Source organism: Giraffa tippelskirchi, chromosome 7, assembly GCF_054371585.1.
Source record: "Giraffa tippelskirchi isolate mGirTip1 chromosome 7, T2T-mGirTip1v1.2.pri, whole genome shotgun sequence".
NCBI classification, from domain to species: domain Eukaryota; kingdom Metazoa; phylum Chordata; class Mammalia; order Artiodactyla; family Giraffidae; genus Giraffa; species Giraffa tippelskirchi.
The window spans coordinates 49,882,858-50,111,433 of NC_137281.1; the positions used below are offsets into that span (position 1 = coordinate 49,882,858).

General features: G+C 49.1%; 4 protein-coding genes across 27 annotated transcripts; 3 read left to right on the forward strand and 1 right to left on the reverse strand.

Annotated features, from left to right (window-relative positions):
- The first annotated feature begins 392 nt into the window (after window positions 1-392).
- COTL1 (coactosin like F-actin binding protein 1) lies at window positions 393-43,742 on the forward strand. The gene is made up of 4 exons (XM_081511492.1): window positions 393-663; window positions 930-1,012; window positions 25,256-25,413; window positions 42,481-43,742. The coding sequence occupies exons 1-4, from the start codon at window positions 587-589 to the stop codon at window positions 42,589-42,591; spliced, it is 429 nt and encodes a 142-aa protein (XP_081367618.1). The 5' UTR covers window positions 393-586; the 3' UTR covers window positions 42,592-43,742.
- Window positions 43,743-44,277: 535 nt separating this feature from the next.
- On the forward strand, window positions 44,278-121,537 carry MEAK7 (MTOR associated protein MEAK7). Of its 16 annotated transcripts, XM_081511500.1 has the most exons (10): window positions 102,538-102,590; window positions 103,029-103,092; window positions 103,574-103,717; window positions 110,778-110,953; window positions 112,878-112,960; window positions 113,314-113,458; window positions 114,789-115,217; window positions 117,740-117,858; window positions 119,317-119,496; window positions 119,987-121,537. In XM_081511500.1, the coding sequence occupies exons 2-10, from the start codon at window positions 103,049-103,051 to the stop codon at window positions 120,098-120,100; spliced, it is 1,434 nt and encodes a 477-aa protein (XP_081367626.1). In that variant the 5' UTR covers window positions 102,538-102,590; window positions 103,029-103,048; the 3' UTR covers window positions 120,101-121,537. The 16 variants fall into 16 exon arrangements, with proteins under 16 accessions (XP_081367629.1, XP_081367641.1, XP_081367632.1 ...); XM_081511503.1 differs by lacking the exons at window positions 102,538-102,590; window positions 103,029-103,092; window positions 103,574-103,717 and adding exons at window positions 44,278-44,418; window positions 49,345-49,439 and having other exon boundaries at window positions 110,778-110,959; window positions 112,730-112,960; XM_081511515.1 differs by lacking the exons at window positions 102,538-102,590; window positions 103,029-103,092; window positions 103,574-103,717 and adding exons at window positions 44,278-44,418; window positions 49,345-49,439 and having other exon boundaries at window positions 110,778-110,959.
- Window positions 121,538-124,019: 2,482 nt separating this feature from the next.
- On the forward strand, window positions 124,020-131,198 carry LOC145514228 (uncharacterized). Of its 3 annotated transcripts, XR_014059944.1 has the most exons (8): window positions 124,020-124,139; window positions 125,011-125,206; window positions 126,006-126,120; window positions 126,367-126,609; window positions 128,037-128,167; window positions 128,503-128,621; window positions 129,593-129,710; window positions 130,278-131,198. XR_014059944.1 is itself a non-coding variant. In XM_081511518.1 (5 exons), exons 2-5 carry the CDS (start codon window positions 126,038-126,040, stop codon window positions 128,532-128,534), a joined length of 489 nt encoding a protein of 162 aa, XP_081367644.1. In that variant the 5' UTR covers window positions 125,049-125,206; window positions 126,006-126,037; the 3' UTR covers window positions 128,535-130,427. The 3 variants fall into 3 exon arrangements, 1 of the variants encoding a protein (XP_081367644.1); XR_014059943.1 differs by lacking the exon at window positions 124,020-124,139 and having other exon boundaries at window positions 125,049-125,206; window positions 129,593-130,427; XM_081511518.1 differs by lacking the exon at window positions 124,020-124,139 and having other exon boundaries at window positions 125,049-125,206; window positions 128,503-130,427.
- On the reverse strand, window positions 125,957-226,184 carry ATP2C2 (ATPase secretory pathway Ca2+ transporting 2). 7 transcript variants are annotated; one of them, XM_081511493.1, is made up of 30 exons: window positions 226,083-226,127; window positions 225,155-225,265; window positions 220,996-221,147; window positions 210,460-212,279; window positions 189,790-189,900; window positions 187,506-187,622; window positions 183,838-183,927; window positions 182,503-182,538; window positions 182,323-182,384; window positions 178,817-178,925; window positions 168,604-168,753; window positions 168,458-168,526; window positions 167,606-167,681; window positions 162,125-162,191; window positions 143,875-143,999; window positions 143,629-143,726; window positions 142,908-143,009; window positions 142,002-142,091; window positions 139,698-139,799; window positions 137,748-137,904; window positions 136,185-136,355; window positions 135,081-135,178; window positions 134,936-134,986; window positions 133,467-133,633; window positions 132,971-133,039; window positions 132,779-132,895; window positions 131,535-131,682; window positions 128,119-128,217; window positions 127,889-128,030; window positions 125,957-126,356 (listed from the first exon to the last, which is right to left on the reverse strand). In XM_081511493.1, exons 4-30 carry the CDS (start codon window positions 210,556-210,558, stop codon window positions 126,238-126,240), a joined length of 2,841 nt encoding a protein of 946 aa, XP_081367619.1. In that variant the 5' UTR covers window positions 210,559-212,279; window positions 220,996-221,147; window positions 225,155-225,265; window positions 226,083-226,127; the 3' UTR covers window positions 125,957-126,237. The 7 variants fall into 7 exon arrangements, with proteins under 7 accessions (XP_081367619.1, XP_081367623.1, XP_081367624.1 ...); XM_081511497.1 differs by having other exon boundaries at window positions 212,155-212,279; window positions 226,083-226,121; XM_081511498.1 differs by having other exon boundaries at window positions 212,155-212,279; window positions 225,980-226,106.
- Window positions 226,185-228,576: the final 2,392 nt, after the last annotated feature.

The window sequence follows — 228,576 nt, forward strand, 5'->3', positions numbered from 1 at the left end:
AGGAGGGAGACTCAAGGAGGGAGGAGGGAGAGGGAGTAGAGAGAGGGAAAGGAGAAACAGGGCTTGGGGAGGAGGAAATGGGGGAGGAGTTAGGGGAGTGGGAGAACAACGAAAGGGTTGGGGGATGGAGAAGAGGAGGAGGGAGGAGAAGAAGGAGGAGGGAGAAGAAGAGGGAAGGAGGGGAGAAAAAGCCCCGCTCCCCAGCCCCCTTCGCAGGGTTTCGCAACCCACTCGGGCTGGGATTGGCCGCTGGTGAGTAAAGACGCCACGCCCCCGACACGGGCTACCACCAATAGCGATATGGGGCGGGGCGTAATGCGTCCTGGGAGGCCAATGGGTGGAGGGGGGCGGGACTGCGTGGCCTGGGTCTAGCTCGAGCTCCTCGCGCACTCGGAGCCACTGCCGCTCTCGGAGCTCGGAGCTCGTCTCTTCTCGCTGCTGTCGCAGCAGCCGCCCGCCCGCCTGCTTGCCCGCCCTTCTTCCGCGCGTCCCCGCCCCGCTCCGCTCCGCTCCGGTCCCTGCAGCCGGCCCCAAGCGCGCTCATCTGTCGCTGCGAGCACAGTATCCCCACTGCGGCCCCGCGGCGATGGCCACCAAGATTGACAAAGAGGCTTGCCGGACGGCGTACAACCTGGTGCGCGACGACAGCTCGGCCGTCATCTGGTGAGGAACTTTCCATTGCTCTCCGAGCCCCGCTGCCCGAGCTCGCAAGGGGCCTGGTGCGCTGAGCCGTCTTCCAGACGGGACGGATTAAGGGTCATCCCCGTGCGGTCTTCCCGCAGCCTTAACCCGGGACAGCGTGGAAAGCCAGCGCTGGCTTTTCGCTAGCCAGAGCATCTTTTAGATTGTTCTGTGGAAGCTCGGCACCGTTCAGCCACCAACGCTGATGTGTATGTGTGTGTGTGTGTTTCTCTTCTCCCAATCCAAAGGGTGACTTTTAAATATGACGGCTCCACCATCGTCCCCGGCGAGCAGGGAGCAGAATATCAGGACTTCATCCAACAGTGCACAGGTAGGGAGACGCGCCTTCCGGGGGGACTCGCGGTCTTTCGGAACATGGTCAATGCTAGGGAGGAGCCTGAGGCCACCCTGGGCGCCCCCAGCGCTGGAGGAACCAGATTGGAGCGTTCTAAAGCCTCCACAAGCCTTCTCTCCTCTGGGCATCCAGAACAACCAGAGGTGACCTCCAGCCTCCTCCCCCTCACAGTAACCTTTTCAGGCGGGACAGCTCCTTTGCCCGCACGGTCACTAGCTTTCCACCGTTAACTCACAGGGTTCCAAACTCCAGGGTCCAGCCCTCCCGGGTTTCCCCTTTCATCGGTCAGAGAGCCAAAATAAAAACAATCCTGGTGCTTATTGAAGGAGAAAGAAATGGTTGGCGGCAGCCCCCTCCTTTCTCCTACAATCATTGTCCATGTGCTGTGATATGTTTTTGTTTGTAGAATATAGAGCAGGATATAAAAGCATACATACCATATGATCCCATTTATGTGAAATTTTAGAAAAGGCAAAGCTAATCTGTAATGTGAAAAGTCGGGAAAGTGGTCCTGCTTGTGGGTGGCTAGCCACTGACTGGGGGAGGCATACAGAAGGTGGGGTGGGGTCTCAAGGAGTTGGGAATATTCTGTATTTTGATTTGGGAGGCAGTTACACAGGTGTGCACATAGAAGAAATCTTTCAAGCAACATCTTTAGGATTTGTAAACTTTGTGCCTTTCCCTGGGTTGTCTTGAACCATTAAGTGGAAAAAATACATGCATGTACAACCACAACATCCAATCCCTCCCCCCTAGGGTGCCCCCCCTCCCCCCACCATTGAAGCAAAAGGCCCAGCATCACTGGTAATAGGGCCCTTTAAAGCTAAGATTGGAGGATGGGCTCTTTTTCTGGGCTCTGGTCTCTAGCTTGGAAATAGATATTTTCAGACAAAGACAGTGCAGCCTGAAAGTTAGGGTGGGGACCTAGAGTCAGCAAGGTGGGTTTGAATCCCCTTGTGGCCACTTTCTAGCTGTGTGGTTTGGGGCAAGTTGCTTAACCTCTTGGGGCCTTGGTTTCCTCCCCTGTAATCTTAGAGGGCTGTAGAGGGGATAGGTGAGTCAGTGCCTGTACAAATGACATGGTCATTTGTGAAATAAATAAAAAATACAACACTGTGCTCAAGATCACGCAGTGGCCCCTTTCCTTTATTCAAATGATTATTTTGAATTTATTCTAATTCAAAGAATATCTATAAAGTGTCTGCTGTGGGCTGGGTTGTACTGAGATTTACCAGCCCCCCCCGAAAAAAAATCTCCCAACTAAAACATCTCCCAGAGCTACCTCTAGAGCTTCACTCACTGCTTTTGGACAGGATTGTTTAAATTGTTGTTGTTTAGTTAAGTCATGTCCAACTCTTTTGTGATCCCATGGACTGTAGCCTGCCAGGCTCCTCCGTCTGTGCAATTTCCCAGGCAAGAATACTGGAGTGGGTTACCATTTCCTTCTCCAGGGGATCTTCCCGACCCAGGGATGGAACCCAAGTCTCCTGCATTGGCAGGCAGATTCTGTACCACTGAGCCATCTGAGGAACCCTTTGTTTAAAAGCAGATGTGTAAAGTACTATCACAACTCACATCTGTTGAGGTGCATGGGGCCAGGATTGAAAGCCAGGCCCCTGAATTAGGAACCCTGTCTCTTAGCCACCTCTGTCCTTCCACCACCGTGATGCCTGCTTTCACAAGTGGAGTAAGTGCAGACTCCTGGGGTTTGGTGTATAACTGGGAGGTTCAGCGGTGTTTTTTGCCTTGCTGGCTCCGAGCTTTTCTCACAAGCCAGCTTCCTTCCTCTCTGGACAGTAAAGTAGCAGTTTCCTCCTGATAGCCATCCATCATCCCCACCCCTGCCATCAGACTGGGGTCTTCTCCTCCCACCCACCCCCGAGCTTCTGAAGCTATTGTTCTGTCCATTGAGTAGAAGAAGGTGACCCCAGGAATAAAAAGCATCCTGTGAGTGGATTCTGAACTGGGGAGGCTGTGGTCAGAGAGCACTTCCTCCCTCCCTGGGGCTTTGTGGTTTGCTACTCCAACCCTTCCCCCAGAGATAGGGATGGCAGTGGGGGGGGCCTGGGGGGAGAACTAAAAATGCTTTCCCTGCTGCTTGTTGATCTTATGAATGGGCCGTGGGATCTGAAGGCTCCGTCTGCTCTGGCTGAAAGTCCACCTTCCTTCCCCAGCCATCTGTTGGACAAATGTATAGGCGAGCTACGGTTGCCGTGTCTGCTCATGTTTGTCTTAGAAAAGCCTGTTCCATCCCGCCACCATGTCCTCATAACCCAGTGACCAAGGATTCAGAATGCTGACTAGTAACTTTCTACACGCAAGTCACTGCACTGGGCACACCTTGTCTCCGTTTCTGAGCTTGCTTCCCTTCTGTAGGTGGGGAAACGGAGACCCAGAGAGGTTAAATGACTTGCCTGCAATCACACAGCAAGGTCATGGCAGGCCCAGGCCTTGAACCCGGGCAGGGTGGCTTTGAGGCCTGTGCTCGTGGCCTCTTCTCACTAAAGAGGTGGTTTAGAGGCTCATCTCTGAGTCGTGGAGCATCTTCGATGTACAGCAGGTTCTGGTCGGGTCTGGTGGAATTGTTGGCAGTTATAGAAGGCACGTTCACCCACTCATGTGATGCAGGGAGGCCTCTCCATGGCCCTCATCTCTGGCCAGGTGTCCTGCCAAGCCAGAGGGTCTAGTGCTCCTGGTCTGGTATGGCCTTCCTATTTCCAAACCTCTCACAAGGTCACAGGGGACCTGGGAGCCTAAACACAGTACCTGGTCACTCCTCCGTCTGCCCTGGGGGAACGAGAGGGGTGGAGGGCTCCCCCTCCCCACTGTGGGCTTTCTCTCCTCCTTGACATCTTCACCCTGCACCCCCCCATCCTTGCTCTGAAATACCCTCTTTCACCCGTCCTCTGCCTCTGGCTACTATCTTCCTTCTGTCTTTCCCCTGGGTTCATTGGAATGGAATCTGCCGATTAAGCCTCTCCCTGTCACCCCTCCTCCGCCTCCCAGGCTGGCCTGTCCTTGTCCTCAGGCACTGATTCCTGAAGGTCATGGATTGGAAGGTCGCTGGGCCGCCCTTGTCCTCCTGTTTCTTGCTGACAGGATCTGGAGCCCTCTGGGCCCCTGCACTGGTTCTTCTGGCGCTGGCCTCACCTAGCCCCTTCCTTCTGTACTGACCGCTCCGTCACCGCCTCTGCCCTTGCTTCTTACCCCGAACTTCAGTCCATGTGGGATGGTTGGAGATCTGTCAGGTGCAGTGAGAGGAGCCCAGTGCAGTTAACTTACCCACTCCCCCACCCCCGAAGAAAAGAAATCAGTCTTAGCTTCTGTGGTTGGAAAGTCCAGGTAAAGTACTAGCTGCAGATAAGGCTGTCCGAACTCCCCCCGCTCCCCCAGCCCTGTTTTCCTCCTTGATCACCTGTCTTGGGAGCAGGCGGGCAGGTTCTCCCTGAGCGGTGATGTGATAACCTCTAACCACCCGCTTCCAGGCTTCGGGGAGGAGAGAGAGACCGACTGCCACCGATTTCAGCAGAAGTCTCCAGACTGACAGACTCTCTTCTGTCAGACAGTCTGGCTGGGTTCATGTGCGCATGTGAACCAATCCCTATGATTCTGACTGACTATACCTGGATCAGTGCCCACGCCTGGAGTGGGGTGTGGGGCAGCCCCACCAAACCAGGAGACAGTGGGGGAGGGGTAGACCCACCAAACCAACAGGTAGAGTAGGGGAGAGTGGGTTCCTAAGGGAAGAATGAAGGCGAGGGCGTGCTGCTTCCAGAAGAGGGGCAGACCCAAAAGAGGTCCATGGCTACCCTTTATTGCAACAGTCTCTCACGCCATGGTCTTTCTTCTCTTAAATTCATTCTATCCCCCTCCACCGCCCGACATGGGAGTGAAAATGAAAGTGAAGTCGCTCAGTCGTGTCTGACTCTTTGGAACCCCATGGACTGTAGCCTTCCAGGCTCCTCTGTCCATGGGATTTTCCAGGCAAGGGTACTGGAGTGGGTTGTCTTTTCCTTCTCCAGGGGATCTTCCCAACCCAGGGATTGAACCTGTGTCTTTTGAATTGGCAGGTGGACTCTTTTACCACTGAGCCACCATGGAAGCCTGCAAAGTAACTCTTCCTAAAGCATGGGTCTCCTCAAATTACTTCTCTGCTCATTAACCATCTATAGCTCCCATCTGCCCACTACACTAAGTACAGGGTATCTACTCGGCCTTCCAGTCCGTTTGTCCCCACCCACATCTCCTGTGCAGTAGCTCCCACACCCTCCTTTGTGCACCTGCAGCCTGACCTTGTGTAACACTCTCAGCCTACAGGCCAGTGATTCCCTCTGAGTGGAATTCCTCTTCCCTGTATCTGTCCATCTGAGACTGAGCCAGCAAACCTGCCCAGTGCAATCCCTTCTGTATTTCAACAGCCAGGACCTTTGGAATCAGAGAAATTCTAAATTCACATCCCAACTCTGACTCCTGCCATGTGACCTCAGGCATTTCTTTGTCTGTGCCACAGTTTTCTGGTCTGTAAAATGGGGGTTCTGATGGTGCCTGCCTCTGATGCTGACTGAGAAGGTTCACTAAAGTTATATATCTAAATGGAGAGCCCAGAGATAGTAATGCAGTTGGCTGTTGTTACTGTTACTTTTTTTTTTTTTTAACTCTCCTAGCATCATATTGGTTGTTGTCACTATTACTTTTAATATCATTATTTCTATTCTCCTAGCATTTAGGAGGACAGTGTGCTTTCTGCTCTGAAGTTTTTTGTGCATGCCCTAGCTCAGCACACAGTAAGCACTCAACTCTGAGTTCACTTAGTAGAGGTGCTCAACCCCAGACTGGCATGCAGTAGGCACCATGTGGGCGTGCTTGAGACCTTTGGCCCAGGTCTGCATGCAGTAGGTGGTCAGTACAGGGTAAGAGATGGTTAGCACAGTGGTTAAAGGTCTAGGCTGCTTTGGATGGTCTGAGTTCAAATGCTTGCCAATCATGTGACCTGAATTATTTACCTGCTCATCCTTTTGCTATAATGTGATTATTGAGAGGATTAAGGAAGCAAGTTCATGGTGCCAAGGATGCAGTCCGTTCTCCATAAATGGTAGTCACTGTGATTGTCATTTCATTAGTGGAATTTAATTGATATGGAAGTAAAGTATGTGATCAGAGAGATGGGAGGAGGGAAGAGATGATGCGTAATGGGTACTGAGCTGTCTGGAGGGTCTCTGGTTGCCCTGACAGAGCCATGGGGAGTGGGGAGGAGCCAGGGCTAAGCTGGCAAAGGAGAAAAGAGTCATTTGCCAGACTGACTGGTGGTGTGATCTCTCTGATCTCTGTAGGAAGGGCTTACAGATCATGTGTATGTGTTGGGTCAATGGTTCAGGGTGTCTGTGAAATGCTTTTTTTCTTCACCTTATAAGTAGTACAGGTCTGTTGCAGAATATTCAGAAAGCAAGATTAAGCAAAAGGAAAAAGAGAATAAAAACCAGATATAATTCAAATATAGTTTAACACTCAGAAATTTGTTCATTCATTCATTCATTTCCTCCTTCCTTCCTTCAATCGACTACTCTGTATGTTCCTGTTCTAGGCACTGAGGGTAAATCTAGAAGCAGAGAAAGCCCCTATTCTCATGGCACTGATGTTTGATTGTCATCATCCAGCCCTTAAAGTGGCTCCTAATCTATCTCTTGTATAAATGTAGCATTGTTTAACAGATCTTTTATTGATAAACTGACCCCAAAATACTCTGTTGCAAGCATTTTTATTTTAGAAAGAATCTAGCCATCTGGGAATTAATCCAGTTTTCTGTTGGTACAGATTTTAGAGCCAATCAGTTACGAGCATCGATGGTAGAGCCAGGGTGTCTTGCTTTGACTTGTAGCCTTGCTGCGCTGTGTGACCTTGAGCAAGTCTCCCAGATTCTCTGTTTCTTCATCTGTAAGATTCAGTTAGTGATTGCACACAGGGTACAGGGTTGCTAAAACTGAGGATAAATTGACATGATACACATAAAGCTTATAGGCAATGCCTGCTATACAATAGGTGCTCAATTAATGTGGTTATCAGTAACATAGCACCTTGCAACTGCTTCTCAGGGACTGAGTTTGGCAGTGGGATGGTTAAGGAAAACAGGGGTGTCTTTATGTTAAAGGCAAAAACATTCCTTCCAATACTTTGTTAAAGAACAGTAAGGCAGGGACTTCCCTGATGGTCCAGTGGTTAAGACGCCCACCTTCCAATGCAGAGGGCATGGGTTAGATCCCTCATTGGGGGATTAAGATCCCACATGGTGCATAATGCAGCCAAAAAAAAACAAGAACAGTAAGGCAGACTTTATTCAGAGGACTGTTGTGATAGGTGTAGGGACCACTGCAAGGGAGAGAGATCAAACTCAACTCTGAATACCACAAAGAAAAGTGGGAATTTGGAGTCAAGGAGCCAGATAGGGATCAATGGCTGGAAAGTTACCAAGAGGAAGGGTCGGGGGTGAAGGGAGAAGCTGGCTAAACTGACTTAACAGGATTCTTGCTGAAGGCATGCCAGGGATCAGACATCACTGGGGAAGGGTGAGGACAAGGAGCCTGATTAGATATCGAGGGGTGATCAGATGTGGCGGACGGGGAATTCTGGCTCAGTTGACTCGGCGGGATCCTTGCCAAAATCGGCAAAGGCCAAGACGAACACAGAAGTCCAGAAGTTGAGACCCAGATGAAAAAGAGCTCAGAAGAGCATGGTTAGAATTCAGTCAAAGAGAGACTCTTTGCTATTACTGCAAGAGGGACAGGTTGGGAAAGAGACAAATTCGCTTGTAGTCCACGGCCTCTGCATGTGCAGCTGTGCAGCACACATATGTATGGCGGTCTCTCTATTTTGCTTTTCTGCACTGGACTTTTTTCCCTCAAGCTGCGCGTATGCATTTTTTTTCCACTCTAGCTTTACTCAAATTTGGAAATTTGAGTGAGAAAGGAAGGAGAGAAATTATCTAGTGAGTCGAAGGGAGTATGAGGTCAGAAGCAAGCTGTAGATCTGTAACAGGGCTATGGACCTTGTAAAGTGCTAAACAGTCTGTCTGTCATGCAATCAACAAACGGGATTGATTGACACATCATTTCTGTTGCTCCAGGAACAGTGTTGGGTAGTGATTCTTCAGTGGTACCTGAAGTGCTCTGGAGGCATTCTCTTCACAGTTTTCTGCAAAATTCAGTCTCCCACTGCTTTCTTGGCTCACGCATGTGTTGTTGGGGTTTCCTTAGCTGCATTGTGTGGCTTCTTTGTGTCATAAGATGCGTAGGCTTTGTAACAGCTCTTCTGGGTGATATTTGCACTTGCTGTGGAGTTTGTGGCCATGCTTCCGTGGAGAAGGTTGCTAGATGTCCCTTTTCCTGCTAAGTAGGGTGTCTCTGCTTCAGCGAAAATGTTCAGTTAGTTGAAATGAATTGAGTTTTCCCTCCTTGAACATCTTTAGACGTTAATGCAAACTTTTGGAAATTGTTGCTGGTGAATCATGTAGATGTTACATCCATGTCTTCATCTCCCACCGTTTTTTCACCTTGCTGCATCCTGGCATTCCACCGCCCCACATCTGGAGCCTGGCATCCCGTGCCCAGGTCCTCGGTCACCTCCTGGTGGCCAAATGGAGTGGACGTTTCTTTGTGTTTGTTTCACTTTCCCTCCTTCTAGCCTTCGGCAGCGACCGCTGGTTACTAAAAACATGGTTTTTCCCTTTCGTCTGCTTCTGCACTGCAAAGCTCACCTACTTCTCCTTTCCTGTTTCTCATCTCTTGCTCTCACTTCCGTCTGCTGGTTCTGCTTCCCTTTCGTGCCCCAGGAGTGTGGGTGTTTTCCGGGCTCCACCCTTGACCCTGGCTTTTCCTTCTCCGGAGCATTTCTTGAGTGCCAGCCCTTTGCCCAGGACTGAGTTGACCCCTTCTGAACCTAGTGAGCTTGCAGTCCAGGTAAGGGTGGGGAGGTGGGGAGAGCTTTTCTCTCCCCTTAACATTTTGTCGCTTTTGCCCACAAGGTCCAAATGCTTAGAAATGACCCAGAATGTCCTTTAGGATGGGATGCTCAGCAGCTCACCCCTCTCATGTACATCCCGATGCACGATTCTGCATCCCGTTGGCACGATGGATGCCAACTTCCCTGCAGTAGGTAGGCACTTTGAGTGTATTGCTGCTGCTAAGTCGCTTCAGTCGTGTCCGACTCTGTGCGACCCCATAGACGGCAGCCCACCAGGCTCCGCCGTCCCTGGGATTCTCCAGGCAAGAATACTGGAGTGGGTTGCCATTTCCTTCTCCAGTGCATGAAAGGGAAAAGTGAAAGTGAAGTCGCTCACTCATGTCCGACTCCTAGCGACCCCATGGGTGTGCAGCCTACCAGGCTCCTCCACCCATGGGATTTTCCAGGCAAGAGTACTGGAGTGGGGTGTCATTGCCTTCTCCGTTGAGTGTATTAGCTCATCTAATTTTTCTTACCCCTAAGGGATGTGTATGTAATAAGGACAATGACTCCAGAGTAGGAGTCATCTCCATTTTACTGATAAGGAATCTGATTGTTTCCTTGTAGAGTCCAGAGTCACTTGTTTGGTAGACTCACAGATGACAGAGAACAAACTAGTGGTTACCAGTGGGGAGAGGGGCAGGAGAAGGGGCAAGTGAGGGGTGTGCCCTAAGTCGCTCCAGTTGTGTCCGACTCTTTGTGACCCCATGGACTTTAGCCCGCCAGGCTCCTTTGTCCATGGGATTCTCCAGGCAAGAATACTGGAGTGGGTTGCTATTTGCTTCTCCAGGGAATCTTCCCGACCCAGGGATTGAACCCGGGTCTCCTGCATGGCAGGCGGATTCTTTACTGTTGAGCCACTGGGGAAGATGGGGGTAGTGGGAGAAAAAGGATTATTATGGGGTTTTATGACATCATGTGGGACACTTTTGAAGATTATAAAGCACTACAGAACTTAAAGAATCTTTCATTCAATAATAAAATAATAAAAAAATCACTTGCTTGAGATGGCGCAGTAGGTAGAGAAGTTGGACTTGGAATCTAGATCTGTGTCCGAGGCTCCCAGCCTTTCCCCTTCCTCGGAACTTGTGCACGGCTTTCCTTCTTTTGGCCTGTCCTCATTGGTCTTGCTTTGCTGGAGGACTTCTATACATCTTTCAAGGCCCAGTGTAAATATCCCCTCCACTCATATGGCCTCCTTGCCTTTGTGATGTTCATCCCATTCTGCAGTGATTACGTGCACATCTGTTTCTTCCATTCCATGGTGAGATCCTGGAAAGGACTTTTGTCTCTCTGGTGGTGGTAACCTCAGTGGAGTATCCTCCTCACCCCTCACGGTTACCCAGTCCTAATCTCTTTTTCCCAGTGGTTGTGTCACTCTCTTGTGTGGTCCCAAGTCATGGGTAGCAAGCCCTTAGCAACTCCCCAAGCTATATCCAAAACAGGAGCCCTCCATTATCTGGTGTCTGACTCTCCTGCTAGATAGAATCTGAGCTCCTGGGGGCAGAAACCTGGTTGGCCTGGTTCTCTGCTGCGCCGTCAGCACCTGGAACAACACCTGACCTTCTCCCGGAGTGTGTGTTGAATAGATGAATGAACACGGTTCCCTGAGATGTTTGAGAGCTGAGCTCACCCCTGGACAATCCACTGTGCCCTCTGCCAACGTAACAGCCCAGTGGCCTGTATGGAGAGTCTTCAGGTACTTAAGCTCTGAAACCCTTGCCCCCCTCTGGCCCCTGGCCCACATTCCTGCCCTGGAGCCCCTGGGTGTCTTCCTCTCCAACTGAATTTGATGCCTTGGCTTTTCAGATTCTGCTCAGTGGCCTCAGCAGGGCCAAGTCCCCAGAGGCTTGTGTGTAAGGCAGGGCTGTTAACCTCAGCATTTTGTGTTTTGTTTCATCAGTGCATTTGAAATTAACTTGCCTGACATCCTGTTTTAGTTCTGGACTTAATTTTTGGTCATCTGTCTCATTTTTCCTCATCCACTTATTCTTTTTTTTTAATCATCTGTGCATTTCTGTAACTGTTCTTGCCAATCATAAGTTATCATAATCCTTAAAAATAATGACGAACACTGGGCTTTTATGGTGCCAGAAATTGTGCTGAGGTCATTGTATCAGTTTCCTGTGGCTGCTGTAAGAAATGACCACAGACTCAGTGGTTTAAAACAACATAATTTCTCGTCTTAGAGTCTGGAGGGCAGAAGTCCAAAATCAACCTCACTGAGCTAGCATAAAGGTGTCGGCAGGACTGTATTCCGTTCAGAGGCTTGAAAGGAGAATCGGTTTCTTTGCCTTTTTCGGCTTCTACAGGTTCTGCATCCCTTGGCTTGTGACCCCTTCCTCCATCTTCAAGGCCAGCAGTATCTGAATGAGTCCTTCTTATGAAGCCATCTCTTTGATTCTTCTGCCTTCTTCTCTTCCGTATTTGTCATCCTTGTGATGACATTGGGCCCACTCTAGTCATCCAGGACAATCTCCCCATGCTGAGACCCTCAATTTAATCGTATCTGTAAAGTCCCCTTTGCCATGTCCAGTCAGAGTCACAGGTTCTGGAAATTAAGGTATGGACATCTTTGGGGGCCACTGTCTTGCCAGCCAGAGTCATTTAATCCTCACTTTATTCCATGACACCATGGCCCCATGTGGCACCAGGGTCCTATTGCCATTTCCATTTCACAGACAGGAAAACTAAGGCTCAGAGCCGAGAAAGCACCAACCCCGGGTTGCGTGGAGGTGGAGCTGTGTTCCTTATCCTGTGTCTGCCCTTCTGGCCGCCACTCCTGACACCCTGCTGCTTCCCAACACGTGCAGCTGAAATTCTTTTGAAACAAGGAGGGAAGACCATGAGCGAGCTTTTTTCTTTTTTCCCTTCTCCTTCCTCCCCCAGTTTTGTTGAGAAATAATCGGCATGCACCATTGTATGAGCTCAAGGGGTACAGCATGATAGTTTGGTTTCCGTATATCATGAAACGATGACCTTAATAGGCTTAGTTAACATTCATCCTCTGATATAGATACAATAAAAAGAACAAAAAAATATTTTTTTTCTCCTTGTAATAAGAACTCTTAGGAGCTATTCTCTGAACAGTTTTCTACAAGCTCTTTTTCTGAAAGCCAAGGGGCAGACCGGAGGCCTTTGCCTCTGGCTGGAGGCACATTTCTAAGAATACACAGCTCAGAGGTAATTTTTCTGCCTTTGTTCAAGTGGAAAACCTGTGATGGTCTCTGGGGAGCAACACTCGTTAATTCAAACGCCTCCATTTTTCTTAGGAAAGATTTCTGACTCTGCTGCTTTTGACTGAAAGGATGGCCCTTGGAGGTCATATGATCTGACCCGGAAGTAGTTTTCTTCCCTTTTTTGGGCTATAATTCTACCCTGACTCTAGAATGGAGTGTATTGTTCAGGATTTGAACATAAAGGAAGCTGCTGACCAGGGGCTAGCCAGGGGCCCCTCTGGGTCACATGCTGGGGCTTTTGAGGAGGAGAGAAAAGAGTCAGACTTTGTGCAGCCCCTGTGAGACCCCTGCCTGATCAAGGAAGGCCTGTATTCACTCTGGTGAGCTCTTGTAGCCCTGAACTGGAATGCCACTTGCATCGCTTTTTAAATTTTATTTATTTATTTATTTTTGGCTGCGCTGGGTCTTGGTTGCTGCAGCTGCACGTAGGCTTTCTCTAGTTGCGGTGAGGAGGGGCTACTCTCTAGTTGCGGTGCGAGGGCTTTTCATTGTGATGGCTTCCCTTGTTGTGAAGCATGGGCTCTAGGTTCGTGGGCTTCAGTAGTTACAGCACATGGGTTTAGTTGCTCTGTGGTATGTGGGATCTTCCCGAGCCAGAGATTGAACCCATGCCCACTACATTGGCAGGTGAATTCTTATCTATTCTTATCTGTCTTACCTGGACAACCAGGGAAGCCCATTTTTTTAAAAAAATATATATATATTGAAATATAGTTGATTTATATCACTTGCTCTGTTCTTGATTTGGCAAAATCTACTGCCATGTGTTTGACTTGGGGAAAGTAACTTAATCTCTTCTTTGGCACTTTGTAACACTCATTATCCAACAAATGTACATTGAGGACCTACTATGTGCCAGGGACTCTAGACACTAGGAAAGTTGAACGATCCAGATCACAGAGCTTACATTCCCAGGAAATGCAGGGGCAGCCAATAGACAAGCTAGCAGATGCGATCTTTTCAGAATGAGATGAGTGCTAAGAAAATGAAATGAAGTAGTGGTCCAGAGACACGTTGTGGGGAGGCCGCTGTTAGCCGGGGTGGTCGGGGAGGGCCTGAAGTGGAGGGGACACAAAGGCAAGGCCTGAATGAAAAGGAACCGGGCATGCCTGGGTGAGGAGTGACCCCAGCAAAAGGGGAGGGTCTCAGACCATGCATCCTGTAATGGTCCACCTGCCAGAGTATGTAAAGAACTCATACAACTCAGCAAGACCAGTAACCCAAGTGGAAAATGGGCAAGGGATTTGAATGGACATGTCTCCAAAGGAGACATACACGTGGCCAGCAGAGATGCTCAGCATCAGTAGTCGTTAGGGAAGTGGAAATCAAACCACAATGAGATGTGACTTCACACACACTAGGGGGCTGTGATAACAGGTGTTGCGAGTCAGAACCTTCGTGCACTGCTGGGGGGAAAGAGAGCTGGTGCAGGCACCGTGGGAAAGAGTTTGGCAGTTCCTGAAAGGCTAAGCGTAGCTGTTTCATGCCTTAGTATCTACCCAAGAGAGATGAAAACACACAAAAACTTGTGCATGAATGTTCACAGCAGCATGATTCACAGTTGCCCCAAAGTGGAAACCACCCAATGTTCATCAACTGATGAAGGGATACACAAAATGTGGTCCATCCATGAATCGAATATTAATCACCCATAAAAAGGAATGAAGTACTGATTCATGAGACAACATGGGTGAACCTTGAAGACATGTTGCTGAGTGAAATATTATGCTGAGAAGTCAGATGTGAAAGGTCACCTGTCATGTGATTCCATTTATTTCAAGTTTCCGAAACAAGCAAATCCATGGAGATATAACGCAGATTTAGTGGTTGCCAGTAGTGAGGATGAGGGACAAAGTGTGACTATTCATGAGCACCAGGTCTCCTTTTGGGGTGATGAAAATGTTCTAAAATAGACAATGGTGATGGTTGCACAACCTTGTGGATATACTAAAAACCAGTGAATTTTACACTTAAAAAGGAGCAAATTTTATGGTATGTAAACCTCTCAGTTTTTAAAACGTAAAGAAGAAAAGGGGTGGGAGGAGGGCAGAAATCCAGCAGGGTGATGGCCTCGCAGTGTGCAGGGAATGGGCTCAGAGGTGGGGCTCAGGGCCATGGCCACGACTCTGACTTTGCCTGAAGAGCCTGCATTTTATTCCCACGACTTTTGTCCACGACCTTGGGGAATTTCGCCTTTGGCCTTTCTGTGGTTCATTCCCAGATCGACATCTCTGGTTCTGCCATTTTCCCCTTCATGTCAGACTTGCCTTTCCCCAAGGGCGGCTGTGCAGGTCCGTGTGCTCCAGATGAGCTCAGCCCCGCCACGCGCGCCCGCGTGAACTTGAGCTCACGCGTGAACTTGAGCTCGCGCACTCTCCTTTCCCGCCTCCTCTGTGCGCTCCGCCATTGTCGTCCACATCCTTATCGTCACCCTGTGCCATTTTTAGTGCCTCTCGCTCTGTGTCAGGTTCAGTTCTGAGCTTTCCTTGCCACGATTCTGATGAGGATTGATAACGAGACCCAGCACCAGTCCCCACGGCTGGGTTTTCATCTTCCAGTCCAGCGCCTGGCACCGAGCTGGTGTCCGGGGGGGTATTACGTTGCCTGCAATCTTTCCTCAGAAGTGGGTCCTTAAAGCGGGAAAGTCTGTCTTGGGTATTCATGTGGGTTAGTAGCTAAGTGAATGAATAAAAGAGTGGGATGAGTCAGCTGTAAATGTGTGGGCGAACTCGAGGGCTGGAAGTGTCAACAGCCACAGTGGGGGTGAAACCCACTTGTGTGTTTGTCCCCACCACGCAGGGGGCTCTGAGACAGGGACCGAGAAGCTACCCCTCCCACCCCCGGCTTAGAACACTGAGGATCAGAGAGGAGATGCCATGGGTCCCTGGTCACACAGCAGAGAGAGGCAGAGCCAGGGCTTGAACCCGGGCCTCCCGGCTCTCTGAGCTGTTCTGCTTTGCTCTTCTGGGGCCCTGTGCTTGGTGATGTGAGCAGGGAAGGGAGAGAAGGCCCACGTGATGCAGGCATTGCTAATCCTAGCAACACCGTGGTGTTGGGCTGCCCTTCCCATGCACTTTTATTTACAGGGCACCTTTGTCCAGATCAGTCAATTGCTACATGTCTGTTCACATCTGATTATTTCTGCTGGTCTCTTCGTTAGAAGGCACACCTTTAAAATCCGGGGAGGGGATTGGTTTTATTCTTATAAGACAGACTCTCCCACTGAAGTGACCCAGCTGAGGACTGGGGACCGAAATGCTTCTAAGCTGCTAAGATAGATGGGCAGAGGCTCCTCATTTACTCAAGAAATGTTTATTGAGTATGGGCAGTGTGTCAGGCACCGTTCTGGATACTGGGGATGTCCTCCTAGGGGACAAAATGCCTGTCCTCCTGGTGTAGGGATGAGCAGACTGCAGGAGCCCTAAGGGATGCCATTCTGAGCAGTTCAACTCTTGTTTTACACACAGTAATAATAAGCTAATTATATGCCCCTCTGGCATGTGGCAGGTCAGAAACAGAGCCGCTGGTACAGGAAGACATTTTGAACTTGCCCACTGAAGCTGGTGCTCTTGTCTTTGGAGTTCTGTTAGAATTTAACCCTCAAGTTGTTAACATAGCCCCCTTCTTCCTCTTTACCTGGTTAGCTAGATGAATTCTAGGTCCTCCTTTAAGACCCAGATCAAACATCACCGACTCTGTGAAGCCTGCCCTGATCACTGCCCCCCAGGCAGAGTTAATTTCTTTCTTTCTTTGGTGTTCCCATCTGCCTTGTGATGCCTTGAGGTCATGGTGCTAACTTCACTGTGTTCATATGCTTAGTTTTTCTTTTTTTGCCCTGCTAGACTGTATATTCTTTTTTTTTTTTAACTAATTTATTCAGGTGCACCAGGTCTCAGTTGCAGCATGGGGGATCTTTGATCTTCCTTGCGGCTTGTGGGATCTCTAGTTCCCTGACCGGGCATCGAACCTGGGCCCTCTGCATTGGGAGCGCGGAGTCCCAGCCACTGGACCACCAGGGAGGTCCCTAGATTGTATATTCTTGAAGGGTTCGGATTGTATCTTATTTAGCTGTCTTTGAACCACAAATTGTCAACAAGTGTTTGTCAAATGACTAACCGAACGGCAATGGAAGAAACAGCAAAACTCTACAAGAATGCAGAGCATGTACCCCAGGGCATTTAGTGCTCAGGCAATCAGAGGCTGAATCCTTCAGTGTCTCCAGGGTGTCTCCTTGTCAACGAGAGGCCATTGTGTGCTCACAGCCTCCAGAAACTGGTTGCAACTACTCGTTCTCTAAGTCAGGAGATGCAGTTGGGTGTAGCACACCGACTTCCATTTAAGGAAATAAAAGTAATCTTTAAAAAAAAAAAAAGTTCTGGTGCTTTGTCACTGGGGGAAAACCTTTAGCTGTCCTGATCTTTTCGGGTCCTTCCCTGAGGGTTCTACTGTAGTAATCATCTTTCTTTTCCTCTGGCTATCCTGTACTCCATTTTCTTGTGTTCTGTGTCAGACTAGAAAAGCGGGGTCATTCATTTCACAAAAATTCAATGGGGAAGGAATGATTTGAGAAGTCTCCTGCTTTGAGAAAGGGGTGGGACAAAGAATCAATGTGCATGGGCTGTGAGAGCTCATATGCAAGGACTGTGTACATATCCATGGAGCCCTTGTCCTCTGTGTCAGAGAGAGAGGGGCTGTTATCCCCGCTTCCAGGTCCTCGTCTGTGGCCGCCTGGGCTCCCCCGTCAGCAGCCCACTGGAAATGATGCAGCTGTGGCTTCTGTCCAGCTGTCCCTCTGCCCCAGGCGGCAGGATGTTTGAATTCTTTCCTGTTTCCTTTCATGCCCACTCTGGGGAGCTTGCTCAGTGGAAGCTGACAGCTCAGCTTTTTGGTGTGTGGGTTGTTTTCTTCCTTACTGAACCTTGTTTGCATAACTTCTTAGGGAGTCTATATAAGGTAAGGGCAGCTTCAGCCCGACTCTGGGGCAATTTCCTGCTGTCTCCTTCCCCCTTTCTTTTGTCTTGCTCTGAACTTCAGTATTGGGTGGAAATTATGAAATGGTTACTCCTCTCTCTCTTTTTTCTTTCTGTTGACCAGTAAATGTTTTGTTGGGTGCCTGCTATGTGCTTGGCACTGGAGATGTGACACGAATTGGACAGGTATGGAAGCAGCTAAAAAGATCAAAGGACGTGCCCCCAAAGGTTTGCTTAGGTTCCATAGGGAGTTTGCTAGGCTATTTTGGTGGTGGTGAGGCCTTTTTTTTTTTTGCTTGTTTGTATTTCTAGTTATTCTACACCTCATATGTGTTTTGTGTGTAATGAAAAAAAATTGCTCAAAACATTTGTAAAAGTGTGAGAGAGTCACACTGCTTGGCTCATGGCCGAGTCTCAGTCTCCTTTGGGTTTTGTCCTCCGGCCAGTGCCAGCTGTGGGAAATGCAGACGGGAAGATGGGTCTTTTTGCAGGGAAGATGAGGGCCCTGGATCAATGTGGATCCTGTGTCAGGGTCGCCATGGTGAGAATACTGAGTGTGACGGGTCAGACTCTGCCCCTCCGTGATTCTGAACCTTATGAGATTTCCAGTGTGGCTGGGAGGGGTGGAGGAGGGCAGGGGGTCCTTGAGAGCTTGGTGGGGACTATGTGCCATTCATAGTTTTGGGGAAGATTTTTAGAGCAGCTCATCCCTAAGGCCTTGGTGATTCCGGAGAAATCTGACCCCCCTTTTTTCTTCACTCCTCTTCCCATGCCCTCTGTGGTCACGTCTCTCTCTTTGTAGCATTCTATGTCCTTCATATCTCCTTGCAGAATCGAGGAGGGGGATAGAGGAGGGCAGGGGGAGGAAGGGGCTGCAGAGGAGAGAGAGCGCCTAGTGGCCACTGCCAGCGTTTCTGAGCACAGTTCTGCCAGGCAGTGTCCCAAGAACTTTACATGCAGTGACTTTATGCTGCAGATTAACTTACTTAATATGTGATGGCGAGGAACCTTGAAAAGAGGAACAGGGCTTCGAACCAAGTGGGCCCTGTCTGGGGTCTCTAGGTCCTGGGGGTCCTTAGGGCTGTGGGTTTGGCTGGTGCAGGAGATGTTTCACACTAACAACCCATCCTTGACCTGTGATGAGGCTACATAGACCAATGAAAGGGTCAGATTCTTTTGAGAGGGGACTTCTTTTAACACCCTATAAGGACCATCTCTTCACAGACAAGACTCTCCCTGGGCAGGAAGGGGAGGGTGTCCATAGCCCTGAATTCAGGTCACCACAGTGAGGGCCCAAAGGCAGTATGTGGGGGGCATTGGTGGTCCTTGGGGACGGGGCTCCCGACCTTGTTTTGTCATTGGATGATGGCTTCCCTGACGTGGGGCTCTGTGTGGTTTTGTGATGCATTTGGGAATCCCTGTTAGTGATAACTTATATCAGTAGACACGCAGAGGTCACAGAAACACTCTGTTACTAGTGCCATGATTCAGCATCCCTTTTTCTAGAGACCACTCTTCTTTGTCTTAGGCTGTGGGATTCAGGGGGAGGGAGAGTCTCTGGGGGACAGTCCCGGTGGTCTTTGATGGTAAGATGCTCAAGGAGCCATGCCTCGAATTCTGTAAATTATAACATTGAGAAGACAGACCATACAGGAAGCTCCTTTATATGATCACTTCCTTAAAATGAAAGGGTGCGGGTAGGGACGATGGGGGTGGGGTTGAACTCTGAGCATTTCAGCTTTTCTGCCCGCAAGACCCTTGTCTCACCCTCTTTCCCAGCTAGGGGAGAAAGGTCCTCCGAGTTGAAAACCCCATCTTCTCCTCTTCTCACCTCTTCCTCTAGGTCAGTGGTTCTCAGGCTATGGAGGCATAAGAATCTCCCCCAGGGTCTCTTTTAAACTTACTTCTGTTTAAAAGTGGCTCCGTTCCTAGAGTTTCTGAATTCACAGTCTAATGATTTCCTAGGAAATGATGTTGCTGCTAGTCCGAGGAGCACACTTTGAGAGCTGCTGCTCTAGATGAAACCAGGGAAAAGAGATGTCTGGTTTCTTGTCACTTCACCTCTCTGAGCCTCAATTTCTCTATCTGTGAAATGGGATTGTGGGCAGTGCTGACCAGATGGAGAGGTTAGGATGAGAAAATGTGCAATTATGCATAAGTGTTTAGGATGGCACCTCCCACGTAGCAAGTGCTCAGTGAACAGCTTCTGTTATCTTCAGGACCCTCGTTGGTCTTATCTGTGCCCCCTAATGCTTGGCACTGTGCTTGGCACACAGTAGGTCCTCAAGAAATCTTCATGAGATGAGTGGTTCCATGATCATGTGCCTAGGAGGGCCCCTACTTTGAGACCCAGCAGAGTGAACGTTAAGTTGGTGGATGCCGAAAGCCAGCTGAGCTGGAAGGCAAGGAGGCTATCCCCTAGCATTTGATAGTGGAGGCCACTGTGGACCTCATTTCACCAGACAGGTGGGGAGAGAAATATAGTCACCAGCCCCATCAGCCAAGCCTTTTACGGGTCTTTCTTTTTCATTTAATCCTCACTCTATCTTATGAAATAGATGTGACTCATTTTGTAGATGAGGAAGCTGAGGCTCAGAGGCATTAAGGAATCTGGTCTCATCACAGAGCTGGGACAGAGTAGGGATGAGTTTCCAGTGGATTCCAAAACTTGGACTCAACCTGGATGCTGTAGACCAGAATGTTGAGACTGAATGGTTCACGGGGCAAGCAGGTGTAGACAGCTGTTCCGGGACCTCTCTCAGAGGGGACTCAGGGTGTGTCCTCTGGTGTGAATCTGGGGCCCAGGTCCCCCCATTGGGGTTATTCAGAGCTGCACCTCAACTCCTCTACCCTCTCAACCCCAGACTGGAAAGATGTGCCACTGAGTCCCCCGAGTGCCACCCCAGGGGTGGCAGTAACCTCAGTACCAATCTTCCACCCAAGTTTGCTATCCTAGTGTGTAGATGCTTGCACATATATTCACACTCATGCATGAGCATGCACACACACACAGACGGGCGCACACAGACACGCTTCATATACACGTATGTGATGAGGTCAAGCTCTCCCTTCCAGGTGATACACCTGTGTGCACATCGGTGTTTGATCTGCCCAGTTTGTTCAGAGGAGGGAAGTTAGTGACTAAATGAGAACTTCCTCCTGTGTTGACTAACTGGAGGTCAGATGGGCTTAGAACCTCCTTCAGGAGGTGTGGGGGCTGGAGGTCTGTGTGGGCAGCTGTGCAAAGGTCTCCCAGACCAACAGGTTTTTCACGTCAGACTTTCCGCTGACTTTCAGTGTTGTGCCACATCCCGAGCGGTGGACATTTGTAAGCAAAATGTGACTGACTCTCGGATTTTCAAAAACGTCAGCAATCTTCTTGGCCAGACCGTTGTCAGATAAGCACCAAACAGCCACCCAAGAAAGTGGTCTCTCCTGCCGTGATAATTTAAATGACATTGGCCTGCAGTTCTGGAAGGTCTTACGGCTGTGTCCTTGGGGGTGGGGGTGAGGCTGACTTTTTGGGCGTCTGTCCTGTGACAGGTCCTAGGCTGGTATTGCGACACACGGTTTGTAACTTTTTCAGTGGCTTTGGCCAGTGATGGATCCAAGTGTGGTCACGGGATCCCAAACATCCAGACTGACCAATGAGGTAAAGGGAAATAGAGTGGTTGCTGTGGAAACAGGCTGCGAGTTCTTTTGCTGGTGTTGTCTTGGCATTAGCAAGTCAGGAGGCATCAGATGTGTGGTCTGCCTCCCCCTCAAGTCAACGCTGCAATTTAATTAAACACTTTGGAACTGCTTCTCCTGTTCCTCCAGTAACACTACTCAGAAGAGTGTGCTGGCTTCCCAAACTCAGCCTCCAGTGCCGGGAAATACTGGGGAACGAAAGGGCTCCTGTACCAGCCGTGCGTGGCTGTGTGAGTTTCAGTTTCTCAGCCCCACCAGCCTCATTGCTTGCACCTCACCTGCAGCTCCACTTCAGGGAGAAGGTTCTACCGGGTCGGGCCAGACAGGTTTCACAGCATCCCATTTTATCCTCATGGCTGATGTAGAAGAGAGGTATAAAATCACCTGATTTGGAAACATCCCAAAGTCCATCAATGGGTGCATGGATGAATAGAACAGAATGTGGTCCATCCATACAATGAAGTATTATTCAGCCATAAAAGGCATGAAGTACAAGAATTCCCTGGTGGTGCAGTGGATAGGAATCTGCCTGCCAATGCAGGGGACATGAATTCAATCCCTGGTCTGGGAAGATCCCACATGCTGCAGACTGACATGCCATGTGCCACAACTACTGAGCTGGAGCTCTAGAACCTGTGAGCTGCAACTACTGAAGCCTGCAAGCCCTAGAGTCAGCACACTGCAACTGCTGAATTCTGCGCACCTAGACTCTGCTCCAAAACAGGCGAACCCACCGTGATGAAACCTGCCCACCACAGTAAAGAGCAGCCTCCGCTCGCTGTGACTGGAGAAAGCTCTTGCAAAGCAATGAAGACCCAGCGGAGCCAATAAATAAATAAAAGCTTCAAGCTATTAAAAAAAAAAAGGAATGAAGTGCCGATCATGCTACCACGTGGATGAATTTTGCCAACATGCTGAGTTGAAAGAAGGCAGACACAAAAGACCACATAGTGTAGATTCCTTCCATCTGTAAAATGTCCAGAAAAGGCAAATCAAGGGACAGAAAGTAGCTGAGTGGTTGCTTAGGACTGGGGGGATGGGGGAAGGGTGAGGAGTGATGGCTGGTGGGTAGAGGTGACGACTGGTGCTTAGGGGATTCTTTTGGGGGGCGATGCAGATGTTTTGGAATTAGACTGTGGTGATGATGGCACCATATTGTGGATGTCCTAAGTGCCACTGACTTGGATGCTTTAAAATAGTTAAAATGGTGAATTTTTTGTGGTGTGACGTTTACCTCCATAAAAGAAAAAATGGGGAGGACCGAAAAATCACCCCATTTTTCAAATGAGGCCAACTGAGGCTCAGATGTTTGGGGATTAAGTCAGATTCCTCAGGGAGTTAGAGATGGCACTCATGTGGTCTCCTGTTCCCAGACTTCTCTCCTTCCTCATTTCCCACAGCCAGTCGGTCACTTGTTGTTTGGTTGCTAGGTCAAATCTGACTCTTTGAGACCCCATGGACTGCAGCATGCCAGGCTTCCCTGTCTTTCACTATCTACCTGAGTTTGCTCAAACTCATGTCCATCAAGTCAGTGATACCATCCAACCATCTCATCCTCTGTCACCCTCTTCTCCTCTTGCCCTCAGTTTTTCCCAGCATCAGGGTCTTTTCCAGTGAGTCAGCTCTTCGCATCAGGTGGCAAAGTATTGGAGCTTCAGCTTCAGCATCATTCCTTCCAGTGAATATTCAGAGTTGATTTCCAGGATTGACTGGTTTGATCACCTTGCCGTCCAAGGGACTCTCAAGAGTCTTCTCCAGCGCTACAGTTTGAAAGTGTCAATTCTGCAACGCTCAGCCTTCTTTACGGTCCAGCTCTCACATCCATACATGTGAGATGTATGTCGGTCACTAAGCCATGTTAATTTGGCCCATGAAGTGTCCCTGAGACTTGTCTTTCTTCTCTGTCCTCACCGCATTGTCACCCACTGACCCCTGTGGTCAAGTCCTGGGATGGGCTCCCACCAGCCTCCCATGGCTGGTGGGGGCAGTTCCCTAAAGGAGGAGGGCTGGGGAGACACACCTGAGACATACCTTGGCTCCAAGCTGGCTTGTCCTTGGTGTGTTACCTTGGGCATGTCACATGACCTCCTGGCTTCATCTCCCAAATGGTGGTTTGGATGTAGATAATGGTGACCACGATGCCCACCATGGCCCACCTCTCCGCATCCTTATGAAGACCCGATGAATACTAACCCATAAACTGAAGGGTGCTGTGTCAGCGTGAATGGCAATTACGATCTGTTTCCTTTAAGAAATGCTTGGATGTAAAGTTTGAATCTGGAGTCCGTGCCCTGTCGAGGGCTGTGTCTTAGCTCCCCCAGGTCACATGGTTCCCTGCTAGACTGGCTGGCTTGTTGTCTAGGATGAACTTGGGCTTTGAGGTACTAACCAGCCAGTGTGGACTGTCTCCATCACACTCAGAAGGCTGGTGGTCTTGGGTCTTTGTGTGAGCCTATACTTTGTATGGGATTCCACATGGAGGCACCTGGAATGATTCTAGGATCAAGATGCCTTGGTTTTTGTTTGTTTGTTTATGTATTTATTGGCTGCGCTGGGTCTTTTTTTGCTGCTTGAGGGCTTTCTCTCATTTCAGAGAGCGGGGGCTTCTCTCTAGTGGCAGTGCTCGGGCTTCTCATTATGGTGGCTTCTCTTGTTGCAGAACACAGGCTCTCGGCCATGAGGGCTTCAGTAATTGCGGCACATGGGCTCAGTAGTTGCAGCTCATGGGCTCCATAGTGCAGGCTCAGAGTGTAGTGCTTGTGGTGAAGAGGCTTAGTTGCATCTTGGCATGTGGCAGTTTCCCAGAGCAGGATCAAACCCATGTCGCCTGCATTGGCAGATGGATTCTTAACCACTGGACCACCAGGGAAGCCCAAGATGCCTTTGTTTTAAGAGAGTAAAGTGATGAAACCTCAAAGAGTGATCCTTTGACTAACAGCATCAGTATCACCTCGGAGCTAGTTAGGAATGCAGACCCCAGGGTCCCATCCTAGACCTGCCGAATTGGAATCTGCATTTAAGCGAGATGTCAGGTGATTCAGACGCACACAGTGCTTGGGAAACACAGCTCCATGAGTCATTGGGTCCCTGAGAAATCCTAAAGCGAGCAAGGAAAAGCCATTTGAGAGCATGAGCTGAGTCAGGGGGCAGGTACAGGACGAATAACCCCAAACCAGCAGCACCGACTTGATAGACATGAGTTTGAGCAAGCTTCGGGAGCTGGTGATGGACAGGGAAGCCTGGCGTGCAGAGGTCCATGGGGTCGCGAAGAGTTGGGACACGACTGAGCGACTGAACTGACTGAACAGCAACCTGCATCCTAGCCATCACCAGGGAGGGGCTGAATCGAGACTTCACTGATAACTGCAGTTGACATGTGAACTGTTTAGGGGTTAATCTGAGTAAGGATATGTGATGCCCTCAACAAAAAGTGCTGGATTTTGGTGCAAAACTCAAAGGGGCCCTGATTAAATGGGGATATAAAGTAAGTCTAAAAATTGGTGCTCACCTGGCAGCGGCTGGGGGTGGTTCCGTTCCCCAGGGAATATTGGGTAATGGCTGGAGACATTGTTGGTTGTCATCCTGGGGTGAGGGGTATGATATTGGCATGGAGGAGGGGAGGCCCGGGTTGCTGCTCAGGGTCCTCCAATGCACAAGACGACCCCACCAGTAAGAACCAGCCAGCCCCAAATGACCAGAGTGCCGAGGTAGAGACACACATGCGTGTGCGCGTGCGCGTGCTCACACACACACACACACACACACACACACACACAACAGGCATAACACACCTAGTGGAAAAATGCTCAGAATTCTTTATTGGCCTAATTGTCTGGCCACAATCTAAGAATGCCCAGGGGGCCCCAAGCTGAATCCCAGGCCAGAAGGAGGGCCACTGTCTTTGTTCCCTGCCCCCCACCCCCACCCCAGCTCGGTTCCTATCTCTCTACTGTGTGGCTTTCCTGTTCCAAATAGGGCCTCAAAGATTTGGGATAAAAACAGTTGACAACCTTTTGTTCCCTGAATCAGATTCAGAATTTGAGGCGTGACTATTTGAGGGGAGGGCAGGGTGGCGGGCATGGCAGCCAGAGAGGCCTGGGCTCCCTCTGCCTGTGCAGCCTCGGGAGTGTCCCGGGGCCCTTCTGCGCTTCCGCCTCATGTCTGTGAACTGGGCATCTCCGCCTGCAGCATGGTTGTCAGGATAGAAGGAGGGAACGGTGGTGCCTTCTGTGTCGCTCTGGGCGCCCTTGAGGTTCAGAGCCCCGCCTGGGGGTGTGGATCTGGGTGTTCTAACCAAGCACCTTGCCCTCCTTTTGCTGTTGGTGCAGATGACATCCGATTGTTTGCCTTCGTGCGCTTCACCACCGGGGATGCGATGAGCAAGAGGTCCAAGTTCGCCCTCATCACATGGATTGGTGAGAACGTCAGCGGGCTGCAGCGCGCTAAGACTGGCACCGACAAGACCCTGGTGAAGGAGGTGGTGCAGGTAACCGTCTTTCTGTTCTCTTAGGGTCTGGGGGTGGGGGTCACATTCTGCAAAGGGTCACCATCCAGTAGGGACACAAGGGGCTGGCTTGGCTCCTTGGTCCGTGACTTTGAACGTGTCGTGCTAAGTCCCTGGACCACTAGCAACACTGGTGAGAGGGACCCCAAATTGCTTTTTGGGTACAGTAGCCGCATTTGTGATCCTGACCATCGAATACTAGAAACGTGGTGGCTGGTGTCTACCTTTCTGGGTGGGGCAGGCAGCTCATGGAGAAGGGGGCTGGAGGAATGACCAAAATGGCGCCACTTCCTGTGGGTGATGGAGGAATTCCAGCCGTGGCCATGAGGACCCAAAGAGAGAGTTCACGAGTGCCTTCTGAGTGGTGTCTAGCACACAGTAGGAGCGCAATGACACTTGCTGAATGAATAAATGTCAATCACACGGACACCAGCAGGGGTTTAAAGATGACTTTGATGACCCTAGAATGACAAAGGCTGTATCAGCAATGGCACAGATCCTTAGACTGGGTAGCTGGGCACTGGTGGTGGCTGATTTACTCCTGTGTCCCTGTTAGACTGAGAGGAAGAGGGGAAAATAGTGTACCCTTGGTTTTGTCCCTGGGCTTCTAAATAGCTCTACATTAGAGCTCCCCATTTTAAAGTTTTTTATTTTTGCATTCTGGACATAACAAAAATTGACACTATTGGAAACTTCCAAAGCAGTTCATTTGAAGCTAGGGCATGGGGTCATGCTGAGAAAAAAAAAAAATCCAAATTCTAGGGCTTCCTTGGTGGCTCAGTGGTAAAGAATCTGCCTGCCAGTGCAGGAGACAGGAGTTTGATCCCTGGTCCTGGAAGATCTCACACGTTGTGGAGCAATTAAGCCTGTGCACCAACACTATTGAGCCTGGGCTCTAGAGCCAGGGAGCCACAACTACTGAAGCCTGTGCGTCTTGGAGCCTGTGCTCCTCAACAAGAGAAGCCACCACAATGAGAAGCCCTCACACCACAACTAGAGAGTAGCCCTGGCTCCCCGCAACTAGAGAAAAGCCCATGCAGCAGTGGAGACCCAGCATAGCCTGAATAAGCAAATCAATAAAGTTATTAAAAAAAAATCCAAATTCCAGAATGATAAACTGGGGAAAGGAGGTGGAGGGGAGAGGGTTTTCTCCCTGCCAAAGGGATCTCCATCTTGCAGAAGGATTTCCCAAAACCCATGATAGGGAGTGGATGGCTAACTGGTACAGAGCTTCCTTAGAGGTGATGAAAATATTCTAAACTGTTCTAAAATCTGTGGTGGTTGGTTGCTCATATCTGTGAATATACAAAAAGCCATTGGATCCTAAAAAACAAGAAACGCATACACACAAAAATCTGCCGAATGCAGTGTGGTGTCCTGGATTGGATCCTAGGATAGAAAAACTGGTGAAGTCGGAATGAAGTCTGGGGTTTAGTTAGTATCACGTTCCAGTGTTGGCTTCCTGGCTGTGACAAATGTACCATGGTAACATCAGATGTTCACAGTTGTCAAAGTGGCCGTGGGGTACGTGGGAACTCTTGGTGCCGTCTCTTGCAACTTTCCTCTAAATCCAAAACTATCCCCAAATAAAACTTCTATTAAAAAATAATAATAGGAGAGAACTCTTATCATTCTATTATTACGGCCAATTTTTCCATCTCTCCTACCAGTCCTGTGGGTGAGCTCACTCCCCTCTGCATTGCTACAGTCACAGCCTATGAATCACACCTAATCAGCTTCATTTTTCCTAACATAACATGATTACATAAATTATGTGTCTGCAGAGTCTTTGTAATGAACGTTTTTCTGGCTGCCGACCGTCCGGTTTCACAAGTGTACTGTGATGGATTGAAAATCCCCCTGGTGTTAGCCTCTTGAGTTCCTTCCCATTTTTATTGTTATAAATAATACGTTTCAACCAACATTTTAATACGTGTAGCTCCTTCCCGTCCTACACTGAATTGTTTCTTTAGAGCGCCCTTTCAGGAGGGGCAGTGTTCTGGAGTTAACAGGGGTGAAAATTGCTTTAAAAAGGAATAGGCTAGGACTTCTCTGGTGGCCAGTGGTTAAGACTCTTCACTTCCAATGCAGGGGGCACAGGTTCAATTCTTGGCCAGAGAACTAAGTTCCCACATGTGCTGGTGTGGCCAAAAACAAATAAAATGAAATTTTAAAATATTTGAGCCCAAAATTAAAATATATATACATATATATATATATATATATATATATGGCACGTAAAAAAAAGGTATATGTCAAATTACCTCCTAAAGGGCCAGCACTATGCCTGGGATGTAGTAAATGTTCCATAAATGTCACTCACTTCCTAGTCTAATCAGCATTACCAGCGAATACTGCAGCTGACACCCTGTCCAGCACTGGCACCCTTTCTTGGGGCAGCCGCCTACTCAACCCCTCGAGCTGTTTTTCTCCTGGACAGTTGGAGGCTTTAATGGTTAACCAGCTTTCAAGGGTCTCCTTTGTGGCAATAGAATGGAAAATGCAGAAGAATGCATGTCCACGACCAGAGGTCTCCCACTGGACTCTAGCATGCACGCTTAGCCTCTCATCGGCCAGCCCAGTGTGGTTGGGAGAGCAGCACACCGTGGGAGAGGGTGTGGGCTAGGGCGCGCCCAGTGGGGGCGGTCTTTCAAATCTTGCAGAGCCCCTGTTTTCTTTCCATTTTTAAGACTGTGGTAGAATGGAATAACATAAGATGTTAGCCCTTTTAGTGTGCCATTCAGTGGTGTGACATACATTTAGTGTTGGGCGGTCACCGCCATTGTCCAAAAATTGCAGAGCTTTTAAAATCACCCCCGAGGGAAACTCTGTCCCTAGTAGCAATCTGCAGAGTTCCTGTTACATCTAAAACTCTTCTCAGTTTGGTGAAGTGGGTAGAGGGTGGTTTGGGGAAATATGATTCTTTGGTGGAAAGACTTCAGTTGGGAGTATTGGTTATAATTCGTTTGTAAACTCTAACATATTGCAGCAAAAGGGGAGTTGCTTGGCTCTCTGATCTAGGAAGTGCAGGGGTTGCCAGCTTTAGGTGTGGCTGGATCCACAGCTGAAGCCGTAGCTTCTTTTCTTTTCTCTTTTCTCTTTCCTCTGTGTGTGGCCCCAGGTGGCCTCTGTGCAGCAGGAGAAATGGTCCAGGCCTGGTGGCTGTTCTGGGTCTTGATCCCAAGGGAAGAGAGAATCCTCCTCCCTTAGTGTCAATCATTCCCTTAAAATGATCCAATTGGCCCAGCTTAGGTCACACGCACATCCAATGGGGCCAGGAGGGGTGGGGCCTCATGACTGGCAGCTCCAAACTGACTCCAGTTGTTAAAAGGATGCTGGTAGATGAAGAGCATAGTGGATGCTTGCTTGATCTTGAACTGCAGGTGCAATGTGATATTTTGACCATTACCTTTTGCATTTCCCACCTCTGCATGTAAAAAGGTTTATTACCTGAAGCTGTTACAAGACCTCACGTTTATACTACAGTTGTAAATACAGCCATTTATGTTACAAAGGGTTGATTTTACTGGTGTAATGGTATCTTCCAACAGTCATTAAAATCATGCTGATGCTGGCAGGTCAGTTTTCTCCTCTGCTTAGTGGGGACTCAGCAGATGTTCTCTAAGGGGTCTCCAGATGGCCATTCTGGATTCCTTGTCTTGGGACAGGATCACATCCCCAGCTGCCTTTTACCACTATTTTAATGTGAAGAATAAATGGATTGAGTTTTAATTTAAGGTTATTCCTAACCTTTTCTTGTAATAATAAAAATACCCCACATCCTTATGCTTTGTATGAAACGTTCAGTTCAGTTCAGTTGCTCAGTCATGTCCGACTTTTTGCGACCCCATGAACTGTAGCCCACCAGGCTCCTCTGTCCATGGGATTCTCCAGGCAAGAATACTGGAGTGGGTTGCCATTTCCTTTTCCAGAGGATCTTCCTGACCCAGGGATCGAATCTGTATCTCCTGCATTGGCAGGCGCATTCCCTGTGCCACCAGGGAAGCCCATAAATGAATGTAGAGCCACTGAAATCAAGAAACGTGGGTCTTTATGGCACCTGCCTGCCTGTGGGCAGGTCTCTCTCCCTTCCTGGGCCTCAGTTTCCTCATTTAAAAATAAGTTGGATTGGGACTTCCCTGGCGGTTGACTTTGCCTTCCAGTGCAGAAGGTGTGGGTTCAATCCTGGGTTGGGGAGCTAGGATCCCACACGCCTCCTGGCCAAAACACCAAAACAAAAAACAGAAACAATCTTGTAACAAATTCAATAAAGACTTTAAAAATGGTCCACAGCAAAAAAATTTTTTTTCTTAAAAAAAAAATGAATTGGATGAGTTTTCCTGCTGTTTCCTATTCTGTTTGTATATATTCTGAAATTGTTTCATTTGTTTAGGGGGTACTTTGTTTATCACAGCGTATTACTTTTAAAGGAAGTTTTACTTTGTCAGACAAAGAGACAGTGTGCAGTGCAGTGGTCTGGGTGTAGCCTTTGGACCCAGATGGAGTGAGTTCAGGTTTCAGTCCTGCCATTCAGCGTGCAGCCCTGGGCAAGTTGCTCTCCTCTGGGCCTGATGTCCAAGCAGGGCTGGTATAGTATCTGCCTCCTGGGGTTGTTGTGGGGATTGAATGAGCGACTATCAGGAAAAGCGATTAGAACAGTGTCTGGTAGCATTCTGGGAGTGTAGTTGCGATTACTCCCAGCTTTCCTGGTTCGACACCATTGTGATACACAACTTTCTGGTTTCCCTGATGGCTGACAGGTCTACATGCTGAGTCCCTGACGTGGGGCATGAATCTTGTTTTTGAACCATCCTGCCTAACTATCTTACAAATGGCTTGGACCAAAGTCACAACCGTCAGCAACATAGGAAGGTTCCAGCCTCACTCACCCTTGCTGGTGCTGACCTCAAAACAATCCGAACCTCACCTGGGGTCTGTGCCTAGGTGCATCAGGTAGGAGAGTAACCCTAAGCCTAGCCCTGAGCAGTGATAAGACTTGCCTCAAGCCATAGCTAACAAGCAGCCGGCCTGGGGCTGGAGCCCCGAGGAGTCAAATGTCAGGAGGTTTGATGGCGGGTCTCTAGTCTGTGTTCAGAGCCAGGCTGAGATGCTGAGGTGCCTCTGAGGCTGGTGGAGAACAAGACGAGGCCAGCAAGGCTGGGGGCAGCAACGGGGTGTCGGGCTGGGCGACGGCAGCACCCAGACTTGGGCCTGGAATGCGCTGAGTGGACAGGGTGTGTGGCTGCCTCATCACAGCCGTCGCCTGCCGCACAGAAACGCCTGGCTGGTGCTGGCGACACAACACCCAGCCCATTGTCCCGGCGCCGCTGCGGGGTGAGAGGGACAATGCAGTGGCCCCTGTCAGAGACCAGCCCGCGCCGGGCCAGGCTGTCTCGATTTAGAAACAGACTCGGTCGATGGAGCATTGTGCTGGTCTTGCAGAAGCTCTGTATTCACGTGGTCCTTTTATCTCTTTTTTTATTTTTGAACATCATATGAATGCTCATGGAACCAATTACCCGGAGGTACATCTTGGCTTTCAGCTCTGGGAAGAGAACAGCAGGGAGTGTTTCCTCTAAGGGGAAGCGGAGGTGGGAAGGACGTGCCTGTCAGTGACTTCATGGAGCCATCAGTGTAATGTAATGCTTCTGAACCCCAGGAGCAGGGGCAGTTTACACACTGGACCCATCCATCCACAGGGCCAGGACCAGATGTCCTAACTCTCTTCCAGGGGGTTCATGGTTATGTACAAGTGCGGTAGTTTATAACAAGAGTTTTACTGTGCCCTTACCTTATGCCTGGCACTTTCAAGGACTTTCCACATACTGAAGTGATTTCTTCTTCACAAGGCCAGTTCTGCCATCATCTGCATTTTATAGATGAGGAATCTGGGGACCAGGAAAAGTTGGGGAAGTTGCTCAAGGTCCCCTGTGCTTGCAGACTGGCCAGGGACCCTGACTCTGTCACTTCAGCCCACTACATGCTTCCCAAAGTCCTCTAGCACCAAGAGGAATGTTCTGAGGCCAACATACCTTTTGGAAACTCTACTTTTATATACTCACATGACACATTAAAGGCTCTGAGAAGATCTGCAGGAAACAAACCTCTTACATTTAATTTTTTAATTTACTGACCTGGTTCTCGATCTTCCTTGATGTTAGAATTTTTTTTTTTTTGAAACTGGAAACTGAACATCATTGCAGTGTTTCCTTCTTTTTTAAATACTGCTGTGTCCAATGGAAGAGATCATGGGCCTAAGGGGAGTGAGATCCAAGTTGATATTCCAGCTTTATTAACCTTTCACCCTAGGACCTTGGGCAAGTAACTTTATCTCTAGAAGCTGTTCTCACTTAAAGAGAATGTAGATTCTCACAGAGCTGTTGGAAGGATGAAAGAAAAACAAAGGAAGTGAAAAGGTTTCTCCTTTTAGTGACTGATAAACTCCTATTCATCCTTCACAACCCTGATTTTTTATCCCATTCTCCTACCAGCCTCAATCAGAATTAATTGTTCCTGTGTTTGTACTGTAGCCCAAATGCCTTGAATTATAATTAAGTGGCCCTAGAAAGTAATCTCAAGGGCAGAGACCATGGCTGCTTTATTTGCATTTCTCGTACCTAGAAAAGTACTAAAACATGCTAAAATGTGAAGAAATAGATCTGTTCATGTAGGCTGTAGTCTGTGCCTTATTCTTATTCTAGGACAAAAGCTAGTAAATGTTCAGCAACTGCTCTTCGGGCTGAATTAAGTTGTGAAAGCCATTTACACTCAGGGAGGGGATTGAGGGTGGATTGGAATTTCCACAGGCTCCTCTTTTGTTTCAGTGGAAAGCAGAGGTGAGAGCTGATTGGATCAGCGGGAAGAACCCATGCACCTCGGTGTCAGGAGATTTATGAGGCTGCTGTTGTCGCTTGCAGAGCATCAGCGCTGCCCGCCACTTGGGGGACCAGCTTAGATGCCTGATCCCTCTTTAAAAGGGCTGTTTTTATGGGGAGCTTTATGCTTCTTCAAGCCTGTGGTTTGGCCCGTTAGTCTTCACAGAACCAGAAAGGGCCTTTTGTGCCCATGTGTTTCACCTGGGCCTGGACTCACGCAAGGGGGCTTTCTGGTGATCGAGTCCTGTATTGAAAACATAGGGACTTGCCTGGGGGTTCAATGGCTAAGACACCATGTTCCCAATGCAAGAGGCATGGGTTTGATCCTTGGTTGGGAAACTAGATCCCATATGCCACAACACAACCAAGATCTGGTACAACCGGATAAATATATGTATATATACACACACACATATATATACATACATATATATATGTATAGATATATAAATGTAAACACACAGACAGGCAGACACACACACACACACACAAACAGTAAGGTCCCGAGCTGCCTGTGAATGGTGGTGCCAGGATCCTGTGTGGAGGGGCAGGTGCCATTATGCGTCCAATGTACAGATTAGGAAACTGAGGCTTGGAGGGGTGCCGCCTCAAGCCAAGGGTGAGTGTCGAGACAGAAGCCAGATGATGGGGCTCAGAGGCCATTTTAGTCGTGGGGAGGGCAGTGGGGAACGTGGTTCTATACTTCTGTTACCAAGAGGTTAAAAGCTCATGGGAGAAAGAGGAAGATGCCCACACCCTGAGCCTGGCATGTAAATGCAAGTCGCTTTCACAGGCTGAGAGCTCTGCCAGCAGGTAGTGGCCGGGTGCCCGTCACTAAAACCCCAGATGGGTCCCAGCCCTGGGCCAGCCTGCCTTGGCGTGGTGCCTGCCTGCCACCACCACCCCCCACATCCCCCCAGTGGCCAGCCTCCTGATGGCCACACAGTGATTCCTGAGACTCACAGCAGACGGTTTCCATGCACTGGGGACATCAGATTAGAGCCGTGCAGGTCTTTACCGAAGGAGCCCAAGCGCTGAGTCCAGACAGGTCTCCCAGTATGACCTGCACACCCCATGGTGCTTGTTGAGAAAGCTGCCTGTGCCCTCTACCTCTGACTCTTTCAGGTGTTCCCTCCCTCTGTCTCTTCCCTTGCAGGGACCACCCCCACCTCTGTCCTTCTCTTGTCGTAGTTTGTCCCCGGCACCCTGCCTTTTGAGAGTCCCTCCTAGAATGAGCTCTAGGCTCTCTGTTCTTTCCCCTGTCTGGTTTATCCCTGGGCGGTGTGGTTTTGAAAAAATGGTTAGGACAAAATTAAGGACCTAGGTGATGGTCAGCCACACAGCTAAGTCTGCTAATTCCCCAGGAGCCCTGGCTTCATGATATGTATTATTACAAACCATCGCAGAGGTGCAGGGTGTGTCCTTTTATGTAACATTTCACAGATGTTTTCTGTTTTCATAATTTTAATGGCTGAATACTATTCTGTTCAGTGGATGTGGGATTGTGTGTGTGTGTGTGTGTGTGTATGTGTGTGTGTATGTGGTTTTCATTCTTCTGATGAAGACCTTGGTGTGGAATTAAACATGGGTTTGGGTCCCAGCCCCACCCCACGATGTGTGTGACCTTGTGCCGGCTATTTCACTTCCCTGAGCTTCAGCTTCCTCTGAAAATTGGGGATGATAATATCTAACTCATAGAATTGTAAAAATTAAATAAAATACTGTGTATCCTAAGTACCTGCCATGTAGGAACTGTTCAACGTAGGTGCTATTTACTTATTTACTCAACTTTTGTTGAAAAGTGAAAGCAGTCTGGTATTTACTGACAGTGAACATCTGTGAGTATACATGTTGTAGTTTTTAAAAAATTCTGTTGAATTTTTCCTTTGGGAAAAATTCCCAAAAGTGAGTATTGCTGAGGAGCAAGAAACACTAACCACTTTTTATGGCTGAGCAATATTCCATTGCATATATGTATCACATCTTCTTTATGCATGGATCTGTTAATGGACATTTAGGTTGTTCCCATGTCCTGGCTATTGTGTAAATAGTGCTGCAATGAACACTGGGGTACGTTTGTCTTTTTGAACTATGGTTTTCTCAAGCAGTTATACTCCAAGTTAAAAAAGGAAAGAAATGCTAGCCACAGCTTCAACCAGGCAGAAATTGAAGTCCTAAACTGGATTAATATTTCTTGTCAGTTGATTGATAGCAGGGGCCATTTGGAGGTCTGGATTAAGGAGGATTCTGAGGTTAAGTCTGGACTCAGTGGAGAAAGTGTCAGGACTGATTTGTGATGTCTGCTGTGGGTACCGAAGGAGAGAGTGGAGCTTGTTCCTCCCTTCTTTTTATATATATTTATTTATATGGCTGTGTCGGCTCTTACTTGCTGCACTTGGGGTCTTGTTGTGTCATGCAGGATCTTTCATTGCAATGCTTGGGTTTAGTTGCCCCATGGACTGTGGGATTTTAGTTCCCCAATCAGGGATTGAATTCATGTCCCCTGCACTGCAGAGCAGATTCTTAACCACTGGACCACCAGGGAAGCCCACAATTCCCACATTCTTACCATCCTTGATCTAGATGGAGTCTTGTCAGAAATCAGGCAAAGTGGAGTCGGGCTCTTGTAAATATTCATGGTCCAGGAAGGCAGGGGTCAGAATCCAGGCAGTTACTCAAATGCTAAAGAGGTGGGTGACCCTGCAGGGTCAGGATTCAAGGCATGGAGACAGCTGCCTGTAATTGGTTTGAACTCAGACCGAGCCCAGCATGCTGGAGGACATCATGCCTTTCCACCATCCATCCATGTTGGGCAGTTACCTTGAGTCCGCTTGGAATGCCACCGCATGCTCCTCTCTCGTCCTTTGTCCTCTCCTTAGTGAAGTAGGGTAGTGTCATTCCTGACCTGTGACAATGATGGAGGTGCCTACGTTCCCAAATTCTGTCAATCATTGGACCATACCATTTCAACCTACTTGTTTTTCCCTTGTCTATGACGACTCATGCCAGTTACAGGAACCTGTTCTTTTTCAGTAAATATACCCTACTGGAAGGACTTTTAAAACCTTGGTCTCTGAGACTCTGTAGAATAGTTGTAGGAGGGAAGGTGTAGGGGGCCCAGGAGGGGTTGGCAGGTTTAATGCTGTGCGTTTTCATCTGGCCTATGTTCCTTGGAGGGTGCCTTTTCTTTTAGCAAGATGCAGGCTGCTGGGAACCAACTGCTTTTCTTCAGCACGCCCAGGTCTTTGGTTTATAATTAATCTTCGCCCACTTGGGGAAAAGATACATTATTGTGGCCAGCATGTGTCCCATCCACCCACTGCCCCATCTCACTGCCCACACACACTGCCCTACCTCACACAGGTGGGAGGGGAGGTTCCATTCCCCACCCCCCACCCCCTTTTTTGCAAGAGTTTGGGATGGGCCTGAAGCCAGCACACAGCCTTCTTTTCAAAAGTCATGCTCAGACCCCAAAGTTGACATTTCTGTGCTGGTTTCTCTCACTGCTCCTTGGATTCTGGTGGCCAAGGTGGAACTTTGTCCCGTGGGCTCTGGAGGCTCAGGTGCATATCCGAGGATGGTTGGTGGGGAAAGAACTGGCAGACCCACCATCCAGACCACTTCTTTCATGCGGATGGAGACCAGGGCCTAGAGCCATTGACTGCTTCCTGCAGGGCCTTTTAGAGCCCTCCTGGTTCTTTTTCTCTGCTCTGAGACTGTCAGAGGGACCTATTACTATCAGATTTTGACTTCCCAGGGCCTCAGAGAGTATCTGGCATATAATAGATGTTCAGTAGGCATGTGTTAATTGGAAGAGTGATTTGCATTAGCTCTCATTATCTTAGGATACAATGAAGGTCAACCCTCCTCCTTGACATCACCTTGTAGAAATGTACATTGCTGGCATCACAGACTTAACTCACTTTTTCTCCCCAGACCTTCCCGGCACCTGTGTTCTCTGTGTAGGGTAGCAACTCATCATGGTCCTTATGTTCTGGGTAGAAGACCAGACACACTTCTGCCCCCACGGGCCTCCTCTCTGTCTTCCCATGGCTAATTCTGTCCTCAGCTTTTGAGTGAGCAGCTGGATTTGCTGTCTTCTTTCTGCAAGGTTGAGGAGAGCCTGTGTCACTATCTCGCTTATTCTGAGAAATTCCTCAGACTTCCCTTCATTAAAAAGTAAAGAGTGAGGATGGAGAAGTCAGTGTGGGTGAGAGAAAGGCAACTTCGCCACACCCTATACATTCTGAGCATTTCAGAAAACTTCTTTAGAGCTCACAGACTCCCCTAACAATCTTGAGAATGAAGAAAATCCATAATCTTGTGAAATATTACCTAGTCATTCTTGAGCACTTGCTCTGCACTAGGCACACTCATCAGATCCTTACAGGATGTAAGTCCTCTTACTGTCCTCACTTGAGAGAGGAAAGTGAGGATCAGGTAGGTAAGTTTCTGGGGAGGGTCAGGCTTCTGGAAATGCACACGGGCAGCTGTCTCGGTATGTGGCCCAGGCCACTCCCAGTACATTTTAGGACTGAAGCCGGGGCTTAAACCCAGGCAGTTGGGGGCCATTTAAAACCTAGATGATTTTGGGACTTCTCTGGCAGTCCAGTGGCTAAGACTCCACTCTCCCGATGCACGGGGGCTGGGTTCAATCCTTGGTCAGGGAACTAGATCCCACATACAACTAAGAGCTCGCACGCTGCGGCTGAAGAACCCGCGTGCTGCCACGATGATAAAGATCCTGACTGCTGCAACTAAGACCCAGCGCAGCCAAATAAATAGTATTTTAAAAGTAATACAAGTGAGATGATTTAAAACCAAGGATGGGAAAATACAATACTCATGCACTTTTCAGACCAGCCTTGCAAATAGATTCTTGACTGTCTATAGAGCACCACTTCCTAACCCTTGTCCTTCTCTAGAGTTGCCCTCCTTGGAAGCAGACCAATGTCCATCCTCTGTCTTTGAAGGATGAGCTTAAATGCTCTTGAGAAACGTCCTGGGGACAGAATGTGTCCTGAATTTGATCAGTGTGTCTCCAAGCCATCTAGGAGTCCTGGTTAGCTGGATGAGGCATCTTCCTTTGAGAAGTCTTGCCCTGGCAGAAAAGGGAGAGACCCTGTCTGCAGGCTGTCAGCCAGGGACACCGAGTTCCCAGACATGACGAAGATCTTTCTAGAACTCTAGGTGACAGTGCCCCCAGGCCAGCACATTTTGCTTTGAAGTCCTTGGCATGTGGCTCTGGCAGCCTGAAGGGTGTGTTGGCTGCTGGCGTGGGAGGGGCGCGCAGCCTACCAGGTAGTATGTCAGGGAGAGAGGGCCTGTCCCCGGGGCCCCAGTGTGATGCTGCTGTGTTCCCTGGGACGAATCGCTCCCCCTCTCCCTGTCTCTTCCTTATTCTCTATCAAATGAGGGGGTGAATGTCAGGGTCTCAAAGCTCTTTCAGCTCAATACCCCCTCAGCCTGACTTTATTTTGTTAACCAAGGTACGCATAGAGGAAAGCACATGTATCTTAGGTGTACAGTTTGATGAATTTATGAATTCTAAAATGTGGAATTTTTGTACACACCCATGACACTACCGCCCAGATCAAGACATGGATCCAGCACCCACCCACTCCTGCCCCAGGAGGCTCTCCTCCCCCACCCAGATCAGCTCTAATATTTTATGATTAATGCGTCTGCTTGACTGAGCACATTATTCTTTTTTGTTTTTATTTTTTTTAACTTTTTATTTTATGTGGAAGGATAGCTGATTAACAATGTTGTGATAGTTTCAGGTGCACAGCAAAGGGACTCAGCCATACACATTTTCTTATTCACTCATTCGGCTGTTCTGGGTCTTAGTTGCAGCACGCGAGATCTTAAGTCACAACATTCGAACTCTTAGCTATGGCATGTGAGATCTAGTTTCCTGACCAGGGAAGGAACCTAGGTCCCCTGAATTGGGAGGGTCTTAGCCACTGGACTACCAGGGAAGTCCCTGAGCACGTTATTCTTTCAGGCTCTTTCCTGTTCTCTCTGGACCCGGACTGCCACTGGCCACGTGTGGCCACAGAGCATGTGCAGCCTGGCTTGTCACACTGCTGTGTGCCGAGTGCACTGGCTTTCTGAGATTCAGTATGGAGAACAAAATTACTTGTTTCGGTGTGGCTTCTAGCAAATTTACGATTCCCACTCGCGCCCTGCAGCTTGCAGCCTTCGTGTGGCCTGCCTCTTCTCCAGGGGTGTTGGTGGTACCTGGAGGGTGCCAGGGACTGTGGTTGAGAGGCCAGGGTGTGCACATGGCAAGTTGTGGCCGCCCTGCTTTCTGTAGATGTGTTCTTTGTGGTTTTCAGTGTGGGCGAGTCCTTGCAGGCCCCAAAGTCCCACAGGCATTGCTCCTACATCGAGGTCTGGCTGTCCACAGAATCATTTTTACTGTTTCTGCCTGTTTGTGAAAACTCACATTTAAGCCCACTCCCCAGAGGTGGTTGCGCCTCCCTTGCCATATTGAATGCCCGCTCTGTGAGGACCCTAGGAGGAACAGAGGTGGAGAAGTGTACCATCATTTTGGGTTGGGTTTAGGTTAACTCAGACCTTTGGGGGACTTTTTGCAGAGTCCACACCCTCAGGGGATCTCACCTTTTTGAAGCCTCTGCCCTCCCACAAACTCCACCCCAACATCCTGTGGTGGGGGAGCCCCTCCAGGCCCGCCAGGACCACCTCTATGTGGCTGGCCACTTCCTGTCTATCCTCTGGAGGGAGGGGGCTGATTCCAATAGTAGGCATGGATGAGCCTGCTTGTCTCTGTACTTTTGTTCGAAAGAATCAGTTTTGGCAAACATGTCAAAAAATTTTGGTTTTAAGCATGTCTCAAATTCGCAAATGTAAAGGGTTTGAGTTTTATCTTTACAGTTTGAGACACAGATTTTTTTTTAACGTAATTTTGTTCATTTACATTTATTGTTATGCTGTATTTCACTGGGTTCTGCTACCCTGGTTTGCCTCTTTAGCTATGATTCGATTTCCCGTATACTTGTGGTTTTAAGGGGGATGTGCTCTGTGTGCGCTTTCACTGTGGATTTCTCAGACCTTATCAAGCCTCTTCTTAATCTAAATTGTCTAATGGCTAACAGACACAAGCGCAAGTGTTCTTGTTTCTCTAGATAGCCATATATAGCTATCACGGGGCAGAGGAACTTTGGACTTCCTTCTATGGGCATCTTGAGCTGTGGGGCTTCCTCCTCCTGGTTTGCTCTTCGCCCCACCCCTGCTGCTGGGACTCAGGTTGAGAAACACGTTATTTCTGGGTTCCCCTTTCTTGCTCTGCTGTTCTGCTGTGTTCACTCTATGCTGATGACTTACACAGACCCTTAGCAGCACAGTATGGCAGACTGGGTATGGAGAAGGCAATGGCAACCCACTCCAGTACTCTTGCCTGGACAATCCCATGGACGGAGGAGCTTGGTAGGCTGCGGTCCATGGGGTCGCGAAGAGTCGGACACGACTGAGCGACTTCACTTTTGCTTTTCACTTTCATGCATTGGAGAAGGAAATGGCAACCCACTCCAGTGTTCTTGCCTGGAGAATCCCAGAGACGGGGGAGCCTGGTGGGCTGCCGTCTATGGGGTCGCACAGAGTCGGACACGACTGAAGCGACTTAGCAGCAGCAGCATGGCGGACTGGGAGTAGAAAAGGATGTTTAGTCATCTGGGCTGATTACACAATCTCTTCAAGCCCAACCCGTGGAACTTATCTTAAAAAAAAAAAAAAGCTAATATACTGAAGGAGGATAAGCGAGAAAATGTGTGAGGCTGCACCTGGCACGTATTAGTTGCTTGATAAATATTAACCTCCCCTTTCTTCCTTCCTGTTAGTATTCTTGGTGGCTTGGCATGTTTTGTCTTAATATTGTGAAACTTGACCTTGAGATTGCTTCTGGTTTAGTCATTCTTTTTTTGTTTCTTTCTCCCTCTTTTTTAAAATTGAGGTGAAATTCACATAACATAAAATTAACCACCATTAAAAAATATACAATTCAGTGACATTTTGTACCTTCACAATGTTGTGCAGACACTACCTCTATCCAATTCCAAAATATTTTCATCACTCCTAAAGGAGATGGTGACACTTTTAAGAAGGTCAGCTTTAGGACTTCCATCGTGGTGCAGGGGATAGGAATCCGTCTGCCAATGTGGGGAACATGGGTTTGATCCCTGATCCAGGAAGATTCCACATGCTGTGGAACAACTAAGTCCATATGCCCCCAACTACTGAGCCTGTGTGCCTAGAGCCTGTGCTCTGCAGCAAGAGAAGCCACCGCAGGGAGAAGCCCGTGCACTGTAACAAAGACCCAATGCAACCAAAAATAAAAATAATTAAAAAATAAATAAAAGTAAAAAAACAAAAGAAGAAGGCCAGCTTTAGAGTCACCTGTACCTGCTAGCTGTGTGACTTTGGGCAACTGTCATTATCTCCAGCCTTTGTTTTGTCATCTTCATATTGGAAATACTGTTGGTTATTAATATATTACAGGATTTTTTTTTTTAAAGCAGCTTTATTATGGTATAATTTACACATCACAAAATTAACTCACCCTAAGTCTACAGTTCAATTATTTTTAGTATTAATTTAAGGGTTGTGCAACTATTATTGCAATTCAATTTTCAAGCATTTCCATCATTTTCTATTCCAATCTCTAGCTCCTAGAAACCAGGAATCTACTTTGTCTCACTGGATTTGCCTTTTCTGGACCTTTCATATAAATGGAATCATACAATATGTGGTCTTTCATGTCTGGCTTCTCTCACTGAGCATAATGGTTTGTTTGTTTTTTTGAGCATAATGGTTTTAAGGTTCATCCCTGTTGTAGCCTGAATCAGTACCTCATTCCTTTTTATGACTGAGTAATATTCCATCATATGGATAGACCCTATTTTGTTTACCCTTTCATGTGTTGATGGGCATTTGAGTTGTTTTCAGTTTTTGACTGTTATGAATAATGTTGCCATGAATATTTGTGAATACAAGTGTGTGGACATATGCTTTCATTTCTGTTGGGTAGCTCTCTGAGAGTAGAATTGCTGAGTCATGCTAAAAGGTTTTAAGAATTAAGTTTGTTAATCTGTGGCACTGTCTGGTCACATAGGCCCTATGTATACAGTGGTCATTGTTTACATTATTTCCTCATGGACTCTTTTTTTTATGTGGATGATGTTCTGACCTTCAGACTTGTTATTCATATTTTGGTAACTTATCCGTATTCTTACCTGTCACCATCCTGACATTTTCCTTATGGCAGTTTTATAATGCATGTATTCAAATACCTGTTGACTCTTCATGGCTTAGATCACCTGCTGCACTCATTCAGGCCACACACATTTACGAGAGCCTCGTGGGTGCTAGGTCTGTGGGGTTTTATGATGGAGACATGTATACCACAACAACTACAGCCGTTTGGCTCATCGCTACAGCCCCATCTCATGGCATCATGTTTGTTGAGTGAATGCAAACAATTCCCCCGCCTTCAAGTAACTGAGTGTGGCTGGAGAGCCCTGTACAACCTTCACTGCATCCAGTGTCTGGGCTGATCACTCAGACCTGGGACCAGAGGCCCCACTTCACAGGAGTGTCTGAAACTACCTTGTACCAGCTGATGACAGCCAGTCATGCACTCTTCCCAGCTCCACTTACTAGCCCCTGTTGATAGTTTGTAATCAGCCAATGTGGGGAGATTTATGCCAGCCATGGAAATGGGTAGAAGGCTGCCATCCACCCCTAACCACTTTTGTGAGAGAGCCTGGTGTTAAACACTGACCAGCAGGCCAGCCTGCCTTTCCAACCTCCTCTTCTGTTATTCTCCTGACAAGATGGGTTTTCAGATGAGGAAATGGAGGCATAGAACGTTGAAGGAACTTGCTCAAGACTGCACAGCTGGAAAACAACACAGCCAGAATCCGAACCCAGACCTGACCCTGGCCTTTCTGCGTGGTCTCAGGATCTCTGATTTCCTGATCTCCGGCCACGTTTTTTTTTTTCCCCCTGCAGAACCGTTCAGCCCCCACATTTTCGTTTTGATCATTTCTTAGTATTTTAGTTGCCAAGACTTCCTGGTGTGTTGCCTGAGCAACACTCACATCCCGTCCCCTCTCTTTTAACGGGAACTCTGTGTTTTATTTTGTTCCTACAGAATTTCGCCAAAGAGTTTGTGATCAGCGATCGGAAGGAGCTGGAGGAAGATTTCATCAAGAATGAGCTCAAGAAGGCGGGCGGAGCCAATTACGATGCCCAGACGGAGTAACCCCCCACGCACCCCGCCCCTTGCCAAAGTCATCTGCCTGCTCCCCAGGGGAGGGGACCGCGGCCTCAGCTACCAGCCCACCAGCCCACCAGGGAGAGGAGACGTGATGAGAGGCGACGCCCACCACCCCGTCCAATATCCACCTCCCCTCCCCACTTCCCTTGTGCACCTGCCGTGTTCTAGCCCTTGAAGCTCATTGAACATCTTTCTTTTCTCTTTTATTCTTTCTCCTTGCCCTTCTTTCTTATTCTAAAGAAAAATCATTTTGATGCCAAGGTCACACACATCATCAGATTGGAGGCGCCTCCAGTGGTGACCCTTTCCTGATATTTCTCTGACGCACAAGCAGCCTGCCCGGCTTCATCCACCAACCTCGTGTCGCTTCTGGCACCTGGGTCACGTTGCTATCTCGGTTTTCCTTGGCGCCTGCCTGCTTCCCGCTGAGGCAACGGCTGTGCCGGGAGCCGTGCCCTCAACAGCGGCCTTCACAAGCACACATGAGTCCCGCTGGCCAGGCTCATGCCCCTGAGAGTTGCTCCAGAGCCCCCCCAACCCCCCATTCCAAGTTGCCTAAGCTCCATGCCCATCCGAGACGGTGCTTGGTGGAGAGAAGCGCAGGCCTGACTCAGACCAGAAGAGAAGAGAGAAAATTTGCCTTAAAAGTTGCCTGGCTTTGCCATCGGTCTGAAGTGGCCCGTTCCCACCCTCTTGATCGAAATCTCAGGACGGCGTGGAGTGGGGGCAAAGGTCTAAGTCCAGATTCAACAGGAGGAGTCTTTCAGGGGTCACGTCCTGGGCTCCCCAAGTGATGAGGATGTTAGGGAGAGAGGCCCGGGGTGCAGGATGGGAACTGAGGTCCAGCCGATCAGCAAGGACAGCAGGGGACAGAGCGTGTGCAGCGGGAGCCCCGCCCTTGCAGGACCAGAGAGTCTGTGGGTTTAATCCTCAGTGGCACCACAGGGGCCAAAGGATTTCCTTTTTTTCAAAGAAAGATGCGATTGGCTTGGTTGTTCATGAGCACTTTTGGTAGCGTTCTTTTTCTCTTTTCCTTGCTCATTTCGTTGGGGGAAGTCTGTGCTGCATTGGGGTCGTCAAGAGCATCCGCACTCAAAACGGTTTACAGAAATAAAGTTTTTTTGTTTTTCAAAAAACAAGGCTGTCTAATTGGTCTTATAAAACTTCTCTCTTTCCTGGAAAAACGAAGGTGGTTGTCGTATCAGATTTTAATTGGCCTTCACAGAGCTATTGGGGGCTGGTTGTATTCATATTCCATAGCTTGTTTAATTTTAGCAATAACCATAAGAAATTGGTGCTGTTTGGGACTTCCCTGGCAGTCCAGTGGTTAGGACTCTTGAGTTCCCAGTGCAGGGGGCATGGGTTTGAGTCCTGGTTGGGGAACTAAGACCCCACATGCCACACATGGAGTGGCCAAAATAAAAAAAAGGTGCTGTTTGCATCCCCATTTTATAGAAACCAAGGCTCAGAGAGACTCAGCGATTCACCTGTGGCCACTCAGCTGGCAGGTGGGAGAGATGGGATTCAAACCTGAGTCTCCGGGTGGCCCTGGTGCTGTGGCTCAGGACCGGAGTGGGAGAGGCCCAGCCCCGAAATAGTGATGAGATGGTGGGATTGTGACATGTCTTGTGTGGTCAGAACCCTCCACTCTGTGCATTCAGGGAAAGCTGCGAGAAGGCGTCCCCCTCAGCTAGGGTATGACATGATTTCTGAGGCTGAGCTTCAAAACGAGATTTCCAGCACGCCAGCCCTGCTGGGAGCGCAGAATCAGGCCAGAGGAGTTTCAGATGCACAGTCGGCTTTGGAGGAGCTGTGAGTGGGGCCGGGAGGATGTGGGGAGACCAAGAAGGAATCCTGCAAGATATGGGCAAGGTCCAAGGTGGCCCGGGGCCCATCCTCAGCCAGGCTCCTCTACTCATGGCTGGGCGACTTTGGGCAGGTTGGTTAACCTCTCTGAGCCTCAGCTTCCTCATCCGTGAAATTCTTAAGGAGCAGCAAGGATTATGAGGCTGTCTGGCAGGGCTCGGTTGTCATCCCATCAGGCCTGCCATTAGGTCTTGACAGCTCTGGGTGCCCCAGTTTTTCCTAAACCTAGAACAAAGGGAGCCAAAGTAGGTCTCTGGCTTCCTGGCTTTTAGCGCTGGCCGAGAGCTGGGATAATTACACATGTAGATAAGCCCTCTCAGGAAGAAAATTACAAAGGCGCTGGAGCTGGTTAGGGGCATCAAGGAGTGCTTCTCTGAGGAGGTAACACCTGAGGCGTGAAGGGGAGGAGGGAAGCCGGCTAAGAGGTGTAGGGAAAAGGGGACCAGGGACAAAGGCTCCGGGGGCGATGTTTGCCGAGAAGAAGGGCAGAGAGAGTGGAGCTGGGTTTATGTGTCAAGGAGCTGGGGTTTTAGTCAATAACTGCAGCTCAGGCCTTTGCTGGGATTTCAGAACTTGGCTGATGGGATCTTGATGTCCTCAAGGACAGAGAGACCTTGCCTTTATGTCTCTGAGAGTGAAAGTGGTGGTCAGTCAGTCGTGTCTGACTCTTTGCGACCCCATGGAGTGTAGCCCACCAGGCTCCTCTGTCCATGGGATTCTCCAGACAAGAATGCTGGAGTGGGTTGCCATTCCCTTCTCCAGGGGATCGTCCCAATCCAGGGATCGAAACTGCGTTTCCTGCATCACAGACAGATTCATTGCCATCTGAGCCACCAGGGAAGCTCCCACACACACCCCTGCACCCCCCTAACCAGCGTCCAGCAGGTGTCAGGTAGTGCTGCCTGGGGCTGCTTCCATCCACCTGCTCCCAATGCTGCCCGGGGCGTGGGCGCCCCAGTCTGGCCTCCCTCAGGGTCCGGCAGGAGTTGGGGTGAAGCCTCCTTGCTTGCCGACTCTTAATTACTTGACACACTGGACATTCAGCAGCTATTCCGGGTTACCCCAAACTGAATGGTGTAAACCAACCACTGTGTGGTTTGGCCCTTGGATTTGTGGAACTGGAATTTAGAAAGGGTTCAGCAGGGCGATTTTCCCTAGCAGGGTCTCTCCTTTGGCTGTGGTCTGATCAGCTGGCCTGGAGGCTCAAGCTGACCGTCTCACACGGCCGCTGGCCGGCAGCCAAGGCTGGTCTGTGGCTCAGTGCACCCAGCGCGTTCTCCTGCCTCAATGTATCAGGCTGTGACCTTTTAAAAAATGTTTTGAATGTATTTTATTGAAGTATAGTAGATTTACAATGTTGTGCTAATTCCTACCATAGAGCAAAATGATTGTCACACATATACTTACATTCTTTTTCATATTCTTTCCCATTATGGTTTAAGACAGGACATTGCATTTAGTTCCCTGTGCTAGAAGCAGGACCTTGTTTTTAACCCATTCTATATGTAATAGTTTGCCTCTGCTCACCCCAGACTCCCACTCCATCCCTCCCTCCCCTGCCCTTGGCAACCACAAGTCTGTTCTCTATGTCTGTGAGTCTGTTTCTGTTTCATAGATAAGTTCATTGGTGTCATAATCTAGATTCCACATAATGATAGTTGTCTTTCTCTGTCTGGCTCACTTCACTTAGTACGATAACCTCTAGGTCCATCCGTGTTGCTGCAAATGGCATTATTTCATTCCTTGGTATGGCTGCGTAGCATTTCATTGTGCATATGGACCTTAACTTCATTAAGGGCTGTGGGCTTGCATGGCAGCCAGCCCTCCCCAGAGTGAGCATCCCAGGGGACCAGGGTGAGGCTGTGTGTCTTTTTCTGACCAAGTCTCCAGCGTTACATGGCAGCATTTCCACTGGACTTTAGGGGGAAGTGGTCATGAGCACCACCCCCTCTCACATTCAAGGGAAGGGGACTTGACCCCACCTTTCAGTAGGAGGAATGTCAAGACCCGCACCCCCTTTTCTGAAAAAAGCACCTCGCCTGCCGTGACCAGGCACTGTGCTAGGCCCATGCCTCGTGCTCTGGGGACTTGCACGGGGCTGGTGGAGGGCAGAGGAGATCTATATGGAAACCAGCCAATAGCTGCTGGGCTAGTGATTGCTGTGCCCTCCAGGGGCGAGGGGGGGAGGTGGGGGGGTGTCACTGATCTTTGTTGATTGATCCCTGGGGGAGGCTTCTGCTTCTCAACTTTGCCAGCCTCCCCATGGACCTTTACTCTCCAGGGGGCTATCTGAGGCTGGCAAGGGGGTTGCCCAGCCCCAGGTGCCGCCCTGGTGGGGTGGGGGGCCTCCCACTGCCCCCACCCCCAGGATGTGCTGTCCCTGTTCTCATCTCCCTGCTGCTTCCTGTTCCCCATGTATTAGTGAGTCACAGAAGAGAGGTGCCTACAGAGCCATAAAAGGTCGGCTGCCAGGACATGACTCAGAGAGACCGAAAGACAGGAGGGAGCTCTGCCCTCAGGCTGAGTGGGGTCGGAAGTGGCCGGCCAGGAGGGCTGCACCTCAGCTTCCTTCTCATGACTCGTCTAGCCCATCAGAAAAGCCCACCCTAAATTTAGAAGGGAATTGCGCTCGCCAGTTACAGCCTCATCCTAGTCCTTTGCTAATCCCCGCCCCTCAGCACCTCACTGCTCTGGGATCAAGTGGAAATTTCCCAGTGGTGGGGGGGCGGTGGCCAGGAGCCCTGCTTGTCCCTTCACTCAGGACTCTGTCCACTTCCTCCTTGGACCCCTGATCCCTATCCGGCATCCTTCCTCCCCTCTGTCTGAACGCTCCCCTCTCTCCCTCTAGAGACACTGGCTCCTGCTCTGACCTGCTTCTTCAGGAAGGTCCCCCATATCCTGTGGGGTTGGTTGAGTGGTTGTCCACCGAAAATATTAATACACCTGTGCCCCGGAACCTGTGCATGCGTGTGAAGTTGCTCAGTTGTGTCTGACTCTTTGCAACCCCATGGACTGTAGCCCGCCAGGCTCCTCTGTCCCTGTGATTCTCCAGGCAAAGAATACTGGAGTGGGTTGTCATGCCCTCCTCCAGGGGAATCTTCCCAACCTAGGGATTGAACCCGTGTCTCTTATGTCTCTTGCAGTGGCAGGCAGGTTCTTTACCACTAGAGTCACCTGGGAAGCCCCCAGAACCTGTGTGCAGGACCTTATTCGGAAATAGGGTCATTGAAGGTGTAGCTATGACCAACCTAGACAGCATAGTAAAAAGCAGAGACATTATTTTGCCAACAAAGGTCCATCTAGTCAAAGCTACAGTTTTTCCAGTATTCATGTGTGGATGTGCGAGTTGGACTACAAAGAAAGCTGAGCACCGAAGAATAGATGCTTTTGAACTATGGTGTTGGAGAACACTCTTGAGAGTCCCTTGGACAGCTAGGAGATCCAACCAGTCAATCCGAAAGGAAATCAGTCCTGAATATTTATTGGAAGGACTGATGCTAAAGCTGAAACCCCAATACTTTGGCTACCTGATGCGAAGAATGGACTCATTGGAAAAGACCCTGATGCTGGGAAAGATTGAAGGCAGGAGGAGAAGGGGATGACAGAGGATGAGATGGCTGGATGGCATCACTGACTCGATGGACATGAGTTTGAATAGGCTCTGGGAGTTGGTGATGGACAGGGAAGCCTGGCGTGCTGCAGTCCATGGGGTTGCAAAGAGTCAGACATGACTGAGCGACTGAACTGAGCTGTAATTAGTTAGGGATCTCCAGGTGAACAATCCTGGATTTAGGGTGGGCCTTGAAGCTGAGGCCAGGTGTTCCTTATGAGAGAAAGTGGAGGGAGGCCATGAGAAGATGGAGGCAGAGACTGGAGGGAGACAGTAGAAGGCCGAGGATGCCTGGAGCCGCAGGAGCTGGAAGGGGCAGGAAGGACTCCCCCCAGAGCTGCTAACATCTGGAGGGAGCCTGGTCCCACTGACACCTCCATTTCAGACTATCGGCCTCCAGACGGAGAGAGCCTAGATTTCGGTTGTTTGAAGCCCCAGTCGTGATCGATTGTTCCAGGAGGCTCAGGAAACTCTGCTCTCATTTACTCCTCCCCCCCCACTCGCTGTGACCCTCTCAAGGGCAGGGAGCTGTCCCCAGGGCCTTTCACATAGTGGGGTGTTCAGTAAATGGTCCATAAGTGGGGCTCCCCTGGGGCAGGTGCGCCTCTGCCTGCTCTCCGAGCCCCACACAGAACCGAGACCCGCTTAGAGTAGGTTCAGACTTGGCTGACGCTCAACCAGGCAAAGGGCCCCAAGGGCTTCCTCCCCTCCTCCAGCTCCTACCTCTGGCTCTGCCAAAGGGCAGGTATGTACCTCATCTACCTGTCTTCCGGTCCCTCCCACCTGTCCAGCTTCTCCACCTCTAGGGGCTCAAGCCTATATCCTGATTGCTTCTCTCTTATCATTGCCTCTGGAAGATTTTTAAGATATCTCTGGGAGGCTGCTGCAGAGGCTGGAGTGTGCCCCCGGGCTGGGCCGGCTGGGGGACCCCACGGCTCCCTAGGGATGGGGCAGGAGAGGGCAGGTTGGCCCTGAGGCCGAGAGCTGAGCCAGAGAGTTGGAGCTCAGGTGAGGACTCAGCCTTCAGAGACTTGCAGGTCCCTCGAAATCCACGCTGCAAACCTGGGGAGGGGGCGGTTCTGCCTGTCTGTGCCCCAGATCTGGAAGGGGAGCCCAGCGTCAGCCAACTCTGGTTTGGGGGAGCTGCCCGGCAGCTGGGGGATGAGGGAGGAACCAAGGACTAACAGCCTACTGTGGGTTATGTCTGGTAAAGCCAAGAGAAGTAGCACAGATGTTAATACACCCTGGGCTCACGCCTGCAGGCCTGTGTTTGACACCACCGCTGAGGACATGCAGAGCCGTGGACAGCATACAGGCAAGACAAACTGGTCCTTCCGATAAGTCTCCAAACATAAAGGTGGGTGAGAAAGGCAACTTGCAAAGTGATAAGTGGTAACATCGGAGCTAAATTTTCAGGCTAAATAACACGATCTGTTGGTTGTGCATACACACCCATGAGCAAAAATACATCAAATGCCGTGAGAATGAGGGGTAAGCCAGGGAAAGGGGGGCCACACGGAAATGAAAGGTCAGAGTGAGGCTCCAGCTGTGTCTGTTTGCTTCATTTATTCCAAAAAGAGCTGAAGAAAATCTACAAAATGGGAGCACCTGTGTCATGGGCAGGTGGGGATTCATCAGGTGGTTTTCTCTGATCTCCTGTCTGGAGTACAGAAGTTTCAAAACATTTTAAAAACAAAGACACAAAAGAATTCACCAGGCAAGGGCAGGGAGGAGGGACAGAGAGCTCACCTGAACAGGTGAACTTTGAAGTATAACGAAGGGACGGGACTGTGGAAGCTGAGGGAAGAGCCCTGAGCCAATTCTCAGAGGTCCTGCCCAGAACAGCCAGGCTGCTGCCTAACAGCATGTTTATTTTTTTAATTGAAATATAGTTGATTTACAATGTTGTATTCTTTTCTGCTGTACAGCAGAGCGACTCAGTTATACATATACATACATTCTTTTTCATATTCTTTTCCATTATGGTGTACACAGATGTTAAATATAGTTCCCTGTGCTCAAACAGTAGGACTTTGTTTATCCGCTCTGTATGTAATAGTTTGCATCTGCTAACCCCAAACTCCCACTCCTTCCGTCCCCCACTCCCCCCCGGCAACCAACTGTTCTCTATGTCTATGAGTCTGTTTCTGTTTTGTAGATAAGTTCATTTGTGTCATATTTTAGATTCCATATGAAAGCAATATCATAGGGTGTTCATCTTCCTCCTTCTGCCGTACTTCACTTAGCGTGATCATCTCTAGTTGCACCCATGTTGCTGCAAACGGCATTATTTTGTTCTTTTTTATGGCTGAGTAATAGTCCATTGTGTATATGTACCACATCTTCATCTCTTCATCTGTTGATGGACACTCAGGCTGATTCCATGTCTTGGCTATTGTGAACAGTGCTACTATGAACATACGGGTGGGTGCATGGATCTTTTCAAATTATGGTTCTCTCTGGATATATGCTCAGGAATGGGATTGCTGGATCATATGGCAGTTTTATTTTTAGTTTTTTGGGGAACTTCTGTACTGTTCTCCATAGTGGCTGGAACAGTTTACATTCCTGCCAACAGTGTAGGAGGGTTCCCTTTTCTCCACACCCTCTCCAGCATTTGTTATTTGTAGGCTTTTTGATGATGGCCATTCTGACTGGTATGAGGGGATATCTTGTAGTTTTTATTTGTGTTTCTCTAATATTAATAATTAGCAAGGTTGAGCACCTTTTCATGTGCCCCAACAGTACATATTTTGAGTTTGATGATCAAACACTAACTGAAGCTGGTTGCTGTTGAGAACAAATTGTTGGTTTGAAAGATCATGAGAAAGAAGGTCTCCACATACTCCCAGTGCCCTCCTCCAGGCTGCCTCCCTCTAGACCCAGGATACCTGCTGCCCAGGGCCCTGCCTCCTGTCTCCCCACGCCCCAGCTCTTCAGCCTCCACAGAAGCCTTCCACTGGGTGCTTGTTCCTTCTGCCCCCAGGGCCACCCCTGGAGGGAGGGGTGTGGCATATGGGTCTGTCCAGTTTCTGCCACAGTGCTGGGCACACAGCAGGAATCCACTGAATACCAGTAAATGGGTATCACCCAAATGAGCTGGCACTGCAGAGAGGTGCTGTGCTTCTCAAGGGTGTCCCCAGGCACCCACAGCAAAACCATCTAGCATATTTGCTAAAATGCAGATTCCCAAGCCCCAACTCAGACCCCCAGGAGTCACTGTCTTTGAGAATCATCCCAGAATCTGCATTTTTAGCAGGTTCACAGAGGGATTCTTAGATACCCTGATAAGAAGGTCTTTTCAGGGGTGGACACCAGTCATGCTCTTTCCCACTGGTTCTTGGTGGGTGTGGTCCAGGCCCTGCGTGAGCTTGTGAACTTGAGCATCACCTGGGAGTTGGTGAAAGGCAGGCTCCACAGCCCAGTCGTTGGCCTATTGAGTCCTAGTACCCCCGGAGTGGGGTCTGTATTTAAACATGCCCTTGGGTCAATGCTGATACATGTTTGAGTTTGGGAATCCCTGTTTTTGACCACAACACCACTTTCCACCCATTTGCTAGGAAAAAAGCTTTGATTCCATTTAAAAACAAATTTTGAAATTAACTTAAATTTTTTCATTGTATAAGTATTACTCGCCATCCTGTCTATGTGTCTGTCTGTGTTCAGTCGCTTTAGTCATGTCCATGTCTTTGCAACCCCATGGACTGCAGCCTACCAGGCTCCTCTCTCCATGGAATTTTTCAAGCTAGAATACTGGAATGAATTGCCATTTCCTCCTCCAGGGGATCTTCCTGACCCAGGGATCAAACTGCATTGCAGGCGGATTCTTTACCTCTGAGCCACTGGGGAAGGCACATACTCACCATCATAAAAGAATTTAAAAAGCAGAGATAAAGAAGATGAGGATAAAAATGATCCAATACTCTACCTCAAGATAGAATTCTTATTCCAACTGGGGGTATATCCTTCCAGATTTTCTAAAGCAGCGTGTATCTTTTTATTTTCAAAAATTGAGATTGTACTCTGTTCATATTTTTGTCACTTGTTTTTTCCACTCATCAATATATGGTGAACACTCTTTCACATCACTGGATACTACTATGTGTGAATGTGTGCGTGCTCAATCATGTTCCGACTCTTTGCAACCCCATGGACTGCAGCCTGCCAGGCTTCTCTGTCCATGGGATTCTCCAGGCAGGAATACTGGAACGGGTTGCCATTTCCTCCTTCAGGGGATCTTCCTGATCCAGGGATCGAACCTGTGTCTCCTGCATTGGCAGATGAATTCTTTACCACTGAGCCACCTGGAAAGCTCCTGAATACTACTATCATCATCATTTTTTTGTGGCTTATACTGGATAGTTGGACAATCATTAACTTAGCCAAACCTCTAAGGCTGGGTTAGAGAGTTGGAATTGGCAAGCTATGACCCACAAGCTAGATTTGGCTCCTTGATGTGATGGGATTACATGTATATAGCCACACAGTTTGCCCTGAATTTACATAAGACTAGTGAGCCCAGAGTTGTGCAGTGTATGACCTGCACAACAGTACTCAGAAGCCCAACTCCAAATCTTGAATTGGTTGCCAGTGTTTCAAAATGGAAAGATTTCACATAAAAATCCAACTCTCAGCTTTCAACAAAACTGAAGATCCAATAACACTGGGATTACATTCCAGCAGAGAGATGAGGGGCAGGACTGAAATGGCTGCTCTTACGGATGGGGGTGTGTGCATGCTCTCCAGGGCCTTACTGCTCCTAACTCTTTGATTAAACCCCTGGCTAGCCTTTTAAACGAACTCTTTTATGTTATCAGTCTGATCCTATAAGCATTTGAATTTGCCACCCCTGGGTGACACTTTTAAATACTTGTTGAATGAACGAATCACTTTTCAAAGCCACAATAGCCTAGAGATGGAAGATGCTTCTTCTGTTTCATTGAAATAACGCAGATGGGGAGTTGCTATAGCAACACTGGGACCGTACTGTAGATTGCTTCAGGGATGATCACAGAGCATCTTCCAAGAAGTAGTATTCCTCCCTCCCCCAGCCTGTGATCTGGTGGGAGTCACTTCCAGCAAGGCTATAGTTACAGTGGCTTTTTAATGGGGGGGAAGTGGGTGTGCTTGCAGAACGGAATGTTAGCTCTGAAAAGAGCACAGGTACTGTTTAGTCTTGTGGATTCCAGCTCCTCCCCTACGAAGGATTCCTTTTATTATTTACATACCCATGCATCCCATATTTGGGAACAGTTGTCTTCCAAACAAACAGCACTTAGGACGTACAGATTTGTTTTCTTATTTAAAAAGAAAATCAAAGATGAATCATGGTAGCCGATGTCATATCGTGGTTAAATATATGTGTTCTAATCCTGGCTCTGTCATTCACTTGCTGTGTGACCTTGGCCAAGTTACAAAACCCCTCTGAGTCTCAGTTTCATTACCTTTTAAATAATATCAGTAGGGGCTTCCCTGGTGGCTCAGTGATAAAGAATCCGCCTGCCAGTGCAGAAGACATGGGTTCGATCCCCGAACTGGGACGATCCTGCAGGCTTCAGAGCAACTTAGCCTGCATGCCACAACTATGAAGCCTGGGCTTGAGAGCCCTCGAACCGCAACACATGAGCCTGTGTGCCTGAACTACTGAAGCCCATGTGCCTAGAGCCTGTGCTCTGCAACAAGAGAAGCCACTGCAGTGAGAAGCCTGTGCACTGCAACTGGAGAGTAGCCCCCGTGCAGCAATGAAGACCCAGGTCTCCTGCATTGTAGGCGGATTCTTTACCATCTGAGCCACCAGGGAAGCCCAATGAAGACCCAGCACAGCCAAAAAAAAAGATAAAAAACAAAATCTTAACTAACAATAACAACGGCAGTAAGTCTCCATCTTACAAAGTTGCTGCAAAATATCTGATACAGGACAATGCATGAAGCACTCAGCACCGTACATAGCTAATAATGGCAGCCACTTGATACAGAATAGTCATTAAAATTTTTTTTTCTCTTTCCTTCTTTTTTTTTTTAATTGGAGGATAATCGCTTTATAGTATTGTTTTGGTTTCTGCCATACAGCAACATGAATCAGCCACAGGTATATATATGTCCCCTCCCTCCGGAACCTCCCTCCATCTCCCACCCCATCCTACCCCTCTGGGTTGTCTCAGAGCCCCAGTTTGAGTTGCCTGAGTCATACAGCAAATTCCCACTGGCTGTCTACTTTACATATGGTAATGTATATGTTTCCACACTATTGTCTCAATTCATCCCGCCCCCTCCTTCCCCTACTGTGTCCACAGGTCTGTTCTCTATGTCTGTGTTTCCACTGCTGCCCTGCAAATAGGCTCATCAATACCGTCTTTCTAGATTCCATACATATGCATTAATATACAACATTTGTCTTTTTCTTTCTGATTTACTTCACTCTGTGTAACAGGCTCTAGGTTCATCCACCTCATTAGGACGGACTCGAATGCGTTCTTTTTTATAGCTGAGTAAGAGTCCATTGTATGTAAGTACCACAATTTCTGTATCCATTCATCTGTCGATGGGCATGTGGGTTACTTCCATGTCCTAGCTATTGTAAAAAGTGATGCAACGAACATTGGGGTACATGCGTCTCTTTCAGTTATGGTTTCCTCAGGGAATGTACCCAGAAGTGGGATTATTGGGTCATATGGTAGTTCTATTCCTAGGTGTTTTTTTGTTGTTTTTTTTTTAAGGAATCTCCATACTGTTCTCCATAGTGGCTGTATCAATTTACATTCCCATCAAAAGTGCAAGAGGGTTCCCTTTTCCCCACACCCTCTCCAGCCCTGTGTGAGCTGTGCAGCCACACTGCGGTTAGAACAGACAAACCTGATCCTTATTTCTTCGTTTAAGGACTACAGGGGTCATCCAAGAAATGACTAGGGGCCACATCAGGGCTCTCCTCACTGCCTTGCGAGTGTGTGGTTGGTCCCTGCAGCTGGACTCTGCCCTGTCTCCCAGGCCCCCATCAGGATCCTTGACCTCCTGTGCTGTAGTCTCCCTCTTGGGTAATGACCCTGGGTACTTGGTGTTCATTCTAACTTTTTTTTGAAAAGTTAAAAATGAATTTCCCAAACTCTCTTGGAGCTCCGGTTCTGGGTGTGAGTCTGGTCGTGCCAGTTCAATGCATTCTCGTGAGATGTGGAAGATGGGAAGAAGATGGCAGCTGTCTCTCTGTGACCAGCAAGGTGTTGGGGATGCTGGCGTCCAGTCTCCAGTTCTGGGGGTGTCTAGCAGCAGGTGCAGGGCAGCAGTGGGGGCTCCCACTCCCGGACTGAGGCACTGAAGGTGTGCGCCTGACTCAACAGTCCCCTCGCAGCTCTGTGTTTCTCAGTCCTGGGTGTGGCAGCTCCTGTTCTGCCAGGTTGAGGGGTCACGGCTGCAGTGGAGCCTAGGGCTGCTCCTCCAGCCCGCCGTCGGCTTTGTAAACACCCAGTGCATCGTGTGAAACTGTTTTCTGCCGGAAAGACTTCAAATTGTTTCTACTTGCTTCATGGAGCCTGACTCATGACACCCCTCTTCCCTGGTACCCCCGCCCTGCTGACTGCCTGGACTGTGTGGCTGCCCTGCCCTTCCATCAGCAGCTGGCTCTGACACTAAGCCTGACTCAGATCTCATGGGCTGCTGCTTACCTCCAGTGTAGACAACCCACTTCAAACTCCGACCTGCCTGCCCTGAGGCGTTTGCTCCCGTCCCCCAGTGTTGTACAGGGGTGTGGTTCTGAATTCTCGCTGCTCTGATCACTGGGAGGGCACCTTTAGCAATGAGTAACTTCAAGAGTCACTAAGGAATATTTCAAAATGAGAAAATGAGTCTGGCTTGAAAATTACTCCCAACATGGTCATATCATAAAAACCTGGGGGGCAGGGGGAGGCATGGACCAGTTTTCCTTTCTGTGCCTTGAAATGTAGTGATTCAACTGGTGACTAAATCATAAGCTTTTTCCTATTAATGTGTTAATCTTTCTAAGCTACAAAAGTAATAGATACTCACTGCAATTAATTCTAAACAATACAGAACTATATAAAATGAAGTTTAGAGACCAAACTATAAATGGTGAGCACCTCAACCATCTGTATTCTTCTAGACTTTTCTTTGTGCATGTACAAACACACACACGTGTACAGGCATGCATAGCTGTTTTTGATCAAATGAAATTGTATGTGTAAAATTGCACATCTATAAGAAATTTTATATATACACACAGAGAGAAAAAATATATGTATAGTTTTGCAATGTGCTGTTTTCACTTAACAGGGCATCAAGGAAGATGTTCCGCATGCATACATATAGATAGTTCTCATTTTATTTAAATTCTTTCCAGTTTTTGAGATCATGAAGCTACAATGGTTTACTGACATGATCTCCTACTGATGGACACTGTGATAGGCAGAATTCTATGATGACCCAGGGTGACTCCACCCTTAAATGGGTCCTTCTCCTTGAGTGTGGGCTGCTACTGCTACTGTGGTTGCTCAGTCATGTCTGACTCTCTGTGACCCCATGGACTGTAGCCCATCAGGCTCCTGTGTCCACAGGATTCTCCAGGCAAGAATACTGGAGTGGGTTGCCACGCCCTCCTCTTGAGTATGGGAGGAACCTACAAATACGATGGGGTGTCGCTCCTGTGAGTAGAGTGTATGTGGTTGGTACTGTGGATTTCAAGAAAGGGAGGTTCTCCTTGGTGGGCCTGACCTAGTCAGGTGAGCCCCTAAAAGGAATGAGTTCTCCCTGGTGGGGAGATTCTCCATGGCTGAGGGGTGGGGGGCATGTGGAAGAGCCACTCCAGGCCAACGGTCAGCAAGGAAAGGGGGCCTCAGTTATAAACCTGGGGGAAAACAAATTCTGCCACCAACCCAAATACGTTTATTAGAGGACCATGATCTCTAGGCGAGGCTGACAGTGTGATTTTGGCCTTGATACCTTGATCAGAGAACCCAGCCCAATTGTGCAGGGACTTCTAACCCATAGAACCTGGAGATCCTAGGTGGGCAAGGGTGTAAGAGAGGTCTCATTTTAAGTTGCCATGTTGGGGGTAATTTGTTAACACAACAGAAAACTAATGTGGCATTTAGGTTGTTTTCAATTTTTGTGCATTTGTTTGTTTTTATTATTTATTTAAATTTTTTTTTTTTTGTAGCTGTGCCAGGTCTTAGTTGCGGTACGCGGGATCTTTAGTTGCAGCGTGTGGGATCTAGCTCCCTGACCAGGGATCAAACCTGGGCCTCCTGCATTGGGGGCGCAGAGTCTGAGCCACTGAACCACCAGGGAGGGCCCTGTTTGTTTTGAATTAACAGCTCCATCTCGAACCTCTTCGCACATATATATTGATGTCACAGGAGTTTCTATAAGATTTTCGGGTACAAGCATTTAGATGATGACATGAACGACCACGCCGTTCTCCTGAAGCCCTGTGTTGATTGACGTTCTACTCCTGTGTCCGCACACCCCTCACCATCACTAGCTATTAGGCCTTTTTTTAAATTATGGTTAAAATGCACATAACATAAAATCTACCATTTTAACCATTTGAAAGTGAACAATTCAAGTGGCATTATACTCACAACACTGAGCAGCCATCACCACTATGTCATTCCAGAACTTTCTGTCTCTCCAGAGGACGCCTCATACCAGTTTAGCAGTTGTTCCCTATCTCTACCCCCACCCTCTGGCAGCTGCTAAACTGCTTTCTGTTTTATTAGTAATCTTTTTACTTTTTTAGGCAATCGGATATGCAAATGGGGTGCTTATGGCAAAATGCTTTGACGATCAGATGGCACACCACCTCCTCTTTGAGTTCAGGCTTGTGTGTTTCAGTTGGGGCTCAACAAACACCAAGTGGACACATCCTTGCCCTCCTGTCCCTCCTCCGGTTCCCCGTCTCCACCCATCCCCATCTCAGCCTCAATAACCTCTCAGCTCGAGACCTGCGTGTCCCTCTCTCTTCCTTGTCTGAGTTCTGTTGATTCCAACTAGGAAAGCCTCCTGCATCTTATCCTGCCCCCAGCCCACTTCAGTTCCTCCTCTGACCTGGACAGCACCCCAGAGGGCTCTCTGGGCAGGGGGCTGAGGGCGGGGAAGGGGGCTGAGTGCCAGGGAGGCAGCAGGGAGGGGTGGGGACTCTGGTTGCCAGGCGAGGCCATGCCCTGGTAAAGAGGACACCCTCACCCACTCTGTGTGGTTGCATGTTCCCAGATCTGATTTTTCAAAAGAAGCCCCAGGTCTGGATATTTATGTAAGAAGGCTTGGCATCTCATTCTGAGAGCAAGTTCTCCTTGTTCTGGACAACCTGGGAGAAGCAGGGGCGGTGGGAGCCTGGAGCCATCTCGCCCTGCAGGCGACTCCTCTGCCAAAATGAGGGTGTGGGGACAGCGGGTCCCAGGTTGCCAAAGGCTTGAAAAGCCCCAGGCAGGCACCCCAGTCTCATCTCCAGGTCCTGCTCCCTGCTGCCAGGCCCTTTAAGGATTCTGGAACATTCTCTTCAGCTGCCCCTGTGACTGTGGCTGTTTCCATAGCAGTACCAAGTATCTGCAGAGCATCTGCAGAGCAGGGGGCTTTCCTGGGGCAGGTACCCCACCCCGTGTGACAGGGGGATGTCTGCTGGGTGGGGGTGTACGGGTGGGTTTCTGAGCAGATGTTGTGGGAGGGCTCCGACCTGCCCAGCCTGCTAAATTGTGCTGAGATGGCCTTGGGGGTGGGGCTGTTACTGGGCTGAAAGAAAGAAACCTCAGGCTTTGGGAGCAGGCTGGGGCCACACCAGCTGTCAGGGAGCGGGGTTGGGATGGGGTGGGGGCAGGGGATGCTGGCTCTAAGAGCCGGCTGGGGCCTTAAAACCTGGCTCCTGCTTGCAAGTTTTTCTAAAAGGCTCTTATTGGGAGTGCCCTGCTGGCCCAGGGGTTAGGATCCAGGACTTTCCCTGCTGGGCCTGGGTTCAGTTCCTGGTTAGGGAACCGAGATCCCACAAGCCATGTGTGGAATGGCCAAAAAAGAAAAAAAAGAAGGCTCTTCTTGACAATAGTCATTAGGCCCCAGGGTCTGCTGTCACTTAAGATCTCAGGTTTCGTTTCCACATGGGAGGGCATTGGCTCTGGCTTCCTGCAGAGCCCACTGCCTAAAACCTCTGTGTGATGAGAAATTGGCAGGGTAGATTCGGAAGTGGGAGCAAGAACCCCTCCCTTGAAGGAAGACCCAAAAGGGCCTGCTGTGTGACAAGCCTCTTTCTTCTCATCTTGGCGGGATGCAATACTATTAAACCATTTTACAGATGTGGAACTTGAGGCTCAGAGAGGGCAAGATACTTGCCTAAGGTCACAGAGCTAGGAAGTGGTGTGGCTGGCATTTGAACCCAGTCTGTTGGCCCAAAAGTCCATCCGTTGCTCCCCCCTCCCTCCTTCCTTCCCTCTCTCTTTTTCCTTTCCTTCCTCCCTCCCTCCTTCCCCATCATCTCTAGAACCATCCATCCCTTGACCTTTTATATTCCAAGTTGGATATTCCTCCAACCTCCAAGCTGCCACCATCCTTTGTGTGGACCATCGCCACAGTCTCCTGACTCCCTTGCCTGGTTTTCAAGATCTAAGTCAGATCACATCCTTCCCCTGCTCAGATCAGATGCTCTATGGGTCCCTCTTCACACAGAGCAAAACCCGAAATGGTCACAACAGCACCAAGGCCAAATATGACTGGGACTCTGACGTCTTGCTGACCTCATCACCTGCCCCCGCACCACCACATCTGTCCCAGGCACACTGGCCTTCTCACTGGGCTTCAGGCTCACTTGGCACAGTCAGCCTCAGGGCCTTTGCCTGACTCCCTCCCCTCCCTGTGCCTGGAGCTTGTTTACCCTGACATCCTTGTGCCTATTCCCTCTTTCACAGCGCTCTCTGGCCAGCATCACCTCATCAGAGAGGCTCGCCCCGACCTCTGTTCTAAAGCAGCCCCTGGACCTGTTTTACTTTTCTTCAGAGCGCTAATCACCACCTGCGCCAGAAGGAATCTATCTCTACATCCCTGTTTGTCTGTATCCCTATCTATATCTTCATCTGTATCTACAACTCTTTCTACATCTGTGTCTCTATGCCTATCTACCTGGAATTCTAGCTATGTGGATAAGTAGCTTAGGGGGTTTAAAAGATGCCTACAGTTCTGTGACCTTGTTTCACTTTGTTCCACCTTATTTCACCTCATTTTGGTGTCCTTGATTGAGGTCAGACCCGTGATTCTCAACCACTGGCAGCTTCGCCCCCTAGGACACAGTTGACTGGAGACAGTTTTGATGCTCTCAGCTGGAAGGGTAGGGGGTGTTCCATGGCATCCAGTGGGTCCAGGCCTGGACTGTCTGCTCCTTCCCTTCTACTTTCCCAGCACCTAGGAGGACGCCTGGGCTGCAGTGGGTGCTCAGGGAGCACCTAGAAGGATGCCGGGGCCGCAGCGGGTGACTGGTGGATGGGGTTACTGTCTTTGCCCTGAAGTCTCAGCATTGTGCTGGAAGGAATGTGGGAAACCTTTCAGAGCTTGTGTTGATGAGGCTTTTGTGACATAAAAGCTGGGGATGGTTGAGATGGTTTGTATGTCCGCTTCTTCAAAGATCAGCCTGATGACTTTACTAGTTATTTGTACTGAAGTCAAAACAGTCTTTAACATACCTGAAAGGAGAGGGTGAGGGATGCAGGGGTAGGGGCTCCAGGTCAGGGGGGAGAGGGCGCAGGTGCTCTCTATAACAAATGTCCTCCTCAGGGACCCTTGGCAGACACAACCCACTCTTGGGGACCCCTGGCAATGACCACCCCCATCCTGACATCCCCAAATGCTCTGGGAGTCCCTGGAAATCTACCCTAAGGATCGAACAGGACAGCTATTTAATTATTCATGATTCACATTTTATTTCAGTTCAAAAAAGGAAAAAGTTATTTCCAGGAGTCAGAGTCACGGGGCCCTCAGGTTCCCCTCTTACGCACGGCTCCTGAGCTCTGGTTTCGGGGTGATTTCAGCCCTGGGATGACCTGGGCCCCTTGGCCTTCAGGTGCCAGGTGTTGACCCAATGTCCCCATCCGCCATGAGCTGGGAATGGGAGCCCGGCCCCGGGGGTGGGGTCGCGCAGCCAGCAGTGATGGAGCCGGCACTTGAAAGGCTGTGTGTCTGACCCCCAAGCCTGTACTTTCTCACATGAAATCAGGTTCCCTTCACCCAGGGGGGCTTTGAGAATCAACACACCCACCAAAGTAAGAGAAGTCAAAATGCCCAAAGCATCTGCTCCACCCCAAGCGTCGCTGAGAGGGGCCCTCGGCAGAGAAGAGAGGGTCGGGAGCGGCAGTCCTGACTCTGACTCTGGTTCTACCGGGGACGAGCTGTGTGGCCCTGGGGCAGTCCTTCTGCTTCCATGGCTCTCAGTGTCCCCAGGGTTCGGTCAGTCTTCCCCAGGCAATTCACGTGGTGATTTAGGGACACCCAGAGGAACAGTCGTTCACGTTAGTCACCATGTCAGGATCAGAATGTACACATGCAGGACTTCCTGGTGGCTCAGTGGTAAAGAATCCACCTGCCAGTGTAGGAAACACAGTTCGAGCCCTCGTCTGGGAAGATCCCACTTGCTGCGGAACAACTAAACCCATGGGCCCCAACTACTGAAGCCTGCGTGCTCCAGAGCCCTGGAGCCACAGGTACTGAGCCCATGTGCCTAGAGCCTGTGCTCCGCGACAAGAGGAGCCACTGCAACAAGAAGCTGGCACACCACCACTAGAGAGCAACCCCTGCTACAACGCGCAACAACAAAGTCCCTGCACAGCCAAAAATAGATAAAATTTTTTAAAAATGTGCAGTGCAGAGAGCTAACAAGTCCCCCAGGACTTCTGACACTTGGGCATGCAAAGAACCCCCTGGAGGGCATGTTAAAGATCCCCAGGCCCACCCCTAGCATTTCTGATCCAGTGGGTCTGGGTGGGACCCAAGAATCTTGAAATTCTTGAAGGCCTCACGTGGTGCCCATGCTGCTCTCATGGGACCGGAACCAGTGTTGACTGCATGCATACCTCGGATGTGCTGGGCGGGTCGTGGTTGTTCACTGTGTCTGTTACATGAAGAGGACTGTCTGTCCATGGAGGCTCAGAGAGGCTAAGAGTAGAGAAATCACAGAGAAATCTGGAAATCGACCTCCGGACTCTCTGATCTCAAATTCCTCCCCATCGACTGTGCTATCACAGGGCCTCTCAGTCAGCTGAAAGCTTTGTGAGACAAACTGCCAACTCATCTATTCATGTAACAAATAGTTATTGTGCTTATACTATGTGCCAGGCTTGGTGCTGGGTGCTGGGCTGGCAGAAGCCAACGACACAGAGGCAGAGAGTATAAGAAAATAAAATAGGTAAATACTCTGCATCATTGCAGTTACTGCCACGAAGGAAAGAAGCAAGAGAAGGGAGGAGGTACTAAGGGTGGAGCTGTGGATGGGAGAGGTGCCAGAGCCCTTTTCAACAGAGAGATCCTAAAAATACTCCTTTGAATGATACAGTTTAAGCTGAAATCAGAAGGCTGCAGAGGCATGGCCCAGGGAAGATCTGGGCATGTTGGGGAGAATAGTGGTTGATGCAAAAGAGCCTCCTAAAACGTTAAGATCTTAATCCTTGAAATCTGCAAACATTACTTCATGAGGGCCAAAGGGACTCTGTGGGTGAGATTAAGATCCTTGACATGGGGCGCATGACCCTGGACTATCCAGGTGCGCCTATATAATCACATACGTTCCTCTCAGAGGGAGGGAGATGGATCTTTGATCACAGAAGAGGTGTGGTGAAGGGAGCAAAAGATTGGAGCCACGCAGCCTGGAGCCAAGGAGTGTGAGCGCCTCTGGGGGGTATGAGCGGCAAGGCATGGATTCTCCCCTGGGGCCTCCAGGAGGAACCCCTCTGCTGACATCTTGATTTTCGCCAAGTGAGACTCATCTCAGAACTCTGACCTACTGAACTGTAACAGGATCATTTGCAATGTTTGAAGCCCCTGCCTTTGTAGTGATTTGTTATAACATCGAGCAGTCAGGGATTAACCTTGCCTGATTTGATTCGTTCTGGGAGTCACCTTTGTGGTTATATCCTGGAATATCCTGCCCAAAAGTGTTTACCTGGAGCCACACTGAATGGTCTGTGCCGACAATGTGACTTCCAGGGGGACCTTGGACTCAGCTTCTGGAGAGGTTGCAGGTTGAAATCAATCTAGTGTGTGGTCAGCCAAGTCCATGTACCTGAACCCCGATAAAAACTCTGGACGTCAAGGCTGGGTGAACTGCTTTGCTTGGCAGTATTTCCGAGCATGTGGTCACATCTGTGCTGGGAGAAGTAAGTGCTGTCCACCCGATTCCCTTGGGAGGGGCAGTGGGGTACTTGTGCCTGGTCATGTCTGGTCTCTCCTGGACTCTGCCCTTTGCTGAACACTGCAGCAAATTGTAACCACAAGTAAAATGGCTTTTCTGAATTCTGTGAGTCCTGAATTATGAAACTGAAAGGTGATTTGGGGGACTCCCACATGCAGTTGGTGTCAGAAGTGAGGTGGTCTTGGGATTCCCAAGCTTTGCACGCAGCAGTGGGAACCCACTACAAATGCAGGATCTCCTGGTAGGAAAGTCACGTGATACACTGGGAGCTTCACTAAAGCTACTATAGCTGGGTTATAAAGAAGGATAGGGGAGGTCTGCCAGCCATGGAGACACAGGGACAGTTTCTCCATCACCAATCATGGTGGCGGTTTGTCCACACTCCGACGTCTGCTTTGAGTGTGGTCTAGCTGTCCACACTTGACATCTAGCTGTGTCCCCTGCTGGAGATTCATAATGTTGGCCTCCAGAGTTGGGCTGTAAAACCTTCACTTCTCTGCCTGGCTCTCTCCCTGAGATCCGGAATCTGTTCTGGGATGCTCCGTGGGTTCCTCTTAGATCTCTGCTTCTGCACTGGCCATGGGGAGATGTTTACTCTGAGTCAGTTCAGAAGCTTGCCATCAGGCATGCTCACTGAAGATGAATCTGGCTCATCCTGGTGTGGATACATCAGCCTCTTGTGTCCCAGGGTAGCATGAGCCTGGGTGCCTAGGAATCAGTCCCCCAGGGTGCTGACAGCCTCATTACAGGACTGCTCGGGGTCCTGCTGGTTGGGGTAGATTGAGACACCAGGAATGCCAACGGGGTGCACACCATTGGGTCAGTACCACATTTGGGTAAGAAATGAATGAGACTGTGTAGATATATTTAAAGTAGATAATACTTTCCAGGCATTACAGGATGGTTTTCCTAAAGGACTAGAAGAAAAGATTATATATCTTTCTTTTAGGCCCTAATTTATTATTTATCTTGCTGTATGTTTTACACGAGCAGACTTAATTTCTGTACTCTAAGGCCAGGATTGGCAGACTACAGCCTTGAGCCACAGGCAGCCACACCCATTCATTTACTGTTGTCTATGGTTGGTTTTTGGGTTTCCCTGGTGGCTCAGCAGTAAAAAAAAAAAAATCTGCCTGCAATGCAGAAGATGCAGGAGACGTGGGTTTGATCCCTGGGTCAGTAAAATGCCCTGGAGTGGGAAATGGTAACCCACTCCAGTGTTCTTGCCTGGAGAATCCCATGGACAGAGGAGCCTGGTGGACTATAGTCCATGGGGTTGCAAAGAGCCGGACACCACTGAGCGACTGAGCACCCAGGCACCCCATGCAGACAGTGCTATGAGTAGTCCTGCCTTACCGGGCTCATTCTTATAACACCCTTTGGGGTGAGTGGTGATTATCCCCATTTCACAGATGAGGATACTGAGGTTCAGAGGGGTAATAAGGGACACAAATGCAACTAGAATCCAGGTTTGACTCCAAAGCCCTGCTCTTAGACCACGATGTGCTGCCTCTCGCACAGCAGGAAAGCTTCACAAACCCTGAGGATCTGTGATTTGTTCAAAAATGGTTTTTGAGTGTCCCTGCTGCTGGACTCTGTGCTGGAGACCTTGTGGTTGGTTTAGTTTGGGTTCCCAAACCAAGAGAACCCAAGGCAAGGATTCAAGTGCAAGGGGTTTATTTAGGTGGCCTTGGATAGCGATCAGGAGAGTGGGATGAGACAGGGAGTGGAAGGAGCCAGTGACGGGAGGGGTTGTGACCGTCATAGGCCACCTGCAGGATGCACCCCAGTGTCTTCCCACGCAGGCTCAGGCATTGGCTCAGGGTTGCCTTCACTCTGTCTGGTGGGCCAGCTTTACAGGTGGATAAAGTGGGTCCTAGCCAAAGAAAGCGGCCAGAGAAACGCAGGTGTTGGTGGTCAAGGATGGGGGGGACATCACATGATAAAGGCCAATGGGAGTCAGGGGCTGGAGTGGCAAAAGAAATGGGAGGCATGTCATTAACATGTGATGGGAAAGAATCTGCCTGCAATGCAGGGGGCCTGGGTTTGATACTTGGGCCAGGAAGAGTCCCTGGAGAGGGGAATGGTTACCCACTCCAGTATTCTTGTCTGGAGAATTCCATGATCAGAGGCATCTGGTGGGTTATAGTCCATGGTATCGCAAAGAGTTGGACAGGACTAAGTGACTAACACTTTCACTTTTTTCCCCAATATAGCATTAACAAGGTCCCAAACTATGATTCTGGGGCCAGAGGGACCAAAAGTGAGCAAATGGTCTGGGTGGGGACCAGGGTGACCAGCCGCCTCCATTTGTCCCAGGACGGTCCAGGTTTAAAACTGGAAGGTCCATGTCCCAAGCAATTCACTGCCCCCCTCCCCATGGGGACTAGGGGGCTGTGCAGAGCAGGTGCCTCCTCCAAAGTGACAGCCCCACCTAGCTCAGCAAACTTCACCATGTTGGGACTGTGGATCAGTTCTGCCAGATCATCATAATATTTCAAGAAGAGTCGAAAAGCTAGATTTTGTGTGAAATTTCTCAATTTCAATGGTTTGGAATTAATCCACATTTTAAAAGCTCTAGGTTGTCTAGGGAGTGATGGGGACAGCTTCCTTCATAAGTGGTCACAGGTCATGGCTTTGGTGAGCAAGGGGCATCTAGGGGGCAGAACCCAAGGCAGGGCTCTCTGCCCTTTGTTCCTCCAGGCAGTCTGTGAGGGGGATGAGGGCTGCCTGTGGGTGCCCACGACGAGCCTATGGGTGAGGATGGTCCTCCCTGGGTCTACAGAGCCCCATGGGAAGGGAGCTGAGTACTTCTGAGTCCAGTCCCTCATTTCACAAAAGAGGTACAGAGACTGAGAATGTCCTCCAGGGTCCCATAGCAAACTGCTGACCACAGTCCACCCATCCCGACATCTGTTTGCCCCCACCTTCTTCCGCCCCACACTCCTTCCAAGATCTCTATCACAGGGTCTCAGATTGTTCCTGAACATAAGCACCTTGAACAAGTAACAAAATCTCCTGGCAAATTGGAGGGGCCACAAGGACCCAGCTGCTCTTGAGGTTTTATTAGAGATACCTGCCCAATTAAAGGAAGCTGCTGGTTGACTTTTCAAAACGAAGAAGCTAATGAAACAAGATCTTCAGAAGGAAGGATAAATCTGCCCTTTCCTAGTTTATTTTTCAAAAATCTTATTTTGAAGAGAAGCCAGATCTCCTCTGATGTTGCTTTAACATATAATTATTTTAATGACAGAACTTTGCGCTTCTACACAGCCTAGACCATTAGTTCTGAACCCTTTCAAATACAAGCCCCCTGCCTCAGGCAAGTGTAGAAAGTGTGAGTGCAGGTGTTGGAGCTGTTGGGAGCCATCTGGGCGAGCTTAACAGGAAATGAAGGGAATTTATTGGAAGTGACCAAGGGCAGCAGTGCCTCAGGAGAGAGGCGGAACCAGATGCATCCCTTCTCCATCCTCTCACTGCCAATCTACTTACTCTCCTCTGCCCACGTGGCCTATAGCTGCCCCCAGCGCCTAAAATTATGAATTGCAAATCCAAGACACAATATGGTAAGCATATGTTCAGGGGAAGAACCTGATTGGCCCAGATGGAATCACTCCTGGTCCAATCACCTACGAGTGATTGAGCAGCTGACTTACAAGGTGCAAATACGGCGGCCGGGTTGGTGCCCGGAGGGGCTGGGGGCCAGCTTCGCGGGGATCTGCAGTGTGTGGGTAAGCTCCAGGACAGAGCCTCCTACCCATGCCTTCCATCACGTAGTGATACAGAAAATGCCTAAGGACAAAAAGCCATTGCAGACTTAAGACGCCAATGGTAAGGGAGCACGTGTTTTATTCCTTAAAACTTCGTTGACATGAATTTGTGGAAGAGCAAATATACTTTGGAGGCATTTTAAAATTCTGTTCCCTAGTGGATTGCGGACTCCTTGTCAGGACTCCACCCACAGCCTGAAGTTTAGGAATGAAGGCCTCGGGGAGCTTCTTGGGTAAGGATAATGAAACCTTTGCTGATACCCTATCAGCCTTTCTCCCCCAGGGGTGCCCCACCTGTTGGGCTCAGGAAAGAGCGCCTCCTGTTGGCTTTTTAGAAGGTCCCTCTGAGCCGGAACAATCCCCACCAAGCCGAGGGGCATGCAGAGGACCTGCCTGGGTGTTTTCTCTGCATCCTGAACCAAGTGAGGAACCAGGAAGGGGTGTGAGGAAGGAAGGAGCCAGAGGCTCAACACTGGGGTTATCAGCTAATCACTAACCTCCTCCTTCACTCTGGTAACTCACTCCATTCATGTATTCATTCCTGAGAGTATTGACTGATGAGAAAACAGGCTGTCATGAGGCTGAGAGTCCACTCTGATGTGGGGGTGTGAGAGCCCAGGAGCCCAGGGCAGGAACCTACCAGAGAGGAGAGGGCATTTGAGTTAGCCTTAAAATTAGGTGCATTCATTCATCCGGTCGCCAAATACTTACCGAGTTCATCCTTGTGCGGACAGTATCCTAGATGCTGGGGACACACCAGGGAGATAAACACCAAGGTCCAGCCCTTGTTACAGGCCAAGGGATTGGTTCCAGCTGGTAGGGATGAGGGCAAAGCCAGGTGGCAGCCTTTGACCCATAATACTTGTAAGCCTAGGGCTTCCCAGGTGGCTCAGTCGGTAAAGAGATTGTCTGCAAGGCAGGAGACCTGGGTCAGGAAGATCCCCTGGAGAAGGAAATGGCAAACCACTCCAGTAATCTTGCCTGGGAAATCCCATGGACAGAGGCCAGGCTACAGTCCACAGGGTCACAGCAGTCAGACACGACTTAGTGACTAAACCACCGCTTGTAAGCCAGCAAAGGGCTCACGTGCCTGAGGCACAGAAAACCAAACCCTGGCATCGAGAGTCTGTAGCAGAGTAAGGTTTATTTATTGCAGAACGCCCAGCAAGGGACTGGAGATGAGCCTCAGATCCAGTGAGACTTGGTGTTTGAATTGGGTGTGTTTTAAGGTCAAGGATCAAAGAAGCTGGGGTTAATTATCATCTTGTGGCATTTCATCACAACAAACTGTGGAAAATTCTTAAAGAGATGGGAATGCCAGACCATGTGACCTGCCTCCCGAGAAATCTGTATGCAGGTCAAGAAGCAACAGTTAGAACAGGACATGGAACAACAGACTGGTTCCAAATCGGGAAAGGAGTACATCAAAGCTATATATTGTCACCCTACTTATTTAACTTATATAGAGTACATCATGAGAAATGCTGGGGTGGATGAAGCACAAGCTGGAATCAAGATTGCTGGGAGAAATGTCAATAACCTCAGATATGCAGATGACACCACCCTTATGACAGAAAGTGAACTAAAGGGTCTCTTGATGAAAGTGAAAGAAGAGAGTGAAAAAGTTGGCTTAAAACTCAACATTCAGAAAACTGAGATCATGGCATGTGGTCCCATCACTTCATGGCAAATAGATGGGGAAACAATGGAAACAGTGAGAGACTTTATTTTTGGGGGCTCCAAAATCACTGCAAATGGTGACTGGAGCCATGAAATTAAAAGATGCTTACTCCTTGGAAGAAAAGTTATGACCAACCTAGACAGCATATTAAAAGCAGAGACATTACTTTGCCAACAAAGGTCCATCTAGTCAAAGCTATGGTTTTTCCAGTAGTCATATATGGATGTGAGAGTTGGACTATAAAGAAAGCTGAGCACCAAAGAATCGATGCTTTTGAACTGTGGTCTTGGAGAACACTCTTGAGAGTCCCTTGATCAGCAAGGGGATCAAACCAGTCAATCCTAAAGGAAATCAGTCCCGAATGTTCATTGGAAGGACTGATGCAGAAGCTGAAACTCCAATACTTTGGCCACCTGATGCGAAGAACTGACTCATTTGAAAAGACCCTAATGCTGGGAAAGATTGAAGGCGGGAGGAGAAGGGGACAACAGAGGATGAGATGGTTGGATGGCATCACCAACTCAACAGACATGAGTTTGAGTAAACTCCGGGAGTTGGTGATGGACAGAGAAGCCTGGCGTGCTGCAGTCCATGGGGTCGCAAAGAGTTGGACACGACTGAGCGACTAAACTGAACTGTGACGTTTCTGTGACATTTTCTTAACCATAGCTCTGGGAGTCAGGATATCTCTGGTTTATGATTCTCTGGCCAGGTGGTCTGGGGGTAGGGGATGGGGGTCCTGTGAGTTCATTTTGCCCTGGAGAAACAACCCGAGTTTGTACATTTATGATGATATCTATAGTAGCAGTTTTAGTACAGTGACGATGTTATTGACAACAGCAATCTTAGTCATCTGATTCTGGTCGATTAGTTCAGTTAGCACAGAATTAAGGTCAAAGGGGACAATAAAGGGAGTAATGTTAGATTAATCATGAATTGGTAAGGGAATTTGGTTTTAGGGGGATTCGGTTTCCTACTCAGCTGGTGAGAATTCCCAGGTCTAGGCCAGACCCCTCTTCCCCAGCTGGCATTTATTAAGCACCTACTGCCTCCCAGGCATCGTACTTAGTGGTTGACCTGACTTTCTCATTTATCTTCATGCCAGTCCTCCTCAGAGGGCACTCGTAGTTAGCCCCACTTTGCAGATGAGGGAACAGAGGCTTAGTGAAGCTAAGCCACTTGAACTCTCTTCCCACCCATGTGCCAGGAGATCTGTCCATGACTCTGTTACAATTCTCTGCCCATCCAGTGCCCTCTCTGGAGGATGAGGACCTCCCCTAACACAGGAAGTGCCCAGTGGGGTTTATGGAGGGGACCCGTGTCTTCCGTTCCCCTGGATCCCAGGTGTCTGGCCCCCACCATAGAACACTTGCTCTCTGCACCTTCCTCCAGGTGAGGACCAAGGACGGAGAGCAGCAGGGCAGTGTCCTTCAGGGGATGACAAGGACAGAGGCTTTCGTACTGGAATTTCAGGCATCAGGATGGAGAGAAGATTTTTGTTTTATTTTTTTGCCACACTGAGCGACATGCGGGATCTTAGTTCCCTAGCCAGGGATTGAACCTGAGCCCCTTGCAGAGGAAACATGGATTTTTTTTTTTAATTTATTTTTGGCTGTGCTGGGTATCTTCATTGCTGCTTGGGGTTATCTCTAGTTCCCGTGAGTGGGGGCTTCTCTCTAGTTGCGGAGCTCAGGCTTCTCATTGCAGTGGCTTCTCTTGTTGCGGAGCACAGGCTCTAGGGCATGTGGGCTTCAGTAGCTGCAGCGAGTGAGCTCAGTAGTTGCAACCCCGGGCTCTAGAGCACAAGCTTAGTGGTTGTGGCCATGGGCTTCGTTGCTCCGTGGCATGTGGGATCTTCCTAGGCCAGGGATTGAACCCGTGTCTCTTGCTTTGGGAGGCAAGATTCTTTACTGCTGAGCCACCAGGGAAGTCCTGGGGAGATTTTAAGCCCCATTTTCCTTCTCCCAGAAGTTGCCCCATGGAATTGCTGGCAATAAGTGGATACATGTTGGGGGACGATCTGACCGCAAGATTTTCCATTTCTGTGTCACAGTGATTTTTCTGGCCCACAGGACACCTGCCTGCATCGACACCCACGGGTCCCCGGATCTTGGGGTGGGTTCCTAATGCTCCAGCTCCCAGCAGAGTCACCCCTCAGCTTGGGCCTCACAAGGCGCTCGGTACTCTTTCCCCAATTTTTTTTTAAAATTGAGAGAAAAATCGAGAGTTACCACACTTGAAGCACCGTCTTCTTCCAGGCAGTCAGTGAAGTGAGAATCCAGAGGATTCGGGCCGCGGGCCGCTGGCTGCTGGCCTCTGTCCTGCACTCATAGCCCAAACGCAGTGTTAACCTTGACAGCGGCATGGCCTCCTTCCAGCTCAGATGCAGTTAACCTGTCCTGCATGGGATGATGTCCTGACGGCCCAGAAACCGGGGTCCCAGCTGCCAGTCTCGCATCCGCATCTGTGTGTGACCTCAGTAGGCTGCTTCCTCTCCGAGTCTCAGCTTCCTCACCTCAGAAGTGAGAGGTTCGCAGAGTCCAGGGGCCAAGGGCTGGCTGAGGTAGTTAGTGGGGTCATGCCCAGGCTGACCGAGTGGGAATGAGGGCTCGGCTTTCTAGGGCTGTTCATTTGTCCAGAGAAACTAGAGCTTTGTATTTTGTCTCATGTTAAGATTTTACTGTATTTGCTTTTGTCATTTTGAAGTTTTTCACATTAACACACAACATTCATGCCCCGCGAGAGGTGTTCAAGTGTCCAGCTAGATGGACCTTTGAGAACTGAACACACAGTTCAGCACCCACATCAGAAGCAGAGCACACCTGCCCTGAAATCCCACCTTCCTCCCAACTCCCCCCATCACTGCCTTGGTGTCTCCCTATCCCTCACCCCCAGAGGGGGCCGCTGTCCCAACTTGTAACCCTGGACATCAGCTCTGCTGGTTTGCATAGTATCAACACTGTACATCCAGGATATACTTCCTATTTTGTTTTTAAAATGTGGACCGGTTTTAAAGTCTTTATTGAATTTGTTCCAATATTGTTTCTTTCATGTGTTGGTGTTTTTGGCTGCCAGGCAATGTGGGATTTTAGCTCCCTGACCAGGGACTGAACCTGCATCCCTGGCATTGGAAACACTGAGTCTTAACCACTGGACTGCCAGGGAAGTCCCTGACGTGCACTTCTGTGTCTGGCTTCTTTACCCCACATTATGTCTGAAATCCAGACAAGTTTGGGGCTCAGCTGAAAACGATTCACTCGCAACTTCTGTACCGTATTTCATGGTATGAATGTACCACAATCAATTGAGTCATTGTGCTGTGATGGGCATTTGGGTGGTTTTGTGTGTGAGGCTAATAATAAGAGAGCTGCTATGAACATTTTATTTTGTGCCTTTTGGGGTACAGATGAACACATTTCTATCAAATTACAGGGGTGTGTCATAGGGAGGCAGACATTCAGAGAAAGCTGAATTTGGTGTGAAATCTCCCTGCTTTATAGTGACAGAAAGCAATGAATATTTGTTTAAACAAGGATTCAGCCAAGTAAAACATTCTTCAGGCAGATTAAGCCAGCTGGCAGCCAGTTTGTAAACTATGGCTGGGTTGAACTTGACAGTCTGAATTAGCCATCATGGTCTGAGATTAGCTTCGTTGATGTTTTTGTCTTGCTTCTTAAATTTTTTTTTTTTGCTTCTTAAATTTTTATAACACCTTTCATTATAAAATAAAATTCAGGAAAAGTAGAAAAAAACTTATCCCTGAGAATTCACCCCCTAAAGCAAACATGGTAGCATCTTTGTGTACTGTTTTCTAGGGCTTTCTCCCTCCTCTGGATATATGTTTGTTTGTTTGTTTTTCTTACAAATGTGCAGGATTGCTCTGCATAAATTATATCTGCCTTTTGGACTCAGTCATAAGCATTTGCATGTTATTACATTGTGTTCCTTGGGCTTCCCAGGTGGCTTCAGTGGGTAAAGAATGCTCCTGCAATGCAGGAGACGTGGAAGACATGAGTTCGATCCCTGGGTCGGGAAGATCCCCTGGAGGAGGGCATGGCAACCCATTCTAGTCTCGAGAAGCCCATGGACAGAGGAGCCTGGCGGGCTATAGTCCAGGGGGTCGCAAAGAGATGGACACGACTGAAGCGACTTAGCACACACACACACACAGCACACAGTCTTCCTGTCCAACTGTGGTTGGTTTTAGATTCATTTAACTTTCTGAGTGGAGAGAAAATAATTCCTGTCTCTGTTTTTAGATTTATCATTACATCTGTGAATACAAGGACTGCTGCTAAGAGAGCTTTTCCTCTCTTAATAATAAGCCTTTATTCCAGGCGTATAGGAAAGTGCTTTTAAGAGCATGAAGTCTGTGGCCGCTCTACTTAGGTCCAGAATTCTAGTTATACTGATTTCCCACCGTGTGACCTCTTCAGGTCTCAGTTTGCCTTATCTGGAAAATGGGGACAGTAAACAGTGTCTGCCTCATGGTTTGTTGTGAGGATTGAATGAGGCGACACATGTCATGTGCTTAGAACAGGGTTTGGCATTTTGTAAACATATAGCAAGGTCTAGCTATTTATTTTTAGCTCTAAGAACTATTTTTTAGGTGTATTTTCCTGCATATAAAACCAACATTTGTTCATTGCAGAAACTTTAGAATACTCAGAGAGAAAGCCTCTGTGAACATGATGTATTGGGGCTTCCCTGGTGGTCCAGCGGCTAACTCTGTGCTCCCAATGCAGGGAGCTCGGGTTCTACCCCTGGTCAGAGAACTAGATCCCACATGCTGCAACTAAGACTTTGCATGCTACAACTAAGTTGCTCTGTAACACAGGGAGCCCAGCCTGGTGCTTTGTGATGACCTACAGAAGTGGGATGGAGGGAGGTGGGGGGAGGTTCAAGAGGGAGAGGATATATATATATATAATTATGACTGATACAGCAGAAACCAGCACAGCATTGTAAAGCAATTAAAAAAAAAAATCCCATGTGCCACAACTAGAAAAAAAAAGATCCTGAATGCCACAACTAAAGGTCCCACACACTGCACTCTAAGACCTGGCACAGCCAAATAAATGTGTATGAAAGTCTGTCAGTCGTGTCTGACTCTTTGCAACCCCATGGGCTATACAGTCCATGAAATTCTGCCCAGGTCAGAATACTGGAGTGGGTAGCCTTTCCCTTCTCCAAGGCATCTTCCCAACCCAGGGATCGAACCCACCAGGTCTCCCACATTGCAGGTGGGTTCTTTACCAGTTGAGCTATCAAGGAATAATTATTAAAAAAAAAAAAACCCAAAACCATTTGTGAGTATATTTTGCCAGCCCACTATCAGTGCTTATCTAACATCTGTTAGCATGTGTGTTTACTCAACATCATAACAGAGGGACTGTTTGGTAACCAGTTTTGCAGTGACCCGCAATTTCTCTGTCATTGGGAGCCGTTCTCTGTGGGCCTCTCAGGTTTCTGCATGTTTTCAGGCAGAAGCATGGACCCTCTGTTCAAGGATGTTTGTATAGTGGTGGTTAGACATGGTGCTTCCCCCTCAACAAGAGAGCAAGATTGGTTTCTGCTCCGTGTAATACAGAATCGCCCTCCAAGACAAGGTCAACAGGCTGCCTACTCCCCATAAGAGACCCTGGTGCCCGAAGCTCAGAGTTCCCCAGCAGGGGAGGACGGGCAGTGAGTGTGGCACCCTCTGGGGCCCCCTTGCGTCACCCCAGGGGACCTGGGCCAGGAAGCCCACTGCAATAAGGGGTCAAGTCCTTTGTCTCCGATCCAGGAGTCTCGGGTCTCCTCTAGGTGCACCTGTGGGCTTGCACGTTAGGTACAGTCTCTGCTCATCACAGGCCTGGCAAGCATGTCTACGGTCTTCTCCAGTGTGATCTCCAGTGGCTCTGCAGTAGTCCCTTATTTTCTTTTCCTGTCCCTCTCTGGTCCAATCTCTCATCATTGGAAATGTAGGTTATTTTAAATTTTTCACCATTTTAGCCTTTTAAACATTTTATTGAAGTATCATTGATGTACAAGGTGGTGTTAATTTCTGCTCTATGGCAGAATGGTTCAGTTATATGTATGTACACATTCTTTTTCATATTCTTTTCCATTATGATTTATCACATGATATAGAATACAGTTCCCTGTGCTTTATAGTAGGACCTTGTTGTTTAATTTTTTCACTATTTTAAACAGTGCTGCAGTGAGCTGTCTTGGAGCTGAGCTTCGCACTCATGTGACTATTTCCATATGATAAATAGAAATGACAGGATGCTGGCATTGGTGTGTCAATACGCCCATTGTAGTTTGAGGCCCAGCTGATTCTGAGCCCCTGGAATTTTCTATGTTATAGATCTTGGACTCTTTTTTAAAAAAATTTTTTTATTTAAAAAAAATGTTATTTATTTTACTTTTTGGCCATGCCTCTAGGCATCCTAGTTTCTGGACCAGGGATCGAACCCTCGCCCCCTGTAGTGGAAGGATGAAATCTTAACCACTGGAGTGCTTGGGAAGTTCCCAGATCCTGAGCTCTTGGAGGACAAGGACATCCTCATCCTTGTCCCCTAATACTGAACACATAGTAGGTTCTCATCCAGTGTTAGTTGGAGTCAAACAAGGTCCACAGATACCACCAAGAGAATGCCTCGGCACCGTATTGAATGGCCGGTTGAACACACTGGTTATCTTTCATCACCATTGTCCTCAAGAGATAGTCTCAATGTCACAAAATCATGTAAGGAGATAGAAGGCAAAGGAAACCTAGGATCTGGGGGGCTGCACTGGGGGAGGGGCCTGCGTCATCTCCTTAACCCCCTAAATCATCCCCACAGTAACGTCTGAGATCCAGCCCTGTTGTCGTCATACTCGCCATTCTTCCTTCTGTGTGGCTTCCATCACCTGGGAAGACCACGTTTGTTTAAGAATTCTACAGTTGGTGGGTGTTTGGTTATCACATTTCCATGTAGGGCTATTGTGAGCAGTGCTGCAAATAATATCCTAGCACAAGTTGTCACTCATGTAGGCGTCCCTGTTGGGTATATATAGAGGAGAGAAATTTCTTGCTGTGGTATGTCTATGTGCAACTTTAGTTGTTGTTCAGTCACTCACTTGTGACCGACTCTTTGCAACCCCATGGTCTGCAGCACACCAGGCTTCCCTGTCTCTCACTATTTCCCAGAGCTTGCTCAAACTCATGTCCATTGAGTCGATGATGCCATCCAACCATCTCATCCTCTGTCACCCCCTTTTCCTCCTGCCCTCAATCTTGCCCAGCATCCTGCTCTTTTCCAAGAGTGGGCTCTTCACATCAGGTGGTCAAAATATCGGAACTTCAGCCTCAGCATCGTCCTTCCAATGAACATTTAGGGTTGATTTTCTTTAGGATTGACTGGTTTGATCTCTTTGTTATCCAAGGGACTCGCAAGACTCTTCTCTAGCACCGCAGCTTTAGTAGCTACTCCCAAATGGTTGAAAAGTGTTTATTCCATAAATGGCTTCTTGAATCCAAGAATCAGGGTGATGTATAAACTGAAGTCATCTCTGCAGTCAGGCCTCCCAGGCAGATGGTCAAGCACTCAGACGGGCCTGGGCTTGGGATTTAGTACTTGCAGGAGGCTTCTCAAAATTCTTAATAATTTTATCTTTATGTGTGTGTTTTGTAAGTGATGTGTGATAGGATAACAGTGCATGTTCTGGGGGCTCGATGGGTCTGCCTGCCACTACCTCCCTGCTTCCTAGAATGAGTTTGAGTCACTGGCTCACTGCCCCCCTCCCCAGCCCCCCAGTTACCTCCACTGCCCTCCACCCACTCGTCCTGTGGCCATCCTCTGTCTGGGGGAGCCTGTCATTAAATAGCAAATGAAGAACACCATGACCGATTGAGACAGAGAGAAGAAGGGAAGGATGAAGAAGAGAAAAAGGTGTTTTCTTCCTTTTGAACAAGGGCTCCACGTTTTCACAGATTCCGCAGTGGCCCTGGCTGGAGTTTCTCCCTGGGGCCAGGCTCTCTGCCAAGCACTTCACACATGTGATCACACTGAGCCTCTCACGGCCCCTGTGAAATCAGCATTATTGTCGTCACCCCCTTTTGCAGACAAGGAACTGAAGACAGGGAGCAAGGAAGTAGCCTCCTGAGTGGAAGCTGGGAAGCGGGCATCGGGCAGGTTTGAAGCCTGTGGCTTCTGTTCCCAAAACCTGTGCCTGTTCCCCGCTTAGGACACCTGGCCTCCTGCAGGTCTGGACCCCCATAGGTCTGGGCCAGCTTGTCCAGGAGAAGCAGAAGAGCTTTGTAGAAAAGGGACCCTGCGTCCGCAGGCTTCAGCCAGGGCAGCAGCAGCAGAAGGCCTGGCTGGCGTTTAGGCTGGGGCTTAGTCCCCGGTGGCTGCCGGGGGGCAACGCTGTGGTGGGGGGGCAGCCTGCTGGGCCAAGAGGGCTCCGCTTCAGGGTGCGGAGCTTCATGAAATGATCATGAGGTCGCAATTCATAATGCATGAGGGGTCAGGTGGGGGACCTCGCCGGACACAGGGCCTTTGTTCCCGGAGGGGACCTCAGGAGCACTTGGCTTGTAATCATCTCAGAGAGGAAGGAAGCCAACAAGATTTATCTCCCGGAGTCTAATCAACTTCCTCTGGGGCGGCCACTATCTGTCCCACACAGAACTCAGAAGGTCCCCCTAGAGAATGCTTTCGATGAGTTACTAAGGATCAGACTTTGAAGGGCCCAAGATATATAGCTTGCTCACAGCGTCTTAGAAAATACACATTCTATTGTGTGTGTATGAGTGTAGCTTCTTTCCCAGACCAGCCATTTCCCAGATCTCTGTGTCCTTCACACTCCTGGCCTCTTCGAAGTTTTGTTTATTTATTTCAGTTTGGTTTGTTTTTAAATTGAAGGAGAAAGGAGATGACAAGAGGGGATAGGATTTGCCCCGATCAATAGCTCAGCTGGAGATGGACTTAAGATCAGAGGTCAGCCAATCAATCACCAAATGGGCTTTGAGGCACTCTGGCCTAGAGGCGAGATTCATGGGAGAGTGAGCACGGTTCTTAAGCGTGATCCCCAGGCCGAGGCAGCCTGGGGGCTGTGGACCACCTGTCCCGGGAAGTTTCAAGGCACATTTGTTTCTTGCTAACTGCTGACTCTGCTGCTTTCTGGAGGCCGTGTCGGTGGGACCCTGCCCCACCTACCACCCGCAGGCCAGAACTGGTTGCACGAGGGCTGGACGTCTGACCCATGCTGGGCCGGTCGGTGTCTCTGGCCCGTGAGGTGTCATCAGGGCTGATGCTGGAACAGAGGAGGTGGAATCTTGGGTGGGCCCAGCAGTCCTGTGTGTCTTGTTCACAGACTAAGCAGGGGTGCAGATGGGGAGTAAGAGGGGGCCAGCGGGGCCAGGGGTGGAGATAAAGAGGAAGAGACCTCCTCCTGGTTTTCCATGCCCTGTTTCCAGCGCCGTGAGACCCAACCACGTGCATGCCTTTGGCTTTCCAGTGAAGTTCCCTTTGATGATCCAGGGTTCTAGAATGGCCTTATGCAGGATCAGCCACATAACACAGGGTCTTAGTGTAAAAGGAAACCGTAGGGCCCCTTGTTCAGATGTTGTTAAGAATTTCAAGGGGACAGCAGCAGAGCAGGAACCCAAGTGTGAGGGGGTGCTTCTGAGCCGGGCCCTGTGACCGTGCAGGTTGTGGGCCCGAGGGGGCCGGCCTTGGGTTCGTGTCACCTGCCACCCAGAGAACCTTGAGCAAGACAGACAGGACCCGGCGGGAAAGGTGGCCTTCCCACCTGAACAAAAGTTGTTACAAAATTCTTCCCAGAGCTACACTGAAGAAGGCAGCCGTAGGCTGGGAAACCAGAATGGACAGAAAAAAGCCCAGGAATAAAAGGAAGACGTTCCCAGGGCCGACGTCTAGCAGGGAGCCCAGGGGTGGGCTGGGAGCTGGGAACAGACTCCTTTAAATTCCCTACCACTGGGTGATCGCAGACAGAGCCCGAGGTCCAGGGGAGGAAGGCGCTGAGGGCAGAGCCATGCAGCCCACAGACCTCACATGGGGGCCACCAGAGCACGTATCAGTGAAGAGGGGAGCCTGGACCAGATCAGAGCAAAGAGGGAGAACGTCCCCTTCGCCCAGTGCAGAGAGCGGGCCGCAAAGCACCACGGGAACCTCTCAGTGATGCAGCCGCACACCTGTCCTTTGGTGCCTGCTGCCGTGTTTAAGTAACCGAGGGGTTAACTGAATCCTCTTCTCGTTCTCCATCGTGAGTTCAAGTATTCCCATCCCATTACACCCCTAAAGGCCCATCTCCAACTGCCATCACATTTGGGGGTGAAGGCTTCACCATATGAAATTTGAGGGGACACAAACATTCAGGCAATAACATCTGGCTGTGGGTCTCACCCTTCTGACCTGGCTCTGTGGCCTGACTCGGATGCTGTTAACACATCTTCGCTGTGGAAGCTGCTCAGTTCTTCTAGGGAGTCTCTGAATGTGGGCATGGCTTGGGGACCCCCACCAGCATGGGTGTGTGTGATTTCTTGCTGTAAGTTTCTGGAAGGTAGTTATATTACTCTCGCATGGAATGAACAAATAGGCTTTAAGATTTTGTCAGACGAATGCACAGCCATGGTGGTGTTTCAGCAACAAGATCACTTTCTAAGAGCAGCATCTGCATGGATGTTTCCAGCAGCTGCTCAGCTGGGTGGCTTCCTTCCTACCCTTGGCCCTTGGCTCCGACCTCCCTCTGATGAGGAGATGGTCGGAACCCACGCCCGCCTCTCCTCCTGCCACGGCAGCCAGGAAATGACGGCGGTGTCCTGAAGCCGGGCCTCGCCCCCTGGAAGGGAACCAAATGTGCTTTGCAGCCAGAACCCAGCACTCCCAAATAGAAGAGGAGGTTGTGAGCAGCCCTGGAGGATGCTTCCAGAGACAGTACCCGGGTCCTCAGTGGCTCCAGGGGAATTCCTCTCAGAAATGCAGAGGCAGGACTGGCATTCTTTTCTGGAAACGTCACTGCTGGCATCACATTCACTGTCCTGTTTGCGCCCCTGAGTGAGAGGATCAGAGCAGAGTGACTTCAGCAGGCAGAAAGCCATTGTGTCAATAATGCAAACCCAGCAGCCCAGATTGCTCATACATTTGCAAGTCGGTAAATTTTTGTGTTTCTTTGTTCCAGTTCTGGCTTGCCTGCTGGGGCAGCTCGTTTGTCCAGAGTTTCCCAACTGGTCCCCAGGGGGCTGTGCTCACCCAGGAGATGCCCCCTATCCTGGCCCATGGAAGCCAAGGATGGTGGAGGAAGGGAGTGGGAGTGGGCCTGAGGGTCCTCTTCGAAAGGGAGCGGACAAACCCAGAGTCTGAAACGGGCAGGCGGAGTGACATAGCAGGAGAGCATAGTGGTTAGCACAAGGGCTGGGGCATCAGACGACTCGGGCTCCGGCCCCCCGCCCCAGCTTTCCACGGTCACAGTGACTGGGGCATCACAGGGCCCCTCTGAGTGTCTGTTTTGTCATCTGTAACATGGTGACCGTGGTTTCTACTTCACCCTGAGAGGCACTGAGGCTGAAATGAAATTGTGTCTATAAAGTGCAGGCGTTGGGCAAGCATTGTTAACTGCTGGCTTCCTAGGGTCATCGCGATCATATGCTGGGTGAGGGTGGGGGGGGGAGGTACTAGTCTTTATCAAAGTCAGTAATGTACCAGGAACTTTACATTTTATTCACTCCGAACAAGAATCTTGTGAAGTAGCAAAAAAAAAAAAAAAAGACTTCCCTGGTGGTCCAGTGGTCAGGACTCTCTGTTTCCACTGCAGGCGACACAGGTTCAATCCCTTCTCGGGGAACTAAGATCCCATATGCTGTGTGGAGGGGCCAAAAATAAAATTTAAAACAAGAGAAAAGAGAAGAGAGGCAGGGCAGGGCTTTTCAAAATTTAATGTGCGTACAAATTCCCTGGAGGAGCTTGTTAAAATGTGGACTCTGGAGTCTGGGGCGGGAGTGGGGGCTGGGGTTCCACGCTCCTAACAGACTCTCAGGCCACCCTGGTGTTGCTGGGCCGTGACCATACTGTCCCACAGAGTGGCCTGATCTGCTCTCTCTCCCTATTGTCCATCTCCTAAGCCCTCACCCTCCCTGACCAGGTCCCATCCTTTTGTGGCCCTTTCTCCTCTCCCTGCACTGTTGTACTATCCTCCCAGCCCTTGGGATTAAGGGATTACGTCCATTTTACAGATGGGGAGACTGAGGCCAGCTGAAGAGCTGGTGCAGGTCACACAGTGAGGGAATCGGCAGAGCTCAGCTCTTCGGCCCTCTCTGGGAGATGGTGGGTGCATCACAGAATCTGTCCGATGGATACTGGTCAAGGGGATATTTGCCCTTAAATTCAGTGAGTTTGGATCCTGTTCACGAGCCAAACCCGCTTCTCCTTTCTTTCTTTTTCCTTTTCTTTTCTCTGTTTCCTTTCTTTCCCCTGTGGCAGAGGGCAGCAGTTAAGCTCACCGATTCTGAACCAGGTGCCTGGATATAAATCCCAGGTCCGACCTCCTTCTGTGATTTCCAGAAAGTCTGTTAGCCTTTCTGTGCCTCCGTTTTCCCAGATGTAGTACTTGGCTAATGCCCAAACCTACCTCCTGGAATTGTGGAGATGATCAAATAAATCTGCCATTGAAGGGCCCAGAGCAGCACCTGGGCAGGTCGTGAGCACGATTCCTGGGCTTGGTATTATTATACTTTAAAATAACAACAAACCTATGTTTGTGCAAAGAACAGAGCTCTGCTAGAAGACTCTTTTGGTTGGTCCCTCGGTGGCCAGACCGGCAGTCTGCTCTGCTTGGTCTAGCTCTAGCCCTGGCCCTGGCCTCTCAGCTGTATGACGTTGGGCAAGTTCCTCGACCTTTCTGAGCACTGTTTCTCCCATCTGCGAAAGCAGGGCTCGTCCTCCCCACAAGATTCCTCTGAGCAGTCAGAGAAATCCTGGGTCTTCAGCAAGGGGCTGAACCTGAGGGTCTCTTCTTCAGAACCAAGGATCTACGATTCACACCATATGACTTCCGAGGTGGAATCGTGTTTCTCTGAGCCTGGAGCGAGCACCGCTGGAAAGCCCCTGGGTCGTTGATGGCTCAGCCTCAAAAGCTGCAGGCACTGTCTCTCCGTTTCCCACATTGTGGGCTGTGGAGGGGCAGGTTTGTCACCTCCACGGTAGGGTTGATAGCATCAGAAGCGAGTGTGTGAGGGGAGCTCTCAGTCCTGACCCAGGAGGCAGCTCACCCGCGGCTCTCCCAGACCTCGACCTCCACTGAGAATGTGTTGGGGCTCGGGCCTTTCTCCACTGCTCTGGGTGGCTTTCCGGAGCTGGAGGTTCCAGAAGGTCCGGGCAGCCTCTTGGACTGGCAGGGCTGGCGAGGGCGGACTGTGCTTTCCGAGGGCGATTGACATGGAGTCTCTTGACTTCTTAGCTTGGCTGGTGTGGCTGAACAAAAGAGGGAGACAGAGCCCTGTGCCGCGTGACTGCGGGGAGGCGAGGAGGGGGTTTGGGGGTGAGCAGGAGAGGGGGAACCTCCCCCAGCCTGGGGTTGAGATGCTTGTCTGCACACAAGGCTGCAAGGGCTGGGGGCAGCCTGCCCCCCTGCCCCTGTCATCACTGCCAAGGTCAGGCTAGGGCAGGGGGCTGTGAGGGTCAGGGCCAATCACTGAGGGGGACACGCCTAAGACGGGGCTCCTGAGAGTGTGGTCTGGGGACCACTGGTTGGTCAGGGGGCCTTCCTTACGTTCTTCTGGGCCGGTGCTCAGCGGTTCCCTGGACTTTCATCTTTACGTGAAGGGGTGTGTGTATGTGTGCTCAGTCATGTCTGACTCTCTGCAACCCCATGGACTGTAGCCCACCAGGCTCCTCTGTCTGTGGGATTTCCCAGGCAAGAACACTGGAGTGGGTTGCCATTTCTTTCTCCAGGGGATCTTCCTGACCCAGGGATGGAACCCATGTCTCTTGCGTCTCCTGCATTGGCAGGCAGGTTCTTTACCACTGCACCACCTGGGAATCCCAAGTAAGGGATGCTTAGCCATAACTGAAAAAATCAAGTTATTGAGTCCTTGTAATAAGTTGGTGTCCATGGGGAAAATCTTAACAAAAAGTATGCACATCTGTCTCTAATCTCCCCAGTGGGACTGATGACAGGCCTGCCTGCTGGCCCCTCTCAAATCTTTACAGCTCTGAGCAGGGAAATGGGTTATGTTTCTTTTTTGTTTCTGTATAACTTTGTTTCTTTAGTACACACATAGCATACATATTTATCACTAAAAGTACAATGATATGAAAAAGCCATGTAATCACCACCCAGACCAAGAAACAGAATATATAATGTACCCCAAACCTCGTTTACACTCCTCCTCTCCACAAGGGCTATCAACTATTTTGACTTCTGTATTACTCATTCTCTTGATTTTTAAAAATATCGTCTTTACTACTTATATCTATCTTAGTATTGCCTGCGTTAAACTTTATATAGATGGAAATAATGCAATATATTTCTTGTAAGTTGCCTTTTTCATTTGATGTTCTAAAGTGTCGGTGGGTTTGATCATTTCATTTTCACTGCTGTGTGATATTCCACTGGAGGAAAATATCACAGTTCATTTCTATTGCATTCTTTTATAAAGTTCTGCTGTGACACAGCCTTACTTATTTGTTCATGTCTGCTTCTGTGCCCTTACGGCAGAGTTGAGTAACTGTGACAGAGGCCACATAGCCTGAGAGCCTGAAATGTTTGCTTTTGTAAAAACGGGTTGTGTTTCTATCAGAAAGGGAACTGTGGAAGGATGCCTGGAAGAGGAGACAGGGTCTTTAAAAGGAGGGGAGAAAGCCTGGAAGAGAGGGGAGAGCAAGGAGTCCTGGGGAGGGATGGGGTCGCTACTGCTTGGGGTGGGGCTTTGGGAAAGAGATGAGCACAGAGGACCCTTGTTGTGTGGTGGCCATGTGCATCTCGAATCCCATTCCTGGCTGTGGGGACCCACCCCCTGCTGAGTCTTGAGCTCAATGCCAAGTTGAACTCTGTGTCAATTCAGATGCCTGGTTGGACTTAGACATTGCCAGAGACTGATCGGGTGGGACACTTGTGATAGATCAGCGGGGAGGGGGCAGGATGGGAGAGCCCCGGTGCGGGTCTGATCCCTGGGGAAAGGAGAGGGAGAAGGGAGAGGGTCGGCCCGCAGGGCAGTGAAGGTGGGGTGACAGGAGCCCCACGTGGGGCAGCAGTGGCTCTGTCTCTGGCTGGGAGCAGAGAGGCTGCCAGGTCCTCTCTTGGAGGGCGTCTCCTGCATTGGCAAGCAGATTCTTTACTGCTGAGCCAGGGTGGATGAACACCTGCCAAAGGAGTTCTTTGAAAACAAAATCCAGCTGCCTTGAAAAATCTTATCAGGTGCCTGCTTGGAATTCCCTTCCCCAGCAGCTCGCTGGCCCTTCTGCCTGAGAATGAGGCTCATTTGGCTCTGGAGGTGCCTGGGGCAGCCGGGCAGTGGCCCCTAGGGCAGGATGGGGCACCTCGTGGAGCCTCTCCTTACAGAATGATGCCCTTGGGGGTGCTGGGTGAGTGCACGTGTGCAGTCCTGCTTCCCTCGAAAGATGGTGTTGAAAACCAGCCCAGGAGGAAGTACTGCAGGTCTGGAGTAACTGAGAAACGTGAGTCTTCTACAAAGCAATGCATGTCGGGTTTTTTGCCTTTTAAAAATATCTTGTCTTTCTAAGATTTCAGTGTTAAAGTGATTTTACTTTATGAAACAGAGGTGATGATAAATGGTATTACTTTTTTTTTTTTTTGATGTCCTCATCAGTAAACAAGAAGCAGACAGCCTCGTTAGCCCCTTGGTGTTTTTAATTGGCTCCTGTAATCCACAAATCAGGAGACCTCAGGGTTTGGCCGTGGGTATAAAGGTACATGCACAAGGGTGTTAAGTGCAGCATCACACGTAGAAGCAAAAGATGGGGAGCATTCATGGGGCACTGGCTTCATCAGTTACATGTCCTCAGACAGCGGCATGTAATGAGAACAGAGGCTGGTGGGGCTCCACGATGAAGTGGAAGATGGAGAGGTATCAAAGTGCAGTTGGCCACTGGAGTGTGTGTTTAAGGGGGATGGATGGCGGCAAAGATAGATTCATAGCAAGAGTTCTGAGAAAACCCACAGCGAGCTTCTGGCCGTGGTGGCCTCTGAGGAGCAGGCCTGGGCACCACGGTGAGATTTCCTTCCTCTCTCGGACTGTTTGGAATTGTTACTGCATTCGCATATTAAGGTTTCAACCAACAAGTTAATTAACAAAGAATCTGGGAGCCAGAGTTGGAGGAGGATGTTGGTCAGGAAGGAAGTAGCTGGTTTGTGGCCAGTGATGGATTTTTCTTCTTTATGCTGATGGTTCTGAAATTCCTACTGGCTGGTACGGGTTGGAGGCTGTTAAATGTGCACAGAGCTCGGGGCTCTCATCTCGCTGAGGCTTTGTTCTCAACACTTGAGGTATGTGGGAATCTCGAGGCGGGAGCGCCTTCAAACACAGCTGGCCAGGCCCCACCCCAGAGTCTCCGAGACAGGTCTGCCTGGGGCATGAGGGTCTGAATTTCTACCAGGCTCCCAGTGATGCTGCACTGCTGGTCCAGGACTCTGTGTTGAGGACCCCTGCTTCGAGTGCTCCAGCCCTGGAGTTGGATGTTCTTTTCCCCAGATAAATTGCTGTTGTAGCGCTTGCCCACAAAGCAGTAGGCGGCCGATGGGGGATGTGCCGGCCACTGTGATGGTTAACTGAGGAGGCAGAGCAGTGATCCCAGACTGGCTGAAGCTGGGAACCCCTGGGAGCGTAACAGATACCCACACCTGAGCCTCCACCGCAGACTGGCTATGTCAGATGCTTTCAGTGTGGGCTCAGCTGGGAGGAGCTTTGAATACCGAGTGTCCTACGGCTGGTGCAGCGGAGTACCGCAAGCTGCATGGCATGAACAAGAGAAGTGTGTCCTCTCTCAGCTCTGGGAGCCAGAAGTGTGAACTTCTGACTGTGGGGAGATCTGCTCACCAGGTCTTTCTCCTTGGCTTGCAGTCATCTGTCTACTGTCTCTCTCTCCTTTTTTCAGTTTTTATTTTATATTGAAGTATAGTTGATTTCCAATGTTGTTAGTTCCACGTGTACAGCAAAGGGAATTTAGTTATACATAAACAAAATGTCTATTCTTTTTCAGATTCTATTTCCCATTATAGGTTATTGCAGAGTATTGAGTAAAGCTCACTGTGCTATATAGTAGGTCCTTGTTTTTGTTTGTTTTTACGAACAGGAGAAAATCAAACTTTAAATAACATGTGCAGATAGGGTAGACCCATAAAAATTGAGTAACTCCCCCAAATGGCCAAAAACCTCACCTTTTAAATAATGTCTTCAGCTAAAGACAGAAGCGGGTGTTGGGGGTAGGAGTTTGGGACTTCAAAGCTGAGGAAGGTAATTCATGTGGAGATGGAACAGCAAGTGTTTGGTAAGCGTTTACTGGGCCATGCAGAGACAATAGGACACAGAGTGGACCCTTATCTGAGAGTTTCCCTCCCATTCCTAGCCTGTCTTCATTGCAGGTATCTGGTGATGGAGGCTCCCTTACAGGAATTTGTTGTTGTTTAGTTGCTAAGTTGTGTCCGATTGTTTTGCAACCCCATGGATTGTAGCCCACCAGGCTCCTCTGTCCAGGCAAGCATACTGGAGTGGGTTGCCATTTCCTTCTCCAGGGGATCTTCCTGACCCAAGGATTAAGCCTGTGTCTCCTGCATTGGCAGGCAGATGCTTTACCACTGAGCCACCTGGGAAGCCCAGGCAGTTAGAGGAAAGTCAAAATTTCTTCTGCCATCTTTTGTGGTGTGATTTTTTTTTTTTTTTAAGCTCAAAATAATCCACGTGTCAAAGGCATTTTGATGTGGCAAATTGTGTTCCTCTAAAGTCCCACCTTTGAAACTTTTAAGTTTCACAGTCCAGGAGCTGAATTGGTGGATTGTTGCATCTCATGCAAGAGTCTTAGTGCTGACAGCAGGTCAGTCCTGTTGAATTGATTGCAAGAAGGAGTACCATATTGTTTTGATTACTGTATCTTTGTAATATAACTTGAAATCAAAGTATGATGGTGATCTGACTTTCTCAAGGTTGCTTTTGGCTATTTGGGCTCTTCGTGGTGTGTGCGGGCTCAGTCGCTCAGTCGTGCCCCACTCTTTGCAACCCCATGGACTGTAGCCTGCCAAGTTTCTCTGTCCATGGAATTTTCCAGGCAAAAACACTGGAGTGGGTTGCAAATTGTATTTATTATTATTATTTTGGGCCACATTGCATGGCTTGTGGGATCTTAGTTCCTTGACCAAGGATTGAACCCAGACCACTGCAGTGAAAGCACCAAGTCCTAACCTATAGTAGGTCCTTCTTGATCATCTATTTTATGTATAGTACTGGGTATATGTTCATTGCAACCTCCTAGTTTATTTGCCTTCCTCACCTTTCTCCTTTGGTAAGTGTAAGTTTGTTTTCTATGTCTGTGAGTCAATTTCTGTTTGGTTTTTTAAAATATAATTTTGTTTATTGATTTATTTTTGGCTGTGCCGGGTCTTTGTTGCTGCATGGGCTTTTCTCCAGTTGCGGTGCACGGGCTTCTCTTGCTGTGGAGCAGGGGCTCTGGGTGCACAGGCTTCAGTAGTTGTGGCTCCCAGGTTCAATAGTCGTGGCACATGGGCTTAGTTGCTCCGTGGCATGTGGGATCTTCCCAGATCAGGGAACGAACCCGTGTCTCCCACAATAACAGGCAAATTCTTTACCACTGAGCCACCAGGGAAGCCCCCAATTTCTGTTTTTTAAGTAAGTTCATTTGTATTATTTTTTAGATTCCACAAACAAGTTATCACTTGGTATCATATGGTATTTGTCTTTCTGACTTTCTTCACTTAATAAGATAATCTCTGGGTCCATCCACATTGCTGCAAATGGCATTATTTCATTCTTTTTTATACTCTGTCTTTTCACATCATCCTCCTTTTATGCACATCTGTCTCTAATTTTTAAAATAAGGGTACCAGTCATATTGGATTAGGAGCCACCCTATGCCAGTCTGACCTCATCTGAACGAATTATGTCTGCAGTGACCCTACTTCCAAATAAGGTCATAGTCTGAAGTCCTGGGGTTAGGACCTGGATGGATCTTGAGGGAGACAGTTCTACAACAGACTGGATATAACGTTTGCTTCTCCAACTAGGATGCACACGAGTTCTTGGGGACCTTATGAGGATGCAGATTCTGACTGAGCAGGTCTGGGGCAAGGCCCAGGACTCAGCATTTCTAATCAGAGTCTGCGGAGTGAAGACCAGCTTATATTACGGAAATATTGTTAATGGCATTGTGGTTAGGTAAGAAAGTATCATTTTTTTACAGAGATGCAGACAGATTTAAGGCTAAAATGTTAGGATGACTATCATTTTCTTTCAAATACTCCCAAGAACAATAGGAAATAGGGCAAAATGTTGACAATTGTTAAATCTAGATGGTGAGTGTAAGAAGGTTTGTTAATCTGCTTTTCCTCATGTTAGAAATTTTTCTCTTTTTTGCAAGTGTGAATATTTTTTTGTTGTTATTTTGTTTTTTAAATTGAGATTGATTTATAATGTTATTAATTTCTGCTGTTCAGCAAAGTGATTCAGCTTTACATATATATACATTCTTTTAAAAATATTCTTTATCATTTTGGTTTATCATGTTGTTCAGTTGCTAAGTCACGTCCAACTCTTTGCAACCCCCATGGACTGTAGCACATTAGGCTTTTTTGTCATTATCTCCCGGAGTTTGCTCAGACTCATGTCCATTGAGTCGGTGATGCCATCCAACTGTCTCATCCTCTGTCACCCCCTTCTCTTCCTCTCAGTCTTTCCCAACATCAGGGTCTTTTCCAGTGAGTTAGCTCTTCACATCAGGTGGCTAAAGTATTGGAGCTTTGGCTTCATCATCAATTGTTCCAATGAATATTCAGGATTGATTTCCTTTAGGATTGACTGGTTTGATCTCCTTGCTGTCCAAGGGACTCTTAAAAGTCTTCTCCAGCACAGTTTAAAAGGTTTATCATAGGATATGGAATATAATTGCCTGTGCTCTACAGTAGGACCTTGTTGTTTATCCATCCTACGTATACTAGTTTGCATCTGCTAACCCCAACCTCTCACTCAGTCCCTCCCTCAACCCCTTTGCCCTTGGCAACCACAGTCTGTTCTCCATGTCCTTGAGTCTGAGATGGGTGGAAGGACAGGTGGATGCATGGGGGATGGGAGATGCCTGGGAGTCAGGCGCTGGAGTCCAGGGCTGGCTGCTGAGTTCTCTGCCTGGGAACTGCAGCTGTGTGTTAATATATACATTAGCACTTTGTTTCTCTCCCACTGTCACTTCCTTCAGCTTGCCTCCCACTGAGTTCTGAGAGGTGGGAATTCAGGAAGGGCCTGGGATTCTGGGATCCCCTGCTGGATTTACGTGCCCTGGGGGCTAGGGAAGATTCCTGTTTGAGCCAGAGTCTTTGCTTCTGTGTCCCCAGCCCTTAGGATAATGCCCGGTACACAACAGTCACTCAATAAATGCACTGATTGAACGGACAGTTGTACATTTACTCTGAAAGCCTGGTCTGCTCCAGAGGAGCCAGGCTCAGGGAGGTCAGGTGACCTGTTCTTTTGGCCAAGCTGGGTCTGAACTTCTAAGCCAGAGCTGTTCACAGGAAGGGGGCAAGCCCTGTACATGATTCTAATATAGTGGCGTATGTTCAAAGTGAAAAGAAACGGGCGACATTAATCTAAATGATCTGTTTTAAAATTTTTTTATTTCTTACATTTGACTGTAGTGGTCTTAGTTGTGTTATATAGGATCCAGTTCCCTGAGCATGGATTGAACACATGCCCCCTGCACTGGGAGTACGGAGTCTCAGCCCCTGGACCACTGGGCATGTCCCTTAATGATCTATTTTGTGTAACCCAACACAGCCAAGATAATATTTCAACTCGTCATCTCTACTTTATAATCGAGGAAAGATAGCACAAGGGGGACCTTTGTGGTATGGGAAGAGCTCTATATCTTGATTATGGTGGTGATTACACGAATCTACGTGTGTGATGAAAGGCATTATACACACATATGTCAGTTTCCTGGTTTTGATTCTGTACAGTAACTACATAAGATGTCCCCATATGAAACAGAGCAAAGGGTACCGGGACCTCTGGGTACTCTTTGCAGCTTCCCATGAACCTATACTGATTTCAAAATGAAGCTGAAAATTTGGAGCTATTTTAAAATTAAAATTTCCTTAACTTAAAAAATTTAAAAATATACACCCAAGACTCTGAACTCCAGTGTGAGTTCCACACTCACAGCCCATCTCGGTTGGGACCAGTTAAAAGGCTTGGTAGCCACACGTGGCCTGAGGCTGCATTGAATAGTGATCCTTCTCAGAGGGGTGTTCCTGGGGGCCTCTTCTGTCTCTCCCGCTTGCCGGTTTTCTGGTGGAAAAGTTACTTCTCTTCACCTTAGATAAGTTGCTGCCCTCCTCTGAGCCTCAGTTTTCCTTCTCTGCAAAGTGAGACTAATACTGGTACTTATGTTGCCCAGCTGTCGTGAGCGTTAAGTGAGAGCTGCATGTCGAGCACCCGGTTCAGGCCTGGCCCGTTGTTCGCTGGGAGCTGACATGTACTCGTAGTGTCATAGTCGAGAGCCCAAGCTGCAGCTTCATCTGCTTCCCCTAATGTTCTAACACCCTCCTGCCTGGCTGCCCGCTTCCCCTGGTGATGAATGTCTGAGCATCTCTTCTGGTTTTAACTGCCGGGGAGGAGGAAGGCCTGTGTCTCCATGCACCTTTGGCATTTAACTCCTGCTTGTTAGCAGATACCCTGAGACACCCTGTAGTGAGCTGGCTGCGGGCTTGTAGGCCAAACGTGCAGAGACCCCTGCAAAGCTTCTACGAAACTGAGGACTTCCTCTTTGAGCCCTGGGCTGAACCCGCAGCCGCGGGGGCGACTGCTTTTCACCTTATAAGGCAATCCCTGGAGGCACAGGTGAAGCTGGCTGCAGGGGCCTCGCCCAGCCCAGCCCCCACGATGCTCCCAGCGGAGCCTGTGCAACAGGGGATGTGACACCTTTTATGGTTTTCGAGAAGAAGAAAAAGACCAAAAGACGGAGCACCACAAAAGCAGAAACCCAAAGCTTTATTGTGATGAGAAGAGCTGGTTGACCTCCCAGACACTTATTGCAAAACCAGGATGTAACTAACCCCGAAGAGCAAGAGCGTGCCTGGCTCACAAAATACCACAAAGGAGGCTGCTGTGTGTGCCCGCGGGAGGCAAGGGTCGGCCATAGGAATCAACTGCAGAACTTAAGCCTTGGGGGATGGGGGCGGTGGGGGGTTGCGGTGGCAGTCATAGGATGGGGCTAAACCCCTGAGCCCCAGGGCTCATCCTTGGGGTCTTCCCTGCTGGCCAGCTTAGGTTTTCCCACACGGCCCTTGAACTCTGTTGTGTCTTCAAGGGACACCACCCTCTCAGCTTCCACTTCACCGCGGCATCTGGGGTGGGGGGCAGGAAGTTCTCTGAGAGGTGGGCTCTGACCCAAGGCCTGAAGGTGAGAGGATGGAGGAAGTGGGACCCTCGTTCTGGCAGTGGGAGGGCCCGTGTGAGCTGGGGAGTTGATGTGCTCCAGGCCTGAGGGCGGAAAGGTGGCTTGGCCCTGCTGTGGGGCCCACAGGGTCTGCCTTGGTTGGTGGGAAGTTGCTGGAGTGTTTTTTAAGTGTCTTAAGAGAGGTGTGATCTGGCTTAACTGGTGGAACCTCCCTGAGCTACAAGGAGGCTGGCCTGGATGGAGGGGGAGGCAACCAGCCCCCATCCTGGCCGCCTCCTGTGGGGCTGGGTGTGGGGGCTCATGGGGTGTGGGGGCACGTGCGTGATGCCAGGCTCTCCAGACCCCACGTCCCTGGCGCTGGTCCCCGGGCGTGGTGGCATGGTCTGCGCTCTCACCGTTCTCCCTGGCTGCCCTCTCCTGGATTTTTCCTCCTGTGATCCCCTTCAAGGACACCGATGCTGTTTAACTTGGATCATTGGTGGGACCGGAAGAAGCAAGAACCCCAAGTAATTGTCTTAGGGTCCAACCTTTGTAAACCCTGGGTTGTACGTCTCCAGTTTGTTCTCACACCATGTGACAGGCACCCCTGGCGCCCTACTTTTTACCCCACCCCCAGTCTCCTAACTGAACCAGGAGAGACAGGAAATGGTTTAAAAAAGTAAAGCCTTTGAGAGTTCCCTGGTGGCCTCGTGGTTAGAATTCTGGGCCTTCATTGCTGGGGCCTGGGTTCAATCCCTGGTTGGGGAACTGAGATTTTGCAAGCCACTCAGCGCAACCTACCCCACCCCCAAAAAGGAAATCTTTAAACACACAGACACATGATACAAGGAGCTTATTGTGGAAAAGGGGAGCAAGTGTACAGAGGATAAACTGGACAGGGCTGACCTTGGCCGCGTGATCAAGGTCAACGCCAGCAGTGAGGATTCTCGGGGACCGCATGGACCCTTGACACGCTGTCATGCGAAAGGTACTGTACCTCTGGGGTCTTCATCCCCCAAAATCCAACCCTAGTCTAACCATGAGAAAAAGCTCTGACGAATCCCGTTAGAGAGGCACCTTACCAAACACCTCTCCCCGTTATCAGTAACCAGGAAAGTCTGAGAAACTGTTACAGCCCAGAGATACCTAAAGAGATGTGATGATTGGCGATGGCACCCCACTCCAGTACTCTTGCCTGGAAAATCCCATGGATGGAGGAGCCTGGTAGGCTGCAGTCCATGGGGTCGCTAAGAGTCGGACACGACTGAGAGACTTCACTTTTCACTTTCATGCGTTGGAGAAGGAAATGGCAGCCCACTCTAGTGTTCTTGCCTGGAGAATCCCAGGGACAGGGGAGCCTGGTGGGCTGCCGTCTATGGGGTTGCACAGAGTCGGACACGACTGAAGTGACTTAGCAGCAGCAGCAGCAACGAGGGATCAGTATTGGTTCATCAGTGGTGATGGATGTTCTACACTAATGTAAGATGTTAGTCACAGGGGAAACTCAGTCTGGGACTGAGACATACACAGGAACTCTCAGTATCCTCCTCTCAACAAGCTTGTAAATCTAAAAACTGTTCTGAAATGTTCATTGTGAAAACTGACCTGAGCACATTGTTTTGTGGTGATCATGAGCGCCACCTAATGGGCACATGGCTACATTAGCTGTGCCTCGTTTGGGCTTGGGAAATGGAAGAGTCCTGCTTCTAGCCCCTCGGTGGTTCCATATTCTGTGGAAAGAGCAAGCATAGGGTTCCTCGTGGCAGCCAGCATCTGTTTGCACCTTGACCTTGGGATGGAGACTGAGCTGGTCCATCCTGTTATCACTGGTCCAAGCTAGCAGGTGCCATCACAAAGCCAGCTTTATTTCCTGCTGTCCCTCTTACCTGCTCAGTGTGATGGAGGCAGAGAGCCACTTTTCTGTCCTTGGATGAAAAGCCCAGACCTTCCCTGGGATTTTTTTTCTCTCCATTCTTAGGAAATTAGGTCCCAGGGTCACTTTAGATGGAAAGTGGTCCCAGTTCATTCATTAAAACTGTGTCGTACCTAGCTAACAGGCATGGAGCTGGATTTAACAGGAAATCTCTCTCCTCCCCTGGAGTGTACGCCCAGGATCTTAGGGGGAGGGTGGTTTTCTTCTTCTCTGCTCCGTTCTTCTCCTGCAGCTGCTGTTTCTGGCTAGGGTTGCCAGGTAAAACCAGGATGTCCAGTTAAATTTGTCTTTCAGATGAAGAACAAATCCTTTCTTTTTATTTAAGTATGTTCCAGGCAATATTGGCTTCCCTGGTGGCTCAGACAGTAAAGAATCTGCCTGCGATGCGAGAGACCCAGCTTTGATCCCTGGGTTGGGAAGATCCCCTGGAGAAGGGAGTGACAACCCATTCCAATATTTTTGCCTGGAGAATTCCATGGACAGAGGAGCCTGGTGGGTTATAGCCTGTGGGATCACAAAGAGTTGGACACGACTGAGTTGGACCCTTTCACTTTCAGGCAATATTTGGGATTATTCATACTAAAAAATATTCATTGTCTGAAATTCAAATTCTACAGGGTGTTTTGTATCTTTATTTGCTACATCTGGCGACTCTGTTCTGCCCTCTGCAGGCTTGTTGGGGGAGGGAGGAGAGGTGGTGACAGGCAGAAAGCTTTTATTTGACCGATGCGAGTTTATTGGTTTCCCATTGCTGCTGGAGCAAAGGACCACACATTTAGTGGCTTAAGACGTTCATTTATTCTGTTACAGTTCAGGAAGTCAGAAGTCTGAAACCAAGGTGTCTGCAGGGCTGTGTTCTCTCTGAAGATTCTCGAGGAGAATTCCTTCCCTGTCTTTTCCAGATTCTAGAAATCCTTCATCTTCAAACTAGTAGGCATAGCCTCTTCCAGTCCCTCCTTCCTACTAGTCCTCTCCCCCTCCCCACCTCTTCTATCATCACATCTCCTTGTCTGACTCTGACCCGCATGCTCTCTCTCACGAGGACCTGTGATGACATCGGGCCCACCTGCATAATCCAGGATGATCTCCCATCTCAAGATCCTTAACTTAATCAGGTCTGCAAAGTCCCCTTTGCCATGTCAGCTCGCATACCCACAGGTCCTGGGAATTAAGACATGAATGTCACTGGGGGCTGCTGATCAACCTCCTGGGGGGCAGGCTGGCTTCAGGCCATCTGGGTCTGGCCCGTGATTTGAGCTGACTTTTATCCCTTCTGTGCTTCCTTAGGGGGCCTCCTGGGCCACTGCAGCTCCCCTGACTGGGCAGTGTCTGTCCTGGGATTGGCGGCTCCCAGTCTGCCCTGGGCTGGCTGAGCCCCTGCAGCCTGTCATCGTGGGGCCCTGGGGAGAGTCATGTGATTCTAGGTGGCTGTGCCCAGTGTGTGTCCTTAGTCCTGTCCCAGATCCTGTACCTCTGATTGTCTGCTGGGTGGCAGGGTGGCAGGATCAGGCCCTGCCCTGCTGCCCCCACACCTCGGCTGTGGCATGTGCGATGTGGCCACTGGCTGGAGCTCTTGGAGGGGCACTGTGGCCCCCACCCCCAAGCCCTGAGGTCAGAGGCTGGCTCTCCGCCTGCCTCCTGAGGATGGACTCAGCCCTCCAACATGTCTCTCCTCAGATACCCCCTCAGCTCCGTGACCTTGACCCTCTGACACCTTCCTCCTTGAAGGCATTCACCCTCCCTTCTGTGGAGATGTGAGCTCATGGAGAGATAATAGAAGATGTCCAGGCAGCTGGAAGAGCTGTGCCCAGTGGGGCTGGCGGAGATGGGGACTGTGTGGTAGGTTCAGAGAACCACAGGCAAGCCCAGGGGTCAAGGGTCCTGCGCCTGCAGGCCAGCTTGCAGAGTGAAGAAGCTGCCTTTGCTGGGTCCGTGATGAGCTGAGGGCACCCCAGACCAGGGTCACAGAGGGGCCCTCTGGTTAAAGGGGCCTCTTCTGTCCATGCAGTTTATCACTGTTGTTTTTTTTTTAAATAATTTATTTGGCTTCACTGGGTCTTAGTTATGGCATTGCAGCATGCAGGATATATATATATATTTAAGTTGTGACAAGCAACATCTTTAGTTATGGATTGCAAACTCTTTAGTTGTGGCATGTGGGATCTAGTTCCCTGACCAGGGATCAATCCCGGGCCTCCTGCATTGGGAGCCAGGAGTCTTAGCCACTGGACGACTAGGGAAGTCCCAGCATATCACAGTTGATGTTAGCCGTGGTCACTGCCTGCAGTGGCCTGGTCAGTCTCTTCATCCATACAGTTCATTCCTGTCCTGTCCTCTTTGGAAGGAGGCTACTGCGTGCAGCCCAGGCCTAAGGAGAGGGAGCCATGGTCCACCTCCTCCCGTTGGGAGCAGCTCCACAAATTACTAGGGTTCTTTGAAAGGGAGATTTGTCTTCTCTTGCACGTTTATTTCATCCATCACGTGTATATGAACATGTTTTATGAGCTTTGCCTTCCAGAAGCAACAGCTATATGAATGGAGAAAGCCTCAGGCTACGTTTGACAGAGATTCACACAAATTTCATTACATAGTACAGTCCAGAAATGGAAAAACCATTTATACTTTAGTTGCTTTGAGATTTATTCTAAAAGCTTTTAGATTGTTCTGCAGTTGAGACTTTTTAACCACAAAAAGTCCAAATGGTCGTGTAGAACGATGGCACTGAAGTAGCCTATGGCCTGTTTCTTAGTCTTCTCCATCACCGTGTTTCTGATGCTTATTTCAAATCTGTTCTTTCAACCTGGGAATATATACCACAGGAGGGGCTGGAAACCTAAACTGTGCCATAAGTGAGCTTGGAAAGTTCTGGGTATTCCCAAACTTACTATTGAGATGTTAGAGCAAAATCTGTAACTGGGCATTCTCCAAATAAACACAGTTTTCTTGTTTAAAAAAATTATTTTTTATTGAAATATAGATGATTTACAAATATCATATTAGTTTTAAGTTATAGCCCAGTGATTGAGTTATTTGTATATTTGTGTATGCATGTGCTCAGTCGTGTCCAACTCTGCCACCCCATGGACTATAGCCCACCAGGCTCCTTCTGTTTATGGAATTCTCCAGGCAAGAATACTGGAGTGGGTTGCCATGCCCTCCTCCAGGGGATCTTCCCAACTCAGGGGTCAAACCTGTGTCTCTTGCTTTGGCATGTGGATTCTTTACCAGTAGCGCCACCTGGGGAGATATATATAGCTGGGAAACCATATATATGTATACATATACACATGCACATATACATATATGTATATATGGGCTTCCATGGTGGCTCAGACAGTAAAGAATCTGCCTGCAATGCAGGGGATCTGGGTTTGATCACTGGGTCAGGAAGATCCCCTGGAAAAAGGAATGGCTACCCTTGTCAGTACTCTTGGGGCTTCCCTGGTGGCCCAGATGGTAAAAGAATCTGCCTATAATGCAGGAGACCTGCGTTTGATCTCTGGATCAGAAATACGTCCTGGAGAAGGGAATGGCTAACCACTCCAATATTTTTGCCTGGAGAAGTCCATGATGTTGCAAAGAGTCAGACACAACTGAGCGACTAACATTTTCACTTTTTTCAGTTTCATAATCTTTTATCATATTCTTTTTCTTTTTAAAAGATACTGATTTATTTGGCTGAGCTGGGTCTTAGTCATGGTACACGGGATCTTTAGTTGTGGCCTGGGACCTCTTAGTTACAGTATGTGGTATCTAGTTCTCTGACCAGGGGTCGAACCTAGGTCCCCTGCATTGGGAGTGTGGAGTCTTAGCCACTAGACCATCAGGGAAGTCCTCAGATTCTTTTTCATGATAGGTTATTACAAGATACTGAATATAGTTCCCTGTATTATATAGTAGATCTTTGTTGTTTATCTGTTTTATTTATAGTTGTGTGTATCTGTTAATCCCATGTTCTCCCATTTCCCTGCTGGTAACTGTAAATTTGTTTTCTATTTATGGTTTCTATTTATGAGTCTGTTTTTTAAATGTTTGTATTATTTTTTAGATTCCACATATAAGTGATAGCATATAATATTTGTCTTTGGCTTACTTCACTTAGTATGATAACCTCTAGGTCCATCTATGTTGCTGCAAATGGTATTATTTCATTCTTTTTTTATGGCTGAGTAATATTCCATTGTATGTATGTACACTTTTTTTTTGCATTCTTGTATTATTTCTTAAAATTTTATTTATTTTTTAATTGAAGGATAATTGCTTTACAGAATTTTGTTGTTTTCTGTCAAGCCTCAATATGAATCAGCCATACGTATATATATATCCCCTCCCTTTAAACCTCCCTCCCATCTCCCTGCCTATCCCACCCCTCTGGGTTGATACATCCATCTAGTATCATAATGATACTAGACATTACCCATTCATCTGTCGATGGACATTTAGGTTGCTTCCATGTCCTGCCTGTTGTCAACAGTGCTTCAGTGAACATTGAGGTACATGTATCTTTTTGAATTATGATCTCCTCTGGATAAATACCCAGGAGTGGGATTGCTGGGTCATATGGTAACTCTATTTTCAGTTTTTAAAGGAACCTCTGAACTGGTTTCCATAGTGGCTGCACCGATTTACATTCCCACCAACAGCTGTGCAAAAGCTTATGAGCTTAATTAGGTCCCATTTGTTTATCTTTGCTTTTATTTCTTTTGCTTTAGGACTGAACTAAGAAAATATTGGTACATTTATATCAGAGAATGTTTTGCCTGTGCTCTCTTCGAGGAGTTTCAGGGTGTCATGTTTTATATTTCAGTCTTTAAGCCATGTTGAAGTTATTTTTGTGTATGGTGTGAAGGAGTGTACTAACTGTACTGATTTCCACGCATCTGTCTAGCTTTCCCAGCACTGCTGAAGCAACTGTCTTTCCCATTGTATATTCTTGCCTCTTTTGTCAAAGATGAATTGACCATAGGTGTGTGGGTTTATTTCTGGGCTCTTTATTCTGTTCCATTGGTCCACTTGCCTGTTTTTGTGCCAACAGCACGTTGTATTGTTTGTTTATTCAGGCTGCACTGGGTCTTCATTGTGCTGTGTGGGCACTTCGTTGCAGATGTGAGCTTTCTCTAGTTGCGGAGAGCGGGTTTAGTTGCTCTGCAGCATGTAGGATTTTAGTTCCCTGACCAGGGATTGAACCTGCCTTCCCCGCATTGCAAGGTGGATTCCCTGGGCCACCAGGGAAGTCCCAGTACCATGTTGTTTTGATTCCTGTAGCTTTGTAGTGTTGTCTGCAGTCCGGGAGAGTTATACCTCCTGCTGGGTTCTTTCTCCTCAGGGTTGCTTTGGCATTTCTGGTTCTTTTGTAGTTTCATGTCAATTTTAGGATTATTCTAAAATGTGAAAAAATGTCATGGGTAATTTGATGGAGATCATATTAAATCTGTAGACTGCTTTGTGTAGTATGCCATTTTAACAATGTTAAATTCTTCCAATTCAAGAGCATGGCATATCTTTCCATTTCTTTGAATCATCTTCAACTTCCTTTATCAATGTGTTACATTTCTCAGTGTATAGGTCTCTCAACTCACTGTTTAGATTTTTTCCTAGGTGTTTTATTACCTTTTAGTGTAATTTTAAACAGGATTGGTAAACCAAGTTTTTAATTGTATTTATTAATTTTTGGCGGTGCTGGTGCTGGGTCTCTGTTGCTATGCGGGCTTTTCTCTAGTTGCCCTATGAGCGGGGGCTACTCTCCAGTTGCAGTGTGTAGGCTTCTCATTGTGGTGGCTTCTCTTGTTGCAGAGTATGGGCTCTAGGGCGTGTGGGCTCAGTAGTTGCAGCTCCTGGGCTCTAGAGCAGAAGGTTCAGTAGTTGTGACACAGGAGCTTAGTTGTTCTGCAGCATGTGGGATCTTCCCAGACCAAAGATTGAACCTGTGACTCCTGGATTGGGAGGCAGATTCTTTACCACTGAGCCGCCAGTTTTTAAAAGGAAATGTAACAAACCCAGGTTTTAAAGGAAATACAACAGAAATGCACAATTTTAGGACCTCCCTGGTGGTCCAGTGGTTAAGACTCTGTACTCCCAATAGAGGGAGCAGAAATTTAATCCTTGGTTGTTGAACTAAGATCCCACATGCTGCATGTTATAGCCCCTCCCCGCAAAAAGTACAATTTGAAGCTTATATAACTATCAATTTTAAAATACATAGATAAAAAATATAAATATTAAAATATGACAGTAACTGCAGTCTGGCCACTGTCTACTTTTATACAGCCAGTGAGCAAAGAATGATTTTCTTGCTTTAAACAGTTGGAAACAAAATCAGAGGAATAATATTTTCTGACATGTGAAAATTATGTGAAATTCACATTTCAGTGTCCTTAAAGTCAGAGAGGAACACAGCTACGTCCAGCTGTTTTTCTATTGCCTGTGGCTATTTTGGTGTCAACAGCAGCTTTGAGTAGCTGTGACAGAGATGGTATGGCTTGAAAAATCAATAATATTTACTATCTAGCCCTTTAGAGAAAAAGTCTGCCAATCTCTGGTTTAGTGCATAGCCCAGTAAAAGGCTTTTTCAGGGAAGCAAATGATATCACTTGATGATGCTTAGAATTGCTGGTGCTTGGTGATGAAAATCAGACTGATTTTTAGTTGGTTTTATTGTTGTGATCTCTACAACTGGGGCGCCCCCACTGCCCCCCACCCCCAGTGCTTGCACCTGGGACCACCATGGCCCTCTGCCCTCGTTGTGCTACAGTAAATTGCCTTTTGGCATAGAATGCAGCCACCCTGGATATTCCTGAAACTACAGTCATGAGTTTTGTGGTCATAAGTTCAGCAGATCTAATCCTCCCACTCCACTGGCTGCAGATGGCAGAAACCTGAGTGAGCAGAGATGGAGAGCTGGGGTTACTGCCTCATGTCCCCTTCTGCAGGAGGCTGGGGGCTGCTGGGCTTCAGGACACTTTGCTCTCATGGGACAGCCTCTGTGCTCAGACTCATCTCTCCATGAGGGACCAGGCGTCGCCAGCTGGCAGCAACCAAGCAGCCCCCAGGCAGCAAGCAGGAAGGGGTTCTGGCCAGGAAGCACCTGATGGGCAGGAAGATGGGGATGAGGATGGACAGAAAGAGCTTGGAAGACAGTAGACCCTTGATGGAGAAGAGGAAAATGCCCAGATGGCCTTGAGGTTTTTTTTTTTGCTTTTTTTTAAAAATTGAAGTACAGTTGATTTATATGCAATGTGTTAGTTTCAAGCATACAGCAAAGTGATTCAGTTATATATATATGTATATGTGTATATACATATATATATATATTATTTTTCAGATTTTTTCCCTTATAGGTTATTACAACATATTGAGTATAGTTCCCTGAGATATACAGTAGGTTCTTGTTGGTTATCTATTTTATATATAGTAATATGTATCTGTTCATCCCAAACCCCTCTAATTTATCCCTTCCCCCTTTCCCCTTTGATAACTATGTTTTCTATGTCTGTGGGTCTATTTATGTTTTATAAATAAGTTCATTTGTATCATTTTGTTTAGATTCCACATATAAGTAATATCATATTTGTCTTTGACTTACTTAGTCTGATAATCTCTAGGTCTGTTCTTGTGCTACAAATGGCATTATTTCATTCTTTTTTTAATGGCTGAGTAATATCCCATTTGTGTACATGTACCACGTCTTCTTTAATCCATTCCTCTGTCGATGGACACTTAGGTTGTTTCTGTGTCTTGGCTATTGTGAACAGTGCTGCTGTGAACATTGGGATGCATGTGTCTTTTCAAATGATAGTTTTCTCCAGATATATGCCCAGGAGTGGCATTGCTGGATCGTACAGCAACTCTGTTTAGAGTTTTTTAAGGAGCCTCCATACTGTTCTCTAGCTCTGAGCTCTTTGTAAGCCTGGAAGTCTCTGTGTATCTTATCATAGCCCATCTGTTTTCCCACCATAGCCTCTCACTGTCCAGGTCTTTCTCCCCTTTATCTCCCCCAGCCTCTCCTCCACAACCACACTCCCCCCTCACGACTATCCCCTCCCCTCAACTTAATCCTCCTCCTCCCCACTCATTCAGCGGGTGGAACTGAGTGATAACGGACCAGGCTGAGGGTGCGGACTGTAATGCTCACTGCCGTGTCACCATGCCTGGCCTGCCGTAGGTGATCAGTACTGTCTGGGCACCTGCGACCAGCAGGGCTCAGCCCCACAGGTCCATGAGCACCAAGGTCAGCCCTGCAGTCTGACAGATCAGGCCTGTTCACAGTGCACTGGGAATCCCGGACAGCTGAAACTGACAAAGGCAAAGAGAATTTTCATAGGATATTGTAGAAAGGTGGAGTTTGGGTGAAACTTTAAAAAAGCAGTGTTTCAACAGGCTTAGGGCCAAATAGGGCCAGGTGGGATGGGGCCAGCATCCGGTCTGGGCTGCAGTGTGGACCCGGCTCCTGTTCTCATGGGAACCACGGAGTTAGGAGGGCTGTGGACCATCATGGTCAGAAACCACTTATCTGGATCTTCACTTCGGTTGGAAATCCAGGCTGCTCCTGTGTCAAAGTTAAAATTCCCAGGGGGTGGGGGGGGGGGGGCAGAAAGTTTCATTCTGAATGGTAGAATTGCAAACAGCAAAGTTTCTGCTCATCTATAAGTTTAGAGTTGAAAGTTTCTTTTTGAGTAAAACAGTCACAACACAAGAAAGGGGGTTGTTATGACGCTTTACAGCGGCAGCTGTGTTTCCTTGAGAAGTGCGGTTCCTTGTGAACTTGAGGACAGCGAAACCCAGCAGCTGGTTTTATCTGTGTCTGTTACCCTGCCTGATCCTGTGATGCCACCTCTGTCTTGGGGGCAGGATAAGGACTTCTGTGATTGTTCTAATGGCTCTGGCTGGAGGAGGGAAGGATGCTGTTATTGGGGTCTGGCCCAAACCAGGGGGCTCTGGGGACGCAAAGGGAAGTGGGTGGATGCAGGCCAAATCTTGGAGGTAAAACAGATTCAGGAAGTAATGGAACATGGGGAGAGAAGCAGCAGGAGGGGCCTGGGGTGGTTTCAGGTCTCTGAAGGTGGTGGCCAGCCCTCAGGAGGGAGGAGTTTGGTTTGGGTTTGGCTGGGCCAAGTTTGAGGTGCAGCCTTGTAGATGTACGGGGTAAGGGTGCAGGCTAGACTATCAGCTGGACGTGCAGGCTTGGGGGTCTGCAGCGCAGACAGGTGGGAAGTGAAGTCACCAGGAAGGCAGTCAGTGGAAGGAAGTGACCTCACGGAGGATGTGTGGAGTATAAATTATTGGGTGGGGGTGGGGGAGGAGAATCGCCAGGGCTGGTGACCTAAATCCCCAGGAAGGAGAGTTTTTATAAGGCAGGAATGCTGTGAACTTCTGCACGTAAGGACTGGAAGTGCCCTGTAGATTTAGTGATAGGGCCCCTGGGGCCGGGTTTCAGTGGTTTGGGGAATGAATGGAAGGTTAATAAATCTGGACAGCAGTCCTTAGACATTATGGAGTGAAGCTGGGGTGTAGGGCATGGGGGTGGGCTAGGGTGGGAAAAGCTGGAGAAGGCCTGAGGGTCAAGGAGAGTTAATTTATCAGGACTGGACAGACTTAAGCACATGAAAATGCTCCTGGAAAGGACTGGTAGAGAACGCATGCCGAAGTGAGGACTCCCAGGAAGGGGTAGGGTCTGGGCTGTGGGGGAGCAGACGTGGGGGGGACGGGGAGGCGGGAGCCCAGGCTCGGGGATGGGAGGCTGCTCCCAGGTTAGTTAGTGGGAGCGGAGGGGTACCAGAGTGGGTGGAGGGTCCCATTGCTGGGTGACCTGCCTCTCACTGGGTCTCCCAGGGGCCCCCTCTCGTCTCTCCCAGCTCCGCCCTCATCCCAGCCACACCCCCGCGGTTTCTTCCCTCCAACTCAGAAAACCCCGCCCCCCCCACGTGCTCCTCCCCGGCTCCTCCCCCCAGCCCTCAGCCACTCTCTTCCCGAGTCCCGCCTCCAGCTCACTTCCCAGCTCCTCCCCCGGCGCGGCACCTCGGGAGTCCCACCTCCTTTCTTCCTGCAGCTGGGCCTGCCCACTGCCCCGCCCTCGCCTCGCCTGTGCATATCCATTGGCTGGATTTTTATCACGTTCCGCCCCCTAGACTTTCACTCCTGCGACTGGGACAGAGAGCTGTCTGTCAGCGCCGTCGCCTGGCAACGGAATTGGGCCGCTCCCGAGGAAAATCTGTGGACTGCAACCGGAAAGGCAGATCCGGTGGGCTCTGGGGAGGAGGGCCAGGACCTCGGTAAGCGGAGCGGTGGACTTGAGGCTGGGGGTAGGGGAAGGTCATCTGCTTGGGGGCCCAGAGGGAGCAGCCTGGCCAGCGAAGCGGTGAGGATGATGACCTTCGTCCCAGGAGCAGTTAGTGCTAGGATGGACCTGGGCCTTGACCCTTCCTGGCGGCCAGTGCCTCTGCCTTGGGGTGGAGTGGGGAGTGATGGGGGGACAGCTGCGAGGGAGGGTCTCCCTGCTAGGTCATTTGGAGTACAGAATCACTCCTCTCCTACTTTTCACGTCGTTGAGGTTAGAGGGTTCCAGGCAGATGCTTGCCGGAAGGTCTACAGGGTAGAGGCCAGCTGTCAGGAGGGAGAGCGAGAAAGAGCTGTGCAGACTCAGGAAGAACTGCGGAGCATCTGCCGGAGGAGGCGAGGCAGGGGGTTGTGGTGGAGTGTGTGCTGGGTTGGGCACAACCTACTTGCTTTGTCCCAGAAGAGTGGAGCTGACAGGTAAATTCAGGGCAGAGGGGAGAGGAGGAGAAAGTGCCCCTTGCAGATCAGTCACCATGGCCCCCTGGAGGGAGGGAGGCCAGCATGGGGCAGGAGCGGGACAGGTCACCTTCTGGCCAGCAGGGACTCTGCGCAGCCGGCGGCTGGCCCAGGCTCAAGCTGACCCCTCCCAAAGGGCTGCTGGTTCTGGGATGTAAACAAAGCTTGATGCAAATGAGGTGGTTGGAGTCTTCCCTGAAAGGGCATACTGAGGGCCAGGTGACTGCTCCCGGGACCGTGCTCCCTTGGAGGAGGTGGGGAGTCCAGGGTGTCTCCTGAGGACGGGAACCTTCAGAGAGACTCTGAAAAAGAGTCGTCTGAGCCATCCTCGGATGCCAGCCAGTTTACTGTGGCCCATTCTGCAGGAAAAATAGCTCCTGGCTCCTTCCCCAGCACTGAGGGGTTTGTTTCTTCCAAGCTGGGCTGTTCCCCTTGTTGCAAGGCAGATGCATAGATCTGAGTTCAAGGTCTCAGATCTTGTTGCTTTGGGCTCACATGTCTCCTCTGGCCTCCAGAAAGCTGAGTTAAATGCCCTATGTTACCTCATTTAATCCTTCCCCCACTCGTTACCGGACTGGAGGCACTTTCCCTGTTTTACTAGGGTTGGAAATGGCTTAGTAACTTGCCCACAGTCACACCAACCAATGTCAGAACTCAAACTCAGTTCTATGGATCTTTGCACCCCCCGTCCAGAGAGGCAAGCACTGTGGAGATCAGCGCACTCCAGTGCCGACCATCTGCTCTGCCCCTCAGCTCCACCAGTTTCTCATCCCCAGCCCTCCTGACATTTGGGGCGGGGTACTCTTTGTTGGGACTGTCCTGTGCCTGGTAAGGTATTTAGTAGGACCGCTGGTTTCTAACCACTAGGTGGCAGAAGTGGCTAGAACCACAACCTCCCTGGCTGTGACAAGCAGACATCATTGCCAGCTGTCCCCTGGCAGACAAAGCCACCCCGAGTTGAGAACCACTGGGGTTAACAACCTTAAAGGAACATTTAAGTATGTCCCCTTGACAGAGAACATGATATACGTAGACCTGCAGGAGACTCAGGCCAGCACTGGGTGGTTTTATGCACAGCTTGCCAGGAAAAAAAGTCTGTTGCACGTATCAAGGTGCACCCAGGACTGTCCTGTGAGAAAACCATTTCAGGGACTGAAAGTTCAGAAATGTGCATTTGGGGAGAAATAAGGGCGCGTTGAAGGCCTTTAGTTCCTCCCCAAAGTTAATTGAAGAGGTTTCAGGCCTGATTCAGGTGATGGCGTCCAGGCAGGATGAACTTGGGAACGCTGTACCACTGCCATTACTTCATCCTGCCTTTCGGGGGCCTTTTTAGCAGGAGGTGGGGCGTCCTTAGAGCTGTCTTGTCTTTTTAAATTGCATTCACTTATTCAATCATGCAGCCAGTTATTATTATTACTTTTATTTATTTACTTTTAGCTATGCTGGGTCTTCGTTGCTGGGTGGGTTTTTTTCTAGTTGTGGCGAGCAGGGGCTGTTCTCTAGTTCTGGTGCTCGGGTTTCTCATATCAGTGGCTTCTCTGGTTGTGGAGCATGGGCTCTAGAGCATGCCGGCTTCAGTAGTTGTGGCTCCTGGGAGCTTTGGCTCAGTAATTGAGGTGCACAGGCTTAGTTGCTCCACGGCACATGGGGGTCTTCCCAGATCAGTCATCGAACTCGTGTCTCCTGCGTTGGCAGGCAGATTCCTCACCACCAAGCCAATGGGGAAGCCTCCTAGAGCTGTCCTGAGATGCGTCCTCTCACCAGTGCCCTGTGGACACCCAGACTGGTGGGCTGGGGCCAGCGGTGTGGCCTCAGAGGCTGCCCTTCTCCCAGCTCTCCTTGACTCCAGGCCTGTGGCTCTGGCTCGAGGCTGTCACACCCCGTTCTCCCTCCTCCTGGAAGGAAATCCAGTGTTGCCGGCTGCCGCGCTTCTGGGCCTTTCCTGGCATCTCCTCCAGGCACCACCCTGAGCTCCCCCCATGCCATGGGCTGCACATCTCCTTGCATTTCTCCCTCTCCCCCCCCCCCCCCGGGTCCTCTCTGCAGGTGCCTGGTGCAGCCTTGGTCCTTTCCTGCAGGTGTTCAGACCCCCTGGAGGCCAGGCTGCTGTCTCCGGACAGCAGTGGAGGAGCCTGTTTCTGGTGGGTCAGGGGAGGGGGCTGGGTGGGCTGAAAGTGAAGGGCTAGGTAGAGGCAGAGGAGTGCCGGCCTTGCTCTGTAGCTGCCTCTGGCACCCTTCCCACATCAGAACTCGCCTCGACGATATTGGATTCACTCTGCGCCTTTGTGCACTGTGTGGGCTTCCTGGGTGAGCCACCTCTGGGTGCTGGAAAACCCAGCCGGAATATGTCCTTCGGGACACGTTCTCGCCACCCACTGTGTTCTGCTCACCCCCTCCCTGCTGATCTCCACAGCATTGGTTGGATGGGACGCTCCTGCAGGTCCTGTCTGAGGCTTCTGTCTGCTCGCCCTCTGATGGGGCTTGGTCCAGGAGACACTGTCATCTGTGGAAGGACTTAGATGCCCATGCCGGTGTCAGGAAAGCCAGCGTCCTGGAGGCGGTGGGCCCCGTGACCTGATGGGACAGCCCCTGGCTGCACTGGGCCCTCAGCCGTGGAACACCTGGGGACGTCTGAGGAGAGGTGTTTAAGGTTGGCGGCCTTTCAGCCCCAGACGTCCCCCTTAAAGAGGCTGGTAGCCCCCGAGTGAGCGATTCCTCGGTCCTGAGAAGGAAGGCTGCTCTCCCAGGATGTGGGGAATCTGAGGTGCGGCATTTAGATGCATCAATGTTGAAGGGGCTGGAGGTGGTGTCGGCTGGATCCCCCGTCCTGGCAGCTCTCCCTGGGGACCCAGGCACTGTGGGCCGTGGGGTGCAGAGGTGGGCAGGGACCGGTCACGAGCGGTGAGCTGAGAGCACTGATCCAAGGGGCCTGAGTGCCTGGGGCCTAGGAGTGTGTCCCGTGGGGGCCGAATGTGGGGGGCCTGGTTTTCTCAGGACCTGGGCCAGGCTGGCCTCCTGGAGTTTGCACCCAGGATCTCATGAGGTGGTGGGGAACGGGCTGTCCACCTGAGGGGCAGGCGAGGAACGACAGGCCTTGGATCAGCATATCCGCATGCGCCAGGCTGGCTCGGGTGCCCGCCTCCAGGTGGCCGTGGGGAAGAGTCTCCTTTATGATTTTCAGATTCTACGGGTGGGCGAGTCAAGCATGACCCTGGGGGGCGGGTGGGGTCCAAGCAGAGTGAGCAAGGAGGGGTCCGTGTCCCTCAGGGCAACAGTCAGTTCTCTGAAAGTCAGGAACGCTGGGTAGTCTTGGAACCCGAGGCTGAGTAGATGGTGAGGTGTGCAGAGGTGGACAGGAGGGCCCTCCAAGCCAGATAGTGGGGCCCAAGGGAACTGCTCACGGGAACTGGCATCTGATGTCCCGAGGGGACCACACACATCTGCCAGGTCGGCCTTGGGAGCCCAGGGGATGGGCACAGCTGTCAGCTAGTCCGGAGGGTCCAGCTCTGAGGTGGAGCTGTGGTAACATCTCAGAAACCCTCCAGGTGTTCAGAAGGCAGTCATCTCTCCCAGCATTTGAGTCACGGACCTTCTCTTGTCACAAACCTTAAGGTTTTCTAGAGGAAGTGAAAAGGTGTGATGACCTTTGGTATGAAGACCCTGAGAACAAACTGGAATTCCTAGAGTGTATTTTTATACACTTGCATTTTCAGGATTTCAGCAGAATTAACAAGATAGGGATGCAGGGAAGGTTGAGGGATAAATGTTCGGTGATTTGATAAATTAACAGAGATCTTGAGAGAAATCTTGAAATTCCCTGCTTGGGGAGGGTATGAATCTGAAAATATTTTTGACTAAAGCTGTTGTGCTTTACCAGTGATGTAAGCCAAGCTGGGGTGGCAACAAGCAGAAGCAAAACCACAGGCAGATCAGGTTACTGTGCGGGGTCCCAAAATAACCCACAGCCCCCTTCCTGGTCAGAACAGTGCAGATGGCTCATCTCCTCAGCACATCCTACGTGATCAGATGGTCTCTTGGGCTCTTAGAAGAGTTGACAAAGAGGACGGATCTGCCTTGGCAAGGCTGCTTGGGCTGTGCCCCCCTGAAGGGGACCAGGCACCAGCTGGTGCCACCCCCTGTATCTCAGAGATAAGGAAGGCTCTCGCAGACTGGAACCCAAGCCGGGGGCCGGAGGCTTTCCGTCTCGGCTCTTAAGCTGCTGAGAAAGCTGAGAAGTGGAAGCATTTAGATCAAATGGCCCGTGAGTGACAGTCCCAAACTGGGTTGCATAAGCCCCCGTTTCCAGCAGCCTTTGCAAGTGTGCTGGAGCCCCTCTTAGGAGCTCTGCACTGGAGGCTTCCTCTTCAGGGCGGATACCCTCCCTTGCCCCACAATGGTGGGATTAAAAAGATGGAAAAATAACAAGAATGTTGGAGAGCATGTGGAGAAATGGGAACCCTCATTCTTTGCTGCTGGGAATATAAAACAGAAAACAGTTTGTTTCCTCAAAAAATAAACATTAGATTATACGATCCCACAATTCCATTCCTAGGTATATCCATTCTCCCCCACCCAATTTGAAAATAGGGACTTGAACAAGTACATGTACACATATGTTCACAGCACTCTCAAGATAGAAAATAGCCCAAATGTCCATCAACAGCTGAATGGATAAGCCAAACACAGTATCTTCATATACTGGAATATTACTCACCCATCAAAAGGAATGAGTCCTATTCTTGCTACAATATGGATGAACCCTTAAAATGTTACGCTGAGTGAAGAAAGCCAAACCCCAAAGACCACGTATAAGATGATTTCATTTACACAAGATGTCCAGAACAGGTAAATCCACAGGGACGGTGCCTTAGTGGTAGCTAGGGCCTGGGGAGCCCGGAATGGGGTGTGACCACTAATGGGTGTGAAGTTTCTTTTCGGGTCATGGAAATGCTCTGGGTCTAGATGGAGGTGGTAGTCTCACCACACTGTGCATATACCAAATGCCACTGAATCGCTCACTTTGAAATGGGTCATTTTGTGTTATGTGAATATCACTTCAAAAGAAGAAAGGTCCCACGTACACCCCACTTCCTCTTGAGGTCTCGCTGGGCCTGTGATCCATGTTCCACCTGGATTGTGGACAGCCTGCCCCCTCCACGTGACCTGGGGGGAGCCTGTGGGCTGTTGCTCTAGGGGGGTGCCCCTCTCCCCAGCAGTTTGACCATGGCGGGTCCCAGAAGAAGTCTAAAGACAGGAGTTAGGAAGTTGTGGCCCTCTGCCTCCTATGTGGTTGTTTCAGCTCGGATGTGCTTTTCTGTCTGAATCTTCGAATCAGATGGTGCTGGAGCCCTTTCTGTGATGAGGTCTGGGACCCAAATGCGGCCCCTGGGGCCACCTGCCTTTCTGTGCCAGCCTCTCTTAGTATCCCTCCCAGAGTTGAGGCCTGGGCTGGGTTCTTACGGCTTTGGCCAGCATGCGCCATGATCCCATCTGAGGTTGGGCTGTGATTATTCCCACTTTACAAGCGAAGAACCTGGGGCGCAGAGAGTTTCGGTCGCTTGCCTGAGGCTGCACAGCCAGCCAGGAGAAGCCAGGATCGCAAAGGAAGAACATGTCCCATGGCACTTCTGCTCTGTAGGTGATATTTGCAAGGTGTTGATTTTATTTAAATACATGTAATCATCCACCCTTATAGATTATTTTTTCAACTCAGGTTTTTTTAAAAAATGAATATTTAGATAAAAATCCTGATTTTTCTACCTTTTAGTTACATTAGCTTAGAAACTATTTTGGAGCAAAGAAATCCAGACAGTTGGTTGGCAGTTATGAACAGTCTTTGAGAAGTCAAAGGAATCTGATTGAGTTTTCGCATTTTATTTGTGTCAACTAATTTATCCCCTGAGAAGGAAGCGGCAACCGACTCCAGTATTCTTGCCTGGAGAATCCCCATGGACAGAGGAGCCTGCTGAGCTACAGTCCATGGGGTTGCAAAGAGTCAGACATGACTGAGCAACCAAAAAAAATAATAATTTCTACCACATTGAAACATTACATAGGTCTGCATTTTTGCTGTGTTTTGCAAGTAGATCAGTGTTACTTACCTTGACCATATAATTATTGACATTTATTTTCTGTGATTGACATATTTTGGGGCTTCCCTGGTGGTCCAGTGGTTAAGATACCACACTTTCAATGCAGGGGGCATGGATTCAGTCCCTGGTGAGGGAACCAAGATCCCACATGGCATCCGGCAATAAAATACGATAAAACAGCAAAATTGTTAAAATATATATGTGGTTTAGTCGCTAAGTCGAGTCGACTCTTGCGACCCCACGGACTGTAGCCCACCAGGCTCCTTCTGTCTGTAGGATTCTCCAGGCAAGGATACTGGAGCACGTTGCCATTTCCTTCTCCAGAGGATCTTCCTGACCCAGGGATCGAACCTGGGTCTCTTGCACTGCAGGCAGATTCTTTACCGACTGAGCCACCTATACATATTTGATTTCTCTCTCTAACTGGGTGTGAACTTCACTCCTGCAGAGTCCATCCAGCCACAGGGACAGATGGGGAACAGCAAGAGTCACCCAGGACAGGAGTTCTCTTCGCGGTTTCTCCCTGGGGAGCAGGCCGAGGTCAACAGATTGTTCGATGCTCTGTCATCAGAGACGCTTGGCTCCAGTACCTCGCCCAGATCCTTCTCTCTGCAGGCACTGAAGGCAAGGGTAACCGCTGGGAGTTCATGTTTAGTTTGGAGCAGGGGTCAGGCTGCTGCTGACCCTCAGTTCCTGTAAGGCAGGTGTGGGAACCTGGAGAGATGTGTTTTCTGTGAAGGAACAGATAGTGCCTACTTCAGCCTTGTGGGCTCCACAGTCAGTGTGGCAGCTGCTCCGCTCTGCCTTCACACTGTTTGGGGACTTTTCCCACTTGAGGTTGACCAGAGGGGCTGACTGCTTCCCGTCTCTTGCACCACCATCCCCCGATTCTCCCCCTCTCCACGATGGGTGACGGACGGGCTGCTCAAGCTGTATTTGTGGGTCTGATAACTGCCAAGTTTCAAGTCCACCTTGGCCTTCGGGATTCGTAAGTGTTTGATGTCCTAGGAATTTTGTTGTTTCCCGGACAAAATAACGAAGTTTCAGGGTCAGGGTGTACCTGACAAGGAATGAAGACTGCCCACTTCCCCATCTTTTGGCCCCGTTCCATGGGGCTCTTAACCATGTGCATTTGGGTGCTCAGAGTGTGGCAACATCACAGACATCTTTGGCCCATCTGGTGACTTTACAATCTTGTGTTAGTTTCAGGTGAACAACAAAATGAGTCAGTTATACAAATACATGTACCCACTCCTTTTTTAGATTCTTTTCCCATATAAGTCATTACAGAGGATTGAGTAGAGTTGCCTGTGCTATACAGGAGCTCCTTGTTAGTTACTTATTTTATATATATATGTGTGTGTGTGTGTTAGTCGCTCAGTCGTGTCTGACTCATTGCGACCCCATGGACTAGCCCACCAGGCTCCTCTGTCCATGGGATTCTCCAGGCAAGAATACTGGAGTGGGTAGCCATGCCCTCCTCCAGGGGATCTTCCCAACCCAGGGATTGAGCACAGGTCTCCTGCATTGCAGGCAGATTCTTTACCATCTGAGCCACCAGGGAAGCCCTATTTTATATATAGTAGGGTGTAGGGTGTATATGTCAATCCCAATCTCCCAGTTTATCTCTCCCCCACTTTCCAATGCTTATTGAGCACAAAGAACTTGGATAGATAATTAATATATCTGGAAATCCCTAACATAGAGGAGACTAGTATAGCACTTGGAGAAGGCAGTGGCACCCCACTCCAGTACTCTTGCCTGGAAAATCCCATGGACGGAGGAGCCTGGTAGGCTACAGTCCATGGGGTCGCTAAGAGTCGGACACTACTGAGTGACTTTACTTTCACTTTTCCCTTTCATGCACTGGAGAAGGAAATGGCAACCCACTCCAGTATTCTTGCCTGGAGAATCCCAAGGACGGGGGAGCCTTGTGGGCTGCCGTCTATGGGGTCGCACAGAGTCGGACACGACTGAAGCGACTTAGCAGCAGCAGCAGCAGTATAGCACTACACAGACTGTATGTTCCATATGGAAATAAATTCAGACATGCAAATGACAGCTGCTAGAACTAGAATGGAGAAGATGTTAGCAGAGTGAAAAGCAGCTGATGGCCAGAGGCAGGAAGGACATGGCCAGTCTGGGGAGACTGGGAAGTATGGAGGGCAGTGTGGGAACAGATGATGGAAGAGTTTGATGACTAAGATGAGCCACGAGCCGGGACACGTTAGGTGTCCTGGGGTGGTGTGATGCCCTTAGTGGGCAGAGATGGTGCAGCGGGGGTCTGGGAAGGTTCTGTGCTGGTGCAGCGGTTGGTCTTGGTCCCTTAGCTGTTTTCCCATCATCCTACCATGTCTGACTTGCACCCTGTCTGGGCTTTTCACCCGCTTGTCCCCGCAGGGCCATGTGGGGGATGCTCTTCCCCCAGAGATGGTCACCAGACTGTTCGAGGGCATGCGGAGGGTGGATGGCAGTGGGAAGGTGAAGGGGCCCAGTGAGCGAGTCTCCCAGGAGCAGTTCACAGCGTCCATGTCCCACCTGTTGAAAGGAACTGCCGAGGAGAAGAGTCTCGTGGTCCTGAACATGATTTCTGCCACAGGAGGTCCCGTGAAAGCAAGAGACGTCCACAAAGTAAGAGGCCACCAGGGGCTTCGCAGCCACACCAGGCAGTGTTGGTGTCCTTTGGTGGGGGGCTCAGGATGATGCAGCAGCTGATGGAGGCCTTGTGCAGAAGTCCCCCTGGGGGAGCCCTGGACCACATAACCGGTTGAGGTCAGAACTCCCGGACAAAGAGGCATCGGCCATCTAGACCAGCCAAGGGCATCATTGGAAAACTGAATAGCTACCCAAGTCACGTGCTTCTTCCCACATTGGGGTCTGCCATGTTGGCCTTAGTGAGACAAGACGCCCTTCTCCATGTTGATCTGATGTAGGTCAGAGGTACAATGGTGGTGTGATTAACGGTGAAATTGTGATCTTCCAAGTTTACAGAGGACCTGGTTGGCTCTGTGGTGCACGTGCTAAACTATAGACGGCAGCTTCGAGGCTGGAGTCAGAGGCCACCCCCAGGCTCCCCGTCCAGGGTTCAGGTGCTGGCCGCCCAGCTGTGCTCCGAGATGAAGCTTCAAGGCAAGTGCCCCGCCCTAGTCCCTACACCTTGGCGTTGGAAAGTGGTACCACGCCATCTTGTATTAAAGTTTGAAATCAGCAAGTGTGCATCTTCCAAATTCGGAGGACTGTTGAGATGATCTCTTCCTTGGCACAGAGTTGTTCATAGTATTTCCTCATAATCCTTGTTTCCACCAGGTCTGTAGTGACGTCCCCACCATCATTTCTGATGGTAGTCATTTGAGCCTTCTCTTTTTTCCTGGGTCAGTCTAGCTAAAAGTGTGTTCACTTCTTGTTATTTTCAAAGAGCCAGCTTTTGGTTTTGTGGACTTTCTCTGTTGTCTAGCCTCTATTTCATTTATCTTCAAGTCTTTTATTTCCTTTCTTCTGCTTCCTTTAGATTCCTTTAGTTTTAGTTGGGTTTTTCCTTTTTTTTTTTTTTTTTAAATTGAAGTATCGTGGATTGTGTTATGTTGTGTTGATTTCTGCTGTACAGCAAAAGATTCATTTAGACTTAAATATATTCTTTTCCATTATAATTCGTAACAGGATATTGAATATAGTTCCCTGCGCTCTACAGTGGGACATTGTTGTTTATCCCATTCCATATATAATAGTTTTTATCTGCTAACCCCAACCTTGAGCTTCCAGATGGCTCAGTAATAAAGAACCCACCTGCCAATGCAGGAGACATAAGAGATGCGGTTGAGAAGACCCCCTGGAATTGGAAATGGCAACCCGCTCCAGTACTCTTCCCTGGGAAATCCCATGGACAGAGGAGCCTGGTGGGCTACAGTCCATGGGGTTGCAAAGAGTCAGGCACGACTTAGTGACTACCCCACCACCACCCTGACATAGCTGGAGGGCAGTGGACATCTGAATCCTTCCCACATGGCTTTGTTAAGCTAGTGGCTTTGGTGTAGCCGGCCCTCTCAGGAAGGGGTGCTGGGGAGTTTCAGAGCCCCAGGGGGAGGGTGTAACTGTCTTCTGGGCCTCTGAAATGCAGCTGGGAATGCAGAGAAAAGAGCATTGATGTTGAGTTGTTTAGATGAGCACTGTCCAACAGGGATAGGATGTGACGTCCAAAGCGAACCACATGTGAAATTTTAAATATTCTAGTAACCACGTGAAAATAGCAAAAAGAAACAAGTGAGATTAATTTTAAGAAAATTTCTAAAATATACTTTAACCTTGGCAATGTTAAAAAAAAAAAGAGTTACACTCACCACGCATCTCGATGCGGACAAACCACATGCGTGGCTCCCCTGTTGGACAGAGCAGGTTCAGGAAAGCAGACAGAAGACGATGTCATTGCCCCCCGACCCCCCAGCGCTGTTTTCTCCTCCCCTAGGTGGCGGGAAGCTTCTGGGGCCTCAGTGGCTGGACCATGACTGTGACCGGGCCGTGCTCGAGGACTGGGTGTTCCGGGCCCACCACGTGGCCACGTTTCTGAGCCTGGTCATCCAGCAGGGCTTCCTCCTCCTGCGCTCGTCCCTCGAGCTGGCCACCCTGGTCCCCGAGCGCCAGGTGGACCCGCAGCGGGAGTTTGCCAGCGTCCTGGACGTGCTGTCCGTCATCTACGTCAACTCGCACCTGCCCCGGGAGCGGCGGCTCCGCTGGCGCCTGCTCTTCGCGACCGAGCTCCACGGCAACAGCTTCGCCCAGCTCTGTGGGCGCATCGCACATGGGGGGCCCTGCCTGGTGCTGCTCGAGGACCGCGACGGCCACGTGTTCGGGGGCTTCGCCTCCTGCTCCTGGGAGGTCAAGCCTCAGTTTCAAGGTGAGACTTGGCCGCCCGAGCCCCACGTGGTAGCGCAGTGCCCTTGGCAAGTTCCGGTCCCTCAGCCGCAGGTGGAGACGTCTGAGCCCGCCAGAGCGCGTGCGCTGTTTCTTCCGTCTCCTCCCCAAGTGTTTTTTTCTAGACGCGTTTGGGAGGATGGGGAAGCATGGTGTTTATGGAGGTTTAACTTCACGGATTTCTGTATAGACTCTGGCTGCCGGGTCAGGTAAGCCGGACAGGTGTCCTCACCCCTGGATTTCAGGTGAGGAAACAGCGGCTCAGCATCATTAAAATGGTGCAGTGGTGTCCAGCAGGGCTGCGTTATGGCGTCAGCACCCAGGGTTGTTTTTTTTCTTTTTAATGGGGAGCCGGTCATACCAGCACCCTCTGCCGACACCCACCTACACCCTAGACTTGCAGGAGGACTGCAGGAGCCTGGCCCCGCTGTCTGTATACACGGTTTAGGACAGGGAGCTGCTCGTCCACTCTGTCACAGCGTCACGGGGAGGGGTCCCTGGGGGTGATGAGCTGGGTCTCTGTGTGGTTGGAAGCCAAGGATGTGGAAGAACAGCCCCAAGAGTCATTATTATCTAGACAAAACTTCCACCTCTCCCAGCTCCTCTCATGTTAACTCAAAGGTCAGCTCTGCTGCGTCTCCAGCTTTCATTTCCGAGAGCAGCTTTCATTCCTCTTCTTGAAGAACCGTGGGAAAATGCATTTACCAGGTTTTCAAACGTGAGCTCTTTCTGTCGTGAAGCGTGAGGCCAGGATTCCAGCAGGGGGCAGCCCAGCCTCGCAGATGCCTGTCGTGTCCTGGGCATTTATCATCTATTGGTCCCCCAGTCACCTCGAGTATTTGCGCCTTGAAGAGACGTGACACCCACAGGGTCACTTCGTTTCCGCTTCTGCCGGCCAAGGGGCAGCCAAAGGCTTGCAGCGCTGGGTGGAGTCCGGCTCCGTCCTGGGCGGGGTGCTTTACCCTCTCTGGGCCTGGGGTCCCCAGAACCATGGGGATGGCAGCCTGTAAACCGTGGGGTGATGGGGGGTGTTGTGGTGGCGAGAGTCGGGCGAGGAGCCCCCCGGGGGACTGAGGCCTTTGGAGGTCATGTGACTCCTCGGTGCTTGCCCTGCACCCTGGAGTGGAGGGTCGCCCTCCCCAGGTGGCCCTTCCCTCTGGGCATGGCTCCCAGGATGGACTAGCGTGGGGTCCATGCTCTGTGGCCCCGACACCTCACTCAGCACCTGGGAGCCAGTGAACATGGGCCAAAAGGCAGCCTCAGGACCGTCAGGTGAAGTGACGGTCCCGGGGCTGCGGGTGGGACCAGGCCATTACTTGAGGCGAGACCCATCCTTCTGGGGCACATGGACTCAAGCCTGAGTCTTTAGCCTGGAGGGCAGCCCTGTGTCTCCCGGTCCTTGTGGCCTCCCCAGGCTCACCTCCCTTCCTCCCCAACTCCAGCGCCCACAAACCTTGCTGTACAGCCGAGGGGTCCCGTGTTCCCTCATGCCTGCCTTGTCCCCGCGGGGGTCCCTCCTCCATGGAGGGGCCGTCACCCAGCCGTCTCCATCTCAGGCCGTCCTTCCCGGCATCAGAGGAGCCGAGTCCCCGCGGAGGCCCCCGGGGTCCATCTGGAGGGGAGGCCTGAGCATCGCGGGTCCTGACTCTGCCAGGGCAGGCCCGCCTGCTGCCCAGGGCCGTCCTCCCCAAGGCCTCCTGGGGCTCAAAGCCTGCTTCGTGTCACCCTCTGTTTTCGGGCTCCCCGCCTGCTTCCTGGAGCCTCCTTCCCCAGTGCCTGAGCTGGGTCCTGTGTCAGGCGCCCCCATACTGTCAGCAGGGAGGGGCTGTGCTTCTGGGGAAGATCGCACGGCTGTGGGGCACGTCCGTGGTTCCCACCTAGCTGGGAGCTCCCCGGGGTGGGGTGTGTGCGCCCTCTGTCACCACCCTGCAGTGAGTGCATGGGGGTGGGGAAGGAGTCTGAGGTGGAGGACTCCTCATTTCTGGAGCTCTGATTGCACCTCCGCTGAGTGGAGTGTGCCCACGCCTGTGCCCAGGTGAAGGTGGGGGGTCACCTCTCCCTAGGTGCACCCCCCTCCCCAGGCCAGCTGCATCTGCAGGCGTCCTCCGTCCTCTGGATGATGTGCCTGAGGCCATGCGAGCGCCCAGCCGGGGCCTGCAGTGACCGCCTGCCCTTTGTGCCCACGCAGAGACGAGGCTGCTCTTTCTGACTCTGGGAGGCGGGGGGGGCGGCGTCCCCAGCAGGCAGACGCCACGTTCCTTTCTGGCGGTCACCCTCACCTCCCACCCGCAGCTCAGCCTACGGGCCCCAGGCAGCTGTGGGTCTGGGATCCGCCCACTGGTCTGAGGGCTCTGCCCCCACGTGTGGGAGCCCCCCCTGCACACCGAGGACCCCGAGAAGCTCCTCCAGCTCGGCCTTCTGAGCAGGCCTGTTTGCGTTGCCTGCCCCTCCCTGTGCCCGGCTGCGGTGGGTGATCTGGCTTCTTTGCGCTCTGCTCTCTTTCAGGGGACGACAGGTGCTTCCTGTTCTCCATCTCCCCCAGCATGGCCGTGTACACCTGCACAGGCTACAACGACCACTACATGTACCTCAATCAAGGGCAGCAGACCATCCCCAACGGCCTGGTAAGGACCGGGGGCGGGGGGCAGGGCACGGCCCCCGTGGTGCCGTCCATCCCTCGGTGACAGCCCCGGCCCCGACGTGCCCCGGGGCACTCGCCCCCTCATCGGGCAGCGTGTGGTGTCCAGTCCATCCTGCCCGGATCTCAGGGTGGTGACGCCGGGAGCGACAGCTAGGACCGAACTTCTCCCTCGGAAAGAACGGGGCCTCTGTTGGGGCGTTTCTGGGCTTTGTGTGCGAATGACTGGTTCAGCCATGGCCTTCGTGGCTGGAGACGCCGCCCTGGCACTTGTGCTGGGGGCAGGGCTGGACTCCCCGGACCCATCAGGCTGGGCTCAGTCACAGGAAGAAGAGGGCAGGGGTGAAGGTCGCAGGTGATGGTGGGGGACGTGGGGACAGGGCTGCGCGAGGAGCTGGGATGGGCACCCGCACAGATGCTTAGCTCGGGTGAGAGAGGTGTCTCCTGGCGGCACCAGCCTACTTCTCTTCCCCGCTGCTTAACAAAAAGCATCTCTTGGGAAACTCCCAGTCCCGAGTCGATAGCGCTGAGGGGCGGGGAAGGTGGGTCCCCCTCGGCGGTGTGGAGTGGGCCCCGAGCTCCTCCCCGGTTATCTCTGGGGCTCCCCTGCGGCCGCCCAACGCCTTCTGAAGGGGCAGTTTGGTGACGACAGGGGCGAGGCTCTCGGCCTCAGCGGGTCAGTAGTCGGCCGGCAGGGAGAGGCGGCCCTGAGCTCGGCTGGTGTCCGCCCTGGTCTCCTGCTCAGTGTTAACTCAGGGCCCCCGGGGTAGAGGCGGCGGTGGAGGTGGCACCCGGAGAAGGGGACCAGAGAGGTTGAACAGCGGTTCTATTCCCGCCGGCCACTCACCTAGAGCCAGAAAGCTTCCTCCTTTGGCCCCTGCCGTCACCGCCCGCAGTGCGTGACGCACCTGCTCCAGCGCAGGGCCCTGGGGCCTGGGGGCCCGGACACAGGTTTCCCAGCCTTGAGCACTGGGTGGACCTCTCCCCTCATTTTACGGACCGCAGTCTCTGGGTCTGATCGTCTGGATTCTTCTGTCCTCTGCTGTCACTTGTGTTTCCTTTTAAGATATTTTGTTTGGCTGCGCCGGGTTTTTAGTTGTGGCAGGCGAACTGAGCTGTGGCGTGTGGGATCTAGCTCCCTGACCAGGGATGGAACCTGCCCCCCCCCCCCCCCCCCGGCATTGGGAGTGCAGAGTCGTAGCCTCTGGACCACCAGGGAGGTCCTGACCTGTGTTTCCTGCCAGTGCAGCCCCGTGAGAAAGAGCCACTGGGTGGGACTCAGGACACCGGGATGAGTGTTCTAGGCACTTGCAGTGGGATCCTTCAGTTGTACCAACCTATATTATTTCACGGTTTTAAAAAAAAAAGTCGCATTCGCTTCCCGCATACCCTGTGGCCTGAGGGCTGGGGTGGGCCTCGGGGTCTGAGGAGCCTCCCTCCGCAGGGCATGGGAGGACAGCGTGGTTACTTTGGGCTGTGGATCGACGTCGATTTCGGGAAAGGACACAGCAAGGCCAAGCCCACGTGCACCACGTACGGCAGCCCCCAGCTGTCGGCCCAGGAGGACTTCCAGTTCCAGAAGATGGAGGTGTGGGCGGTGGGAGATGCCCCGAAGGCCGAGCCGGTGAGCGTGGGGGCGCTCCTCCCCTCTCTCAGCTTGATCCCTTGCACCCCTTTCACACCTCCACCTGGAGATGGTTTTTTCCCAGACTTGTTTCCAGCAGCCGTCACTGGCCAGGGGAATGCTCGTGGGTGCACAGCCGGGCGGGGAGTCCTGTCTGGGATCCGTGGGGGTCTCCTAGAAAGAACCACCCCAGGGAGGTGGGGTCCCAGATGGACGGGGGCTCCTTTGCAAGCTGAGAAGGGTCCGGGATCCCTTCTTGATCCAGGGTTCGATGATGACGAGTTGTTGGCCTCCTTGCACCACGTCACCTCCCAGCGATGGCCTCCCAGGGTCGGGGGGACACAGTGGGGATGGGGCTAGGGCCCCCGCCCCCCGCATTTCCCTTGTGGCATCAGTAGGTCCCCAAGTCTGCTCTAAGAAATGTGCCAGCAGCAGGACGTCACCAGCTGGTTTTGGTCGCTGAACACACCCCTCCTTCCTTCTTCCCAAGGTCAAGAAAAGCAGGAGCATTCTGGACATCGACCCGGAGGCCCGGGCCCTGCTGGAAGCCAGTGGGTGGGGCCGCCACAGTGAAGGGCTCCGGGAGGTCCCTGATGAGCAGTGATGAAGGGTTGGCGCGGGCCACCCTGGAGCCGGAGCGCAGCCTGCCGACCCTCCCGCGTCCCGCGGTGGCCTGACTTTAGTCCAGAGCGTGCGGGTCACGTTCCAGTGGTCCTGGCGGCGCCCAGTCTGCACAGAGGACTGTTTCTCTGTTTCCATATGTCCACTGGTGGGGGTGTCTCCCCCCGGAATCCCGAGCATACAGCTAGCAACCTGATGCTTAGACTTGGCTCGTTCCCTAGGGATGAAATCCAAAGAGGATGCTGAGATGTTGAGACTGGCCGGAACTGGGCTCTTTGGGGACTGGAGTTCTTGCAGTGCTGGTGGTGGGGGGCGTTTCCACTCGCTGGGGGTCACTGGGCCTCTGCTCAGGCCCCCCAGTTAAGAGCCTTGAGGCTCCGTTTCTTCTCGTAGAGGGCAGAGGTGCTCGGCTGGGAATCCCCGTCCTTTGGGGAGTAGCTTCCTCTGATACAGAATTTCTATATTTCTAAAAAAAAAAAAAGCGTTAGCAGTGTACTAATGGGAAATAGCAGGAGATTTTGAAGGTGACAGTGACCTGGGTGTTCAGTAAGGTTGGATGTTGGCCTTTCTCAGCTATTCTAAGTGGGTCTGTGCTCTGAGCACATGGGAAACCAGGAGGTGAGCAGAGAAGCAGAGCGGCGGTCCTGTTTCTAATGTAAACGTGGGGACACTCAGGGCTGAGAGTCCTGCTGATACACATGCGGCCTGTCGCAGGAGCTGGGGGCAAGTGACTCGACAGGACTGGCCTGGGCCCCTGGCCTCCCAGCATCACCCTGTGCTGCCCCCCAGGGGATGGTGTGTGCCTCGGCCTTGTGGACTTGCCCTAAACAGTGACCCTGCTGTGCTAGCAGAGATGTGGGTGGGCTGGGCCCCATCTAGTCCAGCCCCGTCCCACGGGGGTGGCCCAAAGAACCTCCTGACACACTGAGAATCGAGCTCAGGAGTGTTGCAGGCTTGGCCCTAAGACACCTGCCTCTTTCTTCCTCCGCTCCAGGCTGTCCTTGTGCAAATCTGAAAAAAAAGCTGCCTTATTCTCGAGTCGGCCCTGATTATAAGCCACAGTGAACCGAGCTGTGTGCATTTGTGGGCTCTGCGTTTTCTACCAGGAGGCTCATGAGACCTGGTGCTGAGCCCCGAGCAGAAGGCCTTGCAAATGGGCCTTCACAAGGAAATGCACGCTCGCAACAGTGACACGCACGCTCTGTCCTGATTGACTTTCCTTATAAAAGGGCCAGTTTTAACAGCTGCTCAGGTGCGTTCTGTGGCTTCCTAACTGATGGGAAGCAGACACAGGACATTAGGATCCTCAGATATCCTTACCATAAGAAGAATTAGGCCCCGAGTCTTCAGTCTGTTACAGATTTTTTCATAAAAATGCAGTGGAATAATACCTCGCTAATAAAAGGTCCATTCAATACCATTTACTGTCTGTGGCTGTCAGAGAGGCTGGAGGTGTCCGCGGCCTGTTTCCTGCTTCGTGCCTCTTCTCACAAGAGTGCAGGTCACACCCAGGGGCCTGATGGTTTCCCAGGACAGCTCAGCTACAGGATGGAAGCAGGTCCCGGCCCAGGCGCTTGGTAACCTGGGGGATGTGCCCTCGTGCAGGGCATGGGGCAGCCGTGGGACCCCGTGAGCTGAGGGCCTGAGCATGCTGACTGGTGACTAGAGGAACCAGGCTCCTCCTGGGCCTGGGAAACCTGCAATGCTAGTTTTAACACATGAGGAATTTGTTCTTTGATTAAAGGGGAATAAAAGTTCAGGTCATAAGGGAGGCAGTCTCCCTCCTTTATCAGGAGACAGATCAGGGTCCCTGAAGATGCTGGAAGGAAGGGTTGGAAAGCACTGTGTGTTAACTTTTTAACACATGGCTTTTAAACAACATAATTTTTTAAAGAACTTTTCAAAGCATGGCTGTTGTTAACTTGTTTCCCACCATAGTTATTTTTTAGAAAATTTTTTCTTTCTATTGAAGGAAGGATGTTTTAAATTCTCTCATGCTTTACAATTTTCAAAAGTCTCACACACATGATTTTGTAACCCCATAATTTTCCCCCACCCTCCTCTATTGCCCCTCTCCACTGGTAACCCCTAGTTGTTCTCTGTATTTGTGTGTCTGCTGCTTTTTTGTTTGATTCAGTAGTTTATTTCTTAGATTTCATGTGTAAGTGATACCAGACCGTATTTATCTTTGTCTGACTTCACTTAGCACAACGCCCTCCAAGTCCATCCATGTTGCTGCAAATGGCAGAACTTCATCTGTTTTTTACGGCTCCATTACACACAAACACACACACACATCACATCACATCTTGTTTATCCATTCATCTGTGATGGACCCACTATATTTTTTAATTTAAAGATTAGCTTATGCATACGTGGCAAAAGAGGTCAAAATACAAAAGGGTGTAAACTGAAAGTTAAGTCTAACTCCTGTGCCCTTCCAGCCTTTTCTTCCCTAGAGGTAAAGTGTTACACACCCTGGTTTGTCCCTCACCTTTTTTTGGGTAGAACTGGCTCTGTATCTACCCCTTTGTTCTCCCCGACTGTGTGATGTCCCGTGAGATCGATGCCCGATTCTTTCCGGCGTTCAGCCATCCCGGGCTGGGGAATGGTCTGTCTGTAACTATTCGCTGCTGGAGTGAACATCGTTTATGCTCGTCTTTCTGTGGTTCTGTCTGGAGGATGCACCTTTCGAAGTTAAGTTACTGGATCAAAAGGTACGTGCTTTTTTATTTAGATATTAACAAACTAACACCTCTTTCAAGCTCAGTTTATACTTTTGACACCTGGAGTGGCCATTGGCCATGTTGTCACCAACAACTGTATTAAAATTTAGTTTTTGTGTATCTGCTACTCAAAAACCATTTTCTTCTACTATAGCTGTGCTTTCTAGTCCTTCTCCTAAATCTTTGCTCCATTCAAAATGTATTTCCTTAATTTTTGATTCTCTTTAACATTTTTTAAATTTTATATTGAACTATAGTTTATTTAGAGTGTTGTGTTAGTTTTAGATGTACAGCAAAGTGATTCAGTTTTATGATAAAAAGACATAAGAGCTATTTCTGTTACTACCTTTTTTTTTTTTCCCCCCTTCAAATGCTTGATTCTGACTGATCTTTGGTAGCACTTTGACTACTTCTAAAATGTTTGATAGGGGACTTTCCTGGCCGTCCAGTGGTTAAGACTCCATGGTTCCCCTGCAGGAACACAGGTTTGACCCCTGGTCAGGGAAGTAAGATCCCACATGCCAGGAGGCGCAGCCAGAATACCACCATCTTGATCGTATTTTCAAGATGGCACTAACTACTGATGCACGTAGGCAGAACTGACAGTGGCTGACGCTGCTTCTTCCTCTCAAAGAACAGGAACATCCAAGTTTGCTACGTAAATTTGTTGTCATTGCTGGCTCTGTGAGTGGGCTCTCCCCCACCCCCACAAACTGATGACTGAATACTGGGAGGCTCTCAACATAGTTTTGTACCCAGTTACCTTGCTGAGTTCTTTAATCCAGTGGTTCTTGACCTTGAGCCCACATCAGAATCACCTAGAGTTCCCCCCGCCTTTTTTTTTTTTTTTTACAGAATAGTCCAGATTTTATTTTTTTAAAAAAGACATGTTTATGTCGATAGTAAAATGTCTGGAAGGTATATAAATATGTACCATATATCTTACTGTGTTACCTCTTCATGATGGAATGAGTGACAGTTTTCTTCTCTATGTGTGTGCTTAGTCGCTCAGTTGTGTCCAACTCTTTTGTGACCCCATGGACTGTAGCCTGCCAGGCTCCTCTGTCTGTGCAATTTCCCAGGCAAGAATACTGGAGTGGGTTGCCATTTCCTTCTCCAGGGGATCTTCCCAACCCAGGGATGGAACCCAAGTCTCCTGTGTCTCCTGCATTGCAGGTGGATTCTTCACCCGCTGAGCCATCGGGGATATATATTCTCTATAATAGTCGACATCTCCAGAAGCCATATTGCCTTTCCTCCTGTCCCCGCACCCCAACCCTGATGCCTGGAGAACAGGTCGGAATATACAGTTCTTTGTTCCTTTGCACCACTTGATATAATCTAGGCACACATTAGACACAATAAATTTTATCGTTATCATTTTATCAGTTATAATTTCTAAGTCACTGAGTTGAGGTACTGTAACGAAGTGACTTGGCCAGGATCACACAAGTAATTAAGGGTTGTGCGTGTGTGTGTGTTGTTAGTTGCTCAGTGTCCGACTCTTTGCAACCCCATGGACTCCTCTGTCCATACGGTTAATCAGAATGAAATCTAGGGTTCATACTCCTAGTCGTCTTTCTTTTGAAAAAACTTTCATTTACATTTGAACACTTTTATAATAAAAAGAGGGAATAAAATCCACCCCCAGAGTTTAGTTTAGTAGTTCTGGGTAGGGATCTGAGAGTTGACATCACTAATAAATTCCCAAGTGATGCTGCCATGGCTGGTGTGGGGAACCTCACATCGAGAACCACTGCTGGTCACCGTTTCTGATCATCCATGAATTCTCTGCGAGCCTGCAGGTATTAGGATTTTTTTTTTTTGGTCTGAAAAAAATTTTGCCCTAATTTTCGAAGGATTGTTTTTGCTTTTTTAAAAAAGATATTTTGACATTTTCCCCTAGCACTGTAAAGCATCTTTCTGTTATGTTTTGGCTGTGTGACTTCTCTTTTTTCCCTCCAGCTTTATTGAGATATAATTGACACACAAGATTGTCCAGTTTAAAGTGTACACTGTGTTGATTGTACCTAGTATGATGGCATACCTGGAAATAAGGATAATTTCCCTACCTTTCTGATTTCTAGACCTTTTTTTCTCTTGTTATCAGAAAATTCTTTCTGAATTTTATTAACAATGATGCATCCTTCTTATTCTTGATTTGAAGTGACCTCAGGTGACCTTAGCCTGCAGCAACTTGAAGTAGGGTTTCGGTTCCCAGCCAGTGATGGAGGTCAGGTTGCGGCAGTGAGAGAGTGGAATCCTAGCCCCCAGACCAGTGATCAGGGACAGGGCAGTGCCAACTCCTGCCCGAGCCTCCGCCGTGCCCTGGAGACATCGGTCTCGCCAGCCCCAACAATCAGGTGAGCTAATTACTTAACACAAAATGTCCTTCTCTCTTTCTCTGCTCTCCTTCTATGGTTTGATTTCTCTGGAAAACCCTGAGGGAGGGGGAAGTTACAGCTGTGGCTGCATTGCATGGCAGGTAGAGTTCCGTTTCTGGTTCCCTGAGGTCGGTTCTGCCTGGTTGCAGACCTCTCTGCCATCTTTCAGCTGCAAGGGTGGACACCTGTTGAGAACAGTCTTGGGGACTCGCCTGGCGGTCCAGTGGTTGGGACTCCGTGCTTCCACTGCAGTGGGCGTGGGTTCCATCCCTTTCAGGGAACTAAGATCCTGCGTGCCACACAGTGTGGCCAAAAAAAAAACCAAAACCACCACCAACAGAACTAGTCTTGGGCTCAGGTTGTGGGAAGTCCTGGTTCTGGGGGGAGAGGCCACACCCTGCTCAGCTTCAGAAGCCCAGGCCCACTTTGCTGAGGCCGCTCAGGCCGTGACTGGCTCTCGCCATGTGCTCCGGGGTCATGAACACGAGGCTGTGTGTTCCCCACTTGGCCACTTGTAGGCAAGTGTGGGTTAAACCCAACAAAACGATCATTGGGCCCCCTGGCATCACCCTTAAAGATACCCAGAGCCCCCATTTCGTGGATGAGGAGACGGGCAGAGTGACCAGAGGCCCAGATCCTGCTCCTCCGTCCCCACCCCCCACCCGTGTTTCCCTCCTACCAGGGGCTGCGCGGCACTGAGCTATGGCACAGATACGTAGCCAGACGTGGTTAATAAAAATCACTGTGATTTAATAAATAGTGCTGTGTTTCTTGGCAGGCTCCTCATGGTTCGTCCCGGGGCCCGGCAGGATGGAGCAGTGGATGCGCACGGGGACTGAGGACTCAGGGCTGGCTGGGCCTGCGCTCCCCACCGGCTCCCCAGGAACAGCCAGGTGAGCGGACCCGACACTTTGGTGTCCTCAGACACCTCTCAGAAGGGATGGGGCAGGCGGAGGGCCACAGTCACATAAAAACAGAGACTTAGGGACCTTTCCACGGGTCAGGGTCCACTATACATCTTCCTGGGGGGTCTGGGCTTTCTGGGCTCTGCAGCAGAACTTTTCACATAGCTTGAAGAGCTCTGACAAGATGAACACGGACGAGGCCAATCCAGTTAAAAGCAATAAATCTGCCAACAGACAAAAAGAGGAAAAGGTCAGAGTGCACGACGTACCCCTCGATGCCCAGCACTGGCACAGTGCCCGGCGTGGCCATGGAGCTCTGTCCTCTAGTTTGGGGCAGTTGCAGGCAGAAGTGAGGGGCCAGGACTCAGGAGCTGAGAGCCAGACTGTCCACACCCCCGAGGGGGCCAAGATCTCCCCAACAGAACACTGCAGAGCCAGCTCCACCAGGACCTGCTGGTCTGTGCAGGCAGCTCAGAGGTAAAGAATCTGCCTGCAATGCAGGAGATGTGGGTTCGATTCCTGGGCCAGGAAGATCCCCTGGAGAAGGAAATGGCAACCCACTCCCATATTCTTGCCTGGAAAAATCCCATGGACGGAGGAGCCTGGTGGGCTACAGCCCATGGGGTCGCAAAGAGTCGGACACGACTGAGCGACCAAACAACAGAGCTGGGGAGCAGGCCTGCCAGCTTCGGCTGTAAAGAGAGCCTTCCTGGGGCAGACGCCCCCAACCGTGGCTCCCAGTCCAGCCCCACCCTGACTCATCTGGGTGGCCTGGCCCCTAAATTTCCCCCTGAGCCTCTGCTTGGCTCCCTGTTGTCAAGTATTCGTGACAGCCGTGGTGCCTGGCACAGTCCTCGCACTTCTTTAGACAAGGTAAGCTGATGGAATTCCCAGTGTATGGAAACAGCTGTAAAAACATTTTTTTTTCTTTTGTCTGCACTCCCAGAGACTCTGCTTTTTAGATTTTGAGGAAGAAAAAGCTGAGGGTCCCCAGGTGTTTAGCGTCCTTGTCTCCACCACCTCAGACACAATCGATGTTTTTGTGGTCCTCAGATCCTGGGCAGGGCTGGCAGTCTCACCAGCCCCCTTGCCCGCTGGGATCTGAGATCCCCAATGGAAAGCTGGGCCGGTGGTCACCCCGAGGCCCTCCCCGCACAGGCTCTGCTTACTGCAGCTCTCCAGGCCACTTCCTCCCTCTCTGTTCCCTCCCGTCAGTGTTTCAGGCACAGGAGGCCCAGCCACCCGCACAGCCTTCACAGAAAGGTGGTGGGGCTGCCGGAAGCCTGGGGAGGACGCAGCGGAGCACGCCCGGGGCTCTGCCCGGGGCGGGTGTGCGTGGGACCTGGAGGGCCGCGGTCTTTACGTGTGGCCTTTTCAGCAGGAACTGCCGGCCGGCCCAGTCCGATCTCCAGGCAAGCGGGGTCGCTGACACACAGGCCCCATTACAACCCCCGGCGGGCTCACACACTCCTAGGCCTGGGCAGCATGTCAGAGGCTGAGCCAGCGTAGACCGTGGTCCATCCGGCTGCCCTGGGGCCTCACCGCACCTGCTCTGGGCCTCCTGTCTCAGGATGGGGGGGCGGTGGCCAGGGTGTTGCAACCCCTCTGCCCTCCCCTGACTCCCAGCAGGGGCTCCAGCGCCTGAGTCTCACGCCTTCTCCATGCCTGCGCTGCGTCCCCCTCTCCTGGCCCCTCGAGGGGACTTCACACTCTGGGCAGGCAGTGAGGACGGCCCCCGGTGAGCCCTCCCACTCACCGAGTGCCCCCAGGCTCTCCGTCTGGAAGACCCTCTGCAGGGGCGGCGTGTAAATGACGGCCAGCTGTCCCAGGATGGAGCCGAGCACGGAGTAGAGGAACGTGCGGTTCCGGAGGAAGCCGATCTCAAAGATCAACTTGGTCTGCAGGGGAGAAGGGCACGGTCAGTGCACGCCAGCCGCTGGAGCACTTGGGCTGGGAGGCCGCGATCCCATCCTGCTGGGGGCTCACCTGGGAGCGGCAGGTCAAGGCGTTGAAGAGGTCAAAGAGCACGAAGCAGGTGAAGGCCATGGTCGTGGTGCGCGGGGTGCTCGCCTTGTCCTCGGGCATCTGGAACACGAGTGCGTGGGGTGAGGGGGTGCGGGGGAGACGGGGGACCCCGTGCTCGGGACCACTGTGTTAGAACCCGCGCCTGGCTGAGCGCCTGGGCTGGACACAGGCGGGGCCTCTCCACCTTCCGGTGGTCAGGATGCAGGAAGGAGCCAAGCCATACCTCTTGGGGTGGGATGAGGGCATGCTCGAGAAAAGCTGAGAAGGGGGGGTGATCCAGCATCCCGGCCCCTCGCCTGCACACAGGCGATCGGGTGCTCACATGCCTGCCTGATCTCTACCTAGGTCACTGGCTCTCTCAGCACAGGGGTGCCTGAACCTGCGGGCCACAGAAAGGTGCCCCATGGAAAGACCCCCTGCCTACAGAGGAGAAAAGACAGTCTCTTCACACTGGACGGCTACAGGTAAGAGAGTGAAATCAGAACATTCTCTAACACCACACACAGAGATAAACTCAAAATGGATTAAAGACCTAAATGTAAGACTGGATACTGTAAAAATCTGAGAGGAGAACAGGAAAAACACTTGACATAAACCACAGCAACACTTTCTCTGATCCTCCTCCTCAAGTAATGAAAGTAAGAGCAAAATAAACACTTGGGACCTCATTAAACTTCAGAGTGCGAAATGTAACATGGCAGGGGCTTTTGTGTATTTGACATCGCATCCGGGAAGGAAGGGCCTGAACCTGGAAGCTTTGGGACCTGCTGGTCCAGGCCTCACAGGGCTGGCTGACCCTCAAAGGCCCAGCAGACCTTGGTCCAAAAGGTAAGTTTGTTGCTTCATAAAGCCATTTGAGTGTCCTTGACCAACTGCATTCCTGCTGAGACGCAAGAGGCATCGTTGCCTGGATGAATAGAGGGTGTGCTTTCAAGCCCTGAGTCGAAGAGCTTGAATTTTTTTTCCATGTATTTTTAATTGGAGGATAATTGCTGAACAGTGTTGTGTTGATATCTGCTGTACAATGCCGTGAATCGGCTGGAAGTATGCACATACTGCCTCCCTCCTGAACCACCACCCTACCCGGCTAGGTCATCACAGAGCACCGAGCTGAGCTCCCTGTGCTATGCTGCAGCGTCCCATTAGATGTCTGTCTTACACCCGGTAAAGTGGATGTTTTAGTGCTACTTCCAAGAGCTGGATTCTCACTGACTATTTCTCTGAGGACTTTTCCAGTTGTCCTTGATATTTCTAAGTCAATGAGGAGTGTCCAGTTTTCAAGTCTTAACAGCTACTTCTGGGGACTTGGCCCCAGAAGATTTGAATGGGATTTGAATGGGAGTCATGTCCCATCTTCCTGCCTTAGAAGCTTACAGTGATCATATTTCTCTGTCCCCCTTGCCCACTGGGGACTCCTCTCTTTCTCGCCTTACAGTTTGCTGCTTAGAGTGGAGGCTCAGCAGGCAGGGTGATGGTGCTGCCAGTTCTTTCTGGACCTCTGGCAAAAGGGAGTGAGCAGGGAAGACCACCGCTCCCAAGGCTGGGTGTTCTTGGTACGTGCTGTCCACAGCTCTCCGCTGTTCTCGGAACCCTTTGCCAGTGCACTAATCTCTTTGGAGATAGATAGACATGTTAATTTCCTTTTACACAATACTTAGTACAATGTCTGAATTAATTATTAACATTTAAAATATTTCCTCTCTTAACTCCCCCATTTGCTTTGCTCACAGCCTCTTCTGTTCCTTCATCTGGCAGAATTCTGCAACCTCACCCACTACTGAGATTGCTCTGTCCCTGATGTATTGGTATTGATTTGTTTCTGGTAGTAGCTTGTCCTAAAATGTGTGTAACAAGCAGGTGTTTTATGATAAAGTTGTTCTGTAGTGCGTGCTTTGTGTGGAATGCAGAGAAAGATCCAGATTCCGTGTAACAGTGCCAAAAAATACAAGTAACCATTGTTCAAATCACAGCAGTGCTATTTCTCTTTAGTGGCCTTTTAGACTTTTGTTGCCCTAAAATTCCATTTTATTGGGAGCCCCCATTTTCCACCTGGTATTTCTTAACAGGATTTTTTTTTTCTACTTTTAATTTCTAAATAAAATTCTGTCCTAAATTTCAAGAAAGAAAACACTTTTGCACAGCAAAAGAAGCCATAAGCAAATGAAAAGACAACCCTCAGAATGGGAGAAAACATTTGCAACTGAAGCAACCAATAAGGGATCAATCTCCAAAATATACAAACAACCCAATAAAAAAAGACAAGAACAAAACAGACATTTCTCCAAAGACGGACATTTCTCCAAAGACGACGTACAGATAGATGGCCAAGAGGCACATGAAAATATGCTCAACGCTGGTAATTATTAGAGAAACATAAATCAAAACTACAATCAGATACTACCTCCCACCAATCAAAATGGCCATCATCAAGAAGTCTATAAATGCTGGAGAAGGTATGGAGGAGGGCAGCCCTGTTACACTATTGATGGGAATGTAAATTAGTGCAGCCACTATGGAGAACAGTATGGAAGTTCCTTAAAAAACTAAAAATAGAATTACCTTAAGATCCAGCAGTCCTATTCCTGGGCATATATTTGGAGAAAACCACAATTCTATTCACAATAGCCAAGCCATGGAAGCAGCCTGAGTGTCCATCAACAGAGGAATGGAGAAAGAAGATGTGGTGTGTATATATATTATATATAATGGAATATTATTCAGCCATAAAGAATGAAATAATGCCATTTGCAGCAACATGGATGGACCTAGAGATTATCATACTAAATAAGTCGGACAGAGAAAGACAAGTATGATATTGCTGGATGTGGACTCTTAAAAAAAATGATTCAAATGAACTTATTTACAAAACAGAAACAGATTCACAGACTTCAAAAACCAACTTGATGGTTACCAAAGGAGAAAAGTGGAGGGGAGGCATAAATTGGGACTTTGGGATGAATTTACATACAAGGACCTACTGTATGTAGCACAGGGAACTCTACTAAATATCCTGTAATAAACTATAAGGTAAAACAAAAAAATCTGAAAAAGGATGAATGTACGTACATATAACTGAATCACTTTGCTGTACACCTGAAACTAACAACGTGGTAAATCAGCTATATTCCAAGATAAAATAAAAGTTTTTTTAAAAAGTAAGGTCTCCCAAATAATCACCTCCTGGGACTAAAACAGGAGTTTCTCTCAGAGCTGAGGTGGTTTCCCCGGGGTAACAGCAAGCAGGAGAGGCACCGGCTTCCATTCTTTCTCCGCGGCTGCGACCTCGCGGCCTGTCCGCCTCCGCCCACCGCCTGCTGCTCCTCGCCCACACCCCACGGAACCTGAGCCCCGGGGCGGGACCGCGAGGACGCCCTCACCTCCTTCCAGAAGATGAAGAGGGTCCCGCTGATGATGATGGCGGCCGAGAGGAGGATCCGCAGGACGAGGGCTCGGCTCAGGATCTGGTCCTTGACGTTCCGCGGTGGCTGCCGGAGCGCGTCCTTGTCCACTGGCTCCACCCCCAGGCTGCTCGGGACAAAACCGGACGCTTTGAAATAAACCACTGAAAAGACGTGCAGAGGTCGAACGCACAAGGTCCCGGTGAACTGAGGCGCCAGGGTCCATGATGGGCGCGGGCAGCGCCTCTGGGTCATCTCGGCCCCGCCCTCATCGCCAGTCTCCCCTCCGCTCCGTCGCCGGTACCCCCCACGGCCTGGACCCCGCGGACAGCCCTGCAGGTTCTCCGCCTGCGGAGCCACAGAAAAGCCCACTCTCGGCCGACCTCATGATCCTGAACGCGCCTGGCCACCATCACCTGGGGGACCCTTCCACCCCAGCCTGGGCCTGGCATTGTCCCAGTTGGCCTGGAGAAATGGGATCTAGCCACCCCCAGCAACTGAGGGGCACCTGCCTTCAGCCAACTCCGAAATAGGATCGGCCAGCAGGGCGGTGTGGGGACATCCAAGGAGGGAGCAGGCTGAGGGAGACCCCCCCAAGCAGATACAGCTGGGGTCCATCTGTGCTTGCACCTCGTTCTCAGGAAGAGCACGGAGAAGAGGTAAGCCTCTGGCTGGCCATGGGGGGAATGAAGCTGTCACTGGCGATGATTAGATCAGTAATGGTAACACTTCAGCGGCCCCACCTACCCTGTGCTCCGACACAGGGAAGCCCCTCGCGTGCTCACATGGTCCTCCCCGCCTCCAGAGCCCATCCTGCCTCCTGTGTCACTCTGCTGGCCTCACATCCCCGCCTCACTCATCCAGCCACTAATTCCCTAAGCGCCTGCTGTGTGCCAAGCACCACTGCAGAGCCAAGGACCCTGCAGGGAACAAAACCTTCCCCCTTGTCAAAGCTGACATCCTAAAGGGGAGATGGATTGTGATCAGATAAACAAGGAAATATGTTCCCCTCTAGGCAAAAATAAAGCAGGGTAAGCTGGCTGGGAAGGAGGAGGCTGCTGCTAGAGTAATCAGGGAGGACTTCTCGGAAGCAGTGACTGGAATGCAGGTAGCCCAGGGAGAGCGTTCGCGGCAGAGTTTGCCATCGCCTGGCCAGCCCACCGGATGCCTCCTCCCATGCTCGTTGTGTCTCCCCGCACATCCTCGCCAGCCCAATGCCTCACCTCTGCGCCGGCGGCCCATCCATGATGATGTTGATCCACAGGATCTGCATAGCATTGAGGGGGTTGGGCAGGTTGCACACGGTGGACAGCGTGATGAGGCTCAAGGCCGAGATGCTCCTGCAGGGCACACACACGGCAGGTCACCAGCTGCTCCCAGACCCGGCCACTAAGGGGGCGCCGACCTGGACTTACGTGCTCAGCTGAAAGCGGACAAAGTTCTTGATGTTATGAAAAATCCCCTTGCCTTCCTCCACCGCATTCCTGCAAGAGAGGAGAAAGCATTTACTGACAAAGATGGCAGGGTGGGAAGGGTTAGCCAGCTCCGTCAATTGCTAAAGGAAGCAACGGTGTCATGACGTTTCTTCTTGCTGGCACTCTCGGGAATAGTAGAGGAGGCGGATGTCCTAACAGGTGTCACCAGCCCCTGGGAACGGGTCCCCGAGCCACAGTCACCCTTCTGTCTGAAGACTGTACACAGATTTTTCTCTCATCCAAGTCCCGGGACCCCAGCCCTTACCCAGGACTCCCAAAGTGCCTCCTATGCCTCAGCAATTCACCAAGGAGAAGGGGCCCCTGACCCGGCTTTCTGTGGCAGCCTGGGGACCACGTGTACATCCATCACAGCAGAGCAGGGGGCCACCGCCCCAGGCATTTCTGTGACTAAGGAACCACCTGAAGGGTGGCTTACATGATGGCCGAGAAGTCGTCGTCCACCAGGATCATGTTGGCAGCCTCCTTGCTGACGTCTGTCCCCGTCTGCCCCATGGCGATGCCGATGTCCGCAGACTTCAGGGCGACTGCATCGTTCACCCCGTCCCCGGTCATGGCCACGATCGCCCCTGTCTCCTGCAGAGCCTTTGGAAAGAGGAGCCCAGTGGGGCCCTGCAGCCTGAGCACCTGCCTTCCAGACCCTTCTCTCCTGTTGCCCCTCGTCTCCCGCTGCACCACGGCCAGGGCACCGGGTGAGCCATGAGCCTCTCAGCCTCAGCTTTTCCATCGGCAAAGTGGGATCACAGCCCCTCCTCTTCAGGGCTGTGGTGAGCCCTAAACTAAGACCACAGAGGGGACAGTGCCTGTGTCATCTGTCACCATGACGACAAAAACTGGCCACCTGCTTCTACAAGGATGAAGTCACTGGCCACTGCGGCCATTGACCTTCCACACCCCCCGAAAGCAGCTCAGGGTGGAGATGGGGAGTGAGGGAGAAACTCACAGAACAGGCTATTTTCAGGAGCAGATGTTACAAGCCTTGATTCTTACATCTTTTCATATCCAGAAAAGCGCTAAAGTCATCAATAGAGACATCTACTCCTCGTGACTAGCAGCTAGCCTCCGCTAAAACGTGTGCTTGTCAGCATGTCACCAGAGTTGCATGTCTGGTGTCACAGAGTCCCTCCATCTGTCCTCCCCGCTTTGGGGCAGTTCCTCAGAGCTATCTGAGATGCTGTCTCTGGGCTGTCGTCCTCATTCTGCCTCAAGTAAAACTTAACTCTCACGGTGTGTTTTTTTGTTTTTTTCAGTTGACAACCATTAACAAAGAATAATCAGTTTGTCCCCATGAATCCATGTCGTGCCCAATAGGTATTAACATTTTCTTTGAAGAATGACTGGCACAGAGATTCACTGTGTAGAACTAAAAAACCCCAAGTAACACAAAAGAGAAAAACACAAGCTTTAAAGAGCAAATTTTCAAAGAACCATGTGCAGGAAAAGCACACGTCTGCAGGAGTCTCATTCTAGCCCTCTTGTTTTTGATGTACCGTCACACCAGCTCTCTCCTGGGCACTGCTGCAGGCCAGACAGCTGCCAAGGCTTCACGGGCCTGGCTTCATTTCAACCTCTCCTCTCCTGCCTTGTGAATTAGCTGGTATCACTCACATTCTCCCCAGTTTACAGATGAGGAAACTAAGTCCTGGAGTTAAATATAGGAATACACCAAAAAGCACCCAACTAACCAAGGCTGGCCTCTGCGTTCCTCCCTTTGCACCACCCAGTTCCCACTCCCCGCTTTTGGTGGACGCAGCACAGGGCCTCCCCAGTTCTCCTCTCCCCAGAGGCCAAGGCAGCTGCCCTGGGGCCCCTGCTGGGCCACCCCTGAGCAGAGCCGCCACCCACCTGAGCTGTGCCCCGAGGGACTGGAAGAGGCACACAACTGACCTTGATGATTTTGAGTTTGTGCTTTGGGCTGGTCCTGTAGAAGACAGACACCTGGAGCCGGAGCCGGAGAGGACAGAGCATCAGTGTTGAGGACGTGACAGCCCCGTGCCCCGTGCCCCGCCGGCAAGCCCCGGGAGGACCCCACCTTCCCGACGCGCTCAGCCAGCTCGCCCTGCTCAGCGCTTTCCACCTCTTCCCCAGATATGGCGCTCAGCTTCCCGTTGCACAGACCGATGTTCCTTCCTGAAACGGAAAGGGGACAGTCCCTCCTGAGGGCCTCAGACTGTGGTCCCTGCCCTTGCCCCTCACTGCACCTGCCTGACATCGGGCCCTGCCTTGGCCACTGGGAGAAACAAGGACAAAACCACCAGCACTCCAGTGGGAGAACACCTGCTGTGGTGTGTGTGCGCTCAGTCGTGTCTGCCTCTTTGCGGCCCCGTGGACTGCAGCCCACCAGGCTCCTCTGTCCATAGGATTTTCCATGCAGGAATACTGGAGTGGGTTGCTATTCTCTTCTCCAGGGGATCTTCCTGACCCAGGGATCGAACCTGCATCTCTTGCATCTCCTGCATTGCATGCTGATTCTTTACCCCTAGTGTCATCTGGGAAGCCCACCTGCTATGGTATGTGACCTTAATTCCATCCACAGAACAAACTGGCAACAAAGGCCTATGATCCCCACTTTAGAGATGAGGAAACTGAGAGGGAGGTGGTTTTCCCAAGGTCACGGGGCAGATAAGTGCTAAAACTGGACCTGCTGTGGTTCTTTCTCTCTGATTCCAGAGTCTGGGATCTTCCCCCAGTGCCAGGCTGCCTCGAGACAAAAGGGGGAAGAGAACTAAGGTGCGACACCCCTCCCAGCAGTAATAAATACAGTAATAGGAGGCGAGGAGCTGGTCCTCTGCCAAGGAAGAGCCTCAGGGCTCACTGGTTTGCTAAGGGCACATGGCTAGTGGTGCAAGGCAGACTGGGCCTGTGCACTGGCAGCGATGCTGCCTGTGGAAATGAGGTGTGAGCATGAGTGGACGGCGGCCCGAGCGGCTTCCCCGTCTGCACGTGGTCTTTCCCTCTCTGGGAGAACCTGCCAACATTTGAGAGACAGACACCCACTCGGGCAGTGGGTTGCGGGTTCTTGAGCCTCAGAAATCTCTCCTTAGCACGTGGAAGGCAGGCGTGAGCACTGCTGACCAGGTCCCCTCGAGGAATAAGCACTGTAGTGACTCGTACCCTCCACCCCTCCCCTGGGTACCTATCGCCAAGGCTGTCTCCAGAGCATCTCCCGTTATCATTTTCACGGACAAGCCCGACTCCGAGAGAACCTGGACCGCTTCCTTCACACCAGCCCTGGGAGGGTCGATGATTCCGATGAGACCCAGAAACGTCAGCTTCCCCAGCTCGGGCCCGGAGGCCAGGGCCAGCACTGTGGACAGAGCAGGAAGGTTCGGAAGATTTTTGTCCCCAGTCGGCCCTGGCCCCCACCCCATCCGCAAGGGGCTGGGGCACTAAGTTCCTGGACCACAACAGGAAGGGAAGATATTCCCAGTGGTCCTCAGGCCCATGCAGGGCAGCAGCTCTTGACGGCTCACCCACGATGGAGAGCAGGGCCAGCGACAATGTGCCGCATGAGAAATGGGACCCTGTCCACCGGCAGTGTTGTCCCAGCCCCAGCCCAAGGGGAGCGGCCAGGAGAACATCTGTGGGCTGGCACATGGGACGTTTCCAACAGCCTGCCAGTCTCTCATTGTTCTGCCCTTCTCGGTCACTGCCAGCAGACTTGGGGTGGCAGCTACCAGGGTCAAGAAAAGTGTGTGGGAAGAACACTGGTGAGAGGACCATGTTTCAGTGACACAGAAGCCAGGCCTGGCTCGGGAGCGATGCTCTGAGGAGGGTGCTGTGAGAACTGACTTGACTGTGTCACCTTACTGATCCTGGAGCGGGGCTGCAGCCAAGAAGTTTCAACTGTGACCCCTCAGTCATTGTACTGTGCCAGAGATGCAGGGGGTGTATGCCAGTGATGTTGGGGGCGTGTGCCAGAGATGCAGGGGGCGTGTTCCAGTGATGTTGGGGGCGTGTGCCCAAGATGCAGGGGCTGTGTGCTAGAGATGCTGGGGGCATCTGCCAGTGATTCGGGTGCCATGCCTCCATTTCTAGCTGCCCTGCTAAGCTCTGTCCCAGCGATCTGCCACATCCTCACCTTCAACACTTGTCAGCGAGCTACTAGCAATTTATAATTCCTGCCCCTTGCAAGGAAAACTAAGGCAATTGAAACCAATATAGTAAGCCAACACTGCTCAGTTTCCCCTGAGGGAGTACGTGTGTTTCAGAGTGTTTTTAGACACTTTCTCTGATAACAGACAGGCTGGCACATGGCAGCAGGAAGTGCAAAGTTTAATGTTCAGCCCATCAGGGAAGGTGTCGGCTCTGGTGCAGCAAGCTGGAAATGGCCAAGAAATGAAATGTCTGTTCATCTATAAGAACCTTGGCTTTTCCTGACAGCAAGCCATGAGCAAGATGACCAATCAGGAAAATCAACGTTTCTGGGGAGGCCCGTTCACGCGTCTTAGAAAACTCAGGACCTCTCCTCGCACACACGAGGTACATCTGGGTTAACGGTGTCATCTGGCGGCTAGGATGTGGGGGGCATCCTATGTTTCATCTGCTCAGGAGGGTCCACCCTGGCTTTGCCCCCATCAGCGCCCCACCTGACGCCCCTCTGACTGTTATTGTATTGACCAGGGACCCTGCGTTACTACACTTGAAAAGTCAGCATCATGTGCAGACTCAGCATGGGGCTGGGAACACAGCCACTGACCTCGCAGGCCCAGGGATCCCATCTTCTTCTCCTCCTGCTGGCAGAAGGCTCGCTGCTGGGGCGTCAGCGGCAGGGGTATGCCCCCATGGTTGTATGTGGCGCAGTAACGAATCACCTCCTCAAAGGCCCCCTTCATGAAGAACATGTCTTCCCGCTCCTTGGAAAATACAGAGGGAAAAACATCGGCGGTCACTGGCTGCTTCAGCTCCTGGTGACCGTCACCTCATCCACACGGAGGTGTTCACGGTGGGGTCACTGATCTGTTTCAGTTAACAATGATGGTCCGGTATAAATGGACCCCGCCGGGAAGAGAAGTTACAGGAAATCCACGTGATGGAACCACACGCAGCCCAGAGGGGGCTGATCTGTGACCCAGACACCCACCCCCTGCATCAGGGCCCCTGGTCAATGTTGCTCAGAGCATCTGCACGTTTCATGAACTGGTCATATCCCAGCTTTTACATGTGTGACTGACTCCTAGGTGTCCAATTTCGGGAGACTTCCGAGTGAGGGAGGCACCATGAACTTGGCTTATGAGGATGAACCCAAACGAGCAGCTGACCCTTTTCTGGTGTATCTGTTAAGCTCCATCTCCCCTAGACTGTAAGCTCCAGGCGGCAGGTGCCTTGTCAGTATGACCCCCAGCCCTAGCACAGCACCCACTTGCTCACAGTAGACGGTGAAGGAACTTGTAGGCACTGACATGGAAAGCTGCCCAAGACGTCATTTAAGGGAAAAGAACAAATTACACACACTATACACAGCACGACCTTCTTTAGAAACTACCACCCCACGTGTTGCTACCTGCACCTGTAGACTCTGGAAGGCTCTATCTCTGACTGCTGAGGGGCATAGTGGGAATGGGGGGTGGGCAGAGAGAGAAAAGAGGCAGGATTATCAGAAGGTTCCACTTTTTAAGTCACATTTCTATTTTTTTTTCAATGAAAATATATTATCATTGCCTTTGGGGGAAAATAAGATTTGAAGGTATTATAACATTGAAAAAAGTCCAGAACGCCTCTTAAGCACCAGGAATCTATATTATACCTGTCCACTCATGTCAAAGACCTGGGATAAGCTGGCCAAGCTACCCGCCACCGTGAATGAGATGGAAAATCTCAGCATAGACAAGACGTGACAGGTTCCAGCAAGAGCAGAAAGTTTGGAGAAAAAGGTGGAAGGCAATAAAAATCTTTTTAAAGAGAAAGAAAAGTTTTTTTTTCTTTCAGTAGAAGATCTGAAAAGCTACAGAAAATTAAGAAAAAAAGGGGGGAGGGGGAAGATAGGGTGGGCTATCCCACCCAGGGACAGCTGGTAAGAGGTTGGTACATATTCCCCTTGGTGGCTTAGAACATACATGTGCACACACATGTGAGGTCATCCGTCTACGGTGGACACTAGGGGGTGCGTCCTGGATCCCCTTAAGGACCAAGGACCGTTCCTCCACTGTGACAGGTACATGAGCTCATATGTGTAAAGAACCCAGCATGACAGGGATATGAGAAAAGGACCCCAAGTTAGCAATGGGGTCAGCGTCATCAGTAGGAACCTGTAGTCACTGTGGTAGTAATTACTCAGTCATTGTACTGCAGGCCACTGAGTCTCATACGTGAAGTTGCATCAGAACCCCTAGCAAACACAGACGACTGGATTCCACCCCTGGAATATCTGATTCAGTGAGTCTGGGGTACAGCCTGAGAATCTGCATTTTGAACAGATTCCAAGGAGATGCTTCTGCTGGCCCGGGACCCCACTTTGAGGACCAGAGTTTCAGAAGACAATCTCAAAAGCGGCCCCAAGATAATCAGAGCTTTCATCGCCATCAACTGTATTTTCACATCTTCAGATGTCATAGAAGCAGCTGGAACTTGAAACTCATCTCCTAACCTCTGCATTTTGATTTGCTGGTGTGGGGGGAGGGGCTGGAAGGGGGCAGAGAGGCAACCTCACCTCGTTCTTGGAGCTGCACTGAACCGCCATCCACTTCTGCTCCGAACTGAACGGGATCTCTTTCTTTCGTACATATGAATCTTTAATATCTCCTAAGTCCATCTGGGGTAATAAATGGGATGTTTTCAGTGAGTCATCCTAAACCAATCTCTATGCAAAGCTCGGTCTATTTAAATTATTCATTATTCAAACCACCTCGGGCAGATGAGAAATCCAAGCGTTTAGCTCACAGAGAAAGGCCATTTGCTTTCAAATGTCCCACCAGGAAGAAAAAAATCTCTTTTTCTCTCATCCCAGGGGCAGAGCCAGATGGTCTGCTCGTAGCTGGAACCTGTGGGGTTTCTGCCAGGAGGAACGTTTCAGACTTGAAGATGTGGCAGAAGGAGCCCCTGGGAGTGGGTGCTGGCGGTCACCCCAGGGTCCCTGCGGTCACCCCCGGGGTCCCTGCCAGGCCTGACATTCAATCCATCTTCGATGCCTTTCAGGCCAGTTCCTGGACAGATCTGAGCCTCCACTTCCCTAGATGTAAACCAACCCTAACCCGTGCATCCCACTGCCCCCTCAAGGAGTGAAAATGGGTCCTTAGGGGGTGAAAAAATCTAGTCCTTTTATGTATAAAGCACAGAAACATACAGTATAGGAACAGACATATAGTACATCTGTGATGGTAAATACCTGTACACCTGCCTGTGTTAGTCTCTCAATCATGTCCAACTCTTTGCAACCCCATGGATTGTAGTCTACCAGGCTCCTCTGTCCATGGGATTCTCCAGGCAAGAATACTGGAGTGGGTAGCCATGCCCTCCTCCGGGGGATCTTCCTGACCCAAGGATCGAACCCAGGTCTCCCACATTGCAGGCAGATTCTTTACTGTCTGAGCCACCGGGGAAGGGTGGTGGGAAACTCCTTGGTGGCTTAGTGGTTAGGACTTCACCTTCCAAAGGAGGGGGTGTGGGTTCGATCCCTGATAGAGGAGCTAAGAACTCACATACCTAGAGGCCAAAAAACCAAAACATAAAACAGAAGTAATACTGTAACAAATTCAATGAAGACTTTAAAAATGGTCCATATAAAAAAAAAATCTTAAAAAAATCTCATGGAGGGAGTGATTAGGGAAAAAAAACACCTAAAAAGTCTCCTAAGAGGGTGGTTATTTAACTTATATGCAGAGTACATCATGAGAAACACAGGGCTGGATGAAGCACAAGCTGGGATCAAGATTGCCAGGAGAAATATCAATAACCTCAGATATGAAGATGATACCACCCTTATGGCAGAAAGTGAAGAACTAAAGAGCCTCTTGATGAAAGTGAAAGAGAAGAGTGAAAAAGTTGGCTTAAAACTCAACATTCAGAAAACTAAGATCATGGCATCTGGTCCCATCACTTCACAGCAAATAGATGGGGAAACAATGGAAAACAGTGACAGACTTTATTTTCTTGGGCTCCAAAATCACCGCAGATGGTGAGTGCAGCCATGAAATTAAAAGACGCTTGCTCCTTGGAAGGAAAGTTATGACCAACCTAGACAGCATATTAAAAGGCAGAGACATTACTTTGCCAACAAAGGTCCATCTAGTCAAGGCTATGGTTTTTCCAGTAGTCATGTATAGATGTGAGAGTTGGACTATAAAGAAAGCTGAACGCTGAAGAATTGATGCTTTTGAACTGTGGTGTTGGAGAAGACTCTTGAGAGTCCCTTGGATTGCAAGGAGATCCAACCAGTCCATCTTAAAGGAGATCAGTCCTGGGTGTTCATTGGAAGGACTGATGTTGAAGCTGAAACTCCAATACTTTGGCCACCTCATACAAAGAACTGACACATTTGAAGAGACCCTGATGCTAGGAAAGATTGAAGGCAGGAGGAGAAGGGGAAGAAAGAGGATGAGATGGTTGGATGGCATCACCAGCTCAATGGATATGAGTTTGAATAAACTCCAGGAGTTGGTGATGGACAGGGAGGCTTTGCGTGCTGCAGCCCATGAGGTTGCAAAGGGTTGGACAAGACTGAGTGACCAAACTGAACTGAAGAGGGTGTCATGGGTTATGTGTGTCCCTAAAGACACATTGAAGGTCTAACTCCCCAGGGCCTGTGATGGGGTCTGATGTGGAAATAAGGTCTTTGAAGGTGTGACAATGTTAAGATGAGGTCACTGGGGGAGCTGATTCCAGTATGATTGGTGTCCTTTAAGGAAGAGGACATGGCCACATGAGGCCTTGCCTTGCTCAGACAGGACCTTGAATCCTGCTACTAACCTGGCTCCCAGTGAAAGGACTGCCCATGTGGACAGCACAGACCTCCTACCTTCATTGCCAGGGCCACCAAGGCGCCCTCCGTGGGCTGCCCCATCACGGCGTTTTTTCTGATGATGGCGTTGTTGGCAACACAGCCGGCCTGCAAGGCGGGGAGGGGTTTCCGAAGGTCGTTTGTTAGTATTTGGAGCTGCACCCGTTGGGGTCCCGGGCGTGCTCAGGCATGTGGAAAGGTCCAGCCCTGAAGGCTTGACCCGTTTTCAGGGCTGGGCTGGTGTGGGAGAGAGGGACAAATTTACTCTTCAAAATGTGCCAGTCCCCACTCTGCAAAAGCCACACCGTAAACACTGGGTTGACCAGAAAGTTTGTTCAGGTTTTTCCACTACGTTTGAACGTACTTTTCGGCCAACCCAATAATTTACTGACTCAGCTGCATGCTGGCTGTCACAAAGCCATCCTGAGGAATGAGAATGGGAAGGCAGGCAGACTAGGGGTCACGCATGTGGGGGGATGTGAGTCCCCAAGGATGGACACACGCGGCTTCTGATCGGGGTGATGAAGGGTCCTGGGATCAGACTGTGGTGACCACCTCGTGAACACATTGCGACCCACCAAACTGTACTCTCTGTGCTAGTGAATTCTGTGGCAGGTGATCTATAGCTCAGTTTAAAATAATAACTGGAAAAAGTAGTAGAAACAGCTAAGGAAAGAACATGGGGGTGAATGCAGGGGGTGTGAGGGGAGGGAGAAAGCAGGGGGAGCAGGAGCTCCCAGTTCTTCCCTGACCTCCCACCTTTCCATCTCTATCTGGGCCGTTTCGATAACCTGACCCCTGGGGTGTGCCCCAGTTGTCCCCAAGAACCAGTTAGTCCAACTGCTCTCTCTCTTGGCAGACAGAATCCCATCAGCTCTGTTTAAGACACGTGTTTATTTCCACAGTGGCACTGTTGATGCTTACCTCCACTAATTTCCCCACCGAGACGTTGGAAAACTGCTTAATGACTTCCTTAGAGGGTAAAAGGCAGACAGTCCCATTGCCGTTGTAGCCAACTCCGCTGACCTGCAGGGCAAAGCCGCAGAAAGGGGTGTCCCTGGGAGGCAAAGAGACGCTCCCCTGGCTGACCCATATCTCTTTTCTGGGGCCCGGTTGGGGGTCCACCCTTGAGGACATGGTCCCACCACGACCAAGGCTTTCAGTATGACCGTGTCCCCTGCAGAACTAAGTATTCATCAGATACCCAGTGCCATACTTCAGTATTGCAACAGGGCGTCTTGTAGTCAGTAAAAACTATGGCTGTGAAAACCAAGTAGTAGCATATAAGCCTGCTTACATTCTAGAATGGGGGTGGACAAGCTTGTTTTTACAGAGCCAGACGGCAAATATTTTAGCCTTTGCAGCCCATGCAATCTGAGTCACAATTACTTAGTGGTTGGCGTGCAAAAGGAACCACAGACAACGTGCAAACCACTAGGGTGTAGCATCATGCCACCCAGAAGGTGGCTGCCTTTCATCAGTCATGTGCTTGCTATTTGTATTAATGGCGAGGAGACTGTCCAATAACCCACATTTGCGTCTTCCTTACTGGTTTCTAGAAGACTGCGTGTGCTTTCTCTGAAAAAGATAAAGGTCTGACAGGGCACTCCTTGGTCTTGAACCTTATGAATTCACATGGACTCACCTCGGCGTGGAGCCCATCGGACGTTACGAGTTGGGTGACAGTCATTTCGTTGGCAGTCAGAGTCCCCGTCTTATCGGAACAGATGACGTTGCAGCACCCTGGCCCAGAAAGACATCAGAGTTGATGGGAGAGAGAAGTCGTCACCATCAACTCTCAACCTTAGGAAACACCCAGGTTGAATTATCACAGCACCAAGAAGCCCGTTCAGTCCAATTTGTAAGAATTCAACCAGCGGGAGCTCCTTACCTAAGGTCTCCACAATCGGCAGCTTCTTCACAATGACTCGCTTCCGGGCCATGCGCAGCACTCCCAGGACCAGTGTAACCGTGACGACAATGGGCAGACCCTCGGGGATGGCGGCCACAGCCAGGCTGGATGGAAAAGGCCAGACGGGTCACCTTTAACACGCACGTAATGTGATGTGAATCCCAACTGGTATTGACCACGTGTTTACCCAGTGAAGCTCACCTGTGGTTTCTCCACCTCTCTGTCCTATTCTCTGCTCCCAATCCCATGATCCACCTGCCTCCTTCTTCAGCGTCCACTGCTCTGAGCTTTACCCCTGCAAAACCCTGTTCTCCTATCAGACATCCACACTTTAGTGTGAATTACTCCAACATTTTGCCTGTTTAAGTACTTTTGCATTTAAATTGTTGTTGTCTATTAGAAAAGTCTTGGACCCTTGAAAGAAATTTCCAGAATCACACAGTAAGTAGAAAGTGGACTTCTGGGTTCAGAAAGTCCCTGAGTTAATCTAATGGTTTAGACAGTTTCTGTGAGAAAACCAGACAAGGAAATGAAAACTGGGGGAGATGACGTAACACAGCAACGCCTTTGCCTAGCTTAGCAGGTTGTTTTGGTGTCTGCTCACTTCCTTAGGACCCCCTCCCCACTCTTTCTGTACCACGTGGCCCCGCCCCCCATAGTTGATTGGATTAGAGGAGAACATGTGACTCAAGTTGAACCAATGAGCTCCTCCCTTGGGAATCTGCATTGGAACAGCACAGAATCCCCTTTCTGTGGGCAGTGTTGTGTTTTGCCAGTGACCTCAGACTGATGGGGGAGTCTGGAGGGGAGGCAGACTGTAGAGCTGTGCAGTAAGCGTCACCACACCACACCCCAACAGGGCTCACCCTTTGCACAGCAGAGGCCTGCAGGTAGTCAGTAAATATTTGCTGAACACACAGGAATGAGTGAATACATACATGGCAAGTGCAAGAGCCCAGACACACCCTGGCCTCACACATACTGAACGCTCTGCACAGGTGGTTCATAACCAGAAAGCCTGGCTGATGATGTCCATCCAACCAAAGCCACACACGGCTACAGTATTTCATCAAATCTGAGGTGCTGTTGATTAGAAAGGGCACCATTATCTTGTGCATCACTAAAGAAAGGAAAAATACTGCCCATTAACCAACGACACAGTGCTTTCTTATCACTTCACTTGTGAGAAGCAGTCTGATTGCAGAGAAGGTAAAAAGTGGAAAAGAGTGTGCATCTTAGAAGCGAAGAAATACAGTATATGAACGGTGACCTTTTACCCGGAGACAAAGACGCATTCAGTGGTAAGTTATATAAACCAAGGTGACAGAGTTTGGTCAAGAGACTGTGCCTGGTTTCTATGGTGATAGCAAGAAGGCTTCCTTGGTTTTATGGCATGGGCTGACAAGACCAGCTAAGCAAACATTTGTGAAGGGTTATTGTGGGCCCTTCCCTCCTACATGGCATGGGAAGGACATTGTGTGTATCTGGGTGCTTTCATCATAATAAAAAAATTAATTGGCAAACTAATAAAGATTAGGCTAGACCAGGAAAAGCAAGTGGACCTTGGCTCATCCTGAAGGTCCCTTGCAGCAGAGGGAAGCAGGAAAAAGTTTTTAAAAGGATGATTCTCGGGTTATTTATTTTGGAGAATCTCTTCCATGCTGGCTATCTTGCCATTTCTACCTTATGATTGAGAGGTCCTGAGTGATTTCACTTCTGCTAAAAACTGAAGAGTCTTGGGACTTCCCTTGCTCCCTCCTCCATACCTCTGCCCTGCCAGTCCTCTTCCCATGTGGTCCAGTGGCTGAGACTCCAGGCTCCCAATGCAGGGGCCCCGGGTTTGATCCCTGATCAGAGAACTAAATCCCACAAGCTGCAACTAAGAGTTCACATGCTTATCATATGTGAAACAGAACACCATTCCATGTTCGATGCATGAGACAAGGGCTCAGGGCCGGGGCAATGGGATGATCCAGAGGGATGGGATGGGGAGGGAGGTGGGTGGGGGGTCCAGGAGGGGGAACACATGTAAACCCATGGCTGATTCATGTCAATGTATGGCAAAAACTATTGCAATGTTGTGAAGTGATTGGCCCCCAACTAAAATAAATAAATTTATAAAAAATAAAAAAATAAAAAAAATAAAAAAAAAAAGAGTTCACATGCTGCAGCTAGGAGACCCGGCACAGCCTAATAAAGAAATAAGTATTAAAAACAAAACAAAACTGAAGAGCCTCATTTTTCCCAAGTCACAAGTGAAACAAAGAGTTGGTTTTCTTTTGAGTTTACCGGAGATAGAGTGTGATAAATGGGGTGAAAGGAGCTGTTAAGACCAGAAATCAGAAATAACCTTGGGGAGGGACTTCCCTAGTGGTCCAGTGGCTAAGACTCCACACTTCCAATGCTGGAGTCCTGGGTTCGATCCCTGGTCAGGGAACTAAGACTTGGTACAGCTAAATAAATAAATAAATATTAAAAAAAAATCACCCTGGGGAGGTGGGGTTGGGGTGGACATAGGAGCCTATTCTCTTACAGACCTGGAACTATTTAACAGTCTTTTTGGCTCATGGAACTTTCCATGGTTGATGACATGGGTCGGGATGCATCCTCACGTGGAGGAGGTTCTCATTCATCATGGTCTGAAGGCTCTGCTTATTCTGGGAGCCCCTCATGGCTGAGGCTCACCCTCTGCCCCCACCCTAGCCTCTGAAAGACCTAGTCACCTGAGCCCCCTTTCCAGCATCCAGCCTTCCTCCCTGGCCCCACCTCTTGCTGGAGTCCCAGCTGGGGTGATTGTAGCCACAGCCTCACTTCTCAGACTGATGCTTCCTGAGCCGACAGCATCTGTATCCCCATGGAGCCTGTTAGGAATTCAGGGTCTCCCATCCTCCCCACCCCCTAGCCTGAGTCACAGTCCCTGAAATCTGTTTGGAACAAGCTCTCCCAGGGACCCTCACGTGGTGAGGTTAGTTACGTTCAAGTCCAGGGCCCCCTGCTCTACAGTGGCCTCCTCTTCCAGGAAGCCCTGCCCTCGCCTCCAACTCCACCGTCCACAGCGCGGCCAGCAGCCCACTCCCCTGCTCCCTCCTCCCATGCCTCGGAACACGCTGGGGTTCACGCCTCCCACCACCTCTCTGCTCCAAAGAAGAGCAGAGATGGCTTGGCATGGCGTGTGAAGGGTTCTGAGGATGTGATTAGGCTCTGGAGGAAACGGGGCCCATGAAGTTCCATGTGATCAGCCCCCAAGTGACCCTACCCTCACCCCGTCCGTCCGGTCTCATCCCCAGTCAGCTGTACCTCCTTCTGGGTTCCACGGATGAGACAGGCTTGCTCCCTCCTTACCTCCGCCCTGCCAGTCCCCCGCCACCATTCCCCTGTCTGAACGCCCACCCTTCCCAACCTTAGCAGGTCCACATCGCTCCAGCTTCAACTCCTCAGAGAAACTTTTTCCAGCTGCCTTTCCTGGGGACACCCCTTCCGATCTCCCCATTTAATCCCTCTCTCAGCTGTCGTCTTCTTTGCAGTACTGATCAGAAGTTGTGACTATTTTGCTAACATTCACTTAAATTGTTCACGTTTATTCTCCCTGCCAGCCGGCAGACTCCAAGGTCCAGCTCCAACAGCACTGGACGAGGCAAGTACACACTAAACAGTTGCTCAACAAACACATATGGGGCAAATAAACAAGCCAACTGCCAGGACAACAGGGAGCAGGGAGCAGGAGGAGAGTCCCTATCCTGCCCGGGTGGTGGCCGGGGGCACTAACCGGGACCCTGGCTTTGGAGCAGAATGCATGGGGTTGGCAGTCTGTCTCCTCTGCTCCCAGAATCCTGTAACTGTGGGCAAGTGTGCTGGCCTAAGCTTCAGCTTCCCCATCAGGAGACCAGCCTGCCCCATGGTGTGGTCCATGATGAATGAGGCCATGTGTTCCTCCAGAGCTGTGCCCCCTTCACTTTCCTGAAGATTCTAGAACCAACTCACCTAGAGTGCCCAACATTCAGACACCGACACAAGGAAAAACGGCCATCGAAAGCTCTGGGTTATGTTTTCCTTTATACCATTCAGGGCACACGTAGCTCAGGAGACAGTCAGGCAACTCTAGTCAACTTGAGATCATGACTTTGTCTATTCAAAAGAACACCTTGAGGGACTTCCCTGGTGGTCCAGTGGCTAAGACTCCATGCTCCCAGTGCTAGGGGCCCAGGTTCTATCCCTGGTCAGGGACCTAGATCCCATGTGCTACAACTAAAGATCCTGCATGCTGCAACTCAGCCCCAGCGCAGCCAAATAAATAAATAAAAATAAGTACTTAAAAAAAACACCCTCAAAAAACAAAAAAATAGTCATTGAATACTTCTGTAATAGGACACACACCTGCCCACAGGTGGACTTTGCCTGCCTGCCTCTCAATTAATGCACACAGTGCCCCATGATTTAAAAAGAGGCATTTGGAATGTTAAAAGACCCATACCTGAATCTCTTCCTACTGCTCACTGCCAGGTAATGGCATCCATTCATTTATACACAGATGGGCTTGACTAAGTACTAGAGATGTGTGCATTCCACCCCCAGTGCAGGGTTCTCTTGCCTACGCTGGCCAGCACCCCACGGCCTCCACACCTCACACTGGACGCCCCATCCACTGGGAGGTGTGTCACTGTCATTTACTATAATGGCAGTTCCAACTCAGCTGTTTGCAAACAGTTTCCTTTTTTTGTATAAATTAGAAAGGCTCCAAGGATCCTTGTAATAACAGCTTTCTTAATTACCTGCTTTCTGTTTTCCTTGTTAAGATGTAATTCACATATCATAAAACTCGCCCTTCTAAAGTATACAATCCAATGGCTTTGAGTATATCCAGAGTTGTATAACCATCACCATAATCACTTTTAGGACCTCTTAATCACCCTCTAAAGAACCCCCATAACTGTTGTGGTCCCTCTTTATTTCCTGACCTCATCTCCTGGCAGGCATTTTTTCTGTCTATATGGATTTGCCTATTTGGGGCATTTCATAAAAACAAACAGCTTCCCTGATAGTTCAGTTGGTAAAGAATCCACTTGCAATACAGGAGACCCTGGTTCAATTCCTGGGTCAGGAAGATCTGCTGGAGAAGGGATAGGCTATTCACTCCATTATTCTTGGGCTTCCCTGATAGCTCAGTTGGTAAAGAATCCGCCTGCAATGCAGGAGACCTGGGTTGGATCCCCTGGAGAAGGGAAAGGCTACCCACTCCAGTTTTCAACTTTCACTTCACTTCATAAAAACAAAGTCATAGTATGTGGCCATTTGTGTCTGGTTTCCTCCTCTTAGGGCTTCCCAGGTGGATCAGTACTAATGTACCTGCCTGCCAATGAGGAGACGGGGGTTCGATCCCTGGGTCAGGAAGATCCCTTGGAGGAGGAAATGGCAACCCACCCCAGTATTCTAGCATGAGAAATCCCATGGACAGAAGAGCCTGGTGGGCTACAGTCCATGGGGGTCACAAAGAGTCAGACATGACAGCATGCACCATACATTTGCCCTCCTCTTAGCCTCATGTTTCTATGGCAACCACACTGTATCAAATGCAATGCTTTGCTCCTTTTTGTGGCTGAATAATAATCTACTGCATGTTGATCTGTCTATTAATTGATGGGCATCTAAGTTTGTTTACATCATGGGTTTGATGTACTAAGTATACATTTTTGCTCACCAACATTAAATATTAAAATAATTTCCCATATATCACCTTTGGAAGTGGTCAAACAGGAAATGTCAAGAGTGAACATCAACATTTTAGGAATCAGTGACCGAATGGACAAGAATGGGAAAATTAATTCAGATGACCATTATATCTACTACTGTGGGCAAGAACCCCTTAGCAGACATGGAGTAGCCCTCATAGTCAACCAAAGAGTCCAAAATGCAGTACATGGGTGGCAGTCTCAAAAATGACAGAAAGACCTTGGTTCGTTTCCAAGGCAAACCATTCAACATCACAGTAATCCAAGTCTATGCCCCAAAAACTAATGCTGAAGAAGTGAAAGTTGCATGGTTCTGCGAAGACCTACAAGATCTTTTAGAACTAACACCAAAAAAAAAAAAAAAAAGTCCTTTTCATCATAGAGGACTGGAATGCATAAGCAGAAAGTCAAGAGATATCTGGAGTAACAAGCAAGTTTGGCCTTGGAGTACAAAATGAAGCAGAGCAAAGGCTAACAGAGTTTTGCCAAGAAAACACACTGATCATAGCAAACAGCCTCTTCCAACAACACAAAAGATGACTCTACATATGGACATTACCAGATGGTCAATACTGAAATCAGATTCATTATATTCTTTGCTGAAGATGGAGAAGCTCGATACAATCAGCAAAAACAAGACCAGGAGCTGACTGTGGCTCAGATCATGAGTTCCTCATTGCTAAATTCACTTAATTTGAAGAAAGCAGGAAAACCACTAGGCCATTCAGGTGTGACCTAAATCAGAACCCTTATGATTATACAGTGAAAGAGAACCCCGTAACTGTTGGGGTCAAATAGATTCAAGGGATTAGATCTGGTAGACATAATGCCTGAAGAACTATCGATGGAGGTTTGTAACATTGTATAGGAGGCAGATCAAAACCATCCCCAAGAAAAAGAAATGCAAGAAGGCAAAATGGTTGTCTGAGAAGGCCCTACAAATAGTTGAGAAAAGAAGAGAAGCGAAAGGCAAAGGAGAAAAGGAAAGATATATCCATCTGAATGCAGAGTTCCAATGAATAGCAAAGAGACATAAGAAAGACTTCTTAGGTGAACAATGCAAAGAAATAGAGGAAAACAACAGAATGGCAAAGACTAGAGATCTCTTCAAGAAAATTAGAGATACCAAAGAAACATTTCTTGCAAAGATGGGCTCAATAAAGGACAGAAATGGTGTGGACCTAACAGAAGCAGAAGAGATTAAGAAGAGGTGGCAAGAAGAAGAACTGTACAAAAAAGGTCTTAATGACTCAGATAACCATGATGGTGTGGTCACTCACCTAGAGCCAGACATCCTGGAGTGTGAAGTCAAGTGGGCCTTAGGAAGCATCACTCCAAACAAAGTTAGTGGAGGTGATGGAATTTCAGCTGAGCTATTTCAAACCCTAAAAGATGATGCTGTTAAACTGATGCACTCAATATGCCAGCAAATTTGGAAAACTCAACAGTGGCCACAGGGCTGGAAAAGATATATATATTGGATTTCATTCCAATCCCAAAGGGCAATGCCAAAGAACGTTCAAACTACCGAACAATTGCACTCATTTCACATGCTAGCAAGGTAATTCTCAAAATCCTTCAAGCTAGGCTTCAGCAGTATGTGAACGAAGAAATTCCAGATGTATAAGCTGGATTTAGAAAAGGCAGAGGAACCAGAGCTCAAATCACTAATATCCGCTGGATCATAGAAAAAAACAAAGGAATTCCAGGAAAACATCTACTTCTGCTTCATTGACTATGCTAAAGCCTTTGACTATGTGGATCACAACAAACAGTGGAAAATTCTTAAGGAGATGGGAATACCATATCCACCTTATCTGCCTCCTGAGAAACCTGTATGCAGGTCAAGAAGCAATAGGTACAATCAGACATGGAACAACAAGTTGGTTCAAAATTGGAAAAGGAGTATGTCAAGGCCATATATTATCACTCTGCTTATTTAACTTACATGCAGAGTACATCATGCAAAATGCCAGGCTGGATGAAACACAAGCTGGAATCAAGACTGCCAGGAGAAATATCAATAACCTCAGATATGCAGATAATACCACCCTAATGGCAGAAAGCCAAGAGGAACTAAAGAGCCTCTTGATGAAGGTGAAAGAGGAGAGTGAAAAAGGTGGCTTAAAACTCAACATTCAGGGGGCGGTCCTAAGATGGCGGAGGAATAGGGCGGGAAGACGACTTTCTATCCCACAAATTCACCGAAAGAACATTTAGATGCTGAGCAAATTCCACAAAACAACTTCTGAATGCTGGCAGAGGACATCAGACACACAGAAAGGCAGCCCATAGTCTTCGAAAGGAGGTAGGACAAAATATAAAAGATAAAAAGAGAGACAAAAGAGGTAGGGACGGAGATCCGTCCTGGGAAGGGAGACTTAAAAAAGAGAAGTTTCCAAATACCAGGAAACACTCTCTCCGGCGGGTCTGTGGCGAGCCTTGGAATTGCAGAGGGCAAAATAACTGGGAGGAAAAATAAATAAATAATTAAAACCCACGGTTTATGTAGCTAACAGCAACTCCCAGAGGGCACGCAGCACAGATGCGTGCATCCCCAACTAGCAAGCGGGGGCTAGGCAGGGAGGGGCGGGCTGCATTGCTTTGGGTAAAGACTGGGCCTGAATGCCCCGAGGACAATCTGAGGGAACTAGATTGAGCAGCAACCTAGACCGTGGGATAGCTTTCCTGCGAAAAGCCTTAACCTAAGACACCACCAGACCCGCTCACAGAACAAAGGACTGAGCAGAGCAAGCCTGCTGTGGACCGGCCCATCCCCCACGGGAGACAGGCAGGTGAGGTCAGCCAGAGCCGGAAGGGCGGAATTGTGGCCCCAGAGAGGCATCCTATACCAAACTGCAAACAGACCTCGCTGCTAACCAGGACTTCTTGGGACTCTGGAGGGTCAACACCCGCTGAGAGGGTCGCAGCCAGAGATCAGCTCCCCAGGGGAGAGCACCACACACCTGGGAAGCTCCGCCCGTTGTACACCCAGAAAACCAAGCGGCTGGGATGGGGGAAGGGAAAAAGGTGCAGCCCCTGACTGCACTAGCCAAAAACCTGGTCACCAGAGCTGCTCGGACCTGAGAAGGGCACAAAACCCAGGCTCAACCAAGTCTGTACCTTTGTGAAGTACCCGGGAACCAGAATCTGAGCGGCTTAGACCTGAGAAGTACAGGCAACCCCAGGGGCCGCTTCAGACAGTTCTCGGCAGTGCAACCTAGAGCCTGAGCAGTGTAGACTGGGAAAGCACACATGCCGTGAGTGGGGCAAACCCAGTGTAGCTGAAACATTGTGAGCACACACCAGTGAGATTTGTTTGTAGTGTTCCTCCCTCCCCACAGCACGACTGAACAAGTGAGATTAAAAAAAAGTGACCACCACCGTCTCCCTTGTGTCAGGGTGGAAATTAGACACTGAAGAGACCAGAAAACAGAAGAAGCTAAAAGAAACAGAGGGAACCGCTTTGGAAGTGACAGATGCAACAGATTTTAAAACCCTGTAGTTAGCACCAACTACATAGGAAGGGGCCTAGAGACCTTGAGAAGTACAAGCTGGACCAAGGAACTATCTGAAAATGAACTGACCCCACACTGTCCATAACATCTCCAGAGAAAGCCCTAGATATACTTTTACTATTATCATTTTTTAAAAATTTTTATTATTTTTAAAAAAAATTTTAAATTTTATTCTATTTTCTTATTTTATTTTTATTTTTAAGTCCCCTATTACTCCTTCAATTTTCATTTTTATAACCTACTATTACCTTGCAAAAAAAAAAACCCTATTCTTGTTTTTTTCATTTTTTAAGACCTTATTTTTAAAGCAAACTTCATATATATTATATATATAATAATTTTTATGACTCTGGTGATTTTTTTTTCTTTTTTCTCATTCTTTTTTTTCCCCCTCTTTTTTTAATATGGTATTTTTGAGAAGCTAACCTCTACTCTAGATTTTTAATCTTTGCTTTTTAGTATTTGTTATCAACTTTGTGTCTTCAAGAACCCAATCTTCAGCACCCATTTTTACTTGGGAGAGAGATCACTAGCTTGATTGCTCTCTCCCCCTTTTAACTCTCCTTTTTCTCCACCGGGTTGCCTCCATCTCCCCACTGCCCCTTTTCTTCTCAACCCAACTCTGTGAATCTCTTTGTGTGTTCTGGGCTGTGGAGAACACTTAGAGAACTGATTACTGGCTGGATCTGTCTCTCCCCTTTTGATTCCTCCATTTCTCCTCCTGGCCACCTCTGTCTCCTTCCTCCCTCTTCTCTTCCCTGTGTAACTCCGTGAACATCTCTGAGAGATCCAGACAGTGGAGAGCACATAGGGAAGTGATTACTGGCTAGCTTGCTCTCTCCCCTTTTGATTCCCCTCTTCTCCTCCTGGCTACCTCTATCTCCCTCCTCCCTCTTCTCTTCTCCATGTACCTCTGTGAACCTCTCCAGGTCTCCCTCACTGTGGAGAAACTTTTAATCATTAACCTAGATGTTTTATCATCAGTGCTGTATAGATGGAGAAGTCTTGAAGCTACTGTAAGAATAAGACTGAAAACCAGAGGCAGGAGACTTAAGTCCAAATCTTGAGAACACCAGAGAACTCCTGAATCCAGGAAGCATTCAACGACATGAGCTCATCAAACGCCTCCATACCTACACTGAAACCAAGTACCACCCAAGGGCCAACAAGTTCCAGAGTAAGATATACCACGCAAATTCTCCAGCAACACAGGAACATAGCCCTGAGCTTCAAGATACAGGCTGCCCAAAGTCACACCAAACCCACTGACATCTCAAAACTCAATACTGGAGACTTCATTGCACTCCAGAGAGAAAAAATCAAGCTCCACCCACCAGAACACAGACACAAGCTTCCCCAACCAGGAAACCTTGACAAGCCACCCATCTAACCCCACCCACAGCAAGGAACCTCCACAATAAAGAGGAACCACAAACTGCCAGAAAACAGAAAGGCCACCCCAAACACAGCAATATAAACAAGATGCAAAGGCAGAGAAATACCCAGCAGGTAAAGAAACAGGATAAATGCCCTCCAAATCAAACAAAAGAGGAAGAGATAGGGGATCTACCTGATAAAGAATTCCGAATAATGATAGTGAAAATGATCCAAAATCTGGAAAATAAATTGGAGTTACAGATAAATAACCTGGAGACAAAGATCGAGAAGATGCAAGAAAGGTTTAACAAGGACTTAGAAGAAATAAAAAAGAGTCAATATATAATGAATAATACAATAAATGAGATAAAAAAAACACTCTGGAGGGAACCAACAGTAGAATAACAGAAGCAGAAGATAGGCTAAGTGAGGTAGAAGATAGAATGCTAGAAATAAATGAAACAGAAAGGAAAAAAGAAAAAAGAATTAAAAGAAATGAGGACAACCTCAGAGACCTCTGGGACAATGTTAAATGCACCAACATACGAATCATAGGAGTCCCAGAAGAAGAAGACAAAAAGAAAGACCATGAGAAAATACTTGAGGGGATAATAGTTGAAAACTTCCCTAAAGTGGGGAAGGAAATAATCACCCAAGTCCAAGAAACCCAGAGAGTCCCAAACAGGATAAACCCAAGCCGTAACACCCCAAGACACATAATAATCAAATTAACAAAGATCAAACACAAAGAACAAATATTAAAAGCAGCAAGAGAAAAACAACAAATAACACACAAGGAGATTCCCATAAGGATAACAGCTGATCTTTCAATAGAAACTCTTCAGGCCAGAAGGGAATGGCAGGACATACTTAAAGTGTTGAAAGAAAATAATCTGTAGCCCAGATTACTGTATCCTGCAAGAATCTCATTCAAATACAAAGGAGAAATCAAAAGCTTTACAGACAAGCAAAAGCTCAGAGAATTCAGCACCACCAAACCAGCTCTCCAACAAATGCTAAAGGATCTTCTCTAGACAAGAAACAGAAAGGGTGTATAATCTCGAACCCAAAACAATAAAGTAAATGGCAATGGGATCATACTTATCAATAATTACCTTAAATGTAAATGGGTTGAATGCCCCAACCAAAAGACAAAGGCTGGCTGAATGGATACAAAAACAAGACCCCTATATATGTTGTCTACAAGAGACCCACCTCGAAACAAGGGACACATACAAACTGAAAGTGAAGGGCTGGAAAAAGATATTTCATGCAAATAGGGACCAAAAAAAAGCAGGAGTAGCAATACTCATATCAGATAAAATAGACTTTAAAACAAAGGTGGTGAAAAAGAGACAAAGAGGGACACTACATAATGATCAAAGGATCAACCCAAGAAGAAGATATAACAATTATAAATATATATGCACCCAACATACGAGCACTGCAATATGTAAGGCAAATGCTAACAAGTATGAAAGGAGAAATGAACAATAACACAATAATAGTGGGAGACTTTAATACCTCACTCACACCTATGGACAGATCAACTAAACAGAAAATTAACAAGGAAACACAAACTTTAAATGATACAATAGACCAGTTAGATCTAATTGATATCTATAGGTCATTTCACTCCAAAACAATGAATTTCACCTTTTTCTCAAGCGCACATGGAACCTTCTCCAGAATAGATCACATCCTGGGCCATAAATCTAGTCTTGGTAAATTCAAAAAAATTGAGATCATTCTAAGCATCTTTTCTGACCACAATGCAGTACGATTAGATGTCAATTACAGGAGAAAAACTATTAAAAACTCCAACATATACTGAACTTAAGAACATGACACCTGGTCAAGAGAGAAAGGATGAAGGAGCGTCTGCATTTCCAGGGCCTGCCCCGAAGGCTGATCAACAGGAAGTGGCTGAGCCAAAGATGGGTTGTGAGCATGGAGATGATCCTGAGGTCAAGGGGAAGGGACTGCCGAATCCAGAGCCCGTGAAAATGCCAGAAATGGGTGAAGGGCAACCACAGATTGAATGAAGACAGACTGTAACCTGAATGAAGACAAACTGTAACCGTGCAGGCTGTTCTTGTGTTGGAAATGTGGCTGTTAAAATTCTCTCAATATTGCATCTGAAACTACTATAACGTTGACTTAAAGTTTGAAACAAAAAATTCAATAAAGTCTTGCAGTTTTGTCCAAAAAAAAAAAAAAACTCCAACATATGGAGGCTGAACAACACACTGCTGAATAACCAACAAATCACAGAAGAAATCAAAATATGCATAGAAATGAATGAAAATGAAAACACAACAAGCCAAAACCTATGGGACACTGTAAAAGCAGTGCTAAGGGGAAGATTCATAGCAATACAGGCTCACCTCAAGAAACAAGAATAAAGCCAAATAAATAACCTAACTCTACCCCTAAAGCAACTAGAAAAGGAAGAAATGAAGAACCCCAGGGTTAGTAAAAGGAAAGAAATTTTAAAAATTAGGGCAGAAATAAATGTAAAAGAAACAAAAGAGACAATAGCAAAAATCAACAAAGCCAAAAGCTGGTTCTTTGAGAAGATAAATAAAATTGACAAGCCATTAGCCAGACTCATCAAGAAACAAAGGGAGAAGAATCAAATCAACAAAATTAGAAATGAAAACAGAGAGATCACAACAGACAACACAGAAATACAAAGGATCATAAGAGATTATTATCAGCAACTATATGCAAATAAAATGGACAACTTGGAAGAAATGGATAAATTCTTAGAAAAGTATGACTTCCCAAAACTGAACCAGGAAGAAATAGAAAATCTCAACAGACCCATCACAAGCATGGAAATTGAAACTATAATCAGAAATCTTCCAGCAAACAAAAGCCCAGGACCAGATGGATTCACAGCTGAATTCTACCAAAAATTTAGAGAAGAGCTAACACCTATCTTACTCAAATTCTTCCAGAAAATTGCTGAGTAAGGTAAACTTCCAAACTCATTCTATGAGGCCACCATCACCCTAATACCAAAACCAGACAAAGATGCCACAAAAAAAGAAAACTACAGGCCAATATCACTGCTGAACATAGATGCAAAAATCCTTAACAAAATCCTAGCAAACAGAATCCAACAACATATTAAAAAGATCATACATCATGACCAAGTGGGCTTTATTCCAGGGATGCAAGGATTCTTCAATATCCGCAAATCAATCAATGTAATACACCACATAAACAAATTGAAAAAATAAAAACCATATGATTATTTCAATAGATGCAGAGAAAGCCTTTGACAAAATTCAACATCCATTTATGATAAAAACCCTCCAAAAAGCAGGAATAGAAGAAACATACCTCAACATAATAAAAGCTATATATGACAAACCCACGGCAAACATTATCCTAAATGGTGAAAAACTGAAAACATTTCCCCTAAAGTCAGGAACAAGACAAGGGTGCCCACTCTCACCACTACTATTCAACCTAGTTTTGGAAGTTTTGGCCACAGCAATCAGAGCAGAAAAAGAAATAAAAGGAATCCAGATTGGAAAAGAAGAAGTAAAACTCTCACTGTTTGCAAATGACATGATCCTCTACACAGAAAACCCTAAAGACTCCACCAGAAAATTAATAGAGCTAATCAATGAATATAGTAAAGTTGCAGGATATAAAATTAACACACAGAAATCCCTTGCATTCCTATGCACTAACAACGAGAAAACAGAAAGAGAAATTAAGGAAACAATTTCATTCACCATCGCAATGAAAAGAATAAAATACTTAGGAATATATCTACCTAAAGAAGCAAAAGACCTATATATAGAAAACTATAAAACACTGGTGAAAGAAATCAAAGAGGACACAAATAGATGGAGATATGTACTGTGTTCATGGATCAGAAGAATCAATATAGTGAAAATGAGTATACTACCTAAAGCAATCTATAGATTCAGTGCAATCCCTATCAAGCTACCAACGGTATTCTTCAGAGAACTAGAACAAATAATTTCACAATTTGTATGGAAATACAAAAAACCTCAAATAGCCAAAGCAATCTTGAGAAAGAAGAATGGAACTGGAGGAATCAACCTGCCTGACTTCAGGCTCTATTACAAAGCCACAGTCACCAAGACAGTATGGTACTGGCACAAGGACAGAAATATAGATCAATGGAACAAAATAGAAAGCCCAGAGATAAACCCATGCACCTATGGACACTTTATCTTTGACAAAGGAGGCAAGAATATACAATGGAGAAAAGACAATCTCTTTAATAAGTGGTGCTGGGAAAACTGGTCAACCATTTGTAAAAGAATGAAACTAGAACACTTTCTAACACCATACACTCAAAAATGGATTAAAGATCTAAACGTAAGACCAGAAACTATAAAACTCCTAGAAGAAAACATAGGTAAAACACTCTCTGACATAAACCACAGCAGGATCCTCTATGACCCACCTCCCAGAATATTGGAAACAAAAGCAAAAACAAACAAACGGGACCTAATTAAAATTAAAAGCTTTTGCACAACAAAGGAAACTATAAGCAAGGTGAAAATACAGCCTTCAGAATGGGAGAAAATAATAGCAAACAAAGTAACGGACAAACAATTAATCTCAAAAATATACAAGCAACTCCTGCAGCTCAATTCCAGAAAAATAAACGACCCAATCAAAAAGTGGGCCAAAGAACTAAATAGACACTTTTCCAAAGAAGACATACAGATGGCTAACAAACACATGAAAAGATGCTCAACATCACTCATTATCAGAGAAATGAATATCAAAACCACAATAAGGTAGCATTTCACGCCCGTCAGAATGGCTGCTATCCAAACGACTACAAACAATAAATGCTGGAGAGGGTGTGGAGAAAAGGGAACCCTCTTACACTGTTGGTGGGAATGCAAACTAGTACAGCCACTATGGAGAACAGTGTGGAGATTCCTCAAAAAACTGGAAATAGAACTGCCATATGACCCAGCAATCCCACTGCTGGGCATACACACTGAGGAAACCAGAATTAAAAGAGACACGTGTACTCCAATGTTCATCGCAGCACTGTTTATAATAGCCAGGACATGGAAGCAGCCTAGATGCCCATCAGCAGACGAATGGATAAGGAAGCTGTGGTACATATATACAATGGAATATTACTCAGCCATTAAAAAGAATACATTCGAATCAGTTCTAATGAAGTGGATGAACCTGGAGGCTATTATACAGAGTGAAGTAAGCCAGAAAGAAAAACATCAATATAGTATATTAACACATATATATGGAATTTAGTTAATCGGTAAAGATAACCCTGTATGAGAGATATCAAAAGAGACACAGATAAATAGAACAGTATTATGGACTCTATGGGAGAGGGCGAGGGTGGGATGATATGGGAGAATGGCATTGAAGCATGTAAATTATCATATGTGAAACGAATCGCCAGTCCAGGTTTGATGCATGATACAGGGTGCTCGGGGCTGGTGCACCGGGATGACCTGGAGGGATGGGATGGGGAGGGAGGTGGGAGGGGGATTCTGGAAGGGGAACACATGTACATCCATGGAGGATTCATGTCAATGTATGGCAAAACAAATACAATATTGTAAAGTTAAAAAATAGATAAATAAACTAATTAAAAAAAAAACCTCAACATTCAAAAAATGAAGATCAGGGCATCTGGTCCCATTACTTTACGGCAAACAGATGGGGAAAAAATGGAAACAGTGACAAATTTTACTTTCTTGGGCTCTAAAAAAACTGCAGACAGTGACTGCAGCCATGAAATTAAAAGATGCTTGCTCCTTGGAAGAAAAGCTATGACAAACTTAGATAGCATATTAAAAAGTAGAGACATCACTTTGCCAACAAAGGTCTGTATAATCAAAGCTATGTTTTTTTCCAGTAGTCATGTATGGATGTGACAGGTGGATCATAAAGAAGCTGAGTGCCAAAGACTTGATACTTTTGAACTGTGGTGGTGGAGAAGACTCTTGAGAGTACCTTGGAGATCAAGGAGATCAAACCAGTCAATCCTAAAGGAAATCAACCCTGAATATTCATTGGAAGGACTGATGCTGAAGCTCCAATACTTAGGCTACCTGATGCGAAGAGCTGACTCACTAGAAAAGACCCTGACGCTGGGAGAGACTGAGGGCAGGAGAAGAAGGGGACGACAGAGGATGAGATGGTTGGATGGTATCACCGACTCAGTGGACATGAGTTTGAGCAAACTCCGGGAAATAGTGAAGGACAGGGAAGCCTGGCGTGCTGCCATCCATGGGGTTGCAAAGAGTTAGACACAACTGAGTGACTGAACAACAGCATACCATCTGAACCATCTTATAGACAACACAAGGTGGGGGTTCCACCCTGTGGAAACCAAGAAGGGCCTGAAGTGGCCCCTTCAGATCCCAGATCACCAGCCGCCCCTCTGCTGGGACAAGCCTGAGTCCCCAAGCAGCCATGGAAAAGCTATGGCAACTTCACGGAGCCTATCTCCCCCTGCCGGCCTCTGCTCCTCTAGCGGGATCTGGGGTGGGATGGTCGCTTGTGAGCATCACCAGGTTGGGGAAGGCAGGTTCCTCAGGCTTAAACCCCAGACCCAGATTCCACTCCCTGCCGTCAGCTGTGTGGCTTGGGCTACATGTCTTCTGTCCTCTCCTGCAGCTGCCTCCATAAACCAAGGGCCAAGTTCCAAATGCTAGAACATGTACCCATTTCGTGCTCAGTCTGGCTGCAAGCACCTGGGCATCAAGGCATCAAGGGGCACCAGGGCATCCTCACTGCACCTCTAGGAGGGTTGATGTCACCCCCATTTACAGAGGAGGACACAGAGAACCAGAAAGTGAAGATGCTTGCCTGGGGTGGCCCAGCTAGCAAGGGGCAAAGTGATGGTCACTCAGTCGTGTCCAACTCATTGTGATCCCATGGACTGTAGCCTACCAGGCTCCTCTGTCCATGGGATTTCCCAGGCAAGAATACTGGAGTGGGTAGCCATTCCCTTTCTCCAGGGGACCTTCCCAACTAGGGATTGAACCTGGGTCTACTGCTTTGTAGGCAGATTCTTTATTGTCTGAGCCACCAAGGAAGCCAGCAAGTGGCAAAGGCAGAAACTAAACTGGGCAGGCTGGCTCTCAGTTCAGTTCAGTTCAGTCGCTCAGTCGTGTCCAACTCTTTGCGACCCCATGGACTGCAGCACGCCAGGCCCCCTGTCCATCACCAACTCCCGGAGTTTACTCAAACTCATGTCCATTGAGTCGGTGATGCCATCCAGCCATCTCATCCTCTGTCATCCCCTCCTCCTCTAGCCTTCAATCCTTCCACAGAACTGACTCATTTGAAAAGACCCTGATGCTGGGAAGGATTGAAGGCTGGCTCTGGAGTCCGCATTTAGCCAGGAAGACATAAACCCATGGCTCAGGGCGACAAGGACGAGGAGCTGTCATTCCTTTTTCTGACGTTCGTTGGACACCTCCACCCACCAGACAATGCGCTGCAGGGAGACTGCAGCTTGGAGGGGAGCAGCTGAATCTGCCCCACACCATTCCTGCCCCCCAAACTCCCTGCCTTCTCTTGCCGCACAGATGAGGGGCGACGGCCCAGCACCCTTACCTGACCCCGATGGTGAACATGCTGAGCAGGTGTTTCCCTTGCAGCCAGCCAGTGAACATGATCAGGCCTGGGAGGAGATGGAAACACACACATAAGTACATACACACACACATGTATGTGTATATATACACATACGCACGTATGTATATATACAGGACGGCAGAGGATGGGATGGTTAGATAGCATCACCAACTCAATGGACTTGAATTTGAGCAAACTCTGGGAGATCATGGACAGGGAAGCCTGGTGTGCTGCAGCCCATGGGGTCGCAAAGAGCCAGATGTGACTTAGCGACTGAACAACAGCAACAAAATGTTTATGCACGCATGGACACACCCACACACACAAGTACGTCCTTCAACGTCCAAAGGCATTCCAAACTCATTTCCTTAGCGTTTATGGGAATATAGACACAGGATAATTATGAATAACTTAAAACACTTGTCACCTCTCCCATTTTTAAGGAAGAAACTCTCCTGGTTACGAAAGAGGATGGCTTTCCTTTTTCAGGGAAGGATCAAGTCAGTTCAAGTAAAAGAAAGAAACAGCTACCCAGTTTATTTGGGGTTGTTTGCAACATTTCTGTGTTATTCCAGAAGTTTCCCACAGGCTGTATGTTCCCAGGACTTGCCCCGAGGTGTCTGATGTGACCGACGACAGCCGCTCCCCTGATGGGCCCATGAGCTGCTCTCTCTTAACTGACTTTATCCTGCATTTTTGTGATTAAAGACATTCCTTTTCCCATTTTTCTCTGTCATCAATCCTTGACCCAGTATTTAAACACCAGATGCTGTGTTAGACACGGGGTATTGTGGACAGTCAGAGATGGAGCCTCCAGGTAAAGAAGTGGATGACTCATGCTGGGGCCCATGAAAGCCCCGAGACGTTCTGGCAATGGGGAAAAGTTCATGGTCCGCCAGGCATGGCCTCAGTTTGTTCATCTGTGAAGTGGGGAAAATGACTACATCTTCCTCAAGGACGTGTTTTGGAATTTAAGATGTGACAATGCACTTGGAGATCTCAGCGTGGCTCCTGGCCCACAGTAACATCAAGTCATGAACTGCTGCGGCCACAGCTACAAGACAGGCAAGGGGGAAGTAGGAAGTGAGAGGAGTTGCCTGTTGACACGTCCTGGGGAACTTGCCAAAGAGCATCAGTTGTGTCTTGTAGGGAAAGCAGAGCCAGGGTGAGTTTTCTGCTGGGTAGTAGTGGTGTGTGTGTGTCTGCATGTGTGTGGGTATGTGTGTGTTGGGGGTAGAGAGGTCATAAGATCTGATTTATTGAGGTTTCATTTTTTTTTTTCATACTTTGACTAGCAATAGAACTCAGTAGTCGAAATCTTAGCAGGAACCCAAATGAACCTAGAAAGATTCAGTTCAGTTCAGTCGCTCAGTCGTGTCCGACTCTTTGCGACCCCATGAATCACAGCATGCCAGGCCTCCCTGTCCATCACCAACTCCCAGAGTTTACCCAAACCCATGTCCATCGAGTCAGTGATGCCATCCAACTATCTCATCCTCTGTTGTCCCCTTCTCCTCCTGCCCCCAATCTTTCCCAGCATTAGGGTCTTTTCCAATGAGTCAACTCTTCGCATGAGGTGGCCAAAGTATTGGAGTTTCAGCTTCAACATCAGTCCTTCCAATGAACACCCAGGACTGATCTCCTTTAGGACGGACTGGTTGGATCTCCTTGCTGTCCAAGGGACTCTCAAGAGTCTTGTCCAACACCACAGTTCAAAAGCATCAATTTTTCGGCGCTCAGCTTTCTTTATAGTCCAACACTCACATCCATACATGACCACTGGAAAAACCATAGCCTTGACTAGACGGACCTTTGCTGGCAAAGTAATGTCTCTGCTTTTAAATATGCTATCTAGATTGGTCATAACCTTCCTTCCAAGGAGTAAGCGTCTTTTAATTTCATGGCTACAATCACCATCAGCAGTGATTTTGGAGCCCCAAAAAATAAAGTCTGACACTGTTTCCACTGTTTCCCCATCTATTTCCCATGAAGTGAGGGGACCAGATGCCATGATCTTAATTTTCTGAATGTTGACCTTTAAGTCAACTAGAAAGATTAGGGGGGAAGTTTTATTAAAAATAGGGGCAGAGCCCAACCCATAGGACCTGCCCCCATCCTGGGCCCTGCCACAGTAGGAGGGTGGGGGCCTCACAAAAGCCAAATGTGCTTATTTCTTCCCAAATTCAGGTTTGGTAATTTTCCATCGGTGTCTAGAAATAGGACCCCGTGAGTACTGAGACTGCAGAGGTGACAAACACCACTTTCCCCTGGAGCCGGATGTTAAGCCTTTACCAGCACACCACTCTTTCCCAGCATCCCTAGGCCTTTCTAAGGGTTCACAACTCCCACTCTGCCAGAGCAGTTCTTGAAATATTTATTAAAAAGAAAAAACATCTCAGTGGTTATCACAGGCCTGGCCATGGACATGCCAATTTAAGTTCTAAGTCAATGTGAGGAATAATGGCTTATACGAGGCAGTGACCCTGCAGGACCTCTGACTTGGAACACTATTTGAAACAGATTTCATCTTGTGGAAAGGCCTGCAAAGAGCATCTATTTGACAACCTGTCTTGATGCACACCTACTTGGTATTTTCTTTGGGGGCTATTATTATAGCCCATTCTCCTTCTGGCAACCCCAGGGTCTAGGGCAGGTGGCAGACAGGTTTTCCTCTAACAGGTTGGGTAGAAAATAGCACTCGCTTTATGAGCCATATGGTCTGTTGCAACTCAACTTGGCCATTGCAGTGTTCAAGTGGCTATAGATACTATATGAATAGGTTTGGCTGTGTGCCAATGAAACAGTTATTTGTGAACACTGAAATTTGATTTTCATATAATGTTAATGTCAGAAGATCTTCTTCTGATTTTTTTCAATCATTTAAAATTTAAAAAAATGTCTTGGCTTGTGAGCCACACAAAAACAGGTGGTGAACCCAATTTGGCCTGGGAGTCAGAGTTTCCACCCCCTGCTCTAGAGAGTAAAAGGGCCCTCTGGGCAGCCAGGGGCGTGTGGGCATGCATCCACCCTGTCCCAGACGCCTGATTAGTGTAACCCTGAGGAGGGAAGGTGAATGGTGACACAGAGTCACTCTCCCTCCATGACAGACATCACTAATCCATCACAGTCCTCCTCCACCATGCCTGAGCATAGCCTCCAAATCCTCTCACAAGCACAGAGCCCCCCTGGCTGTGATAAGACTTGGCAGGTTAAGATAAAACCCACTTCCCATGACTGCTCCAGGGCAAACTAGGGTGGAAAGGAGGGAAGAGGACATCAGTTCATTTCACTTCAGTCACTCAGTCATGTCCAACTCTTTGTGACCCCATGAACCATAGCACGCCAGGTCTCCCTGCCCATCACCAACTCCCGAAGTTTATCCAAACCCATGTCCATTGAGTCAGTGATGCCATCCAACCATCTTACCCTCTGTCATCCCCTTCTCCTCCTGCCCTCAATCTTCTCCAGCATCAGGGTCTTTTCAAATGAGTCAGCTCTTCGCATCAGGTGGCCAAAATATTGGAGTTTCAGCTTCAACATCAGTCCTTCCAATGAACACCCAGGACTGATCTCCTTTAGGATGGACTGGTTGGATCTCCTTTCAGTCCAAGAGACTTTCAAGAGTCTTGTCCAACACCACAGTTCAAAAGCATCAATTTTTCGGCGCTCAGCTTTCTTTATAGTCCAACACTCACATCCATACATGACCACTGGAAAAACCATAGCCTTGACTAGACGGACCTTTGTTGGCAAAGTAATGTCTCTGCTTTTTAATATGCCATCTAGGTTGGTCATAACTTTCCTTCCAAGGAGTAAGCGTCTTTTAATTTCATGGCGGCAATCACCATCTGCAGTGATTTTGGAGCCCTCTAAAATAAAGTCAGCCACTGTTTCCACTTTTCCCCTTCTATTTGCCATGAAATGAAGAGGACATAGAGCTACTCAAAAACAGGAAACCTATTAACTGAGCAAACTCTGAGCACAACATCCAAAGTTGACATTTGGAAAGGAGACTAGAAACTAGAGAGTGGGGAAGGGGTGGCCAGGGAGGAAAGGGCAGGCAGGTCTATCTCCAGCACGATAGAATTGAGAGATTCAACTTCAGACCATATCCTCTTAACACTTTGCTAAATTTACAACCTCCTACAAGTTGTAAAGGAATGGGAGATACCTTCCATGCCTTTGGATATGTTTTCCTTGGTCTGAAATTCCCAATCTTCTCTTTTTTTTACTTGGCAAACTCCTACCCATCCTACAAGACCCAACTTAATGTCCCCTCCTCTTTGGAGCCTTCTCAACTCTCCCATGCAAAATTAACAGCTACCTTCACATTTCATATTTGTTCAGGTGTCTCTCTCCTATTTTTCTGGAGTCCTCCAAAGGGCAGAAGCTGTGTCTGACTCATCTCAGTGGCCCCAGAACCTATTTCAGGGTCAAGTGTGTCATAAGATACTCATTAAATGAACCAATGCATCTGGATGACCAGAAGCACAACAAGACTGCTGCTAGGAGGGACAGCTGCCTCTTCTCCCAAGAACTTTCGCCACTCTGCAGTTTTAGCCAGACTCACTAGAACTTCCTCTCATCACTGCTTGTGCTATGGGCAGTGGTTGGCTGGTTTGTTCCTTTATTCACGAAACCAACATTTATTGAGAATCTATAATGGCCCAGGTACTGGTTGACCCTGAAAGCTGAGAACGAAGGACACAGACTCAAAGCCAGAGCTGGAGACAGCAGGAAGGGGCAGGTGCAGGGACCATGGTATAATTCAGGAACAAGACCTGAATTTTGGGCTGCAGCACCATGGGGATACTATTTGTATGCTGCCAAAGGTCAGGAGGAACAAGCCCAGGCACAGCATAGAAACATGGCTGGGTGCACCACCAGACTACATTTCCCAGTCTCCTTTGCAGTTAGGTAGGCCATGTGACTTCATTCTGGCCAATTAAGAATGGGCAAAACTGATGACTTCACTTCCTGGTTCCTGCCTTAAAAAATGCTCCCCCCCACCCCCACTCTCCACAAGCTTCTATGTTCTTTCTTTTCCCATCTGCTGGTTTAACAGAATCATGGCCCATCCCTCCCAGGAACTGGAGGAAGGCAGAGCAACAATAGAGAAGGAGCCTGGGACCACAAGTCAGTGTTCGGAGGTGAGCTACCCGGGAAAGCCATTTCACCAGAATGTGCCCACGGACTGCAGTGTGAGAAGAAATAAGTTGTGATCATGTTAAGCCATTAAAATGTAGGAGCTGCTTGTTACAGCTGCTAGCTTGTTCCGACTGATATGGAGACCTCTTGTTGCTGACCAAGAACCTCTGATCCCAAACCCCAGTCCTCACCCAGGTAAGTAGTAAGGTATTTGAGAAACAGCTATGGGTGCTCAGGATGGCTCCTTTCCACACACCCCCACCCCTGTCTTCTACCCCCACCAGGACCCCACGCAGAAACTGCTTCACCCACCAATTATGCCAAATGAGAAGAGTGTCAGTTGCTTCCCCAGCTTGTCCATGCTTTTCTGTAGAGGAGTTTTGGGTGTCTGAAAGGATGAGAACAATGGGTTTGTTAGATGAGATCCAGGAGTGTCCCTCCTGCTTCTGTTCTTTCTTTTTTTTTTTTTTGGCTGCACTGTGTAGCTTGTAGGATCTTAGTTCCCTGACCAGGGATGGAACTCTTGCCTTCTGTAGTGGAAATGCAGAATCCCAACCACTGGACTGCCAGGGAAGACCCTGCTTGGATTTTTTTTATATCTTAAGCTGAGTGATGATTACACAGGGACACATATATAGAAATCCACGGACTGCTACATTTCAGATCTGTGCATATCACCATAAGTCATATCTTGACAAAAATCGTAATTAGTATTTCAAAGTAAAAAGTTTTTAAAAGTGTACTCACATTAACCATATCATTCATCCTTGTTCCTAAGGAGTAGGCGGGGCAGGTGTCACCAGCTGAGAATCATCTCAAACCCCACCTTACAAGAAACCCAGGGCTTCCCTGCTGGTCCAGTGGTTGAGAATCTGCCTGCCAATATGGGGGACATGGGTTCGATCCCTGATCCAGGAGGATCCCACATGCAGCGAGGCAACAGGGCCCATGTGCCACGACTACTGAGCCCCCGGGGCCCTAGAGCCCATGCTCCACAACAAGAGAAGCCACCGCAATGAGAAGCCTGAGCACCACAACAAGAGAGTAGCTGCTGCTCGCCGCAACTAGAGAAAGCCTACACACAGCAATGAACACCCAGTGAGGCCATAAATAAACAAATAATCTAAAAAAGAAGAAAGAAACCCTAAGCCCCCAGTCCCTTACCTCTTCAGCCTGCATCATCTTAAACACTTCTCCAAACTGGGACTTTTCTCCTGTCCCGATCACGACGCCCTGTGTCCAGGAGAGAGAGGTGTGAGGGCTGAGGCTAAAGGCCCACAGGTGAGGGACGCCAAGGCCCCGGGGCTCACCTGGCCCTTCCCGCACTGCACCAGGGTCCCCATGAAGACGATGTTGCTCAGGGTCGTGAGGTCGCCCTCACCCATCAGTGGAGTGTCTGTCTTACTGCTTGGCTCGGCTTCTCCCGTGAAACTGGACTCGTCCACCAGGAGGTCTGTGACCTGGGGGCAGCGGGGCAAAGAGAGAAGGCGTGGCACCAGCCCTCCAACCTGTGAGCTGGTTTTCAAAGCCCAGGATAGTGTCTAACACCTTAATGTCACTGGTCAACAGACAGCAAACAAGAGCGTGCTGAAATCAGGAAACAAGTATCACAACGTGGCCTCTGGTGCCTCTAGGAATCAGAAAAGTTTTGAATGTGGAACCCCTTTCAGAAAACAGCAATCTCAAGTCCTGTTTTAACACCCTTTTAAATTATAATAAAAACTTTTAAAAAAACTTTAGGCAATGGTTAAATTAGAATATCCCTTTCGGAGCATCCTGTTTTTCCCCTAACTCCCACATCCCTCCCACCCTGGGGTTCCCACACAATCCATGTGGCTTGAGCAGCACTGAGCCGGGTTACTTGATGACAGCCTAAGATCATGTCAGCACCCGAAACACACACGCAGTCACAGATACACACACTTCCTGATGTTTCCAGGGTGACATTTCCAGAACACCTACTATGCACCAGCTCCAGCACAGAGCACTTCACAAGGCTTATTGCTTAATCCTCACACCCTCCACGAAAGACACTGTTATTTTATCCACTTTATAACATTTTAAAAAATATTTAATTAATTAGTTAATTAATTTGGCTGCACCCGTCTTGGTTGCCGCACAGGGGATTTTCGATCTTCTTTGCGGTGGGTAGGACCTTGTAGTCACAGCACATGAACTCTTAGTTGCGGCATGTGGCATCTAGTTCCCTGACCAGGGATCCAACCATCCATTGGGAGCACAGAGTCTTAGCCACTGGACCACCAAGGAATTCCCTTATCCACTTTACATTTGGGGAAACTGAGGTATGGGCTGATTAAGAAATCTGCTCAAGGTTACACAGCTCATTAGCGGCACAGCAGAGGTTTGAACCAACATGGTGGCTCCAGAGACTGCACTCTTAACCATTCAAAGTCTTGCAGAAGTGACCACAGGCCCAGTAGGTATCACTCAGGAGGTAAGTCTTCCATGGCCAGAACTATGCCAGGTACCGCCAAGGATGTACAAGGTGTCTAGGGTGTACTCTGCCCCTAAGGGACTTCTCACTGAAGCAAAAAAGAGCAAAAAGAGCAAAAGAGAGAAGTTATTTTCCTGCAAACTCCCAAAAGAACAGTTAGATCGGCCTTTCTCAAATAGAAGTCTTTGAGTTTTCTATACTCCCAAGTTTTATAATTCAATAACAGTCTATAAAAATGTGCACACTTCTAGGGGCCCCCAGTCCCCCAGGAAGACAGGAGCCACCACTTGCCAAGTAAGATCCATCTAACCCTCTAAGTTCCTAACAGAACTCCATGGCACTAGGTGTGATGATGGCCCCCACCCCATCCCCTTAGCCTTGTTTCCCAGCTTCCCTGGCAGCTCATAGTGTCTCCACCCTCTGGACAATGGGATGAATGGTCTTTGTGAAGATCTTTGAAGGTGGCTTAGCTGACAGGTCCTCTTTGCCCCCTTCACCTTTCTCTCTCTCTGCTTGGGTCGTTGTTTTCAAGGCTGGAGCTCCAAAAGCCACTTTACAGGCACTAACAGGGTGCCACAGCCCAGGAGGGCAGAGAGGAGGGCTGGGAGAAACCCAGGGCCTTTCTTCCATGGTGAAGCTACCCTGTTGGCTCCACCTTCGGGCTCTCATCACGTGAAATAGGAATAAATCCCTGCCTGTTCAAGCCCATGTATCTATCTCGCCTACCACCACAAATACAACTGCTAACTGATCTTCATGTTTTTATCTCCAGGACATTGGAGCAAAGTCATATGAGTTCACAGGCAGCTCCTAACCCACAACGAAAGAAGAAATGGGGAAAGTGAGGCATCCAGAACCACCAGATGTTGACCCCACAGGTCCCAGGCAGCAGAAACTACCACATCTCTGTGGTTCAAAATTGGGAAAGGAGTACGTCAAGGCTGTATGTTGTCACCCTACCTGGAATGCTGCAGTCCATGGGATTGCAAAGAGTCGGATATGATTTAGCAACTGAACAATAGTAACCATGGCAAACAGAGATTCTGTTTCTAGTAAATGTGGTCTAATCAGACATGATAATAATTTGAATAAGTTGTAACTTACTTAATTTGAAGCACATAGATTTTGTACCTAATTTTATGTTTGTTCCATTGAAGTTACATTGTAATAAAAATGGTAAGTCAGAAGTGGAAGAGAATCCAACCATTGCCTGAGTTTGAGAGGCATAGTTAGAACAACCTGATGCCCTAATCGGATCTATTCTGCCACAGAAGGTTCAAGAAACAGGAGTGTGGAGTGGTGGTGGGGGAGGATGAGCTGCAGAATTTCTTGGAGGGTCTAGGACATGAAACAGGTCTTGAGGGATGAGCAGACACTGGTAAGAGAATCAGGCAGGTCTTTCAGGAGGGAAAAGAAGGCAAGTTGGAGAACTGCTGGTGGCTGGACTTGGTAATAATGAGTTTGATCAAATCAATGGAAGAGATGCGGGAGGTAAATAAAGACCTCTCTTCCCCAAGCACCCCAGCCACAGGCTGAAAGGACAGAAGCCCAGCATGCCAAGCAGTGGAACCGGGTCATCCTCTCTGGGAACAAGTCCTCGGGAGTGGACAGAGGTGGACACTGTCCCAGGTGCTGAAACCAGAGCGGGGGTTTGCTGGAGGGGGAAGAGTTGGTCCTGCTCTCAGGGGGCCTTAACTCCATCAACACGAGAGGGCACGAGCAAAGAGACAGAAGGTTTGCTCTACCTGGGGACCCATGTGGGGACCAGCGTGACTGGAGCAGAGGATGTGTGGGAGGTGTGGTTGGAACCCAATTGTGTTTGGCATCGGTTAAGAGATTGAGATATAACCTTGTAAAGAATGAGGAGCCATGAAAACTCTGGAGCAGAGAAGGATAGACATGAGGAAAATGTACAAAATGATATTAGACATTAGAAGACAGGCCAGTTCCATCGGGAGGGGAAGCCTACAGTCCAAGAAATACAGGTCAAGTGAAGCACAGTAAGGCTCTCAGTGAGGGAGTATGCATGGACGGGAGTGCCAGACGGAAAGAAGACAGAGAAAACTGGCAGCGAGTGGAACTAAGCAGACAGGTTTATTTGTCCTGGGTGTTTTGTTTTGTTTTGTTTTTTAATTTTTGGCCATACCCGGCAGCATGTGGGATCTTAGTTCTCTGTCCAGGGATTGAACTCCCTGCATTAGAAGGCAGAGTCTTAACCACTGGACCGCTGGGGAAGTCACTCTTTGTTCTGTTTTTAATTCTAGTCTTTACACTTGAACTAGACTATGTGAAGGCTGACTGCAGGTCCAAGAGTCCCCTGTGCCTCCATTCTGCTTTCCTAGTGGACCCACAAGGGTTAGACACTTCTTATGTTAACAAAAATCACATTCACATATTTGTGATTTGGGAGCTTTAGTTCTTCCAGGTATAAAATGGATGAATCACGAGTTAGAACATCATTTTCCCACTTGTGTCTTGGGGAACCCTCCTTCACAGGAAGTTAATTGCTGCTCTGTGGAAAGAGGGTTCCATGGTGAAAAACAGTTTGAGAAACATGGGGGTAAACCCAGTGAACTGGTTCTCTTTACTGCAGGACTTCTCAGGGTCTTTACTATGCAAATGGATGCTGAGACTCTCCAAGTGGGGGCTGCAGTGTGTGGACCACCCTGTGGGGCAAGTGTTGGGAGACCCTGGGCTAGAAGGTCACTACATCTCCTCTTGTTCCAACACTAACCCCTTCAAACACACTGAGGCTCACATAATTTGCTTATTTTAAGTTTGGTTTTTGCTGTTTAAAGAAAGATCAATTAGAATATAACCTGCTCACCCAGTTTTTCAATTGGCCGAGTCAACAAGACTTTAAAGTGGATGCCGATTATATGCCCAAAGAATTTTAAGTCAGGTTCTTTTTTCAAGAACTTTGGAAATCAAATTCTTGAAACAAATGGAAGGTGATTCAGTGCTAAATGGGATGATGCTAAATTAGAGTACAAGAGAAACTAAAAGAAGAATTACTATTGTTGATGGTATGCTAATGCTAACACACATTTGCTGAGTGTATGTTTCTCATGAAACAATCCTGACTATGCCATTGAAAAGATGCTGCTCTGATCCCCACTCTACAGATGAGAAAACTGAGGCTCTGAGAGCTTCAGAAACTTGCCCGAGGCCCCACAGCCTAGGTCATGTCAGAGATGGATTCTGCTGCATTCTCTTAGCCCAGCCATCCATTCTCTCACAGGGTCTGGGATAGGGAAATGGGTTAGGCCAGACTGTGAACAGTCAGAGGGTAGAGTTTAGTCTTGATCCACATGGTGTGGGGGTCACTGCAGCTTCCTGCTACAGCAGAAAGAGTCCCATGAGCACAGAGCCTCAGAGGAGGACCCTCTGAGGGCCTGTTGGATTGATAAGTGGGGGCACTTTCCAGCTGGAGTGACAGCAGTGGTTGCCCAAACATGAGGATCTTTCATAGAAAGAACCCCTACTAATTAGTTCAGTTCAGTCGCTCAGTCGTGTCTGACTCTTTGCGACCCCATGGACTGCAGCATGCCAGGTTTCCTTGTCTATCACCAACTCCCGAAGTTTACTCAAACTCATGTCCATTGAGTCAGTGATGTCATCCAACCATCTCATCCTCTGCCGTCCCCTTCTCCTCCTGCCTTCAATCTTTCCCAGCATCAGGGTCTTTTCAAATGGGTCAGTTCTTTGCATCAGGTGGCCAAAGTACTGGAGTTTCAGCTTCAGCATCAGTCCCTCCAACGAATATTCAGGACTGATTTCCTTCCGGATGGACTGGTTAGATCTCCTTGCAGTCCAAGGGATTCTCAAGAGTCTTCTCCAACACCACAGTTCAAAAGCATCCATTCTTCAGTGCTCAGCTTTCTTTATAGTCCAACTCTCACATCCATACATGACTACTGGAAAAACCATAGCCTTGACTAGACGGACCTTTGCTGGCAAAGTAATGTCTCTGCTTTTTAACATGCTATTTAGGTTGGTCATAACTTTCCTTCCAAGGAGTAAGCGTCTTTTAATTTCATGGCTGCAGTTACCATCTGTAGTGATTTTGGAGCCCCCCAAAATGAAGTCTCTCACTGTTTCCCCATCTATTTTCCATGAAGTGATGGGACCAGATGGCATGATCTTAGTTTTCTGAATGCTGAGTTTAAGCCAACTTTTTCACTCTCCTCTTTCACTTTCATCAAGAGGCTCTTCAGTTCTTCTTCGCTTTCTGCCATAAGGGTGGTGTCATCTGCACCCTATTAATTGGTGACACATTAAAATGTGAGAAAACAGACCTCAGCCAGCTGATCAAGGTCAGCATCAGGGGATGGGTCATGGTGATGGTCGGGGAACTAAGATCCCATAAGCTACATGGCATGGTCAAAAAAAGAAAAAGGCTTTAAGAGATAGAGTCTATTTTTTTCTTAAAAAGAGGAAGGAAGAGAGAGATGAGACAAAGATGCTTCCCTTGAAGACAGCTGGCCGGAGAAATAGGAACAATAGGGGTTAGGGGACTGGGAAGGGGTGAGGATGCAGGCAGGGAGGTGGGTGTGGGTTTGGATATGCTGGAATGGAGGTGGGCTATCTGTCCATCTATCTCCTGCCAAAGGCCAGGCCTTCTTCTGGGCCCTGGGAATCCAGTAGTGATCAAGACAGACCAACTCCCTGCCTTTGTGGAGGGACCTTTGCCAACAAAGGTCTGTCTAGTCAAGGCTATGGTTTTTCCAGTGGTCATATATGAATGTGAGAGTTGGACTATAAAGAAAGCTGAGCACCGAAGAATTGATGCTTCTGAACTGTGGTGTTGGAGAAGACTCTTGAGAGTCCTTTGGACTGCAAGGAGATCCAACCAGTCCATCCTGAAGGAAATCAGTCCTGAATGTTCATTGGAAGGACTGATGTTGAAGCTGAAACTCCAGTACTTTGGCCACCTGATGTGAAGAGCTGACTCATTTGAAAAGACCCTGATGCTAGGAAAGATTGAAGGCAGGAGGAGAAGGGGACAACAGAGGATGAGATGGTTGGAGGGCATCACCGACTCAGTGGACATGAGTTTGAGTAAACTCCAGGAGTTGGTGATGGACAGGGAGGCCTGGCGTGCTGCAGTCCATGGGGTCACAAAGAGTCAGACACGACTGAGCAACTGAACTGAACTGAACTGAGCAATAAACAGGAAAGCAAATTGACACTGGAATGAACAGCAGGAACCCAGGGTGGGGGGAGGGAGGGGAGGTGACGCTTCAGGAGAGGGATCAGGGAGGCCAGTGGGGAGGGGACGGGTGGGGGCTGAGACCTCAGGAATGAGAACAGCTACGTCCTGCTGGTGGGAAGTAGGTTCCAGATGGTAGGAATGACTCTCCTGTGTGAAGATGCACTGCGGGCAGCTGAAAGCAGCAATGCATCTGGCTTCCAAGTCAGGGCTGAGCACACAGCTTGCGTCTCCTCTGCCTAGAACAGCTGATTCATGTCCATTCCAGAACGGCTCAAAAGGCACTGCTTCCAGGAAGCCCTCTGTGACTGCAGTGGGCCAGTCAAGTCTGTCCTGTTTGGGAAGTCCAGAATCCCCTGGGTTTTTCCCACAAGCTCCCCTGTGGTAGATGTGGTCTGTCACTCCAGGCTATAAAAGCAGAGGTGTCATCTGTTCTCACTGCCTCCTCAGCATGCAGCACAGGTCCTGGCACATGGTAGTGCTCAAGAAACATTTGCTGACTGACTGATTGATAGGGATTTGGGAGGGGTGCCCTCAGGCAGGGAGAGGAGGAGGAGAGGCCTAGAGGAGGGCTTTGAGGGTGGTAGGTTGAATAGTAGCCCCCTACCATCCAATCCCTGAAGACACCCAAGTCCTAATCCTTGGAATTTGTGAAAGTGTTGTCTTAGCAGCAAAAGAGACTTTGCAGGTGTGATTAAATGGATGGGTTTGCCACGGAGAGATTAGCTTGGATGGGTCCATCCCTGGTTAGGGAACTAGATCCCACATGGCACAGCTAAAGGATTCCTCATGTCGCAACTAAGACCCGGGGCAGCCAAATAAATTAATTAAAAAAAGAAAAAAGAGATCAACTGATTTTAAAAAGGGTCCTTATGAGAGGGGAAATCAGAGCCATGTCTGAGAGAAGGAAATACAAAGACAGAAGCAGTGGTTGGAGCGATTTGGGGGCACGAGGCAAGAAATGTGGGCGACCCTGGAAGCTGAAAAATGCAAGGGAACCGTAAAAAAAAAAAAAAAAAAAGAAAAATGCAAGGGAACCAATTTTCCCCTGAAGCTTGGGAACGGGGAACACAATCCTGCCAATGCCTTGATTTCCACCCAGTGAAACTGAGTTTGAGTGTGACCTCCAGCCTGTAAGATAATATACTCATGTTGTTTACGCCCCTAAGTATGTAATACTTTGTTCAGCAGCTCTAGACACTGGATACACTAAGGAAGCCTGGAGGGAGAGCCAGAGAGAAAGTCCAGAGAGCTGGCTGTCGGGAAAGAGGTGATGGAGGCCAGGGAAGCCGGTCTGGCATTTATGACTTGGCTTAGATTTTATGATCACATACATGGTACACCTGCTTTCACCATCAAAGAAAAGGACACGTTACCCAGAAGCAAAGAGCGCTCACTTTGAAGATAGGGGTGAATGCCTCTAAGCCAGGACTCCTTCCGAGGTAAGGCTCTCTTCCCAGATGCCAAAGTCATGCCTCTCACTGCGTATGTACTAATCTGTCCTTTTGGCGACCTTGAAGGAATGTACCCCTGCCATGTTTGATGGAATTTCTTTTTCTTTGTTGTGACAGGATACAAAACAGAGCTGAAAACCATGCTTCTCCGGAGCAGTCTGTCCGGGCTATGGCGAGCCTGTCTTCCTGGGCTACAGTCCTCGGTTTGGCTCACGTACTCTTTTCTTATCAGCGATTGTTTGCATCGACACAGGGCCTGGAGTCTGTGGTGAAGGACCTGGGCTCCGGAGCCAGGTGGCCTGGGTTGAAGTCCCCTCTGCCCCACTGACTGTGTGAGCTCAGCCCTCCAGGCTTCTGTGTCCTCACTCTAAAAGGAGAGCACTGTCCTCTTAAGGTCACTGGGAGATGAAGCAAGGCGGTTTTAACACAGTGGCTAGCGCCGATCTGATTGTTACATACGGCTGACCCTTGGACAATGCAGGGGGTTGCTTCAATGCCTTGGAGCAACGAAGCCCCTATGCCACAACTACTGAGCCTGTGCTCTCAAGCCCGGGAGCTGCAACTCCTGAGCCCATGTGCGGCAACTCCTGAAGTCCAGACACTCTAGAGCTCAAGAGAGCTTCTGCAACAAGAGAAGCCGCTGCAATGAGAAGCCCTTGCACCGAAACTGGAGAGCAGTGCCTGTTAGCCACAACTAGAGAAAGCCCACACGCAGCAAGGAAGACCCAGCACAGCCAAATAAATAAAATCATTTTTTTAAAAAATTCTACTATGAGTAAACAAAGCTATTGACTGCAAAAGGACCAGAGAGGAAATCTGCAGAGTGTTGGCGGCCGGTAGCCTTGAAAAAGTCCTCGCGCTCCTCCGCTCCTTGCGCTGGCAACGATCAGATACCATCTAATCTGACAGAAGCAGGGTAGGAAGAAAACCAGTTGAAGCAGGAGGGGAGTTATTTGGGGTTTAAAAAATTCTTTCAAGGAAGTGTTGTCGAGCCTGGTAATGATAAACAGTTAAATCAACGGCTGATATTGGGGACTCTGTCCCCACCTCGGGCAGCTGCACAAGCAGGCTGATGGTCTTAGCTCAGTTCAGCGTCATGAGAACCCCTCTGACAGATGAGGAAACTGAGGCACTGAGAGGTTAAGATACTTGCTCAAGGTCACACAGCTTCTGAAGGATAGGACTTGGCTAATGCCCAGGCCCAGGGCACTAACCACTTCACCGCTCTGCCTCCCTGTAGCGTCCATAGTATACGTGCATCCTGTTTATCAGCTGCCCATTATGTGGACACCCCGCCCCTGTACCTGGGGACTCCTCCACGTTGCAGGGCAGAGCCCATCCCTAGGGAGGCATGGACAATGTTAGACTGGTTTCCCCAGCTTTCCCTGCAGGTGGGGCTTGGCCACTGGACAGTGGCTCCTCTACTGGGAACCACATGCCTTGGACTTGGAGGCCGGATGCTCGCGTGGGGAGAAGCAGGCGAAGAGGAATTCACCCTGGTGTGGGGTACACTTGCTGTTCACCCTCACCCTGCCCTGCCTGGGCATCTGAAAACAGGGGCAGAGGGGCTGGAAACCCCGGGTGCCCTCTGGCCCCCGCCTCACCTCCAAAGACAGGCTCAGGGTGCTGTAAACGCAGGTCCCGGAGGTTGGCTCCCAGTCTCTTTTGTCTCTCTCCACTCCCCACCTCTCTCCAGGCCACCCTTCCAACAGCCTGCTATTGACCCAGAGAACACGTCCTCCTTAAATAAATAAATCAGGCTGATAACCTAGGCTTAATCCTTTATCACTAAAAGCCTTGAACAATCCTTAAACCTTCTTGGCAGGTATCATAAAATAGGTTACTCCCATCAACGGATCTCTCTGAACCTGACTTCACCTTTTCTTGAGGATTCAGGATTATCTTCGAGAGCCTCAGGGAATGTTCTGTGAGGTTGTGACACCCTGAGACCCACAAAGGTTGGGGACGGAGCCCCACACCCAATGTCCCAAACTGCACTCTTAACAAAGGCTTGTGCTATTTTTTACAGCTGGACTGGTTGTTCTCATCCTTGAGATTAAGCAATCTAACAGTGCTTCTGTCTGCCATCAGTGTGGTTGTTTCTAGAAGCAACTTCTCCCTCATTCCTCGGCCCCACTGTGGTTCAGTTCACTACTGCAGTAGGCTACAAGCTAGAAAATCACATAACCAAAACGTGTTAGGCTTATACTTACATGAGAATACACAATTTATGAAATGCCATTGGAGGAGCTTTGTGCTTAAAATTAGCTTGCTTGCTAACTTTCTGCTTGTGTGCACATATGCCTATGTCTGTGTACATGTGTGTGCAAGAAGGAGAGAATGCCTATCCCCGAGAAGCCAAGTGTCTGCACGGCCCCTGGACCGGGGTCTGGGCCCCTCACCTCTGTGAGACGGATGTCGGCAGGGATGCGGTCTCCGATGGAGAGAGACACGATGTCTCCAGGTACCAGGTCTCGAGCTAGCAGGTGCTGGAGCTGTCCTTCTCTTATGCTGCGTTTTAAACAGGAAAAAGCAAAAGCATCCACGTTGACATCTCAATTTTAGGCACTTTGATAAACTTGAGCAAAGGTTACAGAAATATATTTTCTCTTTTCCGATGTGGACAAACGCCTGTGCCTTACTAGTTTATTATTTTTTAAATTCAAATGTCCTAAAAGACTCTTAGGAAAGAGCTTGGCTCCTGGGAGACCTTGGGCTTCATTTGAAAAGTGAAGTGACTACTGTTCACCCTGCTTGGAAACAAAGCGGGACCACACAGCTTCCAGAAGCTTCTGCAGGTCTAGAGAAGTGGTTCCTTAACGAAGCCGGCAGCCGGCGGTGCTTCTGTCCTCGGAGAACACAGCGCTCTGGTGTGCAGAGCCCGGCTCTGACCTCAGGGACAGCAGAACCTTGTTAAAGCCGGGAGGAGCATCTTAAGTGCCCAAGAAGCCAGGGAGCACCCTCCCCGCCGCCCCCCAGGCCTGGGACTGCTCTTTACGGCTGTTTGCTGTTAGACATAAACATGCTTCTGTGTACGGGCTCCCACTGGAACCCATGACATGCTGCTCCTTACCCAACATGGCAGGAGCCCCCCACCTGGACCTGTGCCCCTCCCTGGGCCTCCTTCCTGTAGCAGCCAGAGAGTTCTTAAAGCACAAAATCAGATCACAACTTCCTCCTGCTCCAAACCCTCTCCAAGAATCTGGGAGTTAGACCCAGACACCCTACCTCCTGCCACGCACCCCCTTGAATACACCCAGCTCTTTCCAGTCTCAAGGTCTTTGTGGACCTTGAATGGTGGAGCAGATACTCCCCTCTTCCCTGTTAACAGAATGCAGTTATTCAGGTACCTGCCTTTCTCCTCACAGCAGAGTGCTCCAGGGGGTGGGTCCTGACAGGCTGAGATGGTCAGGGTGATCCCATCCCCTGCCCGTGACTGACATAGACAAAGGCATGATCTACAAGTGGCCTAAGAGACAGGAGTGGCATTTGGTTGGGGCTCAAGAGAAAGGTTTTCTCATTCTTTATACACACACATGGCCTCTTCTGTTGGACTTTTTCATCTTTGTCATGTCTGGTTGTGATGTCTGGAACTGTGGCAGCCATGCTGGGGCCATGAGGGAATCCAGTATAAGAACAAAGCCAGCAAGCTGAGGATGGCAGAGTAAAGAAATAAAAGGACCAGGTCCTTGGTGCCTTCTTGAATTAACTAACCCCACTGGCCCCTCACCTCAGATCCCTTGCCATAAGACAACACAGTTTCCTTGTGGTTGTGTAGCTGAATTTTCTGGGTTTTATAGCCAAGGGCATATACATCTGCTCTTCTCTTGGGACTCTTCCCACAGCTGGCCCCTGCTATTTATCAGGCCTCAACTTAAAGGTCAGCTCCACCTTAAGTGTCAGAGCAGGGTAACCTGCCAGCCAGCTATTCAAGGTTGTTCCCACACCTCCACCAGTCACTGCATCTCCACGAGGTTCTCTTTAATTTTTGTGTGGCTTTGGCTTTCAGTCTTTTTGGCTTTAATGCACCTGCCTCATTCCAAAATCATTTCATTCCTTCACTTCATTATCTGCCTCCCCTGTTAGGAGTGTGAGAGGTCCAAAGGCCAGAGCTTTCCTATCTCTTCACCTGGGACAACATCATCCTGCACACAGTGGGTGCTTTGTAAATATTTAATGAATGCACCAAGGATGGAGGTAACGCAGGAAGGGTCTGCAGGGCAGATGCTTCTCCTGATCTGTGACATGGGTCTCAGGGGCTCGGGGAGGGAGGCTGTGTCCCTTCACTGCTCTTTCAACTCTCCTAGGCTGCCTGCCTCTGCTGCTCTTGAAAATAAAATTGTCTTTCAGAAGCAACTCCCAGGGACATCAATAATGCATACTATTTGCCTGAAAGGCCAAGACTTGATATTTAAACTTAAGATCAGCTCATCAAACCCCATAAATCATGGATGCTTCTGTCTGCTCATAGGATTACATCATACATCACACGTCTGGATTTCTGACACCTTGTCCACTCCATCATTAAGCCCAGACATTTTTACTGCCCCCCAAAGAATCTTCGAGAATTGACTCATGCCTCTCATGCTTTCACAGCACGCTCTTTTGGTCTCTACTTTGTTACTCATTATTCTCTGCCTTGTATCTCTCTCTCTCACACACACACACACACACTCTTCACTTGCTGATTCCTTGAGAGGAGGGACTTCTAACTAGATCTTTCTATCCTTCAGCTCTATGCTCAATTACACCATCTGTATCCAAATATATGTTAAGGCTTTTCCTCCCAGCTTATCATTTGGATAAAATAGAGTTACTGTCTGCTGAAATCCTTCCAAAGTACCTTGGATCACGAGATACCTGCAGCAACTTTCTTATGAGTGGCAGTGTGTATTTGGGAAAGACACATGACTTAAGACAACCTCAGCTGATGCCAGGAGGGGTGAGGGAGAAGACCTGGGCCTTTTCCAAAGTGGTTACATGTTTACAAGGAGAATAACTGGTTGGGGATTGCTGATACACTAAAAAATTAAATTGAAACACACACACACACAACAGCAGGCCTGCAACATTCTCACTTCTGCCTCTGCCATTTCCTTTACCAAGGGCAGCAGCCCCTGCAAACCCTCTAAGCTGAGCCATCTGTGATGGCAGCCACTAGCCTGTGAGGCTGCTTGAGTTCAACCTAAATAAAATGAAGAGTTCAGTTCCTTGAGTGAAGTCCTCAACAGCCATATGTGATTAGTGATGCTGTCCCGGGCAGCGCATATGATGGAATCTTCCAGAAAGTTCCTTTGCACAGCATTGAGCTAAGCAGACAGGCCCAGGAGGTAAGGGGAGACATTCTTGTCTTTCCTTTTTAAACGTCTTTGGGGAGGGTGATGTGATAACAAAAGGCAAAGCAGGAATGTTTGGGTAGGAAAGAGGCTGGCAGGCAGCTGAGCAAATGGCCAGGGTTCATCACTGAGCTGTCCACCCACTTCAGTCAGAGTTCTGAGGCCTCAGCTTATTATTAAACCCCTCCCCCTCAGCTTCTTCTGAGCCTCAGGAAAAATGTCAAATGCCTTTTAGGAAAAATGCACACAATTTTGCACACTTCACCACAGGTTTCGTGGGCCACCCTCTTCCCAAAGCCCTGTCATCCATGGGCCCCAGGCTGGGCACCCTGATTAGACACCAGTGACAGAGTGGAGGCCCAGAGAGACTGAGTGACACACCTAAGGACACACAGCAATCTGCTGGCGGGGCAGAGATCAGCTTTGCTAGCCCCCGGTAAGACACGGCTCTCCCATATCACACGACAGAGGATATAAATATGGCCAAAGTTTTGCCAAACTTGCCAGCCCACTGACTCCTCTGATGGACCACAAAGTTCCGGGGCTGGGTGGGCCGGAGGTCTCTGACTTACCAGTTGCATTCGGGAGGAACCAGCTTTGTCAGCTCTTCCAGAGATTTCTCTGACCTGTACTCCTGGCCGGAAGCACATGAAACACTGTGTTTAAGTGGGGCTGGGGGGGTGGGGGGCCCCCCACAGAGCTTCCATCAGCCCAGGTGACCCCACCCGGGAACTCAGGGCACATATACACACCTGGATGAAGGCAACAGTGACCACGATCAGCACAGCCTAGGGGGCAAACAGGAGGGCATTTTAACACCCACTGCCAATGAGCAGGTAAGTGATCCAGGGGAGGTGAGGGGAGGACACTGTCTTCCAAAATGTATTTCCTTTTTCCTTGCAAAATAGAGCACTGTGCAGAGATTTAGAAAACAGAAGAGCCAAAAAAGCACTCCCAATTCTGCCCCCACAGGTTCACATTTGGGGGTTATTATCCTAGATTTTTTGGCATAGACACACTTGTAACACAGGATGATACAGTATAGATACGATTGTTTATATCTCACTAGCATTTAATAACAGGCCACCTGACTTGAAGAGCCAACTCGTTGGAAAAGACCCTGATGCTGGGAAAGATTGAGGGCAGGAAAAGGGACTGACAGAGGATGAGATGGTTAGATAGCATCACTGACTCAATGGGCATGAATTTGAGCAAATTCCAGGAGATAGTAAAGGACAGAGGAGCCTGGCATGCTGCCGTCCACAGATCACAGAGTCAGACACAAATTAGTGACTGAACAAACAACAAAGCTTCTAATAAACATGATTTCACATCAGAAAATGTGGATCTAGCCTCAGGGTTTCGAACAGAAGCACTGAATTCCACCGCAGGGAAGGAATTTGTTTTTGTATTTCAAAAGACAGCACTTGACAGATAGAAGGAAGCAGGAATGAAAGTCATTAAAAAAAAGGTCACATATAAGAGCCATGTATAAAAGGTCACCTAGCACAGGATTCTGTTTATAAGAACTGCCCAGAATAGGTAAATCTGGATGCACAGAAAGCAGATGGTGGCTTCCAGGGGCTGGTGGCGGGGGAGGGGAATGACGGTTTAATGAGTACTGGGGTTCCTTTCAGGGCAACGAAAACATTTTGGAACCAGCTACAGCTATGGTTTTACCAGCAGTCATGTACAGATGTGAGACTTGGGGAGCATAAAGAAGGCTGAGCGCTGACGAATTGATGCTTTCGAATTGTAGTGCTGACATCACCTGAGAAATCGAATTCTTCATTTTATTTAACTTGAATTCAAACAGCCTCACAGGCTAGCAGCTGCCCTTTCTCCTCCTGCACTCAGTCTTTCCCAGAATCAGGGTCTTTTCCAATGAGTCAGCTCTTCGTGAGGTAGAGGAACATGGACACTTCTTGTCCTTTCTTTATGCTGTGTTTTCTACTTTTTTTCTTCTTCTTACAGCCTAGTCTTTTCTCCTTGCATAATAAAGATAAGCAGAGGCTCAGCAGGACTTCGGCAGCCAGGTTTGGGATGGGGGGGGGCACTGGCCCCCAACTCCCACGGGGCGCACTCACCATGGCGATGCTGATGGCATCCTCGTACTTCTTTGTGAGGACGCTCACTAAGGCAGAGGCCAGGAGCAGCAGGATCAGGGGGTTCTTGAACTGAAAAATTAAAAACAGGGCGGTGGGATCTTGCCTAGGCTCATGCACATCAGAGACCGGGCCTCCTCTAGTGGAGCGGCGTCAGCTCTGCACCCAGAGCTGGGCTTCCAGGCCGGCCCTACAGTGATCTGAGGGCCAGGAGGGGAGGACTGTCACCACCCGATGGTTCTCCTCTGCCTGCAGACCCACCTCCGCGGTCCACCCGACACTGGCTTCCTGGGGTCATCTCGACAGTGTCCCTGTCACCAAGACACCAGCCCTGGCCCTGCCTCGTCTCCTCGCTGCTCCAGGTCAGAACCTGCCCCTCTGGTGGGACGCTGGCCCTGGGCCAGCATCATCTGTGCTCCATTCACAACAGGTCCATCTCAGAAACTCTGATGCAGGTTTCAGGATTTGTGGGAAGCTCTCCAGTAGGTCTCTGGGGGTTGACTCCCACTAAAGTTTCTCAGACTGGTGTGCCGGGGCTCCTGGGCAAGGCAACTTTCTGAAAGTGTGATGACCCCCATGTCCCAGCCCAGCCCTGGCAAAGATTGATGGGAAACTTCCCCAAGAGCAGCAGGCCTGTGTTTGCACAAGGGACCCTTCCAGCCACAGGCTCAGGGTTAGCTCCAAGGTCCTCAGTCCTGGCTGGGGCCACTCTGAACAGCTGGGAGCAGGTACTGGCCTCACCTTGAACTCTAATCCCAAGCCCAGAATCTAGCTCCTTCCCCTGTGGCTGGACCCGAGCAGCCCTCCAGACCAGCATGGACACCACCAGCCTCCCTCCGCCCCTCCTGGAGACCATGCCAAACACCTGCCTTGCTCCATCTGACACAGGTGAGTCGCCATGAGACACGGAACGTAGGTGTCAGGCCCAATGCGGAGACCCCACCATGGGCCAGTAGTGCTGCCCTGGCTATAGATAATGAGACACTTCTGGCTCTGATGGGGCCCCTTTTAAGCCCATATGTAAAGGGGGACAGGCAAAAAGCAGTCTGCTGAAACCTTACTATGCGGCGAAGGGATGGTCACCAGAAACATTCATTACAATAAACAGTAAGAGTCCAAACAACCAGCACTTCCCGAGCACCTCTTCCAAGCCACGCCCTGTGCTCAGCACTTTACTGCATCATTTTATAGGCTCCTCCCAACCCCATGACATTTGTGGCTCAGCTGGTAAAGAATCTGCCTGCAATACGGGAGACCTGGGTTCGATCCCTGGGTTGGGAAGATCCCCTGCAGAAGAGAAAGGCTACCCTCTCCAGTATTGTGGCCTGGAGAATTCCACAGACTGTATAGACCATGGGGTCGCAAAGAGTCGGAACGGACTTGAATGACTTTCACTTTCACAACCCCATGACACAGGTACTGTTAAGTAGTCCTGCTTGGTGATAAATGACCAACCCAAGTTTCTGAAAGAAACTGAATTGCCGAGGATTCATTTAGATCAGGCAACTCCAAAACCTGTGCTCTTAACAGTTACGCTCGAACCAAGGCTAGCTGGCAGACACTGGGGCTGGGGGCAACCTTTATTAAGCATGTAATACAGGCTCAGCTTCCTCTTATGTAAAATTCAGAGCAGGAGGGACTTACTAGTCCCATTTCCTAGATGGGGACAATTGAGGCTCAAGGCAGATCAGTCGCAGGCTCAAAGTCACAAGGCTGGAAAGTAGGATCAAACCCGGCAGCCTGACTCTAATCTACCTCTGCTTCTGACTCTGGGGCAGGGATTTGGGGTCACGCTAAGGTAGAATTCATGGTGAGTCTTCTGAGATGGAGAAGCAGGACCACCTTGTGAAGTGGTGAGCTCCCTGTCACTGGAGGAGACAAACAGGAGAACCACAGCATCCGGCATGGAGAAAGTGCTCAATGAACACAAAGAATGAATAAGTGAGGGCACATGGACTTCCTGTGTTCGTCGAGGGCTAGAAAACACGGCCATTGGGAGCTGCCTTCCAATCCCACAGGGATACCCTGAGATGGATCCTTGAACCGATGAGGTTAGGATGAATAAGCATGTTTCCTGCTCTTAGAAACTAAAGAGATTTCATTCCTGGAAAGGTCCTGGCTGGAGGCTGGATGACAGCCCTGGGTGTGAGGTCTTGGCAGGGCAGAGGCTAGGTGATCAGGGCTTAGTGGAAGCGGCAGCCAGGGCAGAAGTGACCAAGGCCCCACTCTAGAAGGGAGGTCCCCCACAGCCCATGTGTCAGCCTCCTTCTCTGAACTTCAACTTCCAGGAGCCTCTGCTGCCTCTTCCCAACACTGGCATTCCAGGAAATTTCTGGGTTGGCCAGAGTCACCTGCATACCTAGAAGCCTCTTCTGGTGCCAAAATGCGTCAATGAATGACATCCCTAGGGCACTGAGAACTAACCAATGAGCAGGGTGGGGACCAGAGGAGAAAGGAGAGTGAGGATGCTACAAGGAGAGCTGTGATTGGTCCCTGAACTGACCAATCAAGGAAGCCTTAAACATGAGCCATGGGAAGGTAGCAGAAGCCTGGGGTTGACTGAGCTTGACTGAGAGGGAGGTGTCAGAGAAGGGAGAGGGTGCAAAAGCCAAGGAGGGGAAACTGAGGCAACCGTGGCTTCAGGTATCTGGGAAATTCTGCCTGTTAACTGGAGCTTTCTGAGCTGGTCTGGGTGGAAGGTAGGGTGTTGATTTCTACACTGAAACTTACAGCAGGATCTATTTCAATTTTTTTCCCCTTCTTTCCCATGGTTTCCAGGCATTTGACTGATGCAGCATGTATTCAGCACCAGTGGCAAAGGCTAAGGGGGCCAGGGGCTCTGGAGCCAGCTGCCTGGCTTCACTTCCCAGCAGCAACACCTAACACTGCAGGACTCTGGACCCTGGCTGCCAGATAAACTACAGGACACTCAGTTAAATGTGAATTTCAGATAAACAAGGAACTTTTTAAAAATTTAAGTACAAGTAGGTCCCATGTGGCATTTGGAACATAACACTAAAAAACTGTCCTTTGTTTATCTATCTGAATTTCAAATGTAACAGACATCTGTAAATTTATTGGCTGAATCTGGCAGCCCTACACAACCTGGGAATATTTCAACTTCTCTGTATTTCACTCTCCTCAGTTGGTAAAGAATCTGCCTACAATGCAGAAGACCCGGGTTTGGCCCCTGGGTTGGGAAGATCCCCTGGAGAAAGAAATGGCAGCCTGCTCCAGTATTCTTGCCTGGAGAATCCCACGGACAGAGGCGCCTGGTGGGCTACAGTCTGTGGGGTTGCAAGAGTCGGAAACAACTGAGCAACTAAACCACCAAATCTCAAAATAGGGATCTAGAGGAGGAGTAAGTTGATGTTTACTTATTTATTTAGTGTGGTGCCTGGCACATGGTTACCTCTATGAATGGAACTATTATTTGTGACTGTGGCCACCAGGGTAGTTAGTGAGCCCATCTCTCAGCTAGGAGCAGTGTGAATGGGGCAAGCGTTCTTTAACCTTGTAGTATAGCTGTCCTGTGTGCTGAGACTTGTCCACGGACACCCTCAATCCACAGTTACACAATGAACGGCTGCTCCCTTCCTCACCCCCAGGGTTACACTGGTTAATGCACAGAATGACAGCCGTGGTCCCACCTGATCGAGATATTTCTTCCACACAGGTTCTGTGTTATCAGCAACAAACTCATTCCAGCCATGGACCAGCCTGCGCTGCGTCACCGAGAACTCTGACAGCCCGTTCTGTAAATCTACCTGGAGGGAGAAAGACAGGCAGGTAAAGATCAAGGAGCCCAAGTCACAGGATTCCCATTCTGGAAGCCAGCCGCTTCCATGATGATCAAGGAAAATGGGCTGTCCACAGAGGAGAGGGGACCAGCTCAGAGACCCTGAGCAAATGGGCAGAGACAGGAGGAGACCTACAATCTCATTCTTTTTCAATTACCCCACACTTCCACCCTACAGATACTACAGAGAAGACAGCCTTGGGTCTACATTTCAGGGTCTGCAATTATAGCATGGACACCTGGAGATGCAGGAACACTTACATTTTCATCTCTAGGAAGATGAGTCTGGGAAGGTAAAATGGTGCAGCTGCCATGGGAAACAGTGTGGAAGTACCTCCAAAAATTACAAATAGAATCACCATACGATCTGGCCATTCCTCTACTGGGTGTATGTATCAAGAGAATTGGAAACCAGTCTCAGTGATCTCTGTCTATCTCAGTCTATCCATGTTCGTAGCAGCATGATTCACAACAGCCAAAGGTGGACGTGACCCAAGTGTCCATCAATGGATGAATGGATAAGCAAAATGTGGTACACACACAGACACACAGACATACAAACACACACACAGGAATATTATTCACCATTAACACGGAAGTTTCAGCTTTGCAAGAGGGAAAGAATTGTGGAAATGGGTTGTACAACAACGTGAAAGTACTTAACACTTTGGAACTGTACACTTAAAAGTAGTCAGATGGTAATTTTTAGGTTGTGTATTTTGCCTTGAAACAAACAAACAAAAATGGCCTGCCCTTAGAAACACAAAAGCCTACATGATTCCATCATGCATACCTTGTGCCAGATACAATTTCAAGCTGTTTATACAAACTGACATTAAATATAGCTAATTTAAGAGTCAATAACTATGTAAGGAAACTTTGTTGTCCTGGTGGCAACAAAAGCTTCACTGTCTTTAAAAAGTTAATAAGAAAGCTCTACCAGGGACTTCCCTGGTGGTCCAGTGGTTAAGAATCCGCCTACCAATGCCGAGGACACTAGTCTGATCCTTGGTCACTAGTCTGATCCTTGGTCGGGAAGCTAAGATTCCACATGCCTCAGGGCAACTAAGCCTGTGTGCTGCAATGAAGATCCAGTGCACCCAAAAATAAATAAATAGAACAAAAACAAAACAAAAAAGTTCTACCAGATGGTTGAGGTGATGGGAAGGCTGGACTGATTTCTAGACTCTTGAATAGAGCAAGAAAACCACGCTTTTTTCCTACGTAGGGGAAAATGTCTCGGCAAGGAAAATATATTTCCTTCCCCTCTCCAAATGCTAACAAGTGGCACTTGAATTAGACAGGCTTTTGAGTATTCTCAAGGAAAGTTTTGCTTGAAACACTGATCTCCAACTTCTTTGAAATTGTGGCATGTGACCTTTTATTAGTGGATTTTTATTGGCTTTCCCAAAATGTGGTGGGTTATGAGGCAACACACACACACACACACACCATGTTTGCTTGGCTAAATAACGATAACTGAAACCATAAAGCAAGCCAACTCCTTCAGCCTCACAGAGGAGCCTCGTGGAATGGAAGTGGTCTTCGGTTTGGCTTTTGTCTTGTCCTGGCCAGGAATCCAAATTCACCAGAAGAAACGGGCGAGAAGCTGGTTTCAGTCACTGGCAACACCATGAATTATAAAACACGAAGGGTGGGAATGGCGGGTGGTGAAGAGTTTGAGCTTGAATGTCAAAACACCCAGATTCAACTCTGACTGGGCTGCTGTGGAAACCTGGGGGCTCCCTGAGACACTCTCCATCTCTCATCAAGAGGGAGGGGACATATTTATACTCACAGCTGATTCAGGGTGTTGTATGGCAGAAACTAACACAGCATTGTAAACTAACTATCTTCTAACTAAAACTAAAGAAAAAAAGAGAGAGAGAGACATGCACAGAAAGCTGGGAGGATCCTGGCCACCAGGAAGGGCTTCCAGGGTTCATGGCCATCAATGTGGGTGCCCTTCCTGGTGGGGAATCAGAATGGTTCAACAGCAGGAGTATTTTCTAACAGTGATGATAACAATGTATCAGAGCTCAGGATTGTGAAGCCATTTTCAGGACCTCGAGCTGCTTTCCTCTTAATTTGAAAACCCCACCGCCCCAGGCCTCAGAGACAAACTCAGTTCTTACGTAAAATGCTTTGGCTAGGTCCTCTCTGTGGCATTTGCTTGCTTCCTTGGGTGCCAGAGCCACCACTGTCTTCTCTTTCTCGATGGCTTTCAACTCATTTTGTCCGTCAATCTGTGGGGGAAAAAAAAAAGTAGGATTGCTCTTAGGTACACTGGTTTTATACGGATATGTCTTTTTAATGTATAACATACACAGAGAAAGTGTGCAGATCTGAAGCGTATAGCTCGAATTTTTATAACCAGCCTCCAAATCAAGAAACATACATTAACAGCCCCCAGGAGATTTATTTTGCTGGGGTTTGAACTCTGTGTAAATGGTAACATGCAATATATATGCTTTTGTGTTTGGTTTCTTTGACTCAAGGTTATTAGTGAGATTCATGCATGATGGTGTATGTGGTGATGATTTGCTAATTTTCATGGCTGCATAGTATTCCACCAAATGAGTATAACACAATTTATTTTTCTGTTTTACTGCTGATGGATTGTTTCCAACTGTTGGCTGTTACTGATGCATCTGTTTCCAAACAAACTTATTTTACTGAATGGAAAATCACAAAGCTGACAGAGCAGGGCAACAATTTACAGATTTAGAACCCTGAACTTTGAACTTCTGGGATTCTCAGTTAAGAATGCACCATACCACAGAGAGTGGTTCCTGATGGTATCATGGCCTGTTTTGGGAGACATTTGCAATAACCTAAGAAAAGGGGGAAACCCAGTTGAGGTCTGGGTGCCCAGCAGGTCTGGTAAGAAGCCACATGAAACACCTAAAGGGCATGGGAGGACATGGTAACACAGAGGAAACCTCAGAAATAGGAGAATGGCGAGTATTTTTGCAAAATTATTCCTAGTATTCTGATACCCAGGACAAGATAATCATCTTTTCCTTTTCCACCAGGTAGTTGGCACAGGGAAGGAGGAAGGGGAGAGGCTCTGCCTAACAGCCTCTTCCTTCAGCTGGAATAGAGACAGCAAGTTCCCCTTTTACTTCGTGCCAAACTCCTCCCTGCCCCTCATCTCCCAAAGGCCCCATTTGCTCGGAAATGGGCTGCTGACCACACCCACTTCCTGGGGTTGCTTCTCACTGTGCCAACGACCAGGAAGCAACCAAGGATTATTACACAGATCACTCAGCCGACTCTCTCAAGTAGACCTCACCATCTTCACTGTGCGAGATCCACCTCCTGGAGAAATGTACATCACAGCCCGAGACAGGATGTTTTCTCTGTTCTCAAGACCTGGTTCAAGTGTACCAAATCAAGGACTTAATTCTTGCTCACACCACAGATGGGGGCAGTCCTGGGGTTACAGGACCTTCCTGCCTGGCTGTTCCCTAGCTTACCATTTCTGTCTGGCCACGACCATACCTAATTCACTTTTTAGGCAGCAGCTCAAGCAACCCTGAATGTATAAATACAACCCTCTCCTCCACCTTCTGCTCTCTGTCTCTGTCTCTCTCTCACAAACACACACACATACCTCATGTTCGAAACATTTAGATAGATTCCAGTTGCTCTCAGGACAGAACCCTACTGTTTCCAAAATGGCTGCAGCAGACCCCACTTCACACCCTCTCTGTGTTCCTGGTCTGGGCAGGGCAGCAGCATACCTAGCTAAAAATCCCCTGCCCACTGGAGGAGTCCCGTGTCCCCCAGGAGTGTGCTGCTCCAGTGCCCCTGCCGAAGATGGCACATTTTCCCGGATGCTAAGCCAAACATAAAATCGGGGGTTCTTGATCAAGGGCAGTTTCCCCCCTGGGGGACTTTGCTAGTACCTGGAGATGTGTTTAGTTCTCATAACTGAAGCAGGGGTGCTACTGGCATCTAGTGGGTACAGGCTAGGCATGTGGTCAAGTACCTTACAAGGAATGACCTGGAACAGAAAGGTCTATACTGCTGAGGGCAAGAAGTCTCGCTTCAGAGGTCAAGGACTGTCTCGTCCTGACATCTTCCCAGACCAGACAGCCACCTGCTCTACCCTCTCAGCACCCTGGACGTCCCCTTGATGGCACCTACACCACGGTCACTTGCGTAATAACCAGCAAGTGACTATCACTTAAATGCCTCCCTCTGCTCACAACACAGCCCCTCCAGAAGGCGGGGCCAGCGCCTGGTACCCAGGGGCTGCTCTGCGGGCACTCGTCAGTTGGAGCCCAGGACATCACTGCAAGTGCAAGTGCACTTAGCTCCACAGGATGGGTCACTAGACACGCTCTCAGCCACAAGCCTCAGTTTACCCTCATCATCAGTGCTGCCCAGGAGATGGCCCAGCTCCACTTGCCAGCATGTCACCTCGGGCAAGTGACAACCTCCCTGACTGATCACAATTTCCTCACCTGCAAAATGGGGGTGATGCTGGCTAGCTACCCTCATCCTGCCTTTTTCTGGAATCAAATAAATGTGTTCCTGGACAGGGTGTGACATGGTCCAGACCTCCCATGAACCCCTAGGAAATGCAGGTCCATACCTGCCCCAGGGACCAGGCCTCCGACACATGGCTGGAGTAGCAATGATGGTGATGTCACTTGGGTTGTTTAGCCACATTTAGGTAACTCAAGAGCGGGAAGATGCACAGAGTGACAGAAGGGGCATGGAGGTTGGAATTACACAGACCTGGGTTCAAATCCTCCTCTGTCATTGATCAGCCCTATAACCAGGGACAATAATCTGTCTCAGGTTGTTCTGAAGATTTAAAAACACTCAACGCTGGGGACTTCCCTAGTGGTCCAGTGATTAAACATCCACTTGCCAACACAGGGGACAGGAGTTCGATCTCTACTCTGGGAAGACCCCATATGCTGTGGGGCAGCTGAGCCCATGCGTCACAACTACTGAGCCTGCGCTCCACGACAAGAGAAGCCACCGTGATGAGAAGCTCGTGCACCGCCATGAAGAGGAGTCCCCACTTGCCGCAAGTAGAGAGAGCCCGAGAGCAACAATGGAGACTCAGCGCAGCCAAAATAAAAAGCAAAATAAAACAAAACCCAACTCTGTAGTTGCACTTGGCATGGGGCAGGTGCATTCAGTAAATACTCCATAGAAGATCAGTAGCCTAAAGATCCAGAGGGATTTAGCCTAAAGACCCCACTTCACAGCCTCTCTCTCTGACTTTGTCTTGATGGGGAGATATTTCTTGACATTCTCAATGAAGTTTCTACAAGTGGCTGTAGAAGATACATAAATGCATAAATGCTTGAGTCTGTGTGGTTTTATTTTTTAATTTTTAGTTATTCATTTTTTTTAATCTGAAGGTACAGATAGGAAACCTGTGAATTCTATTTTTTTAAAATCTTCTTTGATTTCCTTTTGATGCTAGGCTTAAATAATTTCTCTATGTATTTTCAATTTTTTTTTTTAAAAAAGAGTCCATCAACAGATCAGTGGGTAAGCAAAATGTGGTCAAGCCCAAACAATGGAATATCATTCAACCTTAAAAAGGGAGGAATTCTGACACCTGCCACAACAGGAATGAAGCTTGAGGATGTTATGCTCAGTGAAATACACCAGTTACAAAAGGACAAATACTGTAATGACACCACTTATGTGCGGTACCTAGAATAGACAAACTCATGGAGACAGGAAGCAGAATGGTGCTTACCAGAAGTTGGGTAATTGTTTTTGTTTTTGCCGTGCCGCTTGGCTGGCTTGCGGGATCTTTGTTTCCTGACCAGGGACTGAACCCAGGCCACGTCAGTGAAAGCTCTGAGTCCTAACCATGGACCATCAGGGAGCTCCCAGGCGTTAGTGTCTACTGGGGACAGACTCAGTTGGAGAAGTTGAAAAAGTTCTGGAGACAATGGTTGTGATGACTGGACAAGCACGTGAATATACTCAATGCCACTGAACTGTGTGCTTAAAAACAGTTAAGATGGTAAATGTTTTGTACATTTTACTGCATACACACAAAATCCAGAACAAGAAAAAAACAAAACAAAACAGGATCAAAGGAACCCAGTCCCTCTGCCTTTGCGGGTCAAGATTAGCAAGAATTCCCACCCTTTCTTGGGAACTCCGTTTGTCCCTGGGAGCCAGCCAGATGGCTAAAAGAGGCTTGTGTGGATAAGGGGACGGGCTGGGAAGGCAGCCTGGAGGAGGAGGGTCCAGCGGGAGACTCCTAAGCCCAGCTGTGTTCTGTGACCGTGACCGTGGGGACAGACTCTGAGCCCAAAGTGGGAGGGTGTCTGGCCTCCAACTGTGCTCTGTAAGTGAAAGCCACGGACACACTTCCGGGTCTGTGAACAAGAGAACTGAAAAAAGGGATGTAAGTACAAGCTCTTGGCCGTTCATAGCAGCACAATTCGGTACAGCTCAGAGTCCATCAGCAGATGATGGAGTAACAACATGTGCTCTTTCACACAATGGAATATCATTCAGCCTCAAAGAGGCTGGGACTCTTTAGGACTTCCCTGGTGGTCCAGTGGCTAAGACTGTGCTCCCAATGCAGGGCGCCTGGGTTCAATCCCTGGTCAGGGAACTAGATCCCACATGCCGCAAGCAATTAAAAATCCCACATGCTGCAACTAACAAGGCCACATGTCACAACTAAGACCTGGCACAGCCAAATACATAAATAAAAATACAGATTTTTAAAAAAGGAATCAAGTACTGATGCATGCTACACTGTAAGTTGAATTGTGTCTTCAAAAAAAGGTATCTTGATCTGGAAGCAACCGAAGTGCCTATTAATAGATGAGTAGGTAAGGAAGATGTGGTGTCTACATATATATGTACACACACACACACACACACACACACACACACAATATTTCTATTACTCAACCATAAAAAAAGAATGAAACTTCGCCATTTGCAACAACAATGGACACAGAGGGCATTATGCTCAATGAAATCAGACGGAGAGACAAATACTGTATGGTATCACTTATATGCGGGCTCTAAAAAACGAAACAAATGAACAGACATAACAAAACAGAAAGAGTCATAGACACTGAGAACAAACATGGGGTTGTGAGAGGGGAGGGGTTGGGGGGAGAAGAGAAATAGATGAAGGAGATGAAGAGGTGCAAACTTCCATTTGTAAAATAAACATGTCACAGGTATAAACACACAGCTTGAGGAATTGATGCTTTTGAACTGTGGTGTTGGAGAAGACTCTTGAGAGTTTCTTGGACTGCAAGGAGATCCAATCACTCCATCCTAAAGGAGATCAATCCTGGGTGTTCATCGGAAGGACTGATGTTGAAGCTGAAACTCCAATACTTTGGCCGCCTCATGCGAAGAGTTGACTCATTGGAAAAGATCCTAATGCTGGGTAGGATGGGGGGCAGGAGAAGAAGGGGACGACAGAGGATGAGATGGTTGGATGGCATCACTGACTCGATGGACATGGGTTTGGGTAGACTCCGGGAGTGGTGATTGACAGAGAGGCCTGGCGTGCTGTGATTCATGGGGTCGCAAAGAGTCGGACACGACTGAGCGACTGAACTGAACTGAGGGATATATAGACTAATTAAGTAATGTCTTTGTATGGTGACAGATTGTAACTAGACTTATCCTGGTGATCATTTTGACATGATCATCATATTGAAATGATGTACACAAGGAACCAACATAGTGTTGTAGGTCAATTAAAGTTCAAAAACAAATAAAATCTGATCTCATAGAAAAAGAGATCAGAGTTATGGTTACCAGAGGTGGGGACGGCGAGTTGGAGGAAGGCGGTCAAAAGACAGAAATTTCTAGTTATAAGATAAGTTAGTACCAGGCGTGTGATGTACAAAATGATAAATATAATGAACCCTGCTGTATGTTATATACAAAAGTTGTTTAGAGAGTGAGTCCTAAGAGTTCTCATCACAAGAAAAAAATATGAGATGTTGGGTGTTCACTGAACTTACTGTGATAATCATTTCATGATGTAAGTCAAATCATTATGCTGTACACCTTAAACTTACACAATGCTGTATGTCCATTTATATCCTGATAAAACCAGAAGAAAAAAGAAGTTATCTTGAAGTCCTAACCCCCTAAAGCTCAAATGTGACCAAATTTAGAAACAGGGTCTTTACAGAGGTAACCAAGTGACAATGAGGTCATCAGGGTGAGATCCAGTTGAATATGACTGATGACCTCGTAAGGAGAGGCCTGGACACAGAGACAGACCCGCACAGAGCGATCCCACTACAAGCCCAGGACACTACTTCACCAGCAGCACCGGAAGCTAAGAGAAAGGCATGGGGCAGGTTCTCCACTGTGGCTATTAGAGCCAGGCCCTGCCCACACCGTGATCTTGGATGTCTGGCCCCAGAACTGTGAGAGAGTAAATTTCTGTTGTTTGAAGCCGTCATAATCTGGGGTGCTCTGCTCATTAACCCTAGGAAACAACACTCTCCAACACAGACAGACCTTGAAAACCTCGTGCTGATGATGACAAACACAAAAGGCCACGTTATCATTTGATTCAGTTTTTATGAAATGTCCAGAATAGGTGATTTCCATAAAGACAGAGCTTCCCTGGTGACTTAGTGGCAAAGAATCCGCCTGCCAATGCAGGAGACCCGAGTTCGATACCTGATCCGGGAAGATCCCACATGCCGCAGAGCAACTAAGCCCGTGTGCCACAACTACAGAACCTGTGCTCTGGAGCCCGGAAGCCACAACTACCGAGCCCACACGCTGCAAATACTGAAGCCCTAGAGCCTGTGCTCCACAGCTAGAGAAGCCACTGCAATGAGAAACCTGCACGTCACAATTAGAGAATAGCCCCCGTTCGTCACAATGAGAGAAGAGCCCATGTAGCAACAAAGACCCACCACAGCCTAAAATAAATAAATATTTTTTAAAGGCAGAAAATGGACCTGTTCTAGTCATTTCTTTTGCAGATTCATTTACTGCAGAATGGTTTCTGTTAAAGTCAGGCACTGCAACAGTGCTGGAAACTAAGTACTGGAAACAACCCACATGCCACTAATAAAGGATGGGTACTGTGAAGGAGAACAAGGAGTCCCTGGTTGCCCTGGATGCATTCAAGACTGATGATGAAAATGAGGAGGAGGAAGAGGAGGCTTGGAAAGTTCGGGAGCTCAAGAGGATCAAGAGAGAGAGTGAAGATAGAGAAGCACTTGAGAAGGAGAAAGCAGAAACTGAACGTATGTAAAACCTGACTGAGGAAGAGAGGTGAGCTGAGTTTTGGGCAAATGGCGAAGTCATCACCAACAAAGCTGTGAAGGGCAAATACAAGTTCTTACAAAGCATTATCACCTGGGTGCCTTCTTCACGCATGAGGATGAAGACATACACAAGAGAGATTTTGGCGCGCTTCCTACGTGCCGCTAGTGGTAAAGAATCTGCCTGCAATTCAGGAGACACAAGAGACACGGGTTCGATCCTGGGGTCAGGAAGGATCCAGGAATAAGCAACGGCACCCCACTCCAGTCTTCTGGCCTGGAGAATCCCATGGACAGAGGAGCCTGGCGGGCTACAGTCCACAGGGTCACAAATTCAGACACGACTGAGGGACTGAGCAACAGACACTGCCCAGCAGTTTTCCCAAGTGGTGGTACCTTTAGCAATAGACTGAGAAGGAAAAAAAAAAGGGCAAAGCATATCATGAGCAATAGGTTAGCCTGTCTATAACCAACTAGAGAAGAGCATGTGTTTGCTAGCATAATCAGGGCACAGAGACCGGGGGCTGGTTGCCTTCGGGGCTTGAAACTGGGTGGTGGGAAACAGGCAGTGAGAGGCTTCTACTGGACCCCCTTTTGCATCCCATTGGATCCTGAAGCCTGAGTAAGATTCCAAGGAGGAGAAACCAGTTTTGACTAATCCTGGGGCAGAGCCAGAGCAGGAGAGGAGGGCCTTCCTAGGCCAGAATGCTCAGGATCAAAGACTGGGCCAATGTCAACTTGGGAAGGGAGGGCAGAGGCTGCGACGGGAGGGACCCAGGAGGAGGGCGGCAGGGCTGGGAGTGCAGAGCAACAGGAGGCAAGACGGATGCGAATGAACTCAAGGGCTGGCCCCCTACTTTTTAATGCTGGGGTGGGGAGGACTCTAACTGCAGAAACTGGGTGGAGCGAGCATCACCAGGCCCATGTCTCACTGATCTGGGCCCTGATTCCAGGTTCCCCAGCTACTAGCCAAGCAACCCTCAACAAGCCCTTGACTTCTCTGAGCCTCCGTTTTCTCCTGTAAAAAGGGAATAATGACACCACACATGGAGCGTTGCTGAGGCAGAGGTTCTCAAGGTCCAGCCTCAGGTCAAGATAGGTTTCAGAGAGGTGTTTGCCAGCGCCTGAAATCACACCTGGTGGTGAACCCAAACAGCAAAGAACTGCCAATACGACGCGAGGTGCTCAGAGTACGGGTCTTGTGGGGGAAGCAGGTGGTACGGTGCAGTCAACACGAGAGAGCGCAGCTGGGTTAGGAGGAGGCCACTGGGACTGGGGACCGACAGGTGGGTGGCACGGCGAGGAGCCTGGTTACCCACAGGGAGATTAGGTAATAAGCAAATATATACCAAACATAATGTGAGCTGGCACTCTCGCTGTTGGGGAAGGGAGTTACAAATATACACAGAGCTGGCACCAGCCCTGGATTGAAAGCTATGATCAAATATATAAAATATACATGTATACACGCACACACAAGTATAAAACTGAATATGGCTCTAACAGTGTACACGTACACACACCTGCCCTGAGAGGGCCCAGAGGCCGTAACACCCCAGGAACATGGGCACACAGCACACCAGATCTTGATTTCTAAATACCCTTCTTCTGGGACTTCCCTGGTGGTCCAGCGGCTAAGACTCATCACTCCCAATGCAGGGTGCCCGTGTTTGATCCCTGATCAGGGAACTAGATCCCACATGCCACAACTAAGAGTTCGCTTGCCACAGCTAAAGAGCCCAAGTGCCGCAACTAAGACCCGTTGTAGTGAAAGAAATTTTAAAAAATAAATACATATCCTTCCAGCGAAAAGAGCCAAGACTCCTAGAAGAAATGGCTGGCTCCAGGGCTGGATCAGGGAAGGTTCACAATGAGCCTGGAATTTCTTGTTATGCCAGAGAATAGGCACATGCTCAGAGCATGATGGAAAGGTGTCCAGAGGACAGAAAAGTCACCATAAGAAAAGGCTTCTAATGGCCAAATCTGGGCATAAGGATAAAAAAAAATGAAGTTAACAAATTTTAACCCACCCAATAGAACAGGAATTTGTTCTGTTACATGAATGAATGTATGAATGATGTATGAATGAATACACAAACAACTAGATAAAGAGGAGAAAGGAGCAGCTCTTTTTTCCTTTTAAACTTTTAATTCTGTATTGGGGTATAGTTGATTAACAAACAATGTTGTGATAGTTTCAGGTGAAGAGCGAAGGGACTCAGTCATACATATACATGTATCCATTCTCTCCACAAATTCCCCTCCCATCTAGGGTGCCACATAACATTGAGCATAGTTCCATGTGCTATTAAGTAGGTCCTTGTTAGTTATCCATTTTTAAAAAAAATATTTATTTATTTGGCTGTGTCGAGTCTTAGTTGTGGCTTGTGGGAGCTAGTTCCCAGACCAGGGATGGAACACGGGCCTCCTGCATTAGGAGCGTGGAGTCTTAGCCACTGGACCACCAGGGACATCCCTATCCATTTTAAATATAGCAGTGTGTACATGTCCATCCCAAACTTTCTAACTATCCCTTTCCCGTGTCCTTGTACCCCAGTAACCACAGGTTTGTTCTCTAGGTCTGTGAGTTAGGGCAGCTCTTTCTGATACCAAGCACCAGGTAGTAAATGAGGCAGCAATGATAAAATTGGAAAGTTGCTGTTCAGCAAACATTCTAAAAGCAGTGGGTTCACCAATCAAAAAATGCGCAGAAGACCTAAACAGATATTTCTCCAAAGAAGACACACAGATGGCTAATAAACACATGAAAACATGCTCAACATCACTCATTACTAGAGAAATGCAAATCAAAACTACAATGAGACATCACTTCACACTGGTCAGAATGGGATCATCAAAAAAATCTACTAACAATAAATGCCGGAGAGGGTGTAGAGAAAAGAGAACACTCTTGTACTATTGGTGGGAATGTAAATTGATACAGCCACTATGGAAAACAATATAGAGATTCCTTAAAAATATCATATAACACAGCAGTCCCACTACTGGGCATATACCCTGAGGAAATCATAATTAAAAAAGACACATGTACCTCTATGTTCATTGCAGCACTACTTACAATAGCTAGGACATGGAAGTAACCTAGATGTCCATCGACAGATGAATGGATAAAGAAGCTGTGGTACATATATACAATGGAATATTACTCAGCCATAAAAGGAATGCATTTTAAGTCAGTTCTGATGAGGTGGATGAACCTAGAGCCTATTACATAGAGTGAAGTAAGTCAGAAAAATATCATATATTATATATTAAAATATCATATATTAACGCTTATACATGGAATCTAGAAAGATGGCACTGACTAACTTATTTTCAGGACAGCAATGGAGATGTGATACGAGGGGGAGGAGTGGGTGGAACAAATGGAGATGGAGAGAGTAGCATGGAAACATATACACTACCATATGTAAAATAGCCAGTGGAAAATTGATGTATCACTTAGGGAACTCAAACTGGGGCTCTAAGACAACCTAGAGGGGTGGGATGGAGTGGGAGGTGGGAGGGAGGGGACATATGTATACCTATGGCTGATTCATGTTGATGTATGGCAGAAACCAACATAATATTGTAAAGCAATTATCCTTCAATTAAAAATAAATATTTTTTAAAAAGTAATGGGTTCAGGCAAGAATCACCAACAGATGCTAAAACTGAACAAAAATGAGAAACAGGCTATTGACATAGCTTCAACACAACTTGTCATAAAATACTGGGTTGGCCAAAAGTTCATTTGGGTTTTCCAGACGCTCTTCCAGAAAAATCCAAAGGTACCTTTTGTCCAGCCCAATACTAATTGATGACAACAGGGAAAACAGTAACTTCACAGAAGAGAAACCTGGCCAGTGGGAGTGGAGAATTCATGCACAGAATTTAGGCTGACCTGGGTCCGAACTCCTTGGGGAGTTGTGTGGGCCTGGGCAAGTTACTTCACTTTCCAAGGCTCAGATTCCTACAAGGATTTCTGTAAGGATTCAGAATAATATGCTGCATCCGTAGGTGTTCAGCAGAACATTGTTCTGAAAATGAAAGGAGGGAAACTACCGAAAAGCTCATCAGCTGGGGATGTGGGTTAAATTAAAATGCCTACACAGCCATTAGGAAAGAATGTGCTTCTGTTTACAAGAGCCGAGACATGGAAACAACGTAAACGTCCGTCAGCAGAGGACTGGATAAAGAAGATGTGGTCTATATCTATACAATGGAATGCTACTCAACCATAAAAAAGAAGTAATGCCATTTGCAGCAACATGGATGAGCCTAGAGATTATCATACTAAGTGAAGTAAGTTAGAGAAAGACCAACACCATATGGTATCACTTACATGTGGAAACTAAAATATGGCACAAATGAACTTACCTACAAAATAGAAATAGGCTCATAGACATAGACAGCAGACTTATGGTTGCCAAGGGGAAAGAGGCTGGGGGAGGGATGGACTAGGAGTTTGGGATTAGCAGAGGCAATCTATTACACTGATATATAAAATGGATTAAGAACAGGGTCCTATTGCAGAGCACAGGGAACTATATTCAATATTCTGTAATAAACCATACTAGAATGAAAAAGAATATATATATGTATAACTGAGTTGCTTTGCTGTAGAGAAGAAATTCACCCAACACTGTTAATCAACTGTACTTCAATAAAATTTAAGAAACAAGAAAAGAGGACTTCCCTGGTGGTTCAGTGGCTGAGAATCTGCCTGCCAATGCAGGGGACACAGGTTCGATCCCTGGTCCAGGAAGATTCCACATACCATGGAGCAGTTAAGCCCATGAGCTGCAACTACTGAGCCCGTGTGCTCTAGAGCCCGTGCTCTGCAACAAGAGAAGACACCGCAGTGAGAAGTCTGTGCACCGCAATGAAGAGTAGCACCCACTTGCCGCAACTAGAGAAAGCCTGTGCGCAGCAACGAAGACCCAGCGCAGCCAAAAATTTAAAAAAAAGAAAGAAGAAAAGAACATGTTTGATCAGGATGCACTGTGGGGAAGTGTGAAGGGCGGAGGAGTTTCCCGTTGTGTGTGCAATAGGACCCTATGTATGTACAAAAAATAAATAAATAAAAAGACACTTATGTTGTTGTATATAAACAATGTAATTACTATGTGATCAGATGCTGCCTGAATACTTCATGCACAGTGAATCATTTCACTCCACAACAGAGCTCTGAGGCAGGTACCCTTGACTCCACTGGACAGAAGAAAACACAGAGGCAAGGGAGAATTAAGAAATTGGCTTAAAGTCTTCTGCTGGCAGGTGGCAAAACTGTACTTTGCCTCCAGGTGGCCAGTGCTGCAGATGCCAGTGTTCCTAATCACAGCCTCTCTAGAACTGCAGAGAAAGGAGGCCAGGACCGCCTAAATCAACGGCGATCTGATTACTGCAAACCGATTAGTTGCAAAGGGCAACTAATCCCTCCACCTCCCCATCAAGGAGGAAAGAAAAGAAGTGAGGGAGTGAAGGAGGAATTTCACACTCTGCAAACTTACTCTGGTTTATGAGGAAAAAAAAAAAACAAAAAATCAAACCAAAAAACTAACACAAGTTTCAAAAGGGAAAAGGAAAAAGGACAAAGAAGTTGAGGAGGGGTTGGATAAAGAAAAAATAATGTAGTGTTCCTGGTTCATAAAAGACAGTAGAACACTAACATTAGCCTAATTCAATGGTCAGTGAAGGCAAAACTCACTCAAATTTCAATATGCTGGCACTTGGGGGAAGGGAGGAAGGGGCAGTGAGGGGCAGCCCAGTGAGGGGATTTCTGACACTGGAGATGCAGTGCTGCTGAATGAGACTAGCAACCTACAGAATCCCCCAGGTCAGAGGAGGGAGGCCATCCTCCAGGGCGTGTGTGAAATTTGGCCTATGTGAAAAATTAAAATGAGAATGGGTAGCTTGCCTTCAAATCTCAGTTCTCTAAGTCCCTGCCACCTCCTCCAGGAAGTCTCCCCAGATTGCATCTTGATGGCAGCAGCGGCAGCAGCATCCCCACAGGCTTCAGGCACACACAGGCTATGTCTAACTCCTTTCTTACACATGCTGCTTTCCTTCATGGGGCTTATCTCAGCTTGTAATTATATACTCACTAGTATAATTTCTGTCTTATGCATCAGACTATAAGCTCCCCTGAGTAGGACAAGTGTTTAACTCACTAAAAGGATCTGGCCTCAGGAAAATGGATGTCACAGGGATGGAGAAAGAGTGGTTCTCACACTTGGAACATCAGAACCACCAGAGGGCTGGTTGCGACTCAGACCTCAGATTCCTGGGCCCCAGACTGCGTTTGGGGAAGAGGTATTCTAAAGCAGCCACAGAAGTATGTGAAGGGCAGAAGAAGGCTGTGCAGAGCCTGAAAAGGAGGAAAACAAAAGGCAAGAACGTCTGGCATCTCCAACTACGGACCTCACACCAGGACACCCCACCAGGCCGGCTGTGCTGCCTGCAATGCCCTGCCTGCGCCAACCTGAAATTCTTAAATCGTTTTTCAAGAAGGGGCCCCACATTTTCATCTTGCAATTTATGTAGCTAGTCTGGCTCCTGAGAATCTCGCTGTGCACCTCGCTGTGCACTTGACCCGAGCTCAGAGAGCAACGGTACAGGGATGATTCCTAATAAAAACCATCACCGCTGTTTGAGCTAGGCATCATGCCAAGTTTTGCTTATATTCTCTCGTTTATTCTTGTCTTATGACTATATTCACCCAGGGAAAGCATACTTGCCTCAGCACCTACACACATCACCTGATCTAATATTCACAAAGAGCCATAACGAACCTCAAAACCACTATGAGCACATACCCGCTTTCAGAGACAGACATTCGGATGTGCAGAGATGGAGAATGCACCCAAACTCACACAGTCAGGGCGATGGAACCCAGGGTGGGTTCCAGCTCTGGGATCCTGGCCCCAATCCCTGCCTAAACCAAGATCTCCTTGTTAGGTGCAGTCTTTCAGGCCAATACTCTTTCCCCCTACCCACAAGTTCCACCAGACTGTCTCACTGGAGAGGCAGACAGGAGGATTCTAAGATGTCCCTGGGGTGATCCTGGGTGTCAGCTGTAAACCTATCAGACCCAGTTGGCACGGTAGTCTGGGTTCAATGGTTTGAATTATAAAGAATAATTATGGGTAGGGCCTGACTTTATTCCAGAGGTTTCAAGTCCCCAGGGACTCCAGAATCATGATTTTGGAGCACATCTTCCTTGGTAAGTACTTGAGTTTCAAGTCAGGTCTGACATGTGCTCTGCTGGGTTCTGCTCCCCACCCACGAGAAGGTCACAGGGAAGATGGCCCAGCCAGAAGGACACAGATCATCTCCAGGGGTTTGAGGCACACAGGTAGGGCTGATAAACATGACTTTAACAGTGTCTGTACTTTGAGGGTGAACTTATGGTTGCCAGGGGAGATGGATGGGGGAGGGACAGCGAGGGAGTTTGAGATGGACATGTACACACTGCCATATTCAAAATGGATAACCAACATAGACCTACTGTATAGCACACAGAACTCTGCTCAATGCTATGTGGCAGCCTGGAAGGGAGGGGAGTTTGGGGGAGAATGGATAATTGTAAAAGTATGGCTGAGTTCCTTCGCTGCCCATTTGTAACATCACAACATTGTTAACTGGCTATACTCCAATACAAAATAAAAAGTTTAATTTAAAAAAAAAGAGTGATTGAGACCTCCATGAAGGTTACCTATTCCCCCCCTGTGGCCCACAGAAGCCCCCCCACAACAAATACCCTCCCAGATATTTTGTACAAGGAACTCACATTATGGACGGAATTGTCTTCCCCCCAAACCCACATGCTAACGTCCTAACCCCAGCACCTCAGGCTGTGACTGTTTGGAGACAGGGCTTTCCAAGAGGTGATAAAGTTAAAATGAGGTTATTAGGATGGGCCTGAATCCAATACGACTGGTGTCCTTGTTGGAAGGAAAGATTAGGACACGGAGGGACGACCATGTGAGGACACGGCAGAAGACGGCCGGCTGCAAGCCTGCTAGCCACCCCACCCTTAGGAGCTTGAGGAATCCAGGGTCCTTTACCCTTAATAATAAGGCTCATGACACTAGGTCTGGGGCAGAGTTTCCAAAACAGCATCTTCAGACATGGTCTCAAAAGCCTGCAAGTTTTTGAAAATCTTACAGACTTTGAATATGTTTTAATAACTAGCCTAATAAGATACAGCACAAAGACCTTCTGGGTGGCTGGTTAATAACACAGAGCTGTCATATGACCCTGGTGTCACACCTGTATCCAAGACAACAATCACACACCACACTGAAGGGATGTAGGCTTCTCGGAAGCCCAGAGAGAACTTGGTGGGAGCACGGAGCCATCGCATGGCACACGGTGACGTCGGTGTATCAACTTCAGGAAGTCTGGTCTGCAAAATGGGTAACCATGCTGCCAGGGAGGCCATCTGCAAGCCCAGTCTCTGCCCGTGGCTACCTGGCATGGGTGATGAGCAGCGAGCACACTCCTCAACACACGGTGAAGAAACACCCCTTCCACAGGCCTGGCTCTCGTCTTATCTTCAAGTGACCCAGCCAGTTCTACGGTGATTACGTGACGGGCAGGTTTTCCTGATCTAGCAGACAGTCTCGGTCTACGTAAACGCCATTTTATACACATATGGGTAATTAAACATTTCCAGCATAAGCTTTATCAAAATCAAAATTCAAAAGAGTCTGAAGTTTGGACCTCAAGGCCTTCCCTGGTGGTTAAGAATCCACCTTGCAACTCAGGGGACACCGGTTTGATCCCTGGCCCGGGAAGATCCCACATGCCACAGAACAACTAAGCACATGTACTACAACTTCCAGGCTCATGTGCCTAGAGCCTGTGCTCCACAATGGGAGGAGCCCCCGCGACAGGAAGCCTGCACACCGCAACTAGAGAGGAGCCCCCGCTTGCCACAACTAGAGAAAAGCCTGCATGGAGCAACCAAGACCCAACACATCCAGAAAAAAAAAAGACCGGACTCAAGACTAGTAAAAACACTAACAAAAACAGACAGCTGTGGAGCAGACTTCGTACCAGGCGTGGTTCTGTTTAGTGAGTAATCTCATTTAAGGGACGATTTCTTTCTACCAGTGTGGCAGGCAGCCTCTAGATACCTCCATCACCCTGTCTCCCTTTATTCACACCCTGGTGTCATCCCCTCCCCTTTGAGAAGCAGCTCGACCTAGACTCCTTCCAATCAACAGAACATGCCAGAAGTGAGGAGACGCTGCTTTCAAGACTTGTAGAAAGGATCTTTCATCCTTGGGAAGGCCAGCTGTCAAGCCATGGGTCAGCCCTGAGGAGAAGCCGGTATAATCAGGGTCAGAGGCCCATCAACAGCCCCAGGTGGGAATCCCTCCCACTTTTTCCCTGAGAGCCTTCAGATGAGACCATAGCCCTGGTGAGAGCTGGACAGCAACCTCACGAGAGACCTGGAGCTGGCAGTACCTAGTAAAACCACCCCTAGACCTGTGACTCAAAGCAACTGGGAGAGAAAGTCATTTTCAGCTGCCACGTTTGGGAGTAATGTGTTACACAGCAATCAACAACAAACACAACCATTCCACATCACTGGTTGACTTTTGATACTATGTCACCAGTCATGTCAAAACACAGTTGCTACATGTGTACTTCATAATCTTATTATGAATGTAGTTTTCATAATAAGCACGTGACTATGTTTATTGCCAATTTTAGGTTTACACTTATTTAAGTCACATTTTGGTATGAAGGGCTTCCCAGGACTCAGAGGTAAAGAATCTGCCTGCTAGTGCAGGAGACACGGGTTCAACCTCTGGGTTGGGAAGATCCCCTGGAGGAGGAGAATGGCAACCCACTCTAGTATTCTTGCTGGGAAATCTGATGGACAGAGAAGCCTGGTGGGCTACAGTCCATGGGGGTCACAAATAGTTGGACACGACTAACGTAAGACAACACTGGGGGGAGCTTCCCTGGTGGTCCAGTGGCCAAGACTCCGTGCTCCCCAAGCAAGGGGCCTGGGTTCAATCCCTGGTCAGGGGACTAGATCCCACATGCTACAACTAAGAGTTCTCATGCCACAACTAAAGCTCCCACATGCCACAACTGCGACCAGCCAGATAAATAATAAATACTTAACAGACAACTCTGGGGGCTTCCAATATGTTTCTTTAAGATGACATATATTGCTAAATTTTGAGAAACACAAAAGATCTCTGTGGGTGCGCGTGCACGCGTGCATGTGTGTGTGTGTGTGTAAGCCTCAGAACTCTTCCTGCAACCCAAGTGTGATCTCTTAAAAACTCAAATGTGATTGTGTCTGTTCTGTTCACTGTGTGTCTCATGTTTGGCACATCTGCGAATAAATGAATGACTGTCCTGCCCCAACGTAAAACCTTTCCATGATTCCCTGTCACTCTGTGGAGGGAGCCCAGATTCTTCACAAGGCCCAGAAGCTCTGTGGGGCCCACTTCTGCAGCCTCATCCTCTCCCACTAAGCCTTGCATCTCACTCCCTTCTGCCTAGAACTCTCCATCAACTCTGCCCTTCCCACATCTTCTAGTCTTTGCCATTCTAATGAATCTCTTAAACATCCCTTCTCATTGAACAGTCAGCTGTGATCTGTAGTTTGGGACTCATCTCTGCCCACCAGGACAGGGTACCATGAGGGCAGGGAGTGTATGCATCCTTTCCTCCACTCCATCCCTGGCGTGCAGCACCAGCCTGACACAGGGCAGGTGCTCGGTGAATCTGGATTGAATGAATGACCAAGACACAGGTCGGCTGGGACCCAGTCTTCACCCTGTAAAGCCCCAGGGAGATGAATCAGTCCACCAACCAGGAAGGCAGTGTGGGACGGAGCCATGCCAGTCTCAGTTAAGAGATGGGAGCCCTGAGGGTCAAAGATAACTTTCTGAGTTGGCACCGAGTCATCTGGGAAGCAGGAATTTCTGGTCCAACATTTTCCTTAGCTAAGGTTCTGATGGGCAGAGAAAGCTTTTTCCCAGTAATGAAAGCAGGTCTCCCAAATGCTTTCCTTTTCCTGATGCTGGAAATGCAGCAAGAATAAACCATCTCCAGAGCCATAGGACTGTGCTGACTCAGCCTCGGATGCTCCTGACTCTGGGTCTTCCTCCACCCCTGTCTCAACCACCTGTCCCCTGTCCAGTCACTCCAATTTTTTTATTCTCCTCCTACCAGAAACTGGGGGATTTCTCTGTTGATGGTCAGTCTCCACCATGAACTTTGTTTTGGACACAGCTGTATCCTTACTACCTGGCCCATCTGAGAGCCTCCAAAGCCTCATCTATCACGTGCATACAATTAACACAACTCAGGGGTGAAGAGACACAACAAGGCCTCGATAATAATTAGTATTATAACTGGGGTGACTCGGCAAAGTGGAGGGGAGGTTCAGAGCCTGCCCAGGACACCACCTACTACAAGTGCTCATGAAGAAGAGTTACAACTCTTGCGGAAATGATCATGGTAAGCAAACTTGCTTCTTTTTCCAAGTGGAGGACGTAAGTGTGAGCAAAGACTGTAAGCTGAGCTGGCAGGAAACAGGTGACCTGGCCAGCCGGCCGCCTCCCTCATCACACTCCTCATTTACTTTTTTTTTTTTTTTTATAATTTCCTGGGTTTGATGAGCTGCCTTTAGAGACAGGATACTTGGTTTCTCAACCAGCCTTCGTGGCTGGCTGCCTAGGTTTCCCATCTCACCACCCCTCCACTGCCAAGTCGTCATACATGCTTCAGGGTGCAGTTGAGAACATGCCATCCACACCAGGTAGGCGAATGCCTCTCCACCCCCAAATACCTACAGACTGGCTGAAGACCTGTCCCACTTTTAAAGGCCCCTCTGAAAAGCTCTAGGGGCATGAAGCCCACCTTGGTGCACAGATCGAATTCTCCCCAGCATCTCTATTCAGGATACACATCCCCATACCTGGCACACTTAAGTGTTAGTGTTAATTGCTCAGTCATGTCTGACTCTTTGCGACCCCACGGACTGTAGCCCACCAGGTCCCTCTGCCCATGAATTCTCCAGGCAAGAATACTGGAGTGGGTAGCTATTCCCTTCTCCAGGGGATCTTACTGACCCAGGGATCTAATGCAGGTCTCCTGCATTGCAGGCATATTCTTTATTGTTGGAGCCACCAGAGAAGCCTCAGATACTTGGCAAACCGAGACATCCCATAGAATCTGGCTGTAACCAATGACATCAGGAGTGCTTGAAAAATACCCAGCTTGATGCAAAAGTCAAAGATGAAAAGAAAAGTAGAAAAAGTAACATAGAACAGGCAACCAGGCTGGCAAATTAACTTCAAATTCCTTCAGCAGAATGAGTTACACAGCATAGAGAGAGAGAAATGGATTTCAGCGAAATAATTGGACTTTGTATCCAATCCATGGTTAACATACACCTCACTTATGAAAAACAGAGATTATTTGAGAACTGCCAGTTACACAGCCCTGTGGTCTACCATCCTAGCATCCAGAATTCTCATGCTAGTGTCCATCTATAAAACACTATTTCAAAAACACACACACAAATATTTAATACCCATACAACCAAAATGTTTTGACCATTGTTAGGATTTTCCAACAGGTCTCATTCATTAAAAAGTCAATTTAACTTTGAGGTTTCCCTTCAGCCATCAAAAGGCCATGAGCACCTGCAGAGGACCACTTCAGGAATTTTATTTTTGAATGACTGATTTACACTTTAAGAAGTGCAGAGACCCAGAGATGCTTCTACAGAAATACCACGTTCTCTGCTCTTGGTATCACGCAATGAGTTCCACTTATGAGCTAAGGAGAGAGTTGGTGACCCCTTGACCCCGCTGCCTCTCTGGGTCCTCCAGGTGGATGGGCTTTTGGGGACAGGAGTGTCAGCCTGTTCACTGGAAAAACTCTCCTGGCCCTAGAATCCAGTTGGTTTACCCTAGAGGGTCCCCTGGAGGCTGCAAAGCTAGCACACAAATCTGAGTGGTTTTTGCGAAAGTGGCTCTGGAGATGCAGGAAGCAGAGCTGAAAGACATGGCCACTCTTACTCCGATTTCCACCATTACTACTACTATGTACGCTCAAACATTTGCACAACACTTTTTGGCACCAATGCCCCCCACCCCACCGCATCCCTCCCCATTCAAGTAACTTTAACAATTCCGATAGCAGTCTAGATGGGGAGACCTGGGAATTTAAATTCTCTGGAGTCAGAGAAACCTAGGTTAGGTCCCCTGCTCTGTCATTGCTAGCCGTGTGCCCCTTATCGGACATATTTACCCTGTCTCGGCCTCAGTCTCGCATCTGCAAAATGGGCTGGCATGGGAGAGTTAAAAAGCTTAAAAGGCGAATGCTGGGCCCTGAGTAGAAATGCGAGCTGGCGTTGTTAGGAAGACTCCTTCTTTCTAGAACTAGGTGGAGGCGGGGGAGCTGGGAAAGCGCAGCCCGCGGTGAGCGGACGGGGTCGTGGGGTGGGACAAGGTGAGGGTCAGGTCGCATGCCCGGCGTCCAGGTGCCCGGACTCACCAAGGTTTCCAACTCGCCCTTCGCCAGCAGCTCGTACTTGTGGCTCGAGCCCCAGAAGGCGACCTTCTGCAGCAACTTGGAGAAGCGTCCTTCGAACATAGTGAGCGGGTGCAAGCCCGTCGCCCAGCCTCCCGTTCCGCCAGCGGCCGCCTGTGCCTGCGTCCCTCGGTCCCTGGCGTGGCCGGGGCTGGCTGCGCGCGCCCAAGCCTCCCGGGCCAGGCCCAGGTTACCAGGTAGCCGCCTACCTGCCTGCCGCAGGTGAGGCCCCGCCCCCGGGGAGGAGCTGCGCACCGGGAGGCCCTCGGCGCACCTGGCCCCGCCCCTCCCGGACTTTCCCGCCCTTGGGGGGCCGCGGCGGCCCGGGAAGGCCCGGGGGCTGCAGAGGCGCCTCAAAGCTTGGGCTGTTTCCCAAACTTGCCCAATCGTTTGATGCAGCTGGAGCCGGGGGAGTGGGGTGGAGATGGGCGATAAACCAGACCCCTCCCTACCCTGAGTCACTGAGCGGGCCGGGAAGCTGAACTTTACCGAGCACCCAGGTGATTCTCCTGGGGAACCACGTGAGGTCAACTAAGATGCTGGGAGCACGTTTAATGTGAGCTGAGACTCCTATAGCTGCTAGGAGGCTCGGGAGCGGCCACGTGGCCTCTCTGAACGCGACTGCCAGTTTGTTATTGCGGGAGACGACAGCTTGAGACCTCACCTCCAGGAAGGGCCCTGGGAGGGAACCCCACGAGCCGGACAGTTTGAGGAGCCGCTGCCTTTGGGCTACACCTGGTGCTGCATGGTCTATGAACTCTTTATTCTCATTTGCAGGGCGGGCTCCTGTGCTTGCTAATCATGGGACCTGGAGCAGATTTCTTAAATATTCAGAGCCTCAGTTTACTCATCTGTAAAATTGCCACCATGATGGCATCTCCTTCATAGTGAAACTGAGAGGAAATTTGCTGGACTGTCTTGTATGGGAAAAGCTCAGGGCAGGGCTTGGCATAGTGTATTGGGAATGGGTATGGCATACTCACTCTCATCATCACTGGGCTCACACGGCTCCCAAAGCATGTGGGTGAATGTGCAGTGTAGACAGTTTTCAGCCTCCAAGTGGATATACTGAGATGTGTAAGGGCTTGGGCTTCACACGGCACGGGAATCCAGAACAAGACCCACCGCTTAGTAGGGAGGGGGCTTCAGAGGAGGCTGTGCCGCTATTCTGTGCCTCAGTTTTCTTATCTGTCGAGGGGGGTTACTTAAAGACTGTAGGGCAGGGCACGGGTATGTGTCCATTAAATTGTGCTGCCTCTTTGGAGCACATGTTTGCCACTTATCCCAGCTACTCCCCAAGGGGTGGCCATGTCAGCCCCACTCAACCCAGTGGGTTCTAGAAGCCCTTCTTGTTTCTCCCGCCTCTTCCCCTCTTTGCAGAAACCACACTGCCCACTTCCATCAATTTCAGCAAAGGCCCAGAAGTGACAGGAAAAGCAAGACTCTGGTGTGAGTCAGATTTTAATCCCAGGTCTGTTGCTAGCCAATGGGTGACCTTGGGCAATTCTCATCACCTTTTTGCACCTCAGTTTACTCACCCACAAAATGGGGGTGACACCACCTATCTGAGTCAGGGTCTGGCACCTCCAACTGAGTGCTTTGGGGAAAGTTTGATAAACAGATTATTTGTGAGCAGGGGGTGATGTGTTGGGCAAATACCTTTGCTTTGAAAGCTCCACTTCAGCTCCAGCTCAGGTTGTCAAGAATTTGTGGGTCAGGCGTGAGAATGTCCAGGGCATTCAGGAAGCAGATTCTGGGCAGTGGATATTGTGCAACATTCAGACCTGTTGGGATTTAAAAAAAGAAAAAGAAAAAAGAAGTAGAAAGTAGTTTTAAGAGACCAGCTTTATGCCTGGAATGGCTGAATGGACCCTGTTAGGCTTAAGCTTGCTTAACTTTTCTTTTCCTTGCCTTGTGATCAGAAAATGTATCTGTACACGGGTCTACGAACCTTTCTTAATTTACTGAGACTTTGTGCCTGGTGTGTATGCAATTTTTGTAAATATTTCAATCCCACTAGACAAGTTGATGTATTCCTTGGAAGGGTCTTGGTAAGTTGTACTTTTCTTTGTAAATTTGTTCTGTATTTATTCACTCTGACTTTCTGGCTCCATTGCTCATGTCTTTATTTTTGACCACTTGACCTGACAAAGGAGGATAAGACAGAGTTTCAAATTTCCCAGTTGAATTGCTTTCCTGTCCAGTTTTCCCTTTTGCCTGCAGCCTATTGGACTCTAGAGTCGACTCTCAAGGAATTAATTCAGACAAGACAGGGGATTCCCTGGCAGTCCAGTGGTTAGGACTTGGCACTTTCACTGCTGAGGGCCTGGGTTTGATCCCTGGTTGGGAACTAAGGTCCCACAGGCTGAGTGGCATGGCCAATAATAATAATAATAAAATAATCTGTGATAGGAGAAGCAGAGCTGAAAATTAAAGGAAAAAGAATTCAGACAAGACAGTTGCTGCGAGACTTTCTGAGGTTGGCAGCTCTGACAGTGATGGGTCCTGATGCTCTGGCCAGCCCGGAGAGACAAGGATACCACTCAGCCCAAAGCATCCAGCCTTTCTTGAAATATCAGCTCTGGGCACCTTGAACAATGAGGTCACACTCTTCAAGTCCCATTCACTCTCAGTATGAAAGTGGTGTCATTTCATGACCCATAAATTACCTCCCAACAACACACCCTGTTGGGAGACCTCACTGTAGTCCCAAGGCACCTGAAATATATTTGGTAATAAACCTCACTGGGAAATTCTAAGGTTGGAATTTGAAGGCAGCCTATTAACAAGAGGTACAGAATACAAGGGATACATGAGTACTGGAGTGGGTTGCCATTTCCTTCTCCAGGGGATCTTCCTGACTCAGGGATTGAACCCGGCTCTCCTGTGTTGCAGGCAGACACTTTACCATCTGGCCACCAGGGAAGCCCATATATATATATATATATATATATATATGTATATATACATATATTAGTTTTAGAACTTCATTTGAAGTTGATGCTCTTTACATAGATCCTCAGTTCTGTTTGTTTTTTAATGGCTGAGCACACAAGCGGTAATATAATCATGTCATGGATGAAGAAATTAGAATTTAGAGAAGGAAAGCCACTTTCATTCATTAAACAAATATTTTTAAGCACCTGCCACGTGGCCATGGAGACCAACCACTGATACATGTGACGTCTGTCCCTGCTCTCTTGTATCTTCTAGTGGGTGTGACAGGCTACAAACAAACCAGAGTGTCATACAGTTGCAGGCAGTGGATGTAGTGGGTTGAGTAAAGGGCCCCCTTAAAGTATTCATCCATGTCCCAATCCCCAGAAGCTGGGCAATGTAACCTGATTTAGGAAAATGATCTTTGAAGATATAATTAAGATAAGGATCTCAAGATGAGATCATGCCGGGTTAACTGGGTGAGCCCTAAATCCAAGGACTGGTGTCTTTATAAAAGACAGAAGAGGAGAGACATGACACAGAGGAGAGACCTCATGAAGATGGAGGCAGAGATGGGAAGGATGTGGCCACAAGCCAAGGACTGCCTGGAGCCACCTGGAGCTACAAGAGGTAAGGCTGGGTCCCCACCCTCCACCAGAGCCTTCAGAGGGAGCATGGTCCTGCCAACACCTTGATTTCAGACACCTGGCTTCCAGACAGTGGGAGAATTTCTGTTGGTTTGTGGTCATTGGTTGTGACTGCCCCAGGAAACTAGCAGAGCGAACAATGCTATGAAGACAAGGAAATGGAGTGAGGACTGGAGAGTGAGCGGGGCTCCTGTCACTTGAGCAGTCAGGAGAGGTGACGTGCAAGCAGAGACCTGACTGAGGTGAGAAGTGATGCCTGTGGATATCTGGAGGGGTGGGGGGACAGCATTCCAAGCAGAGAGAAGAGACGGGATCAAGCGAGACCTGCTTATGTGAACTGACTCTCCACCTGCACCTGAACGCGGGCCACCCTCCCCACCCACACGCCCACGCCGAGCCACATTCCCAGGCGCTCTTCACGTTGTGTTCTGTTACCTGCCACTGTCATTGTTTGCTGAGCGATGGGGAACACTAGCTGAGAACTTCCTACAGCTGTGGCATTTCTGGGTTTCCAAGGGGCTTAACCGCACCAGGCGAGACAAGCCCTGTGGAACCTGACACCAGGTGCCAAGTGAATATGCCTTGGGTCTTGCTAAACACCGAAGGTAAATACCTCATACGGATGTCACCCCTCCCTCCTCCTACACCCCTGGTAGATATCACCAGCCCATCTCGGGGTGACATTTCCCCACTGGCTGGGACAGGCCTGGGAATCCTTCTACTTATTACACTTTAAATAGTGACCAACAAATTGTTTAGACCTGGCACCTGAATAAACTTGTTTACTGAAAGATCTTCAGAAGAGGAGGGGATGACCTTGGGTGGGGCAGATATAGAACCTTCTAGAAGGTGGTGGTATGGCTGAAGACTCCCACATAAGTCCATCATTTACATGAGGATTTACTTCTTTAAAAAATTTTAATTGGAGGCTAATTACTTTACAATATTGTGGTAGTTTTTGCCATACATTCACATGAATCAGCCATGGGTGTACATGTGTTCCCCATCCTGACCCTTCCTCCCCATCCCATCCCCCAGGGTCATCCCAGTGCACCAGACCTGAGCACCCTGCCTCATGCATCAAACCTGGACTGGTGATCTATTTCACATATGATAATATACATGTTTCAATGCTATTCTTTCAAATCATCCCACTCTTGCCTTCTCCCACAGAGTCCAACAGTCTGTTCTTTACATCTGTGTCTCTTTTGCTGTCTCGCATATAGGGGCATCGTTACCATCTTTCTAAATTCCATATATATGCATTAATATACAGTATTGGTGTTTTTCTTTCTGGCTTACTTCACTCTGTATAACAGGCTCCAGTTTCATCCACCTCATTAGAACTGATTCAAATGCATTCTTTTTAATAGCTGAGTAATATTCTATTGTGTATATGTATCACAACTTTCTCATCCATTCGTCTGCTGATGGACATCTAGGTTGCTTCCATGTCCTGGCTATTGTAAACAGTGCTGCGATGAATATTGGGGTACATGTGTCTCTTTCAATTCTGGTGTCCTCGGTGTGTATGCCCAGCAGTGGGATTCCTGGGTTGTATGGCACTTCTATTTCCAGGTTTTTAAGGAATGTCCACACTGTTTTCCATAGTGGCTGTACTAGTTTGCATTCCCACCAACATTGTAAGAGGGTTCCTTTTTCTCCGCACCCTCTCCAGCATTTATTGTTTGTAGACTTTTTGATAGGAGGACTTACTTTTTTTGTTAAACTTTGTATTTTGTATTGGGGTACAGCCGACTAACAATGCTGTGATAACTTCAGGTGGACAGTGAAGGGTCTCAGCCATACATATACATGTATCCATTCACATGAGGGTTTACTCTTGGTGTTCTGTACTCTGTGGGTTTTGACCAATGTAGAATGTCATAGAGCTATCATTACAGTATCAACCAAAGGATCTCACTGCCTAAAAATCCCATTCATTCCTCCCTCACCCCAACTCCTTGGCAACCACTGATCCTTTTACTGTCTCTATAGTTTTGCTTTTCTAGAATATTATAGAGTCAGAAATTTGAAAATATACAATTTCTGTTGGCTTTTGGATGTAATCAATTCAGTTCAGTTGCTCAGTTGTGTCCGACTCTTTGCGACCCCATGGACTGCAGCATGCCAGGCCTCCCTGTCCATCACCAGCTCCCGGAGTTTACTCAAACTCATGTCCATTGAGTGCAATAGAGTTCAAAATTCTCAGTGACTCCCTTTGAAACTTCAGAGAGCCCCAGGGCTCCCCGCTTAGGTGGTGCTGAAGGGGCGTGGTTAGTTCTCAGCCAAGTGGCTATTAGAATGGCCCCTCTGTCAACCCGAGCCTCCTCCCCTACCACCCCTCAGTCTCCTGGCTGTTTGTCAAACAAGCTGAGCTCAGTCCAGCTTCCCCCGTGTTTGAACTTCAAAGGTGCATCTGCCAGCTGCATTCTCCTCCAGCTATACGCAGGACCCAAAACTCCCTCCCTTTCAGGCCTAGACTTCAGTGTCTACTTTGTCTACTTCCGTGTCTACTCATGGAGCGGAACTCCCATTTTGTGTACTTTTCTGCAGGTAAATTTTGCTGCAATAAAACATTCTGTTAAATAGAGAGCAGACTTGTGGTTGCCAAGGAGGAGGAGGTGGGAGAGGGATGGGCTGGGAGTTTGAGGGATGGACTGGGACTTTGAGGTTGGTAGATGCAAACTATTGGGCTTCCCAGTGCTCAGACAGTCAAGAATCTGCCTGCAGTGCAGTGGACACGGGTACAATCCCTGGGTTGGGAAGATCCCCTGGAGAAGGGAATGGCTACTCACTCCAGTATTCTTGCCAGGAGAACTCCATGGACAGAGGAGTCTAGTGGGCAACAGTCCATGGGGTCACAAAGAGTCGGATACAACTGAGTGACTTTGAGAGAGAGACAGAGAGAAGCAAACTATTACACATAGGATGGATAAACAACAAGGTCCTTGTGTATAGCACAGGGAACTATATACAATATGCTATGATGATAAAGTATAATGGGAAAGAATACAAGAGTCTGTGTACCCGAGTCACTTTGCTATAGAGATTGGCACAACAACATTGTAAATCAACTATACTTCAGTTAAAACATTCTGTTAACATTTTAAAAAAAGGAAGCAGATGAAAGTTGAATGAGAAAGAAGATATTTACACCATCTCAAGTGTGTTCCCACAAGACAGTTATGAATTACAAAGGGAAAGAGTCACTTTAGATTGGAGAAATCTGGTAGACTCCACATTGACCAAGGGATCAGGGTCTCCAAGACCACAGATGGGATGAATGATACCGTGCGCCTCGGATACGATGCACTGAGGGAGCACGGCTTCACTTTGGGGGACTCCTGGCAAAGTGCTGAACCCAGGTCCCATCACGAGGAAGCAGCTTCCCATTGAAGGGCATCCCAGGGAGTAACTGGCTCCTGCTCTTCAGAAATGTCTGGAAAGGCCATGGAAAGTTCCAGAGGGACTAAAGACTCATAACAATCAAATGCAAATGTAATCCTGGATCAGATCTCGGAGCTGGGGAAATGTCTTTATCATTGGCTATAAAAGATATTAGGGCTTCCCTGGCAGCTCATCAGTAAAGAATCCACCTACCAATGCCAGAGACGTGGGTTTGATTCCTGGCTCTGGAAGGTCCCCTGGAGAAGGAAATGGCAACCTGCTCCAGTATTCTTGCCTGGAGAATTCTATGGACAGAGGAGCCTGGCGGGCTACAGACCATGGGGGTCACAAAGAGTCAGACACGACTGAGCGACTAAAACAACAAACAACACACAGGACATTAGTGCAACAACTGGTGAATCTGGGGAAGCTCTGGAGATAACAGTATCACACCTACATGAACTTCTGATGTCGACCACTGTTCTCTAGTTAGGGAAGACAATGTCCCCTTTGGAAGGGCACCCTGAAGTTCTTAGGGGTAAAGGAGGGAGGGGGAGCAAGAAAGTGGGGAGGGGAGCTAGCCCACAGACTTGGATAATCTGGGAAGAATATACGCAAATCTGAAAAGGTCCCATAGTGTATGGTTCCACCTATAGAACATTCTCGACATGACCAAATCAGAGAGATGGAGAGCGGATTAGTGGCTGGTGGGGGTTAGGGATGGTGTGACGACAAAGGCAGAGAGAAGGAGACTGATGTGGTGACGGAGCACCTCTGGAGCTGGTACCTCCACGAATCTGCGTCGCAGAGACCATGCCCCCACACCAAGGCGTGTCAATTTCCCAGCTTTGTGGTTATGCAAGACGTGGCACTAGGAGAATCTGAGTGAAGGGAACCCAGGGCCTTTATAATTTTTATAGCTTCCTATCGAGCTGTAATTATCTCAAAATAAACAGATTAAAAAGTAAGAGAAATAGCATCCCACTTCTGTCACCCTGTCCCATCCTTGCTTTGGATCATCTGTAGCAGCCAGCTGGGACACAGAGAGACTTCTGATAACCAGCCTGGGCAGCCACGGGGGACCCGGTTTAACCAGTAGGCAAGCTGGTTCACTCATTCCACAAACATCTGAGAGGCTGCTTGGGCCAGGTGACAGCACTGCTCCCATGGTGCCAGGCTCTGCCCTCGCTTCATCCTCAAGACACCTGCCTGGTTTGCGGTCAGCACTCCTCTCCCAGAAGAGGGGTTGTCTTGAATGATGGGGTCCTCCACCCATATGCCCTGGGACCCCATTTCCTGTTTGTGGGCTCCCCCCTCTGACCTCCAGCCCCTGCCAGTGCGAGACCACAGCACCTGGAAATGTGCTTCCCCAGGTTCCCCTCGACCAGCATGGGCAGAAAGCCCACTCCTTCCCCTGGGGAGGGACAACCCTAGAGCCCCCCTGGGGGCCGGGCTGAGCCTGGGACCTGGCCTGAAACCTTGCCCCTGCAATTCCCTTACCTGCTTCTGCTGGAAAGACATCCTTAACAAACCAAGTCTTGTCTCAGGCTCTGCTTCTGGGGAAGCCGACCTGGGACCCAACTGGAGGCACAGAGTGGTCAAGTGACTTGGCCGCAGCCACACAGCCAAGAGCATGAGCCAGAAGTTCTACTCCCTGAGTCTGATGCCAGGACCTGCACATCTGATCGTCAGGCTGCCAGCCTCTGAAAAGGGGCTCACTCTCCCTTCAGGAGTCTGCTCAGACCGTCTCCCTCTGTCAGGCTCTGAGCTGACGGAGGGCTAATGGGATCCTCAAGTCCCTCGTCAGACACTCTCAGCCGACTTAGGAAGGCAAACCCAACCTCACCCGTGTGATCAGTCACCGGTTCAACAATCCAGCATGGGAGACCCACTGTGCACCTGCACCGGGCTGCACGTTGGGAGGGAGATGAGCTAGACGTGGTCCTGCCCTCCATGAGCTCCGAGTCCCAAGGAGAAACCCACCCAGCGTGTGTCACAACGTCACCACATGCAGGACCCAGTGAGGACGTGAGGGGGCATGCGTCAGTCTACCCGGTGACTCAGGGGAGACTCCCAGGAAGGTGACGTGGAGCTGAGACTGGGGAAACAGGAGCGGGGTGGGGGAGGAGGGTGGAGACGGACAGTCCGGACAGGGGCAGCTGCATAATGCCCATGGCTCCTGGTTCGGGCTGAAAGGAGGACGTGTTATCGCAGGCAGCATGCCACTAGCAGGGTGGGGGTCATGCCTACGGAGGTGGCCCCCATCACATCCTCCGTGGGAAGCCCTTAGTGTGGGGTGCGGGCTCCACTACGTTGGGACCTCGGGCCATGTTTTTCACCCTCTCTCATCACTAAGAGGGAAACTACACACCTGGTGGGTAGTCCTGGAGGTCAGAATCACCTGGCGCTGAGTGAGCCCAGCTGGGATCCACAGGGCTGCCAGGTGGGCTCAGGCAGATTGGGCAGAGGTCCCGGAGTGGGGGGGCCAGTCCCATTACTGTAGATTCACAGAGGCTCGAGGCAGAGAATAGGCACCCTTTCCGAACCCCTACAAAGCAGGGGACTGGATGGACTAGTAGTGGTGCTGTCCATGGGGCTGTTATCATGGGTAGGGCCCATGCTAAGACCTGCCGGAGGGGGTCCTACATTTCCTATGTTTGTTTTAATTTAGGAAAAATTCTGTTGACTCTTCAGAGTCTGGTGAGCATCATGGGATATGATAACTTAGAAAAAAAAAAAGGATTTTCTTTCTTGATGAACTGTCCACTTCTTTCTCAGCATGGAACTTTTGGTCTTAGCTGTTAGGAACCTCAGCGCTCTGGTTAGCGCTCAGTTAATGCTAAGCTTCACCCAGCTGTATCAGTTACCAACCTCCCGGCTACAAGTGGCAGAAACTGACTCTGGGTACTTTAAGCAAAAAAGGGAATTTGGTGGAAGGATACCAGATCTGCCAAGACCATGCAAGGGGATGGAGAGAGACCATCCTTCTCAACATCCCCAGTGGGAGTGGGGTGCTGCCCCCAGTCCACCCACCTATCCATCCAGCAGAGAGTTGCTGAGTGGGAGGAGCTGGCAGCGGAGCAGTGGTCATGGGAGACATTGACGGCAAAGACCACAGGTGTTCTCTATATGTGGGTATTTTAGGGTAATCACCTCCTCCCACTTCACTGGAGTTTTTCTCAGTGTCTTGCTTTGGGTTCTCCCACACCCAAAGACATGTGGTTTATCTGAGAGGTGGCCTCCAGGAAACACTGACAGAAGGGAATGAAGCAGGACTGGGAAGGAACCGACAGACGGGGGCATCTGGTCTACCCTGATGGGGGCTGAGTGAGCCCTCAATGGGGAGTCAGCTGTTCACTGGAAGCAACTTTCTACAGAGGTCAAGGGTTGGGGACGGTGCCACGTCTGCTACAGCAGGCTTGAGGTGTACACAGGCAAACGTTTTCACCCCCTCCCCATATTCCATGTATTGATAAGTCTGCTCTGTCTTGCTGTGTTGCATAATACAAGTTATGAGCTCCACAACCTTTCTTTCCCCTTTGTGCCAATTTCTGTGCTTCTGGTGGAAAGAACATCAGCAAGATCAGGAGGAGGAAACGCTTTTGTCCTCAACAGCTTCAGAGAATGAGATTCTATTCCGCCCCAGGAAACCATCCTTGCAGTTGTTAGGATTTTTACCTGGTTGAATGGAAATCAAAGTCTTAGAGAAGCACATAAAACAAAGGCACTGCTTAATGAATGATTTACCAGATGCATCCCTTGGAACCACCAGCTGGGACCAGAATTAGAACTCCGGGCTCTGCCATGTGTCTCCTCCAGTGACAACCCCCCTCCCCACAGGTGGACCAATTCTCCTGACTGGGTATTCACCTCATATGAGACTCATATTCATCTCATATGAGATGCACTGATTCTCATATGTTCATCATCACTTCCTATGTCCTGTATATTTCTTTAACCAACACATTTCCCATTGCATATCTGTTTCCTGGGGCTGCTGTAATAGATGGTCACAAACTTAAGTGGCTTGGTTCTCTTACAGGTCAAATGTCTGAAACAGCCCCACTGGACTAAAATCAACTAAAATCTGCAGGGCAGCGTTCCTTCTGGAGGCACTAGGGGAGAATATGTTCCCTTATCTTTTCCAGCTTCTAGAAGCCATGGCATTCCTTGGCTCATGACCCCTTCCTCCATCTTCACAAACTTCGATGCTGGCTGGGTCTTTCTCATGCTGCTTCACCCTGTTGTCAACCCCCTGCCTCCTGTAAGGACTTTGTCATGACACTGGACTCACCTGGCCCATCCAGGATCATCTCCCATCCCCAGGTCTTTAACCCGGTCACACCTGAAAAGGTCCTTTTGCCAGGTCAGGTCACAGGTTCTGAGGACTAGGAGGATGTGGATACCTGTAGTCAAAGCTATTGGTTTTTCCAATAGTCATGTACAGATGTGAGAGCTTGACCATAAAGAAGGCTAAGCACTGAAGAACTGATCCTTTCGAACTGTAGTGCTGGAGAAGACTCTGAAGAGTCCCTTGGACTGCAAGGAGATCAAACCAGTCAATCATAAAGGAAATCAACTCTGAATATCCATTGGAAGGACTGATGCTGAAGCTGAAGCTCCAATACTTTGGCCACCTGATGTGAAGAGCGGACACACTGGAAAAGACCCTGATGCTGTGAAAGATTGAGGGGAGGAGGAGAAGGGGACGATAGAGGATGAGATGGTTGGTTGGCATCACTGACTCAATGGACATGAGTCTGAGCAAACTCCAGGAGATAGCAAAGGACAGGGAAGCCTGGCGTGCTGCAGTCCATGGGGTAGTAAAGAGTCAGATATGATTAGGTGACTGAACAACAACCTTTGAGGGGCCACTATTCAGTCTTCTGCTCCACCCATCTTTTTCCCTTCTCCCCTTACACTGTATCTGTTGAGACACCCAGGCCATCTGACCTGTAGTGGTCCCTACAGGCTGGACTACGTTGACTATATACTCCAGGCCCAGTGCTGCTGCATGGCCCTCCGTCCTGGGAATTTCCTGCAAACTGGCAGTGGGATCCAGGGGCTGGACTGGGCTCAGGCCCCATCCCCTTGGTCTTATGGGCTTGCATCAGGACCACAGACCCCCTCGTGGCTGGTGGTCCCTTTTTGTGATGTCAGTATCATTGGCGTTCAATGTCCAGATCCACTCACTCACCATTGCATTGCAACACTGTGATGTTCCAGTACTGTCTCCTGCAGTTTACTGTATTAGTTGGAATACTTTCCTCAAGAGATGCTTTCTGTTACATATAGTTTGTCACCAGTGGAACAGGGAGGCAGAATGACGGCTTGACTCCTTCCCTTCACTACTTTTCAGGCTAACAACCCAGTTCATATCATCCCCTGAAGGAGATCCACTAGTTTTTAAGAAACATGTCCTATCTCTCCGTTAGATATTTTCATCTTAAGCAAAGGGTTTGAGAGCCTGTGTCCTATTTAAATTAACCATTTTTTAAATGAATGTTTATGTTTATTTGGCTGCACCTGGTCTTAGTTGCAGCATATGGGATCTTCAGTCTTTGCTGTGGCATGCAGGATCTTTAGTTGCACCGTGTGGGTTCTAGTTCCCTGACCAGGGATTGAACCCAGGCCCTCTGCATTGGGAGCACAGAGCCTTAGCCACTGGACCACCAGTGTGCGTGTGTGCTAAGTCGCTTCAGTTGTGTCCGACTCTTTGTGACCCCATGGACTGTAGCCTGCCAGGCTCCTCTGTCCATTGGGGATTCTCCAGGCAAGAATACTGGAGTGGGTTGCTGTGCACTTCTCAAGGGGATCTTCCCAAAACAGGGATCGAACCCACCTCTCTTATGTCTCCTGCACTCGCAGGCAGGTTCTTTACCACTAGCACCTTCTGGACGTCCCTGGGCCACCAGGGAAGCCCCTAAATTAACAATTCTTAACTGAAGTTTCAGAGCCTGGGGGGACAGCCACACCTGGCCAGTAAGCCCTGACCTCCTGCTCCCTCTACAACTGCCCCCACCCCCCCAGGCTTCAGGAACCCCCAAGCTCCTTGACTGTTCCTGCCTCTGTCTTCCCACCAGTCCCCAGGGGAGAGGAACCTTCATGAGGCTCCCAAAGGCATCACTGCTCTTGCAGCTCAGAGGCCCCCTCCTGTCTTCTCCCTGGGACTCCAGGGAGCCCGTCGCTCTGGGCAACCGTGAGCTCCTCCTTACTGTCTCTGGCCACATCAGTGCCTTGTAGCCTCCCCGCCTCAGGAGGACTCCCTTCTCTTTCCAGAAGCCCCCTATCTCCTTTCCACTCTCTCCCAGGAGGCTCTGCCCCTGCCCCAGCTCTGCTCAGGGGAAGCAGGTTCCTGGTGACCTGTTTTAGGCGGCTTCCCAAGCATCCTATGAGTGATGATGTGTAGGTCTGGCCACCTCCCTCAGCCCTGACACCTCTGTTGGATAAGAATAGCTAGTCCTTCCAGAACATCTGCCGTGCAACGGGTACCATCCTAGGCACTTAACTAGTCTCACCACACAGCTAGACTAGGAGGCTGGCACTGTCATCATGCATTTGCTAGATGATGAGACTGGCTCAGGGACACCTTGGGAGTAGGAGGAGGAACCAGGACCCACCCACTGACCACTGGGCTCCTGAGTCGGCCAGAAAACAACACCACTAAGACCAATCCCTCAGCATCCTTTGGGGAAGGAGCCAGAACCCGCATAAGGAGTCAACAAGGCAAGAAGGGACTCACTGCCTTGGGAGCAGTAGTTCTGGAACTCTGGCCAGCATCAGAGTCACAGGAGGGAGTGATAAAGCACAGACCACTGGGCCAACCCCAGAGTCCCTCACTCAATAGGGCTGGGGAGCCTGAGAACCTGCATTTCTAACGAGTTCTCCTCCGGGGATGCTGATGCTGCCGGTCTGAGGATCCCCCTTTGGAAACGGCTGCTCTAGTAAACTCGCCTGCCTGCTGTGGAAGAATAGGGGCCAGGCTCCCTCCCGGGGCACATGGTGTGGTGGTTCCAACACAAACTTTCCCATCCAGGTGGTCCTGTGATAAAGTGTGTGTGTGTGTGTGTTTTCAGTCGCTCAGTCGTGTCTGACTCTTTGTGACCCCATGGACTGTAGCCCACCAGGCTCCTCTGTCCATGCGATTTCTCAGGCAAGCATACTAGAGTGGGTTGCCATTTCCTTCTCCAGGGGATCTTCCCAACCCAGGGATCAGACTCACATCTCCTGCATTGGCAGGCAGAGTCTTTACCATTGAGCCATCTGGGAAGCCCCAATAATAACCTTGTGATTATGTTAAAAAAAAAAAAACAAAAAACCTTCATCTGTTAGAGATGCATTCTGAGACATTCACAGGTATTGTATATGTCTGAGATTCACTTTAAAATACTCCAGACTCTACCTCTGCAAAAGGTTGAAGGTCTAGATGAAACAATGGTAGCTGGCTGATGAGTCCAGAGAGCGTCATTCTACCACTTTCTACACCTTGTTTATATGTGAAAGTGTTATTCATAAGCCTCGCTGATTTCAGGTAGGGGAAAAGCTCTGGCTCCCCACTTACAACTGACCTTGAGCTAGAAACTTGCAGTGTCTGAGCCTCGATTCTTTTTGCTGTCAATGCAGCTGATGGCATCTTTCCAACTGGGTTGTCAAGGACATCATGGATAAGAGATGTTAGCACTCACCTTGGCACGTGACCCATGAGACTTTAATTCCCCCGATGTACTCTCACACATTCTCCAGCCTGAAGACAGGGCAGCACGTAATGGGCAGGGGACTCACCCATCTCAAGACACCTGTTCAACAAGTTCCTGGGATGAGTGTGGAACTTTCCAGAAGCCTGCCCATCTGCGAGCAGGCAGTGTGGGTGTGGAATGTGGGGTGGGGAGGCTGTGTGTGCGTTCTTGGAATGTGAGGCTTCTGGGCGGTCACGGGCAGGTTGGCCACTTGGACGCCTCGCTATTGCCCCCACAATACAGCTCGGACTTGCCCAGGGGGGCGGTGGGGGGGTTCTTTATGGAGCCACCGGGTCGGAGGCAGGAGATCCCTGGTTTCCAGTTCAGAGGTGGTTCCGGTGGATTCCATGGGGCCTTCAGCTTGCCAAACCGTCTCCAGTCAAGGAGTGCTGTGGTTGGTGTTCTGTATTGTTTTGGTTTTGATTACAAAAAACAAAACCACATTTGTGCTAGCCCAGGGCAAACTCAGGGCGGCCGGTGACTGGGAACCCTGGAGCTGTTTCCTTGAACCTCAATGCAGGGAGGGTGGCCAAGTCTCATATCGGTTGGCACCAACTGAAAACCTGTCAAGAACATATTGGCTTCGCTCTCTCTTTCCCTCTCCCTGCTCCTCCTCTCTCTCTGGGTCTCCCTCCCATCCCTCTTCTCATGGACAGGACAGGAAATGGCCTCCACAAAGCACCAAGTCCTACCCCTCTTTCTGTACCACCAGGACTGGCTGAAGTTTGCCCAGCATTTTCTGTGTGCCAGGTCTTGGACAAAAGACTTCACCACCTGGATTTCACGTAATCCCACAGCAGCCATAGAAGAAGGTACTACTTTCATCCTTCCAACTTTCAGAGATGAAACTGAAGCATCGAGAAGCTTAAGAAGTTACCTGAGAACATGTACATTCAAGAGCAGCGTCTTGGCGGGCGGAGGAATCTGATTGGCTCAGCTTGAGTCAGGTGACCTGTTTCTCCACCAATCAGCTGTGGGGAAGGAGGCGGGCCTCAGAGCATCAACGTGGCAACCTCCAGGCCCAGCATTAGAGAATTATTCTCAGATGGGGCGGTGAGCCTGGCACGTGATCCCACTCTGTTCCTTTCCTCCTTCCTGAATAGCTTCCCATGGACACAAATCCCTGCAGCATTTGTCTTTCCACTGGTGAAGTCAGATGAGGCTGGAGTTCAAATACTGCCTCCGCCATTTTCCTGATGGTCTGTTCTTGGGCAAATGACTTCACCTCCCTGAGCCTTCGTGTTGTCATCTGTAAATGGGGATCATAAGACCGGCTTCTCAGAGACATGTGTGTGCTCAGTCACTTCAGGTGTGTCCAACTCTTTGCAACCCCAAAGGACTGTAGCTCGCCAGGCTCCTCTGTCCTTGGGGTTTTTCAGGCAAGAATACTGGAGTGGGTTGCCATTTTCTCCTCCAGGGCATCTTCTCGACCCAGGGGTTCAACCTGTGTCTCCGGTGTGTCCCGCACTGGCAGGCAAATTCTTTTACACTGAGCTACCTGAGAAGCCCTTCTCAGAGACATGGGGAGAAGCAAATGAGACCATAACCCAGGTAAACCCTCCAGTGGCTTCCCATTGTTTTCATGGTCAAGTTGAAACTCAAGGTGTAAACTGGCTGGCACCTGCTTAACATCCTATCCTGTATCTTCCCAGTGCCAGAGTACCCCTAATCCAGCCATGCCTCTGCCTGAATGCCTTCCCTCTTCTTCCCAATTGACATTAGCAGACCTGTCCCCAAGTGGGCTGAACTGTGTCCCCCTAAAAGTTGTGTCCACATTCTGACTCCATGACCTGTGTATGTGACCTTATTAGGAAACAGAGTCTTTGTTCATGTACTTCAATTAAGGACCTTGAGATGACATGACCCTGGGTTTAGCACAGGTCCTAAATTCAACCATGTGTCCTTACAAACCAAAGGAGAGTGAAATTTGGGACACACAGACACAGTGGGAAGGCCATGGGATGATGGAGGCAGAGAATGCAGTGATCCGTCTAGAAGCTGAAAAATGGCACAGGCTACTGGCCACCCCTGGAAGCTGGAGAGGGGCACGGAAACACCTCTGGAAGGAACCAAGCCTGCTGACACCTTTACATGGACCTCTGGTCTCTAGAGCTAGGAGAGGCTACATTTCTGTTGTTTATGGGAATCTGTATGGTAGTTACAGAAAACTCCTACTCAGGAACTTAGCTCAGAATCACCTCCTCTGGGAAGCCCTCCCTGACTTCTCATCCTGCACGATTGCTCAGAGCCTACAGCAGCTTTATCCTAGCCTTTCCACCGTACCTGTGATCATCCACACACCTGTGTCTCCTCCTCCAACCTTTGCAGGGGAATCCACACTCCACAGAGCACCAAGGTGTTAACAACAGATGACACCCTGATGGTGGAATTTCAGGCAGCAGACTCCAGGCACCCAGAGGGAGAAATCTGTCTGAAACCTTGTGCCACCACCGTCTCACCCGAGGGCCTGCTCAGCTATTCCCAGGTGAAGGCATGCAGAGGCCTCGTCTGGGGTCATGAGATAAAGTCTGCCCTCACTAGTCCCCAAGAACCCCACCCCCACCCCACCCCCACCGCCTACCCTTTCCGTTACCTGACTGTGTGAGATCAGTCTTCTAGAAAAAAGATCTGGGGTTGGGAAGATCCTGGCAGCTCTGATGGAAACTGGCCCTAGGGAGGACTGTGACTAAGTCAGCCAGCCCAACGGACAGAAGCACTATTTCATTGTTTATTCTTACAGAAAAGCTGACCCCTGAGGGTGAGGCTCCTGTGGTCTCTGTCCTCAGTCACGTGCCCCTAGGGTCCAGGAGCTTTTCAGGCGCCTTGGAGGAGACCAGGCTGACTTGCCTGCTGTTTGCTGGCTTCCTGGGGCCCCGCAGCTCTCTCAGAGGCTGGGCACCTCCCACCCTGGGGCCTCCGCAGCTGTGGGAGGGTCCCCAGCCTTTCTGTGTATGGCAAGAGAGAAAAACCCAGACTTGGGGTTTGGGGGAGTGGGGCTGGCCTCTCGTACTTCCTAGAGACTGGGAACATGGCCAGTTCCAGTGGGGTGACCCCGGGTGAAGAGCTCTACCCCCTCAGCTTCCTCTGTGGAGCCAGAGAAAACCCCCAGGCTCTGTGGAGGGTGCCAGCTTCCTGGTGGCGGGACTGCGCTGTGGTTACGCAAGGTGTGACCACGTGGGAGGCAGCCTTTCTAGATTCGTCCTTGCATGTCCTGTGAATTTACTATTATTTCAAATTAAAATTTAAAAAATTATTTTAAAAGAGAAAAACAGGTAGGGGACCTTAGTATGAAATCTAATGACTTCAACAATTAATGTCAAAAAAAAAAAAGAGAGCAGCTGTGTTCTTTCCTTTCTACACTTTCTCAGAAA

Bases quoted from the DNA above. Each gene is read 5' to 3' on its own strand.
- COTL1 (XM_081511492.1), top strand. From the start codon at position 587: ATGGCCACCAAGATTGACAAAGAGGCTTGCCGGACGGCGTACAACCTG. The intron at 664-929 runs GTGAGGAACTTT...CCCAATCCAAAG, and splicing joins GACAGCTCGGCCGTCATCTG to GGTGACTTTTAAATATGACG. The intron at 1,013-25,255 runs GTAGGGAGACGC...CTGTTGGTGCAG, and splicing joins CTTCATCCAACAGTGCACAG to ATGACATCCGATTGTTTGCC.
- MEAK7 (XM_081511500.1), top strand. From the start codon at position 103,049: ATGAAAATGCTCCTGGAAAGGACTGGTAGAGAACGCATGCCGAA. The intron at 115,218-117,739 runs GTGAGACTTGGC...GCTCTCTTTCAG, and splicing joins GGTCAAGCCTCAGTTTCAAG to GGGACGACAGGTGCTTCCTG. The intron at 119,497-119,986 runs GTGAGCGTGGGG...CTTCTTCCCAAG, and splicing joins ATGCCCCGAAGGCCGAGCCG to GTCAAGAAAAGCAGGAGCAT.
- LOC145514228 (XM_081511518.1), top strand. From the start codon at position 126,038: ATGGAGCAGTGGATGCGCACGGGGACTGAGGACTCAGGGCTGGCTGGG. The intron at 126,610-128,036 runs GTAAAGAATCTG...CTTGGTCTGCAG, and splicing joins TCTGTGCAGGCAGCTCAGAG to GGGAGAAGGGCACGGTCAGT. The intron at 128,168-128,502 runs GTGAAGGCCATG...ATCTCTACCTAG, and splicing joins GGTCAAAGAGCACGAAGCAG to GTCACTGGCTCTCTCAGCAC.
- ATP2C2 (XM_081511493.1), bottom strand. From the start codon at position 210,558: ATGTTCGAAGGACGCTTCTCCAAGTTGCTGCAGAAGGTCGCCTTCTGG. The intron at 128,218-131,534 runs GTGAGGGCGTCC...CTCGTGTTCCAG, and splicing joins TCTTCATCTTCTGGAAGGAG to ATGCCCGAGGACAAGGCGAG. The intron at 126,357-127,888 runs GTGAGTGGGAGG...GTCTGTTGGCAG, and splicing joins GGAGAGCCTGGGGGCACTCG to ATTTATTGCTTTTAACTGGA.